General features: G+C 41.7%; 4 protein-coding genes across 14 annotated transcripts; 3 read left to right on the top strand and 1 right to left on the bottom strand.

Annotated features, from left to right (window-relative positions):
* Nucleotides 1–36,521: 36,521 nt before the first annotated feature.
* zcchc4 (zinc finger, CCHC domain containing 4) lies at nucleotides 36,522–47,005 on the bottom strand. Its single transcript, XM_069721874.1, has 13 exons — nucleotides 46,832–47,005; nucleotides 46,258–46,388; nucleotides 46,077–46,159; nucleotides 45,489–45,761; nucleotides 44,063–44,143; nucleotides 39,592–39,664; nucleotides 39,356–39,506; nucleotides 38,666–38,766; nucleotides 37,978–38,099; nucleotides 37,363–37,438; nucleotides 37,202–37,253; nucleotides 36,905–37,052; nucleotides 36,522–36,770 (listed from the first exon to the last, which is right to left on the bottom strand). The coding sequence occupies exons 1-13, from the start codon at nucleotides 46,917–46,919 to the stop codon at nucleotides 36,647–36,649; spliced, it is 1,503 nt and encodes a 500-aa protein (XP_069577975.1). The 5' UTR covers nucleotides 46,920–47,005; the 3' UTR covers nucleotides 36,522–36,646.
* On the top strand, nucleotides 39,926–44,282 carry LOC138634752 (tripartite motif-containing protein 14). The gene is made up of 7 exons (XM_069721875.1): nucleotides 39,926–39,952; nucleotides 40,433–40,663; nucleotides 41,363–41,458; nucleotides 41,551–41,787; nucleotides 41,890–41,909; nucleotides 42,001–42,131; nucleotides 42,515–44,282. The coding sequence occupies exons 2-7, from the start codon at nucleotides 40,442–40,444 to the stop codon at nucleotides 43,111–43,113; spliced, it is 1,305 nt and encodes a 434-aa protein (XP_069577976.1). The 5' UTR covers nucleotides 39,926–39,952; nucleotides 40,433–40,441; the 3' UTR covers nucleotides 43,114–44,282.
* A 1,295-nt stretch (nucleotides 47,006–48,300) lies between the features above and the next one.
* On the top strand, nucleotides 48,301–154,115 carry ablim2 (actin binding LIM protein family, member 2). 8 transcript variants are annotated; one of them, XM_069721873.1, is made up of 23 exons: nucleotides 70,455–70,638; nucleotides 84,272–84,445; nucleotides 99,563–99,746; nucleotides 102,911–103,023; nucleotides 103,395–103,521; nucleotides 104,765–104,858; nucleotides 116,828–116,915; nucleotides 118,174–118,232; nucleotides 119,331–119,372; nucleotides 122,071–122,148; nucleotides 122,300–122,443; nucleotides 127,004–127,121; nucleotides 128,065–128,370; nucleotides 129,103–129,174; nucleotides 132,921–133,028; nucleotides 135,100–135,153; nucleotides 138,211–138,248; nucleotides 138,436–138,544; nucleotides 138,629–138,687; nucleotides 141,665–141,725; nucleotides 143,816–143,823; nucleotides 143,948–144,028; nucleotides 149,133–154,115. In XM_069721873.1, the coding sequence occupies exons 1-23, from the start codon at nucleotides 70,623–70,625 to the stop codon at nucleotides 149,244–149,246; spliced, it is 2,247 nt and encodes a 748-aa protein (XP_069577974.1). In that variant the 5' UTR covers nucleotides 70,455–70,622; the 3' UTR covers nucleotides 149,247–154,115. The 8 variants fall into 8 exon arrangements, with proteins under 8 accessions (XP_069577967.1, XP_069577974.1, XP_069577966.1 ...); XM_069721866.1 differs by lacking the exons at nucleotides 70,455–70,638; nucleotides 129,103–129,174; nucleotides 143,948–144,028; nucleotides 149,133–154,115 and adding an exon at nucleotides 48,301–48,642 and having other exon boundaries at nucleotides 119,268–119,372; nucleotides 143,816–143,935; XM_069721865.1 differs by lacking the exons at nucleotides 129,103–129,174; nucleotides 143,948–144,028; nucleotides 149,133–154,115 and having other exon boundaries at nucleotides 119,268–119,372; nucleotides 143,816–143,936.
* A 43,361-nt stretch (nucleotides 154,116–197,476) lies between these two features.
* afap1 (actin filament associated protein 1) lies at nucleotides 197,477–253,319 on the top strand. Of its 4 annotated transcripts, none has more exons than XM_069721863.1 (18): nucleotides 197,477–197,593; nucleotides 210,418–210,546; nucleotides 211,757–211,839; nucleotides 228,270–228,378; nucleotides 228,538–228,749; nucleotides 229,174–229,353; nucleotides 234,141–234,227; nucleotides 235,598–235,673; nucleotides 240,148–240,300; nucleotides 241,466–241,677; nucleotides 242,212–242,357; nucleotides 243,114–243,228; nucleotides 244,870–245,118; nucleotides 248,403–248,532; nucleotides 249,605–249,769; nucleotides 249,933–250,123; nucleotides 250,301–250,468; nucleotides 252,409–253,319. In XM_069721863.1, the coding sequence occupies exons 2-18, from the start codon at nucleotides 210,420–210,422 to the stop codon at nucleotides 252,433–252,435; spliced, it is 2,430 nt and encodes an 809-aa protein (XP_069577964.1). In that variant the 5' UTR covers nucleotides 197,477–197,593; nucleotides 210,418–210,419; the 3' UTR covers nucleotides 252,436–253,319. The 4 variants fall into 4 exon arrangements, with proteins under 4 accessions (XP_069577964.1, XP_069577962.1, XP_069577965.1 ...); XM_069721861.1 differs by lacking the exon at nucleotides 197,477–197,593 and adding an exon at nucleotides 197,618–197,744; XM_069721862.1 differs by lacking the exon at nucleotides 197,477–197,593 and adding an exon at nucleotides 209,450–209,652.
* The last annotated feature ends 730 nt before the right edge of the window (nucleotides 253,320–254,049 follow it).

The raw sequence follows: 254,049 nt of genomic DNA, 5'->3' as shown, positions 1-254,049 counted from the left end.
CCTTAACATGGGACACAATAGATCTGTAGAAGCCAACAAACTAGTTTGCATATTGAGATTGGATGAAAACTGTCAATGCACAGACCCATGGTTGGATGTGAGTATCCAGATAACATATGTAGACATTGTTCGCATATTAATACCAATAGGGATCAAAGGTCTTGGAGAAGACTGCTGCTTATGTTGGGAAAAAGATCAAACAAACTTGTGTAAAGCCTTTTGTGTCTCCATGGGAGCTGCAGAGCTGCATGCAAAATCACCTTGTTCATTCATTCACTACTCCCTGTATGGCAGATAAGTGAGATTGTGGACCCATCATCATGATTTTCCAATCATTTTTTTGCATTTACAGTATAAAATTTGGTGCACTGCATTGTGGGATTGTAAGCAGAAAGAAGGTTTTTTTTGTTGATCCATTGCAGACTTTTTTTTGACTACGCTAAATACTGAACATAATTAGACATTCAGAATTTGAACACTCAAATAAATGTAAATGTATGCAATATATAGTCGATAGAGAGTCTAGGAAACCAGCAGAAACGGATTTTTTTTGTTTTTACTCCTACATTTCCCATAATGAAACTGGATAGCATTTCGTTGTTAGACTTTCCCTCCATGCTAAATAACTGTGCCCTTTCAACTTCTATAAATTAAGCTGTCTGAGGCTCTCTAAATTAAATCAGAGAACCTTGGATTACATTATGACATCATCAAGGGAGATTTCCTCAGATTTAATAAAGCTCTACAAGAGACGCAGAGGACGTTAGCCTATTTAGGTTTTTTTTCTTTTGTAACTGCACATACTAGTTATGGCATTCCAAAGAACTGGAGAACGTATCTCTCTCTCCACCTCTTTCCTTTGAATATACCCCTTTCATAAACAATCTGCGGGAAAACGATCTGGGAAGGTTGGAAAAAAACATTCCGACACATTCCCTAAGGAACAATTTCTTGAGTTTAAAGATATATGATAGTTCCTAGAACTGCTCTTCTGTCTTTTTTTTATTTCAATATAATATTGTAAACAGGAACATGAAATGATCTACTTGTGAAGGTATTTCAGGGAAACATGATAAAACTTGTCTTGACCTTGTTTACATGGTTATGACAGAAGGTCTTGTAGATCGGGTAACTAACAATATTTCTGGCATAATCTTTAAAGGTTATTAAATAAAAAGTTGGCTCTCGTGAGTAGCTCAACATAAAGTTCTTCAAAACCAAACCCTACTGAACTAATACTGTCAAATTTCAGACAGGAGTCCAAATCCAAGATTGTATGTTGCTGCATGTAGCAGAAGTTAACTGTAGGGTAATTCAGAGGAGTAGTTTTGAGAAGACCAAAGTTTTGACCAAAAATTACTGTAAAGTCAGCTCCAACCAGACCTCACTTAGTCAAAACAGTATTAAGTTTCAGATTGGCTTTGCGTTAGGTAGCAGAACTACCTTAGAGTAATTTAGGGTATCATCACAGTTTAGTGTATCAATTAACCACGACAGAACCACAGGAATATGAAGAGTTTAGATTTTGTGTTGAAAAGTATATAGTTAGTTAGTCTGATGTATTTTGCCTCTTCGATGAAATAATCATAGGACACTTAAACTCTAAAATACATAAATAACCCATCATGTTTGGGGCATATAGTGATTCCACACTTAGTATAACGTACTATATTTGAGCATGTTTGAGCCAGTCCAGTCCAGTACATTTAGTAAGTCTGAATGTTGTACACTGTACCCGACAATCCGTGCAAAGGTCCGTTTGGAAGAGGCAGACTTGGGTCCAGATCAAACTTTTTCCACATGGGGGTATGACAGCTAGTTGTTTCGAATTAGGGAAGTGTACTGCTGTTGAAGGTATGACATCAACATTACTCAATTGTCTGTCATCTTTTTAAACATAAAAAAAAAATCAGTTCTCTGCACCAGAAATCCTTAGAAATCTGTTTTCTTGCACATGTCGAGTGTCCTTCATGCCTGTGCATTCAAGAAAAAAAATCAGCAGCAACCTTAACTCGAACTCCATTGTAAATTTACATAAAGGACCTGTACCAATTGGATTTGTTGCACATTTTTACTGTGTACACAAGTGTGGCATGCATGATTTCATAAACGTACTGGGGTACAGGAATTGATGTGAATGCAGACCAGCTGGGGAATTTGTGATTGAGCACGGTACAGATGGATAAGACCAAATCTGGAAGCACACGTACTTTGAATAATCATAGGAATTTTGTAGCTCAAGTTTTTTGATAGCCGTTTTTTATATAGTAAAGGCTACTTTTAAAATAAATCAGACAGTTATTGTGGAGAAAAAGACAGCATTTTACCAAAATGTACCATTAGCTAGAGCTCAATGCAAACATGACTGACAATCATCATGTTTCAAATTCCTTTGGGCCCTTTGGGAATCATTGTCATAAAATTATGTAATTCTTCTCTATACGAAACATAATATAGGAGTTTTTTTTTTTAATTCAGGTTGAAGGTTGAACATTTTACTGTCAGACAAGCTGTTTTTCCCTGATTCAAGTTTTTTAAAGCTCTCAGAAACAGAGCAAATACGCATATTTCCCAAAATGTTAAACCATCTGTCAAACAGAATGAAAACAGCAGGGCACACTGATAGTGTAAAAAGTCCCTAGAATCTTACAACTGTGCAGCTTCAGAGATCTGAACACTGATGTGGTATTGGGCAAATTAAAGTGACAAGAGTACCACAGGAAACTCTCCACACAAATGTTCAAGAATGTAACACAAATATTGTATGGCCCAAACGGCATTATAAGTACAATAAACTTTAGAAACACATATATACACATGCCAGTCGTGAATATAAATAGAGTACAGAGCAACACAGAGTTTGTGTGCCCTGATTTATCTTGTTTTTTTACATCATGATGCACATTTATCATCTCCAGGGAATGAATAGCCTCAGAGGTTTTTCATTCAATTTTGCTCAGATTGGGTTTATTCTGTTCAGATTTATAGTGGATGCAGTGTAGACCTTTTGGCCTCAGTTTATTCAGTTATAAATTCCCCAGAGTTGCAGATGGCTCCAGTTTCTCACACCAATAAGCCAACAACATAAACAAGGCAAATATTAACAGTGAGAAATGTGTGAAAATGCTGTAGTAAGAGAAGAGAAACACTGAATACTTTTCAGACATCACAATAAATTCAAAGATTGTAAATATGAGCACGAATATTTTTTTCCTCGATCAGACAGCTGACACCAGCTGCAGTTGAGAGGTGGTGCAAACAGAGATAAGTGAAGAAATTCCTTTGAAAATACAAAATTCTTCAGAAATTCAGCTCAGATCATTTTCATCATTTTCCACCTGCTTTGATCCTACGTAGCCTGTACACTATAATTAAGCTTCTAATTACACATAAACATTTCACAATAAACCTTGCAGTAATTAATTTTTTCAATTATTCTGTGGATCACATATCTGGAGGAGCTCACGATATTATTGACAAAGTCTAATGGCTTTTTGCTTGTGTGTCTGATTCACTGTGGTGTCCCCTGGTGTCCTCCCAGCTGGACACTCGGCCCCCACTGGTTGGTGTCACCTTACCAGCAGATGGTGTCTGGTCGTCTTGGGGTGGGTGAGGGGGGGAATGATCCATCCCAACCCCCTCAGAGCCTCCTTCCACTCTCACAACAGGACAGGACCTTTTGTCTTGTCTTGTAAGATGGACAAGGAGGGGGACAAAAACAGATGCAGCTTCTTTACTCTTATGACCTGTGTACTGTCTCCCTATTGTTTCATTTTGCATCGTCTCTTCAAAGTGTATTTTATTAATACACAGTATGCTCTGTATATGTATGTGTTTGTTGCTCATGGCCTGATTATAGCAGCTTTTTAACTGTACCTCATCCTCAATAATAATAATAAAAAAAAGACATTCAGTTCTTGTGAAATGTTTTATTCTATAGTGCTTTCCCAGAATGTATGCTCCCCAACCCTACTGTAAATGTTATCATGGAAAACGGATGCAAATAATGCACAAGCATACAGGTAAAAGCATCCACCTGTCTATTCATGTATCAAAGGGAAGTAGAAAACATGTCGAGCACAGACAACGAGATATGCACTGGTGTAGGTTTAGCAGACTTGCTGATCATGCTAAATGCACACTGAAGCCTAAAAATACTCTTTGAGTTGCGGTTACGCATGTATAGCATGCATGGCACGTGGGCAGTTTCACCGGCAGTGTACACAGTTGTATTGATTACAATAGAGGTCTATTGTCCCATCAGCCACGTGTGAGACAGAGGACTCAGAAATGGGGCTGAGACACTTTCTGACACCACGATAGATTTTTTTTTTTTTCCACCAATGCTGACTGTTCTGAGAGGATGTAGACACAGTTGTACTGATATAAATACCAAAGTCATCTTGCTAACACGCTCGCAGTCACAATGCAAACATTCCATGGTCAGCATGGATGTATTAAGAAAAACTGAATACCAGATTACAAGATGGTACCATTTAAAAAATATATATATATATATTTATTATTGAACAATTCTTTGTGTGTAAACTACATGGCTTGAACGTTTTGACAGGATCAAGGATTAAGGATCAGGTGCATAAAAAGAGGGGCACAAATCAAAACGCACAAATGGCACAGCTTTTTTTTTTACAAATATCATATTCTTCTACTAAGTTAAAAAGTTTCAGTGCATTTTTTTTTTTAACAAGGGCTTATATAAAGAAACTCATTATGAATAAACATCGGCTTGACTTTCAGACACTTGCGAATATATATTTTCCAAAGAACATGAATGTTATAATCCAGAAAGTCATCTTTGCTTTTAACAAGTCCGCAAACAATATCTTCTTGAAGAAGTTGGAAACCTTTGGGTAAAGTCTGTCATATACATCAAGCCACACACAACTTCAGCATACACTGGAAATACGAAAGGTTATTAAGTATCGTCACAAAATGTACAATTCTTGGTTTCAATTCCACATAATTACGTTTGTTTGCCTTTTCCTAAAAAGTTACAAAAGGGGAAGGCATACGGAAGGAGAGGAGCCCCACGAAGAATATATGCCCTAGTTCGATCACAATAATGTTACTCTGCAGCAGAGAGAGATTAATTATGCTCTTTTTCAAAAAAGTTACCTACACAACACCACCATTAAACTATGATTAGACTATTTGCATCATAATGCTAGTGAGTGGTTGCAGTCAAAACATAAGACAGGATCTGCTCTTGTCCCAATTTCATTTTCCAAAAATGGATGTTTAAAAAACAAAATCATGTATACGCAGGTGCCACAGCCTTTCTTCATCCAGTCCTTTTGATACAATAATTCGTTTTTTTCTGTAATACCGTTGTATAGCTATTATTGCATTATGTTATTTGAGGTGAAATTGTGATCGAATATGAGTTTCTTTCTAATATAACATTAGCTGCTGGTAAAAAAAAAAAAAAAAGTAAATGTAATTGTGAGGCTTTGAATCCTGAAATAACATGCAAGTAAAAATAATCTATCCCATCCAATTATTCAAATATTATTTGGGGAGTATTATGCAGAATTTATTTTTGTTGAGAAAAACATTCACAAATGTATTTTCAATGTTTGATTCATAAAAGCACAATATGGCTCCTCAAAAAAAAAAAAAAAGCTCAGTGGAACAAACCCTGAAAAATGTTCTGATCTTCCTCTTGAGATATGGACAGGGAAAATAGATTGACTGGAGTGAATGGTTAAAAATTCTGAAAGTAAAGTTTCATTTCACGGGTTTTTGACACTGCGTTTCAATAAAATTGTAACTCCTCATAGATCGATTGTGATTGGCTGGTGAACCCTGATCTAATAGATGTTAAGATAGTTCATATAGTAAAACTTAGTCCTGGTGGTAGCGCTACTGGGAAATGAGAAGATAACCAAAGTCACGAGGATGTCCCAATATATTGGCAACTTCAGTATTTCTTGAGATGTAAAGTGGTAAACCAGCCAAATAAGCAACAATGATATTGTTCATTAAACTGTAATCATTAAGTCCATGTGCCTTATTGGCCTTTCTCACAGCTTGTTAAAGAACCTTGCTTGTGTGTTGCCCATTGCATTGGCAGTAGCAGCTCCAAAGATGCGGACTGGTCAGAAGTACTGCAAAAACAGATGATTGCAGGCAGAAACCTGAAATAAATGTAGAAGCTTGGAAAAGTTTACGGGTACAAAACTCTTCTCTAAGCACACCTTTTTGAATGCAATAATATTACATACATGTACATGTCAGGTAGCTTTGCTCACCACTGCATTCCTGTAACACACACATTCCCAAAGGCCTCAGCCTGAGGGACTTGACTTTGTGGCACCTGAACTTCTTTTTAATGCGTTTCCCAGCCAAGCTGGTCACAACTTGTCTGGACCACTCAGTTGTCTCTGTAACTGCTTCTCCACTTCCACCACATCAATGACCATTAAGAATACAAAACGCATACAGAGCGACAGAACTGTTGTAGAGGGCCTGTTGAATTGATGCATATATAATACTCACACTGTGCCTGCAGGCACTGCACAAACGGCACAACGCAGCATTGAAAAGGAACTTCCAATAAAATGTTTCACTTTCATTCCCCACACTCCCCTCCACTTCCCTTTGTCCATCCCCTGTGGTCAGATCCGAGCTGAGTGTGTGTGTGTGTGTGTGTGTGTGTGTGTGTCTGTGTGTGTGTGTGTGCGTGCGTGCGTGTTGTGTTTGTGCATGTTTGTTTGAGTGTGTGAGAGAGAGAGAGAGAGAGTCAGAGACAGAAGGTAAATGTTTTCTGGATGCATATTTTTGTGCTGGAATGAAATGGAAATGTTGTTTTCACAGCAGTAATTCGATGTTTAGTTTACAATGTTGGACTTGTGGATGGGAAATGCAACATGAGACACTGTGTTCAGTTATACCAGAATATACAACAGCAAAACTGTGGATGGAAATCACTTTCAATGGAACGAGGAGTGTAATGGTGCATAAAATTTACAGTTGAGTATTTACTTTGGTTTTGGAGTCATGGTTTGGTACTTGTTATTTAAAAATACGTAAACAATCCAAAGTGTTTCTGTGCCGTAATTCTGTAATGACTAAGGCACTTAATTGCTGAACACTATCGATAAGATAGTATATCATGAATAAATATTCTGACTTGTTTACTTGCAAGAAGTGCAGGTATGCCGACATACAGGAAATAGACTTCTGACAGTAGCTGTTTGGATGACAAGGTGCCGAACAGAAGTCTCACACCGAACTGAGATTTGTGTACCAAACAATCCAGGACAAATATTCTTACTGTCCTAAATGGAAGTTTGGTAAACCTTAACCCCAAGTTCACCAAGTTAAATTATGAAATGTTTCATTTTGTCAACCTCCAGAACAACAATATATAAATAATACAACAATAAGATCAAAGAAAATAAATTGTTCTTGCCTCATCTGACTCTGTTATTGTTAAGGTTTGACGAGGATTAGACGTTAAAAGCACTTGGTTTGGGTTACCTGGGACTTGTTAACTTGTGAACAACTTGGTGAGTTCAATGTTATTATTAATGATATGAACATAAGACCCAAATTATGATGATTGTATAAATGCCCGTATTGGTCTCGTCACCAAACTTTCCATTCTCCTGACAGCGTGCAGAGAATGTTGAAGATGAAGCTGCCACTTCCTCATCAAACAACACACAGTGAAACCCTGCTGGATGACACAAGCAGGTCCCTGCTGTGAACCAGCTGGTCTCAGATAACTGACAAGAAATCTCCATGTACACACACACACATATACACACACACGGAAAATTAAACATTCAGCAAATTCAGACAAAGTTCATGAGCCTATTTCATTGAATGTTGTTTTTTTTGTTTTTTTTAAACTGGTTTAATGAATAACAAAAAACTTGAATAGACCAACCTATTTTGTAGTTTGTACTATTTTGTAAATGAATAAATCCAATTGTAAATTGAGAAATCATGGACACCCATCTATAAGGGTAAACAAAAAATATTGGGCAAGTTTGTCTAACTTAATTGAACATGACCATCGTTAATTTCGAATTACTTCTCCACGGCCGCTGGTGAGAACTGAAGTGTAACTGACTTTATACATCCACGACAAACAACCTTAGAACTGGTGAGTTACAAGCAACTGCAAAAATGACAAAGCCAATAAAAGAGGGCACAGAGAAAAGGTCAAGTATCGTTTGTTTGCACCAAGAAAGCAGCTGTTTTTGTCAGATCAGCAACAAACTCAATCTTCAATCCTCCAAGTTAAAAAATACAGAACAAAGACTGCCTCAGATCAACCAGAACTCCCAGCTACAACTGACTTCACAGGTCATTCAAAACAGAATAACCACGTATTGGTACAGAGGAATTATTTATAAGCTTAAAAGGAGACAGCTCGGACAACATTTTACTTTTACAATTTTTAACTAATAGGAAAAAAAAACAATAACATCCTTTCGACAGCTCTCACAGATGTATAGTGAGAACAGTAGCTTAATATTTGGACTACTTCTCTCCTATTAGATCTCTCTGAGCTATCTATATTTAGAACTATAGATAGATACACTTTCATCTTTATGTAACACAATAATGTGACTAATGTATCAAATACAAAATGGACTGCATGCACAAACATATGACTCAGTAGTCTCTACCTTTTTCTCTCTCTTTCTTACACACACACACACACACACACACACGCACACACACACACGCACACACGCGCACACACACGCAACAGAAATAAAAGGTGGGCATATTTCTGTTCATTCTTCGCCGTCACTGGACTTTGCCCTCCAGCTTTTGTCTGGAGCCGCTCAGTAAACAAGTCTGAAACACTAAGGAAATAAAAACCTGACGGGGCCATCAGCCATACCTGAACATGACATGACAGCTCTCCGTCTGCCATCGCAAGCTCGGGTTGTCAAAGCAAACCTTTCTGATGTTTAAACATGGATAAAGGATTCAATACATATTTCTAGGTGGATAAAAAGCATTATGTTTGCTGAAAACCAGCACAAGTCTACACAAGTCTTTTTGTATATTTTTTTTTAATTCAAGCGGCAGCCAAAGAGCGGAAACGCTGACTATTTTGCAGAACAAGTCAGCCTTGCCGGAAGCTTTTCACTTGAAAAAAAATCTTCAGTTGAGGCGATAAAAGACTTCTTTTCAGCATCACCCCAGATCCTGAAAACAGAGCTGTTTGTGAGCAGAGCTAGGTTTAATGGCTTCCCTCCATCCAGCAAATGTTTGAGAAAACACAGACATGTGTCTGCGCAGTGTCAGCGCAGAGCGGGGACAACAGGAATACATCTCACAAGAGGAGAGCGACAGAGACGTTACCTTGCAGCTCTAATGGAAGAGTATTCTCAGAATCACTGGGAGGCTTTTGATGGCGATTAACTGGAGACAACGACAAAACAAAAGACAATATGTCCTTATTCTGTGGTTGAACTGAGCACCACACCAGTGACTTGAACTACTTGGCCTACTGTCCCAACAAAGAATACTTTCTTGTCTAAACATAGCAGCCTGAGAGAGTCTGAACGCACGCGATGATTCTCCCAATAAGTACAACAATAGCAATTTCCTGAAACGCTGAAAAAAGACAGGAGAAAATAATCCTGTTTGTAGAGAAATATAAATCATTCTCCTCAAAGATCATCGTGTGATCTTTGCAGTTTGACAGTGCGGTGTGAAAATAGATGGAAGTTATAATGACAAAGAAAGAGGGTGAAACTTGTTTCTAAAGCAGCTTCAGTTTAGAAAATAGAAAATTACTGAGTTCCATGTTCCAACTGCTTTGTGAGAACAAACTAATTTAGACTGTATATTCTTTTGTGTTTCTAATACAGTTAGAATAATGAACTACAGTGGGTACGGAAAGTATTCAGACCCCTTTAAATGTTTCACTCTTTGTTTCATTGCAGCCATTTGCTAAAATCAAAAAAGTTCATGTTATTTCTCATTAATGTACACTCAGCACCCCATCTTGACAGAAAAAACTGAAATGTAGAAATTTGTGCAAATTTATTAAATAAAGAAAAACTGAAATATCACATGGTCATAAGTATTCAGACCCTTTGCTGTGACACTCATATTTAACTCACATGCTGTCCATTTCTTCTGATCCTCCTTGAGATGGTTCTACTCCTTCATTGGAGTCCAGCTGTGTTTAATTAAACTGATTGGACTTGATTAGGAAAGGCACACACCTGTCTATATAAGACCTTACAGCTCACAGTGCATGTCAGAGCAAATGAGAATCATGAGGTCGAAGGAACTGTCCAAGGAGCTCAGAGACAGAATTGTGGCAAGGCACAGATCTGGCCACGGTTACACAATAATTTCTGCAGCACTCAAGGTTCCTAAGAGCACAGTGGCCTCCATAATCCTTAAATGGAAGAAGTTTGGGACGACCAGAACTCTTCCTAGACCTGGCTGTCCAGCCAAACTGAGCAATCGTGGGAGAAGAGCCTTGGTGAGAGAGGTAAAGAAGAACCCAAAGATCACTGTGGCTGAGCTCCAGAGATGCAGTAGGGAGATGGGAGAAAGTTCCACAAAGTCAACTATCACTGCAGCCCTCCACCAGTCGGGGCTTTATGGCAGAGTGGCCCGACGGAAGCCTCTCCTCAGTGCAAGACATATGAAAGCCCGCATGTAGTTTGCCAAAAAAACACATGAAGGACTCCCAGACTATGAGAAATAAGATTCTCTGGTCTGATGAGACCAAGATTGAACTTTTTGGCGTTAATTCTAAGCGGTATGTGTGGAGAAAACCAGGCACTGCTCATCACCCGCCCAATACAATCCCAACAGTGAAACATGGTGGTGACAGCATCATGCTATGGGGGTGTTTTTCAGCTGCAGGGACAGGACGACTGGTTGCAATTGAAGGAAAGATGAATGCGGCCAAGTACAGAGATATCCTGGAAGAAAACCTCTTCCAGAGTGCTCTGGACCTCAGACTGGGCCGAAGGTTCACCTTCCAACAAGACAATGACCATAAGCACACAGCTAAAATAACAAAGGAGTGGCTTCGGAACAACTCTGTGACCATTCTTGACTGGCCCAGCCAGAGCCCTGACCTAAACCCAATTGAGCATCTCTGGAGAGACCTGAAAATGGCTGTCCACCAACGTTCACCATCCAACCTAACGGAACTGGAGAGGATCTGCAAGGAAGAATGGCAGAGGATCCCCAAATCCAGGTGTGAAAAGCTTGTTGCATCATTCCCAAGAAGACTCATGGCTGTACCAGCTCAAAAGGGTGCTTCTACTCAATACTGAGCAAAGGGTCTGAATACTTGTGACCATGTGATATTTCAGTTTTTCTTTTTTAATAAATTTGCACAAATTTCTACATTTCTGTTTTTTTCTGTCAAGATGGGGTGCTGAGTGTACATTAATGAGAAATAAAATGAACTTTTTTGATTTTAGCAAATGGCTGCAATGAAACAAAGAGTGAAAAATGTAAAGGGGTCTGAATACTTTCCGTACCCACTGTAGTTTCACTGGTCTTGAATCAAAGTGTGATTTAGCCGATTTCATCCCCTGCCTTTTGGTCAGTGCATACTGGGATAGGCTGGAGCCCCCATGGACACAGAAGAGTGGGCATTCCTGTGCAACACATCCAGCACCACAGAAATTACAGATGAATAGTTTGAAAATGCCCCCATGTGATGGCCGGACTTGCAGCCACACAAGGTAACCCTCTCCCAGTAACACCTTTAGTTGAGTTTACATTTGGAGTTCATTTGTTTTAGTCTGGTTCATATATACTTGGTCACAGTGCATTCCACATTTAAATAAATCACGAGACATGGATTTGTCTCATTCATCCTACATAAAATGTATTTGGCAGTTGTTACAGTACATACGTTTCTATTTATAGTATGCACATTTAGTTAACTTTTGTACAGTCAACATGTTTATCTTTAGTTGAGTTTTCTTGAGTTTTAACTTGCATCTTTTGAGTTACCAGGGCTGGGGCTGCCGCTATCATTTGCTGCTGCTGGAGGACATCTTGCAAGGCTTGAGTAAAAGATGCGCTCCAGGAAGTGAAGGTCGTAAATACAGGAGGTGGCCAATCAGATTTTACCAAAAGCCTGTCGCACCATGTGGGTAAATATATTTCGTAGTTTAGATACTTTGTTGGTTTGTTTAGAATTGACTAGTTTTTGGTCTAATTCGATTTGAATGATATAATAATATTCCACCAACTGGTAGTGTGGTGTTTGTGTGTTACCCCTTTTTGTCTCAAAATTGTCTAATCACCCAGTATATATATTCCCCATTGTGTTTCGTTGTTAGGTTAGTTGCACATGTTCAGTTTGTTGTGTTGGGAGAAGCTGAGTTAAGTTTTAGTTGACCTCTTTTATGGGCCCTGAACTTTAGTTACGCTTTTTTTTTTCGGGTAAATAAAACCTATTTTTCTGAGAAAACACCTGTGACTCATCTTGCCTGCCAGCTCGGTCTCTTACACCTCAACTCGCCCAGTTTTTAATATTTTATTTAATTGTAAGCAAATCATGTCCAGTCATTTTGGCATTAGTAAAATGAAGAGTCTGACCAATCATCATGACATTTCATGGTACCACAGCAACCACTTTAGGAAGGGCTACAATGAAGATTAAATGTGGAACTAACTGATTGTTTTTTATATTACAGTCTTAACGTTACCTTTCCTTTGGAGTAATTACACAGAAAGTAAAAGTGTCTAAGTGTTCAGTTTCCTAGTTTCCTTCAACATAAATCACAGGAAGCTGACAGGAAATGATCTGGCAGACCAAAAGCCACAAGAGAATCATAAGCCAAGTTTCTGAAAGTCAGTGTGTGTGAAACCAAACAACAGCTAAAATCATAGCCAATCAGTGGTACAAGTGATCAAGTATCAGTTTCAGCTGTGGAGAGGAGACTTTGAGCTGCCGGTTTGGAATCTTGAGTGGCAGCAAGAAAGTCATTCTTAATGGGGCAAAATAAGAAAAACAACTTTGTCTGGGCCAGTGAACTACTGAAGACTGGAAATAGGCATTACAAATTCGAATTTAACATCTTTGGTTAATCACGCAGGGTTTTTGTAGATGATTGAATCAGTGAAAGAATGGATCCTCAGTGTGTTGTACCAAGTATCAAACAAAGGCTCTTTCTTTGGATCCAGGGTTGGTGACTCTGGACCAAAGGACTCCTGCATTCTGCAGAGCCATGCAATACTATCTGGGCTTGTTGGTCAGGGGTTCATCCTACAGTAAGGTAGAGCAACAAAGAGAACATACTGCAGTGAACTTTGCATCCTTTTCTCAGGCAGCACAGTTTTTGAGTGATGCAGTAATTGCTTGCGTCTCCATCCGCACTAAATGGTGCATGATGAGTGCAACATAATTACCCATTTGCATGGCCTCTTAGCTTCTTGATGAGCATTATGCATATTAGCTCGGTGTGAAAACTATATTGATGAGAAGTGATTTGCTGTCTCAGCTACAACCCCTCCACCCACCTCAGCATTGAAACGTGTCACAGGAGATAAATCTACAAATTCTTTGGAGATGAGATGAGATGAGATCAAAAATTATGGACAAAGAGAATCTTATATTCAAACTCATTTGAAACTTTCAGTTATGGAGGAGAAAACCATGTGAAGAAAACCACAGCCTGGTTGGAAGCATATTGTTGAAAAAACACAGCCATTACCCCCTCTGGAAAAATCACAGAGAAAATAAAAGTAAAAAAAAAAGATCAAATTCTGTGTTCCAGCTGGGAAAAAAGTTTGTGTCACCTTGAAAACTTGAAATGGTAATGATGTGAAATCCTTGCTCAGGGAACACACAGCACTTTTCATTACTGTGAAATCAAGTAAAAGGCTCAGAGAGAACAAACATTTAGGTTCATCTTGGATGGAACCTTGGAGAGGTCAGCATTGCTGAGGCAGCTGGATTTGACTTTTCTTACCAACATTACCTCTTGTGAACTTTCACTCCATTTTAAAAGCTGTTTAGCTTTCAATCTTAATACTTTATAATCAAACTATCAACCAGCTGATTGATCCTTTGGCTGGATCTAACTTTACATTAATATATGCCTTGTTTGCTAGAAGCTGATACACATGTGATTTAGTTTGAAAGAGAAATGATAAATATCCACCACAAATATGTGTACCCACAGTGCCCTCCTTCCTATCATGTGTCTCCCAGAGGACTTTGGCTTTCTGCTTCATGCCTGGGAAGGCTTTCAGTTCCCTGTTCATCTATCTCACATAAAAGATGCCTGTCCCGATCTCAATTACCGTCCGAATTTATGGCAGTTTCCACAGTCATAATGGCCCCTATAACTCAGCAAAGATAGCCATACAGTAGATGTTCCCATCTGGAATGCATCTATCAGTTTTGCAAGGTAATGCAGATTTCCCTTTGTAGTTTTAGGCATTGTTTGTCAGTGACCTCATTCTGAACTTTGTATTTTGGTAAATGCAGAAAGGTGCTGTCATACTGATAACTGTTTTAATTTGGCAGAAGGATTTATGTATGATAGTTTGTTTTCTGAGGATAATTTAACAGTCAAGTGGTGTTGCAAATCAATTATGTGACCATTTGTACAGAAACGGTTTGTTTCTAGATTTTCACTCAGGATTTAGAGCACAGAAACAGCTCTTGTGAAAGTTATCAACGATCATCTCATTGCCTCAGACTGTGGACTTTTTTCTATAGTTGTTGTGCTAGAGTTTAGTGCTGAATTTGACACAACTGATCACACTATTTCATCACAGAGAATTGAACATATCGTTAGGATTAAAGGAACTGCACTCCGTTCATTCATATCATATCAAGAGATAGATTTAATTTAGTCAACAATGACTCTTTACAGCGGTTAGTCTTGGAGCTCCACAGGGCTCTGTGCAAGGTCTTTTCATATTATAGAGTCTTCTCTTAGGCAATATTGTAGATACGTTGCTATGCAGATGACACCCAGCTGTAATTATCTATGAAACCGGATGAAACAAATGAGTTAGTCAAACTTTAATCACGTCTAAAAGACATAAAGGCCTGGATGATCTGAAATTTTATATTTCTAAATTCAGACTAACTATTGTTTTGTGTTTGGCCCTCAACACCTCAGAAACTCATTATCCAAACTCATAGTTACTCTGGATGTCATTGCCTTGGCCTTTAGTACTTCTGGGAGGAGCTAGAGTAATTTTTTACTAGGAATATTTCCTTTAACCCAAACACACAACATGTCTAGAATTATGTAGTCCTATAAATTAAGCAAAGTTCCTGACTCTGTGTAGAAATATTGAGCTGGTCATAGTGGCATAAATTAACCATAGTTGATTGCAGTAGAGGTCTCAGAGCTTTTCAACCAGCTATGGAGGGTGAAGCAGAACCCTGTTTGAATCTTCACTCATTCACATGATTTGTTAAGAAATTAGCAAGGTAGGAACGTAACATATATACCAATCACAGTGGCACTAATACATTGGTTAGTTTGCAACTTGTTGCACAAAATTTTCATGCAGCATTAATTGTTGCACACTGCATATAATCACACTGCATATAATTGTTAAATATACATTTGTAACAAATATGTTGTTATCTTGTTGTCAGTCTTACCTAAAACCTTTATAACGTGATTAAATTTTACTCCATGAATGTCAAACAATACAAATTTTTAAGTGTTGACTGTGAAAGAGTTCATATTCAAACAACTCAAGGTTAAAGTAAAATGAGTACATTTTACTCATTTATTTTCATGGGAGTCGAGTTTAAACCCCCAAAGAGTTCAGGTTCAACTCCTGAAAAGTGTTCAAAATAAACTCCAAGAATAGAGTTACTTTCACTCTGTTTGAGACTGATTGGTCTCACATGTACAAGCAAAAAGAGTTGATTTGAACTCAGAGAGTTTATTCCAAAGATGTGAATTTGCTGTGTATATGAGTACTGACTAAAAATGCAATGCTCTAAATGTATTATTGTGATACCAAGAGTTGTGGTGAAGAGTGAAGAATATACACCCCCCCCCCCCCACACACACACCCCCAAACCCAACCGTATACTGTACTGTCATCGCGATGATGGTTCATTGTTGAAATCATCATCTGAAAATTGATCAAAAACAGTTTTCTCACTATGATGGAGTTCTATCGTTAAAAAATATGAGTGGCAAATTAAAGATATATTTTTTAAAAGATTTATTTTGTACTTTCTCATTTACTTCGACAGTACTTGTCTCTGAGGTGTGTGTATGTGTGTGCATGTACATGGAAAAATCGCCCTGTGGAAACACGTTGGGGGGAAGAAAATCCGTGTTGAGTGGAAACACACTCATTAAAACTGTTTGTGTAGGTTTGTGTACAGATGAGTGTGTTGTGTGATGCCCCAGGGTTGTTTTCAGAAGGTGTTTGGTAACTAACCTACACACGCACAAACACACATTGCACACACACTGTCTGTCCCATGATGCATTTGTGTCAACAGAGGCCTGATCAGTACAAACTGATCATCTACATGTTTCCTCGCCAATAATGATCCACATCAGGGGTGATATCAAACCTTATTTTGATGGTTTGGGACATTCTACTGTTGCTTTTATTTAATTTGTGCTCACCAAAGATCTGTGAACACTGCAACAGGGTTCACAGTTGCAAGCATGCCTATAGTTTGGCCTCTTTATCTAAAATTTATTTGAAAGTGAGCAATTTCACAGACTGTATTTTTTGCCTTTCACTGACATTGACATTATCCTTCACCTTTTCATGACATATATTTTGAATTGTTACAACAGTAAAAGAAGAGTTGAAACAATTTTTGTTAACAATGGGTCAGTTCCATCAGGTGTCCTTGTAAATCTTGACAGTGAGTCAGCATGGACCACACCAGGATCTTGGAACCAGCTTATCTAAATGGAATGCAACCAATTTGAATGTTATCAATTAAACCTGTGCTTGTCCTGCTATGTCAAATAGTATGCTGTGACAAAGGTCTTTTGTGCAAGAAAACTGTGTAGGCACGCAATTTCAGGAGGTAGCTTTCGACCAAGTAGAACCAAGTCAAATACAGCAGCCAACATCATTATCCATCTAGTCATTACTAAACTGGTAATAATCACAAATAAACAGGGTTGCTTTATTCCCTTCATTTCCGACTCAAAAGAAAAGTATGTCAGTCTTCACATCAACTTTTAATGTTTGCTCCACGTGGAAAAACACTTACTGATCTGCTTGCCCTCAAGCACAAGGTGGATTTAAAACCATTAGAGGGTCATTAGTTGCTTGGAAACAGGGAAACAACTCTTTCCTGTAACAACTGCTGGAGAACGTAGCCCATCTTCATCAGTGACATCTGAGGAGCCTCTGAGGGACATGCAGCACTACATTTATAGGACACAACTGCTCAGACCTTCCCCCATCTGTGCTCTGGCATGTTTTGTGAAAGTGAAGACACGTACAGTATATGCAGGGCAATGCCACATTGAGACAGCATAACTATAATACAAATATTTACAGCACTGCAGCACTTGGTTGTCAAAACTGAAATTATTGTGCTTATTTTATTGTTGATATTGATTTTGTCTATACCCATAACATCCACTCTTATTCTCAGTTTTTTAGTTAGAGAAAAAAAAAAGAATACCAGTTTAAGTGTACATTATAGTTAGAATAATTTCCCCACCATCAGACAGCCATTTCTCAACAGGGAACTGAGCTGTTACATCGCTATCGTCAAAGCAGCTAGACTTCGTTGACAAAAATACTTGATCGTTTAGTTTGTTTGTGTTATTGTGTGACTTTTATTTTAGTTTGAAACTAAACTAAAGTGAAAACACACACCAAAGTTCCACAAACGAAATAATCAAGGCAGTGACCAGCACCTCCCTTGTTCTGCAAGATTAAAGTTAGTCTGGTGGTTTTAAAGACAGGGATCTACGGGGGCAGTTCCCTCGAGGGAAAGCACTGTCTGGCTGTACTTCACTATAGTTCCTATTGTGCTGGGAAAGTACCTACCCTGAAGAAGAAGCGAAAAAAATAAAGTCCCCCAAACGGAGTTCTAAGAACTACGATATCTCTTAGTTCCTGCATGCGGACACAAGAAGGAGGGGAATTTCTCCAACAGTTCCTAGAAATGTAAAAACATTCCTCTGGTCCCAAAGTTTATGTGAGACGAGGCACAGCTACAGTGGCCCAGAGAGTCGTCGCTACAGAATTGATCCCCTCAGAATTTAAAGCACCAGAATCCCGTAATTACCATTAGTAGACACAGAGGCAACTGTTTCCCCCGCTTCACAAATTTTACAGACTTCAATTTGGTTTAAAATGTTAATTTGCACATTCAAATTTTCATTTAAAAAGGGCATAAAACAGCAGTTGCAATGAACATTACTGACTGGGATCAGAATCGGTTGATAAAATGACTGTGTGGTGTGGTGTTAAATTAGCCTATAAGAGTTAAAGCACCACAATACCACAGATTAAACTCCTCTTCTTTACAAATACCTGGAATATATCCATGTCATAGAGTAATGTAAACATTAACTAATACTGATCACTGCAATCTGTTGCACAATCGTTACCCCTGTGTCCGGTACAACCTCTAGATGTCAAAGGAAGGTCTAAACAAACATTTTCCTCATTATTAGTCACTATCTTCGCACACTGAAATATTTAAAAGGCAAAAAAGGTCTAAAATGAGTGTAGTTGATGCTACAAATGGCTCAAAAACAGCAGATGTAAGGTCCTTCTTCATTCATTGAAGGTGTGATCAAGAGTTCAATGATTTACTATGCTGTTCCATTCAAGAAACAAGTAGAGCAGGAAATGTGCCAAAAGAACTTTTATAGAACATAGAGTGCCTAATTAGTGCTGGTGTATAAATGGACCAGTTTAAATAAGCCATTACATTTGATTATGTATTTCTGTATTCTGCCTGTTAAGTGGTGAATCAAATTGATTTCAAAAGAGAATTCAGGTCAGGTCTACAGAGCCTTTTAGTGTAGCTTATTTTTTTGCTTTTATAACCTCTAACGTCACTATGGGATTTAGTACAAAAACTATGAAAGAGTCCTTTTCCACCAGCAGCAGGCAGCTGTTTTCATAGAAAAGCAAAGAAACCCTGTACATTGCTGGCCCTACACTAAGCAACACATTTAGTGACTAGCTGGAGCATTTCATGGTTAAAGTGACAGGTATGTTCCTCAGGAATTGATGGATCACACAGCCGAATGAATGCTCATGTTGCCCTGTGTCTGCAAAAGAACCGTTTGCTAAAAAGTTGTATTGGCAGTCTTGATATACATAAGAAGATATGTGTGCATGTAAATCTGAATTAACATGTTGTACAATAGGGACCTTTAAGGTATCATATGTGTTTGATTTCCAGCTAGCTGGCTATGTAGTTCTACCAAAGTGGCTAAAAGAAAGAAAGAAAAATGCAGCTTAAAGTTGAACTAAGCCCATCAATATATAGTTTCACTTCAATTATTCCTGCTCCCACAACTTTTGCTGAACATGTTAATATAATTGGAGTAGTTTGATTTCAAAGGAAGTAACACTTATTAATTACACAAAACCAAAACATACAGTGCATCCGGAAAGTATTCGCAACGCTTCACTTTTTCCACATTTTGTTATATTACAGCCTTATTCCAAAATGGATTAAATTCATTTTTTTCCTCAAAATTCTACACACAATACCCCATAATGATAACATGAAAAAAGTTTTTTTTTAACATTTTTGCAAACCTACTAAAAATTTAAAAAAATGAAAAAAAAAATCACGTAGTTATGTATTCACAGCCTTTGCCATAACACTCAAAATTGAGCTCAGGTGCATCCTGTTTCCACTGATCAGTGCATATCAGAGCACAAACCAAGCCATGAAGTCCAAGGAATTGTCTGTAGACCTCCGAGACAGGATTGTATCGAGGCACAGATCTGGGGAAGGGTACAGAAAAATTTCTGCAGCATTGAAGGTCCCAATGAGCACAGTGGCCTCCATTATCCGAAAATGGAAGAAGTTTGGAACCACCAGGACTCTTCCTAGAGTTCGCCGCCCGGCCAAACTGAGCGATCGGGGGAGAAGGGCCTTAGTGAGGGAGGTGACCAAGAACCCGATGGTCACTCTGACGGAGCTCCAACGTTGCTCTGTGAAGAGAGGAGAACCTTCCAGAAGGACAACCATCTCTGCAGCACTCCACCAAGCAGGCCTGTATGGTAGAGTGGCCAGACGGAAGCCACTCCTCAGTAAAAGGCTCATGACAGCCCACCTGGAGTTTACCAAAAGGCACCTGAAGGACTATCAGACAATGAGAAACTAAATTCTCTGGTCTGATGAAACAAAGATTGAACTCTTTGGCCTGAATGCCAAGCGTCATGTTTGGAGGAAACCAGGCACCGCTCATCACCTGGCCAACACCATCTCTACGGTGAAGCATGGTGGTGGCAGCATCATGCTGTGGGGATGTTTTTCAGCAGCAGGAACTGGGAGACTAGTCAGGATGGAGGGAAAGATGAATGCAGCAATGTACAGAGACATCCTTGATGAAAACCTGCTCCAGAGCGCTCTGGACCTCAGACTGGGGCGAAGGTTCATCTTCCAACAGGACAACGACCCGAAGCACACAGCCAAGATAACAAAGAAGTGGCTTTGGGACAACTCTGTGAATGTCTTTGAGAGGCCCAGCCAGAGCCCAGACTTGAACCTGATTGAACATCTCTGGAGAGATCTGAAAATGGCTGTGCACCAACGCTCCCCATCCAACCTGATGGAGCTTGAGAGGTCCTGCAAAGAAGAACGGGAGAAACTGCCCAAGAATAGGTGCCAAGCTTGTAGCATCATACTCAAAAAGACTTGAGGCTGTAATTTCTGCCAAAGGTGCTTCAACAAAGTATTGAGCAAAGGCTGTGAATACTTATGTACTTGTTATATTTTCGTTCTTTATTTTTAATAGATTTGCACAAATTTTAAACAAACTTTTTTCACTTTGTCATTATGGGGTATTGTGTTTAGAATTTTGAGGGAAAAAATGAATTTAATCCATTTTGGAATAAGGCTGTAACATAACAAGATGTGGAAAAAGTGAAGTGCTGTGAATACTTTCCAGATGCACTGTATGTGGTAGTTCGTTGCAGAGCTCTACGCCTAAATAGGGAGAATAAATAACACGTAACATATTTGCTAACAAGTTACCATAAAGCATACTCATACAACTTTAATCTCAGTGTTGGGTTTATAGTTTGTTCTGCTGTCCCCAAGTGGCCAAAAAGTTATATTAATGCAGCTATAATATACAAAATAGAAACATGTAGATATGCATCGTACATTGGCAACTTATATATATATACGTATATATATATATATAAGTTGCCAATAGCATTTTTAAATTTATAATCTTGTTAATTGAGGACACAAAGGTCTATATTACTCAAGTGGCATGTTTTGGTCTCCACAAACAGGTGAGGATGTTATTTTTAAGATAAGAAATGTTGATGCTAAGAGGTTGCTTTGCTGAGAAAGCTCAACACTGGTCACAAAGCAGATAAATCACTGCAGTCAGGTTTCTGTGTCATTTTACCAGATGAGAATAAACACCCATGCACTCCATTCCCTCAGTGGGCTCCTGCGCTCCATTTCTGCTCTGCTAACTGGATTAGCCCCGGTGCGGCAGCGTGCTGATGAATAGCCAGCAGTAGGTGTTCAGTAACGTGTTGGGGGGGGGGGGCAGGTCCCGAGCATTCATCATAATCATCAGCACCTGGGGAGGTCTGCTCTGGAGGCTGCCTCTCAGCCGGGTGGCACTCAGCTGTCGACGGGCGAGTGGACAGAAACAACTCACCGGAAGCAGCAGAGGTAAACCACATACTCTCTGGAAAGAACTCAAATGGGAATGACATTTTTATTCCAAAACATAACCACCTCCATTGATTTACAAACCTACCGAGCTCATTCGGTTATGGGGCAGTGAAGGATATTAGAAACACCTTTCTGCACCAAAAATGCTATGCAATTATTTCAGAAAGTGTTTTTTTTTTAAAGACAGCAGGGTGTTAATTAACATGTTAATCAATTCAGAGGGAGGAATTATCCCAATTTGGAGGACTCAAACACTCAGCTGTTTTGACTATTTTTACACTAAATTTGTCCTATGGTTTAATGGCCAAATTAACCAATTTAGGAGTGCATGACATGATAAGGAGAAACTGTTTGGTTTTTTTTACAGTATCTTGCATGACTCTTTCTGCTTGTGTTGACTTCAGGAGAACCATTCTCATCGACTCACAGTACACGTAACAGCTGTGGACAGTATGCAAATACCCATAGATGATATGGTCGGCACCTTGCAACATAAAGGACATACATCTTCCTAGAAAGAAACTCAACGTTGCCATTGGATGTAAACTGTGAGGAGGGAATTTGTCCAACATGGATGGAATTCCAACCCTTACCGGGCGGCGCAGCATGTGCTCATTAATTATTAGACAAAGAAACCAAACATGGCAGCTCTGTTTGATGTTGGAACAATATTTTGACACAGAGCCCAGCTACAAGACTGGTGCCCAGTTATAGATTATAATCACAACCTTGTGGCCCTTATCATTGCAGATAATGCAGGTGCATTTCTCAAATTACCAAAAACTAACTGACACAGTAAACCAGAGTTTTTCTGAGTTTCTGGGCAGATGGCTAATTTGCTTGGTTGGTAATCCAGCTTTCATACTCTGTATTGGTGGTCAATTTTGAGGCGTCACACCTGCATCACACACTGCATCAATTCTATATTAACCATGCACCGTTGGAATGCTTAGCCGCGGATAGCACTGATGCGAGTTTGTCCTCACAAAAGGGCACCAGCAGTGCTCGGAGGCTCAGCTGGCTCCAGCACACATTATAGGTCTGCCACAGAGTCAATAAAGGGAAGCTAATGTGTGGCTGGACCTGAGTGATGGGCTAGTCAACACTGTGCAATGTCTTGTTGTTTGTGTGGCTGGCCAGCTACAGATTACACATCAAACAGGGCTGTGGTAGGCACAGAACAACATTACTTTGCTGATCAAATTCTCATTCAAACGCAGACATTTCAAAAGCTCTTTGGTAAATGAAGGACCAATACCCATTAGTAGATGTATTACGTAACTTAAATTAAGAGTCCCTCTCCTGGCAGTAACTGTACCCTTAAAAACTCATCTCTGTAAGCATAATGACATATTTAGACTTTTTTTTTTTTTGTAAAAAATTTTTTTACGCATAATGCCTTGAAGTGGCTTAAATGTACCTCTTATGTACATGTGCATCATAAATAAATAAATTAAAAAAAAAGGAAACCACACAACATTTAAAACCAAACACCAAAATGTGTTTGATGAAACAGTAGTCGACAATTAACACACTACAGTTTATGTCAGCTCCGCTGAGAGTTTTGGCATCTTTTAGCTCATTGTTTTGCTTTAATGCAACATTAAGGTTGTCATTAACTTTTTTTTTTCCCCATCACCAATAATAAGGTATTTTTTGCTGACGGGCTCTGATGTGCTCACTGCACTACATGGGCAGCACCAAACGACTAGTTTACTGCTAGCATGTAGCAGCTTTTTTTTTTTTTTTCATTTTTGGGGAAAATGTGTAAGGAGCGGCAGCAAGAAGACTTGCAGCTGCCATGTTGAGTTGTCCGCTGATATAAACACTTGCAAACATGGGACTCTTTTTCATCACTACCTTCCATTCCACATCACATGCAGCAGTAGCCCACACACATCTGGTAATTATGGAAAAGGGTGTTCGTTATGCTGTCAAAAAAACGTAAACATCGAATGTGAGGGCCAATCAAAACATTCAGAGACTGCTCATGTTGCGCACTGGTGGAGAGCGGCACAGTGACGGGCACCCCATAGCAGAGGGAAGCGATGATCTCATGAGTAAGTATTCAAAGTTACGTTGCTTGACTAACATCAGCAGCTGAGTTACATTATGTTTTTGTAACAACTGGCATGTAAGTGTTCGCGATGTCGCGATGGATCGGAAGACAGTCGAACCTTTGGGGGAACAGAAATAAGAGCGTCACAGGACTCTTTGTGGACAGTCAAAGTGCTGTGTTTGCAACAGGAGCAGTCTTAGAACTGTTTGATCCACCATCATAAGCAGTTTGTTTATTTAAAAAAAAAAAACACTACCATCCTCATATAAAATTATTAAAGCTATAAGACCTCCTGTTGAAAAATGGAAAGTTCCAGGGCTGATAGTGTCGTCACAAAGGTCACTAGGTTTTTGAATGGGGTTTTCTTGATTGTTGGAAAGAACCCACAAGTTCCAGTTTTACTTTCATGTGATTTTTTTCACTTGTTGTGGAGTCCCGCCCCCAAGTGGTCAAAAACAAGACTAATACATGATTAGTGAACGAGCTTATGATTGATGTGCTGGTCCATAAATCAAGCATTAATCAATCAGGACCAATCAGGGTTTTTCCAGCTACACATGAACTTTTTTGATAAACCCTTAGTTTTCAGTTCTCGTAGTCTGGTACTGCTTTGATCACTTTATAATTCCATGTACTATTCAAGATTTACATCTGACGATGTTTACCCAAAAGACAGGTAAACTCAGAGTCATTTACAAATTAAACTCTGCTTGATATTTGACCACGATGAACATATTATAAGTCCATACAAACTTAACTTGAGCACATATCTGGATCTCTCCTTTCTATGAGTGATCTACAGCAGGTGTAAATCTTGGTTCCCAACACTCAAGAGCTCTGCCTTGGTGATAATAAGCTATGAAATGATTCATCTTCCTCCCACAGACCTCATTCTGTTTATTCTTCCCCATTCACAGATTTATTGAATCAATTTTGCAGCTCATATAAACTCTGAGGCACCAGCTGCCTGACACTTCACCTCCACGGCGGAAATGTGTCCCAGATTCACATACACATCAGACAGCTGGTCAGGCTCTGTCCTGCTGTTACAGATAGCTACCACAGAGAACATGGTCTGTTCATTGTAAGTCATGCTTCAGACACAGTGGTCCGTCAAAGCTTTTCTGGAGATCATGTACAAATAAAACAAAAGAGTAAACAAAAGTTGTATACCTGAGTTTTTGTCTCAAGATGTTAAAAAGTTTTCTGAGTAATTTCTGGCACAGTCTGCCACATTCAGCAGATATCTAGAAGACTTAAACAAGGCGTAGAATGTCTTTTCCACATCTGTTCCCTTCATTTCCTCCCCTCCCCTCTTTGCCGAGATCACAGTTTTTCTTCTACATCTCATCTTAGTTCTATTTAGGCTTATTTTTAACCAAATATGGCTTGGAATAGCACGTATCCTGAAATGGAAATCTAGGATGAACATCAATGTCGCTCCCCGGGGGAATAAGTGACTCATGTAACCTCAACAGAAATGAATGCAGCCACGCCAAAAGAAGAGAAAAAGACAGGAGGTGAGAGAAAGTTAACAGTGGAAATATGAACCAAACAAGAAAAACACAGATTTATGCCAGCACTCGTCCATATCCAAATATCACATACTGTTTGTGAATCTTTGATCTTGCTTTGTTCTTTCTTTTTCATTATGAAATTGTCATTCCTGGACTGATGAAAAGCACATGGCCTTTGCTTACATGTTCCCATTATAAAGTAATAACTTCCAAGCAGAGCTCGCAGGCCTAATCCAAATCTTACCAAAGACCCGGGCCATTAATCAAACTGTTACATCCAAAAGGGTTTTCACCCGCTGGAGAAAGAGAAAATCTATCCGTCTGTAAACACACACGACTGCACAGTTTATATCCAATAAGGATTTAGAAATGTAGCATGGCCCCAGTTACAGTTGAAACAGATCAGTGTGTTTGTAACGGATGGATGCTTGAAATGTCAAAAGTAACTATTTATTATGGAACCAAAATACTTGCTTCAAGTTTATAGTTATTCGTAGTTCTTTCTACCACTAAGGGCCAGTAAAATAAACAAAACAAAAAATTCACCTTGTATCACTGTACAAAATTATTATTGCTGACATGTTGGCAAACAGTTTACACATCCAGCAAACATGAAACAAGAGCAAATGTTTTTTTCTGATCGGTATTTTTATTGGCAGAGTCCAGTATTTTCAGACTTATTATACAGTATATAAAGTTGAAAACTTTTATGCCAACAACAATAAATTAAGGATTAAGTATTTATCCACTGAAATTTCCTGCTGGCTGTGTGAAACACATCTCAAGCAGCTCTTATTAATATTTATTGTATTATTGACTAAAATTAATATACTGTGACAATTCTCAGATGTAATAACCAAACTATCTACACCAACTCTGCAGTTCCTTTCAGCTCCACTGAACGTTTTAGCTTACGGTTTTGGACCTAAGGGCATTTTGGGTCAGTATCATTCTTTAATCAGCATTTCTTTCAGTTGCAGAAAAGTCCTTTCTCATGAGTCGGTGGACACAAACATGACACCAAATTAATTCTACTGTTTTTGGTTTTTTTGCTGAATAGTTACGTATAGCAACTTTAAAAGGCTTTTATAAATCAGTGCTGCTACTGCAGCATGCTGTGCTGGATAAATAAAATGTCAAAAATCCAAATATATAGATCATTTTAGAGAGTTTCTCTTTGGTTTCTAGTGGCGTGAATTGTGAGGACTTGGAGCACCGTTGGTATTCAGAGTTACTTATTTTTGATCAAAAATATTTTCCTTACTAGATGTACTGCTTTCTTCACCAGATAGTTCGAAGTAATTTTGTCTGTCTGCTTTCTTGCAGAACAGTTAATATACACAGTTTTTCCTCTGAAATCAAAATGAGGTTGGGAGAGAACAGAATGAACCACATTGTGCTTAACTGTTCCGTATGCCTACGGTTGGGTACTAATTTTCTGCAGGCTTGCAACCACATGTGACACCTTCTGCATTACATCATCATTTGACCTTAAAACTGCATCTTTAAATCCTAAGCAGGTAGCTCACATGTGGTTTTGTCACTCTACGTTGGTGATTACAGTGCTGTGAGTCGGCCTAAATTGAAGCAAAATACCAACTAAGCTGTCGATCTTTTGAACTTCTACTTTAATAGCTTCCAGAGATTTAGCAGCAAAGACAGTTTCCACTTTGCCTCATTTCCCACCAAACCTATAATTCCTCCATCAAGTCACAGAGCTAAACCAGCCCTGTGTGCTACATCCCATCCACTTCGCAGATCATTTCTAAAGAACTTGGCAGGTACACGTTTCTGATCCAAAGTGGTGAAAACAAAGACAATAAGGCCTTTTGAGATATTTCCACTATTAAGCAGGCCAAATTGCAGAACAAGGAGCAGGACCGGAGGAGAGCAGACAGAGGCCTTATATAGTCCGAACAAGCTCATCCTCAGGCTCAGGTAGCCAACAACATGTGATGGAAATCTCTCCAAATCTCACTGATAAGCCACCGCAACACATAAACTGTCTTAGAGACTGAGAAGGAAAACATTTCAAGAATCCTGAGGTCAGATGGAAAAAAACATGGGGAAGAATGTGATGCCGATGTGTGCTCAGTTATGTATGAGAGAAAGAATCTGATGTTGAAAAGGTGAAAAAGACACCAAAAGGGACATTGGATGGAGAATACAAAAGAAAAACTGACCAGTAAGCAAGCCAAACTGTCCACTTCCCTCAGCCGACCCGCCCAATCAAAGTAGTCCACTCATAAAAGGAAGGGGTCAAAGGTGAGGGTTTCTTGGCTTTGCTTTTCGATCTCTGTCTCCCAGTTCCTGGACACGTCTCAGTTTCAGCCCACGAGTCCCACGAGTCCAACGACCTCGTTGGGACTGGTGGCGTGCGATGCAGGATTGTGGGATCTACGCTGACTTTTTTTTTTTTTTTTAAGTGTCGGCATGTATTTATTTATGTTAGCCTCTGTGGGCGGCAATGCTAAAGTGAAAAATCATCCAAGAGGAGGGGTAATCAAAGTGTGAGAGCTGATATGCTCAGCCTGGCACTCGTTTAATGAAGCCGTTCTACTGGAGGATAAATAGTTGGGACACAATTGGAGGGAAAACAAGAGTGACTCTGGACTTTTTGCCAGCACTTGGAAATTCCCTTTTGTGGCTGTGAGACAGCATTCCTCTTAAGTTGTTTTTTTTAAATGCCAGCACCGCTTATCTTTCAGTGTGGTGTAAAAGTCTACTTCAGAAGGAGTTACTCTCAGATTGTTCCATTACGTAGTCAATTATAGTAACAAGTCTGCTCAAATAACACACACACACACACACACACACACACACACACACACACACACACACACACACACACACACACACACACACACACACACACACACACACACACACACACACACACACACACACACACACACTTGTCTGGGCACTCTGCTTCACTGCAGGATCACGTACAAACTTTTTCTCCTTGAAAAAGCACGACACTCCTTCCTTCATCACTCTCCCTAACACACGCACGCACGCACGCACGCACGCACGCACGCACGCACACACACACACACACACACACACACACACACACACACACACACACACACACACACACACACACACACAACAGGGAACTCTCTCATGGATAAATGTGGTTGTGGTCTGTCTAAACCGGCGGCCCCTGTCCTCACTCGAGCATGTACTCACCCCATGGTGGTGGAAAGAAGTCCTTCTGGCTCTGCTGAGCAACCTCTGCTTCAACACACACCCACACACATGCACTGATGGAGCCAGGGGGGGGCTTTCCTCTGCGGGTTTCTCCCCACTGTTTTCGTACCCTCCTTTCTCAGGCTTTAGCTGTATCCTTTTTTGGAACCGGAGAAAAGAGAGAAAAACATTGTAATAAAAAGAGAACGTTAGAAAGTGAGGGAAGCAGAGATGGGATCATAATAATAATTGCTCCCAGTGTCCCACGCCAGGGACCTTACCAGCTTCCAGCGACACACCGCTATCTCCTTCAATCATAGCTCTTTTCCCTCCTCCTCTCCTCCTCCTCTTCCTCTCCGGCTGGGATACTGTGCAGGCCTGCAGGGAGGCTGTCCACTCACTGGGACCACTTTTTTTCCCCACTTACTCCCCTGACAAGATTTGGGATACTTGTTGGCATTTTGCTTTCTTGGCTGTTTTTTTTGTTTGTTTTTTTAAAGTAAAGAAGGATGTGACAAAGTAGACCAGATTAGTCCAAACTCCGGGATCAGTAGTCACTACACTCACCTCACCTCCCGGGTGTATAACAGTCTCAAATTAGATGAGTCGACTGTAAACAAGCAGCACTCTGGTGGCCAACCCTCGGGCCCAGGATGGAAAACAACATAGTTTAATTGGGAATAGTTATCTAAATTTTGTCCTCCTTTCTTTGTCATTCAAATCCCATACTCCGCTCAGTTTTAAAAATGTATTTTGTCCCAGTAGGCAGGTAAGGGGTTTCAGGTTTCAGGTTTGCAGGGATTTAACCCTAATACTGTCGATTTTTTTTATTTTATTCACCTCCTTGTTTCTTTTGGGCTCCAATTGTAGAAAATAAGAACTATCTTATTACTGTTAAGGCTCAAACCCGCTAGAAAGTCAAACAGCAAGGATGGTCATTAACATCAGCTTGTAGCTTTGTTACTATCAGGACAATACATTTGCACCGTTTGAATTTGAACAGAGAAAGGTTAAATAAAAGTGAATGGTGCAACACAGCTAATATGCTACGATGTCTTCCTCCATTTTGGATGCTGGCTCTCCTTTCTCTCAGACGTCAGCAGTGTCAAGAAGGTTTGCTGTATTCACATGATAAAATCCACCAACTTTGAACTGATTAAAGAAATTTTGCTCAGATTTACTTTAACTTTGCAAGCGAATTTTCTAATTACACCAATTACTGTAGAAATAACTGATTTTAATGATATTAAGTAGTCTTCTACTGCTTTGACTTTCTTTAACAGATGCTATTCAACCATACCTTCCAGTGAAACATGTTGATCTCTGGTGCTCTAAATCCACACTAAATTAAAGAATTTTAAATCCTGGCTGGCTAGAGATATTTGGTGTTTTAAACTCCCGACCAACATTCCTGGACTTGTCGTATACCATTTGGTTTCATCCAGGCAGCCACGGTCCATGAAAAAGCAACATGGATTTGTTAAAAAAAAATAAATAAATAAATAATAATAATAATAATTTTACTGACCCTAAGTAGTTTTGGTGCCTAACCAAACCACAAGCTGTTGTTTTCCCAAAACATTGTTTTCAAGACTAAGGCAGCAAAGCCATGATACTGAGACAAAATCTTTTAATGGTCTGGCTAAACAACCCCTTTGCAACCGGAGGATGGAGAACAGGAGGCTGTTTGGCGCCTTCGTAAACAAGGTAGATGGCATCCCCATCATCCTTCCTCGAAACGGCAACTGAGGTAACCACTCGAGGAAATGGATGAACGTAAACATGAGTGTGTATGCTTGGATCTGCATTTCTTATGTGTGTGAAGGAGTAACAGTAACATGTCTGTGCATGTCAGTTATGTCTCTCATATACATCTATATTTGCTTTCAAAGTGTGCACGTGTGTGTGGCAAAACCCAAAAAGCACGCAGCATAAGGACCTGCTGGGTGTCTGTCCAGCAGGTGTGTGTGTGTAACCACCCACTGTGGCGGGTGGGAGCATCTGTCTTTGTTCTCGGTAGATTAAAGCAGCTGCAAAAACCCTTTGCTTCAAAAGGTCAGAGGGTTCAAACAGGAAACACTTTCAGACAGGATGGGAATAGAACCGACAACCATCTCTTTCTGCTCGGTTCCTTTCAGCTACCCCCACCTCTTTTTTTTTCTTTTATCAAAACACTGCTTCGGTGGAGATTGAATACATCAGCTGGTTTCTTTGACACATCCTCTGTTGTAACCTTTATGGAATCATTTCAGGTGTGTTCTGCTATTTTAAGTGTCTTGTCATTTTTGTTTAGAACAAGATAATCTCATACTCTATCCAGAACTTTTCTGGTTATTATCAGATCTGCCCTTTCAGAGGAATAAAGGTCCGTATTATTGTATCATTATATTCTTGTTATATATTTTAATTTCTGGAAACCATTTTAGCCATGTACTAACTTGTAACAGAGCCCTGGTGACACTAAATTGCTGATGGGCCCGTACCGCCTCTCCAGTTATTGCCGTTTGTGCGTTGTGTGTAATTGATCAACCCTTCTGGAATGCTACTTAATTTTGTTTTGTAGTAACATGACTCAACAGCTTTATTGACATTATGTATAATGTGAGCAACATATCAACTAAAATAATATGGTTCTTGCAGATTTTGAGCCACTAAAAAAGAATACCAACAAAATTATTTTTTTAGCTACAAAGTTGTTCATGGGATTGTTATTAGTTTATCGGGTATTTGGTCATAAACCAAAGTGACATATTAACCTGATAATGACAGATTTTGCATGCTGTTTTAATTATGATCTATTTTTTTAATGTTGTTTTAAATCTGACATTTATGCCCCTCTATTTTTTTTTTAACTATATTGATGTTGTAACTTTTCAACGTCTAACCTCTCCCTATGCTATTATTGCTATATATTGCTATATATTGATTTATTACCTTTTTTTTTCTTAAACATATTATGTCCTCAAAGGACAGTGTAAGATGGTTTCCAGTGTCAACATCTGCTTTATTTAATATAATATAGTGTTCAGTCAGTTCATCTCACTTCAGTCATTTTCACTGAAACGAAAGAAGAGACTGTAGAACAGACAGACTTATAAATGTTGCAGGCTTTTGGGGTTTGGGGATGCTCGGACAGCAAATTTTACTTATTTAAAAAAAAAAAAAAAAAAAAATGCAAGTTCACATTTGACCACTTAACTTAACGGGAAATAAACACGAGCATTAGATCATTTAGGTAGTTTTGATGTTCTCCATAACGATTCAGCTTATGCATGGCACCCATTGGGCACCACCTAAGCTTTATAATGGCAGGGAAGACCCTGGTATCAATGCATTGATGTTTTTAGCCATGCTAGCAGCAGGGCCATAGGGTTGTCCAGACTGAGATATTTCAACCGATATCAAATGAATTTGACTGAATTATTGTGCAGCGATTTATACAGAAGTTCACTTTTGAATGGTTTAACCTAAGGTGTGCTACAGAATGCTCCCCCCAGTGGATTGTTGACCGATGATAAATTCATCACTTATCCTTTGGATATCCATATGTACTGAATGGAGAGGTTCAAAAGACATTTATCAATCCTGGACACAGACTTTTCCCCTTTTCAGTCTGTTCACTACTTTGATCTATGATCAAATAAAGCACCTTCAGAAACAATGATACTCTGCCAAAACCCAAAACTAAGATAATGAACATGGTGAACATGATCCGTGTGACATTAACATGTCGGCACCAAAACTAAGATAACGAACATGGTAAACAAGATCTGTGTGACATTAACATGTCAGCACAACAACTATGATAACGAACATGAACCAGTCTCATAGAACCACTTGCATGGCTGTAGACTCTGTTCATTATCACCATCTCAAACGGTCAGGAATGTTGTTTAATATAATGATGATATAATGACATCACAGAGTTTGAATTGGTTTGATTATGTTTTGAATAAGCAACAGAACGGATACACATTTTAGAGTGTTTATAGCCCACACTTCTGTTTGTATCCTTTCATCTCTATGGTCACCACCCCAACCCTGTGCTGCTCTTTCTTTCCATATACCTGCATTATTACCTTCCACTTTGGTCACTGTTTTGATGTGTGAATATAAAACACATTGGTGTAGAGGGGGGAAAAAAAAAAAAAAACTCAATTCTTTCACATTTTATTGAACACCTAATTAGATTTTTCCCTGAAGTTTTCCATCTCATTTCCATTTCAGAGAAAGGAAGGCTGTCAGATACAAATCTTTCTCTGCCTGCTTAGCATTTGAATCACACATCAGTGCTCGGCTCTTTAAACGCTCTGCTGGCTTTATCCCCCTTCCTGCCTGAGTTCCCTGCTTTTGTTGGTGTTCTTTCGTATTTTTCTTGTTATATATTTAAGTAGTTCATTACTTGTATGATTTCCCTCAGACCTAAAGCTCCTGCGGTGTCACAATTTGACTTGACACCGAAGGCATTTGCGGTTAAAGCTGCATTAATAGACTTTTTGGCCAGTAGGTGGCAGCAGAACGAACTGAAAACACAACATTAGACATATTGTCACTTTATAAAGTTGTTTTATCCACATTCATTTTACTCATCTATCAAACAAGGAACATCACAAATAACCCTGGAAGCGACAGAAATAGAAAGGAAGAGGACATTATATCAAGGATGAAGCTTGGACACACCAGCCTAAACACTGAGACAGCAGATCATGTATTTTTATACTGTCCTGTATATCAACAAGGAAGATATTTGTATTCACATGACACTAGAGAAATGTTGCAGAGGAGTGCAGATGACGCATGGGGCTTTTTACATTTCTACAAAAGGCTTTATTAGGGAAATTTGATATATTTATACACTAGCTGTTCTGATCTGCACTCCAATTCAGAAAGTGGTGTTAACGCACCAAAATGCTGTTAGTCAACCGCCATGAAACAAAGAAGAACAGGAGAGCCACTGGTCAGAGGTTTGTTACTTGAAAAAACGGAGTCCTTACAACAAATTTGGAGTTGAAGACGCAGTGGATGGAACAATGGTGCTGACACCTGATGATTTACATGTCAAGGTTGCTCAAGGATGGCACCGGGCTTCGGGCCAGTATCAAAGTAAACTGCCTGCTGTTTAATTAACGGAGGCTATCGATCGAGGTTCAAGTAAGTCATGTGGATGTGAGTGTGTTGAAAGTGGTCAAACATAAGAGGGTCAGTGCCTCTTCGTGTTCAGGTCCCAAAACTGTCATTAGTCAGGTTGACTCATGTGAGCAGAACTCAGCAACAATGGATTTGGACGGCAGGAGATTGCTCGGCTATTTGCTTCCCATTTCCTTCCGCTGGTTTACTGTCATCATGGCAACATAAGTCGTATAACTTTAACGAACTATAGGAACTTTAGTGCACACCACGTTTCAAGTAACCATTTTAACGTGAACCGTTGTCTTCCCTTAACCCTAACCAAGTGGTTTTGTGCCTCAAACAAACCAGACCTCAACCACAGCATTATCACACCATGAAACGTGATTATTTTTAAGACGTAGTCATTTCAGGTATTTCTGAGATCAGGATGTGGCTCGTTTAGCTCTTCAGGTTTCAGGCTATGCTGAGGTCCATCAACATAACACAACATAAAAAGAGGAAAGCGGTTAGTGCACTTGCAGTTTTGAACACATTAAGACATTAAAAACAAGACTAATCTCAGATTTTGGCCCGTTAAGAATCGATAACTCGGTGTGTAAAGACCAAAAAAAAAAAAAACCACCTAATTTTATTTATTTTTAGCTGCAGAGAATCATATAGTTTAATATGGCTCTCAAAATAAAAGTGTAAAACCAGTCACAGTACAGTGAACCCTCGTTTATCGCGGGGGTTACGTTCCAAATAGAGACCGTGATAGGTGAAATCCGTGAAGTAGTAACCTTTTTTTTTTTTACAATTATTATACAATGAAATACTCCATAATACATTGAAACCAAAGAACAAAACCTTTTTACAGGCCCAAGCATTTGTTTAACAAATAAAAGTACTGTATAAATGTTTTTTTTTTTACAAATAACTACTGTACTGTAAAATAATAATTTTAATCATCAATACGAACTGAAGGCTTCAAATTGCTGAGATCGGCACCGCCCCACTGCGACCCGAGTCATTGGATTAGAACGGGAGAAAATGAAACATGATTATGAAAACAAATACAAAGTACAGTCGGACAAATAGTGACTCGTGTATTTCACTGCTCTTCTGACTGAGCCGCTGCATCCTGACTCCGCTCTGCAGCGGTTCTTTCTTCTAAAGCCGGCGGTGCAGGTGTGGTTTTTCGAGAGAAGAACATAGTTATCGGTAGTTGTTGTCGCTCTTTTTTCTTCTGGGCAAAAAGATTCTTATAAACCGACATGCCACCATCGATTATTTTTAATTTGGCAAGCTGTTTTACGTACGTGTACATATTAAACCGCAACGTTATTGACAAACAGGTAGAGAAGAAGCGGAGAGACTGTTTAGCCAATCAGAATGCAGAACACAATGCAAATCCGTGAAGCAGCGAGACCGTGAAAGGTGAACCGCGTTATAGCGAGGGTTCACTGTATACTGTATATCCACAGTGAGGGGGGGGGAAGTGTTGCTGTCTCTGGTTGCTTTCACTGTTCAGACTGGGTAAACAACACTTAAAGCAGCAGTGTGTCACTCAAGATGGATCTGTCTTTTCCCCATCATCACCATAAACATACACACCACTACAGTGCATGAGTCTGGCAGGATTTGCTGTACACCCATCTATCTAGTTTATAAGACACGTGCTGTTCTACTTGAAGCCACCTTACACTGTGGCACTTTGTGTCGGGATAACCACGATGGGACTGTCAGGTGTAAAATGAATGCCTAGTACAAATGACACCCAATGTAACATCCATCCATCCCCTACACCTGCTTTATCCTGAACAGGGTCACAGAGGCCGGAGCCTCTACCAGCTGACTTTGGGGGAAAGGTAGGAGACACCCTTGGACAAGTTTTCCAGTCAAAGAAAGAAACTCAAATTCCCACCGATGGGCAATTTAGAAACCTAACACCACCGGAGGAATTCGTACCCGAAAAAAAACAAAACAAAACTATGTAGACACAGGGAGAACATGCTAACTCCACACAGAAAGGTTTGAGCCTTGAAGCTTTTAGATAGTCCTAAACCACTGCACCGCCATACCGCCCCCCTGATGCAGCATTAACCACTAAAATCTTCCTGTTTTCAAGCACGGCCAAGAGTGACGAGACAACAGAGTAGCAGAAGTAAACCTGAACCATACTGCCATCTGGTGACCAAAGCTAAACTCGCCATGTGGTGTGACGAGACAAAGTCGGCTGGTTCCGGCTCGTGTCTTGTGGTCAGGTAAGGTTTCAGGATGTCAAATTTAAGATATTGTTGGATGACATCTGGAAAATTACTATATAAAAAAAAAAAAAAACACTGAAGGAAAAAAGCTGTCAAACCAGGTCAGTGCCTGAAAGTAAATATTTTGGAGTTGTACTCTTATGTTGGGCACAGCACTGTTAAAAGCATTTTGGCTGTTTTATTCAGTAAACGAAGTAAAATAAAAAAATTGTATCTATTCAGATGTAACCGCTTTGTAATCAACATTTTGAATAGTTACTAATTTATTTACACATTACATTTATTTTGTAATTAAATGACCTAACTCTGTAAATGTCGACTAGTTATTACCCAACACTGGACACATGTACATACTGTACATCAATCTAAGAGGTACAGAGTTGACAGTAACAATGGATAAAAACAGGTGTGTATATTGTAGATGATCTGACTTCATGAGTGTTTTCCTACAGACGAAGCCTGCTATCTACAGAAAAAAAATCCAAAGTTTGGCTGCGAGTTCGCCAAACAAATGAGAAATCGAGGTCTATTTTCACTTCATATTTACTTTTTATTCTACAACAGCAGCTGTAATCATTGTTAACAAATAGAAAATAGAAATGCCCATCGCCTGGGATTATATAGCTGACGAGACAGAGCACGGCTGCTGAGGTCACACAGACTGAGCAGCCAACTTCTTTGCTCGGCGAGCTGCTCCGGACTTCCTCTTCCCTTTGGGCTTCACGAGGGGACGACGGGATACTTTTTTACCTCCGGCCTTGGCTTTGGACCGGAAACTGGAGGAGGAAAACGCACACGCGTGCACCGTGACTCAGAGGAACAAGTTTGGAACATGCCCGTATTGAATAATGAAATCGTGCAAGGGGAGAGAGAAGATTTATCATCTGACAGCAGCGTTTCTCTGGCTCACCCGTTGCTCCTGTGCGCGTCTTTGAGAGGGCAGGTTCTGCGTTTGTGCTTCAGGCTGCCGCAGTTAAAGCAGCCCTGCTTTCCTTGATCTTGGCCGCACGGGTGGTCGGGGAGGGCACAGCGACCACAGGACTGGCAGTGTTTCCAGGCTGACGGGGGAATACGAGCGAATGAATGCACACATCAATAGCAAACACTGGGTGAAGGAGTCATGCTCAGACTTTTACTGTATCGGACTTGTCATAAGCGTGTAGCAGTGTCCACCGGGTCGGGCGCGATTATGCAAAAATGTACGTACACGGTTTCACACATTTCTCACAGGTTGAGCAGTGCTTCCACTCACGGCCGTCCTGGAGACACCGGGAGAAAATATGAGTCGTAACATGGAGAAAAAAACAACAACAACAACCTTATGCACTGCCTTAAATACAATGACATGTATGCGCAGTGGTTTTATACCTTGGACGGGCAGAGGCTGCATTTGGCACAGTGTTTGTTCAGGGACCAGACGTATCGCTCACACGCCGAGCAAAATCTACAAGACAAAGGGATAATGTGAACACAATTTAGGAATACACTTTTGCACTGGCCCACAATCGTCGTTAAATTTGTTCCACTTCTTTTTTTTTTAGTTCATGAAATAAATAAATAAATAAAAATGCTCAAATGGATCACCAAACACACACCAGGCGGCCGTTAGCGAGCTACTCAGAAACGGGTAATGAGCCACTGGCAGCTCGCGAGCGACGAGTTAAGAGATCCCTTGTTTAAAATGTCTCGATTTTATACGACCTGAAATTCTGTTTTAAGGTTTAGGACGAGGATTCTTTCACCTTACAACTATTCACACTACAGTCAATTGAAAATCACCAATGCGGGAGGGCTGAGCTGGGCACTCGGGAGGAAGGCCTCGGCTGAGGTTTAAACCCAGAACCTTCTTGCTTGTGAGGCGGCAGTCAATCGCTGCACCATCTCGCCACCGCCGACCTCAGACATTTCTGTGCTATTTCTGGACCAGGACGGATTGAAAATCAACAAGTAGTTTCAGAGCTGACAAGAGCGAGCGTGTTTTACCTGTAGCCCTCGTCTTTGGGCAGGACGACGTCTCTGGCTGAAACGTTAGTAAAGAGTCTGACAGGCGACTGCTTCCTGCCCGTCTTCCCATGTTTATACAGAGGGTGGTTGTCATAGTCCACCTGGTTAGGAACAAAAGCAAATATCGGTTTGTGGTCCATTATAATCGTGCGTGAAGACGACGTCAGCTTATTAATAGCGAGGCCTCCAAAAAGAAGCGCGGCCCGGAGCGTCTCCGTAGTCTAATAAAATCAGTCGGGGCGCCACTGTGCTGCAGCTGTGCTGCAGCTGTACCAAACATATTTATTAACAATGAACTGAGGAGAATCATCACTTATGTTCTTCCCTTTAATAACGGTCTAATTTGAACTCGGGGGGAAAAAAATAATCAGTTTGCACTTTCGAATAAATCTTTTTAAACCAAACGCTGGTGGCCGTGTCAGCGTCAAGAGAACTCGTAGAGTTCCCAAGCCAATCGGATTTACAGCTTTCTCCAAGCAGATGTTGCGACACATCACATTAATGAGGGCCGTGTTTCCGGAATTGTTGCGCTGCAGTCATCGGTGATGTTGTTAGTTTTAGCAGCGTATTACAAATTACAAAGCTAATCCTCTGACGCTCCTTTTTAAAAGTCTTTCTCGGTCGCTTAGGCTTAATATTAGCCGGGAGCTGACGTTACTGCTGGTACCTGGTAGTCCAACATGGTGAACGAAGAGAGACACTCCAGAATGCGTGGCTCAAAGAAGTATGGGAAGATCCACATCATGGGCATGTCCTTGTTACAGTCGTCTGCACACACACACACACACACACACACACACAATCAAACACTGGACTTACAATTTAACACAGTGGTTGAGCTTCTTTTAGCTCCTTGTTTGATTTTGATTTTTTTTTTTTTTTTGATACACTTTATTAATCCCCGAGGGGAAATTTCTTAATCAAAATTTCCCCTCGGGGATTTTTCGGTTTGGCAAACAGTACGCCTCACCGGTTTGGTTCACTCTCACTGCTCGAAATAAACTTCCAGTTAGTGGCCAGCTGGTGAACACAGTGGAGTATTTTAGCAGAACTTTTTGATTGCCCCTTGCATGCTCGCTGGCACGTTAGCCATATCCATTTTATATTATGAATACATTTAAATGATATGTTTAGCCCCGGTGTCCAAAAATGAATTAATACAACTTTAAATTGTTATAAGTCAGCAAAGTAAAGCGGGTCTTGCTGTAGTTAGAGTTGTGTGTGTTGTGTTCCTTATTTAACACTGGGTTGTTGCTGCGCCGTTTTGAAATCATCTAACTAAACATGTCAGGGAGCTGAGAAAAGAACATGACAAACACGTGAACGATAACGGCGAGAACTCCACCGCGACGCTGACCAGAGCTCTGCAGTTTCCTCCATGTCTGCGATATCAGAGAGAAACTGTTGGCCAGAGGCTTCACCAGGCCGCCGAACGGCGGGTCGGCCACCATCACCGCCCTCTCCCCGCCGGTCTCTCCGAGGAACGTCTCCAGGACGGCGCTGGATGCCTGAACAAGAGACGCGACCGTATCACACAGAGCTGAAAACCGAACGCCGTATCGTACACAGCTGGAGACGCAACTAAACTCTTACCTCTCCACCAAAGAAGTGATGGTTGAACATGTTGTAATGACAGTACTCATCCTGACTGTAGAACTGTCCGTATCTGAAACGCAAAGAAATCCTATTATGAGTGGGTTTTTTTTGTGTTTTTTTTTTTTCTCTTTTAGCAGAATGGGAAACACAAACAAGTTTGAACGTAACTACTGTATGCACACCCCGAGCGAGCAAACGCACAGCGGATCCCGGGGCTGTGTATCCAGGTGACAATGAGTTGTCTTGAGTGTGCGCAGCAGGCTGAAGCTTGTTCCACAGAAACACACCCTCCTGCATTTCCAAGACTGCACATTCTTTACAGAACCAAAACAGCAGAAACACCGCGCAGAGAACTCGGGTAAGAACGGCTTAAAAACCTTTATTTAAATCATGTTCAGAGAGTATAATATATTCTGGATTTGACTATTCGTAATAGAAATGCGGCTTTTAGAGGGTGCAGAGAGGTCTGAAGGTTATTCAAAAGTAAACAGTGAATTGTTTGACTCGAGAAGAAACGTGGCATTTCGCGGCTGTGCACGATATGTGCAACTTCTGTACATCGGAGGGCAAAACAGTCGGGAAGCTGTCAAAACGTCTTCTATTTGCAAAAGATTCGACTGGCGAGCAAGACCACGAACCTTCTACAAAAAAAAAAAGCTTGGCACGATCAGACGAGGTTTTCTCAAGACTACCCGGAAACCCGAGGAACCGGTTCACTCGGTATACACAGCGAAAGCGAAAAGGCAAAGTGCTTTAAAAGAAAGTAAAAAAAAAAAAAAAAAAAAAAGGATCAAATATCTCCGGGTAGAAGTCTGACGCGGTTGTCGTTTCGTTTCAGTCCTCAGAAATGGCAGAGAGAGAGTCACTGTCCGTCGGCAAAGGACGGTCAACTGCGGCGGCGAAGTCGGTGGAAAGTGATCTGGCGGCGCCCTCTGCGGGCATCCACAGCCTACTGCAGGATGTGTCGCGCTTGACCCCGCTGGACTCCAACAGCGACGGCGTCGTTCAGCCTTTCCCGCGTTCGCCGAAACTACAGAGGAAGGCGGCCAAAGCCCAGCAGCCGTCTCAGGTAGAGACGCGCGTGGACGGGCGGGCGGGGATACCGCTCAGGGATTCCACGTACTTCACACACGTTTCCGACAACGGCGTGGTAGAGCTAAATGGTGTGCGATACTGTCCCGGTCTGGAGGCACGTGCGCTCGCATGACGTAGAACATCCACCTCTGGAGTAGTTTAGGATGAAGAATGAATGAGATTGGATGTAAACAATCGTTAGGGCTTTATGGAATCGTGTGGGACATTTCTCGTTCTCTTTCCCATTTTACCGACCAGAAGATCAATACGTTTATGACATCGCATTAATCAATAAGTAAAATATGCGTCAGCTGCACACCTTAATGTTCACCTTTTATTAAGTACTTGCAATTTTGTCGTTTGCGGTCATCTGCGTACACTGTGTTGCTCAACAGGCAATTCATCTGCTTTTACTTTGAAAATCAAATCACGTCTTTTTGTCAAATTTTTTTTTTTTGTCAATCAAAAAAAAAAAAAAAGAAATTTGCAACACTCTCAACTGTGAGGATTTGATGCTTTACTGTGCAACGCATGACACTTAAACTGAACGCCTGTCGAAAACAATCGATAAAAATAAAACCGTGTTTTTTTTGGGTTTTTTTTTGCCGGCCACAAATTTATCGTCAGCAATTCTTGAAAATTGATGTTGTGATGAACAGCTGATGATGTGATGACGTGAAAATATTCTCCGCAGGAGCAGTTAACCAGACGCAAGGAGGAGCTGCAGACCGAGAGATCCAAGACTGAGGCCCACATCCAGTCCCTGAAGAAACGCAAAGCAGATCTCTCCGTAAGTACAGAACCGAGCACCGCCGGCACACGGGCTGATGACATGCGGTTTATGAAGTCCTTCTGTTGCGCCTCCCGTCGTTCCCCCTGAAGAAGACCACAGAGGTGATGAAGCAGCAGGTCCGAGAGCACTTCGAGAACATGCGGCGTTTACTGAAGCAGGACGAGCAGGTCGTCCTGGACTCTCTGGAGCTGGACCTGAGACGGACACGGACCAGCCTGGACCTGGTTCTGAAGGACTGGACATCCCACCGGGACCAGATAAGCAAGAGCATCAGCAGCACCGAGAGAGCGCTGAGCAGGAGCACCTCGCCGGTGGAGGACGAGAAGGTCCGGTTCAAATCCTGCCCAACAACACCGTTCGAAAGTAGACGCTGAAGGCACTCATCTGCTGTGTTTAACAACTGCTTCCTCTTCTGTTTCCTTTTAAAGGGTCACGCTAAGAATGTGAGGTAAGACCATCCAAACGAGGTTTAAAGGTTTCCCAGCCTTTCCTCCTGTACGCCTGGTACCTCGCTTTCATCTATGTGATCCCTCTTCCAGTCCCAAGAAAGCAGACGCCTTCGAGGAGGAAATCAAACTGAACGACGAGAGATTCGAGAAGCTGCTTAAAACCCTCTCCTCCATCTCCAAAACCCTGAGGGCCCAGCTGCTGAGGAAGACTCTGCTGCTAGGTACGAAGGCCATTATTTCTACCCGCTGTCGGGTTCATTCACTTGCAGCAAAAAGGCGAGTGAGTCGGGTTCATTTGGGCAGGTGGCAACCGTGTTACACGTTTAACCGTCATCGAAACCCCACTATATTCAGTTATGTTGTGTTCTGTTCAGACAAACTGCAACGCTGCAGATGGTAGGTCATAACAGCTGTCACTCATTCACTCACTCTGTGGTTGGCTAGAATTAAACCCGTGATGTCTGGTAAAGAGAACAGCCTCGTCAAATCATTTTTGGCCTTTCATTCTGACAGAAACCAACAGGAAATGAGTGAGAAAGATGGTTACCAGGTTAAAAAAAAAAAAAAAAAAAAAAAAATCTCTGGATTCCCCGTTTCATTTCAGATTCCTCCTCCACTGTGATTGACAGGCAGAGCTGCCATACCCAGATCAAAGTGACCCCCGAGGGGCGGGGCCTGTCCTTCTCGGCCTCTGCCGTTTCAGGTCCAGAGCATCCCCTCCAGTTTGACAAGGTGTGCTGCGCTCTGGGCTCGTCTCCCGTCGCAGCAGGTCAGAGTTACTGGGAGGTCGATGTCAGCTGCTGCGCCGCCTGGGCTGTGGGCGTGGCCTACGGCAACCTGGCGAGGAAGGGCCGGGACAAGGGCCCCAAACTGGGCCGCAACAGGAACTCGTGGTGCGTGGAGCAGCGGGGCGGGAGTCTGACTGCTTGGCACAACGACCGGCACGTGGCGTGTCAAACTGTCGGGCACGCGCCGCTGAGCAAAGTGGGAGTGTGGGTGAACTACAATAAAGGTCAGGTGATGTTTTACGATGCAGACACCATGGTGGTCCTGCAGAGGTTCTCGGCAGCCATTACGCCGGTGTTCGACAGGGCTCATCACCAGTTCACCGAGCCCCTGTACCCCGCTGTGCGCTTCCTGAGGCCACCGCAGGACCAGATCTGGCCAAACCACCTGGAGTTCAGTCACTTCAACTCCCCATGAAGATACAGTTGTGCCACAGAGGAAAAGGACCAGGACTAAAGCGCCAACAGTAATCTGGTAACATGTCCGCGTCACTTTCAACATGGAACAAGTCTGAATGAATGCAGTAACTCTGATGGACGGGCGTGAATATTAGGCCTGCCAATCACAACGGCCGAGGAAGCGACACACCAAAAAGCTCTGACATTAATCAGAGGTGGCAGGTTTTGCAAAGCTGTTTCGGATAATTTGGAAAACAACACGTTAAAACTGTGGCCCCCACAGAGTCCTGATCAACTGTGTCCCCCACAGAGTCCTGATCACCTGGCCCCCACAGAGTCCCGATCACCTGCGTCCCCCAGAGTCCCGATCAACTGTGTCCCCCAGAGTCCCGATCAACTGTGGCCCCTACAGAGTCCCGATCAACTGTGGCCCCTACAGAGTCCTGATCACCTGCGTCCCCCAGAGTCCCGATCAACTGTGGCCCCTACAGAGTCCCGATCAACTGTGGCCCCCACAGAGTCCCAATCAACTGCGTCCCCCACAGAGTCCTGATCACCTGCGTCCCCCAGAGTCCCGATCAACTGTGGCCCCCACAGAGTCCCGATCAACTGTGGCCCCTACAGAGTCCCGATCAACTGTGGCCCCTACAGAGTCCTGATCACCTGCGTCCCCCACAGAGTCCTGATCACCTGCGTCCCCCACAGAGTCCTGATCACCTGCGTCCCCCACAGAGTCCCGATCAACTGTGTCCCCCACAGAGTCCTGATCACCCGTGTCCCCCAGAATCCTGATCAACTGATGCAAGTTTCCCTCGATGATGGAACAACCAACCTGCTGAGTGAATGTGTACTTAAAACCACTTTTACGGCCTAAAGCTTGTACACAGTGGTTTGTATACAGCTTTTACTCTGAGCAGCTACTTCGAAGAATACAACATGATATAAGAGAACAAAAAAGACAAACTAACCTGAAGTCAATGTCCAGCAGCAAACTTTTCATTGGCTCCTGTTTCTGCTCCTGATTTCTCAGCTTGATCAGCTCCTGTAGTCTGACACAAACAGCAACAATCATTACTGATGAAAACATGAATATTTGTTTGAAATGACTGTCGTTTATTGAGATTTGACCACTCAAAATATTGTACTTGTATTTTGTTACCATTAGTTAAATAAAACAACTAAATCCAATTTGAAATGTTGAGTAATTTGTTCCAAAAAGGAAAACTGTCCACTGACCTCAGAGGAATTCAATGTTTAGATGTTTTAAAACAGACTTGTATTGATATTATAATGGGCCACAAATTATCAGTGTGACACATCACTGGTCCTAGTTTTGACTTAGAGTTAAAGCCTTTTGTCAACCATTTGAATTTAAAAAAAAAAAAAAATCTCCTTTTATGCTACAGGAAGTATTCGGACCTCTTCATTTTTTTTTAACCCCGTGTTGTACGTTTTTAAAAATCAATAATATAGGCATTTTATTCAACTGGCCTATACTCAATAACAAATGAAAACATTTATTTAAAATGAACCAAAAATCCAAAAGTGAAATCTGTCTTTGACTAAAGTATCCGGGCTCCTTGCAGTGACCTCCTACACGTGTTCAGCTCCATCCCTTTTCCATAAATTATCCTTGAGTTGCGTCGATAACGTGACAGAAGTTCGCCTGTTGTGAACTGAATGGATTGGACAGTTTAAAAATGCACACAGACACATCAGATCCCCCAGCTCGCGTTGCATGTCAGGAAAAAAACGGATCCACTGTAGACCTCTGAGATTAAACTGTCATGAGGCACAGATCAGGTCGAGGGTTAAAAGCCTTTCCACAGCTCCCAGGAGCTCAGTGGCCTCAATAACTGCGAGATGGAAATGTTTGGAGACACCAACGATTCATCCAAGAAAACTCAAAAGCTCTAATTGCTGCAAAAGATGCTTCTACAAACTACTGAATTAATAATTTGAATGTTTTTGCACATGACAGATTTCAGTTTTTGATTATTAATAAATTCATGTCATAATTGTTATTCAGTGTTTGGTAAGAAGTGCAGTTTCATGTAAAAGCACAAAGTGTGCAAAAAAAAAAAAAGAAAAAAAAAAGAAGGAGTCTGAATACTTTCTGAGTGAATGGTGACACTGCAGAAATTATATAAGGAACATGAATGGGTGAATAACAGAGTGGCATAACTAGATAGGGAGAAGATTCAACTACAGCCATCCAGAGAGTTCCAAACATCAGTGCTGTGTTTGTCACAATCTAATTACCTAGTTTAAATAACCTACAGACTCTATTTATGTTTTTAAGGTACATGTGTGGCCTGCAAATTATTGGGAGACGTTTCTGTGATTTGGGTGGACCGACTGGATATTTCAGATACGACTCAACACCCTCCTCACCTGGGTGTCCCCACACACAGCACCTTCCTGTATCCCAGGCCGGCCAGCGTGTCCAGGAGAAAGTGTGCGCTGCGGTCGGTGAACAGGTACTGGGCGTTGCTCTTCTTGTTGTCCAGCGGACGCAGCAGCACACTGGGCCTCCTCAGCTGAGCCGCGGTGACCGCTGAGGACCTGTGAGCGGAGTGAGCGCCGTGCTCCGCTGGCAGGAGCAGCAGCTGGCAGTCCTGACAGAACTTCTTCTCATGTAGCGGCAGAGAGGCAAATTTACGAAACCTGACGGACAAGTGTGCGAAAAGTTAGTAAATATTCTCAGTTCTGTGGGTTCTGAATTTGCTTGAGGTTAAAGTCGGTCCCCAACAAATCGAGGGCGAGTATTTTGTCACGTCGCAGGCACAATTAACAATCTCCCTGTTCTTGTTTATCAGTGAACAACTGACCAGCGGCAGCTGCTTAAAGTCAGCATTCACATGTGTGAAATTATACTTCTCTACGAAAACAAATCAAGTCCCTGTTACTTTGCAGGTAACCCACGTAGGACGGGGGTCCGTTAACAAGCCTCCTCTTCAGCCTGCAGCTGACTCCCCTCACCTGTTCGAGTACTCCCGCTGGGTGAAAGGAGGCCTCTTTAACTGGTTCTCCGCCCGTCTGGCCGACAGCCTGACTTCGGACACCTTCGGAGCAAGGAGGTTAAAACAATGTGTCAATCAGATCGTTCAAACGTCACACATCATATTACAGGCTCCTGATTAGAAGTCCAGACAAGCCTTACCTTATCGTCTTCCCACTGGAAAAAGTTGCAGTCTTTTCTGTCACGACAGGCTGAGCAGGCATAGAACCTCCTGCCTTCCTCTCCTCCTCCTCCTCCTCCTCCACAAACCTTCTCGAACAGCAACGTTGGACCTTAAAGGACGCAAAATGCGATGAGACCGCCGGCGCTGCCCTGGCCTTCAAAGGTGAGCCGAACACAACGATATTCGTGTTTAACCTTTAACAACCCTAAACACAGTCGTACAAGAACCGTACGGTCGTGAAGAAGTACGTGTTTAGCTACAGCTGGGCTCACATATTTAGACGCACATGTCGCACGCGTGGTGTGGCGCTATCAAAACACACCCAATGACCGGGAGTGTTAATCTGTTGTTTTTTGTTGACACGCCAAGTTGTTTTACGTTAAATCCGTCCGCCGAATTTATGAATAGGCTTTAATTTACTCGTAAATTGAAGTTAATCTTCTTGTTCGAAGTGTTATTCGATGTAGGAACCAAGCAGCGTTAAAACAAGTAATTTCCTAACGCAGTTTGGCGTCACGCTGCTACTTATCCCCGAGCTAACGTCAGACTTACCATGCGGACAACACGGCGCTGTTTTACCGCCCTCCGGAAGAACAATTTCTATTCCCAAGTCTTCTTCGTGTGTCTCGGTAACGTCCATGTCGTGAAGTTTACAAAGTTGAGGATTTAAAAAAAAAAAACTTTTAACCTTTTAAAACGACAGAAATTCAGCCTGTCGATCGGAACGTGCCGCTTTCTAGTCGCGCAGATTTGACGTCATTGGGCAGCATGCGACAAAGCGTGTCGCACGAAAAGCTCATTGGCCATAATGCAAAAACACGAACCGGAATCTGTAATCATAATTATTTGTTGATTATTCTGTAATTCAGGAATTCAATTTAAATTAAAATAGACATCCTTTTGTATCTTGGGGAAAGGTTATTGTAATAACATTGTGATAATTATTATTTAAAATGATTCTGTTTTGAAAGTATTGAATCACCAGTCATTGAGTATCCTGGCTTTTTTTGTTTTTAGTCGTGCGGGGGCAAAATAAGATGACATTTTGCCTTTGACTGCTGAATATGCCTGTATGTACATTTCATTTAAAAAGAAAGAAAAAAAAACAACTTAAAAATGTAGATTCAAATAATTTCGACATACATTTATGAACACTGTAAACAAACAGATTTAGACCGATTGGCCTTATATGCGCAAATGTATTCGTGTATACAGTCCTATGACGGCAGCCACAGAATAATGCGCTTTGATCACCGAACAGGATCGAAATCCAAAAGCAAGCAGCACGCTGCTCATTAAAAGTCGCTGTTTTGGTTTGTTGGGACTACAGTTCCCGTGTATCCCGCGCCAGGAGCGCAGTGGCGCTGTCGACCCGAGGACTGTGCCCAGGAGCAATCTGCTGGATGCTGAAAGTGACAATATGCCCGCTGTTACCGAACCGAAAGGCAGGAAGCTCTGGACTTTTTTTTTTTTTTTTCCCCTTCAAAGTAAAACCATTAAAATAAGCTTAATGTGCGAAAACACACGATTTCTAAATCTTTTTATATTTTGTTTTGGCGTTGTAACAGATTTCAGATTTTTTTTTTTTAAGTTTTTTTTTTTTTTTTTTTCAATCAAAATCAAATTGCGTTTGATTGATTTCGGGCATTTTATATGATATAGGGTATTTTACTTGTACTATTTAGGCTAAATAAAACTAGAACAGTAAGAAACAAGTAGGTTTGGTATTATTATCTACAGCGTTACAGTCATATCTGGGATTCTGTGTCAAAATAGATTCCAGTTTTGTTATTACGTTTACATTGTGCGTGCGTGTTCGAATGAGCACAAATAAATAACACGGACTCGGTGGGGGGGGGGGGGGGGGGGATCAGTCGGGGCACCAATTTACAGCAGATCTTTGCGCCTTGGCCCCTCTTGATAGTTTCTAGACTTCTCCGGTCCAAACATGTCCTCGCTTTTAAACTGACATTTATTTTGAAACGTCCCACCGTGAACTGTATCCTCTCTTGTTTCCAGCTTGACTTCAGTCGCGTTCCTCCACCGTGCGCCCACACCCAACCTGCACCGTCTGCTGTATAGGGAGGCAGCGCAGCAGCCCTGCAGTGTATGCGGGACATTGTCTTCTCAGTGCGGCGGTGTTTGGAGGTCTGCGCGGCCTCAGCAGCCAGGGACAGCCGGGCTTTCCGCAGCGCTCCCCCCCCCGGGGCGAACATCTCTCTTTCATCCTGCTGGCTGCCACTGAGGCTCGTGTGCTCTGCGGCTGCTGGCATCATCCATGTACTGTCAATGTGGATAGAGGCTTATTTACTGTTTATCATCTGACTGGAGAAGACATCTGACTGGCACCATGAGCAGCACTGGTAAGACCCCTCTATTGTACAGTACACTGCCTTTATTATTGATAGTGATGGGGACGATCCCCATAATGTCCCCTGGAATATTCTTAAAAGAATCCTTTCCTGTGAGTGCTCAGTTCATGCTATTTTTCATTTATTGTTTCATCACTATACTATCATTGTGCGGGGATTGTGTAATATAACATGCATTTTAAATAGGTTTGAGCACTATGTAATGCAATGCTAGTTGAAGGCTCATCTGGATGCACCTAAAAAAAAAAAAAGATGACAGTTATTTTAAATGTCTGATATTAGGACACAGTTTCAAATTACACCATGTGGGCTAATTAGACAGGATGTAGAGACGCCCACAGTGGCTCTGCAGTCACTCCTGCTATACTGAAGCATAGCTGTTAGTCTACATCGGGCCTGACTATTGGTGGGCTGCTGCCACAGCTGGCTTTGTCCCCGAGGAGGATTCAACTAATATAACAAGAGGCTGATCTTCATCCAAAGCCTGTGTACTGCCACGTCCTGCACCAACTGCACTGCACTGTGTTTTACATGGGCAAATAAATATCCGTAGTAAAACTCACAACAGGAATTCCAAACTTCTAAATATAATTTTTTTTTTTTTTTATCATGGGGCGTGGTTGTAAATAAAATGTCATTAAGACTTATAATATAGTATAGTGGCTTAAGACTGGACTCTAGATGAAGGTGTTTATGTTGAATAACATTGTAGTCTATGAATGAAGAAACTTAATACCAATGTTAGACGAGCTGACATTCCACCAAGGAGACCGAATGGACATTTTAAAGGACCTTAGGGGAGCTCCACATGGGCAATAGAGACCATTGTTTTCTAGAAATGTGCAAAAGTACGAGAATTTGATTTTTATAGAGGATAATATTATCATAAATCAAAAATTCAATAATAATCTCAGTCCAGAAATTTCAACATCGGAGCTATAATGTACAATGCATTTTACATACTAAATTAGATTACATCGTATGTATATTATCAATAGAGATTTGTGAGCCATTACCACATAAACTCAAATACTTGTGCCACACATTTCTAAAGATCCAACTTTGGACCTGATTTAGCAGATGACATTCACTCAGGTTGTATGCTAACAAGCTTGCTAACAATCTTTACACCATAAATACAAACAGCTGAGCTGTAATGCTGCATCGGAGTAATCAGTCATTTCTGACAGCTAAATCATTTTACCAGAAGCAAAATGGCTGCAGGAACGTGTAAATACTTTCAAGTTAGAATACCAGGAGCTGTTTCCGTTCTTCCTGGCATGCTGACATTGCACAAATGTTGTGTAATATTGGCTGTTGTTAGACAATAACTTAAACTAAATACTTTTTTTTATTTTTAAGTCAGTCTCCCAGACTGCTGTGCTCTGTCTTTGCAATAATTCTAATCTGCAAACTTGGAATCAAAAGTCAGAAGTATAAAATCAGCATTATTAAGAACAGAGACTGCACTTCATCATGGATCTAGTTCTGATACAGAAAAGCATGGACAGCACTCGGTTTAATGAGAAGGCCGGTGCAGTTGTAGCTACTGATGAGAGTACTGCGGTGTATCTGTGGGTTGAGACAGAAGAAAGTCATTAGCACACCCCTGTAAACTGCTATAAAAACAAACGTAGCAGTTTGTTTGTCTGGGACTTTGTCTCCTGTCTTTGTGAAGCCTCACGTACGTTCGACTTTCCACCTGTTGAAGAATGTTGGCTGGATGTGTGAGTGGATATGAGAAGAAAAATAACTTCAGATGTCCACCTGTGTGTGATGACCGCTGGTCTCCACATGCCGGGCCAGTTTGCTCCAGATAAACAGTATTACCTGTTAGACAGATCTCACAAAAAAAATTTAGTTTTGCAGACACGTCGATATTAATCCATAAAGTGGGAGTGTCTGAAAACAAGTACAGCAACTTATACATAGGTGGTTCCTTCATTTGGAAGCTTAGTGGTGCTGAAAGGAACTCTGGCAGCGTGTTTCGATGATTGATCATCTTGTTAGCTTTAGAAAATGTTGTTCTGGGATTGTTTCCTTTCATTAGCTTCAATTCAGTTTCAGATTCTTTGGGGGAAACAGGACTTAACTTCACATTCTTTCAGGCCAGATTCAGAACTTTCCTGAGCCCACACAGTCCCGTGTCCTCACACTGGCCCCACCCTGTCCTGATCATTCCCCAATTCTGTCGCAGTTGTTTTGTCAATCCTGTTCTGATTGTTTCCTGGTCCTACCCTGATATTTTTCCAACCTTGTACTGATTATGTTTCATTTGAGGGTACAGTATAGCAATATAATAAACCTCAAACCTTTTGTGTGACAGAGACAGAAGTTTGATTCCCTCACAATTCTGTCTTCATACATTTTCAATCCTGTTCTCATCTTTTTTATATCTTGTCAGAGTTCTGTCACATCTGGCATCAAGCTGGTCTGTTTCATTCCGGAGTAAAGGAATATCATTAACTACAAACAGTGTATAAGAATGAGGCTGCAGTTGAATAATTGAATGATTCATCTATCGTAACCCACTGTGCATCACTACTTCCATTGGCTGACTATGCAAATTAGCCACTGTTTACATATTACTGAAGAATCAATTTGGCAAATAAATGTTACTATGAGTTTCTTGTCCACCTCAGAGGCAGAATTGTCCTGATCCTGATGCTCACAGCTATATAGTAATATATAAGTTATTGACCTGAGGCCAAGATCTCTGTGATCCCTCGGGACTCTTGGATAAAGTACCAGCCCTGAGTTCAGATTATGTTTTCCATGGAAACAGACAGAGAAGAGAGGAGAGAGTTCAGTATTTACAGCTGTCTCAGTGTGGTTGTTTTGTGCCACTTGAGTTTGACGTTGGTTAATCCACTGGGGTGGTGGGTTCACATTCAAACAAACCTTTGAGAACTGCCTTGGTATGATGACAGAAGGTAAGCAGTATAATCAACCAGCAGGCTTGTTTGCATTCTTTTATTTCCACTTTATCTAAATTATTACCTGTTTGGGGAGAGAAACTGAAGTTACGTGAGATAGTGTTTAGTTCCTAGGCACTAGTTCCTAGTGTTTAGTTCCTAGGCATGTTCCTAGGCATGTCCCTAGCTGAGACACATTGACAGCACTGAGCCCCTTCACAACAGGAAATAATTATCAGTGACTAATAGAGAGGGATGGTTGGATAATCGCCTGTTAATTCCAGATCTGATTACTGCCACAGGTCACATAAGGAGAGGCCTGATCGATACTATTTCTCGCTGTTTCCTGCATGTTTGTATACATTGGAGTTCCACAGTGTGAACCTGCTGACTTCTTGGTGTTGTCCCTATGACTGCCTCCCTAAAGGAAGACAACTGGGATCAATATAATTACCATTCAGTCGATCTGTGCAGCCCTGTGGCCTCAGAAAACACCCAAAGGAAGATGATGAAAAATGTCTAATTAAAACATACTGAGACTGCTGGAAGTTTCTTTTAGGTCTGATCAGTTCACAATCCATGATATCAGTGAGATGATCCCAGCCCAGAGTTCTACAGAGGCTTAAAACCTGACTGGTTCTACCAAATACCCCGACAGAAAACCCAGTCGGAGACCTCGCAGCTATATTTTTTGCATTCTGTTTCTGAATACAAAATATCTAAAATAACTAGTTCTAATCCTGATGTATTGGGCTGGAACGAACATCTGCAAAGCCTTCTGGTGTTGTTTGCTTATAGCTTTTAGTGAAATTGGAATTTAAAGAAATGGCTCAACGTTTTGGTCGTTTAGCTTATTTGCTGTGTTTCAGAGTGACATGAGGTAACATGTCATGTTTAGTACTGTACCACGAATGCTGCGGTCCCAGGCCAAAGGATAAGCTGTTGTTGGTCAAACAATACCCCCATCACATTACTCATTTTCTAATTTTGCTTGTTTACGCAAAAAACAGGCATTAGAACATGTTACTTGTATTTTTTTTTTTTCTTTTTAACTTTGCACAAAGCCATGCTAACTGCTGGCACCTTCCTCCAGTCTTTATGCTCAGGCTAATCATGTACGGATCAAAGCTCTGTATTCAACGCATAGTCATGATATTAATATCCATCACATTATTTCATGTTTGCAAAGAAAATAAATACGTAATTCTTGATGATGCTGCTGTACACTTAACTCTATATACTATTATAAAATATATATTATATTATAATATCAAAATATTCAACCAGTGGAGTGACTATTACTACCAGGTATGAAGCTGGAACTCCTGGTGAAGTACTAGTTAGTGACCAAACACACACACTCCCTCAAACACACCTGTATGATTATCTTTTGTCAGTTGTGACTCTGTTGCAGTAATGTTGCTTCCCCCTGCCTACGTGCAGGTAAATAATGTGTGTCACAAGTCAGAAGGTGCAGCAGTGTGCAGGAGTTTTGCGCTCAAAGGCATGTGCCTCCAGGGTGTGTGTGCACTTCACCTTGTGTGCTGCTGTTGTCAAGAATGATTATCTGTGTGTTTATATATGAGCAGTTTGTGCTTGAGAGTTTACTTGTGGTGGTGGGTGGGAGGCAGTGTGAGCTGTGTGCAGACAGAGACTCGTGCACTTTACAAGGGGAGAGTAAACTGTATCTATATGTATATGTATATGTATACATATATATACATATGGATTGTGTATATACATATATATATATATATATATATTTCTCTCTCTCTCTCTCTCTCTCTCTCTCTCTCTCTCTCTCTCTCTCTATATATATATATATATATATATATATATCTATAGAAAAAAAAATATATATAGAACAAGAATAGAGGCATCATTAATGTAATTAGTAAGATATGTGCTTCCCCTACTGTCTGCTGTGAAAGAAGCCTTTGAAGACATGTTTGTGGGCTGACAGCTCTGATCATATACCATCATACAAGCTGGTGGTTGTTTTAATGAAACTATCCCATACGAATTGCATCTGACTGATGGATTTGCATGTTTTCCTTCATTTGACTTGGGCAACACATTTGGACAGACAAAGGAGTTTTTGCGTTTTGGCAAATCAGGCATACTGCACTGTAGCCATTTCTATTTCTTTCATTTGCATGTGGCCTGTTGCTGTAGAGGGGGACCACTGAGAGGTATTCAGCGCAGCTTACGTGAAGCTTTCATGAACTGTGGGTTGTAATTTATGATCAGAGCTGTCAGCCCACAAACATGTCTTCAAAGGCTTCTTTCACAGCAGACAGTAGGGGAAGCACATATCTTACTAATTACATTAATGATGCATCTATTCTTTTTCTACTAAGCCTTTACAGTGAGATAATGAGACAACATGTGCAATACTAGGACTGAAACTGAAGCAGATTAATGGAATTAAGCCATCATTCCTGTTATTTACAGCAGTGCTTTTCCTACTCTGACATGTTCACATGTATTCTGAGATAAAACGTGTTGTCTAAACATCTGTTACATTGTTTATTTAATTTTATGTTTTTATATGTTTCTCTGTTACAATCATGTTCATGCTGCATACTGCTGCAGTGCTGAATGAAATAACAGAGTCAACAACTGGTGGGCAGATCCAGAGTGGACACCGCAGCTCTTCTTACTGGGATAAATACTGGCTGACCTCACTGGTCTCTCTGCACTGGGGCTACACACACACACACACACACACACACACACACACACACACACACACACACACACACACACACACACACACACACACACACACACACACACACACACACACACACACACAGTAATTAAGCCTGCAATGTGGTGTGGGCTCGTGACATTTCCCTGCAGCCTGCTGTTTTATATGGGCCTTTGATGAAGGCAGGAATGGCATGCTGTTTATCCTACGTGACCCCACCGACTGAATAGTTTGGTCACATCTCAGTTTTTGATGACCATTGCTGATATTTTTGGATTGAAGCTGATGTTATAATACTCTAATATCATAGTACTGCGTAGAAACAATTCCACAGTTTTATCATGGGAGCCCCAGACACCTGACTTTGGATGGAAACTTTCTGTCGTTCTATGAAATGCTGTATTGTTTTCATTTCTGCATTAGACCATCGAGGAACTAGTTGCTATTGACCAGAGTAAAAGGATAAAAAATATTTATTCTGTGTTGAGTATAAACAAAATATTTGCATAGCCTGACGACAGGAAGCACAAAAGCAGAACAGGACACTTGAAATCTGTATTACAAGTGAATATGAGTATAAAACTAAAACAGAAATGTGCCTTTTCTTTCAAAGGGAAACCAGTAGCCCGAGGCTTTTCTAGCTTTGCTGCAAAGATCTGTAATATCCATTCAGTCATACTTTATTCATGCCTCACACACCCAGTATGCAGCATGGAGTTCATTAATTGAGTCCTTTAGGTGTGACAGCAGTCATCAAGCTCAGCCATGCATTTCACAGGGAGCTGTGCGATTCAGTGCATATATATTACAAGCTGTGCTCAAGCGGCCGTAGCATGTTGACTAAATAACTAGGCAGTGTTAAATGAGCTGACAGTGTAAGGTAAGTGTCCATCCATGAGATGGCTACTGCCATGACATAGACAAGAATGATCTTATTTTATTACATGAGTGAATTGGAAGGTTTTATTCAAAAATCTTGTTTTAAATGGGATCAAATATGGTGGACATCCACTGTGTGATTTTGGAAAGTTTTGTTCACGTGTGCTCTTGCTCACTGAAGCCACAAAAATAGCCCTATGACACTTTTCATAGCGCAAATGGCTGCTACGCTGCCCTTTGACCCGGTTTGAGCTGGTAGAAACGCAAGCAAAATATTACCTTAAAATTGACACCAAAACTGCACCACACCGACTCATCTTTAAGGACCCTTGTTGCGCTGTCCTGCCCATCTCAAAGCAGCTGGATTCATGTAGAACCACGAAAATAGTAACTTCACGCAAATGCAGAAAAAAGCCCCTTGCACTGTACCAAACTGCAAATATGGTTTTGGATCTGCGCTTAGACCAGCTTTGCACCGGCACAAAAATAGTAGCCTGGTGCAAAACTTCACTCCGTGAAGATGGGTCCTACCTTCCTCCACAGGCAATCGTTTGCAGATGTTCCATCCTAATGGGCGTAGACTTCGGATTCATTTTAACCAATCAGCCTGCGTCAAAACCGGCCGACTCTCCCACCATTGCAACTAGCTACAGTGTCCACCAAAGCGTTTTTCCTGAGCACAGAGGATTTTTTAAAATTGTTTTTAATGAACGCCAGCAGCGTGACGAGGTGCTGAGCTGTTATTGTGCGCTGAATAGGAACGTTCAGCGTTTTTCTCCGGTCACCAACAGTTCACCGAGAGTTTCGCCCGTCACTGTCACCAGCCGTCCAATCACAGTGAAGGAGGGGCGGGACAAACGCAGTTAACCAGTGACACTGGTCGCTGATTGGTCCGCCCTAGAGTGGCTGTGCAAACCTTAATATGAGCTGAGTTGCCAGACTGTATTCACAGCGAAGGAAACTGAAGCTGTGAGCCAGCCGGCGCAGCCAGGCTACAAAAATAGGACTTCATATGTCTAAATACTCTTTCATTGGAGGGAGTGCAGCTTTTGTAATTTCATCGGGAAATGACCTAGAAATCTTAAAAGGTTTCATACATAATTCATAACGCACGGCAGAGGGTAACATACAGTGATGTATGGCACAGACAGACTCTTAATGTGACACTATTATAAATTACAAATAATGTTCCCTCTACCAATACATAAAATAAAATATATTCTCACCCCCATGCTTTGCTTATTGAACATGGCTGATATAAATCTGAGACCTCAAAGTGTTTGATGTATGAGATATTGAAGCTTTCATTTAATACCCGCACTCTTAACATGCAATCTGACAAACACATCCATGCAGCAGAGGTTTCTCTCTGGCATTAGAGGTGCCAGAAAAAAAACATTTTTCAGTAAACCATGTGGGTCCTGGTGGCCACAGGCTGAGCAAGGCAACTACAGTAGAAGAGCTTTTCCCCCATCACATAATCTCGTGACTATTGTGAGATCCTTGGGAGATGCTCCCATGCCAGATGAGTTATGTAACCCTTCCAAGGTGTTTTGCATTCGTTCTGGGGTCTTTGTCTTTCTGCTGGGCATTCCCAGAATATCTGCACAGGGAGGTGTCCAGGGAGCATCATGGTGGGACATTTGCACTCTCTGCCCTGGGATAAAAATGGCTAAAGACAGAAAAGAACCAGCAGAACCAAGCAGGCCTGCCTCATTGCGTGATAAAAATCTTTTTGAAAACTTGCTATCTATTTTCAGCATTGTACATTGCTGCATGGAAGTTGTTGTTGTTGTTGTTTGCCGTTGCGGCAGGGATTGCGAAATTGGCTAAACACACAGAGGCAGGACAGGAAGAGAACATCACCTGAAATAGTCGGCCAATGGCAGGTTTATACCAACATTAGTTAGTCTCACTAGGCACATCGTCACTGTGTTCAACGACGATGAAGGAACACTGAGCTTCACCTCTCAGCAGTCCACTATAACCGCTGCAGACATCACGCTAAGCATCAATGTTGACCTAACTCTTCGTTTCACCATCACTTGTGGTTATACCTTGAGGCACTCCAGTTTCTTTATGCAAAACTTGTTTAAATGCTGTCAAGACTCAAACTGGAAAAACCTTGTGACTTGTTAAAACTTGTATTGTACTGAGTTTACCTCAGCAGGGGAGGACTAGACCTGTGGAGATGGTGGTTTCATTTCTTCTTTAATTTTCTCTCAATGTTAATGCCAAGGTATTATTTGGTCTCTAAAGGAAATATATCATTCAAAATGAGTAGGCATGTCGATGATCTCAAGATACAGTATTTGAGTGTATGACTAAATTAATTTTGTTCACCTTTTTTTTTATTTATAAGTTCAACAACTAAACTGGTAGGAAACATTGAAAGCTCTTCGATGAAGGCCGAAATGATAGAAAAAGTCTCAAAGGTGAAATGGACCTGGAGAAAGGAAATCCACGAGCATAACACTTCCTTTTCGGCTCTTTGGTGGTTTCCTGAAAGTGACCTTTGCTAGAACCTGACTGAGACTGAATTTTGAAAGTTGAAATATTAGATGAAAATATATTACACAATATTTTTTGTTAAAATAGAAAAAAACATTTTCTTCCTTGAATCTGATTATTAAAGAATTGTGTCCACTGAACATTCATCAGTACTTATCAGTACTGTCTGGTAGAGTAACTGAACGTGGAAAACAGTGTGTAAATGATCTCACACACGTCATTGTCATTTCTGCGCTGCAAATTTCATATTTACCTTTTAAAGAATTCACTGATACCAACATATTTGTGATAACCCAAAGTAATCCTTAAACCCTGGTCCTGCTGATACAATGGACGCCTGTAACCATTAAGACCCAACCACGAAGCATTTCAAGGAATACATTTTCTGAGCAAAGTTGCTGATAAGCAGATTTGCTCATGGGGGAAGAAATCAGTGCTAACCTTGTTTTATCAAACCTCGTTGATAGTGCCAACCTTTGAGGAGTAGGAGAGTGATCTAGACAGCCTCAAACAGAGGAGCCTAGAACCACCTGTGTTTGATCCTACTCTGCCTGAGTATGAGTTGTTCCACAAAAGAGACATTGTTCTGATGAGAAAGAAGTCAATGGTCCAAATATTTCTCGAGAATAAACTGTCAATTTACTATTCCATCAGCGACCGAGCTAGCCCGTTAGCATGGAGAGCTACAGCACCTCGCTAGCACTAACAATGGCTGTGTCTGATATCACCCCTTTGTTAACTCATGCATCACTCCCTAGGACAACCAATGGTTTAATAGTGTGCAGAAAAATTCGATTTTGGACACTTACTAATCATCATCATTTTGCAGTCTCACTGAAAGCCGAGCGTTGCATTATGGGATTCTTAGCAGAAAGTAGAGTCCATGCCACAGACACTACTTTCTTTGTCTGATTGTGGAATCTTTGAGAGCACTGTTTAGTACACAAATTTGCAGCCTCAGAAACTGGACACTGAAATAAAATGTTTGACAGTAATGGATTTTGGACAGTACAGTAGTTCACCCACAAACCACACCAGTAGTCATTGTGCCATCAAGCATAGTCATCCTGCTTTTTTTGTCAACTCATTTAACCTTTCTGGGACTAAGGTGGATTTCTGACTTTAAAAGAATGGCTCTACAACAATGCTAAAGTGAACGAACCTGGCTCTGTGGAGAAGGGACACTTAAACCAACACTTTAAATACAACAGGCCAGAGGAACAGTCCTTGCTCCTTAAACTCCAGCGAAAACAGAAGATTTAACTTTTATTTTATTTTTGATGAATCAAAAAAATTCTAAAGTAGATCATGAATAATTGTCTTATAACTCAGTAGGAATCAGTAGGAATGAAGCACAACTTGCAGTTGGTGACCTCGATATTCTAACCTTTTGGAAAACTTGGCTGAACCAAGTGCACTGTGCTCTGCCACCGTCTGTAAATGGTGGCAGTAAAGGGAAAGTAAGAAAACAGACAAAAAGATCAGTGTTGTCAGAACCAAAATCTTAGTCAACAGTAAACACATTGTTTGTTGTGTTTGTTTTTAATAGATTTTTTTTTCTGACATGTTCATACTGTCACAATGTTTTCTAACTCAGCTCTTTCTCTGCAGTATTTTGGTCTTAAAGAGCCCGTGGTTTATGATGTAAGTCTCTATAATAACTCAACTGTTTCAGGGTGAAGAACAACATATACCTGCCTGAGCTATTTGTGGGGACTGTTAAGAGGAAAGGACATGTTGTCCTTTGTTATTCAAATGCATCATGGAATGTGTGCAGCTACCTTGAGAGCTAACTCCACACTTTAAGTCTGGATCAGATTCCTGCTATGTGGGGAGAAGCAGAGAGACGCACAGATCAATGAGTTTCAGTGAATTATTCATTAATTCTCTTTCTCCTGAGTGTGTGTGTGTGTGTGTGTGTGTGTGTGTGTGTGTGTGTGTGTGTGTGTGTGTGTGTGTGTGTGTGTGTGTGTGTGTGTGTGTGGGTGTGTGCTGTGATTGATTATTTGTGGAGACTGCATTGCTGTCTGGGGCTGACCAGTGTTACTCACACTGCTGTGTGCTAATATGTAATATAATATAGACTAGGATATACATTATTGTTGTGCTCTTCTGCCAATTAAAGAAATAAGCCCTAAACACGCATTTTTCCTCCAAACCGTTCTTCAGCAAATTAAAGAAAGAAGAGCAAATTATTCTCTTTCTCCTCCTGCTTTCTTCTCTTTTCTTTTCATATCCTCTCCTTTTCTTTCCTCTCCCCCCATTTCCTTTCAGTTCCTGAAGTTTCTTCAAACATGCCACCCTCTCCTCTATTCTATATCCTTGTGTCCTATTTCCTTTCCTCTTCTCTCCTCCTCCTTTCTTCCCGTTCTTTGCCATCCTCTCCTTCCTTGGAACTTTCCTCCAATATTATCTGTTTTAATCTCATCTCCTCCACTCCTTTTTTTTTTTTTTTTTTTTCATATCTCCTCTTATCTTCTATTTAATGTTATCTTCTATTTCTTTTTCCTTTCCTTTCCTTTCCTTTCCTTTCCTTTCCTTTCCTTTCCTTTCCTTTCCTTTCCTTTCCTTTCCTTTCCTTTCCTTTCCTTTCCTTTCCTTTCCTTTCCTTTCCTTTCCTTTCCTTTCCTTTCCTTTGCTATCCTTTCCTCCAATCTTGTCTTGTTTCCTCCCTTCTGCTCCTTTTTCATCTCCTCTCCCGTTCTCTTATTTTTCATTTCCTTTCATTTCCTTGGTCTCTCTGAGCATCCACACCTCCCCTTTGCATGAGCCAATTAACCAGAATCGCATTGTGCGCTGTGCTTTTCTTAAGCAGTTTTAAAATAGGACCATAAATGTGGGTCAGACGAATTATTTTTGTGTCTGGTGTTAATTCTCTGCTTCAGACTGGAGGAAAAGTGTTGCGAAGACAGAGATTTGCTTCATGTTGCGGCTCCCTGGGGGTCACTAATCCTGAACATCAGCTTTAGTGTGCAGTACTGTATCCCAGTGATGCTCCACTGTGTGTGAGCAGTAGAATTTCTACCCTTAGGCAGACAACACAAGGATTGAAATATAGTTTAGAATCCCAGTTTGAGTTTACTGTTTTGATTCTGGAAATAGACTTTGTCAGAATTTCTTCATGTCGTGTGTGTAGTGAATTATTTTTATATGCTAAATATACTGCACACTTAATTACACACTGCACTGCAGGGTGTTCCCCTGATTATAAGCACATCTCAATTAAGAGAGCATGTGTACACACGCACACACACATGCTGGGGTGGTATTTTTAGACAAATCTACTTTTTTTTTTTTATATAGGACTTTTATGTAAATCCTGATAACCACTGATAGAAATTTTAATAAAATTTTTCCTGGTTTGCATATTAGGAAAACAATATTTTTACATCAATACAACAGGGCATTGATATTACTCATAAATAGACATGAATACGTTAATACAGTCATAGCCAACATGCCATAAATGGAGTGTTCATAAATCTCCAAAAATCAAGCAACCAATTTTAAATATTTTGTAAGTACAGTTTATGATCAATAAATTTCTTTCTAACATTTTACCAGGCAAGTTTAATGACAGTAAAGTTAAACAATTTATACTATTTTTTTCATCAATGATAATTCGCTATTGATGCTTTTTGGAAACTCAACACTTCCTGTTGTTTCGTTGAATTCTTGATTTTTGTGGCATGATTATACGACGTAGTCATCTTCTACCCGCTACTTTGTTGTTCTGAGGTTCCCTTTCCAACACAAAAGCAGTTTTCACTCACTATTTAATTGCACTCTGTTCTACTTTGCCTTTTTTTTAATCAGGGTCAAGCTGTGAAGTGAAATGTAACACCTTAAAAGCTGGTCAGCTCAATGGACATACTTTTTCCCTGATAGGCTTCAGAATCTAATTAATTCATTTCCAGGCAGTTATTATACTGTAGGACAACATTGCAGATATTTCACATTAAAAGCCTTCCAGCATTGTAAAACATAAGCAGAGAGGGATGACTTTCATTGATGGTACCTTAAAAAAATGGCAGTGAAGAATGAATGCGATAAAATAGTGAATGAGCAAAGTCATTCTTTATAAAGGGAAAAGATACATCAGCAAATATGACCTTGTTGTTGTACTAATACATACAGAATTTACAAAGCAATCCATTTTTAAAGAAGCAATTCCAGCCACCATTTAGAGTTTTGGACCCGGCCTTTGGCAGGACTTGGCTATTATGTTTGTGCCAGACGCAGCTATTATCTGGTTATTGTTGAGGAAAATTATGAAAAAAATAGGAAGAAGGATAAAGAGGTCAAAAGGAAGAAAAAAAGGATGATGAAGAAGAAGAAGTGAATTGGGAGTCGTTCTAGGTCACCTGACATTTGCTGTAGTGAGTCTTGTAACTCCTTATTGAACATTGATATGCGGTTGCTTTGTTGTCTCACTTGAACACACATCCACACATCCACATACATCCACACGCACACCACCGAACCACCCTGGGTACAGTGATTGTAATCTTGGAAATGGGGCTGGTAAACGTCCTGAGCTCAATTTCATGACATCCATTTATCGCTCCATTTCCCTCCTTCCATTCAGTTTAACAGATATATAGACTGCAGATCTCCAAATCACAACAATTACTATTTCCTACAAAACTTCAAGTAAACATTGGGTTATCTAGTAGACTATCCACAGTAGCAAATAATTCAGATATTTTTCACTTGTACATTTTGAGCCCATATTTATTTGCTTAAAATGGCTGAAAGTCAGATTGGGTTTTTTACTCAGTCTTTGGAAACTCCAATTGATTCTGAACAGTGGTCTTTTGATCAACGTCAAAACGTAACTCTTCTCGGAGTTGTGACCATGCACTGTACAGTTGACGTAGCTTCTGGGTCTGAAAAATGAGGTTGATGTTGAAGTGCCTCCAGTGGCAATATCACAGAGTGCCACTAGAGGTTGGTTTCAAAAGGTCGCTCCTTCTTGTTAGTTTTCTAATCTTAGTTATCTGAAAATAATCCCTCCATGAGTTCGAAAATGAGACTCAAAAAGCTGTGTTTTTGGGGGTGCATCAGTTTGATTGACAGGCCTGTGGTGCAGTCAGGTTACAGCTATCGGCGGGCGAGACGTAGTATCTTTGGGTTCAGATCAAGTCAGATCCACCGTTTGACCCCCCCCCCCCCCCCAAACACACACACACACACACACACACACACACACACACACACACACACACACACACACACACACACACACACACACACACACACACACACACACACACACACACACAGTTGTGGCTTCAAACTGCTCCAAACTAGCAAGATGGCGACGGCCAACATCCAAACTCATAATGGCTGTTCACAATACAATGGGTGATGTCACTGTTGGTTGCCACTTGGTTGTAACTCAGAGGAGGGGTGCAATTTTGGATTTAGGTCACCTTGCGTGGGATCTCTGTTGGCCCCTGGTGAAGCTTTTTTCTTTTCTTTTTTTCTCTCATTTTGGTGAGTTAAATTACAAAGTAGAACATTGAATATTGTATTCCCCACCTGTCCCTGTAGTTTTAATGCTGGTCTTTTATGAGTCAACCAAGTACAATCAGTATCAACTCTTTCTTCAGACATCTACAGTATTGATTATATCTTCCACATCATCCCCATATACATATACTTTTTAACACAATGTGAATATGACCTTTATTTTTTTAGCCTTACAGTATATAATTAAAAGGAAGAGAATACAATATAAAGTTAAGTAGCATTTTGCTCACTTAAAAAGACCCTTTTGGATGTCTGAATCTAAGCTACTTTTTTGCTCAGTATGTTTTAGCTCAGATTGATGACCAGGAGTTGGACTTGGGATTGGGGTCAATGGTGCATTGCAGAGGCACACACACACACACACACACACACACACACACACACACACACACACACACACACACACACACACACACACACACACACACACACACACACACACACACACACACACACACACACACACACACACACACACGTATGCTCACAGAGAGAGAGCGCAAGCCTCTGTGATCCGTCAGTGGGGGCTTTTAGGGCTCCCATCACACTCCGTCATCCTTTATTCGACCCACCAGTATTCCCACTGATATGGTCACCTGAGCCTTTGAAGTGGAGCTTTTTATCATAGAGTGGTTCACTTTAGTGCTGCAGGCTTGTCAGGTACTAACCTGATATATAATGACCCAGTGCTTTTCTACTAGGGTTACAACACTGCAGGGTGTAATTGATTAGGCCCAGAATGCTTCCACATACAGTATGTTAAAAGGTACGTAGTGACTCTAGGAAAATGCTGGGAGTGGTGAGTGATATAGATAAGGCCAAGGTCAAAAGGGAACTCATTAGAGCAGTATTATAGCTCTCGTCCGTCTTTCTTTATCTACATTTTGTAATCTCTGCATGGTTGCTGTCAAATGTTTTCTTTTTAATTACTAATTGTTCATTTGTTTCTGAAATAGTATTTATTTATTTTATATAATAGCGCTACTGTACTGAAGTCTGTTGCTGAGATCTGGCTGTGCGGTCACATTGAAAAAAAGAAAGTCTCATATGGAAGACTATCACACAATCTGATATCACATCAGAGCACGTAATATACCATCAGTCCACGGCACGTATGATTATGTGTTAGTATCATGTTTTTTGTGTGTTATAACAGGTTGAACATACAGGTTGTAAGTAAACCTTCCGGTTTTCCAAATGTTTAAAGAGAAAAAGAAGAGAGGATTTAAACATCCATCTATTTACAGACCTACTTCCAGTTTCAACTTTGACTTGTCTGTTACCATCGAGATCTATTTTCCAAATTGGACTTCAAGCTCTTGTTTAAGTCTGGTTTAGCAACACGCTTGCAATAAGCTTCATCCATACGGACAACTCTACATTTTTAGCTTATGTTGACATTTTACAGTCGATTTTTACAGCATTCACCAAAGTTATGACTTATGTTCAACCAGAAGAGCAACTTCATAGCAAAAACATTTGCCATAGTTGTAGTACTAGTTATGGACATTGTAAGATTATTAATGTGTCAGATGTTACCACTCAGTTTTTGTCTTTCTTACCCTCCTGGACGTTGTGGTAGTGACATCACCATGTTCCCACTTCTCATCCTTTAATGTGGCGAGTACAATATTATAATAAATCAAATTCTTTTGAACTGGAGTTGTCTTCTTTCCTCTTGTTCTTCTCCAGTGTGTGGCTGTCCAGATCAATTTCCCCACACGACTCATTAAAGTACTTCAAAATCACAATGGAATTAAGAAGGCAATTTGTAATTTTACCTCCTCTCCTGTTAAGAGGGTGGAGGTAATGCACATGATGCTTTTGAGAGCTGCCATAAAACAGCTGAGAGAGAATCCCTGAGACAGAATCCCTGAGTAATATCTTACTGCTACCCTTTCAGAACAGTGGTCTGAGTGATGTTTTTTTTTGTTTGTTGGTATGCCTGTACCAAATATAAATATGGGAGAAAGTTTTAGATGCTAGATTCTGATATGAACTCACCCAAAACATTCTCCCAGGTGAGTCAGGTGTGGAGGAAATGCATGCTTTCTCTCCTTCTGTCTCCTTCAGTCCCTCCATGTCCCTCTGTAGAAGTACAGAACAGCGCATATGCAGGATGACAGATTGGACTGACAGCAGAATCCTGCAGTGTGCACAAATCTTACCTCTGCAAAATAATCTGCATGTAGAAAAGTGAAGTGCAGTGAAGGTTTAGAGAAGAGAAGGGAAGTTAGAGAATCTCTCTGTGACTGTGAAGATGTTTTGTGCTAAATCTAAGTCTCCGCAGATACTGTATCTGTCTCCCTGACGCTCAGTGATGTATCTAGCTATGAAAGACGCCACAAGCTGAGCTGCTGCTTTGTTACTGTATTTGCTGTCTGGCAGATGCTGTTTCCTTTTTCAGCACTTGTTTCAGTGCGATGCCAAGACTCGCTTCTCAGGAGTACATTGCAGAAAGTTTGCACACCGATTATTGCACAGCCAAACCCAGACAGTCATTGATCGCAGCCGGAGGGGAAAAGCTGCTGAGTCATTGTTTTTGTAAGTTTTGTAAAAAGCCTAAAGTGGCATTTTTGTTTTAATATTTGGCGTTTTGATCCTCGTAAATGTCATCATGGCTTCATTATTTTGGCTCGGCTGGAAGCTGCAGCGTTCTGTTTTTTTTGTCTTGCATTTGGATTCTGTTGTAGACGCTGCCTGGCAGCTCGGGCTGGATGATTTGCAATTCAGATCCTGTGTCTTTTTCTCTCACTTGCAAACACACACACACACACACACACACACACACACACACACACACACACACACACACACACACACACACACACACACACACACACACACACACACACACACACACACACAAACACTGCTGCATCACATGACACAGTTCACCACGCACGCTGTTTCCCTGCAACTTCCTTCTATTTACTGAACACTTCCTTTGGGTTATGTTCTAGAGACAATCCGTCACAGCTTCGGACGACAGGGAAAGAAAGAGGAGAGGAATGGAGGATGTGTGAGAAAGAAGGAGGCAGTGTCACAGATGAAATGAGGACATTCTCGGTCTGTCTGGCATGTGTCTCTACTCTCTGACAATCTCAGTTCTTATACACTCCTCTGGTACATCCTGTCTGGTATTTCGGGTAGTTTTTAATAACGTCCTCGATGGGCTCCTGCAGGGTTGGCAGGGTGGGAACCATTCATCTGCCATGCAATGACAGCTCGTTCTATCTACCAGGGTTTAAGAGACATTTTGTGTTTGTAGGCAAATCCTGAAACCCCCAAAAGCTAATGTAGTGTCGTGACCCCAAAAATCTACAACCATGCTACAGACTCTGTGAGGCTAATGTCACTTTCTAACATGCAAATGTTAGCATTTTAACATTTGCTAATTAGTAATTCAGCTGAGGCTCATGGACATGCTTTTATTGCAGGTACTGGGTTTGTAAACCAGTGACCTGATGATGCTATTAGTCTGGGGAGGATGTTTAATCTGAGAATCATGAATGTGTTCAGAAGACGTGGAGATATTTGACTAAATAAGTGAAACCCTGATCTGCATTTAGACCTGAGAAGCGAGGGGTAGTAACCATAGTAATTAGAATTCATCCTCTCTTGACCAGAACAAGACATTTTTTTAATCAAATTTACTTTCTATCGGTACAGCAATAGTCAAAATGTTTCACTCACAGCCACAAATTCTGAGCTGGTATTTGAAGGACAGTCAAGATCACCCATATCTTCAGGACACATCTTCTGGGAGCAATGACTGTTTGTACCAAATTTTGTGTCAGTGCATCACTTAGAGATATTTGCTTAGATAACTAATAACTCACTCGTTGCTCCTAGTGAACATTTTGTGGATTCCCTAAGTCAGTGCAAGATTCATCACGAATGTCCGTACCATTAAATAAAATGTAAGTCCATTTTATTTTTGTCATGATATTTTAGCGGACATTTCAGGTGGTCACCAAAGTCACTAAAATTCATCCTCTGAGCAACGTGTATTTCCGGACCAAAGATGTGGACCAACCAACCAGTGTTGCCATCCATAGAACTTCAGCGCTAGAATGTAATAAAAGTAATATTTAGGAAGATCATCTTTAAGAGGAGTTAATTATTTACATCATGGCAGAATATTTCCCATCAGGTCATCTGGTTCAGTTATGTTCTGAATGCCTGGCTCGGTGCCTAATGAGTCACGGTGCCTGATTACTTCACCGTTGTGGAAGTGGCCATTGTTTCATTGGAACACAGAACATGGAGAAGGTCCAGCATCATTACCGTTAACCTGAGGTGACCTTACACCAGCTGATTGAAGAATGTCCTCATTGTTCCTCTACACTGAACATACAGCGTTCAGTCACATGACGCGCCCATTCGCTGTACGCGTTGGCCATCGAAATTGTTTGAGAGTAACGGACAACTTGAGAGTTAATCACGCATATATGATGTGTAAAGACTTTTAGACCATCATGTTGCCTCATCATTGTATAAATACAGAAGTATTTATAAAAAAACAAAAATTCAATTCAATTCAATTCAACTTTATTTATATAGCGCCAAATCACAACATAGGTTATTTCATGGCACTTAAAACATTAACGTCCTTACAGCAAGACGTTACAATATTATACAGAGAAACCCAACAAAATGAACACTGTAACCGTAGTTACGCTTACAAAAACTACCAGTAACATTATTAATGTGGACCAGGATCAGAAGGACAACAGGAGCTCAAGGCTTGAAATAATTTGGATGGACATGTATTGAACAGATTCACTGCAATTCACTGCAGTATTTTTTATCACAACATACGTGTTTAACACACATGAATCCCAAAAATACAAAAACTAACATGATAAAGTGCACCCAAAAAAAAAAATCCAGTCAATGTCCCTGAATTCTGTCTTTAATCATCAAATAGATGGCTCAGTTCTTGGGGCCCCATTAGTGTTTGTAAAGTTTCAGTCCTGCGTTGTACTCATGGAAATGAAGTGGAGGGATTTCCCTCCCCCACTTCACTGAAGTGAAGTGGAGAGGGAAACCCATCCTCATAAGGTGATAGTCTGTTGGATCCTCCTGTTGGCTGGCTCGCCATCCGGTTAACTGTATACTCTTCAGTGGGTGTTCTTCTTGGCATTGGACTTCCTCCAAAAATCCTCTCTATTTCAAAACCTTAGCGCTGAACAGTTTGAATCCCTGTAGCTCCTGACAGGACAGGAACATTTACTTTAAACCTCTCTGTAAAATTTCAGCCGACACAAACATAGGCATAGCGGGTAATTTTTGCTGCAGCTTCATTGCAGACATTTAAGAGACAGGGTCAGCCAACAATGACCGCTGGAAGCCTCACCCAACTAGCCAGGTTGAGCCATAACAGGTCTCCTAATTGACCCACCCAAGTGTCAATCAAAGAGTAGGGTCTTCACTTTATGCCACTTACAATACTGCAACTTCTTCGTTTTATGATATGTTTGCATTATTGTTGTTCACATTGTCCCTGTACAATATGTCAGCTCCGTATTTACCTCTTTCTGTAAAGGTCTGGTTTGTTTACCCCAACAGCAATTAATCTCTAAGCCTACGTGTTGCCTTCTTGGATATTGATTAGATATCACCTCAGGTCAATGGGGGGTGGAGGGGTGGGGGGTGTTAAAGGCTGTCTCCAAATAGCAACAAACACACAGCAGCTCAATATGAAGTAACCTTGACCGTGAATCAGATATCAGTACAAGCTTCAGTAAGTCTGTGTAGAGCTGTACTTTATATACATGTGTAAAGACTGCAGAGCAAAGCAGTCTTGTTTGTTGTTGCTACAAAAAGTGAGGCCACTAGCTTGGCTACATTTCTTAATACTGTGTTCTTTATTTCTAAATGGAATATATTTATTTTTATTTTTTTAAGTTGAAGTATCTGCATTAAGCGTGTTCCCTCTGACTGTTTTTGCATTTAAAAAAAAAAGTGAGTGGAAATATAAAACAAGAAAAGACAAAACATCATTTTTTTCCTTGTCTGAGGGGGAAAAAAATGATGTTTTGTTAAATGCAACTAAAAGCACTGGAACTTTCTTTGAGAAGTGATGAAGGAGGATGTATCAGCGTGATGGAACAGGAGAGAAATGATGGCAAACATGGGGGCTCTCCTGAACAATAAGCCTCACTAAAGCTCAAGGTATTGGAAACTGAGAGTCAGATAGTTCATAGTTGAGTTAGCTACTTGTCTCTGCAGGACACCTTTGTGACGGATATGTAGTCCTGATATGTAGCAGCCAACTTTCAGCAGCCAGATGGTGATGCCACACACACAATCAAAGAGTGATTGATGACATTGACGTTTGCCATTCAGCATTCAGGTGTGTAAATGAAAGTTTGTACTTTTGGGAGAAAGTTATTCTTGTGTCACATTGTGAACTTATTGGCAAATCATTTTTCATATTCCCCACTGGCTTTCATTATTATCCCCTCACTTTTGAGAAGTGACCTTCAAACTCTGGTCAGCTGGCATGTCAGTCCAGAAACTGGTCTCTCTTCAGGTAGATGTGTAACAGCTAATCAAGCTAAATTACTGTGTTTTAATTTAGTCAGTCTCAAAGACAAGGACATTTTCTGAAAGTTGAGCTATATAGTCAGAATGGACCCAATTATCAGAGTGAGACCCAGGCTTGAAAATATTATAAAAACATGTATTATTGCTGCATAAAGTAGATGCTCAATCTCTACTACATATTTTTCTCTTTCAGAAAGTATGTTGTTTTTACTTGTAGAGGTTTGATCCAAACATTAGTATTAATGCAATGGGACGCTTTGGAGCAGGTACTGAAAATGTATTTATGAGCACAATTTTCCATATTTCCTGCTGTAGTGAAGAAATTTCCCCTCGGGGATTAATAAAGTGTATAAAATAAATAAATAAATAAAAATATTCCCAATCCTGAAACATACAAAGAGGAAAAACTAATTACTGTATTATTTTCCCTCCAAAAACATTCTGAACACCAGGTAGGTAATCACTGAGCTGTCAGAGTTGGACTGGGAGGACTGGGACACACCCAGTGACAGATTACCAGGAAGCAGTGTCGTTCCCTTTGAGTTGCACATGTTTCTATTTATAGCAGATAGCTGCAAATAACTCAGAGATGTGGAAGAGAGAGAGAGAGAGAGAGAGAGAGAGAGAGAGAGAGAGAGAGAGAGAGAGATACATAGGGAGTCATATGACCTACAGCTCATTCCAGAGATAGTGATGGACAGGGCTCTCACTCTGTGCTCCCATCTATTATTACACCAGAGCAGCAGAGGATGTGTGGCAACACTGCCAGAGGACTCTGAAAAGATTTCTGGGATATTCTCTGTAATAATTAGCAACAAAGGACACAACAATATATCCCGTTTGGGATAAACAACAGAGTGACAATGCCAGAGGAGAAAGGTAATAATGCACTTTTAATAACCTTTAATGAGCTATATGTGCTGTGTTCACCTGCCAGAGAGATGAGAGAGTTTATTTCTTGATTTATCTTTTGACACTGTTGTTATTCTGACTTTTAAACCAACGACTCAGAAATGTGAAAAACTCATACACGTGTGTTTAAGGATGTGTGTGTTTCTGTGTAAATTGTGCAAGAACTACAGCTGAACCTGTTATATAATCCCAGTCAAAAGCTTTGGTCAGTTTTTGTGTGAATTCAAATGTCAATGACAACAACAAGCCTGTGGGAGCGAGCTGAATGCTTTTCACTGCAGGTTCATATGATGCCTGCCTGCAACATCCCTGGCAACAACTCTGTTGTCTTGGTCCCCTGCCTGCATCTCTAACACTGGGAGCTCAGCCATTTGGGCTGCTGAGAATGGGGTGAAGGCCAGTTGCTAAGAAGAAATCTGTGATATCCCTATAGTTATTTACTCTGTCTCTTTGGTATTACACAACAAGGTGACCTTTTTGGGGATTTCAATTTAAAATTGTTACTGCACCTTTTGTATAAACCTTATGGGACTCATGTTTCTTCACCCAGTATGTTTAAGCAATAGCTCATGACAGGCTGTGTATAGTGTAATTATAGTGAAGCGGAGGCCTGGAATGAGCTATTGCTTTTATAAATTGGTGACCAAGTATGGGAATATGGACTTTATAGACACATCCCCATCTGAACTATTTTAATTAACGTGTTCATACCTTACGCTATGTGGCTGCCCACACCTAGTGTAAGGTGGTTGGTATGCAACATACTCATCATTTGGCTTGTTATTTATATTAATTTGTGTGTTAACATTTATTGTCCGGCTGGACAATGAAAAACTGCCCGGCATCAGTTGTATGGCTTTGAAAACTGCTTGGCTTCCATTTTTGTTATAGGTACAGATGTGCCGCTTGGCGTGGTGAATTCACCGAGTTGCAGTTGCCAATAAGCTCTGAAGGTTTTTACACTAGTGGCCTTCTACAGCCATGACCACTATCAAGACTATAATGTCAAGACCATGAACAGATAATTTCTGAATGGCGGACCTGTGGAGGCAGTGGTTGGTGCATTTCTTCTGCGTTCCGGTTTGCTGGGCAAAGTTGTCGCAAGATGATTAACTCCCATTGGCTCTCGAGTGTACCTTTAACACACAGCAAATAATTTTGTGTTTCATTTTAGGCAATACTTTAACAGCAAGACTAGCTAATAGACTACCCTGCATATGATATAGTTATACAGAATTTTGAAAAAGCTCCGTGGTTATAGTCATAACCAAAAGAGTAAGCACTAAGCCACCTTACCAAACATTGTCGAGACCGCAGATAACGTTTGTTTTTAGGTGAAGTTTGACGGACAGTGTGCTTTGAGAGGTTTTAGTCTCGATGAATCAAAGCAGAAAGAATCATCAGTCTTCTCAAACAAATCGTCTTATACTCTATTTATGTGGGTAATTGTGATTCTTTGTATCCTCGTTGAAGGCCAGTGTTGCATACTGGAGCCCGTTTTCCTCTCTTTTGATGGTGAATGATGCAGGTTCGAGCTGTCCACTGTCTTCATTTCTCCTGCGGCCGAAATTAATTTAAACAACAAACCACACTTTGTTTACTCGCCCTTCCGAAGAGTTAATTATTGCTTTAAAGTCATCTTCTGATATTGATGCATCATGAACTGTCGTGTCGAGTCCTTTCTTTCTGAGGGTTTAAAAAAAAAAAAAAAAAAAAAAAACTCAATCTGAAATTGCACATTACAGAGGATAACACAGAAGCACCTTTGGCCGTCTATTACAAGCTTGTTTAGTTTGAGCTATTTTCAACCAGACGTGAATAAAAAGTGTACTTTGAAGTAATGTCATTGTATTTTATAATTATATTTATATTTTGGGGGATGTTTAAATCTAGCAGAAAACTAACTAGTAGCTATAGCTGTCAAATAAACTAGACTAGGCTGTGGTATGCGAGTACTTACTTTCCACTACTGACCCCAACCCATCTGGCTATAAAACCTCAGTCTGGGTCTGGTTGTTGTTTCCAAATGAGAGCAGGGAAGTGTGTGCGCCCCACAATCACAACGTGACAAAGCTCGTTAAGTTTGGTGGTGATGATATACAGGACACACACACACACACACACACACACACACACACACACACACACACACACACACACACACACACACACACACACACACACACACACACACACACACACACGTGCTTCTGCACACAAACATACATACTGTCTAATGACTTCCAGGAGAGAAACATGTGTTATAAGCTGTAGCATATTGAAGTATTTTGTCTTCTACTTAAATGAAAGTTGTACATTATGTTCTGCACGTACACATGCATGCTCACACACTTCCAGGTATGTAGGCTCGATGCTGAGCAAATAAGCACACACCACTTCAGGCTAGTGTCTCAGTCCCAGCCAAGAACAGTGTATCCTGGGCGTGTGATGTAATGGCTGGCTGGTCATCAGCAGTCACAACGACGCCCGTCACTATTTCAGAGCTGCCAGTAAACAAACCATCTGTGTGTCCGTCTGTTTACTGGCACTGCATGTTGTCATTAAGAAGGAAAAGTAATTTATAAAGCTGGTGTTGCTCCATATTTTTGTCACTGTCATCACTGTCCCACGTAAAGACTTAAACCAATTATGTGTTTGTCTCTTCATGCTTTCTAACTGCCAAACTCTGTAATCTTCTTACTGACGATATTAATCAATGAAATGTCATTTAAAAAAAAAGCTTCAACATTTCCTAACATGGCACTGTAGTATTTAGTAAATACTACTAGTAGAAAATGGTACATTTGTTGGGGACAGTTTTTAGTGTGGATTAGGACACATTTCATGTGTGAGTGAGTATTTGGGGCAGCAGGACAGAGTGTGTGGGATATGGCTCCCTGATTGATGTGCTTTTAATCGTTTTATACAACGATGAAGCTCCAAAGCACAGATACACCCGGCTTTGGGTACACGTACAGGAATTTTGAGTGGGTTGTATCCATTGCTGATTTGGGTCTTGTGGGGTTTATTGACAATAAAAACATAAAGAATATCACTATCACCTTTTTTGCTTTGCTTTTAGGATCAGCTCCAAAGCAATCTATACAATTAAGTCTCAAAGAAGTGCTATTTTGATATCATCTGCTGCCATGGTTTGTAATTTCTTTTAAAACATGATATTGGGTGAGGATAACATGTGACGAAAGATCAATCAAAACCAGTTGGAAGTAAATTGATGAGGAGGACTGAAATGGAAATATGTATCGTTTTGATGCTATTTGTTTCATCCAGAGTTTTCTTTCTCATCTGAGGTCAATGGAACAACCCTGTAAACCCAACATGGACATATTCTCATCTTAAATTTTTATAGCAAATAGCATTAGCATTAGTTATTTTTGTTTACTTGACAAATTACTTCAATACGAGCTCTTCAGCAGCTAAATGCTGTGCTATGTTCACCAGCCAGTTGATACATTTTTATTTTTGCTGCTTAGCAAGTACAGTTGGTTTACCGTGTTTTTATTTATTTATTCTTTCATGAAAACAGCTGTCTGCTGTGACAGTCTCCAGGTTGATGAGAGTGATGAGATTAAGCAAAACAGTAAAACTCTGAGCCATGAAACCAAAACAATAAGCTGACGGGTACTTAAACACTGCAGGACTGTCGGTACCTTTGCCGCTATGAGCAACCTCTTTCACATTGCTCAGATATTTGACCCAGTATTATTATAAAGATAAAATTTAGTGCAGCGTTAAAAATTACAGTTCCTCAGTCATGAACTACGGCCTTAATGTGGCATTAATTTACTTCTAACTCTAAGTAGCAGGTGAATTATGTAACAATCAGTAATTGGGGTCACTCTGTGTTCACTTACTGATTGTATAAAGTACCTTTGTGCGCTTCCAGGTGGAATGGTTCCTGTGGATGTTGATAATGGGCTGTGTGTAAATCCAACTACAGCTGTACTGCCCCCTCTCCCTTAGGTGAGAAAGCTGCTTGGCATATGCCCGTGTTTTTGCACCAGCTCTGCTCAAACCGCTGACAAAATGCTTTCTACAGAGGGCCTCTATTCATGAGTCATGCCGTTTCTCTCTGGGTTGAAATAGATGGCCCGCAAAACAAATGCAGCTCCAATTGCTTGCCATCTATTTACTCCCAACTCTTTCAGCCCTGCCTACACTGCCCTTTGTGTTCCTCCCGAATCAACTCTTCTAATCATGAACAGTTATTATAGCATCGTTCACGCTCATTTTCAGTGTAAACACACTGACTATGCAAATGCACTGTGACATGTTTAGCTGTTCATTCAGTTTCAGCAGCCTAACAGTAAAGCCTGCTATTATCAGCCTTTTTCCCTCTGTAGTAGTTGGATGTAAATCATGAGGTGTGAAATCGGAACGTAACTTTAACAAATTACATATTTGGTTGAATATTTGTTGGTTCCAATGAGAAAAGCTTTTCAAATGCAATCCTGTTGATTCAGAGCACCATTACGGAGAAAGTATTGGTAGTCACATCTGTGATTGAACATTTCAGTCATTCTGGAACATATCTGCAAGGAATTACTGCCATTCAGTCAGAGGAGCATTAGGGTTCATCTCAGAGGTGTTTGAGATCAGGACTATGTGAAACTGGGACCAACTGACCATCTCTCGATGGAGCTGATTTTGTGCTCCAGGGCAAAGTTATGTTAAAAGAGCAGAATGACTTCTTCAAAGTGTTGCCATATAAAGCTGCAAGCACACTAGTGCATGAAATGTCACTTTGGCAATGTTCAGACTGCCAGCACAATTCAGATTGTATCTGGATTGATTTGTGAAATTCTGAAGAGCAAAAAAAAACTCATGAAATGCCACATTGTGAACAGTGAGATGTGTTTCCAATCCGATTTCTACAGATGCGTCTCAGTCCGGATGCTCTGCTGGCCCGGGTCGGATTTCTTGCGTTAACGCGACACACGGTGACAATTTTTTTTTCGGAGAAACGGAGTGCCAGAATCTTTGCTACTGCTAGCAGAGTGCTTAGAGAAAGTGTTGATTTTTGGTGCTGTGGAGGGCAACGATAACAACACTCCACTGACAGAGGCCCAAATAAACCGTCTGCTGACACTTCTGTGCCGGCAGCTTCCGTGTTGGAATGCCGCATCATCAGCGTAGCTGCGCTTATGTCGTTATCACAGCAACCCATGCAGATTAGGTTTGTAATGTCTAAACACACAATCCGATCGGCTCACTTGCAAATAAGAGTGCAGACAGTGTCGTAAAGATCTGATATGAGAAAACAAATTGGAGTTTGAACATACGTTCTGCTGCAGCACTGACATTTCACAAAATCCAAGCTTTTGTCTTCAGAATTAAAGTACAGATAGTATGTGGACGGTATGCTGTTGGATCCTATTTAGAGTGTCCACATGCTGATTCAATTTCTTAACTAGTTAATTTAAAGAGAGCAATAATATCGTAACTTGTTTGGACCTCGGAGTGTGTTAGCCTCAGGCAAATACATGGACGTGTTCCAGTGGAGCCAGCTGCAGCAACACGTGGGATCATATTTGTAGGCTGTGTGTCATCCACGTGGAGCAACTATTCACCAAGTCATCTGTCACAGGAATGGCAGGAATCATATGTTTTCACACAAAGGCCATATTCATTAGAGAGCACATGAGATACATTTTTTTTTGTTTCACTTTTGGCTTCTATTTACATTTATGACATCTTTAAAAATCTTCTGCTGGCTATTCTTACTTTTATTATAAATAGTATTACTAGCATATGTAGTGGGCTTTTGCTTCCCTCACCTTTGTTTATATGATGTGCCCTTATCTCTATGAGGACTGAGCCAGCAAGGCAGCCCTGGTGTCACCTGCCAGAGAGGTTGAAGGTCAGCTTTCTGTCGTGTTTGACCTGAGAGTCAGCAATCAAATGCTGTACAGGTCACGTTACAGGGGTGACCACACAGGTGGATTTAAGGAGAGCAGGAAAAAAAACGTACTCACATAGCCAAGTCTAAATGTTATGGTCTTATAAGCAAGGTTCATCTTTAGTTCCTTCTCCATGTTTTACCACAGGGATCGTATTCTGTGAACTTGGCCTATAGGCTGCGTTCATGTCTTTTTCTTGGCTTCTAACGAGGGTGACATAATGGTGTGAGTTTTCTGTTCGACCGACGGACAGGAAACTCCTAAACAATGAAGTAATGGCAAGGTAAGGCCAAGTGTCAGCAAGCCCTTAAAACCTCTTCACATGTTGATAATCATATTATCTACATGCAGGACCTCAAGAGGATGTGAGTACAGCCAATACGGCTGTTTGAGCTCTTACATTTTGGTTAATAGGTCTTTAAAATCCTGCACACTCTCAGTGTGTTGTGTTCCTGGGCTAGAATCTTACATGTATGCAGGTAGCAGTGCACATTTTTTGGAGTTGCCACATTGGTTATAAACTTAAAGAACCTTGAAGAAATTCTGGTAGGGAGATATTCATGCTAACGTAATTCGTACACTAGAATAAGCAACCCAGTAGCTATCATAATTATTATTCTACAACCACAGAAAGTAAATGATCTGCACACACATTCACACACCAAGGTGCTTGCATGCCATCGCGGGGTGTCTTGCCCAAGGACACTTCGGCATGCGGACAGGAAGACCCCAGGATAAAATTGACAACCTGTCATATGACCGATCCTCTTTACAATCCGAGGCACCGCTCCTGCTGCGTGTGCAAAAATTGCCCATGGGATCACTGGAGTACTTAAAAATTGTGAAATTGTGTTGATATTATAGTTAGAAGGAAAATGTTCACTGACCACAGATTTTGACAATTTTGTTCCTTCAAAAATATGTGATCGTGCAGTGCAATATCCTATTGTTGTGACTACAGGAATATCAAACTTCTTTATGGCTATCTTTAGCTTCTCACAGAGAGACATGTGCTTTGTAAATCAACCATCCACCCCAAGCACCTCCATGACAACTCCAAAGCAGTTCAGAAAAGAGGCGCTTCATTAACGAAATCCAGCCAATGATTATGTTTTGCCTTAATGTAGTTGGGAAAACAATTTAGTTATGTAAAAATACAATTTCTAGGAGACAGGGTAGCCTAGAGTATAATAGCATTTCTGGAAGTCACATTTGAACTCCCTCAGTATTTTTTTTTTTTTTTTTTTACAATTTAAACACGTATAATAAAAAACACATTAAAATGATTTCTTCTGTGTTGCAGTCAGAAACCCCTTTAGAGAGGTTCTATATGTAAACTGGTCAACACTTAAATTATTTGACAATATATTAAATATTCTTTTTATATTGTTAGAACATGGCTACAAGTGGCCTTGATATGACATGATATGCATGTAGAACTTCTAACCAATGAACTCATGAATAACCTGTTAACTACCATTGTTTGATGGCATTGCCATGAAAGTGTTTCCCTATAAGAGAGTGCTAGCCCCCAAGGTCAAAAGCTTGGCCAGCACAAACTGCTCTTGCTGTGGTGATATGAGCATTTTGATCCCCTGCGCACCCCTGCAGCCTCTGCAGATGGTTCACACCAGGAATGCTGCAGAGCACCATGGGATCCCCGTGGGTTGAGGGAACTCTATTTTTAGGAGGTGCCGGAGCATGGCATTGGCTACTTGTAAAGGCAGTAGATATATAGCAGCTTGTTGCAAGAGATTTCATACATTTTGTTTTACTACTGTTTTAATTTTAGGAGGTTTCCCAATTTCAATCCGAAGAAAAGATCAATTCTGTTAAAGTGTTTTCAATTTGCACCTCCCAATAAAAGTGACAAATGACTGAAATATTGTATGGGTTTTGCATTGCAGAAAGTTACCATAAGGTCATGTGTAGCTACATGCCTATGTTTGGGCAGTTGTATGGTATACGTGTGCAGGTGGTAAGCTGCCAACCTCCATCAATGGTCAGTGTGTGTTCCCAGAGGCTCTGCAGTGGTGTGACTCTATGTGGGACAGACATGTAGTGTTGCATTGCTCAGATAGCTGCCTGCTTGGCTGTGACCTTTGGGACAACGACATCAGTAGTGGCCGTCCGCCAGAACACACACCAGAAAGGCTGATTGATGATATGGACAACTGGGCCCCCCGAGAAGACGGGGCGCTGGCAGGAGGATGGGAGGGGGGGGGACTGTCAATGCTGCTACACTCAGAGCACAGTCACTCTCTGTCCTCCTTAGTATAAAGGAAACTCATTTTCTTACATCATCCCATTGTCTAAATGAATTATTTCCACTCCTTACTTCTGCTCTCCTTAACCTTAGACCTCCCGACTAATAGTTGCCTGCAGGACCTGAAATAATGCCATACTTTTGGTGACTTCAAACTATGTATCACCAGGTGATTGAAATGCATTGCGGGTGAGAAATTCTTATACTTATTCCACTGAAGACGTATCCATCACGTCGCATGCCTGATTTGGTCATGTTTCCTTGATTTCTGCACTTCTGTCGCAGGCAAACGTTGTTACGCGGTTTCTTTTTCGTCCATTTTGTGTTTATTGTTGTCATTTCCTACTTCGCGCTGCAGCCTACAGACAAAGTTAGTACAGCCTGCTGTGTTTTAGTCATTAAAAACATGAATCCTCCTATTTATTGTGTAACTATTTCACATACTGTATCTGTAGCAGGAGGAGAATGCATTTCTTGTCCAAATTGAGAGTGCGGGGGTCGATGATGATGATGCAGTAAAGTTTTTTATGACCGGTAGTTTGCACATGGTTTTTTTTTTTTTTTTTTTTCAGTTTTATTTTGTTTTCTCGACAAACTTCCTGCCCGGCCGATCTGCTTTAATCTAGATTGCAGCGGTCTCTGAGCGCTTCCGTCTGAAATAGACTTGCTGCCTATCTTTAGCAGAGCAGCACCACGAGGCGCTTCTGGAACACTGGTGAGACGGACCGTGGTGCTGCCGGTGGGATATGAAATTAAGCACTGAATTTAATAACGGCGATTCAGTCACGGAATGCATCAGACACGGAACCAGTGGAAAATACCCTTTATTCAGCAGGGAAATGGTGATAATGGTACCGTCTTCTCCTAGTTGGCCTACTTTCAGGAAAAAGGTGCAATATATACTTATGGCAAAATATTAATTCTTACCCTAATTACATTTTGAAATCTTTGAAACAATATGATAGAAATACTGCACTGCTAAGAACCCTAACAACATCACAGTGGTTTTAACATGAATTTTGCAGAACACTCATTCATTTTGTCAGCTTACTGTATCAACAGCAAACTACTCAATACTCTCCAATGACAGATAATCGGACCCCTATCAAAGACCACTGCAACCATCTTGGTTACTGGCAGCCTTAATGTCTGGAACAACTTGCTGGATCCTACATCTGGCCCAAAACATCATCTCCTGTCTCCTCCTCATCTCCGCCCTCCTCTTCTATTTGCTGGTTGAAGAGGAAGTAGCGACACTGGATCCCCCCCCAACAGGTGCAAGGGTTCAGCAATGCATGTCAGGTCAGATCAGAGGGCAGAACTCTTCTAGCTTCCCTGTGACTACCATCCCTGCTGCCTACCCTCCTCCCAACCCTTTCTGGCTTTTGGACCATTGTCTTTTACAGATGGTTACAATCATCTTGGCCTTTTTACGAGAACACAAAACTTTCCCCTATTAAATTCTTGTCTTTATTGGTTGGCGTGCCCACATGTTCGGTCAACACGGGTAGCTTCAATGAAGCTCCACCTCCTACTGACAATAGAATCTAGACAAGATTGTCCAAAATACATATTCTCGTCTTGATTCAATTTAATAGTCAGCATGTTTTCAAGTCACAGAACGGATTGGAATCTGGGCATGGATGGACCGAATGAAAGCAGCTCCTTGGTTTTTAGCATCATCCAAAGAAAACTCCATGAACAGTTTCCTTTTTCTGTATTTTGATTATATTCGCTGACCTCAAGAAAGTCTAGTATCACCCAGGTAGATTTTTTGTCTTTCTATTAGACCAGAAATCTGCAACTGGCATTATACTTTTCAAAAACTCTAGCATAAGGCGTAACTCTAAAAAGAAAAATGGCGGGTTATCTTCTGAAGAGACCTAAGGAGGTTTGGGGAGCTGTGTTTGTCTTGGACACACAGCAAAAACACACTCCAAATATGAAAAATGACTTTGTCCCTTGTAAAAGTTGCTGAAGAATGTGTTGCTATAAATCTGTAGTGGCTGTTTTTACTCTCCTGTCAAGTATCTCCTTGCAAAGCAGGTTGCGAATGGGCGAATAGCTTTTTGCATGTACAGAGGAACACGAGTTACTGTACAGACTGGGACTATTTCTCTGCAAACAACAGACAAACACAGTTTCTGTATGCTGCTTCCTGCAGTCTTATTGTCACAGTGAAGGTTGTTAAAGCTCATTCATGGTTTCCATGTCTGCAAGGATCCACATGTGTGTAGTGTAAATTGTCTACTAAGGACGTCAAATTTTGTAACCACGCAGACTGTCAAACGATTGCAAACGATTCAACTGTACAAGTGCCAGGAAAATAAAATGGATGGTTTTTTTTAGGTGAGGATGTGCGAGGAGATTCTTTGTTGCACACCTTTATAATTCATCATGAAAAGGGTACAAAGACACATAGATAGACACATAGATTAAAGCCCTGGCTAAACCACCCTCTTTGAATTTGCCACCATCACTTTCACAGCCGTAGGCCCCCAAGTTCACCATTGTGAAATGATAAATGTGCATGAGCCAATAGGACAAATGGAGTAGGTCTGTTTGTAATTGTGATAGTGTTGGTAAGTAGGTACTGCCAGACCTTTGAGGTGCTTTGATTTGTATTGTTTCCTTTGATGGCGCCCAAACACAGCGGGATATTCCAAATTCTCCAGAAATCCTGTGCCATGTCCGCCCACTGTGAGTGCGATGGGAAAGCAACAAACTCTGGCTCGTGTCTACTTTGCAGACTGAGACATACAATTTTAGTAAGAATGGAATTGCGTGAACATTCGCATTCAAACAGTACACACGGACATGATTGAGTTCCTACAATTTTACGCATCAGTCTAATATGTCTACCCAAGCCAGAGTTGTTGGCGTTAAGGCTTCATAACTTTGAACTGAGACTTAAACTGAAACCCTTTCTTGCACATAGTTGCTGTACAGAAATACTGGGCGGATGGATAAACTTGCTTTAAATTCCTGTTCGATTGCTCGTCATACAAACTAGATATTGTAAATGATTTTATGCATATTTGATAACTTTGGACAGGGCTATGCATGTAGTTTCCACCAGCCTGCAATCCTTATGCTAAGCTGGCCTAACCATGTTCTGACTTCAGCTTTACTTAAGACACTTGAGACTGATATCAATCTTCTAATCTCAGTCCTGGATGTAATTTCCCAAAATGTTGACAATTTCCAAATAAAATAACCTTTAGGAAGTGACTCGCTTTGATTCAATTAGTAAAAACTTTTGTTTTAACGTTATAGGGAGAAATGTGTTGGGATTACTACTAGCTTTAACTTAATCTAAGTCAAAATATTGTGCCAATAAACACCCAATGAAGTGAGCAAACCAGAAGGATAATGTCCACCAGAAACAAGTTCTTGGTTCGGTTCCAAAACTCAGCCCAACGCTATTATCCCTACACTTCTCTCTCTGTTGCTTTCCTTCAATCAATTCATTTGATGAACTCCCCTTTGCAAGCCCAATTATTGGTAACCATGGAGGCCTGATGAAACCGGTCTGACAACACAAATGTTTCCTGAGAACACAAAGGACCTTTTATTCAGCTGATGCTCCAGTCAGTACTGAAAGGCAGATCAGTTTGTGAGCTCCTTCTGCTCAGATTATGATGAAAGGGGAAAAGAGCGACTTGTACTGATGATACTGTTGGGATGGAGATGTCCTACTCTCTGTCTGCCTTTTTGTGATGTCACAGATGCCTTCGAGGATGTTGTTCTGCTCAGTTTGATGTTTTTAATTGCTGGTGTTGAAATTTTTTCTTGGCACACTCTCTGCTTCCTGTGTGGAATAAAGGACGGTAACTGCTTGGAAAGTTGTTTGTGTTCATCAGCAACTGTGTTAATGCCGACTTTCTACTGCGTGTCTGAGCGAGACATGTTTCGTCACACTCACCTCCCTTATGGGGACATATACTGGACCATGTAAATCATTCCGTTTTAGAGTTAAGACTGGGTTTAGGAAGCAGATTTAGGCTAACACACGTTTGAATCGAAACACCTGAAACAGATTTTGAGTTTCTATAACGATATAACTTGGAATAAAGGAGCAATTTCCTCTGGAGATCCACAGTATTATTACAGGGAGGTTTTAGTTTTGCAGTATAAATGCAATAATATTTGCAATAGTGGTACTCCTGCAGTCATGTGACCTTATCTAATCACTTAAATTGACAAAGAATTGCAGATCGATAGAAAGCCAAATAATAACAGTGCAATGTGTTTTAGTCAGAACCAGTAAGAACTCTAAATACTAAGTTCAGCCTTTCCTGAACCAAAAAAAATCAATGCAAAAACCAAGAAAAAAAAGACACACACGCACTTGTATAGGCTAACAATGAGGTTATAGTTAGGCTTGTAGTTGTTTAAAGCAGTAAAGTGGTTTAAAGGGACAATGGTACACATGTTGAACCCAAGACATGGGTCCAACCTGGGTCTGCTGGAAAAAAAATTCACGTGACACGAGTAAAAGTGAACGTTTTTTGTACTTTGAGGAATGAATGGCAGGTAAAGTCCACACTGTGGCGATGCTGCAGGCGATCATCTAGAAGTTTTTTTTGGCAGTTTATTTGTGGAAGGTATTCACATCATACATGTGCACTTTACAACACAAACCATCAGACTTTGTACTGGTAACATGCTCTGAAGACCGCTTTCATGTAAAAACTGAACCTTGTCAGACTCACGTTCAACCCTGGTCATGAGGAGGGTTGTGAAGGAGGGTCGTCTGGGGCTCAAACCACACAAATAGACCCCCAACATGTATTTAAACCATTTCAATATTTGGTGTAAATGGATGAAAACTTGATGTCTCAGTAAATAATGAAAAGAAAGGTGTTTGAGTGTATGTGTGCGCGCACGCGTGTGTGTGTGTGTGTGTGTGTGTGTGTGTGTGTGTGTGTGTGTGTGTGTGTGTGTGTGTGTGTGTGTGTGTGTGTGTGTGTGTGTGTGAGCCAAAAAACAAAGAGAAAGAAAGACAATTTATATTTTTAAAACCTCGTCTGATGTGACATGTTCGTGATGTTTTTGATATTTATCGATCAAAGAAGTGTTTTAGGACTTTAGTGAAATATGACATCATAAAAAAAAAGTTAGATTTATTTGTTTATTCAAGTAAAAGAATGGTGCATGAAGTTTGAAGAACCAAATGGGGACAAATGTACAGCGTATGAGTAAAGGGGTCACTGAGTTAAAGCAGGTATTTTTGGATTAAAGCCATATTTTTTTTAATCATTTTATATATTTTCAAGCTAAACATGTGCAAATTCTTCACGATATATGTCATTTAACGGTCAGTTCTGTCAACACAGAGTACTTACTGCCTTATATGTATTAGATTAAGATCTAAATCAGCCTTGTCCCTGTCCCTGTCTGTCTCCTGCAGTGTTTCAGCAGCAGGCTGTCCACAGCCCTGTCCAGCAGCAGAAGCAGAAACAGAAGCAGAGTGGAGGAGGAGGAGGAGGGCCGATCCCCTGTCAGAACTGTGGGAAGCCCTGCAAAGGGGAGGCACTCCGAGTTCAGAACAAACACTTCCACATCAAGTGTTTCGCCTGCAAAGGTATGGAAGAGCCAAGTCTCACCTCTCCCGTGTGCTCTCACCCCAAAACCACAAACCACACACTAAACTGTGTATGTTAGGCTGGCAGTATATATATATATATATATATATATATATATATATATATATATATATATATATATATATATATATATATATATATATATATATATATATACTTCATAAAGGACATTGTTAAAGAGCTTTTTGTTTCAACAGAATCTATTATATGCAACCTGACAAATAAAAGACACAAATTTGTATGGCAAAGACAACCTTGAGAGTATTTTTATGAGAATAAATACTGTAAAGCTTATAGGATAATACTCAAACCAGGAAAACATATTTCCTAATATGGTAGAAATAAAGAAGACAAGCAAAATTTATGGAAATGTCATACAAATACTTGTTATGCTTGCAATTAATTGTTATGAATGAGCCAAAAACAATCTCTAAATGTAGGAAATGACTTAAAGTGTAATTGGCCTTGTGTCTTCAAATTACATGTAACACATATTGTACATACTAGTCAATAATCGGATAATGTCTAGGTGAAACATTCTATGAATTATTTGTTTTTGGATGGTGAAGGCTCTCTAAATATTGGTGTATTGTCATTCTAATTACATAATCTATATTTTCATCTTCACGTTTTTGCATTTGTAAAATTGATTAGCCATTATCATTGTTGGCCCTCAAATTCCATTTAATACTTTAAATAGTTTAATAGTTTAAATTCTGTAAGGATTTTAACCATGACTAAACACAAACAAGAATCTGCTAACACACCTTTGCGCCAATCCATTATTGTGTGTAAAATCATTTGTAACCGCAATCACCAGTGCAGGCAGCACTTATCCTGGAGTGAGTTTTTTTTTTTTTATAATATTCATTCTTTAAAATCAAATTGTGACACATGCAGATCCTGTCTTATGTTTTGGCTCCATTCACTCACAAACTTTATGACGCTAATAGGCTAATCAGAGTTTAATGGGGTGTTGCGATGGTAACTTGTGTGCAGAAGAACATGAATCAGTCTCTCTTTGCTGTCTAACTCGCTCGTGTCGTAGACGTAGGCTATCTGCTGGAGAGTAAACCCGGTGCAGGGGTTTTTCCTGGGCCCATGCCCTCCCATTTCCAAGCATGCCTTCTTCCTTTATAACTTTTAAAATTAAAGCAATCAAGTTCAATAGATGTTAGTGATTGGTACACATTATATTTATTTTTGACAAAATATGCAGTTTTGGAACATTTCAAAAAAAGACTAATTCAGATAGCCTACATTGCATGAGCTGTTACTCAAAACCATAATTATACAAGGTGAAAATGTGAAATGAATACCTGTGAGACTATTTGACAAATACCATGTCAAATGCAAGTAGCATATAAGATGCTACGGTTTTAACCTGCACATACACAAGCTCAAGTTGCATTTGAGAAGAGATACGTTGTATAAGTGATAGTATAGCAGCATTGAGAGAACCACAGAGTAAGTAGCTATATTAACATAAAATATCTACCTAGCAGAGGGGAAATCTTGCGCACACATTGAATTAAAATCCTGCTGGCAACACTGATTACAATGTTATTAATAGTTGAGCAATAAGTTGAAATTCACTCCAAACTCAGTGCTGATGTGTTGGTCATATCTGCAGTTAAAGACTGGGAGAGGGTGTGTGTATTGTGATTACGGATAGGGGTGGGGGGTTGTTCTATGTATATATATCTGGTGGATGGCTGCAAGTGTCAGAAATGTGAGCATGTTGTGTGTGTGTGTGTGTGTGTGTGTGTGTGTGTGTGTGTGTGTGTGTGTGTGTGTGTGTGTGTGTGTGTGTGTGTGTGTGTGTGTGTGTGTGTGTGTGTGTGTGTGTGTGTGCTGTGCTTACGGGTGGGTGTGGGTCTCATGTTTTTGGGGTTGGTTTTATTTGCATGTGACTGGAGTGTGTGTTTGCACCCCTCCCAGCTCTGGCTCTCAGCACGAGCCTTGTGTCAGACCGCTGTTATTGTCAACACACTCCCTGGTTGCTAGGCGACCACCAGGGTCAGTATCAGCAGCTTCCTACAGTTTATCACCTTCAATCTTTCTTTGACCAGCAGACTCCCTGTCTGTACATTTACACCACACCACACCACACCACACCACACCACACCACCTCCTCCTACTCCTCCTATTTCTTCAACATCATGAACAAGGGATGAGGCAGCAGTGTGTGTGCATTTCCATGATGCATTAATGATGAGATAAGTCATATGCAATTAGTGATCCTCTTATTTAAGCATGACCTTAACGAATTATTCCACTTCATCACAATTTGGACTTTATTTTTTTTTATAGATTTGGCCTTTTTTTTCCTTCTCCATGATAATAACACTCATGAAGTTCACTGCTGGGAGAAAGTGAAGTACAAATTAGTGAACACAGCTCTGTTACCTGTTTTATGGATTTTTAATCAGCCAAACATGATCTTGGGAAGAAAGTAATGTGATTGGTTGGCTGAGAATGGTGTGGAATCATAGATTGGTCGAGGCTTCTTCTTCTTACTTATAAAAGCTTTTGATTTGCCATTTTGGTGGAGAGATGTCTTGAGCACAACTAACTACCACAAATCCAACTGCAGCACTACACCCTAATACATCCCATATAGCTAAATGTGATAGCCACTTTACAGCTACACATTTTATACACCAAAAAGCTGACAAAAAAACAGTGTATTGGTGTCTAATTGAAATGCCTAACAGTATATAAAATCATTGAAATTAGCTTCACCTCCACCAGCTGCAAAATAAACTGCTGCTTCAGTAACATTATTGATAATAATATGATGTACTCTCACACTATTTACATTTTGTAAATAAAACACCATGTACATTCTGTTAAAAATACATATACAAAAGTAAAACTTCAAGTGCATTTTTGTTTCAATATGGCAAACAAAAATGTTGTGGCAGAAGGTAATGCACATCACTACTTTGTATTTTCACATCTTCTAATATTTTAATTAATAAAAAAAAACAGTGCTTCCTTCTTTTAATTTGCAGCTGCTTAATAAAGAGACCCGATTAGTCAAAAATGAATTGAACCACAGTGTGTTGTTTTTGTGCAGCTATTAAGGAGTGAGACTCTCGTGTTCTAATTGAGCTGCGTTCGTTCTGTCGCGAAGAGCTTTTATGTTTGACTTAAAATAATGAGCAAATTGCACTGATTACACGCCTCGGATCACACTTACAAATCACACAGAAATTCATCAGAAGTTGATAGTTGAAACTCATTATTTCACAGTTAATGGTGGTCATGATTAAGGGACAAACAACCTGTGTTTGTTTATGGATGAAGTTATTTGGCTCCCTTTCAAAAGGGCTTAATGAGGATGCACGGACTGGTTCATTTAAAGTCGGGCATTCATGAGGTGTATTAATACCATGTAGCTACATCAGTCAGAGGACCTATGAAAGGGGACTGTTCACCCCACCCAAGTCCCACAGAAAAACTCCAGGCCATTCCTCCTATCTATAAATCCAGAGTCCATTAATTGAATTTCCAACTAATTTGGGTTATTAAATGTGCTGATTATCCCGGCAGTGTCAGGGTTTGGTGGGCTGTTTGCTATTAAAACTTCCAGCTGTGGACTGACAGGAATGTGAAACTCGGGGATGGAAATAAAATAAACCGTAGCAGGCCGAGTAGCGATTCGATTGCTGTATCTGCACTTCATAACTGAACATCAAAGAAAAGAGAAGACTTCTGACTCAGCGCTAGCAGCCAAGTTCAACAAAGAACAGTGCTCATTTAGATGTCAGATTTTTCTCTTTGCACGTTCTTCAAGATTAGAAAAAAAAAAAATCAGGTAAAATATCTTCCCTTTGATTTACAGACGATAAACACACAGTCCATCGAGGTCTGCTTTTCCTCTGACTAACTGCACTGTATTAAAGATATGAGGAACCTGGAAGAGTTTCCTGACCCCTGACTCTATCGCTGTATTAGCGCCAATTACAGCCAGCCTGGGTGTTAGCCAGGAGGGTGACAGTGCCAGGTCTGAAGTGAGGAAACATCAATGCTCAGCTATGTGCAATTAACACTGAGCATTAAGTTGATATGAGCTGATGCTAGCCTCTTTAGCATTGGCCTAACATCAAGGTTGCTCTGGGCTGCTAATAGTAAACATAGCCTGAGTGTTTTTAGCAACTTGTAAGTGCACTGTTTATCTGCACTGCTGGATTTACTTGCCCAAGGGACCCGGGGCAAATATGAAATGTGGGGCTCCAGTGACCCCTTGTTGTAAGACAAATTTATTAATGGTATTTTTTATTCTACAAGGCAGTAGACAACTCAGAGACATGATGAAATGATCATCTAGTAACAGTGGTGCATGTTAAGGTCTAGGATATACTTGTATTAGATGAGTCAGTCAATGGATGTGAGAGAATTGACCAAGTGTAAAGACTAAATCTGTGGAGGCCAAAGCACTGCGTCCGTGCATCTTCGAAACGGCAATGCTTGTCGGGTACTCCTGTAAGTAGTGACCGCAACCTACCTACAGTGCTCCAAGGATGGACAAACCATAAAGAATCAAAAGGATGTTGAGAGTTGATTAATTGAGGAGTACCCCAGGGTTCAGTCCTGGAACCTATCATATTCACTTTGAACATGCTCTTCCTCATTCGTAGGTTCCCGTTAATTTTTACACAGATGACTTTTGAATATTTAATGGGGAGGCTCTCAGCTACACTAAAGTGCTCCTATATACATGCTACAGAAAAAAACACAACTTCAATGTCATCGCACTTCACCACCGGCACTGGTCACTAATTGGTCAGCCCTTAAGAGTTGCTGAGCGAATTTTAATGCGAACAGACTGTCCAGACTATAATTAGTGGAAAACCAAAGCTGTGAGCAATAGTCTGGTGGAGCCAGGCAAGTCTTAGCTGTCCCTGTTGTCAGAATAATGACAAGTGGATGCTGTGCTACTGCTGATCAGGGCTTTTAGGCTGAAGAAGAACTTGCCTAAGAACATCAGAGTTGAGTCTGTTTCCTCTTTCTAATGCATTCTTAAGAAACACTATGCATTTCCTGGTTTTAACTGATGTTCCCGGTGGCCTCTATTGTCTTTCCCTGATTTTTCTGTTTCTGTTTCTGTTTACATGATTTTTTTTTTTTTTTTTATCTTATCTGTTTTTTTTTTGTTTTTTTTTCAATTTTATATCTTGCTGTGCTCCCGATGTACCTCATGGTTAAATCACTATAAATATATTTGTGAGTATGAAAAGTACCATACAAATAAGATTATTTGATGTGCCGCATCAAGTCTGATGTGCAGTGGCTTTAACTTGCAATTTATAAGACTTAAATGATCTGCTGCTAACATCTTAGTGCCACAGTAGCACAGAGCATCTTGGCAGTCTTATTGAGTCCAGGCTTTACTGGCATGTAATGGATCAACAGTTCCTTACATAGCCCTAAATTTAAGTCCTGAAGCAAGGTGCGCAAAACAGTTTTAAACAGTTTTTCTAAATTTTGTAAATTGTACATTAAAAAAAAAATTGTAATACTGGAACTAACTCATGCTCTCACGTCCCAACATATAAAGTCCCTACTGCAGCTTTTAGCTTGGGAGCATTCGATGAGCACTAATTGCTGTTTTCATGGTTGTTGCCGTCAACACTGGGCTGTGTGGTTGAGGAAGTGTGTTTTATTTAGGTACCAACTGTGGCTGTCTCTGTGTATCCTATTATGTCTGCTTCTCAGATGACTTTAAGCCGACACTGAGACACCATCAATAGCTGAGAGCTGCAGACAAAATGACCTGTCAAACAACTCAGGCGGACTTTTATCCCACGTGTGCGTTTGCTCTCATATAAGAGCCATCACATCGTTCAGGCAGCATGTGAACACAACGGAGAATACTCATATGTAAAAATATGCAGCCACACCCTAATGTAGGCAACATGTAGAGTGTAAGTGCTGGAATTTTTTTATTTCCAGAAAAACTCCATTATGTTTCCACATGTGCCGCTTCTTTGTCAGCAACGCACCGCATTCACAAGCATTCAAGAACACTCACTAATGCAGGAGTGGTATCTTTTTTTTTTTTTTTTTTATTGCACTCCACTTGCTGCTCCATAAAGCTAAAAACAGTTTAATTCATGAAGTGGGTGTAGTCTATTTCTCCCAATGCCACATGAGCATCATAAAAAATGAATAAAAACAATGACTTTTAAGCATCAGTTCATCGCTGCCTGGAGACAATGGATGTTTCCAAACTTTGTACCTTTGAGACATGATGTATCTTCATCTAAGTCCTTTTTAGCGGAGTCAATTACTTGCTTGTTTCAACCCTTCTATTATGTAACACAGGGTTTGTCAGCATATAGTACAATCTGACTGTCAACCCCGAAGTGTCAGACTCAACTTTGAAGCCAACATGGCTGAACATTCCAAGAAATGCTTGGAATAATGGTCCCATGGAAACTGAACAAACATCATCCACTGATTGAGACCATGTGACTGTGTGTGTGTGTGTGTGTGCGTGTGCGTGTGCGTGTGTGTCTTGAACTGAGATTGCTTCCAAGTTGAGGAGTGAACTGTCAAACTAAAAACTGTTGCTTTTGCTTACAGGAGTTTGTGTTTGAATAAATGCAGACAACAATAAACGGCAAAGTAAAATGTCACAATGATGTTTCCTGTGTGTTTTGTGAAATTACAGCTTGGACTTGGAAATATTTATGAATTGCATTGTTTTTTTTGAACATCTGTCAGAGTGTGTTTGTTTTTTGAAGGGAACAGATGCTGCTGGCCACATGTGGAGATCCTCATGGTTGCATCAGAGCTGTTATAATAGCAGATACTTGTGATGTTCTCAGCAGGGTGTTGGCTATTGGACTGTCTCTTTCTTGGAAGCCAGCTGAACAGAACCGAGCCAGGGGGGAGTGTGTGTTCGTCATTGGTACTGACCTCACAAACACATGTGTATGGGAGGGGAGGGAGGGGGGAATGGAGCATATACACTCACTTAAACGATATAGAAGGTCAACCTGATATATTGACTGTACTGTGCAGTCATTTAATTTACATACTTGTCAGATTTCTAACCATTTGCACCTTTAACACAGTTTAATTTGCTCTGTTTGTCTGGTTAAGGTTTTACAAATCAAAATCTAATCATAGACAACATGGATATTCTGATATCCAATTTTTAGTGGTAAACTGCATTCCTGGGAGAGATCCAACATTTAAAGGGGAAATGACTTTCGTATAACCTGGGTCAAATGATTTGGATTGGTATATATCATAAATGTACTTTGCTATCGTTACAACTAAAATTCCAATACAATGCTTATGTAAAATTTTGACTAAACGCTGTTACTTCTTTGAACTTCCCTATATTTATGAGGAAACTATTGTAATTTCTACTCCAACATAGAAATGACATTTGAGTTGTTATTACTCTTTAGAATAAGACTTTTTCAGATTAAGCTCGACCTTAACAATCAAATGTACACTTTGTTGTGTTAACATTTGAATATTAACAATCTAATAAAGTTATGTATAATGATATATGGTCCATATTTTACTGCATACCTCTCGCTGAAGTACAATTTAGATGGAGGACTTTTACTTCTAAAGGAATATTTTGGAACTGTGGTTTTGGTACTTTTACTCAATTAAGGGATCTGACCACAATATAAATATGTCTGAGGGCTCTCCTTGACATTTAATGATATTCTCCTTCTTGTTCTCGTTCCTCCTTCTTTAAGGGTAACGACTTTCAGGTGGACTGCCAAATAAAATGGTTAAATAATCTGGGTTGTGTGTTATCTCAAATCCAACTACAAGTGTGTTAGAACACCAGACAATAAACAGACCTCCCCTGCCTATTGTCTCATTACAGTCGATTCCTGCTCGCAGTTTAAGTCATTGCAGATATGGATGCATTTACCTTGAAGAATCAACCTTGGCTTTTTTTTTTTTTTTATTTCAAGTGCGGCCTCATTAGCCGACCAAATCAATGCCAACAGGCTAAAGAGAGTACAGTCAAGGTCGGGAAATGCACTAAGTGAAATATCAACGCCCAACATCGACCATCCCACCACACATACACATGCACACGGATGGTGAGTCATTGTAAAACATGAGTTGCAGTCAAGGTCACGCATTCATAGCAGAAATCCCATAGCACATGTATATTTAACTCTGCTCACGCACACAGTGAGTCATTGTGAAACATGAGGTAGTGTCAAGGTCACCCTCAACATCACAGCTCATATATTTTGACGCCATGTCATGTCAGTAAATAAGATCTCTGCAGCTGCAATGTGTTACAATGATACATTTTCTCAGTTTTTCTCGGTGACACACACACTGGACAGGCGTCCACAGAGGTGTTGGAGCTCGTTAATTCTCCACTCAGGGATGCTGAATTTGATTAGAATTATTTACATCTAAAACTTAACAAAGGAAGTTCTCAAATCTAAAATTGTGTCTAAATTCACACAGTTGTACACCAACTTCCTAAACTAACTGTCTAAAATTGGCAACATTTTGATTTGAAGCTGCATTAGTATTTTTTTTAATTTGTATTTATTTTCATTTCTGAAGTCAAAAATCACTGATTTGTTTTGAAGTTGTTTAGCTAACATGTGAGCCAACTCTAATTTACCCATTTAACACCCACAGAGCAACTTTAGGATTCACTCTGTTTTAGCTTTGTTTTGGTTTCAATGAACTTCTGATATCAGCAGCTTCTTCTGTCACAGCATATGCTCCACTGTGATCACCAGTTAGGTGCTAACTGTTTCAGTTAGCTTTATATTGCTGAATATGTGGCGAATCAATTACAGTAGTTCATCAGATCTTTTTGTGTTAAAATGGGTGCCTTCTGTGGCTAGAGATAAAGTCAAACCAAAACAATGGGCTGAAAGAGACTATGCTATATAGACTATAAAGAGAACCTGCAAAATTCTAGTGGATTTTTAACCACAAATGATGGGTATCATTTAGAAATGTTTGATACCAATACCAATGCTTTCACCTTGACACTTATCCCTGAACGATACTGTTTTTGAAAACAATTTTGTAAAATCTACTTTAACAAAAAAGAGAAAAGGTACACGTTTAAATTTTCATTCAGTTTGGTGGTTGGTTGTGTATTTTCTGTAGCTGCAATTTACACATGCTTCCGAAAACACCTCATACACAAACTATCAATTGGAGTTAGTAGTAGTAGTTTCAAATCAAATTAGTCGGTGCCATAAAAGTATCAAAGCTTGGTACCAAGACATACAAATGACCCTTTCACATATTCATATGAATAATTTGCAATATAAAAGTATTAATAATGCTGCTTTGAATATTGATTGTTTTAAATCAGAAACTAATCTTACAAAAAAAAAGAAAAAAAAATGAACAGAACTACAAATCTGAAAAGCCATTAGGTACCAGCTTTTTAAAGGACTTCATGCTTGAGCTACATACAGTATGAGTTTTTTTTTCTTCTTTTTTTTTTAAGCCCTAACCCCCAACACATGGTTTTAAGTAATTCTTACATCTTCTCCAGACCTTTGAATCTGCCACTATTTTTCTCTAGATCTTGTTTGTGGATGAATAAAACAGATGCACCATGTTTTATTTATAAGTTACAACAGAGGAAACTTGTTGCTCATTCATCCATTTAGGCATGTAACTTCCTGACTGATTCTACATGCTGAATTTGAGGAAAAGCAGAAAAGACCTGACAGTGAGATCCTCCACTGCGGAGGAAGCAGATTTAACAACACACTGAATCCCTCCGAGAGCCTCTGAGTACATTCACATTATGTAACTGACTTCACAGATAAGCCTTCAGAGATGGAAGTAATCAGTTTCCTGAAAGTAATCTGCCTTTCAGCCTTGGAAAATGTGGTAATCATGTTCATTATGCAGTTTAACCTTTATACTTCACACTAATGATCTGAGAACTAGTATCCATGTTACTTCTGTTATTGCCTTTAATTATGTAATTTAAAGTTGAGTTCAAGAGAAGCTTTTTTTTTTTTTAGATTTTCCAGATTTCTACATACTTGTGGGTTGTAGCGTGACAGAAAAAAAAAAAAATAAAAGCGTTACTAGCCTTGGAAAACCCAACGAGCACGCGGTCCTGTATTCATACACACATTCCCGAGCACCACAAAACCCAGAGTTCAAAAGGTCAAACCCTGCAGGCACTCACTGGAGTTTTAGCTCGCTGCAGGCATGTATTCCCGACACATTCTGTTCTCAGCTGAGTCTCAGGACAAAATGACTTATTAGCTGCATTATGATCTCATCCGGCCAGGCTCAAGTCCAGGGAGAACCAAAATACACACACACCCCCTATTGTCATGGACATGGAATGGTTTCAAAATGATGAAATCACTGCTTGAACATAATATTGAGTTCAGTTTTTAGTCGGCTTTAAGGCTGATTCTGATTCTCTTGTGTTTATATTGAATGGCTGATGCTGATGTCTGTAATTTAACAATTCTTTGCTCATTAAAAAGTGACATATTAAGTGTAACTCTGAGAATCTCATTCCAGTCAAAGTGGAAAAGCCTTTTATATGCTAAAACCCTCAAATATTCTCCTCATTGTTTTGTGCAATGACGCTGCAACTATTGTGCATATTGGGATTTTTCAAAAGAAGATTAAACAGCTCTTGGATATACTGTATTTGTGGAAGTCATATCTGAGCGCTAAGTTTTCATGGCACAAGTGTTCCCCATCCCCAGAAAAATATTACATTTCTCTTCATCACAATTTTACCCAAATAAGTCAACACGGGTGTTTTGACTTTAATTCCCTTGGGAGAAGCTGTAGTACATTACTATGAGACAGAATTACTTGCGTACTTTAACTTTTTTAATAACTATCAAAAATGTATTATTTTTCACAGTCTGTTTACTATCATTTCTGAAAGAGCATCTTTGAAAGTGAACTTCACTTTCTGATTGATTAAACCCAGTTTACTGACTTCCACATCCGACTGTGCTTCATTTCTTCAACCTCTCCCTTCCTTTTAACACGTCCCACGTGAACGAGGGATTACAGACCAATGGAGAGGAACGATGAAAGCTACGAGAAGGGGATGAGGCGAAGTCAGCCTTGACGATTTCCATTAGCAAGGAGGGACAAGGCTGAAAGAAAATCTTCAGTCTTCCTCTCTTTATGTAACACACTCGGGCAAAAACTTTGGTCGGCATTAGAGGCAAGTTTCTCAGTGAGCCATGCTGCTGTACTGCAGATGAAACAACATGAAATGGTTTGGTTTTCAATCACTTCTAGAAGGGTGCAATGGTTTACGTTTGCTCTTTAAATGATGGATGGGCACCAACTTAAACTCATATGGGCCCAGCTGCTGAGCCTCTTAAGCAAATAAGTTATAATGCAGTCAGCGGAGAAGCCTAAGTGCCAACTGGAAGTGCAGGTATGAACATACAGGGCTTAAAAAAGGAACTGATTGGAAACAGCACTCAGGACTGAGTGAGGATTTCTGTCTCCATATCTCTTCCAGCACGTGGCAGAGCTGTTTTTAATTCTTTTGGCCCAGTACGTGTCAGATCTCGAGTCTTCAAGTTTTCAGAGCTGTCTGAAGAGATTCTTCAGAGGTTTACCTGAACAGGCAAAGGACAGGTCTAAATCTCAATTCGGGAAGTGCACAAATTAAACCTTAAATCAAGTCTCGTGTCATTTAGGACAAGTCCAAGTCAAATCAGTCAAGGGAAATCAAACCCTTCAAGACAAGTCTCAAGTGAAATTCCATGTGTGACAAATGTCGAAAGCCTGTCAGAAAATCTTTGTCTTTTAAAACAGCTTCAAATTAAGTTTGGATTGACTTGAGACAAGATGCAAGGGAAATCTCAAGTCATTAGACCAAAGTTCAGATTAAGTATTGAGTTAGTCACTGCAAGTCTCAAGTCAATATCCTTTCAGTAATTACAGACAAGTTTCAAGTCATTCAAGAGAATCATGTCACTGGCAAAGTTATTTTTTATTGTTTTAGGATTTTACCGTCAAAACATGGTACTTTGCTGAGTCTCACAGCAGTCTGTCCAAGTCAAGTTTCCAATCCTTATCTTTGTGAGTTTGACTTAAGCTCCCCAGTCCCAAACGTATGCTTCTGCCAAGTAGGGAACTTCAATTACATTATTGTAGTTCAACCACAGTGTCGGGCAAAAGGGCTCAATGTAGTGTCAGACTTTGCCTCTTCATGGCTATTTAGCTTAGCATCATTGCACTTTTAGAAACGTTGTTTAAACAACTTTTCTTTGGTGGATCCTCTGTGGAAAGTTACGATGTCTTAAAGAGTTCTTTAAAACTCAAAACCCTTCATGACCCCATAATTACTTTTATGTCAGAGCGTTATATAAGACAGCCGTTGAGGCGTTCTCTTCTTTTTCTTTGTATCTCATCTTTCCCAACATCCTTCCCACCATCCATCCATCCATCCATACATCCATCCATCCATCCATCCATCAATCCACTCAGCTTTCCCATCTGCTGGTGTTTACTCCATCAGCCCTGAACATGATCTCATTCTGGACAGTTTGCCAGACATCTGAACCGGATGTAAGAGAGCCGGTAGCAGCCGCTGGAAAGTATGTCCTCCACTTCCTGAGGAAAACATTCCTGCTCGTATTGTTGTGGTTGTTTTATTAGCATACCGTGACCCCTGCTAGGGCTTGATAAAATAGTGAAATTGTGCAAAAGTTGTCCAACAAGTTCATAGTTTACACGGGGTGAAATTTGGAAGGAGTGTCGGACTGGTACCCGACGAGCAGGAACATATGAAATGTTGTTGTTTCACTTTAGTGTATGGGACAAAGGAAAGACATCACAGGCATTGTAAACCCGTCTTTTTTGACAACAGTGTATGTCAGACACTTTTAAATTCTCCTAATCCTCGTAGGCACATGCTTAATCCCACATGCATTTAGAAGTTGTGCAACATCACGGCAGAATTAGAGAAAATCTATCTCTAAATCTGTCGTCTAAATAAGAACATCGACAGCGAGTGTAACCAGTCGAGGTTTGTGATGGTTGTTACATTGTTAATGTTCAATTCTAATTGGGTAAAAGAAGAATAAATCTGATATCGGTGTTTACTGTCACTGAACCTGGTGTGATTAGATTAAAAAGGTACCGATTGCAGCCCATGAGGTGGACGGGTCTGTAACTGGTGTCTGTGCACAGACACTTGGGCTGTTATTGTGGTGCCGGTAAGAAATGTGTGTTTATTGGTCTGAGCCTGCTGCCAGTGAAGCGGACATCAGCTCACGCTGAGGCCTTAATGAGAGCTGGGATACCCACCAGCACCGACGGCATGCACGTTTTCTACATGTGCCTGGTCATTTCTTTTCACACACCTGCAAAAGTATGTGCGTGTCCTGTAAAGCATTCAGTGTGTGTGTGTGTGTGTGTGTGTGTGTGCGTGTGTGTGTGTGTGTGATACCTCATACCTTCACATATCCCTGCCAGGTTGAAAAAGGATGTTTAAGTGTGTGTTAAAAGTTCACTGAGCAGCGCCGGGCACGACACCAAGCAGCGCAAACATCTCTCGTTTATCTTTCCTGCTGTTCTTTCCAGAAGTAAAGAAAGACAGGAGGGGTTCTGTTTTTGCTAAAGGAGTGGAAAAATAAAGCGAGGTTTCCCCCTCAGGGCGTGGTGGCTCCGTGATGTCATGCAGTTGCTATGGTTACCACGTGTAATCATTGTAAGTTCTTGTTATGTTTTGTTGAAAGCCAGACAAACAGACACGGTGCAGTATTTACACACACACACACACACGCTAATAACACACACATTCTGGGTGATTTATTGGCCCTTAAAGCAGGTTGAAAATCACTGAAAACTGGCTCTGCTCAACACAATGCATCATTTTCCTTTTATTTCTTTTCAGATAAATGTCTACACACCATATAGGGTTATATGTGTTTTTCTGTTTTGTAAAGCAAAAGCCCCAAAGATTTTCCTTAAAAAAAAAAAGAATAAATAAAAACTTGTCAACCCTGAAGGTCTTTGTCCCAGGAAGTCATATCTGTTAAAACGCAACTGGCACTATTATTGAACAGGCTCTCAACAAAGGAATAAACCAAGATGAACAACATGGAGGCAGATTGTGAAGCAGTGAACTTTACTTTCAAGCAAAACAGAGTCTGAAGTCCAAGCAGGATAGAAGCTGATAAAATGCTTGATTAAGCAGCAGAAGTTCAGGAAACCAAGCAACAATGGCCTCCACCAACTTTGAACAAAGACTTCTACAACAACTATTAGTAGCAGACCGGTGCTATGCCTCAAATTGTACACTTACGTACCAACACTTCGGTTGTTATGTTTTCACGCTGTCAAGTATGGAAACATCCAGTGTACTTTAAGTACCTGGAAAACAGTCCACTTTACCTTTCAGACCCGAAAGCTACATCCTATTTTCTATAGGCTGCAGTCTATGGTCTTATATCTATAGAGCCGAGGGTCGTTCCTTTTGGAACTTACAGCTGTGAAGTTGTTGCTGATGGAACTTGCGGAAAGTTCATCGGGTGAACATTTTAAAAAATTTGCCTCGGGCATGAGGGGTTAAAACACCAAGAAATTCCACCACTTCACTTTTACAAGACCCACCTGGCAACTATAAACTCTCATGGGTGACGTCCTTGTCACGTTGCTAATAGTGGCACAGTGGCTACTGTGAGGACTCTTAACATTTAAAACATATGGTTGTTTTTTTTACAATGTTTTGTGCACTATAAAATTACATCTTCAGTGTCCATACAATACATGTTCAGTATTGCAATCTCAACAGCTATGCTTCTAAAGGATGCTAAAGCTACTAAAATAGCTCATATATCACCAGGTCAGTTCGCTGTGTTTAGAAAAGACACCAGCCAGAACCAACCTGATGTTTGTCCTTGGGATTTTGGACTTGGACTGAGCTTGAAGTCAGTAATGTTTCAGTGGATGTATTTGTAATTTCATAGTTTTCAGTTTTAAAGTATTTCATTATGAGTTTTGTCTGATCTTCCTCTTGACCTTTCCCTTGTCCACCTTTCCCTTTTCCCCTCTCTCCTTCTCTCACCCTGTTGCCCTTCCTTCCAACCCCCATCTCCCAGTGTGCGGTTGTGAACTGGCTCAGGGAGGCTTCTTTGTGCGGCAGGGTGAATATATTTGTACTCTGGACTACCAGCGGATGTACGGGACTCGCTGCTTCAGCTGCCAGGACTTCATCGAGGGGGAGGTAGTGTCCGCTCTGGGGAAGACCTACCATCCCCGCTGCTTCGTCTGCGCTTCATGCAAGTAAGAATCACTCATGTGGGAAGTAAAAATTCAAACCAGATTTATTTCACGTATGATTCAGCTACTTCTTAAGATGTTTTCTTACAAAACTCACATCTTTGACTTAAACAGCAGTAAGATGTGATATCATGTTCGCATGAAATTGAAGAAACATGGCTGGAACACAAGTGCTGTTTAAGCACATAAAGTTCTATGATAGCTGAACCGAACCCCTCAACTGATGAACATCATGCAATAATAAAAATCAGCAACAAAATGTTCACTCCCCTTCAATCTCCTAGAAATTAGTAAACACCATTTAGCTCTGCTATTTTCTGTGAGGTTCCCTCTATATTATTGTGCCTTAACACTGAGGCTGTTCTAAAAAAAAAAAAAAGAGGCAAATGCAAGGCAAGATAAATAGTAGAGCACATTTTTTACAAACAATAACTTTTAAAAATATTTTCAAAATACTTTCCATTAAATGAAAGAGCTCCAAATCAAAACGAGGAGAGAGCTATTTAATAATTTTTTACACACATCATCGACAGCAGAACTCTTACAGTATTGGTGTCATTACAAGCAAATACAGCTATAATACACATACATGTACACATGTATAGGAAAGCACATGAAGACACGTGTCACTACATGTCATACAGACATCCTCACCTGTTTCAAGCCATGTGCATGCTTCTCCTGTCCAGTGTGTGTGTGTGTGTGTGTGTGTGTGTGTGTGTGTGTGTGTGTGTGTGTGTGTGTGTGTGTGTGTGTGTGTGTGTGTGTGTGTGTGTGTGTGTGTGTGTGTGTGTGTGTGTGTGTGTGAGACCGGTGTTGTTTCTTAGGCCTAGGAAGGTAACGGGAGCCTCTCTCAGGCCGGAATTTTAAGTGTGGTCAGGCAGTGCGGCTACTTAGCTCATTCCCACAGCTCGCGTGTTAAGTGTCTTTTGAACTCTGGGTGGGTTTTCTATGTGTGTGTGTGTGTGTGCATGTGTGTCCCTCCTATCATACGTTGGTGATCCCAATGCTGAACCTGAGATCAGAATGTTCCAATGTGGCATTTGAGGTTTGTAACGTGATCATCAAACTCTTGTGCTTCTCTTATAACAAATATGGCTTTTGTGGTGCTAAAACACAGCGACTCACTGTGAGCGGTTTAAAATAGGGCAGAGGAAAGAAAGCAGATGCAGTTGGAGATGATACATCGTGTGTGTGTGTGTGTGTGTGTGTGTGTGTGTGTGTGTGTGTGTGTGTGTGTGTGTGTGTGTGTGTGTGTGTGTGTGTGTGTGTGTGTGTGTGTGTGTGTGTCATGGTGGCTATCTGCGTTTTTACACCCTGGCAGTCGGGGTATCTCTTGGGTGTTTTCTGTGTCTGTGTTACTTCGCAATTCACCTGCAACTGCAACATGCACTTCACACGTGTAGTGTGCCTGCATTTCACTATCAGAGGTCAGTTCACACCAACACTGATGCAGTGATGTACCAAGAAAAAAACAGAAAATAATCCAACCTAAATGAGCTCAATTAATAGAAAAATAAAAACCCATTTCAATCAAATTGTATTTATTTGGCACCAAATCGCAACACAACACAGGTTATTTCATGGCACTTAACACATTAAAGTCCGCTGCGTCCATCCACACTCGCTTCTTTTGATTCAGTAAGACCCGATTGCTTCATAACGTACTGTTTATCAAAATAAACAGCAGAAACTTTACAACATTAAACCAGAATGATAGCAACCCCCCCCAAAAAATAAAATAAAATAAAATAAAATAAACAGAATTACCATAGCAATTAGTATACAAATACCTAGACTCAAACTGGATACTGATGAATGAAATATGAAGTTTGATCAAAAGTATAGAGACTGCTCCTGTTGCACCCGAACAGAGCGCAGCACTTCGCTGCACGAAGCAGAGGGAAGCTACAACCCAGTAAGTATTCCAAGTAACATTACGGGATCAACATCCGCACCTGTGCTACACATTCCTCTGTGTCCACCGGCATTTAACCGCAACATGCACTTCGTGGTGCTGCATTCCATTCACATGCAACAGGAGCCGTCTCTGAACTTTTTCGTTGCCCCTCTTAAGCTAAAGATTTTGTGTAAGAAGGTACCATAATAAAGAAGTGTTTCACATACAGTGCGGTAGGAGGTAGATTTAGGCCAAGCCTCCACCCTGTAACCAAAACTTTAAAACTGATTTGAAGACTCAATGTCAGCTGTAAAAACTTTGCCATTGCTGGCTGTTTATTCTTGGGTAACCTATAATCTCAGCGTCGCAGAGTCTGGACGTGTCCCTCCCTCAGTAGCTGGCTGCGACAGTGTGACGGCAGCTCTAATATCACACTTCCAAGCAGTAGGATGCGGCACGTGGCAGTGAGTCAGAGATCCGCTTTGCCAAGGAATCATTATTCCTTCTCTATTTGACTCTGTGACAGCAGCTGTGGTGAAGCAGCATGCACAAACAACCAGGAGACATTATCATTGTTTCATTGTGTACACAGCATTTGTTTCTGAAGGGATTTTGGCTGGTGAGTGAAGATAGTGTCAGCGTGAGCACTTTGTACTTCCTTAAATGGCTACTAGATACTGCCGTAAAGAAAACTCCCAAACTGATGTAGCCTAAAAGGTCTAAAGGGAAGCGATTGAGGTGCCTTAAAGTGCAATACTACTGAGGGCCAGTAGGGGTGGGATCCAGGAACCCTTTGGCCCCAGTAGATTACTATTCAAAAATCGTCAACTTCTCTCGTAAAATACAAAGTCAATAAAGTTTTATGAAAATGTTGATGTGCAGGTTTCCTCTGGTGAATGTGGACTTCAGCATTTCTGAAAATATGGCTACAGCCCTGCTTGACATTTCTCAAAAGTATTGACAGTCTGGCATTTTGCTCAAACTGTCCAGCAATATCCCCTCATGATGAGATGGACCCTCCTCCCTCATCAGTATATGTCAAGAGTTATTCAGGTGGTGTGGGAGGATTTCACCTGGTCTGCAGTAAAACCACCTCACGTGATTTTATGTGGCTTTTAAATCAATCTTTATATCCTGTGATGATCTAAATCTTATTTCAGAGGAGTAGAATAAATTAATTCTAGGAAATCAGCACCCTCCACGCAAACTGTACAGTTCCACTCAAATCCCTCGTCTGATGTTCCTCCTGTTTTCTGTTTGTTTGCAGACAGCCGTTCCCGGCCGGCGACCGAGTGACATTTAATGGGAAGGAGTGTATCTGCCAGAAGTGCACCGAGCCTCTCCCTGCCAACAGCCCCGCACCCATACAGGCCGTCCACAGTCAGTGCTCTTCTTCCGTCTCTGTCTCTTTAAAAGCATTAATCATCGCAAGACCCAAAGTGATTGTTTCATTCCTTAAACTGACACACTCTTAAAATGTGTTCCCCTCTCAGAACAGCAAAATGCATTTTGTTCATTTTGTTATTTCACTCAATTAAATCAGGGAACTCTACCACTCAGAGAAAGTCAACTTTAGTATATTAAAGTGTTATCAGAAGGCAACTGGAGAAAAAGCCTTTCACATGAGCTTTTAAAAGTCTTTCCTTTGGATGACACTTACATCCTGTGACCTGGATGACTGAGAATCTTCGCAGACATGCGGCACTTTAGTTTCATTCCTGTGTTCCTTCCTTCCCGTGTGCTCTGTGCAGACTGCTGCGGCTGTGGGAAGGAGTTCAAGAACGAACAGTCTCTCGTAGCACTGGACAAACACTGGCACCTGGGCTGCTTCAAGTGTAAAGTCTGCAACAAGGTGCTCAATGCCGAGTACATCAGCAAGTAAGTCAGTCTGGCTGTCTCTTGGAAATACATCACAATAAATACAATACTTCATTAATGCTGTTAGTGATGGTGAATTTGAGCTTGTTGGATGATAAGTCATGGAGGTCACAAATCTTCTTACGAGTTAGGCTTTCAAAATCTCTTCCATCCATGTTCAGGTCTGCAGTCTTAATGTACCTGTAATCTCAAGTATACAGTATCAGGCAACGGGAAATAATACAGAAAAATAATTTGTGCCCTTTGATCCTGCAGTGTTATTTTATCGAGGCAAGTGTTTGTCAGATAGAGAATGATTGTAGAAGGTCATAAAGACCTGAATATTGAATAAATGAAAATGGCTGTGATCTGAGCTGGTAGGTTATTTATTTTTTATTTTTTTTATTTTTATTTTTTAAAAAGCTGTTAATAAAGTATATACCTACCTACCTACCTACCTAGGTGGCTGTGGAGTGTTTCACCATGACTGAATTGTAAAATGCGTGTTTACCAAATTTTACCAAATTTTTTAAATTTATTTCACTTTTGATACTCCATGGGGACATACAGAGTCCCCATTAACCATTTCCTGTTTGTATCTTTACTGTGATCTGTACCTGCTGAGGGTAAAACTGCCACAGGGAAATCCATGTTTTCATTTCATCGCGTTGTATCTCACTGCGCTCAGGAAGAGTTGAAAACATATTACACAAGCTTTTACCAGTCTCCACCGGCTAACTGTAGGTTTACGATTGATAAGATAGTTTATTCGGTGGTGCTCTTCTTTAGCACATTTTGCATTTTGACCACACAATATTTATTAAGGTCTGGTAAAGTTTATTTGTATTTATTGCTGCAACACCTTGTCTTTCAACCTTGCATTTACCCTTTTATTTGTTTAGCTTCCTGTACAGTATATACATACAGTAAATGTTAGTTTTTTTTGGAAATAAGAATTTGGTTCTATGTCACAGTTTCAGCTTGTCTCGGAGCAAAGTGTCCAGCTAGAGAACAAAGTAGATGCAGTGCAGTGATTTTATGTACTGCACACCTCCTCTTTATTTGATCAGAATTCATTAAAATCCTTCATACATTTCTAAATAGGAGTCGATCGAAACATGACTCATCATAATGGAGCTCCTTTCTTGAACACCTGCTGAGTGCAGGACTCCGAGGCTCTGACGTGTCTCCTGTGTGATGTGAAGCGTATCTGATGGCCTGTTTTGCCTCTGATTTGCCGTCTTGTCCTGTGTTGCTCTGAAAGGGACGGGATCCCCTACTGTGAGATGGACTACCACGCCATGTTCGGCATCCAGTGTGAGAACTGCAAGAAGTACATCACCGGGAAAGTCCTGGAGGTACGTTTGGAAGAAATACTCTTTTAGAAGCTGTTAGTATGAAGCACACGGTTTAACTTACTCTTTGTGTAAGAGAAATAAAAGGGTGTCGATATAATAATGATGAATGATGGGATAGACTGAATAGAATACACAGATAAACAGAGGTAATTAAAAGAAGACTTTTCTTTTCTTTTGGTTGCATGATGACTGCACTCTCCATCCGCATGTCGAGTAGGGGATACACTTTATAAAAACAGAAAAACAGCAGTAATTTACCCAAAAATGAAATTCAAATGACTGAAACATGTTATTAATTTAATTGACTTGACTGTAACACACATAACCCCACGTTAAGGCAAACCATGTTGTAAATTTGACGAGGTTCAGTTTTTCCTGGGGTCATTTTGGCACCTAATAGTTTTAGCCTTTTGTCCAAAACGTAAATCATCACCACACTGATATTTCAACATTAATCCTGGAACTTTCTCAACATGAATGATATCTGACTGAAAGTAATGTTAGTCTTACATCCACATCATCTGATAGTGTTACATTAGTTGACCTTTTATTAATGTCAGCATCCTGCCCGCATGTGTTCCCAGTTCCTCTCAGCTGTCTCGTTGCTGCTTCTTGTTTGAGTCTCTGTGGATTGTTGATCAATTTTATTTGATCATTTTGTTCCTTTCAAGAGCTGGTACCATCAGATCACTGACAGAGACAATGTTACTGAATGCAGAATGCTTCTTATTAACGGCAGTACAACAAATCAGACAGAGGAATCAACTTGTAAAGAGGACATACTATTGGCTGGTGATTCTGTAACTCCATGAAGAAGACATTGAAACAGAAGGTAGTTAATCCGATATAATCACAGGTCTTGTTTTCAAATGTTACTTTAGCTTTAGCTTCAGCTGATATTTTAACTTCTGCCAAGGTTACATTTCTGGTGCATTTCTTTTTGTTTGTTTTGTTTGAGGTTAATGGAAAAACTACTGGCTCCATTTTCACGAGACTTGGTGGAACAGTGTAGCATGGGTGCAGGACAAACCCATGGAAGTTTTCTGAACCCTAGGGCGGATCCAGGAATTACATTGCAATGTATTATTTTCATTACTGTTGTGAAATAAGGGATTTGGCCGACTAAACGCCACACATCTTAAATTTCAGTAGATGGTAGTAAAGTGCAGTAGTGACAACATTTTTTGGAAGATTCTAGAGATATGATGACTCCGTATCACAATCCACATTCGCAGTTACCAGCAATCCTCTGGGATGCACATGTACATGTACAAACTTGATACAACAAGCTGTCAGTATAGAGGACTCAGGGAAAGTGTTTTTTTTTTTTTTTTTATAGGGGAGAACTGGAACCAGTACAGTATACAGTGGTTGTGTTTGCAGAGTTGCAAATCATAGAAGAGTGGACTGCTGTCCTTGGTGTAGGTCTGTGTTCTCAGAGAGAGCCTCTTGTTTGTCATAGTCATAGCTGACATAATTAACTCACTAGAGTGTGCTCTCTTCAGTAAGGTGACTTCTCAGATTCATTCTGTCATTGTGTTCATGTTTCCGTGAGGCGGTTCAATGTTTGAATGTCTATTTCTCAGTTCTGTAGTGTCAGGTCCAAAATGTTTCCATATTTGATTTATTTGAATAATCACTGAAAAATCTGATCGATAGTGCAAGTCTCAGTAGATACAGGTGGAGCTGCTCAGCCTATATAAACAGTTGTTAAATGTCTTTTTGATGAAATCTGAGGAAATAGAAGTGGCTGAAGTCACATCTTGGTTTCAGGGTTCCGGAAGTAAAACAAAAGTTGGTACTGTGAAGAAAACCTCCAAAGCTTGAATGGAAACGTCCGGTTGTATCATTAGACAAGATGAGCAGCTGCATTAGAAAACATTTGGTTTTGTTGTAAATAGTCAGAGGTACAATATTGTACATGTAACATTGTGAGCAGATAAGAAGGCAGTGAAAAACACGAGCATATTAACAGTCAGAGAGAATTTATAGAAACATGCTCCTGAGCTGCGTTATCTGTGGGATCTGTCAATTCCGTAGCTTTCCCCACATTCTGGACTAAAAGTTAGGATATCTCATCCTTTGTTGCTTTGATTTTGACCATTGTTTTTCGACACCGTCTCTCTTTAGACCTGCCTTCACAGAAGTGTGATACTAAATCCCTGATGTGCACCTTTAAATGGCATTGGCTATCATACTGTTGTTGTTCTTTTTTTTGTTGTTGTTGTTTTTCTGTCAGATCTGCTTTGTATTCTTCATACTTCTCCTTCTTATATTTCCACTGATTCCAGTGTTGACCTGATTTTCCCAAAGCAAGCGTTAACATTTCATCAGTTGTCGTAAACACAGACACATGAGAAATGCTTCAGTCACAGATGTCATGGTGCATATAAAACGTACGATTTACAATAATAGACTTACCTAAAAACAACCACAGATACACGTTATACTCTTTCGTGTAATCTTTGGTTTTATTGTTCATACAGACTTCTGTTCCCCGACTTTAGCCTTTAAGGCAGCGGTCTAGGGGTCCGCGGAGGTACCGCAGGGGGTTGTGAAATATTTGGTTGATTAGACAATTTTTTTCCCCCAATTTTTTCCCCACAAATTTAAATGTCTTTAAATACACATTAACATGAATCCAACATATTGTAGCGAATGGATAAATGGAAGCAGAAGATGTTATCTTTCAGTCAGAAATGCACACATTCAGCGACACATAAGGAGTTCTCTCAAGCTGGACACCGGTTCACTCAGCGCAAGACTAGCCTGGACCTGTCCCTCCAAGCCTCCTGCACACAAAGAAGAGGACCCGCCCCTATCGCTGCTGTGCAAATCACAAGGCCCAGTTTAATATAAAGCACAATTTTATACACTATATATAGTCTCTCTATCAGTTTGGGGGTCCTTGGCCTGAAAAACATTGAAGGCCCCTGCTTTAAAGCATTGCCTCCTCCCAGAAAACAAACGTATTATTGTAAAACTGCAATAAGTCTTAGGATAAGCACTGCTAAAGGACATACTCAACAAACAAATGTCCATTTGCTATTATTATTCCGTGTAGCTCATACAAATATAAACCCAACGTATCAGAAAACAAACATCTGCTAAGCCTTTAACTGACGGTTGCTCCATGTGAGCCAGAGACAGATGAAGCTCCAGAAGGTGATGATGCAACAGACACAATGTTCGATAACAACATTATTACACCGTCAGATGACTGAGTTGTGCGGAAAAGTGGGAAGTATTGATATTGAGAGAGTAGCAACACTGCACTGCAATAATACTGCAAGTAATACTTCAAGTAAAAGTGGTGCACAGAAAATATCTGCAAAGATACTTATAGAAATGTATCTTTTCATTCAGAAAGTCGTCAGTACGAGTGCTTTGCAGAATTCATTGGTGTAGTCGGTCAAGGTGAAGTTTGTTTTAACCCTGTCATACACTCTTTTGTGCTATTATTTTGAAAATTGCCTCATATTTTATTAGCTCATGATATCTTTAGCATATAATATTTTCATCTAAAAGGAAATTTGAGTCTTAAGTTGTCGAATAAGCTAAACGTAGTGGAGTATAAAGTGCAAGATTTCCCTTTGAATTGTAAAATATATATTTTCTTAAATGCAGTGCACACATTTAACACTGTACTTGAGTAAATGTGCATGCCATCTTTTCAGTGTACATCAAAGTAAAGTAGTTAACCACTGCAATCAGTCTTTGCACAGACCTGGGGTCTTTTTTTTTTTTTTTATGTGTAACTGTGTAGCATTGACATCATCAGTAACACATTTTTCTTCTGAGTGTGAGCACAGGGCAGCTTCAGAGGCTAATGGAGTGAGCCGTGCTGAAATTACATTATTCCCTCTGTTGCTCTCTGTGTGTGGGTCCACAGGGAAGAACCAACCAGCCAGGATCGGCTCTGTTGTTGGACTGTTCGGCACAATCTCTTATTTTATGCTGGGCTAATGGCTTTGACCTCACTCTCCACTGCACACGCACGCACGCACGCACGCACACACACACACACACACACACACACACACACACACACACACACACACACACACACACACACACACACACACACACACACACACACACACACACACACACACACACACACACACACACACACACACTACCTCTTCCATCCTCCTCCCTGTGCCCCTCAGGCAGGTCATCCTTTCAATATCAGTCACTCGGAGCTACCAGTCGGCAACTCCGGTCCTCTCTGTGCCATAAAATAAAACGACCCGACTTGCAGTTCTAGAAAATACCGCCAGCCACAGATTACACACTTCATACTCCTGAAACGTCACCGGTGTCCGATGCGGTGCATGTTTTTGAAATGTGTCATCAGATACGAGGGTGTTTGAAAGAACAGACACATCATCCCCAGCGTTGTCACTGTCATTGAGTCATGAGTGTGTCAGTATGTGTGTGTGTGTCAGTACGTGTGTGTGCACGCGTGTGACCTGATTCAGTTGTTGTGCCTTTTTGAAGCGTGTGTACGGAGGCAAAAAGAAAGAGAGAGTTCAAGCGAGCGCCGTGCTGATAGCTGCACCTTATCTGGAGCAAAATAGTCTGAATCATCGGACTGCACAATGGGGACCAAAATCTGACTCTGGGGTGAGATTGTTCCATTTTTTTTTATTAGGATTTTTCACTCATTCTTGGATCGTAGGACTAAATTCCAGTGTTGTGTTTGAAGACATACTGTAACGACACCTTAAATTAGAGGTACACTGTCTTGTCTTGTGGCATTTTAGTATGAGGAACAATTCTGAGGGAGCAATGAATTAAACAGAAAATCCAAAACAAATAAGGTAAGGAAAGGATGTAAGTTGCTATAGGGAACTAGGGAATATTGACACTGTTCACTCACTGCATACTTGCTTTGTTTGTTTAGTGAGTCATGCTGAATTACAGAACACATTTCTTATTGCCATCGTGAAATGTAGAATATATGGCATAATTGCTGTTCCACGGTGAAAGATATCATGATATGAGTATCCGAGATGGCTGGCAGAAGTTATTTTTAATTAGCCTGACCTTTTCAGTGTTCCTTCACTATAGTTTTTTATTCCAGTAAACTTCACTTTTTATAGATTTTAGTCTGAGACTGATCAGGATTCCTTTCCTGAATCCTTTCAATATATCTTTGACACTTTAATATTGTGTGCTTTAGAAAATGTTTTATCCAAGAAAGTTTATTGGCAGCAGTAACACTCAGTTGCAGACTAAAAATATAAAACTTGACACTTAATGAATGGATAAATGAATGGGAAGTCAATCACAGGCAACATCAACAGATCAAGAAAATAAGTTATATGCTAGCAGAAAGTAATAGAGTGAAGTAAAAGATATAATCACACAACTTGAACAGAATACGTAGATTAACTCTTTGTAATCCCTGAGGGAAAATTTGTCCTGATGGAAGTAACTAAAATTCCTTGTACAGAGTCTTAACAGCACCATTAGCAGTGAGACATAGCTCTCTGTCACAACAGTAATGGATGCCTCGTTTCCTTGGATATGTCCACGTGTCAGCTTTCCCAGTTAAATATTGCTAAAAAAAAAAAAAAAAAAAAAAAAAAGCAGCAACAGCAGCTAAGATTCAATACTTCGCAACTTGGTTTTGCAAAGTCCGACATTCAAAGTATGTAAAATCAAAGTTTGAACTCCAAAACCACAGCTAAAAGCCAAACTAATATCAGTTGCTTCATATTCAGTGTCACCCTGTATGACCAGACAGGGCATCAGTGGAATAAAATTACAAAAGTGTTGGTATTTCATATCAGGAACTATGTGGTTCCAGTTTACAAAGTGGGCATGCCTTTTATATTTGCAATTCAAGTAACTCCCCTTGCTTTAGTAGTCTTAAAAAGTGCACGGTTATTTGGTTTAGTTTGCTCTATGAGATTATTAAATAAAACTAAAGCCAGTCAGGTGTATTTTGCAGCAGTGCATGCAGCCTCGCATGGCTAGCTGAGTGGATAGAGCCAGAGGAACATGCTCAGTGAGAATGAGGCAGAGATGAACAGAGCTGGATGAGAGGAGTCGCCTGGAGAGGCTGGTTGAAATCAGTGCGGTGGAATGTGGGTTTTAGTGAAGCAGGCTGTTGTTGTACAGTAATGGAGAGAATGGACACGGGATACTCTCCCTAGGTGGCAAGAGGGACTAGAGGAAGAAAGCTTTTAGACCGGGGCTCCTGGATGCTCCCGCCATGACCTGGGAACAACAGAGCAGCTTTATGGGGGCAAACAACAATCTCTCTCTCTCTCTGCTTCTGTTTCTTTCCTTTCATCATATGACAGACTCTCACGTTCTCTCCTTTCATAAACACCCACCCGCTCCCAGTGTCCGTGACAGCGGCAGAAACATTAGAAAACAGAGTGAGAGCGTGTTTCTGTCTTTCTCTCTGTTTGTGTGCAAATGACATCACCTTCATTTGCTATTGTGTTGGGCTAGCATGTGTGTACCCAGTTCTACAGGGACTGGAGCCAAATCAGCCAAGCAGGACTAAAAGCACCAGCACCTATAAAATGAGTGTGTGTTGTGGTGGTATGTGTACTGAGAAGGCAGTGGTGGAACAGTGTCAATTTGCGTCTTACATTTTTTTTTTCACCCTTTTATTACCTTATTCCTTGAAAACGCTCCCCATGAATACATTTTGCCTGTTTATGAACCACTTTTTTATGGTATGTGTCACCCAATCATGGTGTCACCAATATCTAATTTTAGACAGCTGTTTTAAAGAGAACTGGCCACTGCAGTCCTTAAATTCCTATGAAAGCTACTCCCTGGGTTAAAAAAAAAAAAAAAGCCTCGCCGGCCATTCAATTCAATTCAATTTTATTTATATAGCGCCAAATCACAACACAGGTTATTTCATGGCACTTAACACATTAAAGTCCTTACAGTTGAACTTTACAACATTATACAGAGAAACCCAACAATTCCCACATAAGCTCATAAGGCCATCCTCATGCTTCCATGTTTTTGGGCCTAAAGAGCATCATCACCAAAGTCCTTCTCCAAGACTTCCAATGGACTCCCCACACACTAATGTTAGATTTTCTTAATATTGTTGGTATAATTGGACCAAATTATGTTAATAATAAAAATATTTGGGATTTGTGAAGCCCCAAAAAAAAACATTTTCCATTTTACAGCCACTCTTTCTACAACACTATAATTGTTTATTGGACAAATGCTTTTTTGGGGCCGGTGTCCTTTAAATGTTAAACGTTGACTTTGAAATTCATGGGCCTCTATGCTAACAACACACATCCTTTGCCTATTTGTAAAGAGTAATTTACCTGAAGTCAGCCATATATCTCCAGCCCATCTGAATGTGGGCCAGCCATTGGATGAAAAGTCTGTGTATGTATTACCCCATTTCACCTGTATTAACATGCATCTGTATATGGACACATCACGATACTGACATCTGAATCACAGCTCTTTGCATTCACACATGGTTTTATAATGACCTCTTTATCTGGGCCAACAATTGTAATACGCAGATTAGCCATTTTGTGATTTTAGTAAAGTATGCTTTTCTTAAAATCACTTTCACACTTTGTAAAACTAAAATTTGAAATGCTGAGGTATGAGCTATGGTTTACAAAGTGTAAATTATATTCTGTAGAAAGAAGACATAAATTAACAAATACTTAATTTGGCTTTCACTTCCTCGCGTATCTCTCTTGGCTCAGCAGCACCCAGTGGTGTTTGAGTTAATGCAGTATGATATCATACCTTATATTGCATGCAAACTAATAAAAACATGAAATCAAACATTCAATCGTGTAATCCCTCTGAGATGTTCTGGCATGTTTAATAAATACAGGCGCAGCTCTTTGGTATCCTTTATTATTTTTTACATCAGACCGCGATGGACTTCTCAGTGTGTTCGACTTACAGCTGTTCTACCTGTGCTGGTCTGCACTTTGAAGCTGTAACTGAGAGACCGAGCGTTCAGAATGCCACGACATTTGGTTGAGATCAAAGCGTCTGCACTGTGGGGACGTATCGCATCAATAACTGGAGCTGGCAGCGGGGGAAGAGGTTGAATGGAAGCTGTTTTGTTGTTTGACGGCGGCTCATTGTTGTGGCATTCATCTCTTACTCTTCCAAGATGTTAGTCAAGTCAGTTTCCTGTCAGACTAAAAGTGTGAGTAGATGCTGTGACGTCTGATTGCTATGAGAAGGCCTTCTGCACAGAGTTAGCAGTGTCAGTTGTCCTTAGCAGAAGGTGGTTTACCTCTGCAACGAGTTCCAGGTAACAGATCATTACTGGGAGGTTTAAGAAGCAAAATCAAAGATCGTTTGTAAATTGGATACTTGTGTTTGATGTGTACGAGTGCACTTGCGGTTACCATCGTTTGAAGATTAGACAAGTAAAACCAGTCCACAAGGGTTTGGGCATCACTGGTTACTTTAGGTTATGTCACAAACAAGTCACAAACAAGTCACAAACTCCTCCGTTGCACACTGAAAGGTTATTGACAAAGTTTAAACGTATTGAACTGGAACTGAAGCAGGCAAGACATAAAATCAAAGAAAGATGTCAAATCCAGTGTAGTACTGTCCTGAGATTCTGTGTCTTTACTGTCCCCTTCAAGACAGAGTGGCTCATGCTGGTGTCAAATGATTCTGCTGCAGTTCATGCAGTGGTTTATTTTGTCTCATGGACGATCTCATTGCTGTTGCTGGATCTTCTGTTTCTTTAAAACAAGCCAGGAATTTTAAAGTCATTACCTTTACCATTGTGGTTGAATCGATTGACGTCTAAAATCATCCTTGTCAGAGATTCATAGCTAAGACAATGAACATTTCCAGTTGTGTTTTTTTGGTGAATAAAGTCCAGACCAGAGTTTCCCAAACTTGTATCAAGGCAAATTTGCCACATTGTAAGTCCCACGGCAGATTTTTCAGAAAGAGAAACTCAATGCTTGAAACATGCAATCTCCCAGAAACACTGAATAACAACAACATAGGGCTACTGTTTTAGTATCAAAGAATACATTACATCTCCTGTGAGAAGTACAACTGCCTGTACCACAGTGTGGAAATCACTGGTCTAGATTAGATTAGAGTATTGACACCTTAAGGCTCAGAACAAAGTGCTTGTTAGATAGATAACGTTGTTTGAGCTTCTCTTTCCAACTGATGGATGGGAAAGACAATCCGACAACAATGCCCACTTTACACAGTGGAGGTGCAAAGTCAGTGTGTGAAATTCTCTGCTCATTCAGTTTTCATGCAGTTCTCTTCATTTTTCATGAGTAACAGCATTCATTTTTCGAGGAGAGGATTTCAGAAGTGTGCACTGTCAGTATCGCCATTTGTAACGTAAATAGGTGGTGATGCATTTCAAATCAGAAAATGTCCCAAACAGACCATCGAGACCATGAAACATGTCACAAGCTGTGTGTGTGTGTGTGTGTGTGTGTGTGTGTGTGTGTGTGTGTGTGTGTGTGTGTGTGTGTGTGTGTGTGTGTGTGTGTGTGTGTGTGTGTGTGTGTGTGTGTGTGTGTGTGTGTGTGTGTGTGTGTGTCTATGCACTGTGGTCATGCATGGCTACCAAAATCTGTTCCAATCTTCTAAATGCATCACCTCTCTCTCCTGACTGGTTTCCGCAATTGTGAGATGAGAAAATAGAAAGAGGATAATTTTGTCAAAGTGTGTGTTGTGTAAAGAGATAGAAAAGGCTCGGCAGCTCTCACCGATCCTTTCACCATGCTCCCACTATCTCCCATCACTCCAAACTCTGCATGAGCCTCCGCAAACAAACGTGAACCAACCCCCTGACCAGCTCCAGCCCCTCGGTAGAATGTCAAGTCATCAGCTTTGAGGTTCATCCCCCATCCAAAACGTCCTCGACCCCTTTTCTTCCTTGACATACCAGTCCTGTAGTCCATTGAATATGATCATTTTCCTCTCATGCAGCCTCAGATTCGGACAAAGGAAGGATTTGATTGCAATACTATCTCCTTTCCGGCCCTCACATACTTTCCGTGTTTGAATTTCAATCCAGTTCCGGCCTTTTATCTCCAGGCCTCAATGTTCCTAAGTCAACTTCCTCTTGTCTCTCCGTCTCTGTCTCTTTACTTGTCTCAATTCAGTTCAAGTATGAGATTTTGGCACGGCGTCCGCAAGCCTCTGCCAATTTTCAAGCACCTGCCCTTTTCTTTTTCTCTCAGTAATACCTGGACCGGGAATCTTATTGCTCATTTTTAGTCAGCTAATGTCTGACCCTGGATAGCCTGTCTCCTCTCTCGATCGGCTGTCCATTTGGGTCCAGACAAGCATTAAGAAGGGTGTTTTGCAAGCAATAGGGTGTTGACCTCCAGTTTTCTGGTACCGTTCCCTTTTGAGATGACGCAGTAAAGTGAAGGGACCTCAGAGGCGTTGTGTGTAATTAGGCCGCACATGTTGAACTGAGATGGGATGCCATTCAGAGGCGTTGATCAGCAGACTGTTTTGTGAGGAGAGAAAAATAATGAGTTCATTGCAATAATCATCCATCTTGAGTCTTTTATTCATGATTAAGTCCATGAATCATTTGCGTTAGAACTAGAGGAACTGCCCAGAGTGAGATAACTTTACTTGATTCCAATGATTTTTGTTGTCTGTGTTGTCACAAAACAAGACAGAATATGAATTTTTTGTTGTTGTTGTTGTTGAAAATCACAAGTCAGCAGGATGAATGTTTTTGATCACCCAACAGAATGGAAGCCTTATTAATATTGAATGTTTTGGAGGAGAAAAAACAGTTTTAAACAAAGATTTGCCACTTTTACTTTTAAAAAATCTGTTGTAGGAAAGGGCATAATTCTTGAACAACTCCTTTTGAGTTTTGGACCTGATCTGAAATAAACCTGCAGAAAACCTACCCAAACTGAACTTGCAGGTGACAAGAACAAACACCAAATGCTAGGACAGTCCAGACCAGATCCGAACTTGACCCAAGTATAAACCCAGACACCAATACTGGCAGCAACATTTTCACCAGACCGGGTCTTGGTTACAAGGGACCAAATGGAGCCCTGAAGACCTCTATATATTGTGGTTTCACAAGCCCTGAAAAACCCAAGTCAGACAAATCCATCTTCTCTGTGACAACCCCCTCCCATCACACTGCCTTGTGGATTCCTCTTCAAGCTCTGGCGATAACATGTCACCCCATTAGCTTCTAAATGTCAAGCCACCTAATAGCACCATCATGCTAAATACATCCATCATGATACATGGTCAACTACTGAAGACGCATTGTGAAGATTTATTGGGAAATAAATAAGAAGTCTTACACTTTCTGAGTTGAGTGTTAAAAACCTGCAAAGTACCCTTCACCCCTGGTTTTGAAACGTGGTGCAAAAATAAGGATTCATGAATAAATTCAATAATAATAGATTTGGATTAGTCGCAAGTATGTAAGTCTTCTTCATGAAGTCAAACTGATTATTATATTTTCATTCTTATTGTACTTTAACACCTGTCTGTGCATTGAATGCTACAGCAGTGCTCCTCCCACAACATAATAACTCCACCTTGTGGCCAAATAATAAAACACAAGTGTGGTGGTGGCATAAAAAAATACCAACTATTCATCTTTGTTTTGTGGTTGCTGTGTTCGTTGTAATGACTAAATAATTGTACATTTTAAATTCCACCATGCACTGAACAATAATGCAGAACATGTGGAGACATTTTTCCGTAAATGTGTTGGAGTTTGAAAAGCTACAGGGTGCTCAGAGATTGTAATAAGTGCTGCATTATGGTAAATGTAGGCACCAGTGTTTCTGGAGCTTGACCCATAGTCACCAAAAAGCCGGGTTATCTTTCCACCTCTGCTGTTTTGGATAGAATACCTCTTTTGCAATGCTCAGTTATCCTTCGACAGTTTTTCCTGAGTGAACCTGCTACATTCTTCTAACCTATTCTCATTTCTCGGTCTACAGGCTGGAGAGAAGCATTACCACCCTTCATGTGCCCGCTGTGCCCGCTGTGAGCAGATGTTTGGAGAGGGTGAAGAAATGTATCTGCAAGGTGAAAGCCGCCTTCGTATCTTTTATTTTAGCTTCAAACATTCAGAGCAGTTAGTGTAGCTCGTTCTGCCAAACCACAAAGCAGATGACACATGACAGTATATGTATTTGATAATAAGAAGCAGCAAATTTTCTACCAGTGACATCATTTTTTGATTTACTCTAATTTATTGATTTATTCTCTTCGCCCTTTTACTCCTTGTCCTGTTTCTATTTTATAAACCTACAATGCCTCATGGGTTCCTAATGAACTGGGTTGGCAGCTTGGTGGCTGAATCATACAACCATGTGTGCCTGAGTCACACTGAAACACTCAGAGATGTAATTTACTGCTGCTGCTGCGGCACCAGCTCAGTGGCAGTGCCTTGGGTGGCCAAGTTTCCTTCAACTTCTTACATTGAATTGACTTGTGACTTGATTTAGTGGTGAAAATAGCTCTCTTACTCCATAACCATAAAAGTTGCGACAATAGATGAGGAAATGAGTTATACATATACAGTATTTTATGGTCTTGACCGTTTCATTTAGAGGAAAAGAGAAACATTATTTTGAAAATATGTTCCTTTTTTTCTTTTTTTTCTTTTAGCTTCACCACAGTGGTAATTTTGGTTCACCTGCTTTTACTTATTTTATTTTTTTTTGCCAATGCCACAATGTAAATTTGTTTTTTTGCAGCAAAACAAATAAATACAGAAATAGTGGTTTGAGCTAGCTAATTGAGTAGATTTCAGAAAAAACAAAATAATTGTTATTTGTTTCCATATCGTACTAAATAACCAATTTGGAGAGTAATTTGTGTAACACTAAAAGTCCACAGTACAGCTCTGTTTGGCTGGAGGTAAAGCGCCTCTTTGAGCTAAATGCTTACTCAGCATGTTAACAGGTCTCACAGTGTTGACACTAACAATGTAATATGCTGTAAAGCAAGACATGTTTAACATGTTCACCACTATTTGAATTATGTGTTAGTAAGTTAACATTTGCTAATTTACAGTGAACACAAAGTACGACTCAGACTGATTACTTTTGTCGGTAAAATGGTGCTTAAAGGTGGTAAATGAAAAGTCAGGTTATGACCTTTATTATTTTATGTCTGAAAATATTTTCATAACACTCCATGGAGTAGTTTCAGATTTCAGTCTGGACCAGACTGTTGCAGACTAACTTTTATGACACTCCAGAGCTGAGAGCTGCGAACAACAACATTCAAAAACAGATGGAACATGTTACAGTTGCTGTGTTTTTCTCTGTGTCCTCAGGATCTTCTATCTGGCATCCTCCATGCAGACAAGCTGCTAAGCAGGAGGAGAGGAGTAAGGTGGGTGGAAGGCATACCTGAATAAAGAAGAGATAAATCTCTTGACTACTCCACAGAGGCCAGTTTGATGCTGATACATTGAATAGCTGGATGGGATGTGGGTTTTTGGTTTATAGACCTGTGCAAGGCGAGGTGCAAAGCTGTGATTATAACAGAGTTAAGTCGGTTCATTTATTGGTTCCTGGACTTCCTGTAATCTCGTGATGAGCCCAAAACACCCCTTAAAAACCTGTTGAGATTCTCCCAGACCCCTGGTTAGATAGCTTAATGATGTAGACCACTTTCTTGTGGACTTAAATGGTTAAGCAGGTCTATTGTTTGGTGCAGGAGAAGTCATGTACTGAAGTTTCTCACCAAAAAAAAGACACCTGCAATGACTGTGAGCTAAAACAGTATCGCTGTGGACCACAAAACCAAAACAATGATCTGAAACACAGTAAACAAGCTCAATGAAGCTCCATATATCTAAGTGCAACTGCAGACTAGAATTTAAAATGAAGTTCTGTGTAGTGATATGCTGACACATCACGTGTCCAATGACCACTGCAAAAAAATTAAATTGAAAAGTAATTGTAATCAAGACAATCTATTGTTCTTTGAATGGGAGTAGAGGTGCTCATGCTTAGAACTACAACAATTTTGGGCATTTTAATTCACCTTTTTAAACGTATAAAATAAATCAAATTTTTGTGGAATAAATTTTGTGTTATGTCCAAATAGCACCCTGTTATTACTGTCTGTGCACTTCGGTATTTACTGGTGCTAAATGTGTTATCAAGTTGGTTGTAGCAAGTTCTTTGGAAGAGACCTCAAGACCACAATACTATATAGTTGCTATGGAGAAGATGCAACTGACCAATCACAGTGAAACAGAGGCGGGGTTTAAATGACTTTAATGGATGGTTCAGCGCAAATAGAAAACATAATCTCTGTAATAGGAGTTTGCACAAAAATAATGTGTTCATAAATACAGTGGTAATAGCTCCTCATCAGCAGCAAAAAAAAAGTCATTTACGAAAGCTTCTTTGGTTTTAGCATTGCATCAGCAGCCCTGCCGCTCCCATCCTCCTTCATCATCCTCACCCCTCTCCCTCCCAGAAGCAGGTCCGGATACAGCTCGATGATGTCCCTGAGCGGCAGGTCGGTGCGCCTGTGCGTCCCTGCAACCCCCAAAATCCCACTCCACCCCCCCTCCCTCCACAATCATCTGCTGCATGGGTTGATCATAACTGTTTGACACCGTGTAGTGCTGTCGTCGCTTCATGTTTTGAGGCAGCCACACCCACTGGACATCGAATATAAAGACACAGTGCTGAGCGCCGTCTGATGTCTGCTGCGATGCAGGGCTGACATATGTGAGCGGTCAGTGACTGATGATGCTTATGATCAGTCTGCGCATGTGCACTGATGGGTTAATGAGCAAGTAGAGGTGGCTGATGTGGCAGTCGCTGTAGAGGGTAACGCTCACACAACTTGAACAGACAGAGTGGACATACCTGACGTTTCAAGATAATTCCGCAAGATGATGAAGCACAAACTGTAAAAACAACCATTGTTATCCTTCTTCAAACCTTTAATCACTCCTAAAAGGGAAAGTTCACTCTGTCTTTCAGTTTATGTGCTTTAACAACAATTGATTGATGCTGATCGGCATCACCAGCGAAGCCTAAATTATAGAGCCACTGTACTCTGTGTGTGGGATACACTACTCATGTGCTGTTTGAACGTAAAGAAATGAGAATGTCTTGTGTTGCTTGTGTTGAAAAAAAAAATTGAAAATCCAAAAATTATGAAAGACATCCAAGCAAAGCACATTCTTCTGTGAGATTTACAACATGTTGGTATCCCATGAGGATTCTTGAATGTTTAAAAATAATATTTAGCTATTCTATTGGATATAGTAATTGTGATGCAATCAAAGTAGGTAGTCAGATAACATATGACCACAAAATCCATCTAAGGAGGAGGTTGGGGTGGATGGATGGGTCAACAAAACATTAATTTGTTTATTTGCTATTTTAAACCCACAGTCAATGGCTGTATTTAACATCGTGTACCTCCGTTAGTACACTTGCATTTAGTCCACTTGTGTAGTTTCAACAGGGCAGAGTGGTCTCAAATAGCACACTGTCATTCTGTTCTTCCCATAATTAGAGGCAACATTTGAATGCATCACCTGCAACCATATCTGACATATGAATTTGGCGAACTTATCTAAATATGAATGTGTGTTCGTGCTCTCTCTTACATGCACACAATAAACAAACCGATGGCTTCTATCCAGCAGTATAGTGGTGCTTCGGGAAAAATAGCTTTGTGTGGACAAATTGTATTTGTATTGTTCTGAATTCTGCAACCGCAGCAGCTCAGCCGCTGCAATTAGAAAAAGGTTGGCGGTCTCTCCCGTTGCTGCGACACAGCCATGGTGGCCACCGCTGAGTATGGAAAGTGTCCATTGTTTAATCCTTAATTTGTCGACCATTTTGAGTGCACCATAATACACTGCATTTTTCCAAACTTGACAGTTGGAATGCAGTCAAAAATAATAACTGTAAGTATATAAGTATGTGATTTGAGACACAACAAATATTTATTTTAAAGGGATACATTTCCAACTTTCGACCTGCTTTGTATCATCACAATGTGGGTAGTGAATTAACCGCGTGATTATTATTGTAACTATTACAACAAATGACATCTAACCTTAATAAAGTACTTACTTTAGGTCCATCTACAATTTGAACCTCACCATGTTTTTGCATAAACCTAACCAGATATTTACCACAGCCTTGTTACACTGTAAATGGGTTAGTTATTTACTTTTAACCTTTTAATAGTTTATCTGCCGCCCACTGCCTGCTGCCTCCTTTGACTCGTATCACAGGGTAGAGATAAATCATAATATAGTTGTTTAGGTTGGAGGACTTACAGTATACTGAGTGTGCAGGTCATTCTCATCATACATGTAAAGAGAGTTCCAGCACTCTGTCATGACCAGTGTTTGTTATTAGTCTCCTCCAGTTCTGACCTTTTCACCACGACAAAAAGTCAATAAGAAGTGACTTCCACCTACTGAGTGTCTTTAAATTGAACTCTATAGAACTCTCAATAATTTATATTTGGTGCATTTTATTTCACATCTAAACTCCCTTTGAATTTAACACAGAAAACAGATATCAAAGTAATCATCTAATTCTCTGAAAGAAAGATGAAGATATAGTTTAAGTCTAGAGTCTGAGGGTAATTTCAATGGAATTAGTTATTAGTTTGTGATTAGTTTGGATTCTTTTTAGAAGTAATATAACCCTTGCCAGGTGTAGAATTTGAAAATGCTTTTATTTGTTTTATATCACTGCAAATGTAATCTCTGTTGTTTTTTTTTTGTTGGTGGGACACAATAAGCTACTTTTAGGAAGTCACCTTTGGCTCTGGGAAATTGTGATGGGTGTTTTTCACTGTTTCGACACTATAGATAAATCAATGAATAAAAAGAAACAAAAATCATGAAAGAATTCATACATTAATAATATATTATTCTGTCGTTGCTGCAGTAACAGGTTGAAAATGCATCCACTATTGTGATAACTGTAGGATTCATGTGCTTCAATGACGAGTGTACATGCATCTTTGAGGAAAGGCTAATGTGTTTGTCTAAAGGAAAAGCACAGGGCAGTTTTTAATAAAAACGGTAAAATATCGTAATCTACATCTTACGAAGCATGAGCTTTAATGGATGACAATAAATATATGTGGCATCGTTGGATGGCCACCATTCTCAGCCTCCCATCATCCAGTCTCTTTAAACAATATATTGATTCATTTGCTGTGTGTGTTCCAGGCGACCCGGACTTCATCTGAGAGCATCACTTCAGTCCCAGCATCCAGCGCCTCAGGCTCTCCCAGCAGAGTCATCTACGTAAGGAGTGCACCACCTCTGCTCACCACCAGTGGGCAGTAGCTGAATGTATACAACGTATACAAATGACATGTAGTGGTTATTTTATACATCTGAACTGAAGAGAACATGTGATGGATAAATAACAGTTTTGTCTTCTCTTTGCTGCCAGGCCAAACTAGGAGAAGAAATGCTGGACTACAAGGACCTGGCAGCCCTTCCAAAGACCAAGGCCATCTACAACATAGACCGGCCTGACATGCTGTCCTACTCTCCCTACATCAGCTACCCATCTGAGGAGAGACACTACGGAGAGGTATAGCAGCCTGTCTCAGCTGTCTTTCTTTAACTTTATATTTCTCTAATCCAGTGGAGGAAATTAACTCCCTTTACTCTCATTCTGTATCTATATGATATAGCTATCATCAGCCCCTTTTACATTCCAGAGGGAAATTTAATATAAAGTTGATGTATACTGTAGTAAATTAAGGGTACTCAGTTTTACAGCATGAGGTGCCATGAAAAAAGGTCAGAGACTGTTCCTGTCGCACCCTTTATCAATATCAGCACCTGTTTTGCAGGCGTTTTTGTGACCACTGTGCACATTTGCAATTTCACTGTGGAGAGCACACATTTAATTTTGTGTCAAATTCCAGAAATTGGCAACGAAGACCGTTTGAATGCTTCAGAAAGCCTAGAGCACTGAAGCATTAAACTGGGAGAGGTGCTTTGAATGCCATTTTTTAAATTTTTTTAATTTTTTTTATTAATTTGTTTTACATAAACTTCCATTTTATGATAAAAAAAAAATTTGGATGAAGGTCCTCTAAATTTCTTTATTGAAAGAATTGACACTGGCCTGGGCAGCAAACAAGTTTTTACAGATAAAAAGCAAACTACGTTATGTAATGGTAATATACAGTACCTTTGGTGTTTCTGTAACAGATATTATTTGTCAAGTTTTGTTTTGCTTCTTAGAATATGTACAGCCTCTATTCTAATTTGACTTAACAGTATGTGGGGGAAACTGGTGTGATCAATTAAATAATGATTTTCTTTGAGTAGAGTTAATTTGTTTTTCAGGGTTCACTACTTTTCTGTACACACCAATGACAGAACAGAATTTGAATTAGCAAACCTCCTTTTCCAGCTTCTCCCTTGTCATGTTCTGTTTTTTTTTGTTTGTTTTGTTTTTTCATTTTTCATCTTGCGTCATCCTCCCTCACTCTGTACTAAGTTCATTCCTCAGCGCTATGCTTGCTTGTCTCTCACCAGCTCATCCATTCCTCTGCAGTGCTGTCACAGTCTGACCGCCCTGAGCATGTAAACTGAACTGTGTACTTTAGACACTCTTCATTAATTTCATCCACCCTTCAGGAATGTCCTCACAGTGGACATTACATTACATTTCATTTCATTTAGCTGACGCTTTTATCCAAAGCGACTTACAATAAGTGCATTTCAACCATGAGGGTACAAAACCCAGAACAACAAGAATCAAGAAAATACAGTTTCTTCAAGAAAGCCAAACTACAAAGTGCTATCAGTAAGTGCCATTTTAAGTGCTACTAAGGTTCTACTGTTCAAGGTAAAGTCGGAAGAGGTGTGTTTTTAGTTTGCGGCAGAAGATGTACAGAGTTTCCGCTGTCCTGATGTCGGTGGGGAGCTCATTCCACCATTTAGGAGCCAGGACAGCAAACAGTCGTGATTTTGTAGAGTGTTTAGCTCAGTGAGGAGCAACAAGCTGATTGGTAGAAGCAGAGTGGAGGGAGCGGGCTGGGATGTAGGGTTTGACCATGTCCTGGATGTAGACTGGACCTGATCTGTTCACAGCACGGTACGCAAGTACCAATGTTTTGAAACGGATGCGGGCAGCTACTGGTAACCAGTGAAGGGAGCGGAGGAGCGGAGTAGTATGAGTGAATTTAGGAGGTTAAAGACCAGTCGAGCTGTGGCATTCTGGATGAGCTGCAGAGGTCGGATGGCGCTAACAGGTAGACCTGCCAGGAGGGAGTTACAGTAGTCCAGACGTGAGATGACCAGATCCTGGACCAGAGCCTGGACCAAAACCTGGACCAGAACCTGCGCCGCCTTCTGAGTGAGAAGAGGATGTATTCTCCTGATGTTGTGCAGCATGTATCTACAGGAACGCGTCGTTGCAGCGATGTTGGCAGAAAGAGAGACTTGACTGTCGAGTGTCACGCCGAGGTTCCTAACAGTCAGGGTCGGGGATAACACAGAGTTGTCCAAGGTAGTCGTCAGGTTGAGGGTGGGAGAGTCTTTCCCCGGAAGGAAGAGCAGTTCGGTCTTGTCGAGGTTGATTTTCAGGTGGTGTGAGGACATCCACTGAGATGTCAGTCAGACAGGCAGAGATTCATGCTGCTACCTGTGTTTCAGATCGGGGAAAAGAGAGGATCAGTTGGGCGTCATCAGCATAGCTGTGGTAGGAAAAGCCATGCGAGTGAATGACAGAGCCGAGAGAGTCGGTGTACAGAGAGAAGAGGAGGGGACCCATGATGGAGCCTTGAGGGACACCAGTAGTGAGAGGACAAGGTTCAGACACCAATCCTCTCCAAGTTACCCGGTAGGTGAGGTCGTTGAGGTAGGATGAGAACAGGGAGAGAGCAGAGCCTGAGACACCGAGGTCCCGCAGGGAGGAAATAAGGATCTGGTGGTTCACTGTGTCAAATGCAGCAGAAGGTCTAGAAGGATCAGGACAGAGGAGAGAGAGAGGCTGCTCTAGCAGTGTGAAGCTGCTCAGAGGCAGCAAGGAGGGCAGTCTCTGTTGAGTGGCCTGCCTTGAAAACAGACTGGTGAGGGTCAAGAAGGTTATTATGGTGGAGATAGGAGGAGAGTTGGTTAAAGATAGCTCGTTTGAGAGTTTTGGAAAGAAAGGGAAGAAGAGAGACAGGTCTGTAGTTGTTTACATCAGGCGGGTTGAGGGTGAGTTTCTTCAGGAGAGGGTTCACTCTTGCCTCCTTCAGAGAGTTCGGAAAGCAGCCAGTTGACAAAGAAGTGTTGATGAGATGGGTGAGAAAAGGACATGGAATGATCATTCACAGTGCTGGATGGTTAACTCATACCCTCACATATGAGTTCGTCCTAATCACTGGCTTTCTCCCCGTCTTCATTTGCAGTCCCCCCAGCTGCTTTCTCCTACTCCTACTGAGGTAGTATGATGCACTGTGTCTCACTGTGGATGTCATACACTCCTCACTATAACATGTCTTCCTGTGTGTGTTCCCGTGTGTGTCTGTGTGTCTGGGCACAAACAAGCTGCATTACTATTAATATTACTTGGCTTTTTTAGGGGAATAAAAAGCTTTGAAATGTTTGATATTGTATGGTTTAATAGTTCATACAGATGATATGATCATATACTCAAGGAATAGATCTGGATTATTTTAACTTGGGTCTCATTCATAGTTTTGGCCATCATTTCTGTCAGATATGATACCATTACACTTACCAAAGAAATAGCAAAAATCTAGGAACATGATGACATTCCTCCAACAAAGCCCAGGGCGAGAAACATGACCAGGTTAACAGCCAGATGATCTAAATAACTTTATTTGGAGGCATAACCCAGAATAAAAGTACACGCCAAATGTCAATTAAAGTCCCTCTTTGCATAGAAAAATGGATTGTGCACATAATCGCAGTACACCACAGTAGGTCAACATTAAACCAAAGATGGATTATGAGATAATTGAAATAATATTACTAATAGGAATGATGGCCAAAACCCGTCACGTAAGTGAATTATTATTTTCATGCAAATGTAAAAATAAATCCTATATTTTTTTCCTTTAATATAGTTTATGCCAATTACTCCTGTGAATTCCAAGTACAGACTGTTGAACAAATGAAACCAAAATAACCCGAATGCATAAATACTAGAGGCAGGTGAATGCAAATTGGAAAAAACTGACTGTTAAAATAATCAGAATTCGCCAAACTAGATTCAGCAGAATAGCCTTAAAACTTCCGTCTAAGTATAGTAATAAGACCTTTTGTCATTATTAAGCAACATTTTCAATCAAAAAGTTGTGAAAAATGAGTTTTGATGTTGAGAAGTGACTTTAAAAGCCCACTGCTGATTGTATATCACGGATTTGGAACATGTCTTTTTCCATTGATTTTCAAATGGCACATACTTAATATTAAAGTCACTTCAAAAACCTTCAAAACTGTTTTTCTCCATTGGTTGCGCCATGTTTTGAATCAGTAAGATTTGCTCTTGGACAAAGCAACAAGCATATTTATATTGTATTTACTGTTGTTTTATTTTATTTGTATATACTGTACATTTTTGTAATAATTTTTTAATGACATATATTTTATTCTGTCATTTTTTTTTTATTGTTTTGACCCTGTATCCTCCTAATCCATGCTGCTGTTAACAGTTGCTGTTAAAAAAATTGCCCCTTGAGGGTTTAGTAAAGTCTGTCTGTCTATCTATCTATCTATCTATCTATCTATCTATCTATCTATCTATCTATCTATCTATCTATCTATCTATCTATCTATCTATCTATCTATCTCTCTCTCTCTCTCTCTCTCCTCTCTCTCTCTCTCGCTCTCTCTCTCTCTCTCTCTCTCTCTCTCTCTCTCTCTCTCTCTCTCTCTCTCTCTCTATCTATCTATCTATCTATCTATCTATCTATCTATCTATCTATCTATCTATCTATCTATCTATCTATCCATTTCTCATGAAACTGGTGTTATCTTTGTGTCTTCTGAGATCCTTTATGTGCCTCATTAAGAATATGTCAGAGATGGAGTCTAGCCTACATTCCTGTCTGATATTGTAATAAAGGACTGAATTAGAAGAATGCTGACTTTCTATTTGATCTTTATGTGTTTGTGTATCCAGGGTGATGGGGAGAAGTCACCCCGTCAGCGGAGGCCCTCCAGTCCCAGCTCCAACAGCTCCCTGGGGGGCTACGGACGATACACCCCATCCCGTTCACCCCCCAACTACAGCCGACCAGGTATCAGCCAGACTCCACAATTCATATCCTACTTTTGCCCTGAACATTTTTATTGAATTTGTGAAAGGATAATATTACCTACAAATGATGTTCCATTACATGGGTACTCTTTGCTGCTGACATTATTCCTTCTCAGTGACTAATAGGGAACAAGACGGTGGGGAAAATGGAGCACTGTGCTATTCAGGAGAAAACATCTGCTGCAAACCTCCCAAATGATTAATGATTCATCACTTCCCTATATTTTGAAAAGATTCCCCACTGGTCACCATACAAACCACAAATTGAATGACATTCTCCTCCCTGGAGATACAATTTTGCAACCCATTTATTACACTGTCATCCCATTAGATGACCTGACATCTCCTGGTAGATAGTGGGACATCACTGCTTAACAAGAAACAAAGTCGAATTCACGGTGATGAATTGTAGTATTGTTAAATGGAGTGTGAAACAATCCAAGCATTTTAAAGACATTTAAAATGTATTTTTCTGGCTAACAATTTGCCGTTATTTGGAGTATATATTAAAAAAGAAAACGACAGCTAAACTTAATCTCATTTTTGATAATATAATGCAACTTTGGCCAGGCTCTTGAATAAAATTCAACAATGTAAAAATATTCCATAACAAGTAAAATAACTGCTTCCATTGTATGAAATTAAAATACTCAAGTATAGAACAAGTACCTCAAATTTGCAGGGGACAGTCCTACAACAAGGTCTACACTTGTTCACACCCATAATTTCACAGTGGATCATTAAGATCAATATTTAAGGCATCACTGTATGCAGTCGACCTTTTAAAACGATCCAAATTTACTTCCACGGATTTATTCTATTCCCCCTTTTTATGCCAATTTGCAAAAAGATTTTAGGCAACTAAAAAACTCAAAACCTTCATAATTTCATCCATGTCTCCTATGATCTGATTGGACATCCAGGACCAGAGGTATACCTTGGCGGTCGATACAGCAGCCAAGCCCGTGATTCCAGTTCTCTCACTTTGCCCCCAACCCTCATGGGGGGTGTGAAGTACCCCTCCACCTGGGCCAGTGACTCGTCCTCCCTCCCTGTGTACAATTCTGGTGGGGCTGAAGGGACTGGTGGTGGTGGTGGTGGTGGTGGTGGTAGCGGCGGCGGCATGTACTCACCCACACCAACAGGTGTCAGTGCAGGCTTGTCTTTACAGCTAAACCCCACCACCCTGGCCATGCTGCAGCAGCACAACTACATCCCTTACTTCAGAGGTATCAATGCACGCTTTGGACCAAGACTTGGTCCAATACAGACTATGGACAAGTTGCTGGAATCATTGCTGATGTTTAACCTCAGAAAAATCAGCCTTAAACTGTTTCAAGAACTACCAAAAAGCTCAAATTTGAAAGGCTATTCAAAGTGTCCCAAAAATAGGGCTGCCAAGGTGTTCCCTAGGCAGAGGGATGCCATGGCAACCATGAATTTTGGATCAAAAACATCAATCTTTATTTCTTGAAAACATGTAGCAACACGGTTTTCAGTCCAGCAGCAACAAGCCAGTCCACTGTCTATTTGACTGAGATCAAAGGTCCTACAGAATGGAGTGCTGTGATACAAACACGAAATTGACCTCACTTGGCATGGGCTGTGGTTAAACACCAAATTAAACGTGTTGGAAAATCTCACTCTGGGTCTTTGGGTCTCTCTGGGTTCCCCATAGACTCATGAGCCGTAATGGGAAACAGAACGTCAGTCCTTGTGTGCGCTGCATACTGTCTATAACCTCTGTTTGATCACTCGTGAAGGTCTATTTTCATTTAGTCTTCAACTAAAGCCATGCAACTGCTAATGCTATTCACGATATCACACATTCCTGAAGTCAACATCACAAACCGGATCTATACACATTCCCCTTGCACGCTGTAAGCCCCGCCAAAAGGCTTGTCCAACCAGCTCCCTTTGCTTCATCTTCTCCCCATTCCCTGATCTCCCTCACCCCTCAGGGTTCAAACAGGACCCTGTACCTGACCCTAAAGCTAGGACATCCCTGCATCTCAGTTTACCTCCTCCTAACGGTAAAGACCACAGCAGTTTTACTCTTTTCTGTGTCTCCCCTTCCCCTAGTGGAATGGTTAGCAGGTTTTGTGATGTTGTTGTCCGGTATCGTGGTGTTGTTGGGTTTCATGGGGTGCATCAAGGTACATTCGTAGGACCACTAAGTTTTCCCATTCTGCTTGCCCTGTTCACTTGTGTCTGTGGGCGTGGATGTTGTTGTGCATGGTTTAACTTGTTGTAGACTTGAGTGTGACCCTGAAACATTTGGCATTTTCTTTTAAAAGGAAGGTTAAGGGGTGATTTTATGCTTGCGCTTGTTTTTTTTCCAATTGTTGACCCAATTGTTTGCCTGCCACTGACCTCTTATCTACCCTGTTATTTTCCCTGACTGATCCCTTGTTCAGTGTCACTTGTCAGACTTTATCCTTTGGTGTTCATCCGCCTTTATGCTCAATATGAATTTGGAAGGGACGGCCGGTGTTGTGTTCTGATGACTGATAAAAAAAGGTGCAGTAAAGACAGTTGGGTGAGAAGCATTTGTTAAACCTACTGTCTTTAACAAAAATGAATAATGCCAAGTAAGTACAGAACATTTTGGTCAAAATTTCAGTGAAAGCATTTCTGGTATTTAAGCCATGTGCAAATGTTATCAGTCTGTTAAGCGCTGTTAAGAAAATGCCATGACATAGTTTAAAGGAAACTACAGTTCATTCCTACTTGCGTTCCAAGTCCAAACCTGCTGCCATCAGTTCAGTAATTAAAATGTAAAATCTAATCTTAATTCCATTAAGAGTTAAACAAAAATTGCCCAAAAACGTGATGAACTTTCAGACTATCAGGTCAGTAAAATGTATTTGGAAAAGAAAATGAAGTTAGATAGTTAAATTATCTCCCGAACTGCTTGTTATAAACATCCATCAGTGTTCACCACTTGACTTCCTGCTTCCATCAGGTCCTACTGTATCTCCTCTAGTTAGGAACTTCAGCATTCGGCCTCCTGGTAAAGTGATCAATTTAATTTAATTTAGTTAAACTGCAGGCTTGTTAGCTAGTTAAAACTTGTGTGACTGTCAACTTGTGTTTGTTGCCTCATTATACATTTAGTGATTTTGTCCCATTCCATAAGCTTATCCTTTACTGTCATTGCCGACACATGGCTCTATTTTTCCTTAGACTTTGTTCTTGTGTTGTATTTGTCTGTTGCACAGAGGGCAATTTGAGGCTGGTTGCCAGGTGTAGTGGAGCCTAGAGATTCTTGTTTGTATTTATGCAACAGGTTCATGTTTTAATGAGCTATCAGGTTTCCTCACAGACATTACTGTGTGTACTTACTGTAAGCAACACTCTGGTTGTTCAGATCTTTTGGCCAATGATGGAGGTTGAAGAAGAGTTGAGAAAGGGCCTTCCAAGGATGAATAATGCATGCTTATGTTTTCATCCCCCTAAATCCTTGTTAATGGTCCCAAAACCATCCCTTAAATCCTGTTGTTGTGCTATTGGTTTTTGATTAATGAATGGTTTCACCGTTGTGTAATCTGCTCAGATAAATGGTAATGCATCTCCTCCCGAACTCCCTTAGCCTCCTGTCTTAGCTCCAGATGTTTGTATGGAAGATCTGGCCTACATTTAGACCTGCACTAACAGTACTCTGGTGTGTATGTGTGTTTATGGGCATGTGTGTGTGACAGTGAACGAGATCACTCCGACTTGCACGGCACTGCTGTGCGTGTCAGTGATCTCATCCACTTGCATCCAGATCGCTGCCGATGATCCCTCTCTGTCTGAGGGGAGAAGAGTGTGTTTTATCAGCTAACACTCTCTCTCGTGCACACACACACACCCTCGGTCTGTCTCGCTCTGTTTCTTCCTCAAAGCTCTGAATGTAGAGCGTTTATAAGTTTTGGCATCGAGGGTGTCAATGACTCCATCACCCAGCCTGCCTGTGATGCAACACAACGGAGTGAACCCTGCATTTGATCATAGACACACAACACACACATACATGCAGTCAGCAAAATTGGCCTTTATGCTACATTCTTACACTTAATACTTAGAAAACAGACATGCAAATGTACAGATAAGATGCAAGTCGTAAGGCAACGTCAACAGTTAGATTTAAACCAATATAGTAATCCTCAGAGATATGCTCATAAGTGATGAGAGCAAAGTCTTCGAGATCATCCATCCCCCCTCAGGTAAATCATCGTTGTTTGTGCTGGTGCTAATGCGAACAAGTTCGGTGTTAAAAACACTTGAAAGAATTTGTCCCTAAAGTTAAATTGGAAATAAGTGTAGAGTACAGTTTTTGGGGGAATCCTTTATAATTCAAATGAGGAGCTCTGTTTTCAGGAATGGTGTAGGACTGAAAACTGGCTCAGTTTGAAGGACTCTGCAAGTTCCAAATAAATCACATCAGTGGCTTTCATTAATGACTTCAACAGAGTCAATGTGCTATTGTTACTGGAAAGCAGTTCCCCTCGTCCTGTGCAGGGTTGTGAGGGACTGAAGCCTATCCCGACACAGGGCACATCATGTACAGATCAGAGGTCTGATACATGAAGTCAACCCCTTACAGTCACAATGACACTGACAGCAACTCTTCATAGAAAGACCCCATAGTGTCAGTGGGATCGAGAACCTTCTTGATATTTCAGGGAGTGCCTACTACCTGTCATTGTTTGTACAAGTATTTGAAAATTTGTCAAAGTAGCCTGTGGTACTGTTAATCTCATCAGACTATAAGCTCTGATGTTGTCTGGAACACTTTGACTCTTGATATATTAGAGATCTGTCTTGAAGCACAAGGTAAAAAGCTCTCTTCATCTTGACAAGTTTTTAGACTTTTTGTGTTTTAAGCAGAAATTGTCAGAAAAGTTACCACATGAATAGGTGGTGCCATTGCAGTTGCAGGATGTCACTTTCTAATCTTTCAATGGCTGCTCATTGCATTATTGTGATTGTATAGTCCCAAGTACTAACATTAAATTCCAAAAGCTGACTGCACTGGCCCTACCCATTCATGTTACCAGCGGTGTGTCACACAGCTAAGACCAGCATCTCCAAGTCTCAGACCTTGTTTGGGATCCCAAAGCATGGGTGTCTCAATGCAGATGAATGGTAACATCTCCCTCAAAGGTTTTAGTGGAGGCTTGACGGTTAGCAAAGAGCATGGCTACGTTTACCTAAAGCCCTAATCTAAAAACCATAAGCCATAAACAAGAACAGAGATAAAAGTGGCTGAGCGAGCTTTTGTGAAAGATTGCTGATTTCAATTCTTTGTAGTACCCTCCTTCTTTCTGCTGCTTTGCAATGAGAGGAGCAACAGTAGGTGGTGCAGGCACTTAGCATGTCTTCCGGTGAAGCTCACCTTAGTGGTCTCCGAGCAACATGGCAGTCCGGAGCACGGGACAGGGGAAAAGACATTTGTACTAAAGTGTACTAAATGGGAAAAGACATTTGTACTAAAGTTTTCTGCAGGGTGTTTTTTTGCATTTCATCACTTGATCGGTATGTAGACTGAAAAGACATTCTACCGAAACTTTAGTGAATTTATTCAGAATATAGTTTCAGTAAACTTTCCACGGAAACAGTAAATGGCTGGGTTATCAAGTCACTGGCGTAAATATTATAATTGCATCTTCATTTTTTTTGCTTTATACTTACCATAATGCTGCCTTTTTGCCCCCAACACCCTTTGTTTTCTCCCAATCCCTTTCCCATTTGCCTTTCTTATCCAATGCGCACCAACCTCCGTCGTCAAACCAAGGTAGTGAAAGTGGTCGGAGTACCCCCAGCTTATCCACCTATTCTGATGGCAAATCTCCCTCATCTACTTCTACATACGTGGCTGCTCCGAGGCATTTCCACATACCAGGTAGGCCATAACCGCACCGCTTGGCTCGCAACTCAGCTCCGAATTTTCTCTACATCTTTACACGTTCTATAGACTTGGCTGTCGTAACTGAGGTGATTTACAAGGTAAGCTATTAGGTCATAATCAAACAACAATCAAACTTTCCATATATAAGTTGTGCCAACTTCTTGAGGAAATTAAATGTTGCAGTAATGATTTCATATTAAGGTGTAATTCGGTTTAATTCAATTCATTATTTATATAGCGCCAAATCACAACACAGGTTATTTCATGGCACTTAACACATTTAAAGTCCTTACAGCAGAATGTTACAATAGTATACCGACTAGTACATTAGCACTGAGCTGAAAAGCACTGTTTTACTCACTTTTACTGTGGTTGAAAGTTTGAAGTCTGTTGCACCTTCAACCCACCTAACAGTGGCGGTCAGTTTACTGCCCACACTGTAGTTCTCCATCACCGCAACAAGGTTTAAACTTAAACTCCTGGAGGTCAGCTACTGCAATAGTCTGGATGGTCTTAAGATGATTTGTGTTTTTAAAGAAAACTAGTCTTAACCAGACCTCTTTCTTTCAGGGTAAATGCATAAAGTATTGCCAAGCATTGACCGGAGTGGGCTCGTCATTACCAAAATGATTACACTGGGCTTCACACAAGAACACTTTTATATTCTATGCTCAAGCTATTCATTTTTGCTGTGACGCTTGTTCGTACGAGTGTTCCAGGTCCGCTTTAGCAAATGGATCGTACACGGCTAATTCAGCTTTTTGGAAGCCACCTGTAAATCAGTATACTACTGGAAGCTACCTGTTCTGCTCCGTTAGTGGGCAAGGTGCATTCACAATAGTTTCAAGTTTTTCTCTCTTACTCAATGCCAAGGCCTCAAGGACAGATGCAACTTTTAGTGAGAACACTGAATGTAAACTCAACAGACAAATCCCTTTATACAGTTGGTTCGGGCACGAGGCCCAAAGTCTTTCCTTTGTACTTTACAAAGCAGCACTTGTTGTATCTAGCTTTGGATTGGACCGCGTACGTTTCTTGGTTTGTTTTATTCCTAGTCTTCCTGCTGTTTGCTAATTTCAAAACAATGTCTGTTTGACACGGAAATGATCAGAGGTTCCATTATTTAGGAATACATTTACAATACATTGGACAGTAGTTGACATTAAACTGTATCCTTCATTGCTTGTTTGTCAAAGATTGAAGTCTGTTTTTCCAATACATTGTTCCCTCTGACAATTACACTGTCAGTCATGCAGAAGGGAAAAACCCCACTCATGTTGGAACCAAGTTAAGTTGAAAAAACAGCCAATGATTATCCACTGAATGTTTTTCATAGTCTTTGTCCTTATTGCTTCTATATGGATATTGTTTCAGATGCTAGCAGGCACTGAAACAAGTCAGAGAAATGACCCACATGTGTTGTTTTATTGTGAGTCATGTTTCTGCTGTGGCTGAATGTGTGACAGTTGTTGCTAAGCATCTCTGTCAGAGGTCTGTTCGTGTCCTCTGACACTAAAATGGATTAGATTTGCCTCAGGGGACAACATACTGCCCTCATCATCCTCCAGAGGTACTTCAGCTAAAGTTACAGTAAACAACAAGTCTTAAAGCAACTTTAAACCTTTTTATTCATTGTTGTAATGTTAATATTATTAATTGAGGTGCTCTTTTGAGTAATTGTAATTTGAAATTCTTGAAAGACATCTACTACAAGTAGACTGTTTAACACTTGGAGACCATGCGTGGTTTCTGATATTATTCTTTGAGTGCCTGCATCAAATAACCTCCCATTCCCCTTCAACAAAGACCAATAATTGAATATATTTTGAATATGTTGCATGAATACTATTAGACATGCTAATGTTTCTGATGTGCCATAATAAAAATGACAAATGTCTTGAGTTGAATCAAGCTATTCTGCAGCCCCCGTTTTGCTTCTTCAAAATTTCGCATCCCTCAGTAACGGCTAACTCATGTTTCCTTTTCTCCATTCTCTCTCTTTCTTTCTCTCCCTTCCATGTTGGCTTCTTTCATTTTCTTTCCTCTGCTCTATTCCCATCTTCAGAGACTATGGTCAAAGATAATCTCTATAGAAAACCCCCCATCTACAGACAGCATGGTATAGTCCACTTCCTCTTTAACACCACCTTCTCTGGTCTGGTCTCTGCACGATGTGTAGCATGTCGCCTGTCAGTCATCTCGTTTATCCCAGTCCTCCTCTGTTGTCTTCAAGGCCCGCACTTGTCTATAGACTCTATGGATAGCCATCCATAGAGCTGGTGTAAGATTACTGCACCCAATTGAGATAATAGACACGTGCAGAAACTACAAAGTTGGACAGTGGCCAATAGTATGACAAATTAACAAAAAAAAGCCAGTGAATTTTGCAACCCGAAGGTTTTGAAGAAGAAGAAGAAAAAAAAAAGGCTCTATGATGGTACCTGCTGTGTAACCCACTCTTTGAGAGCAGTTGTCCCTCCTGGAAATAAACCTAAATGCTATAAACATGCAATATAGCAATTGAGACCACATCTGGCACTGTGCTGAAGACAGTGCATGGGTCTGTTGGTCCACTGATGTGGGTTTGTCACTCCAGTGAGTAGATTAAATACTGTAGATCCCAGGAAGATCAGTTTAAATGCTAGACCGTTGAGTCTGAGGGCACACTCGATCTAAAAAGAAAAAAAAAGAAAATTCAAAATTTTAATTGGAACCACATACTTCCCAAACCTCGATGAAGTGGTTTAGTTCCCTGGAGCCATTAGTGTGCCTAAAAAAAAAAGTGCCTGTTGGATTGTCAAAAAGCATATGAAATATATGCTACACAGAAACTGGTCATGTCTACTGTGAAAAGATTCTGACACTTTTTGTATCGGACTCTAACAGGCCATTCACAACAGGTATGAATAACTTTCTCCTTTAGACATCTTTGGACAAGGCCTCATAATCTGGTTTAAAGCATATTTACCCTTGAATCTTAGTATACTGTCGCTGCTGTGGGAAGATTTTTTAAATCTTTGACATTGGATCTTATAGATTTCAGTAAACAAAATCCAGAACCATATTAACCTGCAGGTTGGCAATAGGGTTAGCACTTCAGTTGATAAATTTATCTGAGAATTTGACTATCAGCGCAACAGTGTCTTTTTCACTGACATGACTGAAAGGTTTGACCCCTCGTGCACTGAAGCAGCAGTTAAAGGTATTTCAAAGTAACGACAGGGAGGAAGCTCTTTGATTTGGGTCCAGAGGCACTGTTATTTTGCTGACCTTAACTTTAACGTTAGGAACAAATTCTGCAAAATTGGATTTATCTCTAATAAACATTGCCACATCAATAATTCACTTTGATAATTCAGCCCATTTGGGACTGAAGCTGATTTGGATTGTGCCCCCAGGCTGTTATTTTACTCATCCCGTTCATGCATGTCTGCACTCATCTCACCAGCTCATTCGTTTGGTTTTAGTGGTGACTGTGTGTACACTGTGAATGGTTGGACACATGAATCACATTGTATTGTGGCATCAGTGTTGTGTTGATCAACGTTTCAATCACTATGTCTCTCCCCTAATCACCATTTGTGTGTGTAAATTATAGCGTTCAGTCCTCACTCTTGTTGCCCTCGAGGTATATGTTGCATATGTAAAGAAACACCGTCTAGCACATGGCAGGGTCACCCAGAACGCATGAACACGGGAGTTCAAGATGCTTATATCACCTCTATCACACAAGGAAAAGTCATCTTTATCAAACACGACAAGTAAATCAGCTGCGTATGGCATAGTGCCTCAGATTTATGAGCTGGCTTTCAGAGGCTTGATTGTATGCATTCAAGCAGACATTAGGTCACCGACAAAATTTTCTCTCTGCCAAGAAAAGGCTGCTTCTAAACTGTTAGACTGTGTAAGCTGGATTTAGTTTTGGAACGGGCTACATCTACTTTGTGGGAATTTGGTCTACTGATCGAGGTATCTAATACTTCAAGAGGGTTCGATATGGAATCATGTAGAAAAAGTCACATACCGTTAAATTATACACTTCAACACAAAGTATGTTGAAGGTACGTCAAAAGCAACACAACATTGTTCAACATGTTAAGTTCAAAGTATATGCACATGTCACTGTCCGCAATTTAAACTGCCTTAATTTTGACATTGCATTTTTCTTGACCTGACAACCTGACAATACACTTTAATGAGCACTGCATTCGACTACCCAGTGATATGCAGTATGTGCATCTAACTGATAGCTTGCCAGTATTGCTGAGACAGCATCCAATGTATTATAACTACTATGAGGAAGTTTACTTTTGAAAAAATATAATATTGAAAAGGTTACAGACAGAACCTTGTTAAAATGGAATCTATTGTAACCTTTGTAATTACCTCATCAAAGTAATATCAATTATTACATTTGATTACTTTTTCATTACCAATGTCTTGAACACGAACATGACATGAACATGAATGACAGAATTTAATACAATTTCTCCATGGATATTACTAGTACTTGGCCCATTTTGCTGTGTTGGGGAATCATCGACATCCAATGCAGGGACCACGAACTACACTAATTATATTTTTTTTATCCTCATAATCTATTGATTCCTTCTGACAATTTTTTTCATTGCCCTAATGACTCATGTTTTTTTTTCTTTATGACACCGAAATTGGTGCTCTCTTGACCCAAGGGTGTTGCTAAAAGTTCAGGCCATCAAATTGTCTAAAATGGAGCAGTTCATCCTGTGGGGATAACTCGGGCCCTAAGCCAAAGTTACAGAAGTATACCACTTTGTTGGAAATTTGGGGCTGATGGGGGGACCATGACTATTCAAGACTACATTACATGTCAGATCATTTCCAATCATCCTCAGAGGACCATGCATATCCAACCAGCCTGGATGCTGAGATGTGTTGCTCACTAATGGGTCAAACTCCCACAGCATAGAGTGTAGCCCTTTAGATACAATGGTGATAACTATGTAAGTGGTTGCTATCCACTTTTTTTTTTTTTACATGGCACATGTGGAGCTCCCTGCAGATGCTGTCTGCAGCTGATGATGTCATGCCTCAAGGGTGATTTACACCAGAGTTAATAGTGCAGTAGAGTGGAGCTGAGAGGCAGATAATCCAGCACATTAACTGTGACATCCTGTAACATCTGACTGTTTTACAGCTTCTAGAACATCTTGGCAGGATGGTGAGGATAGCAAGGTGGGTCTGTGTGTACAATATGTGTATGTGTCTCTATCTGTCTGTCTATCTAAGTCATTTTCTTAGACTTTACAAATACTGTACATCCATTTACTAATTCACTAACTCATACTTTGCCATCATCCATCACTTCTGTCCATCCCTCTGTCTGTTTCTGTCTCCGTCCACTCTCTCCTTCTCTCTGTAGAGGACCAGTTGGATGATCTTGAAGAGTGAGATCGATGGTCATATGGGTCCAGAAGAGCTGGATCCCTGTAAATCCACCTGCAGTCTGCCCACTGACACCTCCCAGCCCAGTGAGTAACCATTCACCAGCTCAGCCAAATACTGAACCATCGCGAAGGCATACAGTAAGAAGAAATATATTTTCTTCTCTGTAGATTTCCCCTACAATAAGTCTGCATCTTTACCCGGCTATGGAAGGAACGGCATCTACAAGGTGGGCGGCCGAATTTGTGTGCTAACAGGTCATGCAGTAGGACATGAGAGTACTTTAAACTCTCGTGGATATAAGGCAGATCAGCCACGTAATTTCACACATGCAGAGGAAACATCAAGCCTAAAGTTTTTGGCAGGGCTCAAGCCACAGCGGAGGCTGCCTGACGCTGGAGCATTTGGGACTCCGAAAAGTGACTCGTAAAGGGAAACGGGGGGGCTGTCTATGACCTAACCGAGCACACCTACAGGTTAACCCTTAGAACCCTATGAAAGCAAAGTGCGTTCAAATTCACTCCTCTTTCCCTCAGTTGAATAGTGCAGCTGGTATTAATCACGACAGATGCATCCTCTGAAACTGCACAACTTGAGCTTTCCAAAAAAGTGTCTGTGCCTTGTCTGCATGACGAAGCGTTGCGGAGATGATCGAAGTTGAAGTTACGTCGTTGTTACACTCTGCATAAAGCTTGTGTCCATCTCTTACCCCCGCGACTCTTAATTAATGAATTCCTGAAGTCCAACTCGCTTTACAACGTACTGCCTATCAAAATAAACAGCAGAACTTACCCTTTCTGATGACACCTGTTGTTTCTCTGTACGACAAAGCTTTTTCAGCTAGTCCAGTTTTTAAATCACAGCTGACCCCTGTCTTCACAACAACATAGGACTGCCATTACATCCAGTTTGCATGCAAAACAATTACGAGAGTAATAACAATGTATTTGTGGGCCTACACTACGGCTGAGTTATTAGCACATATGCCCTCAGTGTGAGTCCCTGGTTTGGGCCCGTGGCCACCTGCGATCATTCATGACATTTATTTTCCACGAGGCACCAGGCACATATTTTTCCAAATTGCTGAGTCGTACAGTGTTCCACAAACATGGTTCAGATATTGCCAGATTCTATACAATCTCCACTACACAATTATAAAAAGATACATCTGCTGACAATATTTTCTGGTGAGACACATGTGAAAACACAACAATTTCATAAGACAAAATACTTGTTTTCATCGATATAAAGGCTAGTATAAATAATGTCTTTGGATAGCCTAGACTGTCCTGAAAAAAAACCAAGATATAGCAAGAATGGTTAGCCCCAAAAATGACCAAGTTATGAGCTTTAAAGGGAAGGTGGTGAAATGACTCTGAAAATGGCCTCGCGTTCAAAGGGTGACCTTCTCTGGGTTTTGGCTGCATCATGTGACTGAGGTTTTGGGCGGATCCGACAGCTTTCGCCTTTCTAACCACTAGATGGAACTGTTTTATTCAGGTTCTTTCCCTCACTGTTGCCATTGTCAAATATGTTCCACCACGGCTTTATCAAATCAGCACCCTGCAGCTCTGCACAGCCTCCCACTCTCTACCTCATCAACACGGGAACCCTCAAAGTAACATTTAAAACCATTTCTAATGTTTTCCTCCATCTTTAAAATCAACCTCCTCGAGCTTCTCTCACAGTTTTGGTGTCAGATTCCTCAGGGGTCGGTCAGTGCCGTTCACTCTGCACACGCACAGCTCCGGTTTATTATGAGGACGTTGGGGGTATTTTGTCTATCATCCGCTGATGTGGTATTGCGGCTCTCCCTCTGCGTTTGTTGATGGATGGAGCACGGGCAGACAAAACAGAACAGAGGAGGAAATGAAAACTCCGGAGCCATGGTGTAAAGTACAGTGAACTGTTTTTCACTTGCTGACATTACTCTTCGGTCTTGGTGACACGGTGGATTTAGAGCGGTGGAAGTAAAATGAAGGGAGACCGATTTTTTTTTTTTTCTCGATTAAAGTAAATATGAAGTATGTAACGTTATACTTATAGTAGAATATAAACCACCTTTGCATTTACATTGCACACAAATAGAATGACAGCTCATAAAGTGTCTATTTAAAATAATTAAAAAAAAATTGATTTAAAACACATCTTTAAAAACTGCAGATGAGATGAAAGATGTTGCTAATTTCCAACATCAGTGCTTCCTTCTTTCATCAGTTGCCTTTTAGTCTCTCCAAACAGAGGGATGCAAGCTCACTATCAGACAGGGGCGTTTCTAGGAGCTGATACGGTCTAGAACTCCGCACACAAGGTGTGGCCAGGGTGTGTGCGTGTACCTGGCAATTTCTTTTGGGTGGTTCACTACATTATATGATCACTGCGAACATAACATTAAATTGATTGTATAGTGATTGCTCTGGACAAAATAGACACGGGGTGGCTGAGAGAATTAGATGATTCTTCATGACCGCTGTTAAAGACCCGCTGACCATCTAAACCTCGGCCTGGAACACACTGCCGGCCTGGCGTGTGCGTTACCTGTTGCTGCGTGACATTATTTCATTTCAGCATCCGTATTAACACATTAGACACTGCCTGCCGAGAGCCGTTCTCCCCTGTGTCTCACGTCTCACATGTGCGGTGTGTCCTTTATAAAATACAACCGACGCCCGATGGACATTATCAAAGAGAAACCCATTGAATAGAAATAGACGTTGAATAAAAACACTGTCACCTGGTCTACATTAGTCAATAAACCAGTGGATCTCAAATATACGGGCAGCGCTGTCTTTAGAGTGCTGCCTACTTTTTCAGTGTAGTGTCGTTAATGCTCTGTGACCTCGACAGCTGAAAGAAGAACTTGTATACTAGAGGATGTTACTCTGCTCTGTCTACTCATAATCTCTACTGGTGTTTATCCACACACAGGTATCAGCAAGGGTATTAGGTCAGGTACTGATGATTATAGATTTGCCCCTCTGTCAGAAATGATGACACTTAGGCTATCGGAGGGACGTTTCACTCTCCCTTTCCACTGATCAACCTAGAAAAAAAAATGTGAGCAAATCATGGAGCAAAGCAGGGACTGAAAAACTTTATATGAACCCTGGCTTTTATAAAGACCAGCAGGCTTCTTGGCAGCATGACGCAGAACATCTAAATTATGGGTCTTGCTTAGTGTCTGTTTAATGTGTGTGTTCCTGCAGGCCGCTGAGATGGTGGAGGATGAAGTGGACCCAGACTCCCAGAGCTGGGGGGGCATGAGAGGTGAGAGTGAACATGAACTCAAAGCTGTTAAGCTTCAGCTCTTGTCTAACTTTTTGATTGGTGCATCAGAAAAATGTTGAATATATACTGTACAATACAGCCAGTGCAGTCTGAACATTACTTTTTTTTTTTGGACTATTCAGTGATTGTAAATCAACGAAGAGGGGCAAACAGCAGAAAGTCCGACCCCTAACCTAATTCTGTTGATCATTTGTCTCACTTATGAACAGACTACAGTTAAAAATCCTCTGAAACTAGCAGAAGTGCTACAATCCAGGGCTAGCATAGCATCACCATGGAAGATACCATGGTGTCTGTTGATGTCTGTTGGTAGCAGACAGTCACTGAAACTAGAGAACCACAATAAATCAACAAAATAACAATCGACACCTGCAAATTTGATATTTAAGTCATTGTTTAAATGTTTTTATTTCTAGCAAAAATGGGTTTGGATTTACTGAGGTTCCATCTTTTAAAATCTCAAAATTCTTTGCTTGCGTTAGTCTATTTGACAATCAATTGAATATCTTTGAGTTTTGACCTGTTGGATGGATGAAACAAGCAATCTAAATTTGTCATTTTGGGGTCTGGGTAATTATGACGGGCATTTTGCACTATTTATGACATCATTGACCAAAAATTTCATCAATAGCTTAATTTGTGGATTAATCAGTGATCAATATTAATAGTGCAGCCTTTCAACCACCTAAAGTAAAGTTGAAAGTTGTTGACTATTTAACACTGAATTTCCTTTTTGTTTCTATTTGATAACATAAAATCTCTAAACTTTGTATGACTTTGTATAGATGTTTTGTTCCCTTTTCAAAGAAAGAAAGAACGTTTCTCTAAACTTCTGTGTTGGCAAAATTCAAGGTGCAGTCATTCAAATTAATAACTTGCAGTCTTTAAGATATTAAATTAATTGTAAATTAACATTTGAACATATTTCTGTGTGGCTACAGACCACATCTAGGAACTAAAAGGAAGACTGCTCCAATAAAGGTGTTGAATGATATTTGATGAAAACTGACTGAGGTAAAACATTATTTCTGTAATGTAGCTGTCGATACTTTGAAGGCTGGGTTTATGATGCTGCTATTAAATGATGACAACATGTGGAGTTCTTCAGCGTTCTATTGTTGGACCTCCTCAGCATCATTAAAACTGTCTGTGCTCTCTTTGCATCATAATTACTGAAGTCAACCAAAAATAAGGCAAAATGTGAAACTGAACTCATGAAGGTTTTATTATCTTTAGTTTTGTTGCCATTAGCAACGCATGCCACAGAATTTTATGAGCAAAGATTGGACATTTTTAACAGGAATTAAACTTAACCTCTCTAATCTAGTGTTTATGCACGCAGTCTGGCACATTTGGCTTAAAAAAATGCAGACATTTTCTAACACAGTTGCTCATCTTTTTGTTGAGTTTCATGTCCATCCAAGTGGAGGTGCTCCAATATCAGTCAGTTTATCGCTTCTATGCAGAAACTAAAGGGAACTTTCCAAAACCTGGTCTCCCAAAATAACCACTCAAACGTTGCAGTTATATTGTTACGAAAGCTCACAGGGTCAATCCCCAAAACAGAATCTTTCCCTCCAGATAATTACATCAGCAATGTCTTATTCTATGAAATATATAAAGGCCTTTAAAACCTTAAATCTAAGGTCAGTTTATAATCTCTGATTACATTGCATATACATTGTGACCAAGCATGTGGGGCCCTGCTGCTCTGGCTACAGATCAGTTACTGGAGGTAACAGTGTGGAGAAGTGATGTCATTTTTCCAGCTGCAGAATTACTGCTGTCTGTTTACAAGTGCATGTGTGTACAGTCTTGGCTGTATCTTAGGCGAACAGAGAGTTGACAGGCTTCCAACCTCATAACAGTGTGTGTGTATGTGCACAGCAACCATTTATAGTGCTTTTTGACGCCTTTGAAACCCAATATTTTTGAAGAGATTTGGGTCCATGAGGTGTAATTTATTTTCAAGCTCTATTATCCTAGTTTTCATAATAGGTCAGCAATTCAAATAAAAACTAATTGTTCCACCAGATTAATTCTCTCCCTCTCTTTCTTTTCCTCCTCAGAGTACAAGGTAAGAGTTTGTTCATACTTTACAAACATACTTTAATATTCTTGGCAGCTTTGTTTAGACATTGGATTATAATTGTATTCCCTAATAAATCTCCCACAATGCTTACTTTGTATGTGTGTGCCAGGTCTACCCTTATGAAATGCTGTCAGTGACGCATAGAGTGAAAGTGAAGCTTCCCAGAGACATAGATCGCACCAGACTGGAGGTGAGCTCTAATCTTCCTCTGCTGCTCTGTCTGACCTTCTGTACTCAGGTCATTATCAAGCCTGAGAAAATGTGAAATCATGGCTCACAGAATTATTTAGTCAGGACTTTGTGGTTTGGGTTAAATAGCTATGCAGCTAAGCCAGGTGGGATAAAAGTATCAGCCAAAGCTCAGAGAAGAGCCATTTCCAATTATTTTAAAGGCAGATGAAAAAAAAAAAAAAAAGTTTGATGTTTAGTATACACACTTTAAGGCCAAAAGTGCACAGGAGTGTGTTTTACTTTTTTGCAGAGGTGTAGTAAAACCAAGTCAAGTCAGTAACAAGTCCAAGTGTGAGCACTTCTGTCTGTGTCAAAACTCAGTCCACACCAAATTTTGCAAAAAGAAAACAAACAAACACAAAAATGTAATTTAATTAGAGAAATTAGATTAGAAACGAGGAGAAAACGCCTATAGCTACCAGTGAGGACATCAAAGTTCACACAAATTGTCCACGGTGGGTTTTTCCAGACTTTTTACTGATTTAAAAATTGGTGGCTTGCAAAGGTGCAACTTGGAAAATGAACTGTTTATGAAATTGGAAGAAAACATGATTTAATATCTAATCTAGATTCACTATACATTCCAAAGGCATATCACTAATTGAGCAAATTGGGCAACTATACCCTGAGGCCCTCCAAGTTTCATAAGGCAACAATATGAGGGCAGGTAACAATATGATGTCCAGCAATATAATACGTATTTAGTACAATCAAATTCTGTGATTGAACATTAATTGAGGTCAGATTTCATAGTTTTTTTTTTAGTTTTTAATAACTAAAACAGTGATAATACTTCTGTTTCTGAAGCACTGTTGCAGAGTTAGGTGTCATCTTACATCCACGATGTAATAGATAGAGCTACATGGCTGCATGTTTAAAATCCAACACATAATGTTTAGTTAATACCTTTAACTCAGAGGAGTTTGGGACCACTGTTGTTTAGCGGTATATTAGCTGCCACTGCTCAGTCTTGCTTTTCTTGCTATACATAGTGCATTGCAATGTATTGCTGTGTATCACGTTGTTGGATTGACTGTTGTATCTCACAGTCTTTCTCAAATAAAATTAAATAAGAATTTGGTTTAACTGTGTGGCTGCAATAAGGTTTTAGACAGTCGAATGTACGACCCAAGCAGCAACCTCTGGGGATGAAGAATGAAGCAAATGCTTGGGTGCCAAAACCTGCAGTTCCACAAATGGCCATTTGAGGCTGGCTCCAAAAGCAAGTCAATCCCCATAGACCCCCATGTTTTTCCATCTCTGTGGTAACAGTGTGGGTTGGTCTTTACTTGTTTCAACATGACAGTGCTCCTGAGCACAAGCCAGCTCTATAAAGAAATGGGTTTTCCCAGTTTGGCACAGAAAGGAAGTTGACTGGCCCGCACAGAGCCCTGACCTCAGCTTCATCGAACACCTTTGGGCGATAAAGCCTGGCTCACAGCTGGAATCTGCCCAACCTCACCAATGCTCCTGCAGGAGCAGCCAGGGTCCAATATCTGGTGGAAAGTCTAAAACCAGAAGACTGGAGGCTGTTATAGCTGCACATTAACGCCAGAGGTTTTAGAGCGACATGTTCAACAATCACACAAGGAAAATATTTAGGTTGAAACAGTGAAGCAAAAAAAAAAATTCAATGCACTCCAGGATTTTATTGAGAAATGTTTGTCTAATTTGTGGTAGTGTTCCTTTCTTTCGTCCTGGGTCAGACTAAGTTTAACCCACATGCATGTTGTATAATAGAAAAAAAAAAATCAACATAATTGCACTTAATGTCCCTTAATAACTAATTTCCTGCAGCTGCTATTCTTACACTACCCATTTACAGATTTTGAATTGAATTCAATGTGTGCTGCTGAAAACAGGAAATGTTTCAGTCATTAAAGTAAGCCTTTTTGAAAACTTCAGATTGTTGTTAGTCTTGTGGTGCTGCGCTGCTGGTTCTGTTGTCGTCAAAAGAGAAGTAGTCTCCTCCAAAAACACCCTCTTTTAAATATTTCAACCTTCAGTAACCTTAATATGAGAACTCCCAGTGAGTCGGTTATGGGAAGATTGTCCCAGGAGGAGTTAGACCGCCGGGACGTCAAGGTGTTACTGACGCAACAGATGCCCTCTGTGGTTGGGAACGCTAGACTGGAGTCACACTATCAATAGTGTGTATAAGTGTTTGTCAGAGAGAAAAATGCTAACCTCTGTTTTACCCTTCATTGATACTGATCTTTGACCCCAAACTGGTGTATGTTTACGCAAACTAATCAGCAGCTAAACTCCCACCAAAGCTCAAACCAGGGCCGTGGAGTCACTTTTCCATGAAGCAGTTCAGCCAAATGGCATTTGAAAAACTGCTCTAACCGATATTTAAACACATACACCATGAACTGTGGTTTATGCAAATAAGTAATACCAACAGTCAAAATCTGTCTACACCTATTTAAACTTTATGTTGCCAGATTTTATTTGTCAATACTTTTATTTTCAACCAGTTTTATGACAAAAGCTCACCAATATTCGAAATTATAAATATTTGTATTCCTATAAACATAGAAAAATATTATTATTAACATTTCTTTAAATATATCAAGCAAAAGTGATAATGTATGTATGTATGATGATGAAAGTGTAGGATCTGCAACCATACGCAGAACTAAAACGTCATTACCACTCACATATAAAGAACCCCATAAATACAGTTAAAGTTACTTTCGGACATTCTGTGTTCCCAATTTCATCTGAAAACCTGTGAAGATGAGGCTAATTACCGAAGTAGACCAGCTTTAAACAGCTTTGTATTTGCTCAACAATATTACCTTAACAACATTACAATCAATTAATTTGAGCTTGTCCATGCTTATAAACTGAATTTAGGCTCTATTATATGAGAACCAAATAGATCATACTAGCAGTTCCCTGGACAGAAGTTTTGGACCACAAACTATGGTCACAGGTGTAAAACTGTCACTTTTTATGGTTTCTATGGAAGAAAAAAAATGCATGTGAAGTTTCTCTAAAGGTTCCAGGTTCCATGGAGCTACTATAGTTGGTTCAAATTCTTCATGTATTATATCAGTAAACACTGATGACTTTATTATTACTCACTCATTCGTCCTGTGCTTTCAGCATGTGTGACCCTCAATATTAATGCCCTTAAAAGGCTCAACTCGCACACAATAGCAGAAGTCCAGTTTCTGGATCCAAACTCTCTAGCATGTTACATATCTGATAATAAACCAATCAGTCATGTCACAGCAGGTGTTTTGCTATTAATAGCTGACATAAAATATGTTTGTGACATCACTGATTGGGTTGTGACCAAAGTTTGAAACCATTGGTATTGGCTTTACAATCTCTAGTAATGATAATGTTATTGTATCATGTTATCAGATTTTTTTTGTTTTGTTTGTTAAAACATTTTAGTCACTAAATTATTATCCTGTATGTATGACAGGTGAAAAATTACAGGGATCTGGATATTTTTGCCTCAAAGTGAAAACCCAACGGTGCACATTCCTCTTTCTGTTGGCTGATATGGAAAGCAGGTTATTTCGCAGGACCAGTCTGCTTTTAGTTTGCTGTCTGTTATCACAGAAACACTAACTGCTGTACACCATTTTACAATAAAGCAGCTTATGCTTTTGTTCTGGATCCAAATCAATACCATGTATGTTATTGTTCCATGGCATATTTCTGACATTTACAGAGTTAGTGGGTCTTGGCAGCATGAGCCAAGCCGGGAGTCTGAATAGCACTTTTGTTTGGAAACACTTCTCAGACACAGAATTGAATTCGGTGTGTTAAACCTGAAGACAATGGAAGGCCTGCTTCTGTGCTGAACAAACATCTTTAGATTAGATGGCTTATGTGAGTCCAGTCTAAGAGTTTAAGCTGCTACTGACTTCCCAAACAGAACGAGTGGATGAGAAAAGTCCAACTGACCTAGAGGCATAGATAATCTCACTGGTTCAGGAAGCTTGATTAAATGAACCACAGAAACAGATGTTTTCGTGGCTCAGTGGAGAATGTGGTTCATTAGCGAAAATTCAACGAGGAGAAAACTGGAGTTTAGGCTTTGGCGTTCAGTGTAGATTATAAGCAGAAAGGCCAGAAATACAACCAAACGGAAATAGATAGTTAGCCTGCGTGACCTAAAGTTAATACCAGATTTGAGCTTGTAGCTAGCCAGCTAAACTGCCCACCAAAACCAATTCCGTAGCTTTAGACGTTTTGAGGGGAGTAAGAACACAACTTGCAGCGGTCAGCACGGTCTCCTACACCAAGAAGGGCTTGGTTGGAACCTGTTGGTCGACTGGGGACTTTGAATGGAGTGCCTGTGTGGGTCCTCAACAGTCCAAATTGTGTTAGGTTAATTGATGATTGTAAGTTGGACAGAGGCGTGAATGTTAGAATGAACAGTTGTCTATCTTTATGTGTTGGTCCTGGAATGTCATGGCGACCTGTCCAGGGTGGACCGCACCTTCACCCATATGTTCCGTCATCGTCACCCTGTATGGATGGATGGATGGATGGAAAACTTTAGAAAAGAAACTGTTACTCTGTCTTTTAGACTCTAGTTTGTTCATGCTGCTGTTAAGTTCATTTTAGCACATTACAAATACACATTTGATTGAATTATATCACAAAAATAAGAGTGCACTAGAGTTTCTGTGGTGTAATTGCCACTTGTAGCCACAGGAACATTGGGGATGTTACTTGTTTCCCTGTTTTAATTTGCAATTTGAATTATATACCAGGAACTTTTTTTTTTGCAGTAGGGCAAAGAGGTGGACAGCAGGCTACTTCTTTAAGTTAACTACAACTACTTAAGGTTGGAGAAGAATGCCAAAGTTTCATCATCAAAACAGCAGATGGTGAAATATGTTTTGGGAGTATTCTGTTCATCCCACCAGACAAATTTCACACACTTGTCCCTGGAGCCTTGTGGTTGCCTTACCAAGATACTTTTTGGTTTTTCCTTTAACTTATCACACATGTAGGTTGTGTGAAGCTGTTAGTACCATGGATGTTCTCTGTAAGTAAGTATGTTTTTTTCTGCTGGGTTTTACTTGCAGAGACACCTATCTCCTGAGGACTTCCAGCAGGTTTTCGGCATGACCCTGGACCAGTTTGACCGCCTGGCCCTCTGGAAGAAGAATGACCTAAAGAAAAGGGCACGCCTTTTTTAGACAGAAATAAAAAAAATTAAAAAAAATGGCTGATCAACATGTCAACAAGCATCTGGAAGGAAACAGAAAATAAAAACAACCCATCTGACATACCTATATATGCACCGCCATGATAGCCCTACTGTCCACCTGTAAAACGCCCGCCATCTGCCTGTGAAGCCGCGGGGGGTCGCTCCGTATCGGGACATTTCCACGACGTCGGCGCAGCATTTGTCGCTTTTTGTATGCAGTGTGGTCCCAATGTTTGACTGACAACCTTACAGACGAGGACGAAGAGCTGCGTTTGCATGGCCTGTGTTGATGCACCTCGTCTCCAGTGTGGTTTCTGCATCCGCCCCTACCCTCCCCCACCCCGACGCTTTCTTACACTCCGACAGAAACAACAGCTTTTTCTCATTCTCGTGCAGGCCTCTCTCCAGCTCGCTGTGGTTCTGACTGTTTTATGTGCGCCTTCTCTCACTGTCAGTCTTGACTCCCTTTGTATCTCCAGTTTATTTTCCATTTGAGAGGGTTTACCGCCTCGTCCGACTCTACACATCATCTTTTTGCTGCCTTTCTCTCTATCGCTGTGTCTTCTTCCTACACCAAGTGACTGCTACATTGTCAAGCCGGTTAATTTTTTATAAACTTGCCGTTACTTTAGGACAGTGAAGAGACTGCAGACTTGTACACATTCACTGCTCAAGCATGTCAAGGCCAAAGACAGGGAAAAGAAACGACTTCAGCATCTCTGATCTTTAACTTCAAAAACTGTCATAAAGCACCTTATCATACACTTCTGTTTTACATTTTCCTTCATGCTCTTTTCATTTGGACAAGTTGGCCGGGAAATTTTGACATTCGTTGCCAGATACGTTTAAATGCAGCTCCATATCTTACACAAGCCTCTCGTAAATCAGCACAGATAGGAGAGCCAGGGGTTGGAGAGCAGCCATAAATGGCAGAGAATCGCAGATAGGGTGAGGGGATAATAAAAAAAAAAATTAAAAAAGGAGGGGTAGAGTAGAGAAGGTTTCACGGTGTGCGAAGGTGTCAAACATGAACATGCCAGAGTGACATGCACGCACATCAAGAAAAAAAACAAATGAAATTATTTTTATAAGCTATTTTTGATCTCTGGAAAGGATCATTGAATGCTGATCATGAGATGCAGCTGAGAGAAATCATGATTTTGTTACAAGAAAAAAAAGCCCCCACTGATTTTGTTCAGCTTCACAGGTCTTGCTAAACCTCAATACTCTGTGTTATGTCTCCTCAGATAGAGATTTAACTCCTCATGTGTTTGTTGTTTGAAAGTATTGTTGAGTAAAAGCTACATAATTAAGCTGAAGTCCATCAGCTTTGCCTGATTTTCTGGACGTAATTGGTTTATTGCCAACTAACATACTGCAAACTGTATGTGAACATATACTGGACATATACCAGATATATCTGTCTGTATACAAGCCATGGTGTATAACTCTTTAGGCATGCATGAGGATGGGAAAATGGGGTTTGTCCACTGGCCTCATATTAGAGATGTATGAAAACATTATCATCAATGTGGTTTGAGTGATTGAAATATTTTCTGGTCTAATTAAAATGCCCGAGTCAGCTGCTTACATTAGCTTGTGTTAGGTATTTATTTTATTACAATATTAAGGAAGGGTTTTTCTTTAGAAAATCTTAAGGGTGTAGTGTCAAAGCATCACAGAGAGGAACACTTTTGAAGGGAAAAATATCAAATTTGGAGTTTAATCTGAGTGTCAAATCAAATGTTGCTCCTGTAAGTAACACACTAACTATTGTCATAAATCGTCATGTCCTCTTTCTAATATTCATCTGCTATTAAAGTGCTTTATCCAAACTACCAAGTCACTTTGGGTTGGACTGCTTGAGTTTGTGCAGTGAATGTTAAAAACCTATTCCTTCTGGATACCATCAAGTAAAGTGTTTAAGGTGTGTGGATGTTTTTTTTAGACCAGTTTAGTTCGTTTTATATAACGTCATCGAAGAGGGGATCGTCTTTCTGAGATGGAAACGTTTCTTTGCACAAGTGAAGCACTGTAATTGGTCTTCAAAATTATCATCAGAGAGGGTTACAGAGAAATGTATACAGCTGTGGCAACATCGGCATATTAAGATAGTGCTATAGATGGCTATTGTGGTATTTAAAGTAACCCTGTCTCCTGAGATTACAGTCATTCGTGACAGAAAATATGTTTTTAAAGTACAACTGCCACCAGATATAAGTTGTAATTGTTTGATACAGTAACATTGGCAGGAACACTTTTAATGACTCTATCTGTCAGGTCACAATATGGGTTTGTTTTTTCAATGATATTCACTCCTGCTGACTAAATCCTGATTAATGATTTATGGTTATGTTCGAGTAACTCCAACCACATGGTTAACATGAGGGGACATTGTGGTTAAATATAAAAAAAAAATTCAGCAGTGACATCTTTTATCTTTCACTATTTACCCAAAGCTATCTTTATCCACCTTTGCAGTGTTTTTGTAGCCTAAATTGAACCTATGATCCCGCACTTCATCGCCCTATATCCACCCTCTCTCAGTGGTGAAAAAAGTATTCAGATACTTTAAGAAAAAATAAGTAAAAGGACCAAAACAAGTTACTTAAAAATGATCTAATACAAGTTAAAGTGCTTCAACACACTTTTTTTTTTTTACTTCAATAAAAGTAAAGTGTATTACAGTATCAGCTCAAGTATCAGCATTATTAGATCGCTAATACTGTTCCATCAACCCGCATTAGTATTGGTTAATGTTGTAGTTCATTGAGGTGGAACCACTTTGAACTACTTTCATGTAGAGGTAGTTTAGTCCAATTGATCCAAACCACCAGAAAAATCTGAGGGATAACATGGGGATAAATTGTAAAAGAGATGACGAAAAGACCAACTTCTGATTTGTGTTACTGTATTTAAGTTTTTGGACCTTTTAAATCTCTAATCTTTGTGATTTTGTAAAATATGTGATAATTTGATCTCTTCAGGCCTCAAACTATTGAATGATACCATGTGAAAAGTTTAGAGAGTTTAGGAGAAATATCTATTTGTTGAAACTGCAAACAACACAGACCCAACCCGACACTTTTTTTTTAAAAAGGTCACAAACTAAGTTTGAAAACCACGGGTCATCATCTTATGTCCCTTCAAGCCATTTCACTCGTAGCAGTTTGATAAATATGGGCCCATCTGTTTTGCAGCATTTATTATATTAAGTAAATACAAGCTTCTGTTTGACTCATAGTACAGAACCTTCCGCTCAACATCCAAGACTTTACGACACGTTTAAATGTTTGACATAAGTCGTTGGACCACAAGTGTTCTTGCTGCCACTTCGCCGCCTTTTGATGTTGTTCAGTAGTGTTGCTGAAAATCTGCAATACTACTTTAGAGCAATAATTGCACTAATTCACTGACAGACAAGTCCCCCAACTTAACAACCATATATGGAAGAGGTTCTCAACTAGGTCATGGATGTGTCGGTGAAAAAAACATAAGTTCCGGGGTAAAAGTCTTTTATTTGAAGTCCTTTTTTTCACATTTCCATTGACAACGCGAGACGTTTGCTCCCAGAGTTGTCATGCCAGTAAATATCTAATGAGCTCTAATTTTGTGCATCTGTAAACAGGGTTTGGATGTAATAAGGCTGCCTTTCAATTTAGTTCAAGAAAAGTGATGCTAATTTATTTAATTCAAGATTAATATGCATTTTCATTTCATAATTCATACTTCAGATTAGATTTCCAAAACTTGAAGCTCATCACTGTTTTAACTGAAACAAAAAAATGTATGATGAAGTAGTTCAAGGTAAGTCTGCCATTTCATTTAATATGGCCTTTTGCTCTATTTGCACTTTTGTTGAACCTTTTTATGTGTGTTTTTAATAGTTCACAAAGGCATTGTGCATTACTGCACTTTAAAAAAAAAAAATTAAACTTTGGGTTGTGATTTATTGACAAAAGGTCATGAAGGTTAGGCCAGTTGACAAACCTATGGGTGGGTTTGATCGGACTCCGGTAAGACGAGGAGCATGCAAGCAGCAGTAGTAGATACGGTGAGACTGCAACTGATTTCAAACTGATCTTTACTATTGTAACTACAACAACAAAGGTCCTATATTTCAAGTCAAGCCCTGTAAAAAAACACTGGTGAAAAATGTACAAAATGGGTAAGTTTAGGGGAATGTGGTTCAAAAGCAGTACTTCAATTAGGTTTGGGGTTCTTTGTTGTCATTATTAAAACAAATATTTTATTGGGGGACAGTGTCAACATTACAAATTTCAAACTGAGCAGTTTGATTGTTGCCAAAAAAAAGCCATCAGAGCAGGGAGGAGAGTTAAAGGCATTCAGAATGGACTTCTTAAGTATACAAACCTTTCATCTCTTCAGGCACACAGGCCTCTGAGCCAAACAAAACAATACTGAAGACTCTCACACATTGCTCTCAGGATGTGCTGAACAATTCACAGTCAGAAAAAAAAAAAAATGTATCCCCATGTTTGTATTTGTGTTTTATTCTTACATGCCAAGGAAAAAGACAAGGTCTTCCATTTTAAATATTCATATAAACTGATATAGTGCATGTAGATGAATGAATGTATTGTATTATGTAATCAGTTTGTAAAAGTGTAAAAGTTAGGGTTTTGTCTTTGGATATATGGTTTATATTTCCGTTTTTATTCATTCACAAAAATGCACCAATTACCATTTATTGCCAACAGTTAAAGGTCTATTGAAGTTGGTTTGTTGTGTCTGAAATGCTTGGGTCTGATTTGTTCACTTTTTGTTGCAAATTTATGAATAAATATCCGGTGTCCATCTTGTAACAAATGTTAAATAAAATGCAGTGTTGACTCTTTGATGTGTTCTGGTTATAAATGGCTGAAGTGAGCTCCCGTTACACTGTTATTAAGATAATGATCAGATACGGCTGCCAAGAACATCCTCTATCTCTAGCAATTTATGTGATGTGGTATTTTCATTGTGATCTTGTTTCTGTTTTGTCATATCCTACTCTCTAATCCTTACAAATCCAACCAAATGGCCATTAATATTCAATGTTTTTTTGTAATTAAATCCAAACTGGATGTCCCTTAGGGGAGTTCCAGGGGTCCGCTGCATCATTACAGCTCCCCCCCAACCACGTTGATTATCTTGTTAAAAAAAACAAAAAAAACTGTTAATGACACCCACCCCCCTTTTTTTTTTCTTTCTCGTTGAAAATTCCAGGATCTATTAATGTAAAAATATATATTTCATTTTGTATACCTCAATATAAAGTCCATTCTCAGTGAAAGTCCACTGGAGGTTTCAAGTTGCCAAATCACAGGCTCCGTATCAATCGTGCTCGTTGGACCCACCCCTATAAAATCAGGTTTAAGTGAGCACACAGAAACTTTTCCCTCTTCAGCAGATTAATGTGAAAACAGGCTTCTAGTTTTAAACCCCGTACAGAAATCATTCTGCTCAGACAAGCTTAAACGGTCAACTGTAGGAACAAGGAGAGAACTAAATGTTTTAATGGAGGGGCGATTTAAATAATTTCAATAGATTTTCATTGTATTGCATTAATTTGACAGTTAGCACCATGGAATAATTCATAGGGATGTGGGACAGGTGGCCAATACCAGGTCAAAAATATGGAAGTACAGAAGATATCAGAAACAGTCTGTTGTAGCTTGTTGACTCAAGACCAGGCTGAATGTTTTAACAAAAGAAATGCCAAAACCAAACAATAGTTAAAATAATTCACTGGTGAATTATCTTCCAATACTGTTCTAAACATGTTGAATTTATTAGCTAAGAAGTAGTATTAGATGTAAGTTCAGCTATCTTGAGAGGAAAAGGCTTTAACTTTTTACAATGTATTAAAGAATTGTTTTATTCAATCATATCAAGGATGATTTCATTTTCAATTGTGTAAAAATTTTAAATTTGTATATTAGAAATTATGTTACACCAATTTACAATTGCTTAAGTATTTTGGTATAAGAACCAGATTTTTTTTTAAAATCTAACTAAGTATCCTGTATCATTGACATGTCTTCTTTTATAACGACTCAAACAACTGGAAAATCCAGTGAGTTGTGAGTATTTTTTATTGTGGGTGGACCTCCTGTCTTGATAAAGATTATGTATTAGCACGCACATATTTCCCTGTGTGATAATGGTGGTCGCCTGGTCACAGTTGAATTCGTTTTATGGACAATAGGGCTGAAGGACAAACAAACACATTGTGTTTTGACCATAATTGAGGTCTTACGTAATACATCTGTGATACAGTTTGACTGAAAGCCTTCAAAAGTCAAACTACGTGGCTGCTTCTGCAGATCTGGAACTAATCTGGATCTGCAGAACCATTTCTGACAGAATTAAATCAATGAGCAGCACATGCTTTCAAAATCTTAATTCTTAAAAATGTAAAAAAAAAAAAATCGAACAATATTTCTTAAAAGTCATTGACAGGAATAAATAATTGCAATGTGTTTTCTATTAGGTAAAAAGCAGCAGAAATCACTGTTTCTGTGGGTTTTGACTGTAAATATGAGATAAAAGAAGCGACTTTAGTTGAATGTCTCAGAATATATCTCATCTAATGTCTCTTCAACAGTCTCAAGTGCTGTACGAGGTTGTAATGGAACTCTTTAGACTGGAGAACATGGCCAAAGCCATCTGAGGAGCAGAAACCAAACAGTTTTTACTTCATTTCAAATATTGAGAAACATGTGTAGCCTCAATGGCTGTTAATAGCAGAAGACCCGCCTTCCTCAGACGCAGACTATGATTGGCCAGGGGCTGCTGTCAGTTACTCCTGGCGTTCTGACAGACGTACCCGCCCTTCCTCTATTGTCACCGGCCCGAGAGGAATATTTATTTTGAACATGGACAAGGACAAAAACGACTCAGGTGAGTTGTTTAGTGATTTCAAACGCTTAATTCGAGTCGACTTTCATTCATGAGTTCGGCGTCGGCTCGGTTCGGCGTCACGGAGGTTAACGCGGAGGTTAAGCTGGTTTGGAGGCTTAATTATGTTCTGACGTGTGTCTTCACTTCACATAAAAGTGATTGGAGGATGTATGTTTGGTTTTATTTCATGTTTAAATGCTGAAAATGTTCGTTTTTTTTTTTTTTTACACTGAATTCCTGCTGGGACTGCTGCGGTGGAGCCAACTTTGTGTTGTTTGATATTTAAACTGCACTAAAATATCACGTTTTGTGTGTTTGTAGCACTGCGCCATGACTTTATGGTGATATCGTTGTCTTTAATGGTTTTATTAGTTTACGTATTTATTTTCGTTTTGTTTGGTATTTTCTCGTCATTGTAATATTTTCAGCCTCCTTTTTTTTTTTTTTTTTTTTTAATTGTTTCAATAGCATCCTTGTGATTTCTATACAACTACCCCAATTGCGTTGATGATATTGGATGGATTTATTTTATACAGCCTATGTAGTTGACTCTCAAACTGCGTTATTTAGATATATTTGAGTACACAGATAAGTCAGTGTAAAATGCAGAAGTGTCAATGTTGAGAATGGAACTGTAGGAAATACAAAGAGCCATGTGGTCAGAGAGAAAAGGATGTGAAGAAGGGGGAGGAGGAGGAGGAGGAGGAGGAGGAGGAGTAATTGGCAGGCCGTGTGTGTGATGCCCCGGGCTGGAGACTGCAGGCTGCTCTCAGCATCAGCAGCCCTGCAGGAGGAGGGGGGAGGAAGGAGGAGGAGGAGGAGGAGGGGGCCAGCTGGGAGCCTGCATCTCTGTCAGCTCTCCACGCTGTGACCTGCAGACGTGAGGTCGTTGCGATGATTAAAACTCCAGCTAATGGACAGAAGATGCATTTGATTAGAGTTTATTTCAACATTTAAAAATACATGATTAAAAAAAAAAAAAAAAGGATTTTTTTTTAAGATATGTTGTTAAGGTTTGTAACATCCTGGTAGTGGAGCCACAGTCATCAGCTGATCTGGCAACCCCCTCCCCCCCCTTTCCAAACCCGACCCCTCCCCCAACCCAACCCAACCCAACCCTAAATTTACTGTGACAGACTGTGGATGGAGGAGGTCGTTCCAGTGGCTCATTGAGGCGGGACAAATCCAATTTATCAAATACAATAGAGCGAGTGGCCAGACAAAGCATGAGATTAGAAATAATTAGGCTGGAACTGTTGATGGGATAAAAAAAAAAAAAAAAAATCAATTGGCACTGGAAATGACTTGTAATAATGTTTAGATAAGCATTGTGCCTTTTTTTTTCTGCTTTTCAAGTGTTGCATTTCACCGTTATCAATTAATCTGCCAATTACATGTTTTTTTTTAGATTAATTGATGAAATATGAGATTAATATTTGACCAGCAGTCCAAAGACCTAAACAGAGCTAAATTGGAAGAAAACCAACAATTGCTCAAATTGTCAGTAGGTAATGTATCTAGCTTTGTACATTAAACATTGAGTTCAGATTTATAATATACGAACGTGTTCACGTTGCGTTTGTGTCTCCACAAACTGCATGTTTCTCAGATTTACTAATCTGACAGATTACTTGGTTTTATATGAACGTTTTTTTTGTTTTTTTTTGACCACAGCAGCAGGAGCAGCCCGATGAAGTTAATGTCTGTCGCTGAGTGACTGAGAAAAATCTAAATTACAACATTGGTCGGCCGAATGATTTAATGCCCTCTGGCTTGCGTTCCTTGCAGGGCTCCTACAGATCACAGGCCTAAATATAGGTCTCTAGATATTTCCCTACGCTGATTTTCTTTTGCAGAACTGCTTGTACACTGTTCATGTTGTCCTCACGTTTTCTTACCTTTGGCTGCCTTGGCTCTGTCCGAAATCGAAATTCCAAGAAAGCATTATACTTGCGCAACCTATGGGGTCTTTTTAAAATGTAATTTTACCCTCTGTTTTGTGTGTGTGTGTGTGTGTGTGTGCGTGTGTGCGTGCGTGTGTGTGTGTGTGTGTGATATTCTTGGTATTTCCTCGGTTGTTTTGAAGGCCAGGCCTGCCTCACCACAGGCAGTCTGCTTACGTGACAATGGACAATAGCAGGCAGACGCATCGTATACATCCTGTTGGCTCGTAGGCAGGATGGAGCTCGAAGCCAGCAGTGTAACCCGCGGACGGAGAGGAGAGCGCTGGTGATACTCAAGTGTTAACATGGCGTACTTATTCTTTGCATAATTTAGGTCCTCGATCATTTTTGTCTGGATTATTTCCCCCTTGACAGTTTGGATGTTTGCGCAGCGTAAACATGACAAAGCCTGGCGATGGCTGGGGGAGGTTATTGTTTTGTTAATGTCACGGCTGAGAGCAAGCCAGTGCCGACATGCAAGCGTTTCCTAACCTTTAAAGTGTGTCAGCACGTTGAACAAAGCTGTGTCTGAGAACTCAAAATGCGTGACGAAGGAAAACTGCTCGGTATGTTAGAATAAATAAAACTGCGCGTGGTTTACATCTTTCCATCTTTATTTGCGTGTTTCCAGATCGTGTCAACCTGCTTACGTTCTGGTGCTGTTAGCTTGTTTGCTTACGGGGAAAAGATAACAGCCCGAGCCACTTGTGACACCCATGCGCACGGTTGAGTTGTGGCTTTGTTTCTAAGATTGTGTAACCTATGGTTCTACGGTGGCAAGTTTACACACAGCAGTCGATAGTGTGTATTTCCATCGCTTTAATAGTCAACAATAAATAGTCGCTTTAATCGTCAACAACAGTGATCTCACTGTTTTCAAGTTGTTCTGGATTACTCGATTATTTGATTTTTGATCGCAGTGCGCGGAATTTGCTCTCAAACTGTATTTTCTCCTTGCATTAAAAAAAAAAAAAAAAAAAAAGAACCAAATTTACTCAAAAGACCCACGCTGCTAGCTGTAATTACATTTTTAAACAGATCAGCAAATGACAATCCACAGACTTTTCCTAGAATGTATAATAGAAAAAAAAGAGACATTTAAATAATGTTATTTTCTTTTGTTCGTTATGCCTAAAGCCTTCAAAGCCAAACTTAATTTCAGTTGCCTGACATTTTTCATCAACTTGATCTTTTGAAAAGAGTTTACTTGAATCGTTATGAATAAGACATCATTCAAATCCACTTGATGAGATAATAACCTTTATTAAAATGTCTGAAGAGACCTAAAATGAGATTACTACAAGGGACTTCTCTTCTGGTTTTGTTATTGCATCTTGTATTAATCTTGTGTTGATTTCTAAGAATGCACACCGTCAATGTTGTGCGGGAACAAAAGTCATGTGATGTTAAAATCAAGTACATCAACATTCAAAGGCGGGAAAACATTAAACATTCAGTGGTCTTACTGTTAAAATGAAATACTTACCTATGCACTATACATACGTATGTATTTATTCCCATTTATACACACTGGCTTTGAGGTTTTTTTCCATTATCCCAACCCTATTAACAATGTCGGTCTGACTTGTGACATCATCACTATTGAATTTCTGTGTGTGCACATGCGTGTGTGCGTGTGTGTGTGTGCGTGCATGTGCGTGTGTGTGTGTGTGTGTGTGTGCGTGTGTGTGTTGAGATGCCATGGTAACCGTGTGTTCGGAGATTTTATACGCAGCCCCCATTCCTCCTGTCAACAGCATTAAGTCGCTGCTTTCAGGTTTAGCTGGAAACATTGTAATCTCGAGTTCCATTGTACAGGAAGAGGAAACTTTTCTCGTCGCGCCGCCGGGGTGTTACGGTGAATGCAGTCATCGGCGTGACTGTTATGGCTCGTTTGACTTTTAGCTGCTGTGTTTCTTCGGTCCTCTCCTCTCCATCCTCGCCGTACTTTCCTTTTGTCCTCCCTTTTGTTCCTCTCTTCCTTTTGTCTCGTTTCTCGCTCTCCTCCTCCTCCTCCTCCTCCTCCTCCTCCTCCCCACTCCCTCATTCCTCAGTACTCCAACCCCACTGTGCCTTGCTTTAGGCCAACATTTCCAACCTGTCTCCAGTCTCTCTCTCTCTGTGGGTGTAAATCTCTCTCCTCTGTCTGGGTCCAGGTGTTTGCCTGCAGGTGAGGACTCAGCCCTCATACTCCCACAGAAAATGATGAAACATTCTCTGTAGTGTGTGTGCATGTTTACACTTTCCCTGTCCTCGTGTGTGTGCATTAACCTTTCTTCACATGCCTGTGTGTGTGTGTGTGTGTGTGTGTGTGTGTGTGTGTGTGTGTGTGTGTGTGTGTGTGTGTGTGTGTGTGTGTGTGTGTGTGCGCGTGCGTGTGCGTGTGTGTGCGTAGGCTTTGCTTACCATAACGTGTTTTAAATGCTTTTATGATGACGCATGTCTCACACCCACTGATTTGACCGTTTTGTCGACTAATCATTGTTCTAAATCGATTATAAAATATTAAACATGCACTCCAGATAGACTCGCTGTCACTGTTATTATCTGACCAAGCCCATGCAGAGATACTACGTGCACTGTGTATACCTCCTGTCTCTCACTATTGAAGAAGCTACATCAGTGTCCACGTCAGTTGAGATCTTGGTGAGACCACGCTGCGATCTGGTGGACGTGTATAGCCACATTTCTTTTCAGCAGTTTGTACGCAAATGTGTCCCGGCATGTATTGAAAGACCATTTACTCAACTGATGTCCTCTGTGTAAGCAGAAGCACGCACTCATCGGTGCGCCGACAACGTCATATAATAGTGAAGAACAGCACAAAGAAGCCAGTAGTTTTGATATCTTCCTCTTGTTTTCGTTTTTGGCAGATCAGCGGTGTAAGTGCTGTTTGTTGCACACTTATGACGAGCACATGCACGAACACATATGCAGGTGCGTGCATTGTCAAGTTGTGTCTTGCTTTTGACATTGTATGACCACTGTGATGGCAAGTTCACAATAGTTAGAAATATGTTGATTGATTTCATTTAATAAAGTCGACAAGACAACCTTATTATTTTCAAGAGTTGTTCTGGCTTAGTTTTTAAAGTGGTTCTGGGTGATTTCTGTCACAACATGTTCTTGCAAATGTTTCACAGTGGCTGCTGCCTGTGTGTTATAATACTGGAGGGCTTTTAATTTGAAACACATACAGGAAGTGACTTTAAAAGGCCAAAAGATGGTGGATCAAAATGAGGCTTTCACTTATTGTCATGAATCAGTCAACACGACAAATATGACAACTTTGACCTTTCCATTTCTTTTTTTATTGGCTTCTTGCATAAAAAAAAAATGCTTCAGAGTAGATTTGATCTTGAAGCACTTAACAAAATGTAAATTAATTTTAACCGGATCAATAAAAGTGATAACATTTTATTTCCTCACTTGGAGAAAAAAGTAGTGGAGCATCATTCAATTCAATTCAATTTTATTTATATAGCGCCAAATTACAACACGGGTTATTTCATGGCACTTAACACATTAAAGTCCTCACAGTGGAACTTTACAATATTATACAGAGAAACCCAACAATTCAACAATTCCCACATAAGCTTGGAGGGAAAAACTCCTGTTTAAGGGAGAAAAACCTCCAACAGAGGGAAGAAAAAAACTCCCTCTTAACAGGAAGAAACCTCCGACAGAGGGAAGGAAAAACTCCCTCTTAACAGGAAGAAACCTCCGACAGAACCAGGCTCAGCGTACTGAGAGCGAAGTGCTCTTTCAGGATGATATGGTTCTATAAGATCTCTAAGATATGATGGAGCCTGGTCATGAAGAGCTTTGTAAGTCAGCAAGAAAATGTTCAATTCTATTCTTGATTTAACAGGAAGCCAGTGAAGAGAAGCTAAAACAGGAGAAATATGATCTCGCTTGCTAAATGCCGTCAGCGCTCTGTGACTCTCACATTCCAGTGTGTTAGCACAGTAGACCTAAGCAAACGATGGAGCTGTTTATTTGCATATAGAGCGAGGATGGAAGATCCACAATTTAAACACGCACGAAGAGATATTATAATGCTGTTGGGAACTGACACGCTTACAGATATCCACTTGTGATTGGATGGACCGAGAAGCATGTCGATGCCGGGTGTGAACAGGTTCAACGACAAGAAGCAGTATACGTATCATTCAATATGTGCTCCTGACCACAAACATGACATAAATCTCTCTCTGTTTGTGGCATATTTTTTAAAAAAAAAAAAATTTAAATTCTGGGTAAGTTTATCTGTTCTTATCTTGAGGTGCTTTTTCAGCTTTAGGTTGTAATTTTGGGGAGATTTAATAACGAGGTAGTTGCTAATTAGACGTTAAGGCAGAAAAATGAGTCTCACGGGACATTTCACTGTTTAAAGGTGACTTGGCAGAGCACATCCGTCTTTGGGCCGCCCTCTCTCCTCATGTCTGCCTCTTCCTGCCTGTCAGTGCTTGTGGGAAGACTGAGACGAAATGCATGATTGCAATGCCTGCGTGACGCGGCCGGGGTGCCGAACTTCAAGTCGGGACACGGCCGGCAACTGAAAGCTTACGACTAAATGTGTTTGGACAGCCTCTGTAAATACAAGTTCGGCAAAACCGTCGTTCCTTTTTCTTCACCTCAGTCTCCGCCTCCTCTGTTTCATGTGTCTCACGGCTGTTTGTGGAGCCGTGCACCCAAACTGAAACATCTGTTTATTTGACAGCTGCTGATACAAACTGTTAAAATAATTGATTACGCGACGCTGAAACATAAAGAGGTCGCTTTTGAAGGGAAGAATTGCCCGTGTTGGATTTTCAATGTGAGGAGAGTTTGTTTACATTTGGGTGCTTCCGGCTTCCTGTAATCCTCCTGCTGCAATAGGCTGGAATAGGTAGCCGTGTCACGTGATTAATCCGGCATTATTAAGCACTCGCTGAATTTGTTTTCTTTCGGAGAGTGAGAAAAGATGATTGATGTAAATTGCTCTGAGTTCGGAAGAGGTTAGCCTAGCTTAGCATAAACACTTGAAGTAACACGAGAAAGCTAACCTGGTCCCGTCCTAAGTTCAAACCTGTTTAGCACTAATCAAGGATGTTTTAAACAAAAGAAATGTAAAGATTATTTTGTCGTTTGTTAAGGAGTTAGATGGTGTAAATATTTCTTATCGTAGTCCTTTAAAGTCTAGATTTATTTGAGATCATTTCCGTAAGGAACCAGATCATATGAACAAAGACAGTAGTTGATTTCCAACTTCAAGAATTTCCACGGCCGAAATGTAAGTTCATTCTAATATTGCTACGTTCTGATTGGTCCACAGACACGTGCGACGCGATGTATTTGTGAATACAGACCATTCAAGAAATCTCTCGTGTTCAATGACCCAAACTGATTTAACTTTGGCAGAGTGTGGTGTGTTCATGTCGGAGCCTTCGTTCAGAGTAAGAAGCTGATTGAGAAAGCAGGTCCACAAAGCCCGTCAATGGAACGAGTCAATTCTTGTTAGTTCTAAGTGATCTCTGGGAAGAGTAGTGCCAACCCGAAGGTACGGTTTGACAGTAATTATACTGGACCTTGCAGTGTTTTTTTAAACTGAAGATTTCCGTGCCGAATTCTGGCACACGGGGACGTTTCACCAAAGTGGAAGTTTGTGGTTAGACTGAAACAACAAGTTGTCAGCGGGGCCGTAACGTTTCCGTTCCCTCAAACATCTCCCTGACATCTCATGTCTGCGTCTAGACGGCTGTGTTTGGGCTGTTGGAGAGGGATCAGGATGTCTGTGCTGCGTGCGTAAAGTGTTGCTGCAAGTACTTCTTCACCTCCGCACACCACCCCGCTGCGACACACGCACGTTAACATTTTCAAAATGCCGTTAAAATGCACGTCCTTGCACGCGTGTCCATGCACCTGTACGGACGTCGGCACGTGTGCAAAAATGCGCCACAGATGGACACGCGTGTGCCAACACATATCCAGGTTGTCCACTTTCGTCCCGCCCGTTTGCCCCCGCGGGCTCGAGGATCGGAAAACATGTAAAGATGAGTGAAGAAACATCACCACAATGTACGCCGTTGTAATCACATCCTCGTCTGTCCAACTTTTCTTTTTTTTTTTTTTTTTTTTTTTAGGTGAGATTAGTGTTGGCACTTCTCACTGTGATGCCGTATCGTCTCAATTTATTTATGTCAGAGATACGAACAAGGCGCCCTGTGGCTTCTGCACCTCAGTAGAAGAAGGCGGTAATGTGACGGAGTAGAAGCAGTGACAAAGTTTGTGTAGGGAGGACTTTCGCCCGCGAGACCGGTGTCTGAGGAAGCTAAACTCCACATGGATTTCCAGTTACTTATGTAATTTATTGTATTTAACTTATGAAACATAGCGTAAAGTGAATTGTGTGACATACATACGTTACTTATGTAAAATGACTTATTTTAACCCAAATTAACTACCTTTTCTTAAACCTAACCACGTTGTTTTTTATCTGTGGTACCAAAGAAAAATCAAAATTTGAACCTGATGATGGCACTTGCTACATGTGGGCGGAGTCAAACGGTTGACTCCGCCCATTGAGCACTGCCAAGCAAAAGCTGAAACAGCGGTATATTGAAACGTAGAAGCACTTGACATGAACCGTTCTGTACATTTCTTGTAATCATAAATCCTCTTATAACAGCAACAATAAAAGGTACACTAGGTATGAACTTAGTTAAGAGTTACGTGATATATCGGTTCAAATTGAGCATTTTCCAACGGTAGTTTTGAACTGGAAGTGCAGCGGCGGGCGGTGCTCAATGTGGGTGAAGTGCAACGTTTGGCTCTGCCCACATTGAGCATCGCCCCAGTCTGCATACTGCAGTCAGGGGTACTTGAAAATGCAGGGGTTCTGGGGGTTCACTGTTTTGATATTATCTCTAAATTGTGTGAAAAAAAACAAAACATCTTGAAAGACTGTGCATTTCGGGTAAAAGTTGGAATCCTTGCTTGACATCTTTGTCCTTTTCTTGTGCTGATTTTCAGGTTGTGGTTGAAATGATTAGATTTAATTTTTCAGCTGGTTTATAGCCTGGGGTTGTGGAAGGAATCTATTGAGGCTTAGCGCTGATTAGAACAAAAACAACTGCCCTGCATATATGTGTATTATACCTGTGCTACTTTATTTGAAGCCAGATATTCATCCACAAACTTTTGTATGGGTGATGCATTTTTCAAGTTACAGTGAGCGTTAGGCATTCAAGTGTGTGAAGATAAACGGGCTTAGCTTTAGGTGATGAAGAATGTCTAAGTCAACATCAGCTGAAATATAACAGAGGTGTGTGTGTGGTGTGTAGTAAAGGAGTGTGTGAGTCAAACAGGTTAGAGGGAGTTCTTCTCCATTAAGATGTCATATTCCATCCAGACTGTGCTGGAGGGCAGGTACAAGAAAAGCATTAGTGACAAATGATGGAAAGGGGAAGCTTTCATTGTGTGTGTGTGTGTGTGTGTGTGTGTGTGTGTGTGTGTGTGTGTGTGTGTGTGTGTGTGTGTGTGTGTGTGTGTGTGTGTGTGTGTGTGTGTGTGTGTGTGTGTGTGTGTGTGTGAAGGCAGAACATGTCAAAGAAATTTAACAGATGGAACCCCAGCGTTGAGTCACTGTCTGAGGGGGATGAGCTGCTTGTGTGTGTGTGTGTGTGTGTGTGTGTGTGTGTGTGTGTGTGTGTGTGTGTGTGTGTGTGTGTGTGTGTGTGTGTGTGTGTGTGTGTGTGTGTGTGTTTGTATGAGTGTGCAGTCAGTTCTTCACACAACTCAGTGAGGTGGGTACACAGGAGAGCCTTTGTCTAACTCTTCCTCTGTCTTTCTCATCCACTCTATGCATATGTCCGTCAACTGACAGCCATTATTTCCATTCAAACTCCCTGCATGTGCCCTCTTTCACTGCTGCTCTTCCTATTTCACCTCGGATTGTGCTGTTTGTTGTCTTTTTTTTTTTTTTTTTAAATGATAGTAGAGACATGAGAATAGATATGTGTGAAGTGTTGCATATGTCACTGTTATATTATCCATCCACTAGGAAGCACTGACAAGTGTGTTTTCTACTATAAAATGCCCATCTCAGCACATATCTTGGTCTAAACTCTGATCATGTACTGTTCATTATTTTTACACGAAGCATGGATCAAATCGGTAATGACGAAAGGTGTCACATATATTGACAAACCCCCTTAGAGGAGAAAAACTCTCTATGTGATTGTGCACATGTGTTTGGCCTCCGGGAAACATGGTTTTGAAAAATGTTCATGGTGTAAAGTGTGACGCCCATGTTGATTCCCACCTACAGTATGTGAAATCTTTCCAGCATGGGGAAACCATGTTATAATACAGTATGTTGCGACATGTTGTAAGCATGTGTCATACATGTGATCACGTGTCCCATGTGAAAAACATGGAAAACTCTTTGGTTTTTTTTTGAAGGAGCCAGGGAGAAATATCACCCACTCTTCTTCATTCACCTCTATCGGCCATTTTAGTGTCTTTGAGCTAATTGTTTTGTTTCACGGGCAGCTGCTGTGCTGTCTTGGTTTATTTTCATCACTTTAATCAGTTTGGTTTTCATCCGCAGCAGGCTGCTGTTTAGCAAAAACACTCTAATAAACTCGCTGCACTACTTTTCCATTCCCAAATGGAATGGCTAAAGATCCAGATATTTATTCTCCAGAGTTGGTATGGACCAAACCAGAGGTAAAAACAGAATGAATATTGAGCTTACGTACTTTAACCGGAGGGAAACAGGACTCAAAAAGAATACCAATGTCAACAGAGAACTGTTTACTAATGCAATTGCTTTAACAATACTACTGTACAGACTGAGTATAAGCAGGTTGGTGTGTTCACTGTAGAAAACTGAGGGAATAAAGTACACTCACAGCAGTTGGTATATTTACAAAATAGGGTTCGGCACCGACCGCACTGATTCGGTTCTATGTGGTATCTAAAACTGTCTTGTCATTCAAAACCAAATTTTCGATACCCAAGCAACGTCAATAGTGACATGTTTTCCTTTTAAAACGCAGAACTTTTGCTCCATTTACACAGAAGTGAACATCAGTGAGCCACAGCTTTTACCATTATGTACCTGCCACCTGGTCGGCCCTGGCATGCCGATTAAATCACTCGGTTTCACACGGCTGAATATATCTTACATTAGAACACATCTTTTCATGGACAAACTTTTGGCCACATATCCATCTGAGCTGCAATGCAATAACTGGTAACTTATCTGTGTGCAGCCAGCAGGCTATTCAATTCAATTCAACTTTATTTATATAGCGCCAAATCACAACATAGGTTATTTCATGGCACTTAACACATTAAAGTTCTTACAGCAAGACATTACAATATTATACAGAGAAACCCAACAATTCAACAATTCCCACATAAGCTGGAAGGGAAAAAAAAAAACCTCCTCGTTAAGGGAGAAAAACCTCCAACAGAGGGAAGGAAAAACTCCCTCTTAACAGGAAGAAACCTCCGACAGAACCAGGCTCAGAGGTGGGCGGCCATCTGCCTCAACCGGTTGGGGTGAGAGGAGAGTAGAGAGAGAAAAGGACAGCATAGAGATACAAGAGAAGAACTGTTGGTGGAGACGACAAGCGCAGGGCAGAGACATGCAGCTCCATGGCGGGACATCTGCAAAAGAAAGAAGAGAAACTACGTGAGTGAAGGAACTGAATGGAGACAACAGACAATAAGAAAAAGCTATGGGAGAGAAAAAGATGGTGAGGTATGAGTCAGTTAAAGAGTAGGAGGAAAGAAAAGAAGCTCAGCGTGTAACGAGGTCCCCCAGCAGCCTCGGCCTATAACAGCATAACTAAGGGTTGGTTCAGGTCTACCCGAGCCAGCTCTAACTATAGGCTTTATCAAAAAGGAACGTTTTCAGTCTAATCTTAAAGCTAGAGAGGGTTTCTACCCCTCGAACACAAACTGGGAGCTGGTTGGTTCCACAGGAGAGGAGCCTGAAAACTGAAGGCTCTGCCTCCCATTCTACTTCTGGAAACTCTAGGAACCACAATAATACCAGCGTACTGAGAGCAAAGTGCTCTGCTGGGATTATATGGTTCTATAAGATCTCTAAGATATGATGGAGCCTGGTCATGTAGGGCTTTGTAAGTCATCAAGAGAATTTTAAATTCTATTCTTGATTTAAACAGGAAGCCAGTGAAGAGAAGCTAAAACTGGAGAAATATGATCTCTCTTGCTAAATCCCATCAGTACTCTTGCTGCAGCATTTTGGATCAGCTGCAAGGTTTTTAATGAGTAATTCAGATATCCTAACAGCAAGGAATTACAATAATCCAGCCTAGAAGTAACAAATACATGAAAGAGTTTTTCTGCATCACGCTGAGGAAGGATTTTCCTGATTTGATTAATATTACGTTGATGAAAGAAGGCAATTCTGGAGATTTGCTTTAAATGGTGGCTAACAGACAAATCCTCATCAAATATGACTCCAAGGTTCCTCACAGTTTTGCTGGAGGCCAAGACAACGTCATCTGGAATAACTAAGTGATTACAGAAAGAGTTTCTGAGGTGTTTAGGACCAAGTACAATAACTTCCGTTTTGTCTGAATTTAGAAGCAGGACATTTTTGGTCATCCAGGCCTTTATGTCTTTTAGACAGGCTTCAAGTTTTACTAACTGATTAGTTTCATCTGGTTTTATAGAAAGATATAGCTAGCATCTAATCCTAGCATGTGAGACATTCAGGGACTTTGGGAAATTGTAGCGTCTTGCATAACTTGCATGTTGGGCTTTTAGAGTACATTTATAGCTGCAGAAAACAACCTGCGTCACACGCTCCCTCTCTAAAGTGCATGGAAACTGAAGATTTGTATTGTAATGTGTAATGTCACTTTCTTTTTTTCTTATATTGGATTATCATGAAATTGGTTTTGAAAAAAAAAAAGTAGCATACAGGATTGAAGTCAGGTAAATAGATGGAGGATAACTCATGGTAAAAGGTCTGTGTGTTCTCTCTTGAACTGCCTCCCCACAATCTTTAAGTCAAAGTTAAATTAGAGGAAAAAAAGAAAACCAGCCCTAAAACTGTAACTTCTTTCATGGCTCATGCTTGACATTTCCTCTTTGTGAGTGTCTCTGTATATTTCTGCTTTTTGTGTTTCTCAGAAGTAGATACAAGGGCGATATGTGATATCAAGAGACAAAAATAATCCAAACCTGGTCAACCAACCCTCTCCCCCTCCCCCCCACCACACACACACACACACACACACACACACACACACACACACACACACACACACACACACACACACACACACACACACACACACACACACACACACACACACACACAACAAACCTGACCACCAAGTATCCCTCACATGGTAGCTATTGGAAGGGATGAGGAGATGGAGATCAAAGAGCGATGTGCCGTTAGCGCCTGAGCCACAGCCAAGGAAAAGTAAATGTTGTAAAGTGGTGTGGTTGTGTTCGGTCCAAAGTGCATTTAAAGAGAAGTCGTTTGAATTTCAACTTACTTCAGGGAGCCGTGTAAATGCGCGTTTGAAAGGTTAGTGTTCATCTGAATGAGGCACCCGGCTCCCTTTAAAAGCTTGCTGCAGTTTGCTAAATGGCCCACTCAGATGCCAGGCGAAGTCAAAGATGGTCTATTTTGAGGATGAGGCTTTGGAGAGACATGAAAGAGCCAGCAACTAGGACTTCTTCCACGTATGATGTTTAATAGAACAACATTTACCCGTCAATTTGGGCATTAGATCCTTCCTTTAAGACGTTACACTTCAGGATGTCGAGTCATGGGCCAGAGTTTTCTGTTTTCTGTATCCCACAAAGAGATGAAACACTGATGATGACACCATCGTAATGCAACGTTACCGAAGCTTTCAAGCTTTGGAAAAGCCAACCTTGCTCCACTGACTGAGCCGCCGATTCACCGAACTGCTTGAATATTTATCCACGGAGTCACTGTAACGGTGTATGACACGTCACCTTCCACCGAGGTCAACGAGTACAGAGAGTAGTGCAGCGGTAGTGATACTGATATAATACACTGCTGGTCCCACTGCATCAGTTTATTGTCTTGAAGGGACAGCATTGTGTCTAAGCCGTCCTGCTCTCTCTCTGCTCTTTCTCCCCCCCCCCAACTGGTCGAGGCAGATAGCCGCCCACCTCCGAGCCTCTGTCAGCGGTTTCTTCCCGTAAAAGGTTTTTCCTCCCAGCAAACTCTTCTGTGAATTGTGGAATTGTTGGGTTCCTCCGTATAACGTTGTAAAGTTGTAAAGGACTGTGTCAAGTGCCCTGAAAAAAAACAAAACTGCTGTGCTGTGATTTGGCGCTATATAAATTGAATTGAATTGAATTGAAATGACCTGAATTAAAATGAGGGATGGGCGTTTCAAGCAAAGCTGCTATTCGTAATTTGCTCGGAAACTATTTGATTTTTAATCGAATTTTAAAACCGAATCAAACCATAAATGTGACATACGTGTGTGTGTGTGTGTGTGTGTGTGTGTGTGTGTGTGTGTGTGTGTGTGTGTGTGTGTGTGTGTGTGTGTGTGTGTGTGTGTGTGTGTGTGTGTGTGTGTGTGTGTGTGTGTGTTTTCCTTCTGGCAGCCCTGATGCTCGTGCGGTACTGCAGTGGGCAGTGTGCATCGACACTGTTTTACTTGACATGTCGTATTTTCACGAGAGATGTTGTTCTGCTTTGTGTTCCTTAATCACGCCATTTGCGGGCGTTATTTCATTTCAAAGCAAGGCTCACGTTTTCTCATTCACATTTTGCTGACGACATGCCGCTCATGAATATATAATTTTACAGGTTCCAAGAATACGTTTTACTTACTAATACAGAGGAAACATTGGAGCAGAGATGAAGAGGAAATGAATTGTTTCTAGATTATTTTCAGTTTCCAAATATCAATATCAGCTTCAGCCTCAAAAGTTTTGCATCATTTGAGGTCTCAATTGCCGTATTGGTAGAAGTGCAGATAATGTGAAACCGGCTGGTTGTGCGCTGGCTCGGATTAAAATACCTTTTTTGGGGAATGTGACTTCTTTGTAGTTCCTGTAACACCCTTTGATTTCCTCTAAAGTCCAATTCAGGTCAAAATATTTTGAATCATGATCCTACATATTTCTATCTAAGAAAATCTGGGAGGGGGGACTGGTCATGTGTTTCCCCATTTAATGTCAGACTGAAGTCAAAACCTAAAAGGCGAATAGCTGTTGCTGGTGATTTACATTGTGTCATCACATTTTTCCCCCTATACCTCATGCACAGCTGTTCTTCTGCTCGGGTGTTCACTGTGAATAACACACACACACACACACACACACACACGCACACACACACACACACACACACACACACACACACACACACACACACACACACACACACACACACACACACACACACACACACACACACACACACACACACACACACACACACACACACACACACACACACACACACACGCACACACACACACACACACACACACACACACACACACACACACACACACACACACACACACACACACACACACACACACACACACACACACACACAAAACATTGGGTCCCTTAATTTTTTCATCAATATCATTTGTCTGCCTGCCCTCGTGGAATACCTTTCTCACACACACACACACACACACACACACACACACACACACACACACACACACACACACACACACACACACACACACACACACACACACACACACACACACACACACACACACACACACACACACACACACACACACAAACACAAACAGATGTTGCCTCCCAGTCTGTGAAACAAAGAATGGACATAATAAAGTCAGAAGAAAGTGAGGCCTCATCTGGACCTCATATCACCTCCTCACGTACTGTACAGTATATTAATGCACCAATGTAGGTCAGGCCGCTGGTCCGGACTTGTTAACAGCCACAACTTCAGTTCCCTGAATGCCTCACAGTGCTCATAACAACACCTGCTTTCCCTTCACCTCACACTCCTCAAAGTCTGTAGCTCCTTTATTTACTGAGAGGAAACTGGGATTGAACGGGTCATTGTTGATTTACAGAGCTGATCTGGAGCTCCTGAATCCGGGTTTGTAACATGAGAGTGCAGCTGGTGACTCATTTGGCTGCTTCTGGGGGGATTATAGATTTTGGGCTGTTGGTTTAGCAATTCTACAATGCGTATCCAGTGTATGGGGTCAAGGTGGAATAGAGACAAGAAACACCATCAGGTTACTGTGCTTTAATTTACATCTAATGTCACCAAAATACCGTTTATCGAAAGGCTTTATTTTGAATTGTCGATTTACCACATCGTGTCACACTGTGGTTACTAATCATTTAATAATATATAGAAACACAGAGCGAAACGGACAGAGCCTCTACACGCTGTACGGGGCTTGTTACAAATGTAGGGCATTTGATAAATATCCACTAACTCCTGTTTGGTTGGTGCTGAGCAGGGAGTGTACATTATGTTTATTACAGCTGCTTTCTATGGCTGAAAATTGACAGAATGAGCAGAAAACTTTCAGTATAGTTAAAGGGAACTGCAGAGCTTGGTGTCTGTGAGAGTTCGTCACCTTGTGACACCTTTCACATTATACAAACAGTCATTTTAATATATACAATTGTTGATTCGTGCAGCTTTACAATCTCTTCAGACACGCTGATTATTTACATGGGTTTCTTTAATTTCCTTTATTTTTTCCTTCTTACGTCTGAATCTTGGCTGTTTGTTCATTCCCAATGATGCTAAACCCTCTCAGACACGCTGCTTCCCTGCTGGTGGGATTCCATTTCCTGAATTCAGCATACAGGGTCAGACTGCCGTGTTGTTACAGTCTGATCACAGATACAGGCTGTTTATTAAAAAGCCTGCAGCGGCAAGCCAACTGAAAAAGAAAAAAAGAAAAAAACACCGATCCCATAAAGAATCCTAATAGCATCCAGAGAGACAAAACAGCACACACACACACACACACACACACACACACACACACACACACACACACACACACACACACACACACACACACACACACACACACACACACACACACACACACACACACATAAATACCATCGCGTACCTATCTCCTTCACATTCCTTCGCACCAGACCGCGAGCAGAACAAGACGAGCTCAGTTGTTTCTGGAGGCCGAGGCTCCATGGATTGGATGGAATGTGATGAGGCAGATTCACGCTGTGGTCGAAAAAAAAAAAAAAAAACACCTTCCAGCTTCTGCGCAGGAATGAAATGCAGGAGATTCTTATACGGACACAGGCTTCATTTAGCCAACAGGCCTGCAGGACGCAGGAATGGACACGCAGCTCGTCTGGGTTTTGGTGTGCGTGTTTGTGTGTGTGTGTGCGCGTGTGTGTGTGTGTGTGTGTGTGTGTGTGCGTGCGTGTGCGTGCGAGACGCAGGTGTGTAGCTTCAGCGCCTCGGTGCTCTCCTTTCCCGTTCATCTTTCTCTTCACTTTTTGACTTTCATACCTCTGGTGCACGCTCTCATGTCGTTAATGTGCTGTCCGCCCGTTCCTCACTGGTGTCTCAGTGTCTCTTCGTGTTACTTTCCTGCACATTCTTTCTTTCTTTCTCTCCCTGTAAAAATTCAACAAAATCCTAACAACTAAATTTCATTTTCACTTCGGAAATTTTCTCTCCCAGCACGCAGAGGGGCAGAAACTGAAGCGTGAGGAAGTCGAGGAGGGAAAAAGGGAAACATTTCAATCATGGAAGTGCTTGAACCCGGTCGGCCACAGGTGACCCGTGACAGGAAACGGTTAGTGACAGGTTTATAATGTCACTTCCTGCTGTGCTGAGTCACTCATTAAACTTCAGCAGACTTCTGAATGAATGAGTCCGTTCCCTGTTCTCGACATTCCTGAGTCGGTTTACTTCATATTTCAGATAGGCGAGGCTGATCTGGAACGACACATAATGGACCCCTCTGTTTTGTGTTATTACTCGGCTTTCGTGTAAAGGGAAAAAGATGAAAAACGCTGTATACCCACGGACTAGCTGTCGCAGATATTTGATTGGATAGATTTCATCAATGGGTAAATATAAGTGATTCACCGATTTTTTTTTTTGCATAGTTTTTGCAACTTGTTTTTATCTGAGTGATGAATCTGATAATCTTGCCGACGCAGACCTGTTAAAGCGTTTCATGGTCTCAGAGTCAGGAGTGCAGAGGGAGGCTGGATTTGCACTGCTGCCTAAATGCGGTTCACCGCACGGGAATATATCATTGAGATAAACAGCAGCATGCGGGTTCCCAAACCGATATCTTCCTTTCATCCAGGTATTTTGAATGTGAACAGAGGTTAACGCTGCGGCTGTAACTCTGTTAAGTGCAGAGTGTCTGTAGAAGCAGTGAGCCCGATCAAAGATCAGCGTGTCCCAGTGGGCCGCAGGTGTAAATAGAAAACGTGCGTGTGTGTGTGTGTGTGTGTGTGTGTGTGTGTGTGTGTGTGTGTGTGTGTGTGTGTGTGTGTGTGTGTGTGTGTGTGTGATTGAGAAAGGTCTCGCCCTGACCTCCGTCTCCTCTGTAGCCACGTGATCACCCTCTAACCAGCTCAGAGAGAAACAGCCAGTAATGTGTCCGTTGCCGTGATGACACCGACCGGCCGTTAGAAAACAGATGTGACGATCGAGTGAGGAACGCACACTCACGCTCACACGCTCTCACACACTCTCACACACTCTCACACACACACACACACACACAACAGAAGTGTGTCTCTATCAGATAATACTCAGTAGAATCAGCTTATCACTTCCCACGGCCGCTTTACTGGTTTGCTTTCTTTCTTTCTTTCTTTCTTTCTTTCTTTCTTTCTTTCTTTCTTTCTTTCTTTCTTTCTTTCTTTCTTTCTTTCTTTCTTTCTTTCTTTCTTTCTTTCTTTCTTCCTCTCCAGCCTCTTAGCGCTTCATATTTGCCATGTGTGGCTTTTTGGCAAATGTAGTCCATGTTAATAAGCAGGGCCTGGCACTTCTTTCCAAACGAACGGTGTGTAAGTCTGCGTGTGTGTTTCTGCCAGTTACTATCGGTGCATGTGTGTCTCCAGTTGGCCGGCCCGGTCCAGTTATTATTTATACAAGGCCCGCGTGCTAACTGCGAGGCTGAAAGTCAATTTCACGCAAAGTTTCCATTCTGTTATTATTCTAACCCACTTCATCCCTCCTCTCTCTCCCTGCTAATGTCAGCTATTCTGGGCTCCCTTCACCATATTTACCCTGATAATGAGTGTGACACACCCTCACAAAATAAAAAATTAAAGTGGGGGAAAAAAGTGAAAGTGGGATAAAATGCGTTGGCTACAGCTGTGAAGGGCAGCTGTGGTATTCCCACCTGACCTTGAAGGGCGTGCACAGGCTTTTTGAATATAGGTTTGAGTGTGTGTTTGTTGGTAGATTCATAATGTTTGTGTATAGTTGTATGAGTGGAAGTGTGTGTGGATGTGTGGGTGTGTCCCGCTGCCACATTGAACCATCTATGCAGTGGAATCCCTGAGTAAACAGCAGCTCCACGGCGAGAACAAGAGGGTGAATGGAAAGCGGAGCCGAGCTCGAACAAGGCTTCACTCTTCTCCATCACAGACACTCCACAGTCAGATCGCGTGGTTCACGCTCCCTCTACACACACACACACACACACACACACACACACACACACACACACACACACACACACACACACACACACACACACACACACACACACACACACACACACACACACACACACACACACAAATGTGTCTTTAACATTGGCCCGTGAATCCAGGAGGTGCAGGATAACTATTTCAAGCAGAGCTCCAGACATTTTTGGAAAACCTCAGTGTGCCATTGTTGTAAAGAGCAGATTGAAGAAGCATTTGATCTTTTACCTGAATTTAACTTTTAATAATCAATTAATATAAACAAATAGTTCACACATAGTGACAAACCCATGATTACACATCTATGGAGGTTCCCTCAGCCTTATAGAGCTTTTTCACCTATTTAGTAAACAGTTTTGGTTTTAAGGTCCACAGCCTGCTCCACGCTCATAGGCATCATTTTAATAGGCAGCATGAAGCTGTTTTCATCAATTTAGCTATGACAAAAACCCACTGTACGATTCATGATCGGCACCAACTGAAAAGCAGGAAAAGTTAGCGGTGAGCTGGTAAAAAAAAAACGTCAAATATGACGAAGGGGAAATACTGGTGGAGACCAAAACAAAACGAAAAGGTGAGGAAATATTGGACTTTTCATCATGAGGTAAGAAATACAACTCAGAAGTTGAGGTACACCTAACTAAATTAGTCATTATAATTCTGCAGCTGTACAGTAAAACCTAAAGTGAAACCTGAAGGTTTTGTTTTGTAAAAGCAGGTCTTGATTACACGCCGCTGGTCCTTCGGTAGGCTTTGGTTTCTAATAGTGTTTATTTCAGTGCATCTCAACTGGAGAAGTAGGAAGTAAAGTAAAGTAAAAGGAAGTAAAGTCCAACTTTTATTTTGAAGTCTACAGAATTGCTGATGTTGTGCTTTCATTTTGAAGGACACAGCGTATGTGCAGCTGTAGCCATTTGTCACGAGTAACATCCTAAACTAACATGGTCACATCAGTGGGTATTTGAGGACTTGTAAACGTGGTGAAACAGAAAGGAGGACTGAAACCTCCGTGTGCCAACGCATGAGAACAAAAGATGAAGCGGCATTTAGCGCCGGGGGGGGGGGGGCTTTATTTATTTTTTGGTGGTCTTGGAGTGTTGTCTCATCATTCGGTCTTCCCCCCTTTTCGAGGAACCTCTCCAGAGACGTTTGTTTTTTGCTCATTTTTGCTAGGGTTAACTTATGGGCTTGGACGGAAGTGGTTCGAAATAAAATACTGTGCAAGATAATGTAAATAAAATTAAAATAAAAAAGGTTTTTATTCTTTCTGTGCGGCCCGGTACCAAATCATCCACGGTACTGGTCCACGGACCGGTGGTTGGGGACCCCTGAATAAATGGATATGATCACTCATTAGCAATAAGTGCAAATGTGAATAAATCCTTAACAATGAATGATGAGCTGAGAAAATGTAATCATCAGTGTCACTAAATTTATGATTGGACTTCCACTTCCTGGTGATTGAAACTGTCATGGTCGTAGAAGTAGTCAAGTAAGAGTTATTACATCATCACTTTCAAAAGCCACAGAAACAGTCATGATAACTGTGGTTACCGTGCTGCATATAAATACAGCGCCATGAACTCATTTAAATGGTGATGGAGTCACCTAGCTCAGGAACACATTATAAAACAAAGTACAACGTCAGTGACTGAGAGTCTTTAAAATAATGTGATTGAAATGATTTGAATCAGAAAAGTGACTTCTATCAAATAGAATACAAGAATTTTCATTTCAAGTCAAAATTAAATGAAGTCATCGGGTCTAACCCGGCTTCATTCTTTCACCGTGAGCTAGAGAGCTCATTTTGTTTAGACTACCACTCTGCATCCTTGTGATTATGTGGTTTTTAAAAGCTGCAGCGTGGTCTTTGTCATGCGCCGGGTGCTGCCTTGCGTATATTACATGTATCTGTTAGGCAGACATATGAAAGTCATCATCATTTTCTCATTACCTCATCATCTTCTCTCTAATACTCCTCTTTGTGCCTCTCATTAGGTTGTAAATCTGGGCCGAGCTCTCAGGATTTACTGCATAATTTGCGTCTTTGAAAATATGTGTTTCTGTTGGCGGTGTGTCTTCACCTCAGATTCTGGCCAGAGAGGAAAATAACAAAATCATTTCAATATTGTGGCCTCCTTTCTTAGTGCTGGCTTTTCAAATGGTGTTGCCAGGAATGGAAGTCACCTTCCGAAAGTAACCGTCCAGACTGTCTCATAGTGAACAGAGACCTCACTTGTCATCTAATTACCTTAAAGCCTTCCTATCCAATGGCCGTACAAGGCTTCTGACTCTGTTTGTCCATAAATATGAACTCTGTGATCATTTTCTTTTGGATTTGTTCGAAGAATTGGTCGAGCAGTAATGGAATCAGTTATCAAAATGGAAGAAGCGTGCTGCCTTTCCTCCATAATCAACTCAAAATTTAAAACGTTTTCATCAAACTGACATATCTTGCTCATATCCTCCCAAGATGGCACACATCGGTTCTCCACCACTTTACAGCTGGCCAAGAGACGTATCCTGAACTTCCCTTACGAATCCCGGTCCCCAAACAGGATGGGAAACACCTGATAAACAGACCACCTCCACAAGAAGGCTTCCTGATCAGTTTGCCAAAACAACAGCAAGTGACTCCTCTAGGTTGTGAATGCAGAGGTCTCCTAGATCGCTGGTTCTCAACTGGTGGGTCATGACTCAAAAGTGGGTCGCGGGGCCATTTTGAGTGGGTGACAGATATGTGTGTGAACAAAATCTTAAAGTTTCTAGAACTTCTGCTGCTTTTATTTTGAGGGACAAATGCTTCTCATGACACAGCGTGCATGCAGGAGTAGCAGCAGCAGGTGCTGCCGGTGTGGTCATGATAGTTTTGATAAAACTGGCATCATCACATCTGTATTTCCCTCTCATTCTAGTATTTGTAAACCTTTTAAGATTACATTAGTGTGACTTTTAATTTACTTACTAAGATATGTCTGTCTTCTTCCATATTTCATAAAGTTAAATTTAGATACTTGAAACTTGATGAGCATCACCAGTTTCAACACGTTTGGAAAGTGTACATGCCTGTAGTTTAAAATAACTTCTTATTTCATTGGGGTTTCAGCCCTATCTGCACATCTCTTACACTTTTTTATTAATTTTTTTATTTACATTAAACATTTTGTTTATTTCATGCTTTCGACAGTGCATGAAGATATTCTGTAGTGCTGTGCAACTATTTGGTGAAAAAAAAATTCAAAAATTTGACCTGGTGACTAATGAAAAATGTGTTTCCTGACGTTAGACCATTTGAAAAACCTGTTGATATACTGTCCTAGATCTTCCAGATGTCTGTTTGGTAACAGCGCTCCAAATGCAAAACTGCAAGGGAAAAGTCAAAAAGTGAGATCACGGGATTGCTTTAAAAGGTACAACTAGCTTTAATGCAAAAAGGGACGGTTGGAAAGTAAATTCCTCTTCTCAACAATCAACACACAACTTCCACATTACTGGGTGTTAGGAGTAAAAACAACCCTCCAAATCCCAGTTTGAGGAACAGATGCATGAGCCATCAGTTGCTCAAGCACTGCAAAGCCTTGTCTCACATCATGAGGGATTGTTTGATGGCTCTGAATGGTTGTGGTGGGTGTGGTTGTTTTATCTTTTCTGGTGATGTCAGGCAAACTGTCGAAATATGGCATGAGCTACAAAGTAGTCCACCAGGAATGCACTCAGCACCTTGCCAATGATGCTGTGTTGCATTGTGATAAATTTGATAAAAAAATGTTTTTGCGAGATGTCTTCATTAAGAGCCCCTCAGCATCACAATGTTGAACCTATTGAAATGAAGGAAGGTTTGTTTGTTTGAATTTGGCTTTTTTTTTTTTAATTCAGAACATATTGCATATTCTTAGAAATCAGCCAAGCCTTGTGTGAGAGGAAGACACGGTTACTTCACTGGAATAACTCTTTAATCAATCCTTTTGTGCAGCTTGTTTTTGTTCTGTAATGCAGAACCAAAAGGGACTTCGTGAGGTTTCTGTAATAAGAAGGAACAAAAGCATTTCAGCTATTGATGAGATAGTGTTTCAGAGCTGAGCACGGCTGGTTCTCCGAGCATGACTCATGTGGACTTCAGATTTGTCCTTACATGGTCCCAGCTCTGATGTGGGTTTCTTCCTGCTCTCTTTGATGCTTGTAGAGAGTGTGGTGGCTGTACAGTTATTTACACAACTTCTATTACGCTGGAAAGAAAAGTGTTTGAGATTAGATTTCACCTTCAGACTGGTGCTTGTTTTCTCTGTGTTTCTTGGAAGAGACCAAAAGGAGAGTGATAGCATGGAGAGAAGGAGGCGAAATCGCTGGAAGAGATCAGTGTTGTCACACCACATCCCTGGATTGCCTTGGAAATTAATTTCCGCTCTGTTTATTTTTAAAGGTTAAGTAGTATGTTGATTGACTTGTCGGAAAAAAAAATTCAACATGGCCGATATAGTCTCTGTGTATCTCTGTGGGTGTAACGGTCACACTGATAGGCTTAAAGCTCCAATTTTGATGTTCTTAAAACCTTAACCTTGTCTTTATTAGAGTCTGAATGTGTTCAGCCTATTTCACGCCAATCTCAATATTATATTCATGAGCGCGAGAGGAAAGCTTGCTTATAAGCGTCATGTTGCAAATACAAATATAAAGTTTTGAAGATATAACCAAAACAGTCACGAAGGAATTGGGATTCATGAATTCGATATCATTCGTGGCGTCACACATCTTACAGAATTGAAATTGTATGAAGATGAACCCACAAAAATGTGTAACATCTATTAATACATTCAAAAATGGCAGCAAAAAAAAATTAAATAAAATCACTGAATACTCTGACTTTAACTAAATAAGCCAAACAAATACAATGTTGTAATATAGGATTCAGCAAGAACTATCCATAAATTATATTATAATAACAAATGTAACGTGAGTAATATTATTAAAACTGAAAACTGAACTTAATTAATTATGTATGAAATCTGGAGGCTGACTGTGCATGTTTCTCAGACGGGAAACATTGCTGGGATCTGGCTAAATACTGGTAGGCTGGAAGGAGACCGCACTGACCATTTAGGAGCCAATGGTGTGTGATGTAGCCCACTTGCACAGACACACACACACACACACACACACACACACACACACACACACACACACACACACACACACACACACACACACACACACACACACACACACACACACACACATTCACCTTGGTTGGTAACGAGCTGCATGCGTAATCCTCCGTGTTCAATTTCCTACCTGAATGCCAAACAGAGGCGTCAGCCAGCGATGCAGGTGACTGTGGGTCCAAACTCTGGTGTGTTTGTGAGAGTGTGAGTTTCATACGTATGAATCTCAGAAACACACACACACACACACACACACACACACACACACACACACACACACACACACACGCGCACACAATGTCTTCGAGCAACGGTCTGAACTATAAATACCATGTGACACTGAGCTGAGGCAGGATGATGAAAACCTCCCCTGCTCTCTGTCCCTCCTCCTCCTCCTCCTCCTCCTCCCTCCATCCTCCACTTGGACTCAGTGGAAAGAGATTAAGTCATTTGACTTCATTCCATCCCGGGATCACCCACCACACATTCAGAGCATATGGCTTTTATATTGCAGTGATGTGATTCCTTGTGCTCGCTGAATACTGGTGCCTCCTTTCTGCACTGTAAAAAGATTTCTCCAATGAGGTGACAGAATGTTATAACTTTCCAACAATGAGCCACATCAGTATCAAGTATAAGACTGTTGATTGTTCACCTATTTAAAGGGAAACATCATTTGTTGCAGTGTGCTTACAGCTGTACGACGTTTGCATCCATCTATACAAGGAAGGGTTTGGCCAAGTTATTTTCATCCAATGGCATCCGTGCACGCCTGTACAGAAAACTTAAAGCTGTGACGTCATATCCTCTGCCGTGGCGGCCAGACCATGTTGATCTAGTGTTTCTACCCCCATATTCTCCCACGCTGACGTTGTGCACCATGTAAGCACAATATACCGTACACCGAAATGTTCAAGGTTGTAAAACAGAGGTGTCGTTAGCTCGCTTATCTCTCACTCCACTACTCCAGGATTTTTTTCCAGACCCGTCATCGTCGGCCCAACCAACCGACTTCACACAGCTCCGAGTGGCGTGTCAATACGTAGCGCATAGCAGCACAAGTAGAGAGCCGTGATGAGGGAGAGGAAAACGGACTCATTGAAGTCAGTTACACAATAGGTTTGCTGACATTAGCCACCACAGGCTACTGGTAATACGAGTTCAAATAAGGCACGAGCAGTAAAAACCTGCGAGCGTACCAAATTGAACGTGAGTGCATTTTATTGTTTATGAAATCAACTTTTCATTTGGAAAAAAAAAAGGACAGTTTTGGTTTGATGCTCTCACTCCCTTTATTTATTTATTTATTATTATTTTTTTTTTAAAGCCTTCATTAGCGCAGCTCCACATTACATCCAGCAGCTGCAGGGTTTATTTTACCCAACTTGGATTCAAACCACATTTCTTTGTGGTGCTTCTGTAAAATACAGGATGCGTGTAAAATATGCAAACAGAGCAAAAGAGGAGAAAAGGGCAAACGTCAGGGTGCATGACTGAATAGGAAGCCCCCCACACCCGTCTTTCCAGTCATCCCTCATTAAACCATCTGGTCCTTCGTTCGTGTGTGTCTGTGTGTGTTAGGACATCTGTTCCCATTTGCAACAGCCACCAGATTTTTATTGTGTGTTTTTCCATGTGTGTGTGCTTGGGTCGCCTCAATTAAAGACGTATAAGCTGGTGGACCAACAGTCTGACATACGGGGAGGGGAGGGGTGCATAATGCTGACTCAGTGATCGTACACACACTCACAATACTTATCATATTGGTAAAGAGTGGTGAAGTTGGAGCTTTATTTGTGTTTTAATAAGGCTGTATGTCGGAGGAGGAAAGCCAGAGTCGGATTTGATATCTGACTAGAACTGTGTCAGTATACAGATTTGATTTGAATTTGGTGAAGCATTGTGATGGCAACACAACGAACACATTTTATTGGTCATCAGTACTGTGGCTGCTGTCATTTTTCAAGATAAGCGATCTGTCTTCGTCATCAGTTTTTTATTGATCGGCCTTCTGGGAGGAACTTCCTATAAACAAAGCAAAAACATCTGTCCGATCATTCAACCAAAAAAAACCTTCGATGTTAATCATTCGAGTCTTCCAAATGTGCGCAATACAGTGCAGATGGAAAATGATCTTTCTTGATCACTTATGCAACATAAATGTAAGTAGATATAATATAAGTCCAGCCTTGGCCTCAGAAGCAAGTATCGCCTCCTTTAGCAGGAATATCTTATACTGTATGTGTTTTGCTTAATGGTCCACTGGTCTCTGACATTGGCTTGCTGATATGTTGTACTACTCTTCCATGTCAAATTCCCTCAGTTGCAAGATGTATGGAAGTTTTCTTGCATTTACTGCCCGTCTCAAATGGGATTCAAGTCTGGACTTTGTTGTCGAAAAGGTTCTAGAACACTTTCAGTTCTTCTTGAGCAAATCTTTGGTGGATTTGCTTGTGTGCTTAAAATGATCATCATGTTGAAAGGTCCTCTTCCAGTGCATCTTCAACTTTGGGACAGATGGCCTCACCTAACCTGCAAGCACGTTTTGACATGATGCAGTGTTCATAGTTTATTCGATGACTGCAAGCTATCCAGTCCGTGAGGCAGAGAAAAAAACAAAACAACCCATAACATTTCCACCAATAGACTTGGACTAGACAGTTAGTCAGCGGCCAAACCGCTATTACTATGCTATTACTCCAAAACATCTGTTCTTTGCCTTTATGTTCATTGGCAGAGGGGATGCCGGTCAGATTTGTGCGGCCTCTTTCTGATTGAGACCTCTTTATGCGTCAAATCATCTGTTCTTGGGCCGAATGTTCTGGGTCAGCCAGTCATGGACAAATTGGGCGTCATTTAAAATGTACACAACTTGTTGATTATTTTTCCTTGCAGCGGAATGATTTATTTAACTTCTGCTTCTCCTAGTTTCTGCCCCCAAAATGTCAAAAGTCAGGGTGTTTCAGAGATGCAGAGTGAACCTGTGAGAGCATGTACGTCCTCCTGCACTCACCAGAAAGAAACTCTCTCACGAATGGTGGCTGCTGTGTGCTGCTTAGTTCAACACACAGCAGTTGCCATTCTATAACATTCGTCTGTTGCCATCGTTGGCCTCTGATCACTCAGTGTTCTGCGTGTTGTGTACACATTAGCTTACGAGAACTACTACACGCTATAAAGTGTTTTTGTGACAGCGGTGGAAGCTGAATGGTTGAGGTTACTCTCTTAATCAGGTCCTGGAAGAGACTCTTTTTTTTTTCTTTTTTTTTTAGAAGTGTTGGGGTCAAAGGTCGCTTGAAGTGGGTGGTAACATTGTAGGTTGTTTTGAGGGCAGCCTATACAGAGCTGGTTTGAGGGGCGAGATAATATTTTGAGGCTTAGGGCAGTTTTGAGGACTAGTTTTGACAGTGAAGCTGTCATTTTAGAGCTACTCAGTCAGCTTGTGTGAAAGCTTACGAGAGAGGCTGTTTAGAATGGGCTTCAGGTTATTAAGAAAGGATTTTTGACTGAATGAAGCCTCTGTGTAGGATTATTTACCGTGGACAGTGTGAGATGTGGCCCTTCTTTGAGGCATGAAGGGTCGAAGGGTAAATGCTACTGCTAAGCTTTGTGTTTTTAAAGTCAGTCACGGGGGGTTGAAAGCAATTTTGAGGGCTGTTAGGAGACGAAGGGGTATTTTCTGTGTCGTAAAAAGAAATATACCGCAGGGGAAAAAGGAGACTGGAGCTGATGACCTTTGACCTCAAACACGCACACTTCCAGCCTCCACTCTTGACCTCTACACACTTACAAATCTACTGCCACCGCTCACCGTGCAGGAAAAGTGAAGTCACTGAAGTAACACATTTGAAATACATGGAAATAATGTGTCATCTATCATAAATTTCATTAAACAGTCCATTCAATCAGAGCGAAGTTGAATGTTGAATGGCAGACAAAAGGGGAATGGAAACTCTGTGTTTTCAGCAGGCTGACATTCATCTCTCCTCACATCTCGGCTCTATGTTAGATCCGGTAATCGTTTCACGCAGTGCTCCTCACTGTCACCTGGTAATTACAGGTGGACGGCACGCAGGCCTGTCATGTCCACCTGACGAAGCTTTATTGGAACTGTCTCCCTGCGCTTTCTTTTAACCTTCACAGGCTGACAGACTGCGGACAGTTTATTCTGGCGGTGTCATTGGCTCTGCGGGCGGTAGTCAGGAGCCTGTTGGTCGTATGAGGAGAGAACTCAGTGCCAAAGTCCATTCATCAATCTGACAATTTTAACATAGCTTTGATGAGTGCGAACATGTATGCCATCAAATGTGAGTGGAGGGGTACTATTTTATGTCTTGTGGGATGAAAATATGTGTGACAGAGTTTTTGGTCATCAACCAGTTAAATGTCACATTTTAAAGCTTTGACAGACCAGCAGTTAACATCGGTGCTGCCAGATTTGACTGAAAAGGAGCCCTCCCAGGCCATGCAAAGTGCAGGAAACAGAGAAACTCTATATTTGGTCTGAGCACTCTTTTCCTTTAAACAGCACCAGCTCTGAAGCTGTTGCACAGTATTTAAGGGTACGAGGTTCTTCATTCATCTTGGAGAACTTGCCACAGCTCCTCTGTTGATTTATTCAGTGTCTTCTGTCTCTTTATGTAATCTCAAACTGACTCCATGATGTCCATTATGACTTTTTGTGCTGTAGAATTAATTTGGGACCAATCAGACGCCTTGCTGATGGTACTAAGGATTGATAAATGGATGAATAATTTATACATTTAACATTTTCACAGCAGTCTATGAGCCCAGTTTTGAGCCTATTTTTGTTTACATTTTTGGAAAACAGCTATTTCCATCCATCCAACCATTTTCTACTGCTTACCCAGAGTCTAGTGGCAGCAGGTTAAGCAAGTTAACCCAGACGTCCTCTTCTTCAGAAACATTTACTAGCTCCCTCCTCCCCAGCAAATGTGATTGAATTTTGTATCTCATTCTTTCGGCCACTACTAAATGTTTTTTGACTGATCATCTGGTAAACCGAAAGCGTTGCCTTGCGGCTCAGCTTCACTGAAATGAAGGGGGAAGCTGCTTTAGTATTGATGCTGCACAATGTGCATCATGTATGTCCTATTTGCTATTAGCAATTATTGCTTACGGACAACTGAATAAGAGTTATTGTGATATTGAAGTAAACTTCATCCATGAGGATTCTCGACCAAGTTCTGGAGTTACCAGTTGTATCTTTTTCTATTTCTAAGTGTATTTTTATCTCGTAATTGTTGTTGTCAATTGTCCCTCTCACCTCACAAAGGATCTCTGTCCTCTGCACCTCCACTGCAAGTTTCCTTCTTTCCGCCCTCGTAGTTCAAAACCCTGGTATTTAAGGCGACCTCTGCAACCGGCACATGTTAACAGACAAACCAATGATCTGTCAGAACTTGAGTTGCATTGTTGGTTATGGACGGGTATGACTAACCAGACAATCAATCTGATTTTGCTGCAACAGTTCAATAGTTCAGCCACAGCTCAAGATCCACTTATTATCATTTTCTAGAGTATCACACAGTCTTCACTGGATGAAATGTGTTGGTTTCTCATGAAGCTGTTGACCTGCGGGCCACAGAACCTTTAGGACTTTTGTTCCCTGCAGACTGAAGTTTAAGTTAAACAGCCTCTTACAGCTTCAGTCAAACTGCTTGAGTAGGTGGAGAAGATGTCAGCTACAAAGACCAGGAACTGAGTGAAGAGTAAACGACTCAGAGTAAATGAAGTGTGAAGCTCTTTGTTTTGGCGGACTCACTCTGTGGCTACACTTTTGATTTCTCAATTGACTCGTACAAGTCAACATTTCCAGCTGGAACTGGACCACATGGACAAAACAACTCTGGACATTGCTTCCATCTGTTCTGTGATCATTTTTATGCCGAGCCCATGGCTTGTGGCAAAACTTACAAACTAAACTAGCAGTTACCAGAAACAATTTTATTTTAAAAACTAGATGCATTTATTGATTATCTATTACAAAAGAAGGATACAAGAAGTATAGGCATGATCAGATTCAAATCTAATGTGGAAACCAAATCTGTACGCACATCGAAATCAGAGAGAAACAAGCACATGAGAAGGGTTTAAAAAGAAGTAGGTTTACACACACACACACACACACACACACACACACACACACACACACACACACACACACACACACACACACACACACACACACACACACACACACACTGCCTGAACTGCTGTGTGTGTTTGTGCTCAGTTTGGATGGAGGCCACAGCTCAATATGCTGCTGTACTCTGACACACACAAAAATAAGTATCAAATTATGCAACATCCTCTCTTTTGCTGAGGAAAACTCAATCAGCAATGGATGGACGCTTCCTTTGATCCCGTGTCTGCATGCTTCATTTCAGAGGTGGTGGAAATGGATTCGTGTGAATCATCATGAGGTCTAATGGGAACCAGTTTTCGAAGCATAAAAAAGTATCATCCCATTTCTTAAACCACTGCTGGAGCATCACCAACTCCATGAGTCAACTCAATATCTGCAAAACCCTCTTATTATTCACAATATTTGATATTTAAATAGAGACTGCAAACAATGGCTCAAATCAAATATTCTTCTAATGGTAATCACAGACCAACATTTATTCCCACCACATGTTGGAACCAAGATTGGGTCATTTCTTCATGTTTAGATGTCAACATTTAGGGCTGAATATTGGCCTTCATCTCCTGAATTCATTTTGATTCACAGAGTCCAGAATTGATTTGATTCAGTTTGATTCTTGATATTTCTGTCAAATCAGATAAATACCAATGCTGTATAAAATGCCTCTTGGAATTTTATTAACTTCAATTTTTCCAACATTCAACAAGTGAGTAACACTGTTGTGTCCTTGATTATACAAATGTGCACATTAAAGGCTGCACTATGAACACATTTCACAGTTTCATATTTTTTTGGTCTAAACCCTGAACAATTTTCAACTGAAGATTTTTTTTAAAGACTGGAATGTGCACTTTTAGCTTTGCATTCTGGGATATGTGACAAGGTTTTAACTGGTTAAACAATCTGACACTGAAAATCCAGCTGTGAAATCCTGTGAGGGAACTTGTCAGGTGGCTTTTCATAGCATTGAAGTCAATCAGCTAACACAAATCCATCGAAACATGTTTCAAGTTGGTCCGACAACCAGAAACTGCAAACATGGTACCAGTGAGTAAAGATAATTTATACACAACTAACATACAATACAGATGACTTTTGTTATAGTACTATATTACTTATGAGCAAATCCTAACTTTACTGCAATATCGCCAATATGTCAACAAGATTGTCAAGATGAGCAGAACAGTTTATTATTGACCATGTAGATAGCTGTTTGACTCCACTTATTACTTTTTATTTTCTGGTGCTTTCAACTATATCTCGGCCTTCTGCTGCAGATGGAGTCTGCTCGGTTGTAATGGAGATGGCTTTGTTTGCATCATATGATATCACAAATGAGCTAACTCTGTCTGATCTGTTTCTCAAGAGTCTTCTAAACACATTTACTTGGCTATCCGCAGAGCTTTTTGACTATATTTCAAGACCTTCTCCAGTAAAAGGCCGTGGGATTTGGTCAAAAGCACTGGAAATGGCTTCCGTTGAGAACATTTTACTGACATATGTATGTGTCACCAGGATCAAGAATTTTGTTTCTTTTTTCCGGGATGAAATGAGCTTTCTCTTCAAACAGGCGTGGCTGCAGTCACACTGCAGTCTTTCTGCCTGCGCGCGCACACACACACACACACACACACACACACACACACACACACACACACACACACACACACACACACACACACACACACACACACACACACACACACACACACAGCTCACTAACTCTGGTGAGGATGATAATGATGATGGGACTTCCAGACCTGGACATCAGCGCTGGATCACTGCTCAGCGACGCACTGCCACCTGAGATTTATAACAGCTTGACGTCAGCATCTCTTATACACTTCCCGTTAAGAAAGGCGAGCCTGCAGTGTGTGTGTGTGTGTGTGTGTGTGTGTGTGTGTGTGTGTGTGTGTGTGTGTGTGTGTGTGTGTGTGTGTGTGTGTATGCACGTGAAATAATGCCATTTGCACTGCTATTCCAGTGATGTGTCGCCCAGTTGACACTGGTTTACCTCCCGAGCTGTGTTTTATTTCTGGGCCTTACAAACTATTTAACTTCTGCCTGTGGGTTGTTATGGCACTACTGTAATGTGAAACATGTGGACAGTTTATGATTCCTTACCTGCAGATACTCAAAAAATGATGTGCAAAAAATTCTTAATTTAAATGCCATATTTTCCCTGAGGAATGAAGATCAGACAGCAAAAGCTACATATTTACAGCACCTAGGTGGGAATTTCTCCAGTCCTCACCCACATTACTCTAAAGAGGTGTAGAGAGTACTTCCTGTTCCCCTCTAATTTGATAATAGTGAATTGTGTGTGTCCCATGTGGAAACGAGGCAAAGAGGCAGATTTAAAACACACACAGGTCGCTAAGTGATTGAGCTTGCTACTGGATGTGTTGGATGTGTTTGATGCTTGTGTTGATGCACTGCAGCTTGTTGCAACACAGCCAGCAGGTGGTCTTGGATCCAGAGGAATTTCTCCAGTCCTCACCCACATTCCTGCACGATGGCTTTGAAACAAGGAGACCATGTAGTAGTTTACCTCAGCCTCAACACACATGATGCTTCCTCGGATTAATCATCGGGTTAAAAAAAAAAAAGACACACTTACAATGTCATATTACCAGCTAATAAGACCATGTAATGTATATATATATATATATTTTTTTTTAATTTAAATTTTATTTCACTTTATTAATCCCCGAGGGGAAATTTCTTCGCTACAGCAGGGGGGGCTCTCAGGGGGGAGATGCTGCAGCAGGCTGCCACTAGCGCGGCGCCAGGTAACCTGACCTGAGGTGCATGTTTTTGGATGATGGGAGGAAGCCGGAGAACCCGGAGAGAACCCACGCAAGCACAGGGAGAACATGCAAACTCCGCACAGAAAGGCCCAGGACCGGATTCGAACCCGGAACCTTTTTTGCTGTGAGGCAACAATGCTAACCGCTGCACCACCGTAGGGTAATTCCACATGTTGCTCTTGTGGTCATTCTGTTTGTCCTTGCCGATGACTTTGCAAGTGTTCAGGATTAAGTTGCTCAAAGACGTGCCGTAAAAAAAACAACCCCTCAAATGAGTAATTTAGCTCCGTGTGTTTACATATCGAAGTACAAAGAGGTTTGGAATGCAGGGCTGTCCCACTGACTTTAGTCACTGTTGTTGTTGTTGTTGTTGAAGTTTCTACGGTGCTTGAACTTGTTCACAAAGTATGACACAAAACGAGACCTGTTGTACTGTTGTGCTGCAAGATGCATGTCTGGATCGGCTTGCATTAAGGCTGTTTGTAATTATGCTGCACTAAATATTACTAAATACTAAAATATCTTTATATTAACAATGGCTCAAATATCATTGTGAAGTAGGGCAGTTGTGACCACGTTCCACGTTTGTGAACGGCCATTTTGAAACCTTGATTTCGGATTTTGATAGTTTGGAGCAGGAAGTGACCGTATGTGGGCAGGCTCGGAGGGAGCGAGCGGTGGATCTGACTAGATCTGATTGGAAAACCGGCGATACTACGTCCCGCCCACCGATAACCGTAACCTGACTGCACCACAGGCCTGTCAATCAAACAGACACACCCCCCCAAAAACACGGCTTTTTAAGCTTATTTTCTAATTAATGACAGATTATTTTCAGATGGACTGATAAGATGGAGCGACTTTAGCTAAAAACACAGAAATAACTCATGGAGAAATTTTACTGACTGAACATTTTATGAAATAAATTGATTGGGAGTCTATGGAGCCGGAGGCTTTTTGGAGCCAACCTCTAGTGGCACTCGGTGGTATTGCAGCTTAAGGCACTTCCGCATTGGCCTAATTTTTCACACCTGGTGGCTACGACCACTTTAATATACAGTTAATGGTTGTGACACATGGAGATGAATACGAGGTGTCATGAGACTGCCCCTACAGTAAACCCAGTTGTCATATATTTAGCCTCATTTTTGCATATCTCTGCTTTGATTATGATTTTTATGAACAGATGTTGATAATGTACAAATGCTTTGCGTCCAACACTTCTGATATCAGCCTGGCTTATCGCATTGTATCTACCGCTGTGAAGCAACAGAGCTGTCAACATTTACTGCTGATGTAAAACATTCCTTGTTCCACTCAATTTAAAAGGACACACAGTTTAAAGCCACTTTTCTCTTGGCTTTCACCCAGATGACCTTTAAACCCGGCCAGTTCAACATGAAGAAAAGAAAGAAAAAGAAGACAGCTCCTGAATCCAAACCAGGCGTTTGCAAATGACAACCTCTGTACCTTTTGGGAACAACCTCTCAGGCAGTCAGTCACCGAAAGTAGTTCTGGTTGCCAGGTTGGGTTAACCTCCGAACCTCCTGGGGGAACAGGGCGCTGTCTGAAGGCACGCTCAGAGGGGAAGAGTTACAGTTTGTAAATAGAGAGAGAAATCAGTGAGGATAGCTACGTCAGGGAGCATGTGTCAAAGTTCCTTGTGCAAGAAAACAATCAGTCCAACACTTCAGAGCCCCCCCCCCCCCAATACGGCTCAGACTACACTGCTTCTAACTGCAGAAAAGACACAAATTTCCCCGAATGTAAACACAATCAAATCCAGAGTTGCTCTCCCTGACGAGTCTCTCCACCCTGCTTTACTTGACACAGAACTGTGTGTGTGTGTGTGTGTGTGTGTGTGTGTGTGTGTGTGTGTGTGTGTGTGTGTGTTTGTTTTTGGACGGGGTATGTCTGAGAAGGGCTCAGGTTGGCTGCTGTTTTGACAGGCGTGCCTCGAATACCAGCCTTTTATCTGGGCAGGGTGAAACACACACTCACTCACTCACTCACTCACTCACACACACACACACACACACACACACACACACACACACACACACACACACACACACACACACACACACACACATGCAGTTGTCTTTGCGTCCCATTTTCCCTGCACAGACACACACAGTTGGCCTTGTCATGAAGAGTTAGTCCACTTTGCTGACCTCTTCACCTCCTAACACTGCCGAGGCTGCGGTAGCACCGCTGTCGTATATGTTACTTAACATTTCACCAGCTAAGTGGGCTGAGGCGCTGATACACGGCATCAATGGACAAACATTTTGTTCAACACATCGTTTGTGTTTACACCAACCCTCTCCACCACCTGCTGCAGGGACAGCGGAGCACTTTCTCCAAAAGACTCCTCCAGCTCCGCTGTCACTGGGACAGATCCAGGAGATCATTCCTGCCCACTGCAAAAAGCTGAAAACAGAAGTGTTGTTTTTTTGTTTAGCTTGTTGATGTTTTAGAAATACGTGGTTCTTACAGAACAAAACGAAACATATGATGCTCTTATGGAATATGATGCATTACTGAAAATCAGACTAACCAACGGTAGCTAAAATCATCTGCAACTTAAAACGCGACATAAATACTAATACAGCAGTAGCACGGTATTAACATTTGTTATAGCCTCATTACTTCTTCCGCCACTGGCCAATATAACATTGGAAGAATGAATTGCTTCACTTAACTGCATTTACTATCAACACTGAGTGGACACCCACATACGAGGTGGCAAATTTGTCCTTCAACCACTAAAAGACTGTATAATCTTATCTGACAAACTCAGGAGGGCAGGTAAACCAGGTGACGCCTGTTTTTTACAGCAGGGGCCCGACCACACTCTGTCTTGACACCGTCGATGTGCAGAGTCTGAGAACCTTTCTTGATGTGGATCCCTTGGCCTTATGAAGAAGCCCTACAGGGTTACGAGTCCCTGTTGTTGTCACTCACTGTTGTTTGATAGAGTTTGGTATGACCATGCGTCTCTGGGTTCCCATCAGCCCTCTGACAGCACCACACTCCGAGAGCAGCTCTCCACACTGCAGGGACAAGGCTCGCCTTGTCTCCAAACCAAACCATGTGTCTTAATTTAATAACTGGAACGGGGGATGGGTCGAGGAACTGTTATTCAGTCAGAGTCATATGTCAACCATGTGACTCTTGAGTTTGTCACTGGGGTGGCATAATTGAGCTTTTTTTTTTTTTTTTTTTTTTTTAGCTGTTTCTTTGCAAAATCTTCTGCGGTGTGAAGAGTTTTATTTCACCAGGCTGTTGATCGAAATTATATAAATTCATCGATCTAGAACTAACGGCGAGGTTTTTGTTCAGGGCTGGTGTCATACAGGAAGGACTCAGAAGGTGAAGATGTAATTTAAACATGGATGGTACAAATATAACACTCAGGGCCACACTGTAAATAGTGTAACAACTGGTTTTCATTCCTTTCTGTATAAAAACAATACGACTCTTACAATGGGCTCTGTAACACTACAGTCAGCATCATCAACATCTCTCAGTACGGTGGCTGTGCGGGTTGCCTCGCCTAAGGCCTGCCCGGTCTGACTGGATCCTGTTCACCACTTCCATATGCTGCAGTCTGGTATTTATTTAAATCATTAAATTCAACTTAATTTCATGTGAATAGTATCACTCCTTAGGTACGAAATTATGGTTGCAAAGGCTAAACTCCATTCATCTAACAGTTGACCTGTTTAAAACGGTCACGTTTAGTCTAACAAATATTAGAATCAGCCTTCTGTCCAACAAATGTAATATGTTTCTGATCATACAGTACAATCCCCCCGTTCCTTTCATTATAACCCCCCCCTTATAACCTTTGTCCTTAATGGCAGCTACTGCTCTGATGACAAATGTTTCCCTGCGCAGGATATAAAATGTAGGACAGCCGATTGTGTCAACTTGGATATCTCTGAAACAAGCTCATGAAAAACCAAACATATTTTTCAAGGGAGGGGAGTTATTTAATTCAAACAAATAATTTTTTACGGCCGGTTTTAGTTGAAGTGTGTGTTTTTGTGTGTGTGTGTGTGTGTGTGTGTGTGTGTGTGTGTGTGTGTGTGTGTGTGTGTGTGTGTGTGTGTGTGTGTGTGTGTGTGTGTGTGTGTGTGTTTTCTCGCTTGGGTGTCTGGATAACATGACAGGTTGATGGCTGACCGGAGCAGAGAGGTATCCAAGTTATTACAGTATCTCAATCTCTATTAGATTTAATCGCAGTCAGGGGGCCAAACCCTGATGTCACTGTTGACTTTTATACAGCAGAGCCAAGTTAACATCTATCCAGAATGAGATTACACTTGGATCGCGCACACACACACACACACACACACACACACCGAATTTCCCCACTGTGGGATTAATAAATTCAATCTTATCTTATCCTATCAATGAAGAATATGCCGAGAGTGTCTTTTTCACCTTAACCCACCCATTCTTTCATCACTCCGCGTTTCAACACACACGAGCTCAGCACACGCTCCCTCTCCGTCGTCATATCGCACCCTGATAAGACTCATAGCCACAGCAGAAATCCTCCCTCTGGATTTCTCCACTACAATTGACTGACTTTAGGGTCATCTGGCTCGCATGCTGCCTCAGTGCTGCGCAGTGAACCAAGCTGAGAGGAATGCCACCCTCTTCTGTCCATAAAAAAAACACCCGAATACAAGCTGCCTTTTTCATGTTTCGAGCTCCCGATTGTTTGTCTGGCCGTGTTAGTTTCAGACGGGCAGCGTGAGGTTTAGAGGGGATCATATCTGAAGGGGGTTTTTTTTGGGTTCCGATGAGCTCGCTATTTGTTTTGACAGGCATGTCCGAAGCTATTGTCCCTGACTGCAATCTTTGTATGTGTCTATGTGTGTGGCCCTTTGCTGTCTTTCGTGTTCACGTCAAGGCTCTTTGTTGCCTGGAGAAAACCGGCGACCGTACTGTGAGTGTGAGCGAAGAGAAGAAAAAAAAAAGTTATATCTGAAAGGAAGCCAGAAATGAAACTCAATAGAGTTTTAAAAGTATTTTTTTTTAGCTGATTGTTCTGATTTTGTATTCTCTTCTCAATCAACCCTTTTCTTTTTCAAATTCTCATTGTGCATTCGCCAGCTGGGAATTGGGAAAATTCCCATTTGGGAACGTCCCACTTCTGAGTTGAGAGTGTTCCGAAACAGGCAACATGGCAGCGTCCAGAAAACCTGCTCTGTTTCTGCTGTCAGAATACAGAAAGGTGACGAACAACCTTGTCATCAGTCATATAAAAACAGGAACGAAACAGGGCTCTGGAGGACACAATTATTCGTACACTACTGCTTTGTTCATGAGCAAATAGGAAGTGGGAAAGTTCTGTTTTGATGTACTAATGTTGTTTTTAACAATTAACATAGCCAGCTAATTAGGGAGGCTAACCAAGTCTGTCTATTTTTAGAACATTTCATTCTTTCACCACAAGTCAGCTGCTGTTAAGTGGCGCCGAGCTGACTTCTCATTCCCAATTCGACAGGTTTTCAGGACTTGGAGGTCAGGATTTTTCCATTCCCCACTTGCTCATGAACGCACCACCGGCACCGAGTGAAAGACAGGCAGTGCAGCTAATTGGTTAACTGTTGAACATAAAAGAGCACTTAGCAGCTGAACAGACTCTTCTCAGGAGTTGGTGGGGACAATAATTTGAAATGGTAAGAACAAAAGCAAATGTGTTCTTCTCTGATGAAGACACTGGTAGGGGTTAAAATAACAGCTGTAATTGCTTTTTACAGAGTAAAAGTTGGGAATAAAGATATCTACCAAAATAACTCTTTGTTGAGCAGGTTTCAAAATCAGGTTACATATCCTGGTAAATCATTTTATCTCTCTCTTCTCTTCTTTAAGATATTGACCAAGTTCATCTGTCAAGAGAATAAAAAAAAAATATATATATTTATACCATTTTTTTAATTCAACTTTTAATTAGTGTTAATAAAGTGGGACAATCGAAATCTACACAGTGCAGAGCTTCGTTACTCGGAGGCATACCACTGAAAATCCATGACCTAAACAACATGTCATGCATTAATATATAGGTTCAGTAGTGAGCAGCACACACACATTCCCTGCAGGGTAAGGTCAGTTACAGACACATTATGGTGATTATCCTTTAGGGAAATGCATTTTAACAGCCTCTGCCACTCTGTGGTTCTCCTTGAACTGCTGGAATTGAAAAGTGAGCCGGGACATTATTCTTTCTCTCCACACTGTTCCCTCCCTCAGTCTCATGTTCCTCACGAGCAGAAAAGAAAACGAGCAGCCCTGAAGAAAAAGAAAGGAAAACACAGCATTGGGTAGCCTCAGTTCCCCCCCCCCCTCCTCCTCCTCTGGTGGCAGATGGGATATTGAACTCAGACCGGCTCATGCCTGCCCTCGGGGATGAGGAGGGAATCAGCAGCTCACGGTAATGGAGTGTAATTAGGGAAGGCAGCCCCTCTCTCTCTTTAAATGTTTCTTTTCTTATGTATGTGGCTTTAAAAAAAAAAAGTGTAACTGAAGCTGGTTGAGGCCTATCCTGTTTTACAAAAGCAGAATAATTTGCATTTACAAGCAACCAGTGGTGAGGAGGTTATAGGTCAGAGGCCTTAGTGCTGTTATAATATCTCCATGAACATCAATTATGGAAGGTCAGATGACAGAGGGGTCAGTGTTTATAGCATGGTTCTGAGAGTGTAGAACTTTTTACGCTGAATTTGTTGTCTGGTGTGACTGAACTGGGAAATACAAGGCAGTGTAATCAAAACCAATGGTTTCAGGCGGCCAGAGTTTTCATTAAAAGTCGCCCTCACCCACCAGTTAGTCAAAATATAATGTTGCTCTCAGGGCCCGAGAGTCAGCAGCTGTTACTACTGATGTGATACATTTTCACATAATTGTATTATTATTATTATTCTAAACATATTTCCCTTATAGGACAACGTACATTCACTAAAGTATGATTTAAGCATATTTAAAATATAAGCACCGATAAAAGAGACACTGGGGAGACAGAGGAGGATAGTGCTGCTTTCAAGAGCACTTGTTCATTCCCAAAAGGTGACTTCTATAAGTAGAAAAAGTCTGTAACAGTCTGTGGCCCATGTTAGTTTTCGTTCTCTGCTTTGAAAAGAATGGAGAGGAAAAATGCAAACCACAAAATATTTACTCATAAAAACTAAAAGTGTTTTTTTTATTTTTTATATCAAGAATGTTAGATATAGGCATGCGAGTTTGCTTTCATTATAAACGCATCATTTTCTAGTAACGCACATTGAAATTAATAACAAAGAAAAACACGTGTTCAATCCAATAGTCACCTCCCAAATTACGGCTCTCTGTCCCCGTCGAAGTGAAAATTTCGACAATCAAAAGGGAGGGAATACCGTTATCCCCGACTGTCTTTAAACGCAGCATAATGTCCAGCGGGCAGTGTGCGGGGAGAAAGAGCAAATGGGATTTTTTTTTTTTTTTTTTTGTGGAGGAGTCAAGGGGGAGGAGGAAAGAGAGGGGAGGAGGAGGAGGAGAAAGATCCGGAGAAAAAGTTTGAAGGGAAAAGAGAGACGTTTCAGTGGCCGGTAGAGAAGCAGCGAGCGGAGGTGGAAAGAGGCTGAACGCGATTGAAGGTCAAGCGCGCGTGCGGATTTTTTTTTTTTAATTTATCGCTGCCGGGGAGCCGTCGGGCACGCGCCTGCTCCCGTGTGCGTCGTTTGGCCGGATTAGATGAGTTTGACTTCGCGATGAGGAGCGACCCTGTTCTGTTCGCGTCCAGCAGGGGTGAGTGGCTCAACCTGCCCCCGGAGCTTCTTTTATTTAATTAATGTCTGACCTCGGAACGATCACCGTAGCCTCGCGCCCTTCTTCATTTTACAGGAACGAGCCTCGAAGACGACACGAGCGTCTTCCATTGACTTTTATTACCGCTTTTTCTTGTTTGTTTGTTTGTTTGTTTGTTTGTTTTATCTCGCGTGCGATCCCCTTAACATCCACGTCCGAACTCTAGAAAACGTGTTTTAAAGCCGCGAGCGCGTGCAGTTATTCGCCGATAACGGTTTCGTGTTGACGTCGCTTCAAGCGTTTTGTTTGTATTTCCTATTGCAAACGATTGTCAAATTGCAACAGTTTGCGGATTTTAATTATGCGCTACTATATATCAGCGCTGCGCGTTTGCGTAATGCGCGCGCACGCAGCCCGCGCGCGAAGAGCCAAATGAACGACAGAGAGAGAGAGAGAGAGAGAGTCAAAGGTGGAGAGACAGTTGGCTTCCTGACGGTGTCATTGGGGGTGGGTGGGGGGAGGGGGGGGGGCGGTTGTCATGTGTCCGTGAAGTATGAACTTCACGCCAAACTCCATGGAATCATCCGGCAACTGAATGCGGCTTTTTGCTTCCTGCAAAACTGCCGCCTCAGAAACGAGAAGTCAAACCTTCGGAGACTTTCGGTCCTCAGGAGCGCGACCTCTTTACGATCGGCGCAGTCTGGTATTTGCGGAATGACCGTAGCGTCGACGGGCGTTATGGTATATAAACTTACCGGCGCCGACAGAAAAAAAAAAAGCATGCGGAGAGCGCTTTTCAGATTTTATTTGATCGTTTCATTGTTTTTTTTTTTTTTGGGGGACATCACCCACCGTTATCTGACGTGACCCGTCGTTTTTAAGCACGGCGACCTTTAAAACGAGTCTGTTTTTCGTTACCTCGTCGCTGCTAGGCCGACAGATCCGGATACGTCAGCGGGCACCGTGCTGCGCGCTTCGCTGAAATATCAAATAAGGGATCTCAAATTTAGCAGGAGAATCGCTCTTTACGAGTTTAACCCTGCGGCGCGCCGACGTGCGGGGGGGGGGGGGGGGGGTCGCGTCCTTGTCCTCGTCCGACCTGGATTTTAAAAACGAAATTAAAAAAAAACAAAAACAAACTCGGACCTTTGCTTGCAAAACATCCACCGAGCAAAGTTGAGTCTACCTCCGTCACCTCGACAGCTGTCTCCGTTGACATTTTCGCGACTCCCAGGCCCGCTCGGTTATTGCGCAAGTCCAGGTCGGCGTCGGGGGTGGGGGTGGGGGGGTGGGGGGGGGGGTGTTTAACGCCACTCTTCGGCCAAACACCATCCCGCAAATGACAACCCGTTTCATCCCGCCCGTCGTCGCTGTCTTACGACAGACGGACCAATGAGGAGCAGCTGCAGGGTATCGGGTGGCCCGGCGGCGTTTGGCGAGGTTCTTACAGACGTCCATTGTGTACAAGGGGGTTGGGGAGGGGGGGGGGGGGTTTGTAATCGCAGCTCAGCGGCACATGAGCGTGTAGGAGATAGTGTTTCTGTTTGAGAAAAACAACAACAACAAAAAAAAAGCAATGTGCTGTATTTATGTGATATATGTAGAAACTCTGGTGAGTAACCCCCCCCCCAAAACTCAAAACTTCTTCTTTTTTTGGGGGGGGGGGGGGTTTGGGTGCGGGTGGTAGTTTCCATTGTAATCGTAGGTTTTTAATCAGCCTTGTTCTCACCTCGTATTCCTGCAGAGAGCAACATAGATTTACCTTTAACTACGCTCGCGCTCACAAATAGCCCCCCGTGCGCCTGTAAATTAGAGCTTTTACAGGCTGGAAAAAGCTCTCACGGAAGCATTTATGGGACGCGGGGCGATATAATGATAACCGGAGTGTGTTCTGGTCACCTCAAAGTGTCAGTTCGGATTAAAGGTCTGATCAAATTCGCGAAGCGAGTCTGTGACGTCGTGGCCGCTCGCGGGTCAGACGCGCACACCGCCTTTGCGATTTCCGCTACTCTCTTGTGATATTTTTCTGCCGCACAAAGCCGCCGCGGTCGACTCGGCACGCGGGGGGGAACGGGGAGGCTTTTTCCTTTCCCCGTCGACGCGAGCTGCTGCTGGATTTCGGGGGGGGGGGGGGGGGGACGACGACGACAAGCCATGTCGGCAAAGTCAACATTCCTTTTCAACACGTCCTTCGAGAGCTCTCCCGCTCGCGGGGGCGCCATGTTTCGGAGGGTGGGGGGGGGCAAAAAAAATGCGCAAGTGTTAAAGTGTTTATTGCCGCTTTTCCTCGCAGAAACCCCCGGAGTCGACAGGCAGTTAATTGGTGTGTGCGCGTGCGTGTGTGTGTGCGTGTGTGTGTCACCGTTCTGGCCCGCTTGGCCCGATTCGGTTCCGCTTTAGATCTGCCGGGGCGGGGGGGTAAGGGGGAGGGGGGGAGGGGGTTCTCTCCCGGGAGTGGAGAGGAGAGACGAGGAGAAGTGAGTTTGGAATCTCTCCCCACTTCCCATCCAAAGCCGGCCTGTCAGTAAGCTGGCACGCGGGGAAGGGAGGCTTTTAATTTCGGGCCGCCTAATCAAAACACGCCCCCCACCCCCCCCCCCCCCACCCCCACCACCGTGTCAATATCCATCAGGAAAAACCACGGGGAGAAGGATGGGACTCTCGCGCCAAGCAAAGCTCAAGCAGCGTTCGGAGGGCCCCCCCCCCCCCGACGGATGCCAAATAGGCACAGTTTCGTTTTCGGTTTAAGTGCGAGTGGCGAACCGGCCTCCTCCTCCTCTAACATCATCACGCGGGCGTTTTCGGACTCCTGCCTCAGGATGTCAAACCGACTGTTGAGGCGGTCCCACGTAGCCTCGGCATTAACGGCCACCTCGGTAATTTGGGTCCACTGAAGAGGGGCATCGTTTGTGACGAGCCTCACCAGGCGCCTTTAACGGGCTTGCTGTCGTAATAGGATGAGCATCCGTTAGCTCGTCAGGCTGTCTTGTCTTGGACAAAGCTCTGAGGATTACAGGGGCCAAAAGCTGCATTGGTGGGGTGCCGTTTGGAGGGGGGGGGGGGGGGGGGGGGCTCCCGACGCTGCCGGGCCGGATCGGAGATGAGGATAAACCCGCCGGGATCCCAACTTGCCACGCATTATTTATTATTTTTCATTTTTGCCCGTTTTTGTTGTTGTTGTTGTTCCGGTAATTGTGATGCCTCACAGTGATAACAGCTAGGGCCGGGCTGAGATACCGATATCTTATCGATATTACGGACTGACACTAGATGTTGTCTGATCCAAAAAAAACAAACAAAAAAACCCCCGATGAAGTGTTTTCTCTTCCCGGTTTTAAAGGCTCGTTATAGTGCAGCGATGTCACAAGCTTACCGGACTGTTCCAGCTGTTCCGTCACTTTACGTTCTGTCCACGTGACTCGACGATTATCGATCAAGAATCTCGACGTGCAGATGTTTTGCGAAAGCGTCACTACTTTCTGTGTTTTGTGCGTCTTCAAAACATTCTTTTATCATATCGGGAACGCTTGCGCCGTTTTTTTTTTTAGTAAACGAGTAAACCTTTCACCTCACGATTACGTCACAAGTGACTTCATCGGTGAAGTATTTGTAATAATGTAGTCTTTCAAAAAAAAAAAAAAAAAAAATATGCCCCAACGTAAGCCCCAAGAGCTCGATAGGTCAGATTCCGATCGTTTTATTTGACCGAAGTCCAAACTAGTAGAATTTAAAACGGCAGAAGAAGTCCGTCAAACTGTTGCTGATTTTTTCTTTAATCGGTTGTATGCATTTTGTAGGTGAAACACGAGATGACAGAAGAATAATGAATCTTTGACCTTTCCATTTTTTTTTTTTTTTTTTTTTTATTGGCTTCTTGCGTAAACAAAAATGCTTCGGAGTAGATTTGATCTTGAATACACTTAACAAAATGTAAATGCATTTTAACCGGATCAATAAAAGTGATAACATTTTATTCCCTCACGTGGAGAAAAAAAAAAAGTGGCGCAGCGTCATTCAATTCAATTCAATTTTATTTATGTAGCGCCAAATCGCAACGCGGGTTATTTCACGGCACTTAACACGTTAAAGTCCTCACGGTGGAACTTTACAACGTTATACAGAGAAACCCAACAATTCAACAACTCCCACATAAGCTAGGAGGGGAAAAAAACCCTCCTCTTTAAGGGAGAAAAACCTCCAACAGAGGGAAGGAAAAAACTCCCTCTTAACAGGAAGAAACCTCCGACACAGGGAAGGAAAAAAACTCCCTCTTAACAGGGAGAAACCTCCGACAGAGGGAAGGAAAAAAAACTCCCTCTTAACAGGAAGAAACCTCCGACAGAGGGAAGGAAAAAACTCCCTCTTAACAGGAAGAAACCTCCAACAGAGGGAAGGAAAAAAACTCCCTCTTAACAGGAAGAAACCTCCGACAGAGGGAAGGAAAAAAACTCCCTCTTAACAGGAAGAAACCTCCGACAGAGGGAAGGAAAAAACTCCCTCTTAACAGGAAGAAACCTCCGACAGAGGGAAGGAAAAAAACTCCCTCTTAACAGGAAGAAACCTCCGACAGAGGGAAGGAAAAAACTCCCTCTTAACAGGAAGAAACCTCCGACAGAACCGGGCTCGGAGGTGGGCGGAGCCGTCCGCCTCGACCGGTTGTGGGTGAGAGGAGAGCAGAGAGAGAAAAGGACAGCGTAGAGATTTTAAACTCCTTATTTCAGTACCTCATCCTAAATCCAGAGCCATATTCCCCCCCCCCCCCCAAAAAAAAAAAAAAAAGTTTGGAGTCTGTGTACCGCTCAGCGTGGAACTCAATTGGGATTATTTTCATGTCGCATGAGGCCGCAAAATGTTGTGGTGCTGATAAAAAAACAACAACAACAACAAAAAAAAAAACCCAGAATAGTAGAAACATTGAATATAATGACATCGAGGTAATAACTGTACTCGAGCACGGAGCTTCTCCGCGCTTCCCCCTCCGTCCCTTTCACTCCATTCTGCCTTTCCTCGGCCTGTGTTTTTTTTTTTTTTTTTTTATAGCCGTGCACCCTCTAATTATCTTTTTAAAGAGATACCAAAGGGAGCATCACCCACCCTCCCTCCCCCCTCAAACATTAAGCGGTCTTTAGCCTCGCTTTGGGAGAAGCCCTCTTTCTTCTTCACACCCTATTTCTTCCCCTCACATCTTCTGTAAGCTTCCGTCATCGCCCCCCCCCCCTTCCCCCCCATCCCATCCCTCCGTCTCCAACCCTTTCTTCTCCCCCCTCGCACCCCCCCCCCCTTTTTTTTTCTACTTCAGATCAGGGTGTTTTTTGTTTTCTCCGCGAGACGTGCGCTTTGCGGTCCGTGGAAACATCTGCGCCCGTACGGTGAACAACCACCTGCGCCCGTTCGATAGCAATCAGCCGGCGCTCCGTTGACGTCCGCTTGGCACGTCCAACGACGGGAACGAAGAGAGAGACCGCACCGACCTCATAATTACAGGCCGTAGAAAAGGGGGGAGGAGGGGGGAGAGAGAGAGAGAGAGAGAGAGACGGCTCGTCTTTCATCGGAAGCTAATGCAGCGTCGCCCGTCCTCCGATCCGTTCATAGCCCTCCCATCTCGCCGCCCCGGTGGTTCGTCTCGAGTTCGATGACAAAATGATCGCTGCGCAGACGCTACTGTTCTTTATTTCTTTTCCAAAAAAAAAAAAAAAAATGAGCCCCTTCTTGGTCTGAAGGAAGAAGACAAAAAAAAAAAACCAAAAACATTCCACTTTTCTCTGCGTGGAAGGTATTTTAAGCAACCGTGCGATTGTCGCCCGAACGAACGCCTCCCGGCGACGTGTGCCGCCGACTGCGTTTTTTTTGGTGGCTCGCGGGAGGCGGTAACCGTGACGATGCCAGACCACAAACCAACCTCAATTAACAACAACCGCCGTCTTACTGTGACACTCAGTCCGCAATTAAGTCCGCCCAGAACGTGCAGAAAGTGCACCACCACCACCACCACGACGACGATGATGATGATGATGATGATGATGATGATGATGATGATGATCGGGTGATTTTTGGGCGTTTGGCTTTATTAAACGGCTCGGTCCTCTTCGCGCATCTGCCGGCCGCGTCGGGAGTCCTTTAATCCGCGTGACCAATATTGCCGCCTTTCGGAAAGAGCGAAGCTGGGTAGGAGCGGCATCATTTCGCCCGCCAAAGACTTGGACGTCTCTACTTGTTTACGCTCTGAACGTACGGAACGCGGTTCGCTTTTTCCCCGACAATTTGCATCACGCAAGTCACTTTCTGTTTCCTTTTCCCGCTCGCGAGCAGCCGTCATCTGGTTTTTGCTTTTGATGTGGAAGAAAAAAGTTTGAAAGGAAGAAACAAAAGATTGATTTTGCTTCAGTCTGTCCAGCGTTGAGATATTGAAACAAGCAAAAATCGCCGTGGAGAAAATATGAATTTCCCTCTCCGTGCTGCCAGCGATACTTTTTTTTTTTTTTTTTTTTTTTCACGAGGAATATAAAGACTTCTTCGTTGTTCAGTTTTGGCATCTTGAAATTTGGAGTCCCAGCCAGGACTGAGAGACCTTTATGGCGTTTCTAAGCCTCTTCTCATCCAAGTAAACTGACTAAGAACCCATGTTGATTTACAACAGTGGCATGACTTCATGACTGATGATGGTCTGTAATTAAAAATGACTTGAACGCATTTTCTCAAGGGAAAAAAAACAAAACAAAAAAACCCACTGTGTTAACTCCTCGAGAGAAACGGCATTTATTTTAATATGTGGGTGACTGGAGACCCTCTGACAGGCCTATTTGATGGTCATTTCAGCCGTGTGTGTGTGTGTGTGTGTGTGTGTGTGTGTGTGTGTGTGTGTGTGTGTGTGTGTGTGTGTGTGTGTGTGTGTGTGTGTGTGTGTGTGTGTGTGTGTGTGTGTGTGTGTGTGTGTGTGTGTGTGTGTGTGTCTTTGTGTTTCTTTGTGTGAGTGTGTGACTGTGTTTTTGTGAGTGTGTCTTTGTGTCTGTGTGTGTGTGTGCGAGTGTGTGTGTGTCTCTGTGTGTGTGTGTGTGTGTCTTTGTGTTTCTGTGTGTGACTGTGTTTTTGTGAGTGTGTCTTTGTGTCTGTGTGTGTGTGTGTGTGTGTGTGCGAGTGTGTGTGTGTCTGTGTCTGTGTGTGTGTGAGTGTGTGTGTGTCTTTGTGTTTCTTTGTGTGAGTGTGTGACTGTGTTTTTGTGAGTGTGTCTTTGTGTGAGTGTGTGTGTGTGTGTGTCTTTGTGTTTCTGTGTGTGTGTGTGTGTGTGTGTGTGTCTTCGTGTTTCTGTGTGTGAGTGTGTGACTGTGTTTTTGTGAGTGTGTCTTTGTGTCTCTGTGTGTGTGTGTGTGTGTGTGTGTGTGTGTGTGTGTCTGTGTGTGTGTGAGTGTGTGTGTGTGTGTGTGTGTGTGTGTGTGTGTGTGTGTGTGTGTGTGTGTGTGTGTGTGCGAGTGTGTGTGTGTGTGTGTGTCTGTGTGTGTGTGTGTGTGTGTGTGTGTGTGTGTGTGTGTGTGTGTGTGTGTGTGTGTGTGTGTGTGTGTGTGTGTGTCTTTGTGTTTCTTTGTGTGAGTGTGTGACTGTTTTTGTGAGTGTGTCTTTGTGTCTTTGTGTGTGTGTGTGTGTGTGTGTGTGTGTGTGTGTGTGTGTGTGTGTGTGTGTGTGTGTGTGTGTGTGTGTGTGTGTGTGTGTTTTTCAGGTGTCTGTTTCTTGTTACCAAGAATATCTTTAACACTTTGGGGATGTGTTTAGTCTGGCCATTTGACAAGCATTCGGGTCAGAATGTGCCTCCACACACACACACACACACACACACACACACACACACACACACACACACACACACACACACACACACACACACACACACACACACACACACACACACACACACACACACACACACACACACACACACACAGAGTCTGTCTGCGTGCCGTCAATCACGGCAGCTGTGTTCTGGGAAGACGGCACGGAGCGCTCCTCCCGCCGACGGAGGCGATCGGCATTTTTTGCACTGACAACAACAACGGAGCCGCGGGGTCTCAAGTTCCCAGCGAGACCTAAACATGACCCCACACACACACACACACACACACACACACACACACACACACACACACACACACACACACACACACACACACACACACACCTCGCCGAGGGAAAAACCCCTTTGTTCTGAGCTCACAAGACGTGTGAATACCTGGTGGTGAAAACATCCCTGCGACTCACCTATCTGTTTTTCATGGGTTTGAATGTGTGTGTGTGTGTGTGTGTGCGTGTGCGCGCGCGCGTGTGTGTAGGGATTACTCGTTTTCTTTGGAAAGATCTCCAATCGTTTGTCATGCGAGCGCGGTCAGAGGTAAATTACGCCGCCAAGAATACATTCGGATACGATTGGAGCGAACGAAGTGAAACGTGTTTGCGGATATCTGAAAACCGGCCAACACGTCTTCTCGCATTAGAATAAAAAGCGTCCGCGGTAATCGCACGCGCAGGTTCTCGTGAAGCACGACGGAAGGAATGGTGGGAGTTACCAAAAAAAAAAAAAAAAGAAAAAGAAGCGCAGAATGGAAGTGGATGACAGACGGAGAAAGGAGAGTGTTTTTGAAGAACGGGCGTGGGGCGGTTTGTTTGCACGACAGGGTTCTTTCTTTTTTTTTTTTTTATCGTCTGCTCGCCCTCGGGCCTCGTTCGAGGGTGGTCCTGCTCCGCTTCGTTTAGTCTACGGTGAGCTGCGGAGTTGTAAGTTTGAGGTTTTTAATGACACACACACACACACACACACACACACACACACACACACACACACACACACACACACACACACACACACACACGCACACACAGGTTGAGCTTTTTTTTTTTTTTTTTGACCACCCCGGTGGAGGGAAAGTCGTTGCACAGGTTGCGCAAAACTCTCCGAAGCCGGTGAAGAGTGCTCGGGCCGTCTCCGGGGTGGATTCCTGTTGCTCCGGGTTTTGTAACCCTCGTTGTCGAAATGCACTCGTCGTGAAGTCGCTTTGGACAAAAGCGCCGGCTAAATGAAACGTTACGTTACGTAACGTAACGTAATGAATGTCCCGGTCGGGTAGGGACGTCTGGACGCTCGCTCTCCCCTTTTAAATAGACGCCCGGCAAGGCTCGGTGGGACGCCACGGTTGACGATTTATCCCCGTCTGGCTGCGAAGTTACATACGCGCGATGCTGCGAGTTCTCTGGGGGGAGAGGGGGGGGGGCCGGGGCACTTTTCTCAATTGCGTCCGCATATCTTGCCTGTCTGAACCGTAGCATCCGCCGCCGTCTCGTTGTTATCTGACTTTTCCGCTCCGTCTCCGAGCCGGTTTACCTTTTCGCCCCCCCCCCCCCACACACACACACACACACACACACACTCCCTCTCCCTCCTCTCTCTCTCTCTCCTGTAGGATAATCCGATTATGCGAGGAATGTGTGAAAGTGGCAGTGTAAGCAAGCCTCGAAGAGCCCCCCCCCTCCCTCCGCCGCCGCCCCCGGCCCGTACTCCCGGAGCTACGAGGGGGGCGAAGTCGCGTCTTTTGGATTTGTTCGTTGTAACGTCGAGATGCTCTGGCGAAACCTTCGCGGCATTAAAGCTCCTCCCGTCGTTTGCCGGCCGCTGTCGGTCACCATTGCGGACACCCTGCGCGGCGGGCGGGTGGGGGAGGGTGGGGGGGGCGTTTCCGACCGCACACGTTCGGCAGCGGAGACGGCCGTTCGAAGCAAAACGCTTTGGACACGCCGTGCACATTACGCGGAGGAAGGAAGAGAGAGAGAGAGAGAGAGAGAGAGAGAGAGCCGGTGTGCACTTTGAAAGCCGTTTGCTTTGATACAAACAAAACAATCTTTTGAGATCCAGGAGATCGTTCCTGCCCGCTGCAATGAGACCGCACAGTGACTCACCTCTGGCCAAATCAATCTCACAACAATAACACCGTTGGTTGTTTACTTAAATCCTTGCACTGTTGTTAGTTAGTTTTAATTGAATTCATATTATTTTATTTTCTTGTATATATTGTGCATTTTTTTTTGTTTTGATTTCATATTTTTACTCTGTTGTTTTATTGCTTCTCCTCTATCTATAATGCTGCCGGAGCGAAAACAATTCCCCTTGTGGGATTAATAAAGTATCTATCTATCTATCTATCTCTCTCTCTCTCTCTCTCTCTCTCTCTCTCTCTCTCTCTCTCTCTCGCTCTCTCTCTCTCCCTCCCTCCCTATCCATCCATCCATCCATCCATCCATCTCCATCCATCCGTCTCCATCCATCCATCCATCCATCCATCCATCCATCCATCCATCCATCCATCCATCGTTTGCGTTCAACACCACTTGACACATAAAAGTCCTCACGGCAGAACTTTGCAATATTATATAGAGAAACCCAACAATTCAACCGTTCCCATGTAAGCCAGGAGGTGGGGGGGGGGCAAAAAAAAACCCTCCTCTTTAAGGGAGAAGAACCTCCAACAGAGGGAAGGAAAAACAAAAGCCAGATATCTGGCATAAAGTAGCAAGAACACCTAGTTCCTGGCAATCCTCTAACTAATCCTGTTGAACTTGGGGTTAGCTGCTGACTGCGGTTCGTCGGCGTTGCACCTGTACTCGGCCAAACGACAATGAAGTTGACTCCAAATCTTAATTTTATTGTAACGTTTCGGATGCTTGTGTAACCTGCGGCATAATCTCCCGGCGCTGCGAACTGTCTGAGGACCGCAACGCGTGATGCAGTCGGGTTTATTATTATCGGTATGGATCACTGTGCTGGTTACTCGATCAATCTTTTGAATAAAAAGTGTGTTCCATTGAAATTGTAAAATAATTACTTCCAACATTTCCCGGAGCCCGCGGTGTGACACCTTCAAATGCCTTTTCAAACGTCCGGATGCCCAACGTCACGACTTTTCCTTCACGCAAGAGGAACAGAAAGTCGTCACCGCTTAAATGCTCCACCCGGGGGGATATTTGGCATCCAATGATCAATCGCACTTGTTGCCGACGAACCGTCTGGTTTTTTTTTTTTGAATAATCAATAAACCGCCCATGTTTCGGTGAGAAAACAGGCTTGGATGAATTACTTTATTCTTTGCCACTTGTTAGATTTGCTTGATTCATAATATTTGAGGTAACATCAGTTCGGTCCTCGTTCGTTCGTCCCGCACGTCGGATTTTGTTTCGCAAATCGACACCGGGGCGTTTAACGAAGCGAGCTCGCGACAGGAAATCCAAAGGTTCGGTTAAACTAACCCCCAGCCGGGAGAAAGATCCCCCCCCTTCCTCCACCCCCGCCTCGGCGTTGCCGAGACGACGGCCCGAGGTAGAAAAGAACGTCGAGCCCTCGAAGCCCAAATTCTCCCGGCTGCGCAGAGTGTGAATAAACCCAAAACAAAAATCTCCCCCCCCCCTCCACTCGCCCCCCCTCCCCCCTTTTGCGCCGGGCCCGTCTCCATCTGCAAGCGGCCCTTCGGGCGTGATGTCGTCACCGGGCGATACAATCAGATGTTTACAAAAAAATAAATAAATAAAGAAGCTCGAGTTGCACCATAAACGGGCAGGGAGCTCTCTTTTTTTTTTTTTTTTTGGAGAAAGGGGGATGTTGTTATCTGAGCGGCGGAGCGTGGCGGCTCCGAGTCACGCCGATGAACTCGATCCGATGTCCTCTGCGTCGGGAGCGAGCTCTTGGGGGGGAAAAAAAAAAAAAAGAGTACGCGAAGGTGCACGGGTTCGCACGCACACGCGTACCTTAGCTCGTAGCCCTCCGCTATATTTGGGGTTCCTGCTATTGTTCTGGGGGAAACTAGACGTGCATTTTTTTTTTTTTTTTCCCCTTGCAGCCGTAACTCTGCTGCGATACGTCGGTCAGATGCGTTGCCAGGTCTGTCCACCCCCCCCCCCAACCCCCCCACCACCGTCCAGCGGCGTCTCTGCAACCGTTTTGGTTCGGTGATTGATTGACCGGCTCAACTGTTCTGTTTTCCGTCTCTCCACCTGGCGCTCCCCTCTGATTTTTGTTATATAACTTGTGTTTTGCTCTTGCTCTGCGGGGTCTGTGCAGCGTTGGATTACTGGGGGCCCGGAAGACACTTTTGTCGAAGCGCGGCGCTGTGGCTACGGCGCACCGGGGTTGATTAATGAGCAATCGCACTTTCTGTTTTGTGAGACTTTTAATGGCTCAGAACGTTTTTTTTTTTTTTTTTTTTTTTTCCAGCTGCTAGTGTTTTTTGTTTTGTAAAACAATAAAACTGACAATACCGATTCTAAATTTGTCTTTACCGCGTGCGTATCCAAAAGCCTGACGTATCCTATCCCTCTAGCGACCTCCATTACTTTAAAAAAAAAAAACAGAAATGTGCACCACCAGAGCGCTGCGTATCAATCCGCAGCTGAAAATAGTTCCAGACAAAAGCGCTTTTTTTTTTTTTTTGCTTTTTTTTTCTTCTTCTTTTGTTTTGAGTATGGTTTCATAAGAAGTACAGCAGCAGCTGAACGTCCTTCAGAGTTTCCGCTTCGCACGCCGGTTGCACTCTGCGGCGGCGGCGGCCGTCCCGTCGTCGTCGTCGCGCGGCGCGAAAGGACGCGACGACCGCCTCGCGCCAAAACTAACCCGAGCGTCTCTCCTCTTGGTGTGTTTGCTCCGCAGCGATGGAGGAGCTGGTGTGCGAGCTTCGTCTGTTCCTGGACCTGCTGGACAGGGAGTACCTGAGCGCCGGGGTCCGAGAGAAGAAAACGCACCTCTCCAACATCCTGCGCAGAGTCCTCGCCGACAAAGGTGAGAGTGAAGGGTCGATTAAACTGAAATGAAATGAGGTTGTTTCGCCCGGACCGCAAGTGCTTTCAATCGCGCGCGGCAACGACGACGCCCGCCCGCGTGGGAGTTCCCGGGATCGCTGTTGCGCCAGCTGACGTTTAAGCTGCCGTCAGCTCTTCACTCTAAATGATGTTCACGCGCGAACGTCATCCCGGACTCCGCCGACTTGTAATTAAGCAGACGGAGGGACTTCGATCCGATCCGAGCGCGGGAACGTTTACGTCGACGACGTTGCTCTCGCCTTCGTTAGAGATTTGCGTGAGGACGTCACAAAACGGTTGACGGTGCGTTAGCGCAAATCGGACGTTTATTTGTGGCTGAGAGCAAGCGTTCAAATTGGCAAGCGGCTTTAAGACGAAGTTGCCCCACACGTCGTCGGGCGTGCGTCGCTGTACGTCCTGTTTTGTCGCAGGATAATAATACAAAAAAAAAAAAAAAAAGGTTTCGGCGAGACGCGCCCTTCGGACGTCGCGGCTGCGAAACTCAAATGCGAAGCCAAACGGCAACGAGGGATAACTGCACGGGGAAATCAGGAACAGCCGCGGGGGCCGGACTCAACCTTCGCGGGGCCCTTAAAAGAATGTCTTACTCGGCCACCACAACGGCCTCCTCAAGAAGCTGTTGTTATTAGCATTTGGCCGCATTTTTTTGTTTTTTTATTTGTTTGGCAGTGGTAGGCCGTCGTCAGAGGGTCGTATAGGTATTATGTTTGACCCTATTAACGACAAAAAGATCTAATAAGGTAGAATTAATGCTAATATTGGCCACGTTGCTCGTAGTTTATGTTGCTCGTGGGCCAAAAAAAACGCTTCAAATCACCTGTACGATTTTTGAATATCAACTTGTGTTTCGCCCTCTTTTTTTTCCTCTTTTTTTTTTTTCAATGACTTTATTTGAAATAACGTTTCGAGACGTGGGATGCAATTATTCAAATAAAGTCATTGAATCAAATTCAAACACCGTATCGTTAGAAATGTCTTAAACTCATGACTTAAATCGAATTCAAACGCAAAAACCTGTTCGTTATTTGAATCCGTAGTTTAAACCTAAACGTGATAATAATTTTAAGTTCATTTAAGTTAACGGTGCTGAAATTGAACATACGTGTATATATTGTATAGTATTAAAGCCCCACCCCCACCCACCCACCCACCCCACCCTCTCTCCCCAGAGCCTTCATTCAAGTCGGAGATCCACAGTGGCCTGCCGGCCCCGCCTCAGATGCCCCTCCCAGACATCCCTCAACCCTGGCTGGTGAGACTTTCTACACCCACCCCAAGACGAGGCCACGTCCTCTCCTTCATATGAAGTTTAAGATAACTCTTCAGTCGGGTGTAAACATACTGGATTTATTGTAAGCAATGTTGACACGCGCACATTCAGTCCCAGTATGCGCTTCGCTTGTCCGACAGAACAGAGGTGGTTTTTGTTTTTTTGTTTGTTTTTTTGTCTTCTTCCAAATAGCGGTCATCTCAGTGTCACTTTGTTTCCCGCTTCTGTGTCTCAGCCAAAGTGCTCGGTGCCAAAATCCCGATAAGTCGCGGGTGAATGACGTAAACTTGACTTATCGTCATAGCAACACTGACAAAAGTGCAACGCGAGTCGCTTGCGGGTCACTTGGCATCAGTAAGAAATACATCAGAACGGGGAGAGACTTCTTGGACGACCCGTATCACGATGGTTAAAAAAAAAAGTAACTCCCGACCGTGAAACGATCCGGCTTTTCCAGAAATTTCAGCCATGTATCACAATCTTAGAGATGAAGATGAAGACAATGAAGATTTGGTTGGAAAATAGGTTTGGATGAAGCTTTGAAGTAGAACTTGAGACAAGCTTTTTATTTTTTGTATTTTTTTTTTAATCAAACTATGATATTGAAAACTGCATCACGTGCTATTTTTATGACTGTGTTTATAAATAGCACACCACATGTAGTTTTTCACAGCGCACCAGATTAGCTAGAAAAAAAGTGAAACAATGTCCACTGATGGAGAAAGCACCACGCGCCGAAGTCATCTTTCCCATTTAAGTGTGATCACAAACAATGTAAAATTGGTAAACCAAGCACGTTATCCCCCGTACGGTGAAATCGTCCCAGCTAATGATGGGATTTTGTGCGTTTTATTGAACCTGAATTCAATTTTAAATCCTCTATTGATTATTTTGAAGTCGATCTTTTGATGGAATGGAAACCTCTGACAGTTACCAAAAAAAAAAAAAAAAAGTTCATTTACAAAACAAATGTTTTATGTAATCGAAGGTTGAAGTGGAATTTTTAGGAGGGCAGCTTCTTCTAATTGTGTTAATAACAAAACGGGTCATTTTAGCTGTGGTTTTAGGGACCCGCTGCAAGAAAAGCAACACACTGACACTAATGGTAAACCACAGTAATTACTGTTTTAAGGGACTAAAACCGAGAATGTGAGCAGAAGGTTCGATAAGGGGTTCTCGAATGCTTTGTAAATTTGACCAACTTGGAACTGAATCCACAATGGAACCAACTTTTGGAACTAATCCCTAATCCCAACATTGTTTTTTTGTTTTTTTTTCTCCATTCATTTGCCTAAAACGCCGCATAAAAAAAAAAAATATCATTCTTACCTGTGGCAGGGAATCCCCATGCTTTTAACGGATCCCGTGCCCCAAACTAAAGTGTAAGTTATTCTACACCTGAATTTTATCTAACGGCAGGAATGGCCGGGTTTAACAATACGGCGGGACAAGGAAGCCGCGCGAGGCGTGTTTTTACAGTCGCTTGTAAAAGCAGTAGGAAGGCGAGTCGCGGCTTCAACATGTTTTTCCCGTCTCGAACGGCGCCTTGCGTCGCCATGGCACTCAGCGGGGACCATCATGTTCTCTATTGCAGCAAATGTGTGTCTGTGTGATCATGACGGGTGTGATGTGAGAGGCACGCACACGCGAAGAGACCCGGCGTGAGGAATAACAGGCAGTAAGTGTGTGTGTGTGTGTGTGTGTGTGTGTGTGTGTGTGTGTGTGTGTGTGTGTGTGTCATTATTGTCGTATAGCAGATGCCTCTGATAGAAAGCAGGTGGCTATGATAGCTCGCAAAGCCTTTTTCACCATAACAATAGCCCACAACACCTTGTTTAACATCTCTGACACACACACACTCAAACACACATCTATAACACACACACACACACACACACACACACACACACACACACACACACACACACACACACACACACACACGAGGCCTTACAGCGCAGTTTGTAATTAGAACCAGTCCACAGCCTCAGCCTCCTCCGGTGACCCCGGTGTGTGTCTGGAAATCACTGCAGAGGTTTTCCCGGAAAGCCAGACGCGAGAGGAGGAGTGACGTCTCCGTGTCTCCACTTTTTCACTCCCTTTCTCGGTCGCCGTCTTTGTAGCTACTATTTTTTCCAATCCCGCAATCGAACCAATACGATAATAAAATGCGCCGCGGTGCTCTTCGGACGAGAGCCGGGTCCTCTCCGCACCCCGTCAGATTGGCGTCTCTTCCATAAACAGACGTCGCGCGACCAGTTGTTTCTTTTCACGTCGTGAACCGACCGGAATAATGGAATTCACTTTGTCCATTTCGTAGCCTTGTGGAGCGTTCAGCAGCATCTTGCAGGCCTTCATCTTTGAATGGTGCCAGCTGAAATGTCATCACTGCAATAAATATCGAAAACTGCCAAGTTACAGAAAGATGTTCAGATTTGTGATCTGGATTTCAATTTTTTTTTTTTTTTAAAACGCAGATTTTTAACACACATCTGGCAGAAAGAGGCCTGCTCGGGGTTTGGGTTGTGGGTACCGGCTATACAATGTTTAATCCTCTGCATTTTACCCATCACACACACACACACACACACACACACACACACACACACACACACACACACACACACACACACACACACACACACACACACACACACACACACACACACACACACACACACACACTCAGAGCAGTGTGCGGATGTGCAGGGCCTCGCAGCCACTCGGTGCAAAATCAGTTTTTAGTTGTTTGTTTTTTTTTCTTTTCTTCCTGTGACAAAACAACTAATGAAAACTTGGTCCACGAAAGACTTTTCTCATCGACCAACACTTAGTTAACTATTTGGCAGCAGCCCCGATGGAGCCTATACGTATTAACACACTCTTAACTCGTAAGATATGCGCGGGGTGCGCAGCAGTAAAGTATAATTCTCATAAATATACTTGGATGGAAACCCAGCTACTGTCTTTTATTTTCTTCCAGCTCTCTGTCTCTCTGTTGCTGTCTGTCTGCTCTGAAATTACCATCCATCACATTTCCACGCTGACCTCTGGAGAAGCTGTTCAGGCCTAGCGGAAAAAAAAAAAAAAAAAACAAGGAAAAAAAAAGAAAAAAAAGAAAGTGTGCTCCTTCTCTCCGATCTCTATTTCTTTGACTTGCATACATTTCATCCTGCGGCGAATGAACAAAAGGACAGACGAGGACGAGAGAAGGGAGGAGAGGGCAGAAGAGGAAGGATCAAACGGGGCCGGAGGTCAAGAGACGAAAGCGGCGGTAGTCGTTTTCAGTGCCGGCGAAACGCTTTGTTTAGGCACGTGTCGAAAGTGGTTATTTTGCACAATAGAATGTTTTATAAAGCGTCACTCTTGAGTTATTGTTGGTGAATAAGTGCAATAAATAGACATGAGAGGTCTGGCGGAAGAATGGAGGAGGAAGAGACGGGCCTCGGCCACGGTCTGTCTGTGACCCGTCAAGCCTCAGCGCCGAGCCAAACCAACACTCTGCAAAAACCGAGCGCTCGCGGCTTCCGAAGCTCCGTCGACCCCGAAAGCTGCGGCGGCCATTTTGATTGCTCACTCTTATATAAGGGATGATCAGTTCGGAGGAGCTCCGTTGAGTTACATGGCAATTGTACGTGTTCAGTGAGAGGGCAAGTGCACCGGATGTGAATTACTCGAGAGGTGCACACAGTTTTTTTTTTGTTTTTTTTTTTGTTCAACTCGTATTTAATGTCTGAAAATACGCAGGTTAGTTAACATACTGTCTTAACTGCAAGTCAGCGATGAGGGTGTAAACGTCGCTCTAATGAACCGCTACCGTCTACTCGTGTTGGCTCTTTTTAAGCTAACGTAGTGAATGCCGTTGAAGAATTGGCACCATTTTCAAAACACATCCTCAGGTGTTCCCACGGCTCGGCAGATTTTCCTCGGAATAGTCGGGCATGTTAAACACAGCGTATCTGCCGGCAGAGCATGATAGTCGCATGTGGGACGCGCCTCAGCTGCTGCTTTGACGAAACAAAGAAACGAAGAGATGATGTTACCCGGGGGGGGCAGACTTGTTATTGACTTCTCTCACACAAACACACACACACACACACACACACACGCGCGCAAACAAGCACTAATACCGTTAGGGATCAGGAGACCACGCAGGATATCCAATAATCAAAAGGACATCCACCGGGTGCTATTTTTGTTTATCAAGCTCAAAGTGGTCCACTTTGAACCACCCTGTTGCCTTCCTCTTACTGTGTGTGTGTGTGTGTGTGTGTGTGTGTGTGTGTGTGTGTGTGTGTGTGTGTGAATGAATCAGTAAAACTGTTGGGTTTGCTCAGAGGCTCAGAGAAGCAGTTTGATCCTCTCCACACCACTCACCTCATAAATGTCAAAGGAATCAAAGGAAGAGGATCACTGCACCATTCAACAGTGTTACATGTCACACTCAAATGCCCACACACATGTATCTCAACACGCACACGCACACGCACACACGCAGCAAAAACAAGGTCTGGCTCTAATTAAATCATAATGACCACTAAGAGTGGCAAAATCCCATTGAAGTCTTGTAGGACTCCAACAATCTGTCTCTTTTCATGGCTAAGATTTATGCTACACCGATATTGCTCTTTTGTCTTCGGTATGAAATACGTCGCTGTCGTCAACAAGCTTTCGGCCTTCAGACACATGGACGGTTTCCATCAAGCTGTCGAGAAGTTTGAGCAAAAGTCTTTCACAATATCACGTAAATTGTGTTTCCATTGAGCCGTAATTCACAAAAATAAATCCACCTCCGTATGTGATGAGCGCTGGGACACTCTCAGGCCCTTTCTGGTTATGAAATATTTTGTATAACTTCACAAAACCAACAAATGCAACAAATCTGGATTTGAATTGAAGCTGTCCTATTTGTGATACCCGACACGACTCCCTATTATCGTTTGCACAACTGCGGGACACCATTCAGGCCTTAAAGTGAAGCCTTTTCCAAATCTCCGCACCGTCATTCCACTCTTTGTACAATTACATTTCAAAACTAGTTCACACTGCTGTTTCAAGTTCTGAGAGCCCGAGGTGACGTCTTCAAATTGTTTGTTTTGTCCGACCAAGAATCCAAAACCCCTCAAACTGTCCTTTAAAAAAAAAAAAAAACGAACCCAGAGACAAGAAGAGAGTCCTCAAATGTTCGGTTTTCGCAAAAACAACTCGTGCGGCGGTTCCCCTCCGGTCGGCGTTCCTGTCACATCATCGGTTTCATCCCACGGCCTGCGCAAGGATTCGAGCACAATGTGGACCGGTCCCCCTTTTTTTTTTTTTTTTTTTTTTTTTGGCTTGTTGAAACACAAATGATTTCCATCTGTGTTGATGTTGGAGAGCAGCGCCGCCCCCCCCCCCCACACACACACACACAATCCCAACCTCCTCCCCCTATACCCCCTTCCTCCTCTCCTCCCTCGTCTTCCCCGAAACAGACCCTCCCTCGCTCCCACTAGTCAACCAATCTAACGCGCGCGCCGAGGCGCGTTGCGTCATGCAAAACACAGGAAAACATTCGCAGCGCGCAGAGAGACTGTTCTCCTCTGCTCTTTCGCATTTCAGGCCCCGGAGCGTACGGAAGTGCGCTCATGTGACGGACGCACCGCGAGCCGACCGGGTTGCGTTACCCGCGGGGCAGCCTGGGTCCCATTTCGGCATTCATTTCCTCCCCCTTCTCGGTCTGAATCGGCGCCCGGCACTTCTGAAGATAAATACACATCTCCGCCCAAACCTTGTGTTCAAATGTAGCCACTGCTGTACACGCTGCGTCGCTGCTTGGATGGGAGTGAACTTTTGTGGCGTTTGAACCCGCCCTGTCCCACGAGCATTTCTTCGCCACTTTGCGCCGTGTTGCCGTGTCGGTGGCCGTAGACCGGCAGCATTGTATCGGAATAAACGCGGGCCAGCTATATTTTGCCAAACCAAATGTTTTCTAGCCTGAAGGGGAAACACGCTGCATCAAGTAAATGTGTCACTGTGCTGTGTCAAGCAACGGAGCGCGTGCACAGCAACATTTTGGCTCACAATCACACAGTTTGATTTGAACCAGCTTTGCCTTTGTGTGTCTTTGGAAACAATTGGAAGTTCACCACATGGCATATTTTGGTCTCCGTTTGGTGCTGATGAACCTGTTTTCATATTTGACTTAATTCCTCTGTGGGGTTCCCCTACTCTGTGGCTTGGTCAACCACAGCAAAGCATCCAGTGACATCAGCACTATTGTGTCATGGACTTTACACAGGAAATGAGCTCGTTTAACGGATCACATTGGAAGGCGTCACACTTTGTCACTGGGGTAACCAAACAAGTGGCAAATTGGAGATTGATTAAGTCTTAACTGCAGTGAGCAGTGGGGCATGCCCACAGCATGGTTAATCACGAGGGCCAGAACTGTTTCAGCCCACTTACACTAACACTCTTTGGAAAAAGTACCCGCTGAGAAACTGGAGCACGGATGGAAAACCTATTTCACAACTTTTTTTTTTTTTTTTCCCCCACGTTTTTCAATTTGAAAGGTTTTTACAGTGCCAAGTTTTTTTTTTTCTTCTGTTTTTTTTCTTTTCTTCTTGACACATGATGTGATCAAAGTGACTTAATAAAGCACTGAGGGAAAACCGAAGCCATTTCTGCAGTCTGATAGAGAACTAATACGCTTTACTGTTGAACCAAATAGAATCGGAGGATGCTTGACTGACAGAAGTAAAAATAACTGTTTTGGTTACAGGTAGATGTATTTCTTCTCATCACTAGTACATTAATTACAAAATACATACCACTATGTAACTATATAACACTCATGCAGTTGTTGTTTTTTCAGTAAAGCACTCAGATTCCTGGGATTTCGCAAATTATCTGCCTGTAACAATGTTCTGGTTTCCAAATGATTGAACAGCGAAAAGCATTCTTTTTTTTTTAAACATGTTTTTGTCTAAGCTGAATGAAAATTCTTCAGGGCAATGTTGTTATTCCCAGTTATACTTTGTGGGAGTCCATAAACCCTGACACGACGATGCAGTGTGTCTGTTTGACTTATTGCTACGGAAACATGATGACGCTGCAGCTGGTTACAGGTTTAGTACAAAACAGCCTTTTTTTTTTTTTTTTTAATATATTGAACTTGATTACAACACCGCTACAAAAAAAAAAAAGATGCACCTGAAGGCTCTTGATGATGAGGAATTACCTTTTGGTACGATTCATGAATGACATCTTAAAGCAGAACGGGGACATTGAAACTGACATAGTAATTCAGAGTTCAATATGCGCAGCGCATCAATGGCCCCAAGAATACACAGGGCTGATGCATAGTTCTCATATAGTTCCCACAACTGCCATGACCCTGACGCTATAAATGCACACATAGTTTTCCGGGCTAAATGTCCAACTTGGGAAGCCAGAAAATTCTTTACATGAACAAGAGAACTGCTGCATGCAGTGATGGTGATGTAAACTGCTAACACTACATTCAGTTGGCTTTGTTTTACAGCTTTTTTGTGGAGTTGCAGGTTTGTCTTTCCATACAGTCACAGTTGTCTGGGGGACACCACTTAATGTGTATTAGCGGTCTTTCATTTCTTCTGAAAAATCAAGCAACATATTTCAAGAGTATTCTATTTTCCCACTTCCCCAGTTAAATCATTGGCACATGGTACTAATCTAATTGTGTTTATTGGTGAGAAGTAATCTTGCATAGCCAGACTTGTCTGAAATGATAGAGGTCTGGGAAAACTGGTGCTTTTGTCAGAGCCAAGGGCAACATTAAACACGGTGGACGGAAAGCATTCAAGCTCTACAGTGCAAGTTTGTATAGCTGATCAACATAGATTATCACTACTGGTATTCGTATTGATGTCAGAGAAATGCTGAAACTATTTACATTTTTTTTATGATTTTAACTGTAAACTTTTTCAGTCTGTACATTGTTAATACTTGAATTAACATCCAAATGTAAGGGATCTTTGTAACACATGTGTAGAGAACAATAATGTTTATTGTTTATATGTTTATTGGCTGCCTGCCCCAGGGCAGGATTCAGTGTTTCCTCTTCCATTGTCTTGGCAGAACGAGCCGCACCGCCAACGGGACCGAGAAACAATATACGAACGCACTCATAGAACTGGAGCTAATGCATTTTTCTGACACTAAAAGTTGCGCTGATTCGTCTGTTTCCCTGCTGTGCTGCGTGTCGTTTCATGATGGGGGGGGGGGGGGGGGGTCGGTGCCTCGTCACAGACATGCAGAACAGAAGAGGCAGAACGGGAGATGGACACGGGTGAACTTTACTCGAATTGACGACAACTACATTTGTGAGGTGACTGTAAAAAAAAAAAAAGGCAATAAATGCCCAAAAATTAAGCTGCGAAGAGACAAACATCGACCTAAAACTACTGAAAACCAGACCAGAATATCAGCATTTTTTTTTTTTTTAAGACTGTCTGCCCTGAGGAAACACTGGGATCATGTGACCAGATATTTCCATCAAGCTCTGGTGGAGAATGGATCTGTTTCCTGCTGAGTTGATGTTTCATTCATTTCTTGTACAATAGACTGGTTCGAGTCCAACTTTGGACTTAGTTTATAGTATGGAGAAAGCTGGCCCGCTCCACCCTTCTTCTCCAAAACTGTGGACCACCAGCTCCTACCGGCTCCCACCAGCTCCAGCTGACCCACATTTACACCTCATTGTGAGGTGTGAGAAATGCAGGAAACACCCAACCCAATCTCCCTCTCTGCTTATTTTTTCAGCCCGGCTGCCAAGCTGGCACTTCCGCCAGTAACGACACTCTGGTGAATGCACCTGTCCCGCAAAATGCGCACTTAACAGACCCGCCTGAGGCAGGAAAGAGGGAAAGTCATGGAGGGGAAGTGAAGAATGGAGTTTCAAAAATGGGAGTTGTGAGAAAGGTTTTGTTTCGTCGGAGGTAACACTAGCATGGGTGGTTCATGTATAAACAGAGAGGTGGAACGCTCACTGTAAATGTGTATTGCAGAGGTTGGCAGGCTTGGAGGAGGAGGCCGTGAGTCCTGCAGAAGGGATTTTTTTTGTTTTGGAGCGCTGGCCTGAGTGTCCCTGGAACTGCTGAAAATCTGTGTATATGAACTGCTTTGTCCCGTCAGATGCTCAATCAGGATGACTTTTACATACAGGTTGAAGTTGAATACGTTCGTCTAAATGACTATCCTCTCCCACTGGAGATCGCTCACAAGCTGTAAAATGCCAACCAGTACTTTTACAAGCCCCACGGTCTCAAGGTTATCCTGGGACAAAGGCCAGACATGCGAGGTCAACCAGAGGCTGATGGGTAACTAGCAAGAGCGTTTTTTTGCTCTTTGTCCTTTCATCTTCCCCTGAAGTCTGGCTTCCATTTATAACTCATTGCCTTCGCTTGACCTCACGCTTAAGCTTCAAAGAATGTATGGGGGAAGGGGTGCGTGCGCATGGATATCTGTCCATATTTTGTCCCATCTGCGTGGTTGAGTTTTACTCCCAAGTTTCAAAGTGACAACAAGGATCGTACTCGTAACACACTGCTTCAACTCCTTTCAAATGTTTGGATGTGCGCTGATAAGGCAACAGCATGATCTGAAACCTTTGGTCGGTCCTCGGTTTATCTGACAAGACTAAAACCACGTGTTCTTGAATGAATATGGACGGCAGCAGTACGGACATAAGAGCAGCAGCTGGCAGCAGCTGCCAAAATCTGGTGAAAGAAAGTGAAGGAGTAACACTCCCACCTTCACTCAGATAACTATCATTCAGGTAACCTTGGGCTCAGCACTTAACCTCCAGTTATACAAGTAGAGAGGCGACCAGAGGCCAACAGTAGAAGGCTGTGGTTACACTGTGCAGCTCCCAGATGTTCGTTTGTATAACTGAGACAGGGTGGGACTGGGAAAGAGCGTAGGCCTCAGCAAAACCTTTCTCTGGATAAGTAAAGCTCGAAGAAAATCTTACATAAACCCGTAGTTCCTTACCTTGAGGGAACTCAAGGTCTTTGCAATAGTTTAATGACTTTTCATATACAGCTGCATGTTATGCACACAGAGGTAGTTAGTCTTGAGTTTAATAAAATGTATAATCTGAGCAAACCAGGTGGTCATTGAAGTCTTATTGTTTTTTTCATTTACCTGCATGTACTTTTCTCAAAGGGTAGCATTTTAAAACAAGCGAGTTCTCCTATTTATTCTACGTAGACACAATAACATGGGCGTTGGTACAATAATATCAGTACTGATACTTTGTTGAGCTCTCTAGCTGTCAAGGACCACAGTCTATGCAGAGAATGAAAGGCGCTTTTGTTTTGCCTGAATTGTGCCTGACCCCCTCAGTTGAAACATATTTGCTGGGTAACTTTCCAAGAATCATGGGAAATGCAGTTTTCCCTCTCCATATCCTTTCCTAAGGGAGTGGCTTTCCTGTGTCCGTTCAGTTTATCCATTCCAGCGTCCCACTGGCACCGTGGCAGAAACATTTATTCAGGTCCAGTCCTCCTACTCAGGGCAAAAATGGATACTTGGCATAAATGTTTAGATGAAAGTTTCAGGCCAGTGCTGGAGCAGCAGACGAACCTCCCACTCCAAGTATCCAAACCAAGGTCAGGACTCCTTTACCACTACCTAATTACACATTAAGACTGTGGAATTCAGGCATTTCTGATCTGCATCCATGGACATGACCTGTACATGCTGCTCTGCTTACGGCGGCAGCAGTGTTTCCTTGAGAAATATATTCTTGACAGGGAGGAACCGGATTTAGACCATGACGGGACAGGAAAAAACTCCCTTTACAGTCCTAATTTAAATGCCTTAAGCAGATCAGGTGTTCCTTACAGACTGAGAATAATCTAACTTATTCATTTCATGAAGCAGTACATGTACGACTTAGGACAAGACAAGGATTTGGGAGATTTGTGATGTAACTCCTTCTGACCACACGCCTGATCTAATTGTTACAAGTTGCGCGCCTGCTCGCTGCCTTTGATGAATCGCCTCCAAAACCCGCCAACCAGCGCTCGTAGACTTTTCTCTGATGTATCTCCTACAGTCTCCTTCATTCCATCTACCTGCTGAGATTATCTTAACTTCATTTAATGCTACTTTCTCTGCTATCTTTGGCATCAGTGCTCCCTTTCGGTCTCTACCACCCCAAACTGAAACCTCAGTCCTGGTTAGAAAAGGACTACTCTGGCACTCGGGTAGAAATGCAGGGGAGCAGAGCGAAAATGGAAAAAAAAAAAACACATGCTTCACATGTCCCATGAAATTTGAAGAGACTGTCCGACTAAATATCAGAATGCTTTTCAGGAACGAATACTGCTCAGACTTAAATTAAAATCACTGCTATATAGACTACAGATATTTACAAAATAGCGTTTCGCGCACACTCCAAATACATTTTTATGTTGATTTGTTACGACTGGATGTGTGAACGAGCATATTTTTTTGCTTGCCATACTGACTTAAAAGTTGACAATATGGCATTTCTGTGTTCACAACTGGCTTCCACTGCCCCCAAGTGTCCAGAAGAAAATGAATTTTGCATTACGTCTAATCTGATCTGACTCGAGGCAGAAGCTCAGAAGAAGATTCAGAAGCTTAACGGGTCGGTCTCGTGTCCAGGTCTGCGCTGCTCTACGAAGATAGTGGATGTTTTAGGAATCTGTGGAGCAGATGAAGTTGATTGCTTCATGTTTTTGATGATGCAGTATGTGTTTATGTTCAGCAGAGCAGAGGGGCGGCGTGCGTCGTGACTGCAGTGCGCTCTTGTTAGTTTAGTTGTGTCGCGGCGTAATTGATCTGCAGATCGTTCGTGCGATTCGGGCCGAGCTGATGTGTTGTAGAACGAAAACAAAGGAAAAGTCAGACTGCGTGTCGACGTGCGCACACTGTATGTATACAAGTCTGTGTGTATGCAGTGTGTGCAAACACCCCAGTGCCTCTAAGCTTGGAGTCACATGTCTGGAGTGTAATGCAATGCATTCTCCACACTCTGGTAAAAAAAAAAAAAAAAAAAAATGCTTACCCAAACAAAAAGCTGCTGCATGATTATTAATGGTATTACTGTTGCCTAAAAGTTTTCCTAAGGAAGTCATGATGTGAGATATGAAGCTGCAGCCTTCACATCGGCAATCTTTCTCCACCGACGCAAACAAGTCCAGTTTCACGTGCACTTCTCCAACCAGATATTGTTCCTTATTGTTTGACTGTTCAGGCCGAGTGCTTTCATTATTTTTTTTGCTTCTCTTCCTTTCTCTCCTTCTGTCTTCCTCTCTGGGGGAACATGTTTTTTTTTTTTTCTTCGTAGAGCCGGGGTAGGGAGGAGAACGCTGGCGGCGCTGGAGTTTTGCAGGGCAGCGTATCCCTGCCAAGAAATGAGTTCACAAAACCACCGTTTCCCCCAAAGGAGATGCGATAAGGTTTCTGCTCGAGGCCTGGCCCGCCACTTGACTTATAGATGAAAAAAGAGAAACAGGGAGGATGAAGAGGAGGATTGGCAGAGGGGTGGGGGGAGGACTGACAAAGGAGAAGAAACTCCGCTTTGCACTCTGCACAGTGAACCGAAACTTGCATTAGATGACAGTTTTCTGGTTTTATTGTATTTAGTTTTAAAAGTCAAGTTTACAGAAAAATCACGGGTTCAATGCTCGATTCCAAAAATAACTAAAGGTAACTGAACAGACTGTTCTTTTCAAATCAGGGAAACAAGACAGATGGACACTGCGACAAGGAAGACTATGACAGTTTGACAGGCTTGAAAAAAGTAAATGGAATGAAAGTGTTGAGGAGTTGGGTCAGGATGTTTTCACGTTTAATGGACTGTTGGGCAGCTGGCGTTTTAAGCTTGGCGTAAGAGGTCCCAACATGACCCTTAAACACCTGCCAAGAGTTGGTCTGTGGAGTAACCAGCGATTGTTGCTGTTTGACTGGATTTAAGCCTCCTGAATCACCGATGTGAGCACTTTTCACCTCCACCTTTTCAACAAGCAGAACGACATTAGCAAAGCAAGGGATAACCCTGCAGGGCCAATTTGACTTTTTATCAGACATTTGGAGGAATTAGTATCAGTGCCGAAAGGTTGTTGTTTGGTCATATTTACAAAGGCTTGAAATTGGTTGTCTGGTTTGTTTGCATCTTTACATATGCGGTACATATTATATGATTACTTAAAATATTCCCTCTTCACTGAATGAAACGTATGTTCACATGACTTAAATGCAGAACTAGTCATGTATGTGTGAGCAGGTAATGTTAGTTATAATTTAACAAATTCCATTTCATGGGAGCACCATGGGATTTCAGAAAAGTCCAGAAAAAAACTAGCCTTATTTATTATTATTTTATCACACGAGTGCTTCTTAAGTCAAGAATGATTATCCGTACTCACTGACAACTTAATTCCAGTAGGGGTTAAATGGTCACCTGCATACCCGAGGCTGCCGTAAACACATCCTGCGACTCTCATTTCGACAAACACTAACCAGAGAATAATTATAGAACTTATAGAAAAGAAATTTAGTTGTAATATTTTGTGAAGCTTTTATAGGACAAGACGGTTGTACCAATAAAAAAAAAAAAAAAAAATGCAGTTCACTATTTAAAAATGACTATCTCCTTCAGGAGATGGGCTTTTTCTTCCCATTTCGATTCCCCAGTAGTCTCCTTCAAACAAGCATAATTTTTTACAGAAATGCCGTAACTCTTGTCAGACTGACTGTACTGTTGGACGCTCATTTGTCATGTTGCAGTGACACATACATTCTGCACTTTGAAGAAGTGAACGCCATCGCTGCTGCCAAACCCCTTTATGAATGTTCCACGTTGCTACGGCGATGGAGGCTGACATCAGCGCGGCGCTGACGCCTGATTGGGTCGGCTGCGACCAATGGCCCATAGCACATAGAGTTTCATAACAGTTATGGTGTTTCCCCTCTTTATAACCGGAAAATCTGCGCTGCCACCGGTAAATAGAGTAAAAGGAGAAATCAAAGGGGTTTTCCGTAAGAGGAAAAAGTCTGCAGCCATCACAGCTTGGTTCGGTCTTTGTGAAAAGGGCTTCCAGAGAGGCTTAGAAGGAGTCTTAACAGCTTGAAGTCTCATGCACTTTGAGGTTGCCTGGCACTGGCTTGTGGCCTGTGTCGGCGACTTATTAGTCAAAGGGTCCAAGAAGAAATATTAAGCTTTTAATGGTCTATGCTGTGCGCCACTGTGCTCCTGTTAGCAGTGATGTAAAAGCATTATTTGATGTTTAATTTAAACCTGTAAACATCCTTCATTGCGCTCTGAATGAACAGCCATTGGAAATCAGTGACGTCACCAAAGACGCCTTCAAAAGATACACAGCCATGTATAATGTGACAAGTCACAGCAGGAAGCCTAATTTATCTGTAATAGTTTCAGGGTTCTGTGAGTGTGCATGCTGGGTCGCTGTCACTGTTATGGGACACTGAAATATAATATGAATGATTGCATACAGTACTCTATCAATCCAAAGATGTGATCGAGGACGGACAAGCATTCGCCTGTAAAATTGTCTCGTTTAAATGAGTAAAAGAACATTTTGTGTTTAGTTTTAATGCACAGTAATTGGGCTATATAACCCTTATTGAAAAATAGCCTCATGGAAAAAAAGAAAAAGAAAAATGTATGGCTTAAAGGGGCCCTGAATGTAAAGTCATTTTCAGTGTTACTCACTTAAACTCTTTATGAGAATCATTGAGGTTTAACAAATGCAATGAATGCATTCCAAAAGTCCATTTAACTTCAACTGTTAAACTCCTTTTTGGCATATTGCTGCATGTCTTGGCACAGCACCGTCATCTGTGGATCAGTATGACTAGAGTGCACTTGAATTAGACAAACAAAAAGAGGAATGCACTCATCCAAACATGGCTCCTCGGAGGTCAAAGTACTCCACAGGGGACTTTGTGCATCTCCGTATGACTCTACTTTCAATCTTTTTTTCTACAGCAGTGAAGAGCTGGACTCAACGCCAACCAGCGCCACGTTCGTGTCTACGTGCTGCCACGCGACCGGATTTGTTGTTCACCGCCACACTTGTGTTGTTTCTACGAGGTGAAACGTCAGAGAAGTGGGCCGCAGCGTCGGCCAACACAGATCGTGTCAGGCTGCGCAGTTGATCCTTCGCTCTAGTGACTGGATTTGCAGAACTGTGCGCTGCCAAAGGGAACACGTCCAAACAAAGGACCCACCCCTCACCCCGCCTTTCTTAAGAGTTCAACAGCGTAATACCGTGAAAGTATCTTAACTCCATTCCAGTTAATCATTGCGCAATCGCATCGACGCCTTTCCGTAGCGTCTGTAGTAACAGATTAATTGATTTCTCGGATTTGCTTTCTTCTTCACTTCCAGTCATTAGAAAAACGGCCCGAATAAGTCCTCAGGTTAGGTTTCTTAAAGCAACACTTCTCCTGGCCACTCGCTTGTTTTCTCTCCGTCACACACCGCCTGATAATTATTGTCTTTTCTTGCTCACACGCATTCCTTCTCGGTCTCCTCTGTTCGCGTTTTGCATGTGACAATGAAATGTCTGTAATGCTCCAGCACAGTGGTTGTCTCTGTTCTGCACCGACACGTCAAAGGCTAATTATGAGTGCTTCACGAATGAGAGCATTACAAAAAGGTTTCTTCTACGTTGTCCTTGTTCTGTCCAAAAGAGCGGCTCCTCTCCCATGATACAGCAGCCGTACGTTGCAGCTAATCAATTCCCGTCTCACTATCCTGACATTGATTAAAGGCAGATGAAAAGATATATCATTGTCACCATCTTTAAAGAGCCTTAAAAGAAAACTTCATCACTAAAAAAAAAGAGTTTTCTAGGGAGGTGGATTTACGGGCACATTTAAATGTACACATGTCTGTGAGTAGTGCAAATGAATGGACATCTATTTATCAATGATATCATTTTCTCCTGCAAACCCTCCTGCAAACATACAAATCTCACAAAAAGTCAGAAATCTCAAATATCTGTCAGTATACAAATTGTCAGTTCAGTGTGATCAATACGTACGAATGTGATCAGTATAAAAAAAAAAATATTGGTTGTCTTTCTGAAGAACACCGTGTTCTCGGTGAGCGGAGAAAGTCACCCAAACCGCAACCCTGCTGAAATGTGCTATGCTAGGCATTTAACAAGCGCTTCCACGAAAAGCATCACTTCAGATGTAAAGCAGTGAAAGCAGTCGATGCGCCAGCTGAACGGTTTCGTGAACCGCCGGTGGAATTGAGCGCTGAAACGTAGCGGAAGTGCAACACCCGCTTAAAACCCATGAAATTTGAAGGGTTGAAAGTCGTTTAAAGTTTCATTATTGAACGTAGACTTCTCACTAATCGGTGGAAACGTGTGTCCTCTGTGCAGCCTCCGAACACTGGCCCTCCTCCGCTGCCCAGCTCCTCTCTTCCAGAAGGTTACTACGAGGAAGCGGTTCCTTTAAGTCCTGGAAAGGCTCCCGAATACATCACCTCCAGTGAGTGAGCTGATTTATACCACACATTAGTCACATAACGTGCTGTTATTTTACCACACAAGCAGACAGCAGCTGAAGAGAAGCAGTGTACGTATTTCAAGTTTTTATCTCGACTTGAATGACCAGTAAGTAAAAAGCAGCATATTTCTTCTCTCTCAGACTACGACTCGGACGCCATGAGCAGCTCCTATGAGTCGTACGACGAGGAAGAGGAGGATGGGAAGGGCCAGAAGATGCGTCACCAGTGGCCGTCTGAGGAGGCGTCCATGGATCTGGTGAAGGACGCCCGGATTTGTGCGTTCCTGCTGCGCAAGAAGCGCTTCGGCCAGTGGACCAAACTCCTATGTGTCATCAAAGACAACAAACTGCTGGTGAGAGACACATAATGGCTGTTTAGTTTTTTTAGTTTATTTAATATTATTTTATTGTATAGAATGTGCATTTTTTGAATTCAATATTTTTGCCCCGTACATGCTGCTGTAACAAAAATTTCCCTCTGAGGGATTAATAAAGTATCTATCTATCTATCTACCTACCTACCTACCCATCCATCTATCTATCTATCTATCTATCTATCTATCTATCTATCTATCTATCTATCTATCTATCTATCTATCTATCTATCTATCTATCTATCTATCTATCTATCTATCTATCTATCTATCTATCTATCTATCTATCTATCTATCTATCTATCTATCTATCTATCTATCTCTGTTGTGCGTGTGTGTGCACGCAAACGGTGACACGAAACGACCGAATCGGTTGAATCTGAACCCTTTTCTCTCCCTCCAGTGTTATAAATCCTCCAAAGACCACACCCCCCAGATGGAGCTGACCCTGTCAGGGTGCAGCATCACTCACATCCCCAAAGACGGCAAGAAGAAGAAGCACGAGCTGAAGATCGTCCACCAGGGGGCAGACGCCCTCGTGCTGGCTGTGCAGAGCAAAGAACAGGCCGAAGAGTGGCTCAAGGTAACACGATGAATCCCAAAACCGCCGTCGACTATTCTCCTCTTTTCCTACCGTATTACATGAAGGGCGAGACCGAGAGCAGTGTGGACAAACAGTACATGTGGTTCCAGATGGGTGCTTGTTCTTGGCCGTGAAGAGCGTTGGAGCTGATAAGCGGGCCCTGGTTCCATTTTAAGGTTGTGCTGGGGCAATATATTAATGTTCTTAAGACACGATGTCATCTTAGATTGCCGAGGTCGTAACAGCGGACTCTTACCGGACTCTTTGGCTTTACCCACTTAGTGTTCATATCCACATTGTTGATGAATATTTATCAAAAAACCCTTTGTGTGAATATTTCGTAAAAGCACCAACAGTCATCCCTACAAGATGTTCAGTAACATTATCGATCTTTTTGGGCCAAATTATTGTATAATTTGAACGAATCCATATTGCACAGGTCTCAGGTTTCATCACTTTGAATCAATTCTACTCTTATGAATCGAGAGTTGTCGTGAACATTTGCCGCTAAGTAGCGCGGAGTCAGTCTTTAAATAATAGTAATAACATGCTAACACGGTACTTGTGTGTCACTCAGTAACATGTTTGTTAATCGAGTGCTCAAATTTCAGATTATTTACCTACTTAACAATAACATTTAGTCGCTAGAAATCGTATCTCAGTATTTGTATGGAATGGTGTATTGCAGTCGGTCTTCAATAATAATGACAACAGTAACTTTATTCAGAAGCTACTGTTCCCTAAAGTGCTTTACAAACAAGGACAGTAAAAGAGAGCTTGGTCCAAACTGTCTTGATGTCGGCAAAATGCTCGATTCCAACAGCGAGGAGGTCTGTGAACCCCGTTAGCTGTTTCTAACATGACTTTAAGTAGAGCGCTGTCAAACACGGTGAAGGCTGCTGTATTTGTGTCTGTGGTGCTCACCGTACGTCTTTGTGTAGTCGTGAAAGTCTCGGGGATTGGCCCTTGGCTTCCCTTTTTGTTGCCACCGAGGTACAATTAGGTGCAAGCGCAGCTTCCACTCTGCTGCTCGGACTGAAGAATAAAGGGCGTAGTTGTTTTCGTTTGTTCCTCTCTTCCTGGTATTGTAGGACTCGTTTGCTTTAAACAGGTGGCTCTGCTGGTTTCGCTCTGATGTAAAGATATTTTCTTTACGGTCCTCCTCTGATCCCTCTCCTCTTTGTCTCTCGGGCATTCTTCCTCTGCCTCCCCGCTCGCTCGTCTTCTCTTCCCCTCTCTGATCTTTCCCTTCTGGCAGCTCAACAAGTCCGCAAAACAAACCCGCCCCACCGACATCAAATAAGCTTCGGTACTTTCTGCTTTTTCAGCCCCTGCGTCCATTTGTTGTTAGTCCGGTGCCAGCACCACTGGGCTCCCTCTGTTTCAATCCCAGGAGGAAACGACGGGGGCCTCATCTGGTGTTTGATTTTGAAAAGAAAACCCCCGAGCCGTCCTTCCTCTTCACCTCTGCTCTCCTCACATCTCCCGAGAAACTCCTGGAATTCCTTGTTTGTCCTTTGCAACCTATTGTGCGCTATTTTAAGACCTCTCCTCGTGCATTCGTGCGGTGGTATTCCTGTAATCAATTGTCCTCTCGACACATCTCCGCCGCGCTGCAGACTTGGTCCTCTTTTATTATTCCTTGGTCTGGTTAAAAACAAAAGCGTTGGAAACACCAGCTTCACTATTTGCAATGTTTGCTTTCTGTCTTTTCCTCGAAGTTTCAACTCCGTCATGTTTATGTCAGTCAGGAAACAAAGATCAAAACAGTTTGTGCTTTCCCCCTGAATCCAGTTACTCGTTCCACATGGTAATTAGCCGTTGTTTATTGATTGGCTGGTGCGGGTAACCTCGCCGGGGCCCGAAGTATCTGCAGGCAGTTGCAACCAGACCCACGAAAATATACAAATCTCTGCAACACCCAAACTATGATAACGACTGCACTAATTGTTGCCTGGAGAAACTGGATCTGGGGACGTGTTGAGTCAGGTGGCTGGATATTGGAAACGTATTGAACTGATAACGCTGTGGCCCGTCGGGTTTTTCACTCTCGCAATCACACTGGTGTTTGCCTAATCGATGCACGTGTAGTTCGTCACGCTGCTGCAATCGGCAGTCATCCAGTTGGCGGAGGTTCTAACCCTAACCCGTTTCAAGTCGCCGTGATGTACTCATGGCGTTAGCAGCGCAGCGATGTAGGGTTACATTCCCCGGCCGGCTCCGTGCTCCCTCGAGTGGCGTGTGCACAAGTAGCATCCAGCCAGAGAGATTAGCGCCTCTTTGCGTCTGTGTTTGGATATCGTATCTATTCATTATTCCCCTCAGTCATTCTTTTGTCTCTTGACCTATTTTTCTCCAACATCTTTTTTTTTTTTTTTTTTTTTTTTTGGTCTTCCACCCAGAGGCGTACAACTTCCATAACAGTCGTTTCTTGAATGCCATATTACCGACTCGGATAATGGCAGCGCGGACTTCTCGGGATAGTTCTCAAACCCTCTGACCGATCAGCCGGCAACAATGTGCCCTCGTGACAAACGTGAAGCCACGGCGAAGTCCCATTCAGCTAAAGGAGACGAGCGGTGAGGGGAGGAAGAGGCAGAAAAGGATGAAAAGAAAGGCTGAGTGGAAGAAAGGAGGTGAGAGGAGGAAGGAAGAAGGAAAAGAGGGAGCGTGGAGAGAAAGCTGGGAGAGTACCTGAGGGTTTCCAAAGCCTGCTAGTTATAGTAATGATTCTCCCAGACACTGTCTGCTAACGATGTGTTTATGGAACACACATGTCCATATTGCGTCCTGACTTCATTCCCCAAAACCTTCCAGTGCTTTTTTTTTGAGGATTGTATGGATCTCTCTCTCTCTCTCTCTCTCCCCCCTCCTTTCCTTCTTCTTTTACCTCCTCTCCTTTCTGCCTCCTGCTACAGTATGACCTGCTTCCCTTTGTCTCCTTTGTAATAATATTCCCTCCTAACTTCTCTGTTCTTGTCTTCTTCTGCACAACGTTTGGGGACAGTGAGTTAAATGTGCTCCGCAATCTGCTCAAGTTATCATTCACACACATTGACGTGGCAGTCCAACCCTCAGTGCTTCATTGTTGTCCACGCCAAACCGCAGCAAACACTGCAAGGCTGCTGTGTGTCCTTATTGCTGGCAAAAAGTTAGTATTAACCGATGGCACATATTGCATATTAAAGCTAGATTGCAACGCTCATCCCTTGGTGAGCCTCCAGATTACCCGAAAAATGAAGAAACAAATTATTTGTTTTTCTTTGAAAATAATGGTACATTTCTAACCTATTCTGCAGGCTTCTGCAGCAAAAGCCATATAAACATATAAACACACACAAAACCCTTAACAAAAGAGCCAAATAAAGATAAATTGACAATATTTTTGGAAGGAAATGCCTCAGATTTTATGCATCAGTGGTGTATGGTAAGTGTAGCCAGAGGCAAATGGTTAAAGCCTGCAGAGCATGGAGGAAAAGTTTTTATCCTTTGGTATGGAAGTAATCAGAAATCCCTCCAACATAAAGTCCATGTGTATTGGTTCCAAGCTGATTTCATGACATGTATGGTGAATATGTTGAAGCACACAGCAGTAACTTGTCAATCAACAGCATGTTTCTTTTTATTGAAAGTGTTTTAGCACCCAAAACTGCCACCCACAGCCTCAGCACCTCCTCCGGCTTGATTTGTAGTACATCATCAGACCTACATAGTACCCCAGCCTGGCAGCGCCACTCTGCAGTGGAAGATAGACATGATGTTGCTGTCTGTACCGCTTCACGGCCCCGGAGCCACTCTCAGAGCCAAACCCATGGAGCCACAGCCTGTCATTTCCCCCCCAAAAACCCAATTATGCTCCCTCCAAGCCAAAACCAATGAGCTGAGGAGCTCTGCGCGGCCAGAGATGGTTCAGAATGCTTGTGGAGAGGACAAGGGGGACTTTGTGTGTGTGTGTGTGTGTGTGTGTGTGTGTGTGTGTGTGTGTGTGTGTGTGTGTGTGTGTGTGTGTGTGTGTGTGTGTGTGTGTGTCACAGAGTGCATAAGCTGACTGCACACCGCAGTTCGTCTGAAATCCCCCCCCCCCCCCGTACCCACGACTCATCTACACACATCCCTGTCACCACGACACGTCTGGGATTGCCAGATCTGATGGTGAGCTGCCAGAACTGAAGTCCAACGAGGTCACAGTAATGCACACTGGCGCCCCCGTCCAGAGCCCTGCAGATCTCATTCACCCCTACTGTACCTTCTTGTATAGGAATTCCACGGATGCAGTAAAAGTCTGCGGTGTCTAATGTGTGTGGCAGACCCGCCCACTCCCACCCCCACCCCCTCCGCCACCTCCCACTACACACCGCATGCATGTGTATGCATGCTCGCTCGCTCCCTCCCGTAGCTGCTCCACTGCACGGGCTGTGTTGCCTTATGATCCCTTGGCTGCCAGTCAGTAGCATGATGGGATGAGAGAGGAGGGAGTTCACCATACATGTGGCCCACATTACCCCAGGCATGCGTTCTCGACTGAAGGATTGAACTGCTTAATTATGTGGCAATTGTGCGAGAAAATATTTTAGGATTTATTATTATTTTTTTTTTTTTATAAAAGCGATCCACCCATTCGCTGTGATCCCAGTTGGAGGCTAACATTCCACCGGCCCAGTCAGACACGGCAGCGTATAAACTGAACTCCCTCTGCAGTGATCGTGTGCGTGAGTGTGGACTTTCCACTTGTTTAAAAGCGACTGGTAGCCTCATTAGCTAATGTTGTATTTCCTTATGTTTTCCAGGTGATGAAAGAGGTGTGCGTTAATGGGAGTGTGGACTTGGACGGAGCTGGATCTGGATCACCGGTATACAAACCTGAACTGGAAAAGGTATATATATCAAATAAAAAAAAAATACTCTGATGCTGATAGATGATGACGCTGCACAATTCTATCAGCAAATGTTAATGTTCACATCAATTGTCATCAGTGCACAAAGGTTTGTTTGACATCACATTAGCAAAGGATCTGGATTCACTCCAAGGCTTGAAAATCTCTCATTAAATACGTAACAATACGTAAGACATTCAGGTACCAGCGGGATGTTTTAGCCTTGGCTCATTATTGTTTCTGCCGTACATACTGGGACGTAAAGACCAATGTTTTGTATTCTATAGTTGTCATCTCATCGTGATGAATTTGAGTTTAGCTATTACTCACAAAACTGAAATGATTCTGCCTCCTTTGCTTTACGAGGTTATTACACATCACTATTTATGACTTTTACTGCTCATATTTTCAGTTAAAGTCACTTTTTCTAGTTAAAGCAACATTTTTAAAAGCACATACTGTGTTATTTGAACATCTACCAGAAGTAGCAACATCAGCTTTTTTTTTAATTTGATTTGATCTTAAATTGAAAACTGAATAAATGTAACTGATATGGTGACATTGTTAAACCAAAACAAAGAGCTGAAAGATGCTAAAATGTTGCAGAGAAAATTCTCTGTGGCTTTTTTTTTTTTTTTACTACAACTGACTCCTCTTAAATGACATTTCATTATTTGTTAGTGTTATAAGTGTTATAAGAGTTAGATGTGATAAAATTACATCAAACCACAACCTCACCTTTTGTCTCAGTAGTGAAGGATTGTTAATTCTTGTGAACCTGAGAGGCAAAAGTATTAGATTTTTTTTTTGTCGTTTCCACATATCAATACGTCAATGATTGTGTTGTCGAAGACAAACATTTACAAATACACCTCCATTCCATAAGGGCGTCTTCTCTTGGCATAATTTAATATAATCCCACTTGGTAGTAAAATGTGTTTTCCAAACAACACTTAGATCCATATGGCACGGGATGGAAAGTTTAGGGAGCTGAAGGGAAAACACTGCGTTATTGGTTTTCATTGGGAAAAGCGGGAACAATCGCTGGCGACATCCTGAACCCAGCACATACATGTGTGCCTGAATCTATGCATGTGTGTTTTGTGGTGGAAAATGAGCTACATCAGAGGATCTTTAATGACAAACCTCTCCTAACTTGGCACAGCAAACACAAGCCCAGCCTAATTATTCATCTCTAACATGTTACAGATGTTCCGCAGGGATTTTACAGTGTACAATGTAATTAGACAGCTGTGTTTGTGCGTTAAAGCCTCCCTCGACCTGTCTGTTTTCAGGAAAGTACAGTTTTGTTCACTTTGTACCTTCCCCTGCTCCCATTCCTCCTCTTCTGTGGCCGTTCTGCTTGTTAGAAGGCGTCGTGTGACAGGCCGAGCTCAGACGGTGAAGCGACCCACGAGAATGGACACAGCGACTGCAAAGACCAAGGTGAGAGTCACAGCAACAGTAACCAAATAATGTGGTGCCGTTTTCAAAAAATAAAAAGCTGTTGCTTACCCGGGTGATTCCTTTACATCCAATTCATTCAGTTTTTGCGATGAGCATAAAATGTCGTCCCGAGGAAGAACCCTCTGTGGTGTACTGGAAATGATTTCTGGTTCATTTAGACATTAAGACAATAAGAGCAGGTTGACAATAACAATAACCAACATGGATGAAGTGACATAAATGCAAGAGTAAGATGTCAGTATGGACATGGATATATTAACAGATTTCCCCGCAAGTGTTTTACAGCAGAGGCAGTCAGCGTAGCTTGAACTTAACCCTTTCTCTTCTACTTCTGTCTCTTCTACCCGAACAGTCATGTGCTTATTTACGCGACGGTAGATCATTCGAATGATCACAGAGTGGCTTACAACCTGTGTTGATGAATAAAATCATACTGGTTTTGTATTTTTCCCTCGATAGGTTGATTTATTCTTTGTCAAATCAGTGCGTCCCCGCAGTCAAACCCTTTTTGGCCCTTGTCGGGTCACTGTGGCTCAATTTGAGCAGCCCGAAAAGGCCCACACTCTGGGTTATCTCTGTGGGGCCCTAGCGTGACGCAAGTGCTCAAAGAGAAAACTCCACAGCACATCTCATAGGGGCCTCAATGAACACACAATTGTTTCCTATTCCGAGGCCCATTGGTCTAGAGTCCCCAACTCCTCCGTTGTTTTGGGCCACAGCAGAAAAATCTCAACTCAGGGTCCACTTACTCGCTTTTTCTAAAGCTTTGCAAAGTCTGCAAATTTCCAGAGATTTGCCATGTATCACACAGTTTTCATCTGCAATGTGGGAAAAGTAAAAGTGCCTTGAACGAAATTAAAACAGCCGCTGAGCTGCATGTCAACAGATATCTTCATATCTGCAAATAAATAAACTCTACAGGCTGATGAAGACTATGTGATACAGTTGAAAACATCCAAACAAAGTTAGTAAGTGCAACTTGAGTCGGAATGTTCTGACATTTCAACATCTGCAAATGGTTAGATGTTTAGTTAAAGAATACATCCTCAAACAGTACCTGTAATTGAAGCCCTATAACACAACACAACACAACAGTAATAGCTAAAGTAAATGGGTGATAGGACATGATCAATATTGGTGTTTCTTTATCTCAACTTGGATCCGTTTCTAAATTCAAATTACGGCTGCCTTTCTGACACAGTCGGTCTCATAATTTAAAGAGGAATCTCTGCCAGCTGTGGAAAGGTCAGCCTTTAATAATAATGCGTGAAGGCTGAATAATGAGCATTTTGGATTTATGGCAACATGGTCTTTATGAAGGGATGGTCTTCCCCTGCTGAACAACACGCCAAAACAAAGAGATATGGTCAAAATCCTCGCCCATTATTCACCGTGTCTCCTCTGGGAGACAAATCTCATTTTACTTGTCAGCTCAGTTATTTGGTTTTGCAACCAAAATTGAACACTCTTATTTTTTTCTTTCTTTCGACTAGTTCATTTTTTCCAGGGTTAGGTCTTAAACCGATTTCCCAACAGCAGTTAATTTTAAGCCTCCTATCCAGTTGTATTTTTATTTTTAAATCAGCTCATAGCTGTGATTCATGGACTTGGTTGTGTAATTTATGTTTACGTGTCGTTTCTGGGACACTACAAGGAATGCTGCAATGGGATCAGCAGTGATCTTCCAGATATAAGATAATTGTCTACTCCTCTAGAGGTGCTGGCCTGTAGTGTCCAGAATTAAGTGGATCAGACTGGATTTGATCCCTGACACCCACATGTTCTGGACTCCTATCTGTAAAAAAAAAAAAACTCCCAAGAAGTTTTTATTTAGTCAGACTTTATTGTGCATCTTTATGTCAGATGAGTTGAGACACTGGGCAGCATACCAAAAATGTACCAGAAACCCCAGATAATGACACACTGCGAAATCAACAGTAGTAAACATGATTAATTTCAGAGACCACACTGCAATTGGTCCCCCAAAGGAAAATTATTTGATGAATGGCTATTTACTTCATTTCAACAGTCACTGTAAATCAAATGGAAAAATTTCAAGCAGCTTTGGACATGGTAGAGAAGATTATTTGTTTCGGGCGGATTTGAAAAGGATGGAATTTCAAATTCAAGTCAATCTTCACTTTAATCTGATATGGATTCATAAATCCTGAGATCGACCTTTCAGCAAAGGTCCAGTAAATCCAATCCAGTAAAAAAACGAGTAGTCCGAAATATATTAATACATCCATAATACACAAAATCTGCTGTTGCATCATTTAGAACTTCACGTCAGGGATTCTTCTTTTTCTATATACTTAGCAGTAAAGTCAGATAGCATCATCTCACTGAGCCAATAAGAGCTTCCATATTCTGTCCTCAGCCTACAATAGCCAACCAGCCAATTGGAAGCCATGTTGGCGCTGATTGATGCTTTGTTTAGCCAGTGAGACTCTGAACACAAGTATATGCAGCTTCAATGGGCGGGTCTTATACCAGAAAAAAAAAGAGCATCTTGTTGTTGTAAAAACTTGCTGTTACTGAATAAAAAGTGCATTTATGATACTGCTTCGGGGGCTATTCTTAATGAAAACATTCACATTTTGAATATGTTAGAGGGTTCCTTGTACAATTTACAGAATCACTTCTCTGAGATTCTGTTTCACATCCGAGCAAAATTGTTACTGTAACTGAAACATCTGTAACAGAATCGAGTATCCAATCGAATCAAATCAGATTGAATCGGGACCTTGTGAATCAGAATTCAATCAATTTGGCGAAATCAGTGGCAATACCCGGTCCTATTATTTGTTAGCTATAAAGAAAATGGACAGAATTGACAGAGGTTTTGGTCTGGATCTATCAACATTGCTCTCTGACCTTTGGAAGTACTGGTAATCCTAACGCCCATAGCAACACGTGGATAATCAAAGCACGTTGCCTTCATGTTGCAGCTCAGCTCGCTGTGATTTATAGCTTTTTTATGTGGGCCTGTTTTTGTAAGAATCACTGCAGGCTTTCCTCATTTCGAAATCTCTGCTACATTTTTATTATCGTGCAGTAAACAGAATGAAATAAGATAATAAACACCACTGCATTCTTGGTTTTCACTCATTTTCCTCACGCTGCGATCATTCAGTCCTGAAACCGTCTCTTCAGCGCAATCAGCCACATTCTTTCCATGGCTGGTAACAAAAAGAGCTGATTTACTGGAATCAAATTTACCTGATCAGAGTTTTCCTCCTCTGCTGCTCCTGAAGGGAAAACTAATAATAATATCTCCTTCTTTAAAATGGTTCGAATCGCTTTCGCATATGTGTGTCTGCTTTCCACCTCCGGCCCGCATTGTGTGTTTGTATACTTTTCGCATTACGAGAAAAACCTTGCGACTCAAATTGAGTGCAGACGGCTTCCTATTTAATTAAGGCAGTCGCCATGGTAGTTGTCACATCACATCAGGGAGGAAAACGCAATACGGAAAATCTTTTGAAACAAGCTTATGAGCACCTTAGAAAAAAAAAAGAATGCAAAGGGTTTCTGTCATTACAGTATCAGCTTGGACGACCGTTCGTGAGTTTTCAGCAGCTTGGGTGATGATTTCTGCAAGGCAGGGACATCGTGCGGGTCCAAAGCCGCCCCGGTGATCGGGTGTATAGAGTATGTTTCTGTGCGCACATGTGTGTAGAATCAGTCCAGACACTCAGCATGACATAAGCGAAGGAGAATGCTTTTTATTCTCCTCCCCCTCTGTCTGTTTTGCCTCGATATCTGGCAGCTGAGACAGGTTCAAATTCAAATGTATTTTTTTTTTTTCTGTCCTTTCTTCATGATATAAACACATTGAGGCGCATACATATCTTCTCTTCTTTTTTCTTATATTTTTTTTTACTTGGATTCTCACACACACCACAGACCACAGTATCTACTGAACATCTGAGCCAAGCAGAAGCTATTTTCCTCGTACAGACAGACACGGCGGCTCAGACGAAGCCTCTTAAGACCTGGCTTGCTCAACGTCAGCCGTCCCTCCAGCAGAATGTGCGCCGTCACTCCTCTCTTTGGATAAAAACTAGGCCAGCTTATATCGGCCCATTCGGACCAGTGGGCATGCTGGGATTTGAAAACGAGCCTATTTCACCAACAAAGAACCCACAAGGGTCTGATTAAACCCACAGCAACTCAGTCTGACCTCATGATTGTTTATAGTAGAGTCTAACGTTGCTCTTTCTTCTTCTTCTCTTTCTTCAAGTCCTGGATTACAAAAGCATCTCAGCATAATTGAATCAATATAAATGAACATACAAGATGTCTCTTGGTAATATCCTGTGTTTACACAATGATGTTGGAGCACATTAAGTCTGCAGGAGTCCTTCAGCGTCAACATGACGTCGTGTTTGACTAACTTCCTCTTCGTTGTAAGTCATGAATTTAAATTCACCATCTCTGCATCTGTCAGGAAAAGGAAAGAAAAACTCAAAGTCCGAGCAGAAGACCGGGACCGTGGGGAAGGGAGCGGGCAAGAAGATCACCAAGATCATCGGGCTGGGGAAGAAGAAGCCATCCATGGACGAACAGACTTCATCAGCAGAAGAAGACGTACCCACATGTGGTAAGACACAGAGCTTTAAGGTCTCAGTGTTATTCAAATGAACTATCTTATGTATTTTCCAACCAAATGGTCTCTTCGTTCCAAAGACTGCACTTTACAGGCAGGGCGGCATCACATCTTGTAACCCCTGATTATCGTTACACAAAATGTCCTTGTACTGTTCAGGTCTAACAGACCACATAACAACATTATTTATACTTTGGTCATTTTGAATGATGCTGATTGTTTACACCCGGATTTACTTACGAGCAGTCGTTCCTTCTTTTTCTGTGGCATTGTTGTGTTTCCTTGGTACAGGACTGCCACCTGCAGATTAGTGGAGTTGTGCGTATGCGTCATCATGTGCGCATGTGCCTCATCACACAATAAAGACATTTTACAAATACACTGGTACCAATGTATAAACATGGCCCCATCAAGCCTGAACCAAAACGAAGGATTTATGAACAGGCACCCACAGAAGGGAGCTCCCTGTCTAATTTGATCTTGCAGTGGGTCAACTGATGGAGCGTGGAGAAAAATTCAGCTTCTCAGTTATATCAACCCCTCACGGCAATGAATTAAACATGGTATGTGGGAGTCCGTGGTGTAAAACCTCCTGAGGCATTTACTGAGGTCCCAGTTGATCTGGAGACAACTGTGGTTACCGGGGACGACAGCAGGGAGTCTGAATCATTTGGATGCCTGACTTCTGCTCAGCATGACTCACGGAATGACCACGGAAGCAAACGCAGCTTGAACAACTGGTGGATGTGTTTACTGCACAGCTGAACTAACAGCGGGCCGCGAACGTTCATCACGCCGTGTTTTGATAAGAAGAAAATCGGCAAAACTCGCCTGAGGTGCTTTTATACGATATCTAAAATCTAAAAGCTTTTAGATTCTCTCTCACACCCATTGAACTGCACCATAGACCACAGTATCTACTAAACAAGTGAGCCAAGCAGAAGCTATTTCCCTCGTAAAGACAAACAAGAGCCTCTTAAGACCGGCCTTACCCAACGGTAGCTTTCCTTCCAGCAGAATGTGCACCGTCACTCCCCTCTCTCTCTCTCTCTCTCTTTTTCTCTCTTTGGACAGACGATAGGTCATGTATGTCTAAATCTGAAGGATTAGAACTGTAGCTGCCTCTCTCAAAGCTGACTTTATTCGCTGTGTCCGACAGGCTACCTGAACGTGCTGTCCAACAACCGCTGGCGGGAGCGCTGGTGCCGCCTGAAAGACAACCAGCTGCTCCTCCACAAGGACCGGGACGACCTGAAGAGCCACATCGCCTCGCTGCCCCTCCGAGGCTGCGAGGTCAACCCCGGCCTCGACCACAAACACCCTTTCGCCTTCCGCCTGCTTCGTAACGGACAAGAAGTGGCCGTCCTCGAGGTGAGCCTCCGAGGTTGATTCTCGACACGAGGAGATATCAGCCATTAAAACTCCTCCGTAAAGTATTTAAAGAAGCAGGAATGCCTCCAACTACATCAAAATACCACCGCAAGCAAACGCTGCCCGTCATGTTTTCCTCCTTATTCTCGGCCGTCCTCTCATGTGGTAACACATCTCCTCCAGCCACCAGTGACTTGTGTCTGTGTGTCTGATGTAGCTGGTGTGGGGGGAAACTTCCTTTATTTGCCATCTTGTTTGTTTTGATTCCATTTCCTCGCGCAGTCGGCACGCTAACCTCTGCTAGACATTTCTTTTCCATATATAACCATATCATTACCAAGCCTCGGATGGACGGTAACATGCAAAACTCTCTTGAACCTTCTCGAAAGCCTTTCTAAGGCTCCGATTCATTTTGGGCATTTTATTTCTGCCGTTTTCAGTGCAGGGATTAAGATAACAGCTTAACATGAACGCCGTTAATATCGTGTAAACGGGTAAGATTGCCTTCCTGTGACTCTTGTCCTTTGCCTCCAGGCCTCCTCCTCTGAGGAGATGGGTCGCTGGTTGGGGGTTTTATTGGCTGAGACTGGCTCCACCACCGACCCAGCCACCCTGCACTACGACTACATCGACGTCGAGACCACCGCTAACGTCATTCAGCTGGCCAAGCAGTCCTTTTGGTGAGGGATACACGCGTGTTCTCTTCGACGCTTACTTTTTTCTCTTTGTCCGACATGTTAAATGTGATTCTTAAGAAGAATAACATTGCTGCATTGTACTCTTTTATTTTTTTTTTTTTTTTTTCAACTTTTCTTTGTTTATAAATTCAAACAAATTTTGTAGTAGCGGATTTCTACGGAACCTTAAACTAGAAAAGTAATTCACTCTTATTTGAAATGAACAATTATAGAAGTATGAACAGTTTTGTGCATAAATGTCATTCTGCAATGTATTTTTGTGTGATATTGTTTACTATAATATTTTAAAAAGCAATACCTAATTTCACTAGATAGAGTATAAACAGCACAGTGTCTTTATCCTGCAGGTTCTTTTGGAGAAAGTAGAGTTAGGAAATGATCTGTTTTTGCTCATCATCTTTTTTTAAAACAATTATTTCCAAATTGCCAATGTTCCTTTTTCATACAATTTTCCACTCCTTTTCAAATTGACCGTCCAATTACGATTTTTGTTTTTGTACTCTTGTGGTAAACAAATCGTGTTTACAAAGTATACATGCAAAGCTACAATGAGGGCTGGTTGGACAGTGGTTATAGAAATGCCAACTCGACAAGTTATGAATGCTCAGCATTGAAATGACTCGTATAGTGAATCTGATCTGCATCATTTCGGTGTGACTGTCTCCATTTGTGTAAAATGTCATTCATCGGCCCTCATTGTGACCGAAGGCTTTGACATTACCGCTGCTTCCTCCTCAGTTTCACCAGTAAGCGTGCCGTCTCTCCCAACCCATACCTGGACAACCCAGTCAACGGCTACGCCTGCCCCACCGGCATGGCACTGCACTACGACGACGTGCCCATAAACGGAACGGTAGGCTCACGCCTGCTTATTATTGACATTAACGCACAATTAGATATTGAACTCGTGCAGCTCCACTTACGATACGCATCAACATTGTATTTGTTATTTAAATTCCCGGCTGGACTCCGTCCCGACGGGCTTCTCTTTCGCCAACATTTCACTTTCTGTACACAGCATGAAAGGTTCGGCGTGTGGGGTTTGTAACGTCAGTATAGCAATGTTAGAAAAACAGTCATTAGTAGATAGAAGTGTAATAAACAAATAGCCACACAATCATCCTCAGTGCATGCAATTGCGGACCAAATAAACATTGTGATGTTGTGTTTTTTTTCTGAGATCAACAATGAACTCTCAAATCAGATCCGTTTGAATAAATGGACTCCCCTCTCGTTTTTTTTTTTTTTTTTTGTTCTGGTGTTTTTTTTTAGATCAAGACTCAATCTCCCATTTAAGCCCTTAATGTTCCATCACTATTTCTTTGCTAATCCTCCTGACTGCCAGGCAGAAAAAAAACATATAAAAACATGCTGAAAGTGCACATTTAGCCTGGACTCTTTAGTACTTATGAAAACTATTGCTCGTTCCGTCTGCACTAAAGGAACCGCACCATCTTGTTCTGTGCTATAAAGCTGAAATCTTTCATATATTTATAAAAAAAAAAAAGTTTTGGGCATCTTTACTTAAAGGGCTAATCCTGTTATTTGAGTTCAGATCAGACGGAGGATTTGCGACGTAACTCTCCAGTCTGCAACTTTCTGAAACCTGACAGTTTACATCAAAGCAACTGGACGAGATGCCGGAATATCTCCATGACAACGACCTTCTGTACTTCCATTTGAACTGCCGGCGTTTCAGACTTTATTGTTGCCCTGATATAATTTGATATCGTCTTAAATCATGAATTAGGATAGTGACATTGACTGACTTGCAACGGATGCATTTTAGTGGTGATGAAAAACAAGACGGTCGAGAGTTTGGAGCTGCCCACGGTAGCTTCAACGGAATACTCAGGAGGCAGAACTTATGCCATGAACTTGAGAAAGGGGATCTCCCTCTTTTGTCAATTTCTCCCATTTTTTTTTTTCTGGAGTAGTTGTGTCATTTCGAGGGGTTGGCGTATCGCCTAATCAGCAGAAGAAAAAAAAAAAACTGTCTATTCCTCAAATAAACCGATGAGGTGATCCTTCTCTTTTCTGATTGGCTGTTCAAAGAGGTGACGTGCTTTAGCTTGTAAAGCTGCCCATTTGGTGACTTGCTGAGACGGGCCAGTTCACACTGCTGCAACTTTTTTCCTGCAACGTCCTAAAAAGAATTTCATCATGTCGCAAATCTTTGGTCTGAACTGGACTTCTGTACTTATTGACATTTATGAAGCTCCAGCAGAGGCAGAGGAGACATGAACACATTAACTGTTTACAGGCTGAGTGGTACTCTCCGTGTTGAGTGAGCTGATTTACATGTGTAACATTAGAGGAGTTTGTCTTTAATGTCAACTATTGAAATAACACATGCTGTGAAGATGTATGCTATTAACCTGACTCTGCTGTCATCGCTTCCTTTCTGTTCCCCTTTATGTCTTTCTTTCCTCTTATTGTGTCCCTTTTATTTTCTTCTCTTCACTGCTTGCACGCTTGCCTGGTCTAACCCTAGGACCCGGAGGTGCTGTACTCCAGTCCCAGCACAGGGGGGCGCCAACTGAAAGAAGAGGTGCACTATGAGAACGCTGACCTCTATGAGAACATGCCCTCGCCCAAGCTGGCCCCCCGCTATCCTCCCAAGCTTTCTTCTACTTCTTCTTCTTCTTCTTCTTCCACTTCTACCAATCACTATAAAACCCCTGTTTCTAAAGTATCTTCTAAGTTCCTCACTGCTGATTCTAAAACTAAAGGCACTACTCAGGTGACTAACAAGCCAGCTCCTTGATCCCTCGTGTTTTGCTCTCCCATGTTTGTATATTCCCCGTGTTTTAATTAACCTGTCTGTAACGAACTGTAGGATTCCCTTTGGTGTTTTAAGTACTTCTTTTTTTTTTTTTTTTTATGGTCCAGTTCAGTTCGTGATTTGTTTTGTTTACCGTGTCCTGCAAGCCACAGGTCATTAGTGTGGACTAGTAATGTTAGACACAACTGCTTGTCAGTGTTGAAGGCTTTAGGGTTCATTGCAATTTTAGAAACATATTCCAAGGATCATCAACAATTCTTGAGGGACTTAAAAAAAACAACTTGCGGGACGTAAACAGCTCTTATTAAAAGCAGACTGTGTCCGTTTGTGTCAGAGGAAATTCGAACACTTTTATGAAATGAATGACACGACGGTCACGTGAAAACAATCTCGGCACAGTAAAGTTAATGTTAAGTAGTAAGAAAATATTTACGCTTTTCCACATCCGGCCGATGTGCGGAGATAGTAGGATTCATTTGGAGTTGTGTTTCTGTCCACCTGATGGATGTAAGTCTTTTCACCTTTATTCCACCTTTGTTTTGAGCTCAACACACTCCTGAGAAATGTATCCATATATTTAGTTGCCCGATTCTCCACTAAGTTCATTAGCAGGTCTCCTAACTTTGCCTCTCTTTTGCTCAGGTAGCACTCAGCAGGTTTATCAAAGCTTTGTTTACCTTAAACAGCTGCAGCTGGAAGGGTAGAAAACCCAAAACAGTTTCCTAAAACAGGCTACAAAGCTGTGTAGAGCTCCAGGTAATGGCAGAGTTTAGTAATGGATGTCTTTGGGCACTGAGCACGCTTTTTACGTCATGCAAAGTCATTAGATCCGTTGCTTGATCTATTGCTTTGGATCGACATGTGTGCAACTAAGCATGAGAAATTCCCCGGGGAAAAGCCTGGAATGATGTATTGTAACACTTTCATACCGATGACCGGAGTCGGACCAGGGTTTTTTGACCAACATCCAACCCGTGTTTTGCTAATTCAAGCCAAGTAAGTCAACAAGGGTTAGTACCTTGTCTTAAAACCAGCATTCCACCTTTATGGGCGATGGCAACCTGTGACAATTGCGTCACAACTACGGGCCCCAGTTGTAACCATTTGTCCCACACCATTTGTTAGCAATCTGGGTGGGTGCAGATTCACATTGAAATTTCTTCTACGACCCACCTGAAGAGGTAGGACAGGAAGCCCAGTCAGACAACACGGGTTGACCCTTTCAAACACAAAATCAAAACCCTGTTTGGCCCCTCAGTGTAAACGAGATATTTGTGAAACCCAAATGATTAGTTACCCGACTACCACTACAGTGCGTCCCTTCAATAAAGATTTTGAGCATAAGTAAGAGGTCCTCGGTGAAGGGAAAGAGAAAAATATATAATATATATAATTCCTGCAGGAGGATGCTTTGACTCACATCTTAGATAGGGTGTTGATGTTGGCCACCAGGGAGACCACCTCTTTCCCTCTCTGTTGTATTTCTAAGTAATTCAATTATAACCATCGTGGACCTGAAATCACTTCCATGTCCGGGCTTCGGGAGTTTTCACTGATTCCATATCAATAATATCCTGAACAGACCGGAAAGAGGGTTTTATTCCAAATCACTTAAGCGAGTAGAGACTCGGAAGCACAGGATATTCATTACACTTGTGTATCTGTGTGATGGGGCCCGCGTGGTTGTATTTCCTTCCTCCCTCTCCTCTGGAACAAGCGTTGGCTCTGTGTGTAATTTATATTTTTACAGCCCTGCTCTAAGTGCCACCCTGCCTCTACGGCCATATAAATTACCACATACTGTTGTATGGAGCTCCGCCTCCTCCCCGCCGCCCCTTTGATGTGTGTGCTGTGTGTGGCGTGACCAACGGGTGTTAACAACGCCTCCCGGACCACAAAGTCCCGCTCCACTGTAAGAAGTAGATTTTCATACGGCGAGGTGTGGCAGCAGTTCCGGGCTGATTTCAAAGTCAAACTTGAAGTTAGGAGCATCATGTGAAGTCGCTGTGACTCCCTGCAGCTTAAATGAGTCCGGCTTGAAGATGTTTTAATCTTCATTGCAGTCAAATAAGGTTAAGGGTCAAATTCTACAATTCTATTTCCAGATATCTATACCACTGAAAAAAAAAAAAAAAAAAAATCTAATTTTACTTGAAAAAACTTAAATGGAGCTCTTATTTAAAACATAAGCAGCTGTCGCATGTTCACAAATAATCTTTTGCTGCACCTGCCCACGTTGTTATTGTCCAGTATCTCTACTACCTACAGCATATACGGTACCGTAGATGGCAAGTGCTGCGACATTTTCCAATTTTTGGCGTCGATTTGGTACCGAAGGATCGGCTTTTGTGACATCCCCAGCAATGACCGTGTAACACGAGTATCATCCGACTCTGCAGTTCCCCTCAGCTCTCGGTAGCATTTTTTTTTTTTTAGCCTCTTTCAGCTCATTGTTTTGGTTCATGCTCACCTTAATGGTGAAATTTCCAGCAGCTGATTTCATCTGAAAAGCTCGAATGAACTGATTGTTTCTACCTGCAGAGGAAGGTACTCGCTGGGGCCGCGGGTTCACCTGAAGGAGTCGGTGGAGAACAAAACAAAGTTAACGAGAGAAGGAATTTTGGAACATTCACGACCGCATGGCGACATTCATGACTCTGTTTGAGCTAATGTTGCTCGTTATGAGCTACATGTATAAACTGGTTTGCTGTTAGAAAGCTAGCAATGATAGCTTTACAGAGGGATTAATGTTGCGTTTACAGTTTGTTTGGGTAACTAAATGATCAAAAACACGGTTAAGAATTAATCTTTCATTTTAAAGAGAGAGAAGAAATGCGTGCCTTTATTTGTTCATGTTGGGAAATCTTTTTTTTAATTTTTTTTTATTGGAATTTAACATATATCCTCAATGTTTTGACCTGCAGAATTACAAATGTAGTCATTCATATTTATACCACATCTTCATCATAGCGACTGTTTTCATCGTAGGGAAATATTAGTTCAATCCAAATATAGACCGCTGTGAACTAAACTGTTCTTTTATTTCAGTTGTCGTCAGTTACTTCATTACAATTATATTAGTATCGTTTAATGTAGAGGGATTACATATGTGCATGTTGCTTCAATTCCCAAGACAATTAGGTGGATGTGCATATGGATAGTTTATGAGTAGCATGAACTTTTCTAAGGTATATGAAGAGGTATTTGAAAAGTCACCCTCCTCTTTCTCCTTCTCTAATCAGCTAAAGGGAAAGAAGGCAACAGCAACCAATGGGATCGCATCAAAACTGAAGGCAGAGCCAAAGAATCAGTCCAAGAAGAATGGTGTCCATGGGACAAATGGGACAGCGTCTCTGAAACGCAACAACTCCAGTAAGTATTCACATCAGAAGAGATTGTTTTTACTCACACTGTGAAAAGTCAGTCTTTGGTGAAATTTTCTTTTTAAACCCAAGTTGAAAAATAATTTACGTAGTAACTTTTGACATATTCCACCTTTCCCGGTCGGGTCCTGTGCTGTAAGTGAGCAGCAGACAGTGTGTCTGGCTTCCAGTCCCAGCCTCACCACCGCTGATTGCTTTTTAGCAAAACTCTGCTCCGCAGCAATTTGGAAAATGCAGGATGTCCAAATTACAGTTGGTTTAAGTAAGGGGGGGTGGGGGGGGGAGGAGTAAATAACTCCAAAACCTATCCTGCCCTCGAGACGATCCATGTGGCGCATGCAGGCCAGACTGGAGGCTCCTGCCAGCATTGGGGGTAACACTCCAGCAGATGTGATAGCAGAAACGGGGACCAGGTCGCTGGAAGAGGGTGAAATGTGGTCGTGGTTCGGAATAGTATTTTTCTACTTAATGTGTGAACGAGGAGCGTTGCAACCGCTTGTGTAGCGCGCCGTCCCTCCAAATGTCGGGATGGAAATACCAAATGTGTGTCATGTTGGATTTAGAGTATACCGCACAATTCTCATATTTCAAGTGTCAAAAAAGTGTATTGAATTTGAAAATGTCAACGGTGGGAGGGTTGAGTGATTCTTCACCAGCAAAAATCACACGCACGCACGTCGACGCGCATGCTGGACGTCTACCCTCGCTGTATTTTCCAGAAGGGGAAGGCGCAGTCCTGATAATGAATGACTGTTGAAGACTGTGTCTCTGAGCTCGGGGGGTTTCTGGCCAGTTCATGTCTCGCAGTGCCCTCGTAATAACCACGTTGCTCTGTCTGCGTGTCTTTTAAAATGTCTTACTTTCTGATTTCATGGGCAATCCACCACCACAGCCTTGTTCCGGTGTCCCATTATTTCAACGCGAATCCCGTGTTTCATTCCTTATGTGTTTAATTTATGTTACAAATTCAGATATTTGTCAAATCCAGAGCAGAGTGGGTGATCCTCGACACCCGACTCTCGTATCCAAGCATTTTCACACCCGGTCTTTTTGTCGTGTAGATGCGGAGCAGTGCAAGTACGGGAAGAACCGCGTGGAGGCTGATGCCAAGCGACTGCAGGCTAAGGAGGAAGAGCTGATGAAGAAGAAGCAGGAGATCAGGAACCATCTGACCCAACTGAAGAAGGAGAGGAGAGACCTGCGCTCGGCTGTGGAGGCCGCTGCTGGTAAGAGAGAGAGAGAGAACAAAACAAAATCTGAAAATTAAAGGAGCTGTAAAGTGTTCGGGGAAAGTCTTTAATCCAGAAAAAAAAAAAAAAAAAACTGTCTGAACACTCAACATCCAACTAGTCTATTAAAAGGGCTAATTCCCCTCCGTTTACAAATTAGGCAAACGCTCACAAGCCTCTCTCTCGGAGCGACTGAAGAAGGTGGAGAATGAGTGCAAGGTGAAGGAGGAGGAGCGGGTGAACCTGGAGCTGGAGATAACGGAGGTGAAGGAGAGTCTGAAGAAAGCCCTGAGCGGAGGGGTCACCCTGGGCCTCACCATCGAACCCAAAGGCGGCTCCTCCGGCCTCCAGGTCAGAACGAAGGGACCTCTCTGCCGTCTCACGGTTCACTTCTCGTACTTCATCCACTGCAGTTCGGGAAACCACTTGAAATTATCAGCCGCTGACCAGCTGCATGCCACCGCGTCAGCAAGACTGATGTTTTCCCTCTCTCTCTCTCTGTGTGTGTGCGTGTGCGTGTGCGTGTAGTCGCCGGGAATGTTGCGACGGACACAGGAGTCGTCTCCCTTCTCCAGCTGCGACACCAGTGACACGGAGTCGTGCTCCCTGCCGGTCAACAGCGCCTCACTGCTCCGCCGGCATCAGGGCGGCCAGAAGCCCTCGGCGGTCCGAGGTCACGTCCTCAGGAAGGCTAAGGTCAGAGGTCGCACGGGCGGGCGGGCTTATCGCAGTACCAATGCGCGACCAAAAGTACGCGGACGCTCCGTTCACGCGCGTGCTTTCAATTAGTTCGTGTTCGGTGCTTTTCAACGCGACAGTACCTCCGCGCGTACGTAGCTATAGCCGAGGACTGCTTTTGCAAAAAAAAAACACTGCGGTCAAAGCCACTGCAGGTACAGCAGGTCGACATTAAGCCAGAAAGTCGTTCTCTAAAACTCGGTTGCGAACGGTTCCGTCACTGTTTTCCTTGTGTCGCTTCTCCGATCAATTTTGTCTAATCTTGAGGATTTGTTTGCAGTTCTTGAGGGTTTGTTTGCAGCTTGTCCACAAGACTGTCACAGTTGTTACGTAATTGTCCGATTGCCAATTATCGTAGCCAGCCATAATTACTTAGCCTAACCGTTTCCATCCCTCTGGGTGAAACCAGCTGGATGAAAATAACAGAAATGTCATATTTCCATCACTGTTTCCACACGTTTGAGGTTTGACTGACGCTCTTTTAATGATGTCATCTCCTTTCTGCTGCGATTTCATGGCGCATGAGTGTAAGATTAATGCCACCAACTGTTTATATTTAGACGCCCCACTTCTAATATTCAACCAACTGCGTTCCAATGAACCTCTATAGACATCAACATCCTGGATTTATTTGCAAAGCCAAATACCACAGCCGACGAATGGTTCTTCTTCTTTAAGAGGGGCTTGTGTATTATTAAACTATGGTTACGCTTATACTGTCATAGGGGCATAAAATGATCAGAAAAGACAAATAAATCATGAATCCCAGTTATTTGGATGACCGTTAAATATCAACTAAAAATGTGCCATTGTGACGGCCCTGCCTGTCAAATCGTCAATTGACACCATTGATGCTTTTATTTTAACTGATACAACTGAACCACTGGCTGGTGTTTTTTTTTTTTTTTTTACATATGGATATAATATTAGTGTCCACATACTTTTGGCCATGTATTGCATTGCTGATTTTAATACATTTTCTTGCACCTTCATGCCATCTATTGTTCTGGAAACTGAAAACTAGTTCATGAATGAGCCAATGAGCAGGGTTGTAGTTCGGAGACCAGTTGAGTGGAGGAGAGGAGGAGCACAACGTTTTTTTTTTTTTTTACATTAATGAATAAAAATAAGTTTGTGTTGACGGTTTAAACCAGGGGTGTCAAACATACGGCACCGCGGGCCGCATCCGGCCCGCCAGGGGGTCCGGCTCGGCCCGCCGGACGACTTTGCTAAAAGTGTGAAAATTACAGAAAGACATACATTGCATTTCTATGAGAATATGGAGGTTTATGAGCACAAACGTTTTGTAATTGTTTTTAATCGATCCAGTAATTGCTTCAAAAACAGCGTAAATGCGACGTCTGCTCCGGAGACAGCAGCGCTCGCTGCTCGCTTTGAGCGAGGGAATCTGCAGAGGAGAGCCCAGGCGGATGAACAGCGGGCTGATGTCTGAGTTTTTGCTCTTTATGTTTCCAGTTTATTGTAGAAAGACCTTTTTAAAATAGGGTTTACCGTCCAAAAACCTTCACCAACGATTTAAACATAGAGAAATATTGTCGTTATTATGCCACGACTTTACTGGTCTGGCCCACTCGAGATCAAAGTGGGCCGTATGTGGCCCCTTAACCAAAATGAGTTTGACACCTCCGGTTTTAAACATTCAGTCCACAACAAGCGCTTCTTGAAATAATAAGTTCAGGTACTTTTTCATCATTCAAAAACCTGCAGCACATCAGTACCTTTTATTTTTGTTATTTGATTGTTTTAAATTGAGGATCACCACACGCTGCTCATTAACAGGCAATAACCCGTCAGCAAATGCAAATCCATGCAAAACGTGTCGGAGCATGCAAACGAACTGAATGTGTTTTTTTTGTTGTTGTTTTTTTTTTCTTCAGGAGTGGGAGCAGAAGAACGGCACATAAACCGCACAGGCCCTCGCATCAGTCCTACTTTCATTTCTTTTTTTTTTTTTTTTTCTGTTGAATAAACTGTGTATATATTTATTTAAAACTGTTCATACAGTCAGAGAGCGGGGACACAAGCACAGCATCCACACCAATCTGAACAAGTGGCAGGTTTTAGCACACCGTCGGCATCACAACATACAGACATAGTTACCTTTTTGAAACTTTTCTACTCTTCAGCATGCTTAGTGTACTAAGTTGAAAAACGTGTTGCTGTTGTCTGTAACGTCTTTTCAAGCAACCACCATCTTTTGTTTTTCTCTCTAAACCTGTTCCAGCAGTTTGAGTTTAAAAAGGTCAAAACCAAGTATTTATTTGTAAATGTTTAAAGGAAATACTAGCTTCCCTTTGTTTATTTATGTTGATATATTTAAAGTATTTTTGTAGAATTTGTGGCCCTCCGCTCAATCCCATTTCCTACAACGTTATCGGGTCGTCGTTCGCGGGAGTGAATCGTTCAGGGTCGTAACACACACCAGCCGAGCAGCGATGCGGCGCCTCTCCAGCGGGGATTTAAAGAAGCAGAATTATTCTCCATGTCGACAGATTAAACCTGAAAAACATAATCCGTGAGCAGAAGGTTGACCTGTGAGATTGCGAGGCGTGTTGGCAGTAGGTGAGCGCGGGACGGTTTATGCCGTTTTTTTCCCCACACAGAGATGATAAATCGCACCTCAGTGACATATTTTAGTATTCATTTTGTCTTTTTTTTTTTTTTTTAAAGAGTATTTCTGACCTTGATGACCTTGGTGATAAGTGGTGAATCCCTGATTATGTGTATTTCCTGTTTCCTTTAGCTCAAAGTCCTGCTGAATGAATACAGTATAGAGCACTGTGTGTGTGTGTGTGTGTGTGTGTGTGTGTGTGTGTGTGTGTGTGTGTGTGTGTGTGTGTGTGTGTGTGTGTGTGTGTGTTTTTGAGTATTTCCCAAAAAATAATGTAACAAGAGAGTTCAACTTTTGGCTTTAGAAACGGTGCAACTACCTTTTGAGAGAAGCTGATAATTCATCCCGTTGGTCTCGGTGAATTGAGCAAGGCTGGGCTAAGCTGACGGATGATTTGTCAAAACAGGAAACTGTTCCCTTTAATAGTAAAAACAAATATAAAATGTCCAGACGCCGATTTTTACCGGTTAACCTTTTTCTAGAAAGCTGTCCGGGTGAGAGGACAGTTGGTTGTCCTCTTTAAACTCCCTCCGGGAACAACGCTGGGCTGGGAGGTGATTTTAGCTCAGTGGTTACTTTTAGAACCACTTTTAGCTCCTGACACACAGTAAATATATAAATATATATATATATATATATATATAGTGATTTAGTGATTGTTGTGAACTGACCGGTTAGTCTGAACACCATGAATACTGAATCTGAGCCATTAAGTCCAATTCAAATTGAAAATTGCTGCTATTTATAGATTATTTCCAAACCATTCCAGCTCACCACGCGACCAAAACATGTCGACATACACGCATGAAGTCAACGCGGCTGTACAGACCGTCGCAAAACTGAAAAGAAAAAAAAAAAAAAAAGGCCATATTTATTCATCAGCGATAAGTTAAGTGCTGACACGGAG

Source organism: Brachyistius frenatus, unplaced genomic scaffold (assembly GCF_029030835.1).
Source record: "Brachyistius frenatus isolate BFR_SWC_R1_liver_20210118 unplaced genomic scaffold, ASM2903083v1 Contig_275, whole genome shotgun sequence".
Taxonomy (NCBI): Eukaryota; Metazoa; Chordata; class Actinopteri; family Embiotocidae; genus Brachyistius; species Brachyistius frenatus.
The sequence above is the reverse complement of the archived record's forward strand: the minus strand, read 5'-3'. Positions and strand labels throughout refer to the sequence as shown.

What these genes read in the sequence shown, in the direction of transcription:
- afap1 (XM_069721861.1), top strand. Translation starts at nt 197,708, where the DNA reads ATGAGGAGCGACCCTGTTCTGTTCGCGTCCAGCAGGG. An exon ending in TCTGTTCGCGTCCAGCAGGG is followed by an intron (nt 197,745 to 210,417) that starts GTGAGTGGCTCA and finishes TTTGCTCCGCAG; the next exon opens with CGATGGAGGAGCTGGTGTGC. An exon ending in CAGAGTCCTCGCCGACAAAG is followed by an intron (nt 210,547 to 211,756) that starts GTGAGAGTGAAG and finishes CTCTCTCCCCAG; the next exon opens with AGCCTTCATTCAAGTCGGAG.
- LOC138634752 (XM_069721875.1), top strand. Translation starts at nt 40,442, where the DNA reads ATGGCAGAGAGAGAGTCACTGTCCGTCGGCAAAGGACGGTCAACTGCG. An exon ending in AACGCAAAGCAGATCTCTCC is followed by an intron (nt 41,459 to 41,550) that starts GTAAGTACAGAA and finishes TTCCCCCTGAAG; the next exon opens with AAGACCACAGAGGTGATGAA. An exon ending in CGCCGGTGGAGGACGAGAAG is followed by an intron (nt 41,788 to 41,889) that starts GTCCGGTTCAAA and finishes TTCCTTTTAAAG; the next exon opens with GGTCACGCTAAGAATGTGAG.
- ablim2 (XM_069721873.1), top strand. An exon ending in CTCCCAGCAGAGTCATCTAC is followed by an intron (nt 122,149 to 122,299) that starts GTAAGGAGTGCA and finishes CTTTGCTGCCAG; the next exon opens with GCCAAACTAGGAGAAGAAAT. An exon ending in TAGATCGCACCAGACTGGAG is followed by an intron (nt 144,029 to 149,132) that starts GTGAGCTCTAAT and finishes TTTTACTTGCAG; the next exon opens with AGACACCTATCTCCTGAGGA.
- zcchc4 (XM_069721874.1), bottom strand. Translation starts at nt 46,919, where the DNA reads ATGGACGTTACCGAGACACACGAAGAAGACTTGGGAATAGAAATTGTT. An exon ending in AGCGCCGTGTTGTCCGCATG is followed by an intron (nt 46,389 to 46,831) that starts GTAAGTCTGACG and finishes GCGTCCTTTAAG; the next exon opens with GTCCAACGTTGCTGTTCGAG. An exon ending in TCACCATGTTGGACTACCAG is followed by an intron (nt 38,100 to 38,665) that starts GTACCAGCAGTA and finishes GTTCCTAACCAG; the next exon opens with GTGGACTATGACAACCACCC.